Source organism: Saccoglossus kowalevskii, chromosome 15, assembly GCF_978046115.1.
Source record: "Saccoglossus kowalevskii chromosome 15, keSacKowa6.1, whole genome shotgun sequence".
NCBI classification, from domain to species: Eukaryota; Metazoa; Hemichordata; class Enteropneusta; family Harrimaniidae; genus Saccoglossus; species Saccoglossus kowalevskii.
Genome location: NC_140655.1, coordinates 12,409,320 through 12,697,677, shown reverse-complemented (window position 1 = coordinate 12,697,677; position 288,358 = coordinate 12,409,320). Strand labels below are relative to the sequence as shown.

The window sequence follows — 288,358 nt, the reverse complement described above, 5'->3', positions numbered from 1 at the left end:
GCAACTCCTCCAGAATTCGAGTCAAGATGTGAAAATTTAGCAGAACCTCGCCAAATAATTGCGTTTCTTGTAAAAAACACACATCAGACGAATCAAGCTTTAAATATTCAAAAAGTTCATACCGTTTAAGTGCATCCCTTCCACCACGTATGTTGAAAGAAGTTACTGTCAAGTTAGCTATCAGTATAGATAGCAAAACAAAGGTTACGTAATCCATCACTTCAAGGTAGAACGCCGCCCGGTCGTTTTAAGATGCGTTGCTAATTTATTAATTAGCTTTGTTACACGAACCTTTGTTTTGTTGTTGATGTCAGTGGACATGCGCAGACGCCTTAACGACCGTGTCAACACTTTTAAGTCAAAACAGAACTCACTGCATTTCTTGATAAGTTTTTTTGAGTATTTTATGTCTTCAATAAATTCGATTAAAGCAGATTGTGCTGGCCCCTTCGCCTCTTGTGGTGTTGATTCATCCATTTCCGACATATCTGAATGAACTGAGCACATGGAATGAGAGTCATCATCGTCACCGTCAATTGGCTGATCATCCATCACAGTATCGGTACTACCTACCCCGCTGTTATGTAATACCTCTTTGATAGGCGCTATGGGGCTATCAGTGCTGGGTGATGGTATGCCAGCCTGTGGTTGCTCCATTGCCTCTTTCATGGTGGTTGGTTGATTTGATATGTTTGAACGAGGGGTTCGTACCCTCTGTTCATCATCATTAGACGTAATAGCTGATTGGTTAGGCTCGTCATCAATGGGCTTTGTATCGGAGTTGGACTCGATTGGTGAAACAATTGGTGTAGATTCTGGTTGGGTGACAATGTTTAATAAATCACTAGATGTTACATTTAATTGGTTATTGCCATTTGTAATATTTTCGTTTGGTGTGGTATCACTTAATTCAGGCAACTCATCAATATCGCCTTCCCAGGTATTCACCTTATCTGTTGCATCAGTAACATCCATATCAGCTGTTACGTTATCGCTTTTAGCACTATCATTACGTCGGTTGTTGTTCATTGTCAAGGTCATTTCTGTATTATAATTTCTTTGTAGATCCTGAAGATCTGGGCAGTTACGGCGTATGTGCCCTTTACCATGGCAATTAAAGCATCTCATTTCATCGGTAGAAACATAGATGGCGTAGTTTCTCTGCTCGTGTTTAACATATATCACACCATTAATATTTAGCTGCGACAATACCATATACACTTGACGTCTAAATGACTTAACATGTGCTAAGGTAGATCTTTTACAGCCAAGTGGTATAAATCGGAATGAAGATTCAAGTACTCTTCCATACTTAACAAGCTCCTCCTGTATCATTGCATGCGGGATGAAGGGTGGCTCATTTGACAAAACAAGGAGGAGGAGGAGGAGGGGGGAGGAGGAGGAGGTGGTGAGTGGTATGGGTGACTATTTTTGCTGTGATAAAGAGGTAATTAATTAACTGGAAATCTGACTTTCTTCCTTTCATGTAAGGTGGACCCAACATATACCACGTGAGAGGAAGTTGATCTAGACATGCTATGTTTTTAGCTAATTTAAATATAGTTCTAAGTAGCTGAGTAAGACGTGGACATTCTAGGAACATGTGCAATAAATCGTCAGGTACGTTTTTACAGAAGGGGCATTCATTTGAACCATTGTCAGTGTAACCCGAAACTTGCATGAATGTGCCCGTGGAAATGGCGCCTTTCAGAAACCGCCATTGTAAGTCACCTTCTTTTTTGGGAACTGGAAAATCATAAATACATTTGAAATTGGGCATAGTTTCGGGTGGGATACTTAAAATGTCTCTCCATACAGTGTCTATAGTCTTGTTATAAAAAATAAGTGATTTGATTACAAGTTCGTATATAACCTTCTTTTTGAATTTGTATAGACAGACTGAGTGCTCAACAATGGTATCGTCATTGTCAGATTTGATGTGAAGTGTGTACGCGTACCTGGAGGTGTCTGGTGGCGGTGGTTCATCAGTTTCTTCGTGAAAGTACTCTATAAAGGGTAGGTCCGGGAGACTGGATACAATTCCTTTGTGTAGAGAATCAATTTTTTGTTTGAGAATACGATAGGAGTGTATTGGTACCATTGATGCGAGCTCGTCTGCAGTTTTCCAACGACGAAATTTCGTGTTAATCAAGTCACCAATTCACAAAACCACTCGAAGAAGAAGAAGAAGAAGAAGAAGAAGAAGAAGATTTTGATTTTTAAAACAATCATTTATTCATCAATAACTTAGTTACATATTTACATGTAGTACATTATTTCAAAATTTCATAAAATCGAACAATGTGACTGTACAATATTGGAAAATTATAATAAATGTTACAATAAACTAGTTTAGATTCCACTAAAAAGTACATTTATTAAAATGTTACAGTCTCATTAAAAAGTTATATTGATTTATATTAAAAAGTTCATGTAATTTCTTCTGCGATTACCAGTTGTCCGTTGGTGACAGAAGCAATGGCATCGTTCATACCCCAGAGACTTATAAATACATCTATGCTGGACCTTGAGTAGTAGAGGTATTCTCCAGTGATCCTTGACCGCAATCTTGCTTTGTAGAGCCGAGTCACATCCGTAGTTGTATCTTCGTTAAGTGCATTCTGACGAGTCATATGAATGGCTAGTTTAGCAGATGTCATAATGTAATTCATTATGTATTCGACTTTTCGTCCATAGTTTTTTCCAAGCTGGGGTGGCCCAAGAATGAACCACCAGTAGGGCAAAACAAACTCATAGCCAACTAGTTTTTGACATATTTTCTGGACTAGCTCAAATAGAGGTAGCAGACGAGGACATTGTAGAAAAATATGTAAAAGATCGTCTTTGTCATGACAGAAGACACAGTCAGAGTTGGGACGATAGTTGCAAGATCTTAAAAATTCGCCAGTAGCATAGGCACCATGCAGGATACGCCATTGGAGATCACCCTCTATTTTTGGTGTTGGGGAGAGATAGCAATTCTTGAAAACAGGTGTGATGTTATCAGGTAGGGACAGAAGATCCCGCCACACTGTGTCTAAATGCTCAGGATGTTTTTCATGCATTTGAGAGTTGACAAGGAAACTGTATATTTCACCCTTTTCCTGTTTATAAAGGGGACAGTTAAGTAGGATGTCACCATGTTCATAGAACAGCTCTAATGAGTAATTGTTGACTGTATTTAAGTCAGAGTGCTGTTCTGTGAAAAAGCTGTTGATTATTCCTACAAAATCCTGTGGAAGCGATTGTTGTAGGATGTAAAGTGCCTTCTCAAGTACACGCATGGAATATATTGGCACCATTTGTTTTATTTCAGTTCTATTATACCAGCGCCTTTCAGTTAGATGAATCAGGTCACCAATAGTGGTTATACCGCCCTCTACAAAGTGTGTAAAAACGAAAGGCTCTTTACGCACAGAGTGTACAATTAAATTATTATTAAAAAGGGGTTCATTTAGAACAGCTGATACAGACGATGGACGATCTTTTCTGAGTGTTTGAATTGATGACCATATTCTGAGAAGTTCACTGTAAAAACTATGGCTATCATACAAAGAGAATGATAGCAGATTTGTGACAAACAAGTGTTTGTTATATTTGAAGCTATTAGTTTGTTGCAGAAAGTAGTTTGTAAAGTGAAAGCATGAGTGACCAGAGTTCAAGTATATATATCTTTGAATGTATTGTAGGCGGAATGCTTTTATGCGGCTGGAGAGGTGAACTAGACCTTGACCACCAAGTTTCAGTGGAGTGTACAGTAGTTCTGCTGGTTTCCAGTGGCGACCTTGCCAAAAGAAATCAAGGAAAAGCTTCTCAATGTCTTTGATAAAATTCTTTGGTGGACTAAGACAATACAGACGATGGAAAATCTTAGTTGCTGCTAATTGATTAATTATAATGACACGTCCATGATAGGAAATGGCTCGGGCGTAGCGGTTCCACCATTCAAGTTTTGATGTCACCTTTAGTATGGCCTCATCCCAGTTCTTTTTGTTATACTGTGTTGTGTTACCAATATAAGTACCAAGGATTTTGAGCCCCTCGCTGTTCCATTGAATGTTCATGGGAGAGTCTATTCGACCTTTCCATGACCCGACCCATAAGCCTTTTGGTTTTCCATAGTTTATACGTGCATTACTAGCTCTTTCATATACATCTAGCCACTGTGTGAGTTTGTTGAAGTCCTCATTTCTTGTAATGAAAAAATTAACATCATCTGCATACGCAGAAAGTTTACACTTTTGTTTGTTTGATTTTGGGATAATAACCCCACGAATGTTACTTGTTCTAACCTTGTTTAAAAGCGGTTCAATCGCTATTGTATAAAGTTGACCAGAGAGGGCGCAACCTTGCCTGATTCCACGAAGAAATGCGACGGGAGCTGTGAGGGAGTTATTTATGCGAATTATGCTTTGTGTATCTGTATATATTAATTTGATGTAGGAGATGAATTTCTCTCCAAAGCCAAAGGCAGTTAGAGCGTTAAACAAGTAGTTGCGGTTTACTCTGTCAAACGCTTTCTCCTGATCGAGAGCCACTATTCCAAGTGGAGTATTAGAGTTATTAGAGTACGTGACAGTGTCGTGAATGAGACGTATGTTATCAAATATCTGTCTGTGTGGTATTGTATAGCTTTGATCAACATGGATTATTTGTCCAAGGGCATTTTTGAGACGTATTGACAGTGTTTTTGTGAGGATTTTATAATCGGCACAGAGAAGGCTGATTGGTCTCCAGTTTTTAAGCAGTGTATTGTCACCTTTTTTAGGACGAAGAGCTATAACAGCTCGGCGACATGATAATGGTAGCACGCCCTCAGTGATGGAATCTGAGAATACTTCATAGAAGTCTTTACCTAGGACAGACCAGAATTTTTTATAGAACTCTGCTGGCAGTCCGTCAATGCCAGGAGTTCGACCATTTGACACAAGTGTGACAGCAGTAGACAACTCCTCAAATGTTATTAAACCATCACACATTGATGCAGTATCAGTATCAAGCTGTGGCAAATCTGCCAAAATCTCAGCCTGTGCTTCAGGTGAGACAGAACATGGTGAAAACAGATCGGAATAAAACCGCCTCGTTAAATGACACATTTCATTAGTATCTCCTGTTAAATTATTGTCATGATTACGTAAGTGTGTGATTGTTTTATGAGAGCCTCTACTTTTTTCAAGATTGAAAACGAAGCTACAGGTGCCATCTGATTCATTTAAAAGATGGTGACGTGATCTAATTGTTGCACCACGTGCCTCGTTTTTCATGTATTCTGTTAAAATGTCTTTCTTTTGTTTATATGTTGCATGTAAATCCGCACTAGGATTTTCATTGAGACGTGTCTCAAGATTTTTAAGTTCATACGCAAGTTTTTCTTTTTCCCGTTTGAAGTTCAATGAACTATTGCATGTATATTGTTTGGTTAGTTCCTTAATTTTATTTTTCCCAATATCCCACCACATTTGAATACTGGAAAAATGTATCTTTTTATCCCGCCACATGGACCAAAAACCACAAATAGTGTCACAATACGCTGTATCATCAAGGAGACTTGTATTTAAACACCATAGTGGACTGTGATTCTTAACCTGTCTTTGAGACAAGACAAGTTTGACAATTTTATGATCAGAGTATTGAAAGGAAGGATCAATGGACACACATGTGACTTTTGATGACAATAGTTTATTTATGTAGAAAGTGTCTAGTCTTGAGCGGCTGTTGCCTCTTGTCCACGTGAAGTCACGTGCATTGCCATGGAAACGTCGCCAGGAGTCAACAAGTTTGTACCGACTCAATATATTATTAAGCAGTTGCGCCGATTCAGGGTGTGGTTCCCTCGCATTTAAGCGATCTAGGTCTGAGTTTAATGTACAGTTGAAGTCCCCAGCCATAATAATAGGCTGAGAGTTACCAAGGTCACCAATACATTTCTTTAACTTTTGAAAAAAAGCAAGACGGTCAACACCATTTGTAGGAGAATAAACATTGAGCAGATGGTAAGACAATCCATTAACAGTGATATTCAAATGAAGCAGACGCCCATTGACAATGCTATTTGCTGAGTGTACATGTATTTCTTTGTTTGGATGTGATAAAATAGCAACACCGCCAGATGTAGTACTACCGTGAGAAAAATACATTGGTGCGCGCCATACAACTTGCCATCTGGCTTCATCAATGGGAACAGAGTGCGTTTCTTGCAGAAAGAACAAGTCAACTTTGTGATTTATTTTTAAAAAGTTAAAAATCTCATGACGTTTAAGTGAATCATGACAACCATTGACATTCCAAGATAATATGGAAAGAGAGCTCATTATGTAATATACAAGGTGTAAAATAACAGACATTATGATTTATGTTTCAATAAAATCTCAGTCTTCTTGTAATTTAACAATTTTATTTCAATCTTGTGTATCCGTGCCTTTTCCTGCACTGTCACAGGACCGGATTCACGTAATTTCTTAAAAGATTTTCTCAACAGACGTGTATCAGTACAAAAATTAAGACAGCGGTCAAGAATCTTTTTAGACCCTTTCATAGCCTCTAGAAGATCAGTAAGTCGGTGAAATGAAATTAGTTTTGATTCTGGGATATCCTGAATATCATCAGACATTTCAGACGCGAGAGATTCTGTGTCCGATATATCAGGATCATCACCGATTGTGGATGACCTTGATTGCAGTAGTGAGTTGCCACTAGATGCATGACCAGGAACCTGGGGTGGGGGGAAAAGGGGAGGAGGGGTTGAATGGGGGGTTCGTACCCCCTCTTCACCTGGTATTGAGTCGAATGGGTCGATAGCTACATTTTCGCTTAAAGTATCCAACACCTTAGGTGGATGACCTCTATCATCGTTGTTGTTTCCATTGTTGTATTTGTCATTTTCACCACTGCTGTGTTTATCATTACCATGTTTATCCATGTTTTTATCATTATTATTTTTACCATTGCTGTGTTTATCATTATCTTTTTTACCACTGCTGTGTTTATCATTATCATTATCATTTTTACCACTGCTGTGTTTATCATTATCATTTTCACCATGGATTTTATCATTATCATTTTCAACACTGTCGTGTTTATCATTATCATTTTCACCACTATTGTGTTTATCATTTTCCCCAATTTTGTGTTTATCACATTCAATGGGTGCAGTACTTGCAGCATCTGCAGTGGTTTGATTTGCTTCATTTGTTTCCATATCAATATTATCATTTTCATTTATGACATTTTCAGCCACAGTTTTACCTATTTCTTTTGGACAATTCTTGCGAATATGTCCGATTTCCTTGCAACAAAAACAACGCATTTCATCTGTACTTATGTAGATAGAATAAGGACGGCCCTCAAACATGACATGCATTGGGCCATTAATGTGTTCATTTCGCAGTAACATGTGCACCTGCCTACGGAAAGATTGTACATGTTTCAGTGATGACGATTTGCATCCAAGTGGAATGGTACGGAGACCACCAACAATACGCCCATGCACAGACAATTCTTTAAAAATGATTGAGTCGGGAATAAATGGCGGCACATTTGATATAGTCACCCTCGTTGCAGGCTTAACCATTTCTTCAACACGAACCATTTGGTCATTTATAATTAATCCGGTACTCACAGCCTGTTCAACAAATGTCAAACCAGAAAGAAAAATAATCACGGAGTGGTTCATCCTCGAGGCAGCAACAATGTTGTCATCTCCGACCAGCTCTCCCATGGCAATAACATATTGCTCAACAGAGAAATCAGCATAGTTATAACACCTCACAGCATGTTTCCGTGTGAGTTTCATACCAGGTGGTCGATCAGTGGGGGCGGCCATCTTGCCAGCCCCACACAAACCAACACAAAAATAAAATCAAACAAAAATCTCAGCAATCCGCTGGTATTAGAAAACAAAAACCAAGTAGAAATGATATAGAAAGTACCACGATAATAGTGGTGGTAAAATTAAACAATAGAAGCACTTCCCTGGCTTAAAGTGAACCAATATCCTGGAGCTCCAGTAAAGCACGTCCTCTCTCCATAGAAGAAAGAAGAAGAAGAAGGAGGAGAAGGAGAAGGAGAGTTCGGTGTACACCAATTCACCATCCTCCACATGGGCTAAAGCTTCTTTCAGGCACCATTTCTCGTTGAAACCATCCACGTTGTTTATCAAACTATAATATAGATGTTCTCCATTTAGTCTGTATCTTATTCTCTGCTTAAATATGACAGTTGGATCTGTTATACTATCTTCAGTTAATGTGATGCGACGTGATAAATGTGTTGCCATTTTAGCCATTGCAAAGATATAATTGGTCAATGCATGGAGTCGCTTTTCCATGCCTGAGGAGCTTTTCTTTGGAAACGGTGGTCCAAGTATGTACCACCAGTAAGGAATTCGAAAGTCATCATTAAAGAGAGATCTACAGAGATCATTAACAAGTTTGAACAGTGTATTTAAACTAGGGCACTGGAAAAAAATATGAAGCAAGTCATCATGGTTTGGGCAGAAGAAGCAGTTATTCGTGTTACGGTAATTACATGATTGCAAATAGTGACCAGTTGTATTGGAACCATGCATGATACGCCAATAAAGGTCACCTTCCCGTTTTGTTATGGGTGGTAGATAACACAGTTTAAAGTTGGGCTTTATTATATCAAAAAGTGAGAGAAGGTCCCTCCATATGGTGTCAATATAATTGGGCATTTTACTGTGAAGTTGTGATCTTGTTATGAATTTATATACTTCACCTTTATTTTGTTTGTGTAATGGGATATTAAAAGCTGTAACACCATTATCAAATACTAGGTCAAGAGCATATGGAGCTGTTAGTTCGGAGGGCATGCATCCGCTGTCCAAGTATGCATTAATTGGGGCTATGATGTCATCTGGAATTGACCGTTTTAGGTCAAACAATATTTTTTCTAGGAGACGTGTTGAGTGGATTGTGACACTGTCTTTTATATCAGTTACTGTTAACCACCGACATTCTCTATTGTTGATCAGATCCCTAATTGTTGTTATGCCAGCATCAACAAATTTCTGCATGAACAGTGTTTCGTCTCCAGTAAAATAATTTATTTTATCATTAAGTATGATTGGTTCATCACAGATATCATTAATATGAACTGGTCCATCTTTACGTACATGTTTTTGACCAAGCCATGCTGACAACAAGTTATGATAAAATGACCTATTTTCAGTGTGAGGTAGATCGGGGAGATTAATAATGAATAGCTGTTTGCCGTAGTTAAAATTATAAATTTGTTTAAGAAAGTAATCTGTGAATGAAAAGCATGGATGGTCAACTCCGGAATACAAATATCGCTGCAAATATTGGATTCGGAAGGCCTTAAGACGGCTAGACATATGTACAAGACCATGCCCACCATTCTTTAATGGGAGGTAGAGAACACTGGCTGGGATCCAATGGCGTCCTTGCCACAGAAAATCAAGAAAAAGCGTTTCAATTTCTTTTATGAAAGATACCGGGGGTAAAAGACACATAAAACGGTGGAAAACTTTTGTAGCTGCAAGTTGGTTTAAGACGATGACACGCCTTCTATATGAGATAGCAGAGGCATAGCGCCCCCATCAGTTCAGTTTGGATTTTATTTTCTGAATAGACTCCACCCAGTTTTTATTTGTGTAGTCATCATTATTACCAATGTACGTTCCCAGTACTTTTAAGCCATCATTATTCCAACTGATTCCCATGGGGGAATCACTTCTGTGTTTCCATGATCCGACCCAAAGCCCTTGAGATTTAACCTTATTTACACTGGCATTGCTAGCGTTTTCATACAGATTTATACAGTGTGACAATTTCTCAAAATCATTTTCATTGTTAATAAAAAAAGCTGATATCGTCTGCATAAGCAGATAATTTACACTTACGCTTATTTGATCGTGGAATACATAAGCCCTGTATGCCACTCTCTTTTCGCACTTTACACAGTAAGGGTTCAATGGCGATGGTATATAACTGGCCAGAGAGGGCGCATCCCTGTCGGATGCCTCGTAGGAAGGACACAGGGGCAGTAAGAGAGTCATTGATTTTGAAAATACTTTGAGTACCAGTATATATTAATTGGATATAGTCAATAAATTGTTGCCCAAAACCAAAGGCATTCAACGTTTTAAGCAGATAATCGTGGTTTACACGATCGAAAGCCTTGGTTTGATCCAGGGCCACGATTCCAAGAGGTATATGAGATTCATTTGCATAAATAACAATGTCACGGATGAGATGTATATTGTCATAGATCTGTCTGTTGGGTATTGTGTAAGTTTGGTCAACATGAATAATTTCACCAAGTATCGTTTTGATCCGTAATGATAGACATTTTGTATATATTTTATAATCTGCACAAAGCAGACTGACTGGTCTCCAGTTGTTTATCAGTGTGTTATCTCCTTTTTTAGGTAACAAGGCCACAACTGCTCGTCGACAAGACAAAGGAAGTATTCCATCACTTATAGATGTTAACAATACAGAGTGCAAATCATGTCCTATAAGGGACCAAAATTGTTTATAGAATTCCCCTGGTAGCCCATCGATACCAGGGGTCCTACCATCAGAAACCTTTTTTACTGCAAAAGACAGTTCCTCAAACGAGATTGGCTGATCACAGAGAGATACAGAGTCGCGGTCAAGTTGAGGGAGTCCCTGATAAAGTTCATTTTGGGCCTCTATATTGACTGGGTATGGAGAGAACAACTCAGAATAAAACTGCCTCACTATATGACAAATTCCACTTTTGGTTTCAATGAGGTTGTTGTGATTGTCACGCAACTGTGTGAGTGACCTATGATGACCTTTTTGTTTTTCAAGTTCAAGAAAAAAACTTGCACACTCATCAGATTCATTTAGAAGCTGATGACGAGATCGAATACTTGCACCACGTGTTTCGATCTTCTTAAGTTCACTTAGTGCATTTTTTTTACTGTGATACATTTTAGTGAGGTGTACATTATTGGAAAGCTGTTTTTCAATATCTTTTATTTCGTTTTGTAGTTTGTCTTTTTCGTGTTTGTAGTTTTTCGTTTTGTTCATACTGCACTGTTCACTTAGTGTTTTAATTTTATATTTACCGATATCCCACCATAACTGTATGTTCGCATATTTTTTCTTTTTGCTCTTGCCATTTTACCCAGAAATCACTTATGATATCACAGTAGTCTTCGTCCTCCAGAAGACTCGTGTTAAGACACCAATGTGGAGAACGATTGCATGCTTGTTTTTGAGAGATAACAAGTTTGACTGGTTTATGATCAGAAAGTGAGGATGTTGAATCAATAGAAGCATTTGTGATTTTTGAAGAGAGTGATTTATTGACAAAGAACGTGTCTAACCGTGAGTGGCTGCTCCCTCGGATCCAGGTAAAATTAATTGCGTTGCCATGGAAGCGGCGCCATGCGTCAACAAGTTTAAACCTGCTTAAAATACTGCGCAAACATTGTGATGATGGGGGGGGGGTGGCTCAAACACCGTGTTTCTATCAAGAGCGGCGTTCAGTGTACAATTGAAATCGCCGCCTAGTATGATCGGGTCATTCCCAGTTAGCTCATCAATGGTTTTCTTTAATTTATTAAAAAAGACAAGCCGCTCAACACCATTGGTTGGAGCGTAAACATTAAGAAAATTGTACCTTTGCCCATTAACGGACGCATTAACACACAGTAGTCGACCTGGAACAATACTGAGATATTGTCGGTGTTTGCAGTTACTGTATTTAATGTCGCATTATAGCTTTCATTTTGAGTTTCAGTTTCATCCATGTGTTCAATAGTTTCAATGTCGTTTATTTGTTTAGTGCTGTCCGTAGTGTCATTGTTTATAGCAACCATTTCATTGTTCACTGATGACTGCAGTATTTCTGAGTCACCTGTTGCATCATCAGCGACACACATTGCATGTTTTTTTTTGTTTAGTTTGATTTTTTCTACCGCCTTCGGAATCGTTATTTTTACTGTTTTCATTAGTTTTATCCATGACTGTTTCTGTAACACTTTCTATGGTTTGTTCAGTGATTTCAGTATTGCGATTGGGGCAATTTCTTTTAACATGCCCGGTTTTTACAATGAAAGCAGCGCATTTCATCAGTGGAGATGTAAACAGAAAATGGACGACCTTCAAACATAACATGTATTAGCCCATTAAGATGTTCATATTCTTTTTTCAGTAACACAAAAACCTTTCTCCTGAAAGACTGTACATGTTTTAGCGATTGCGATTTACATCCAAGTGGGATAGTTCGGAAACCACCAACAACCCGTCCGTATTTTGACAACTCATTCGCAATACTGTTATTCCCAATAAACGGTGGAACGTTCGAAATTATAACCTTTGTTGCAGGTTTGACCATTTGTTCCACATTAATCAATTGACTTTCAATAACAATGCCAGTCGCCACTGCCTGTTCAACTAATGACACGGAGGACAAATAAACAACGACAGAATGATTCATACGTGAGGCAGCAATAATATTTCCATCTCCGACCACCTCACCCAAAGCAACAACGTAATGTTCGACTGAATAGTCTTCAAAAGACGGGCATCTCACAGCATGTTTTTGTGAAAGTGCCACAGGTGTTTTGTTTGTGGGGGCGGCCATCTTGGCACGCCGCTGTACTGAACCCACCAGAAAAAATAAATTCAACAATTACCACCAAAGAAATGACAATATACAATAAAAACCAAATACGAACAGAGAAAAACACTTACTGAACACTCAGTAGAAAGTTTGTATGGCAAACTCTTTGCAGAGTTGAGAAAAAAGTCAATATGACGGAGCTCTTCTTAGACACGTCCTCACAGTGGAAGAAGAAAGAAGAAGAAGCACACTTCTGAATTAAAGAGTGTTCTGTGAACGGCAGGTCGGCGGAGGTAGCTAGTATAATTTCTTTGGGCTAATATTCTGGCCCTGGATTCACGCGACTAATTGACGTAATTTTAAAACATACGACAATTCGTTCCGAGCAAATAGCTCTGTAAAATAGCGTTATTTCAAACAACAAAACTTAGCATTAAGTCATTATAATAGTAGTAATTATCCCTCGAGACGTTCAAACAACTTGAAGCGGGTGAGCCAACAACCTACAGTCAACATAGCGACAAATTGTTGTGACGTTGAAATAATTTCGCATGGGCTTTACTTAATACCTTCTTCGGATTCACAAGTGTCGGAAGATCATATTAATGTACTTCGCTAATTTAACGGCTATGAAATATTTATCGACATTTTCGAACTTTTATCTATGGGACTTGTTAATATGATATCACATTTTGAAATCGCTTTTCACAACTTTGTAAGCAGTATGTCGCCGATTTTTCGGTTCGCTGTTGTGATATTCAGCTTATATGTGAGGCCTTTTCGAGATATTCACTTAACATTTTCCAAATTTAACTGCGGGGTTGTCGTGCCAATGACTTAGGTTAAATATACAAGCGACTCCGCCAACATTTCAATCATTTTTTCCAACTTTGCACGATGTGTTCTAACATTTTACAGTGTGTTCTTGTGAACATATATAGGCTGCTTTCAACTGGCTTTTATTAAATTTGCAGACTTTACAACTGCGCGTATCTATATGCCAACAACTTAGATCATATATACAAATACATCTACCACCTTTGCAATCACTTTGCAAAACTTTGCATTAATTAAAAGAAATACGAACACTTCACGATTCTCTACTATAAATGAGTGGCATCCATTTAGAAAGAATGCAAAAACGTTGCCTATGTCATTTCCATTTGCGTGATGTAACAAAAAGAAAAAAACATCCAACAACCTTTTTATTCAGGGAGTCTCCCATGCAAGAAGTAACCACGACCAATTGTGCTTTACTTTAGACATTGGTCGGTGACCTAACCACACGGCTGCATGGATTATTTAAATTTTATACGAATTGGCGGCTATTTCTTGTTTTGAATGTTCTAAAATTGATATCGCTGGCACTAGTACATTCTAGAATTGACCTATGACCTCCTCATATTTCGAGTAACACTTCACTAATTTAATGGCTATTTACGAAAGTTTAGGTGACATTTTCGAACTTTTAACTATGGGATATGTTAATATGATATCACAGGTAACTATCCCGAGTGAATCTACCAACTTTGCAATCGCTTTTTACAACTTTTTAAGCAGTTTGTCGCTGATTTCACGGATCGCTATTGTGATAACCAGCTTATATGTGAGGCATTTTCGAGATATTCACTTAACATTTTCCAAGTTTAACTGCGGGGTCGTCATGCCAATGACTTAGGTTAAATACACGAACAACGCCGTCAACATTTCAATAATGTGTTGCTACTTTGCACGCTGTGTTCTAACATTTTACAGTCTGGTCTTGTGAACATATATCAACTGCATTCAACTGGCTTTTATTAAATTTGTCGACTTTACAACTGCGCGTTTCAATATGCCAACAAGTTAGGTCATATATACAAATACATCTACCATCATTGCTATGCCTTTGCACAACTTTGCAATCACTTTGAACAACTTTGCACGTTGAGTTAACAGCTTAAAACCCATTACGTGCCGACAGCATCAACAACTTGTTATTGAAAATTAGAAGGAATTTTAAAACTTTGCATTAATTAAAAAAATACGAAAACTTCACGATTCTCTACTGTAAATGAGTGGCATCACAGTTAGAAAGAATGCAAAAACGTTGCATATATCATTTCCATTTGCATGATGAAACGAAAAGAAAAAAAACATCCAACAATTTTTTTTTATTTAGGGAGTCTCCCTTGCAAGTACTAACCACGACCGATTGTGCTTTACTTTAGACATTGGTTGGTCACATAACCACATGACTGCATGGATTATTTAAATTTGAGCCGAATTGTGGCTATTTCTTGTTTTGAATGTTCTAAAATTGATATCGCTGGCACTAGTACATTCTGGAATTGACCTATGACCTCCTCATATTTCGAGTAACACTTCACTAATTTAATGGCTATTTACGAAAGATTAGGTGACATTTTCGAACTTTTAACTATGGGATATGTTAATATGATATCACAGGTAACTATCCCGAGTGAATCTACCAACTTTGCAATCGCTTTTTACAACTTTTTAAGCAGTTTGTCGCTGATTTCACGGATCGCTATTGTGATAACCAGCTTATATGTGAGGCATTTTCGAGATATTCACTTACCATTTACCAAATATAACTGCGGGGTCGTCATGCCAATGACTTAGGTTAAATACACGATCAACGCCGTCAACATTTCAATAATTTGTTTGCTACTTTGCACGCTGTGTTCTAACATTTTACAGTCTGGTCTTGGAAACATATATAGGCTGCTTTCAACTGGCTTTTATTAAATTTGTCGACTTTACAACTGTGCGTTTCTATATGCCAACAACTTAGGTCATATATAGAAATACATCTACCATCATTGTTATCTCTTTGCACAACTTTGCAATCACTTTGAACAACTTTGCCCGTTGTGTTAACAGCTTAAAACCCATTACGTGCCGACAGCATCAACAACTTGTTATTGAAAATTAGAAGGAATTTTAAAACTTTGCATTAATTAAAAAAATACGAAAACTTCACGATTCTCTACTGTAAATGAGTGGCATCACAGTTAGAAAGAATGCAAAAACGTTGCATATATCATTTCCATTTGCATGATGAAACAAAAAAGAAAAAAAAAACATCCAACAATTTTTTTATTCAGGGAGTCTCCCATGCAAGTACTAACCTCGAACGATTATGCTTTACTTTAGACACTGTTCGGTCACCTAACCACACGGCTGCATGGATTATTCTATTTTGAGCCGAATTGTGGCTATTTCTTGTTTTGAATGTTCTAAAATTGATTTCGCTGGCACTAGTACATTCTAGAATTGACCTATGACCTCCTCATATTTCGAGTAACACTTTGCTAATTTAACGGCTATTTACGAAATATGTATTGATATTTTCGAACTTTTAACTATGGAATATGTTAATATGATATCACAGGTAACTATCCCGAGTGAATCTACCAACTTTGCAATCGCATTTTACCACTTTGTAAGCAGTTTATCGCTGATTTCTCGGTTTGCTATTGTGATAACCAGCTTATATGTGAGGCATTTTCGAGATATTCACTTACCATTTTGCAAATTTAACTGCGGGTTCGTCATGCCAATGACTTAGGTTAAATACACGAACAACGCCGTCAACATTGCAATAATTTGTTTGCTACTTTGCACGCTGTGTTCTAACATTTTACAGTCTGGTCTTGTGAATATATATTGGCTGCTTTCAACTGGCTTTTATTAAATTTGTCGACTTTACAACTGCGCGTTTCTATATGCCAACAACTTAGATCATATATACAAATACATCTACCATCATTGCTATCCCTTTGCACAACTTTGCAATCACTTTGAACAACTTTGCACGTTGTGTTAACAGCTTAAAACCCATTACGTGCCGACAGCATCAACAACTTGTTATTGAAAATAAGAAGGGATTTTAAAACTTTGCGTTAATTAAAAAAATACGAAAACTTCCCGATTCTCTACTATAAATGAGTGGCATCACAGTTAGAAAGAATGCAAAAACGTTGCATATATCATTTCCATTTGCGTGATGAAACAAAAAGAAAAAAAACATCCAACAACTCTTTTATTCAGGGAGTCTCCCATGCAAGTACTAACCGCGACCAATTATGCTTTACTTTAGACATTGTTCAGTCACCTAACCACACGGCTGCATGGATTATTTAAATTTGAGACGAATTGACGGCTATTTCTTGTTTTGAATGTTCTAAAATTGATATCGCTGGCAAAAGTACATTCTAGAATTGACCTATGACCTCCTCATATTTCGAGTAACACTTTGCTAATTTAACGGCTATTTACGAAATATGTATTGACATTTTCGAACTTTTAACTATGGATATGTTAATATGATATCGCAGGTAACTATCCCGAGTGAATCTACCAACTTTGCAATCGATTTTCACCACTTTGTAAGCAGTTTGTCGCTGATTTCTCGGTTTGCTATTGTGATAACCAGCTTATATGTGAGGCATTTTCGAGATATTGACTTACCATTTTGCAAATTTAACTGCGGGGTCGTCATGCCAATGACTTAGGTTAAATACACGAACAACGCCGTCAACATTGCAATAATTTGTTTGCTACTTTGCACGCTGTGTTCTAACATTTTACAGTCTGGTCTTGTGAACATATATAGGCTGCTTTCAACTGGCTTTTATTAAATTTGTCGACTTTACAACTGCGCGTTTCGATATGCCAACAACTTAGGTCATATATACAAATACATCTACCATCATTGCTATCCCTTTGCACAACTTTGCAATCACTTTGAACAACTTTGCATGTTGTGTTAACAGCTTAAAACCCATTACGTGCCGACAGTATCAACAACTTGTTCTTGAAAATTAGAAGGGATTTTAAAACTTTGCATTAATTAAAAGAAAATACGAACACTTCACGATTCTCTACTATAAATGAGTGTCATTCATTTAGAAAGAATGCAAAAACGTTGCTATGTCATTTCCATTTGCGTGATGTAACAAAAAGAAAAAAAAAACATCCACAACTTTTTTATTTAGGGAGTCTCCCTTGCAAGTACTAACCACGACCGATTGTGCTTTACTTTAGACATTGGTTGGTCACATAACCACATGGCTGCATGGATTATTTACATTTGAGCCGAATTGTGGCTATTTCTTCTTTTGAATGTTCTAAAATTGATATCGCTGGCACTAGTACATTCTAGAATTGACCTATGACCTCCTCATATTTCGAGTAACACTTCACTAATTTAATGGCTATTTACGAAAGTTTAGGTGACATTTTCGAACTTTTAACTATGGGATATGTTAATATGATATCACAGGTAACTATCCCGAGTGAATCTACAAACTTTGCAATCGCTTTTTACAACTGTTTAAGCAGTTTGTCGCTGATTTCACGGATCGCTATTGTGATAACCAGCTTATATGTGAGGCATTTTCGAGATATTCACTTACCATTTACCAAATATAACTGCGGGGTCGTCATGCCAATGACTTAGGTTAAATACACGATCAACGCCGTCAACATTTCAATAATTTGTTTGCTACTTTGCACGCTGTGTTCTAACATTTTACAGTCTGGTCTTGTGAACATATATAGGCTGCTTTCAACTGGCTTTTATTAAATTTGTCGACTTTACAACTGCGCGTTTCGATATGCCAACAACTTAGGTCATATATACAAATACATCTACCATCATTGCTATCCCTTTGCACAACTTTGCAATCACTTTGAACAACTTTGCATGTTGTGTTAACAGCTTAAAACCCATTGCGTGCCGACAGTATCAACAACTTGTTCTTGAAAATTAGAAGGGATTTTAAAACTTTGCATTAATTAAAAGAAAATACGAACACTTCACGATTCTCTACTATAAATGAGTGTCATTCATTTAGAAAGAATGCAAAAACGTTGCTATGTCATTTCCATTTGCGTGATGTAACAAAAAGAAAAAAAAAACATCCACAACTTTTTTATTTAGGGAGTCTCCCTTGCAAGTACTAACCACGACCGATTGTGCTTTACTTTAGACATTGGTTGGTCACATAACCACATTGCTGCATGGATTATTTACATTTGAGCCGAATTGTGGCTATTTCTTCTTTTGAATGTTCTAAAATTGATATCGCTGGCACTAGTACATTCTAGAATTGACCTATGACCTCCTCATATTTCGAGTAACACTTCACTAATTTAATGGCTATTTACGAAAGTTTAGGTGACATTTTCGAACTTTTAACTATGGGATATGTTAATATGATATCACAGGTAACTATCCCGAGTGAATCTACAAACTTTGCAATCGCTTTTTACAACTTTTTAAGCAGTTTGTCGCTGATTTCACGGATCGCTATTGTGATAACCAGCTTATATGTGAGGCATTTTCGAGATATTCACTTACCATTTACCAAATATAACTGCGGGGTCGTCATGCCAATGACTTAGGTTAAATACACGATCAACGCCGTCAACATTTCAATAATTTGTTTGCTACTTTGCACGCTGTGTTCTAACATTTTACAGTCTGGTCTTGTGAATATATATAGGCTGCTTTCAACTGGCTTTTACTAAATTTGTCGACTTTACAACTGCGCGTTTCTATATGCCAACAACTTAGGTCATATATACAAATACATCTACCATCATTGCTATCCCTTTGCACAACTTTGCAATCACTTTGAACAACTTTGCACGTTGTGTTAACAGCTTAAAACCCATTACGTGCCGACAGCATCAACAACTTGTTATTGAAAATAAGAAGGGATTTTAAAACTTTGCGTTAATTAAAAAAATACTAAAACTTCACGATTCTCTACTATAAATGAGTGGCATCACAGTTAGAAAGAATGCAAAAACGTTGCATATATCATTTCCATTTGCGTGATGAAACAAAAAGAAAAAAAAACATCCAACAACTCTTTTATTCAGGGAGTCTCCCATGCAAGTACTAACCGCGACCGATTATGCTTTACTTTAGACATTGTTCGGTCACCTAACCACACAGCTGCATGGAATATTTAAATTTGAGCCGAATTGACGGCTATTTCTTGTTTTGAATGTTCTAAAATTGATATCGCTGGCAAAAGTACATTCTAGAATTGACCTATGACCTCATATTTCGAGTAACACTTTGCTAATTTAACGGCTATTTACGAAATATGTATTGACATTTTCGAACTTTTAACTATGGGATATGTTAATATGATATCACAGGTAACTATCCCGAGTGAATCTACCAACTTTGCAATCGCTTTTTACAACTTTGTAAGCAGTTTGTCGCTGATTTCTCGGATCGCTATTGTGATAACCAGCTTATATGTGAGGCATTTTCGAGATATTCACTTAACATTTTCCAAATTTAACTGCGGGGTCGTCATGCCAATGACTTAGGTTAAATACACGAACAACGCCGTCAACATTTCAATAATTTGTTGCTACTTTGCACGCTGTGTTCTAACATTTTACCGTCTGGTCTTGTGAACATATATCAGCTGCTTTCAACTGGCTTTTATTAAATTTGTCGACTTTACAACTGCGCGTTTCAATATGCCAACAATTTAGGTCATATATACAAATACATCTACCATCATTGCTATGCCTTTGCACAACTTTACAATCACTTTGAACAACTTTGCACGTTGAGTTAACAGCTTAAAACCCATTACGTGCCGACAGCATCAACAACTTGTTATTGAAAATTAGAAGGAATTTTAAAACTTTGCATTAATTAAAAAAATACGAAAACTTCACGATTCTCTACTGTAAATGAGTGGCATCACAGTTAGAAAGAATGCAAAAACGTTGCATATATCATTTCCATTTGCAGGATGAAACAAAAAGAAAAAAAACATCCAACAATTTTTTTTATTCAGGGAGTCTCCCATGCAAGTACTAACCTCGACCGATTATGCTTTACTTTAGGCATTGTTCGGTCACCTAACCACACGTCTGCATGGATTATTCTATTTTGAGCCGAATTGTGGCTATTTCTTGTTTTGAATGTTCTAAAATTGATTTCGCTGGCACTTGTACATTCTAGAATTGACCTATGACCTGCTCATATTTCGAGTAACACTTTGCTAATTTAACGGCTATTTACGAAATATGTATTGACATTTTCGAACTTTTAACTATGGAATATGTTAATATGATATCACAGGTAACTATCCCGAGTGAATCTACCAACTTTGCAATCGCATTTTACCACTTTGTAAGCAGTTTGTCGCTGATTTCTCGGTTTGCTATTGTGATAACCAGCTTATATGTGAGGCATTTTCGAGATATTCACTTACCATTTTGCAAATTTAACTGCGGGGTCGTCATGCCAATGACTTAGGTTAAATACACGAACAACGCCGTCAACATTGCAATAATTTGTTTGCTACTTTGCACGCTGTGTTCTAACATTTTACAGTCTGGTCTTGTGAACATATATAGGCTGCTTTCAACTGGCTTTTATTAAACCTGTCGACTTTACAACTGCGCGTTTCTATATGCCAACAACTTAGGTCATATATACAAATACATCTACCATCATTGCTATCCCTTTGCACAACTTTGCAATCACTTTGAACAACTTTGCATGTTGTGTTAACAGCTTAAATCCAATTACGTGCCGACAGCATCAACAACTTGTTCTTGAAAATTAGAAGGGATTTTAAAACTTTGCATTAATTAAAAAAAAATACGAACACTTCACGATTCTCTACTATAAATGAGTGGCATCCATTTAGAAAGAATGCAAAAACGTTGCCTATGTCATTTCCATTTACGTGATGTAACAAAAAGAAAAAAAAACATCCAACAACTTTTTTATTCAGGGAGTCTCCCATGCAAGTACTAACCACGACCGATTGTGCTTTACTTTAGACATTGGATGGCTGCATGGATTATTTAAATTTGAGCCGAATTGTGGCTATTTCTTGTTTTGAATGTTCTAAAATTGATATCGCTGGCACGAGTACATTCTAGAATTGACCTATGACCTCCTCATATTTCGAGTAACACTTTGCTAATTTAACGGCCATTTACGAAATATGTATTGATATTTTTGAACGTTAACTATGGGATATGTTAATAGGATATCACAGGTAACTATCCCGAGTGAATCTACCAACTTTGCAATCGCTTTTTACAACTTTGTAAGCAGTTTGTCGCTGATTTCTCGGATCGCTATTGTGATAACCAGCTTATATGTGAGGCATTTTCGAGATATTTACTTACCATTTTCCAAATATAACTGCGGGGTCGTCATGCCAATGACTTAGGTTAAATACACGATCAACGGTGTCAACATTTCAATAATTTGTTTGCTACTTTGCACGCTGTGTTCTAACATTTTACAGTCTGGTCTTGTGAACATATATAAGCTGCTTTCAACTGGCTTTTATTAAATTTGTCGACTTTACAACTGCGCGTTTCGATATGCCAACAACTTAAGTCATATATACAAATACATGTATCATCATTGCTATCCCTTTGCACAACTTTGCAATCACTTTGAACAATTTTGCATGTTGTGTTAACAGCTTAAAACCCATTACGTGCCGACAGCATCAACAACTTGTTCTTGAAAATTAGAAGGGATTTTAAAACTATGCATTAATTAAAAAAAATACGAAAACTTCACGATTCTCTACTATAATTGAGTGGCATCACAGTTAGAAAGAATGCAAAAACGTTGCATATATCATTTCCATTTGCGTGATGAAACAAAAAGAAAAAAAACATCCAACAATTTTTTTATTCAGGGAGTCTCCCATGCAAGTACTAACCTCGACCGATTATGCTTTACTTTAGACATTGTTCAGTCACCTAACCACACGGCTGCATTAATTATTCTATTTTGAGCCGAATTGTGGCTATTTCTTGTTTTGAATGTTCTAAAATTGATATCGCTGGCACAAGTACATTCTAGAATTGACCTATGACCTCCTCATATTTCGAGTAACACTTTGCTAATTTAACGGCTATTTACGAAATATGTATTGACATTTTCGAACTTTTAACTATGGAATATGTTAATATGATATCACAGGTAACTATCCCGAGTGAATCTACCAACTTTGCAATCGCTTTTTACCACTTTGTGAGCAGTTTGTCGCTGATTTCTCGGTTTGCTATTGTGATAACCAGCTTATATGTGAGGCATTTTCGAGATATTCACTTACCATTTTGCAAATTTAACTGCGGCGTCGTCATGACAATGACTTAGGTTAAATACACGAACAACGCCGTCAACATTGCAATAATTTGTTTGCAACTTGCACGCTGTGTTCTAACATTTTACAGTCTGGTCTTGTGAACATATATAGGCTGCTTTCAACTGGCTTTTATTAAACTTGTCGACTTTACAACTGCGCGTTTCTATATGCCAACAACTTAGGTCATATATACAAATACATCTACCATCATTGCTATCCCTTTGCACAACTTTGCAATCACTTTGAACAACTTTGCATGTTGTGTTAACAGCTTAAAACCAATTACGTGCCGACAGCATCAACAACTTGTTCTTGAAAATTAGAAGGGATTTTAAAACTTTGCATTAATTAAAAAAATACGAACACTTCCCGATTCTCTACTATAAATGAGTGGCATCCATTTAGAAAGAATGCAAAAACGTTGCCTATGTCATTTCCATTTGCGTGATGTAACAAAAAGAAAAAAAACATCCAACAATTTTTTTATTCAGGGAGTCTCTCATGCAAGTATTAACCACGACCGATTGTGCTTTACTTTAGACCTTGGATGGTCACATAACCACATTGCTGCATGGATTATTTAAATTTGAGCCGAATTGTGGCTATTTGTTGTTTTGAATGTTCTAAAATTGATATCGCTGGCACGAGTACATTCTAGAATTGACCTATGACCTCCTCATATTTCGAGTAACACTTTGCTAATTTAACGGCCATTTACGAAATATGTATTGACATTTTTGAACTTTTAACTATGGGATATGTTAATATGATATCACAGGTAACTATCCCGAGTTAATCTACCAACTTTGCAATCGCTTTTTACAACTTTGTAAGCAGTTTGTCGCTGATTTCTCGGATCGCTATTGTGATAACCAGCTTATATGTGAGGCATTTTCGAGATATTCACTTACCATTTTCCAAATATAACTGCGGGGTCGTCATGCCAATGACTTAGGTTAAATACACGATCAACGCCGTCAACATTTCAATAATTTGTTTGCTACTTTGCACGCTGTGTTCTAACATTTTACAGTCTGGTCTTGTGAACATATATAGGCTGCTTTCAACTGTTTTTTATTAAATTTGTCGACTTTACAACTGTGCGTTTCTATATGCCAACAACTTAGGTCATATATAGAAATACATCTACCATCATTGCTATCCCTTTGCACAACTTTGCAATCACTTTGAACAACTTTGCACGTTGTGTTAACAGCTTAAAACCCATTACGTGCCGACAGCATCAACAACTTGTTATTGAAAATTAGAAGGGATTTTAAAACTTTGCATTAATTAAAAAAATACGAAAACTTCACGATTCTCTACTATAAATGAGTGGCATCACATTTAGAAAGAATGCAAAAACGTTGCATATATCATTTCCATTTGCGTGATGAAACAAAAAAAAAACATCGTACAACTCTTTTATTCAGGGAGTCTCCCATGCAAGTACTAACAGCGACCAATTATGCTTTACTTTAGACATTGTTCGGTCACCTAACCACACGGCTGCATGTATTATTTAAATTTGAGCCGAATTGGCGGCTATTTCTTGTTTTGAATGTTCTAAAATTGATATCGCTGACACAAGTACATTCTAATATTGACCTATGACCTCTCCATATTTCGAGTAACACTTCGCTAATTTAACGGCTATTTACGAAATATTATTGACATTTTCGAACTTTTAACTATGGGACGTGTTAATATGATATCACATGTAACTATCCCGAGTGAGTCTACCAACTTTGCAATCACTTTGAACAACTTTGCCCGTTGTGTTAATAGCTTAAAAACCATTACGTGCCGACAGCATCAACAACTTGTTCTTGAAAATTAGAAGGGATTTTAAAACTTTGCATTAATTAAAAAAAATACGAACACTTCACGATTCTCTACTATAAATGAGTGGCATCCATTTAGAAAGAATGCAAAAACGTTGCCTATGTCATTTCATTTGCGTGATGTAACAAAAAGAAAAAAAAAACTTCCAACAACTTTTTTATTCAGGGAGTCTCCCATGCAAGTACTAACCACGATCGATTGTGCTTTACTTTAGACATTGGTTGGTCACATAACCACATGGCTGCATGGATTATTTAAATTTGAGCCGTATTGTGGCTATTTCTTGTTTTGAATGTTCTAAAATTGATATCGCTGGCACGAGTACATTCTAGAATTGACCTATGACCTCCTCATATTTCGAGTAACACTTTGCTAATTTAACGGCTATTTACGAAATATCTATTGACATTTTCGAACTTTTAACTATGGGATATGTTAATATGATATCACAGGTAACTATCCCTAGTGAATCTACCAACTTTGCAATCGCTTTTTACAACTTTGTAAGCAGTTTGTCGCTGATTTCTCGGATCGCTATTGTGATAACCAGCTTATATGTGAGGCATTTTTGAGATATTCACTTACCATTTTCCAAATTTAACTGCGGGGTCGTGATGCCAATGACTTAGGTTAAATACACGATCAACGCCGTCAACATTTCAATAATTTGTTTGCTACTTTGCACGCTGTGTTCTAACATTTTACAGTCTGTTCTTGTGAACATATATAAGCTGCTTTCAACTGGCTTTTATTAAATTTGTCGACTTTAGAACTGCGCGTTTCGATATGCCAACAACTTAAGTCATATATACAAATACATCTATCATCATTGCTATCCCTTTGCACAACTTTGCAATCACTTTGAACAATTTTGCATGTTGTGTTAACAGCTTAAAACCCATTTCGTGCCGACAGCATCAACAACTTGTTCTTGAAAATTAGAAGGGATTTTAAAACTTTGCATTAATTAAAAAAAATACGAACACGTCACGATTCTCTACTATAAATGAATGGCATCCATTTAGAAAGAATGCAAAAACGTTGCCTATGTCATTTCCATTTGCGTGATGTAACAAAAAGAAAAAAATATTCAACAAATTTTTATTCAGGGAGTCTCCCATGCAAGTACTAACCACGACCGATTGTGCTTTACTTTAGACATTGGTTGGTCACATAACCACATGGCTGCATGGATTATTTAAATTTGAGCCGAATTGTGGCTATTTCTTGTTTTGAATGTTCTAAAATTGATATCGCTGGCACGAGCACCATTGCCGGAAATAGACAATAGAATCTGGTCAAGTAGAGATTTCCTGTCTATCCCTTTGCAGTGACTATAATTACATGCACAATTATTAAAGACAACGGATGATGTCGTAGACTTTTAAGGTCTATTGTTTAGCCTAATTGAGAGTATATTGTTATGTTAAGTAGTTCACAGCTTGGGGTTGGAAACAATAGTAAGTGAGGTAATCTATTGTTTCCTTTGTTCTGTGTCCATTTGTATTTGTCAGCTGATCATATGAAGCCCTGTAATAAATAGTTGTGGTTACCAGAGAACGAGATACCCTTATGTACACTCTTAAGATGGCATTGAAGACAGCCACCCGTTATATACTTAAGGATGCGGTAGAGTTATTTTCGTGAATTTTGCTTTTTTTGTTATTACTTTTGTAAAGTTATTGGGCTCATAATTTTATGAAAATTAAAACTGAAACACATCTAGAATACCCTTTTTTTTAAAAAAAAGAAGAAAAAACTACTTGTATAACGGGATACTGTACAATTTGTTTTTGAGATAAAAGTCTGGACGCAAACAATAACATTGACTTATTGCGTAATTTGCATAATCCCTTCACGACAGAAACAGTGCACACTGAAGACGACGCGGTCATATCAACTCCGGCTCCTGATTATTGATCAATCACAAAAAAGAGGCCCCAAGGAAAAACTCAAAACGCAGTTCAGAGGAAGCGAAACTTTACCTATAACAGAAATGCATTGCCGACAGTACAATGGGGTTCACACTTTGAGTATTCAAACCAAGAGGGTAAAATTTCGTCAGCAAACATGATCAATTTCCATCTTCCAAAAAGTCGGGCAGACAAGTTATGCAGTGCCGCCGTGTACTGTAACAACTTCGCTTCTTTTTGGAGGACGAGTACGGACCCAAAACTTTATAGTTTTGGATTTTATTACTGCAAGGCTAATAAGTGACTCCATTTTATGTGTTTTGTTGTAAAAATCAGTCCATCTGATGCTTTAATTGTCCAAAATTAGCGCAGCGCAACGTGACAAATGTTTTGCTTTTTGGCGTTTCCAGGCAGAAGAAATCTGACGCCATGGAGGTCATTCAAGTGAGTTATGCGTCGTCAGAAATTGACCTACTTTCATGAAATTCACACACATTGATAAAGTATTGGCGCAGAATAAAACCCTTGAAGCATTTTTTGAGAACTTCTCGCAATAAAAATTAAAAGGCTTTTAAATTCCTTGTCTATGGGTGAAATAACAGGAAAAATGTAAATTGGTGTCATTGTAAACAAATATGCAATCTATGTTCTAACACTCTCGAGGCATTGACGGGGCTGATGCTGTCTTGATTTTTCAGCTTTCTTTTTTTTACAGAACCCCTACGGTTTTCATACAAAACTAATTTTTATTCAAAATAACACCTCTATGTTTACTTAGTAATCACGTGACTAATTCGTGGTACATGTCACAGATCATTTTTTTCAAAAAGCCAGGAACAAGGGCTTCAAGAAAATATATAATTTGCTACGCTTCAAAACACTTTTCCTCATGAAAACAGTTTTTACTTTTTAGAGCATGATAACTCTACCGCATCCTTAATACAAAAATATGTGGACAGACTAATCTTGTAAATATCATTGTGGCAGTCAACGGCGATTGGTATGCAAATTACGTTTGTCTGACGCATTACAAAACAAAAGTCCAGATTGTCGTAGAATAATACACAACTCGCGGACAGACACTGTGATGAAACCCCTTTTTTACAAAGAGGAAAAACGGCCGATACAATATATTGATCTTGTGGTCTGACCTTCAGAATCAAAAGCAGTATGGCGATAGTGCTTCGCGTTCGAAAAGTGGGATAATTTTTAACATGGAATAACGGACATAAACTAAATCTTGATTCAGGTTACTTCCTGTTGTTAATTGGATTAAAAGAGTTATATTTGCTAACAACTGGATCGTACATCTGTGTAAAAAATGCATGAATTTTAGCTCTAATTTGGGCAGCGAATACTTCGTCTACAACTGCGTTGGCTGCGTCGCCATGTTCATTGAACCAGAGAGTATCCAGAACGAAGCGAACAAACTTGAACAGTCACCTGCGTTACTGCATTTACCTATTTTTAAAAATAGAGTTTGGCACACAATTACATATCGTCCATTGGTAATACACTGGGCCAGTGTAGGATATATCATCAAGTTTTACGGCAAGTTGGGCATTTAATGGTGGAGTTTTGATGGAAACATCTATAACATATCGAAAGCTTGGAACGTCACCTGTCTATTACGAAGCACACAAAAGTGAAAAAATGAAAAATATAAACTCAAAATTAAATTTTGTTTTAATAGATGTTTATGCAATGCATTCTCTATGGCACATCCTGTGATGTTTATTTGACTGGGGAACACTGGCCAGGGCGGAAGTCGGCGATCTTGTCCACTCATTTCGGGCAATGATTCTAGAATTGACCTATGACCTCCTCATATTTCGAGTAACACTTTGCTAATTTAACGGCTATTTACGAAATATCTATTGACATTTTCGAACTTTTAACTATGGGACGTGTTATTATGATATCACAGGTAACTATCCCGAGTGAGTTTACCACCTTTGCAATCGCTTTTTACCACTTTGTAAGCAGTTTGTCGCTGATTTCTCGGTTTGCTATTGTGATAACCAGCTTATATGTGAGGCATTTTCGAGATATTCACTTACCATTTTGCAAATTTAACTGCGGGGTCGTCATGCCAATGACTTAGGTTAAATACACGAACAACGCCGTCAACATTGCAATAATTTGTTTGCTACTTTGCACGCTGTGTTCTAACATTTTACAGTCTGGTCTTGTGAACATATATAAGCTGCTTTCAACTGGCTTTTATTAAATTTGTCGACTTTACAACTGCGCGTTTCTATATGCCAACAACTTAGGTCATATATACAAATACATCTACCATCATTGCTACCCCTTTGTTCAACTTTGCAATCACTTTGAAAAACTTTGCATGTTGTGTTAACAGCTTAAAACCCATTACGTGCCGACAGCATCAACAACTTGTTCTTGAAAATTAGAAGGGATTTTAAAACTTTGCATTAATTAAAAGAAATGCGAACACTTCACGATTCTCTACTATAAATATGTGGCATCCATTTAGAAAGAATGCAAAAACGTTGCCTGTGTCATTTCCATTTGCGTGATGTAACAAAAAGAAAAAAAAAACATTCAACAACTTTTTTATTCAGGGAGTCTCCCATGCAAGTACTAACCACGACTGATTGTGCTTTACTTTAGACATTGGTTGGTCACATAACCACATGGCTGCATGGATTATTTAAATTTGAGCCGAATTGTGGCTATTTCTTGTTTTGAATGTTCTAAAATTGATATCGCTGGCACGAGTACATTCTAGAATTGACCTATGACCTCCTCATATTTCGAGTAACACTTTGCTAATTTAACGGCTATTTACGAAATATGTATTGACATTTTCGAACTTTCAACTATGGATATGTTGATATGATATCACAGGTAACTATCCCGAGTGAATCTACCAACTTTGCAATCGCTTTTTACCACTTTGTAAGCAGTTTGTCGCTGATTTCTCGGTTTGCTATTGTGATAACCAGCTTATATGTGAGGCATTTTCGAGATATTCACTTACCATTTTGCAAATTTAACTGCGGGGTCGTCATGCCAAAGACATTGGTTAAATACACGATCAACGCCTCCAACATTGCAATAATTTCTTTGCTACTTTGCACGCTGTGTTTTAACATTTTACAGTCAGTTTTTGTGAACTTATTTAGGCTGCTTTCAACTGGCTTTTTATTAAATTTGTCGACTTTACAACTGCGCGTTTCTATATGCCAACAACTTAGGTCATATATACAAATACATCTACCATCATTGCGATCCCTTTGCACAACTTTGCAATCACTTTGAACAACTTTGCATGTTGTGTTAACAGCTTAAAACCCATTACGTGACGACAGCATCAACAACTTGTTCTTGAAAATTAGAAGGGATTTTAAAACTTTGCATTAATTAAAAGAAATACGAACACTTCACGATTCTCTACTATAAATGTGAGGCATCCATTTAGAAAGAATGCAAAAACGTTGCCTATGTCATTTCCATTTGCGTGATGTAACAAAAAGACAAAAAAAAACATTCAACAACTTTTTTATTCAGGGAGTCTCCCATGCAAGTACTAACCACGACCGATTGTGCTTTACTTTAGACATTGGTTGGTCACATAACCACATGGCTGCATGGATTATTTAAATTTGAGCCGAATTGTGGCTATTTCTTGTTTTGAATGTTCTAAAATTGATATCGCTGGCACGAGTACATTCTAGAATTGACCTATGACCTCTTCATATTTCGAGTAACACTTTGCTAATTTAACGGCTATTTACGAAATATTATTGACATTTTCGAACTTTTATCTGTGGGATATGTTAATATGATATCACAGATAACTATCTCGAGTGAATCTACCAACTTTGCAATCGCTTTTTACCACTTTGTAAGCAGTTTGTCGCTGATTTCTCGGTTTGCTATTGTGATAACCAGCTTATATATGAGGCATTTTCGAGATATTCACTTACCATTTTGCAAATTTAGCTGCGGGGTCGTCATGCCAATGACTTAGGTTAAATACACGAACAACGCCGTCAACATTGCAATAATTTGTTTGCTACTTTGCACGCTGTGTTCTAACATTTTACAGTCTGGTCTTGTGAACATATATAGGCTGCTTTCAACTGGCTTTTTATTAAATTTGTCGACTTTACAACTGCGCGTTTCTATATGCCAACAACTTAGGTCATATATACAAATACATCTACCAACATTTCTGTCCCTTTGCACAACTTTGCAATCACTTTGAACAACTTTGCACGTTGTGTTAACAGCTTAAAACCCATTACGTGCCGACAGCATCAACAACTTGTTATTGAAAATTAGAAGGGATTTTAAAACTTTGCATTAATTAAAAAAATACGAAAACTTCACGATTCTCTACTATAAATGAGTGGCATCACAGTTAGAAAGAATGCAAAAACGTTGCATATATCATTTCCATTTGCGTGATGAAACAAAAAGAAAAAAAAAAACATCCAGCAACTTTTTTATTTAGGGAGTCTCCCATGCAAGTACTAACCACGACCGATTATGCTTTACTTTAGATATTGTTCGGTCACCTAACCACACGGCTGCATGTATTATTTAAATTTGAGCCGAATTGGCGGCTGTTTCTTGTTTTGAATGTTCTAAAATTGATATCGCTGGCACTAGTACATTCTAATATTGACCTATGACCTCTTCATATTTCGAGTAACACTACGCTAAGTTAACGGCTATTTACGAAATATTATTGACATTTTCGAACTTTTAACTAATGGACGTGTTAATATGATATCACAGGTAACTATCCCGAGTGAGTCTACCAACTTTGCAATCGCTTTTTACAACTTTGTAAGCAGTTTGTCGCGGATTTCTCTGTTCGCTATTGTGATAACCAGCTTATATGTGAGGCATTTTCGAGATATTCACTTAACATTTTCCAAATTAAACTGCGGGGTCGTCATGCCAATGACTTAGGTTAAATACACGAACAACACCGTCAACATTGCAATAATTTGTTTGCTACTTTGCACACTGTGTTCTAACATTTTACAGTCTGGTCTTGTGAACATATATAGGCTGCTTTCAGCTGGCTTTTATTAAATTTGTCGACTTTACAACTGCGCGTTTCTATATGCCAACAACTTAGGTCATATATACAAATACATCTACCATCATTGCTATCCCTTTGCGCAACTTTGCAATCACTTTGAACAACTTTGCATGTTGTGTTAACAGCTTAAGACCCATTACGTGCCGACAGCATCAACAACTTGTTCTTGAAAATTAGAAGGGATTTTAAAACTTTGCATTAGTTAAAAGAAATACGAGCACTTCACGATTCTTTACTATAAATGAGTGGCACCACAGTTAGAAAGAATGCAAAAACGTTGCATATATCATTTCCATTTGCGTGATGAAACAAAAAGAAAAAAAAAACATCCAAAAACTTTTTTATTCAGGAAGTCTCCCATGCAAGTACTAACCACGACCGATTATGCTTTACTTTAGATATTGTTCGGTCACCTAACCACACGGCTGCATGTATTATTTAAATTTGAGCCGAATTGGCGGCTGTTTCTTGTTTTGAATGTTCTAAAATTGATATCGCTGGCACAAGTACATTCTAATATTGACCTATGACCTCTTCATATTTCGAGTAACACTACGCTAATTTAACGGCTATTTACGAAATGTTATTGACATTTTCGAACTTTTAACTATGGGACGTGTTAATATGATATAACAGGTAACTATCCCGAGTGAGTCTGCCAACTTTGCAATCGCTTTTTACAACTTTGTAAGCAGTTTGTCGCGGATTTCACGGTTCGCTATTGTGATAACCAGCTTATATGTGAGGCATTTTCGAGATATTCACTTAACATTTTCCAAATTAAACTGCGGGGTCGTCATGCCAATGACTTAGGTTAAATACACGAACAACGCCGTCAACATTGCAATAATATGTTTGCTACTTTGCACACTGTGTTCTAACATTTTACATTCTGGTCTTGTGAACATATATAGGCTGCTTTCAGCTGGCTTTTATTAAATTTGTCGACTTTACAACTGCGCGTTTCTATATGCCAACAACTTAGGTCATATATACAAATACATCTACCATCATTGCTATCCCTTTGCGCAACTTTGCAATCACTTTGAACAACTTTGCATGTTGTGTTAACAGCTTAAAACCCATTATGTGCCGACAGCATCAACAACTTGTTCTTGAAAATTAGAAGGGATTTTAAAACTTTGCATTAATTAAAAGAAATACGAACACTTCGCGATTCTCTACTATAAATGAGTGGCATCCATTTAGAAAGAATGCAAAAACGTTGCCTATGTCATTTTCATTTGCGTGATGTAACACAAAGAAAAAACAAACATCCAACAACTTTTTTATTCAGGGAGTCTCACATGCAAGTACTAACCACGACCGATTGTGCTTTACTTTAGACATTGGTTGGTCACATAACCACATGGCAGCATGGATTATTTAAATTTGAGCCGAATTGTGGCTATTTCTTGTTTTGAATGTTCTAAAATTGATATCGCTGGCACGAGTACATTCTAGAATTGACCTATGACCTCCTCATATTTCGAGTAACACTTTGCTAATTTAACGGCTATTTACGAAATATGTATTGACATTTTCGAACTTTTAACTATGGGACGTGTTAATATGATATCACAGGTAACTATCCCGAGTGACTCTACCAACTTTGCAATCGCTTTTTACAACTTTGTAAGCAGTTTGTCGCGGATTTCTCGGTTCGCTATTGTTATAACCAGCTTATATGTGAGGCATTTTCGAAATATTCACTTAACATTTTCCAAATTTAACTGCGGGGTCGTCATGCCAATGACTTAGGTTAAATACACGAACAACGCCGTCAACATTTCAATAATTTGTTTGCTACTTTGCACGCTGTGTTCTAACATTTTACAGTCTGTTATTGTGAATATATATAGGCTGCTTTCAACTGGCTTTTATTAAATTTGTCGACTTTACAACTGCGCGTTTCAATATGCCAACAAATTAGGTCATATATACAAATACATCTACCATCATTGCTATCCATTTGCACAACTTTGCAATCACTTTGAACAACTTTGCACGTTGTGTTAACAGCTTAAAACCCATTACGTGCCGACAGCATCAACAACTTGTTCTTGAAAATTAGAAGGGATTTTAAAACTTTGCATTAATTAAAGGAAATACGAACACTTCACGATTCTCTACTATAAATGAGTGGCATCCATTTAGAAAGAATGCAAAAACGTTGCCTATGTCATTTCTTTTTGCGTGATGTAACACAAAGAAAAAAAAACATCGAACAACTTTTTTATTCAGGGAGTCTCCCATGCAAGTACTAACCACGATCGATTATGCTTTACTTTAGATATTGTTCGGTCACCTAACCACACGGCTGCATGTATTATTTAAATTTGAGCCGAATTGGCGGCAATTTCATGTTTTGAATGTTCTAAAATTGATATCGCTGGCACAAGTACATTCTAATATTGACCTATGACCTCTTCATATTTCGAGTAACACTACGCTAATTTAACGGCTATTTACGAAATATTATTGACATTTTCGAACTTTTAACTATGGGACGTGTTAATATGATATCACAGGTAACTATCCCGAGTGAGTCTACCAACTTTGCAATCGCTTTTTACAACTTTGTAAGCAGTTTGTCGCTGATTTCTCGGATCGTTATTGTGATAACCAGCTTATATGTGAGGCGTTTTCGAGATATTCACTTACCATTTTCCAAATTTAACTGCGGGGTCGTCATGCCAATGACTTAGGTTAAATACACGAACAACGCCGTCAACATTTCAATAATTTGTTTGCTGCTTTGCACGCTGTGTTCTAACATTTTACAGTCTGTTATTGCGAATATATATAGACTGCTTTCAACTGGCTTTTATTAAATTTGTCGACTTTACAACTGCGCGTTTCTATATGCCAACAACTTAGGTCATATATACAAATACATCTACCATCATTGCTATCCCTTTGCGCAACTTTGCAATCACTTTGAACAACTTTGCATGTTGTGTTAACAGCTTAAAACCCATTACGTGCCGACAGCATCAACAACTTGTTCTTGAAAATTAGAAGGGATTTTAAAACTTTGCAGTAATTAAAGGAAATACGAACACTTCACGATTCCCTACTATGAATGAGTGGCATCCATTTAGAAAGAATGCAAAAACGTTGCCTATGTCATTTCCTTTTGCGTGATGTAACACAAAGAAAAAAAAAACATCAAACAACTTTTTTATTCAGGGAGTCTCACATGCAAGTACTAACCACGATCGATTGTGCTTTACTTTATACATTGGTTGGTCACATAACCACATGGCTGCATGGATTATTTAAATTTGAGCCGAATTGTGGCTATTTCTTGTTTTGAATGTTCTAAAATTGATATCGCTGGCACTAGTACATTCTAGAATTGACCTATGACCTCCTCATATTTCGAGTAACACTTTGCTAATTTAACGGCTATTTATGAAATATGTATTGACATTTTCGAACTTTTAACTATGGGACGTGTTAATATGATATCACAGGTAACTATCCCGAGTGACTCTACCAACTTTGCAATCGCTTTTTACAACTTTGTAAGCAGTTTGTCGCGGATTTCTCGGTTCGCTTTTGTTATAACCAGCTTATATGTGTGGTATTTTCGAGATATTCACTTAACATTTTCCAAATTTAACTGCGGGGTCGTCATGCCAATGACTTAGGTTAAATACACGAACAACGCCGTCTACATTTCAATAATTTGTTTGCTACTTTGCACGCTGTGTTCTAACATTTTACAGTCTGTTATTGTGTATATATATAGGCTGCTTTCAACTGGCTTTTATTAAATTTGTCGACTTTACAACTGCGCGTTTCAATATGCCAACAAGTTAGCTCATATATACAAATACATCTACCATCATTGCTATCCATTTGCACAACTTTGCAATCACTTTGAACAACTTTGCACGTTGTGTTAACAGCTTAAAACCCATTACGTGCCGACAGCATCAACAACTTGTTCTTGAAAATTAGAAGGGATTTTAAAACTTTGCATTAATTAAAGGAAATACGAACACTTCACGATTCTCTACTATAAATGAGTGGCATCCATTTAGAAAGAATGCAAAAACGTTGCCTATGTCATTTCTTTTTGCGTGATGTAACACAAAGAAAAAAAAAACATCGAACAACTTTTTTATTCAGGGAGTCTCCCATGCAAGTACTAACCACGATCGATTATGCTTTACTTTAGATATTGTTCGGTCACCTAACCACACGGCTGCATGTATTATTTAAATTTGAGCCGAATTGGCGGCAATTTCATGTTTTGAATGTTCTAAAATTGATATCGCTGGCACAAGTACATTCTAATATTGACCTATGACCTCTTCATATTTCGAGTAACACTACGCTAATTTAACGGCTATTTACGAAATATTATTGACATTTTCGAACTTTTAACTATGGGACGTGTTAATATGATATCACAGGTAACTATCCCGAGTGAGTCTACCAACTTTGCAATCGCTTTTTACAACTTTGTAAGCAGTTTGTCGCTGATTTCTCGGATCGTTATTGTGATAACCAGCTTATATGTGAGGCGTTTTCGAGATATTCACTTACCATTTTCCAAATTTAACTGCGAGGTCGTCATGCCAATGACTTAGGTTAAATACACGAACAACGCCGTCAACATTTCAATAATTTGTTTGCTGCTTTGCACGCTGTGTTCTAACATTTTACAGTCTGTTATTGCGAATATATATAGACTGCTTTCAACTGGCTTTTATTAAATTTGTCGACTTTACAACTGCGCGTTTCTATATGCCAACAACTTAGGTCATATATACAAATACATCTACCATCATTGCTATCCCTTTGCGCAACTTTGCAATCACTTTGAACAACTTTGCATGTTGTGTTAACAGCGTAAAACCCATTACGTGCCGACAGCATCAACAACTTGTTATTGAAAATTAGAAGGGATTTTAAAACTTTGCAGTAATTGAAGGAAATACGAACACTTCACGATTCTCTACTATAAATAAGTGGCATCCATTTAGAAAGAATGCAAAAACGTTGCCTATGTCATTTCCTTTTGCGTGATGTAACACAAAGAAAAAAAAACATCGAACAACTTTTTTATTCAGGGAGTCTCACATGCAAGTACTAACCACGACCGATTGTGCTTTACTTTAGATATTGTTCGGTCACCTAACCACATGGCTGCATGGATTATTTAAATTTGAGCCGAATTGTGGCTATTTATTGTTTTGAATGTTCTAAAATTGATATCGCTGGCACAAGTACATTCTAATATTGACCTATGACCTCCTCATATTTCGAGTAACACTTTGCTAATTTAACGGCTATTTACGAAATATTATTGGCATTTTCGAACTTTTAACTATGGGACGTGTTAATATGATATCATAGGTAACTATCCCGAGTGAGTCTACCAACTTTGCAATCGCTTTTTATAACTTTGTAAGCAGTTTGTCGCGGATTTCTCGGTTCGCTATTGTGATAACCAGCTTATATGTGAAGCATTTTCGAGATATTCACTTAACATTTTCGAAATTAAACTGCGGGGTCGTCATGCCAATGACTTAGGTTAAATACACGAACAACGCCGTCAACATTACAATATTTTGTTTTCTACTTTGCACGCTGTGTTCTAACATTTTACAGTCTGGTCTTGTGAACATGTTTAGGCTGCTTTTAACTGGCTTTTATTAAATTTGTCGACTTTACAACTGCGCGTTTCTATATGCCAACACCTTAGGTCATATATACAAATACATCTACCATCATTGCTATCCCTTTGCACAACTTTGCAATCACTTTGAACAACTTTGTATGTTGTGTTAACAGCTTAAAACCCATTACGTGCCGACAGCATCAACAACTTGTTCTTGAAAATTAGAAGGGATTTTAAAACTTTGCATTAGTTAAAAGAAATACGAACACTTCACGATTCTCTACTATAAATGAGTGGCATCCATTTAGAAAGAATGCAAAAACGTTGCCTATGTCATTTCCTTTTGCGTGATGTAACACAAAGAAAAAAAAAACATCCAACAACTTTTTTATTCAGGGAGTCTCACATGCAAGTACTAACCACGATCGATTGTGCTTTACTTTATACATTGGTTGGTCACATAACCACATGGCTGCATGGATTATTAAAATTTGAGCCGAATTGTGGCTATTTCTTGTTTTGAATGTTCTAAAATTGATATCGCTGGCACTAGTACATTCTAGAATTGAACTATGACCTCCTCATATGTCGAGTAACACTTTGCCAATTTAACGGCTATTTACGAAATATGTATTGACATTTTCGAACTTTTAACTATGGGATATGTTAATATGATATCACTGGTAACTATCCCGAGTGAATCTACCAACTTTGCAATCGCTTTTTACAACTTTGTAAGCAGTTTGTCGCGGATTTCTCGGTTTGCTGTTGTGATAACCAGCTTATATGTGAGGCATTTTCGAGATATTCACTTACCATTTTGCAAATTTACCTGCGGGGTCGTCATGCCAATGACTTAGGTTAAATACACGAACAACGCCGTCAACATTACAATATTTTGTTTTCTACTTTGCACGCTGTGTTCTAACATTTTACAGTCTGGTCTTGTGAACATGTTTAGGCTGCTTTTAACTGGCTTTTATTAAATTTGTCGACTTTACAACTGCGCGTTTCTATATGCCAACACCTTAGGTCATATATACAAATACATCTACCATCATTGCTATCCCTTTGCACAACTTTGCAATCACTTTGAACAACTTTGTATGTTGTGTTAACAGCTTAAAACCCATTACGTGCCGACAGCATCAACAACTTGTTCTTGAAAATTAGAAGGGATTTTAAAACTTTGCGTGATGCAAGTACTAACCACGACCGATTGTGCTTTACTTTAGACATTGGTTGGTCACATAACCACATGGCTGCATGGATTATTAAAATTTGAGCCGAATTGTGGCTATTTCTTGTTTTGAATGTTCTAAAATTGATATCGCTGGCACTAGTACATTCTAGAATTGAACTATGACCTCCTCATATGTCGAGTAACACTTTGCCAATTTAACGGCTATTTACGAAATATGTATTGACATTTTCGAACTTTTAACTATGGGATATGTTAATATGATATCACTGGTAACTATCCCGAGTGAATCTACCAACTTTGCAATCGCTTTTTACAACTTTGTAAGCAGTTTGTCGCGGATTTCTCGGTTTGCTGTTGTGATAACCAGCTTATATGTGAGGCATTTTCGAGATATTCACTTACCATTTTGCAAATTTACCTGCGGGGTCGTCATGCCAATGACTTAGGTTAAATACACGAACAACGCCGTCAACATTACAATATTTTGTTTTCTACTTTGCACGCTGTGTTCTAACATTTTACAGTCTGGTCTTGTGAACATGTTTAGGCTGCTTTTAACTGGCTTTTATTAAATTTGTCGACTTTACAACTGCGCGTTTCTATATGCCAACACCTTAGGTCATATATACAAATACATCTACCATCATTGCTATCCCTTTGCACAACTTTGCAATCACTTTGAACAACTTTGTATGTTGTGTTAACAGCTTAAAACCCATTACGTGCCGACAGCATCAACAACTTGTTCTTGAAAATTAGAAGGGATTTTAAAACTTTGCGTGATGCAAGTACTAACCACGACCGATTGTGCTTTACTTTAGACATTGGTTGGTCACATAACCACATGGCTGCATGGATTATTAAAATTTGAGCCGAATTGTGCCTATTTCTTGTTTTGAATGTTCTAAAAATGATATCGCTGGCACGACTACATTCTAGAATTGAACTATGACCTCCTCATATTTCGAGTAACACTTCGCTAATTTAACGGCTATTTACGAAATATGTATTGACATTTTCGAACTTTTAACTATGGGATATGTTAATATGATATCACTGGTAACTATCCCGAGTGAATCTACCAACTTTGCAATCGCTTTTTACCACTTTGTAAGCAGTTTGTCGCGGATTTCTTGGTTTGCTATTGTGATAACCAGCTTTTATGTGAGGCATTTTCGAGATATTCACTTACCATTTTGCAAATTTAACTGCGGGGTCGTCATGCCAATGACTTAGGTTAAATACACGAACAACGCCGTCAACATTGCAATAATATGTTTGCTACTTTGCACGCTGTGTTCTAACATTTTACAGTCTGTTATTGCGAATATATATAGACTGCTTTCAACTGGCTTTTATTAAATTTGTCGACTTTACAACTGCGCGTTTCTATATGCCAACAACTTAGGTCATATATACAAATACATCTACCATCATTGCTATCCCTTTGCGCAACTTTGCAATCACTTTGAACAACTTTGCATGTTGTGTTAACAGCTTAAAACCCATTACGTGCCGACAGCATCAACAACTTGTTCTTGAAAATTAGAAGGGATTTTAAAACTTTGCAGTAATTAAAGGAAATACGAACACTTCACGATTCTCTACTATGAATGAGTGGCATCCATTTAGAAAGAATGCAAAAACGTTGCCTATGTCATTTCCTTTTGCGTGATGTAACACAAAGAAAAAAAAAACATCGAACAACTTTTTTATTCAGGGAGTCTCACATGCAAGTACTAACCGCGATCGATTGTGCTTTACTTTATACATTGGTTGGTCACATAACCACATGGCTGCATGGATTATTTAAATTTGAGCCGAATTGTGGCTATTTCTTGTTTTGAATGTTCTAAAATTGATATCGCTGGCACTAGTACATTCTAGAATTGACCTATGACCTCCTCATATTTCGAGTAACACTTTGCTAATTTAACGGCTATTTACGAAATATGTATTGACATTTTCGAACTTTTAACTATGGGACGTGTTAATATGATATCACAGGTAACTATCCCGAGTGACTCTACCAACTTTGCAATCGCTTTTTACAACTTTGTAAGCAGTTTGTCGCGGATTTCTCGGTTCGCTTTTGTTATAACCAGCTTATATGTGTGGTATTTTCGAGATATTCACGTAACATTTTCCAAATTTAACTGCGGGGTCGTCATGCCAATGACTTAGGTTAAATACACGAACAACGCCGTCAACATTTCAATAATTTGTTTGCTACTTTGCACGCTGTGTTCTAACATTTTACAGTCTGTTATTGTGTATATATATAGGCTGCTTTCAACTGGCTTTTATTAAATTTGTCGACTTTACAACTGCGCGTTTCAATATGCCAACAAGTTAGGTCATATATACAAATACATCTACCATCATTGCTATCCCTTTGCGCAACTTTGCAATCACTTTGAACAACTTTGCATGTTGTGTTAACAGCGTAAAACCCATTACGTGCCGACAGCATCAACAACTTGTTATTGAAAATTAGAAGGGATTTTAAAACTTTGCAGTAATTGAAGGAAATACGAACACTTCACGATTCTCTACTATAAATAAGTGGCATCCATTTAGAAAGAATGCAAAAACGTTGCCTATGTCATTTCCTTTTGCGTGATGTAACACAAAGAAAAAAAAACATCGAACAACTTTTTTATTCAGGGAGTCTCTCATGCAAGTACTAACCACGACCGATTGTGCTTTACTTTAGATATTGTTCGGTCACCTAACCACATGGCTGCATGGATTATTTAAATTTGAGCCGAATTGTGGCTATTTATTGTTTTGAATGTTCTAAAATTGATATCGCTGGCACAAGTACATTCTAATATTGACCTATGACCTCCTCATATTTCGAGTAACACTTTGCTAATTTAACGGCTATTTACGAAATATTATTGGCATTTTCGAACTTTTAACTATGGGACGTGTTAATATGATATCATAGGTAACTATCCCGAGTGAGTCTACCAACTTTGCAATCGCTTTTTATAACTTTGTAAGCAGTTTGTCGCGGATTTCTCGGTTCGCTATTGTGATAACCAGCTTATATGTGAAGCATTTTCGAGATATTCACTTAACATTTTCGAAATTAAACTGCGGGGTCGTCATGCCAATGACTTAGGTTAAATACACGAACAACGCCGTCAACATTTTAATAATTTGTTTGCTACTTTGCACGCTGTGTTCTAACATTTTACAGTCTGTTATTGTGAATATATATAGGCTGCTTTCAACTGGCTTTTATTAAATTTGTCGACTTTATAACTGCGCGTTTCTATATGCCAACAAGTTAGGTCATATATACAAATACATCTACCATCATTGCCATCCCTTTGCGCAACTTTGCAATCACTTTGAACAACTTTGCATGTTGTGTTAACTGCTTAAAACCCATTACGTGCCGACAGCATCAACAACTTGTTCTTGAAAATTAGAAGGGATTTTAAAACTTTGCATTAATTAAAGGAAATACGAACACTTCACGATTCTCTACTATAAATGAGTGGCATCCATTTAGAAAGAATGCAAAAACGTTGCCTATGTCATTTCCTTTTGCGTGATGTAACACAAAGAAAAAAAAAACATAGAACAACTTTTTATTCAGGGAGTCTCACATGCAAGTACTAACCACGATCGATTGTGCTTTACTTTATACATTGGTTGGTCACATAACCACATGGCTGCATGGATTATTTAAATTTGAGCCGAATTGTGGCTATTTCTTGTTTTGAATGTTCTAAAATTGATATCGCTGGCACTAGTACATTCTATAATTGACCTATGACCTCCTCATATTTCGAGTAACACTTTGCTAATTTAACGGCTATGTACGAAATATGTATTGACATTTTCAAACTTTTAACTATGGGACGTGTTAATATGATATCACAGGTAACTATCCCGAGTGACTCTACCAACTTTGCAATCGCTTTTTACAACTTTGTAAGCAGTTTGTCGCGGATTTCTCGGTTCGCTATTGTGATAACCAGCTTATATGTGAGGCATTTTCGAGATATTCACTTACCATTTTCCAAATTTAACTGCGGGGTCGTCATGCCAATGACTTAGGTTAAATACACGAACAACGCCGTCAACATTACAATATTTTGTTTTCTACTTTGCACGCTGTGTTCTAACATTTTACAGTCTGGTCTTGTGAACATGTTTAGGCTGCTTTTAACTGGCTTTTATTAAATTTGTCGACTTTACAACTGCGCGTTTCTATATGCCAACACCTTAGGTCATATATACAAATACATCTACCATCATTGCTATCCCTTTGCACAACTTTGCAATCACTTTGAACAACTTTGTATGTTGTGTTAACAGCTTAAAACCCATTACGTGCCGACAGCATCAACAACTTGTTCTTGAAAATTAGAAGGGATTTTAAAACTTTGCATTAGTTAAAAGAAATACGAACACTTCACGATTCTCTACTATAAATGAGTGGCATCCATTTAGAAAGAATGCAAAAACGTTGCCTATGTCATTTCCATTTGCGTGATGTAACACAAAGAAAAAAAAAACATCCAACAACTTTTTTATTCAGGGAGTCTCCCATGCAAGTACTAACCACGACCGATTGTGCTTTACTTTAGACATTGGTTGGTCACATAACCACATGGCTGCATGGATTATTAAAATTTGAGCCGAATTGTGGCTATTTCTTGTTTTGAATGTTCTAAAATTGATATCGCTGGCACGAGTACATTCTAGAATTGAACTATGACCTCCTCATATGTCGAGTAACACTTTGCCAATTTAACGGCTATTTACGAAATATGTATTGACATTTTCGAACTTTTAACTATGGGATATGTTAATATGATATCACTGGTAACTATCCCGAGTGAATCTACCAACTTTGCAATCGCTTTTTACCACTTTGTAAGCAGTTTGTCGCGGATTTCTCGGTTTGCTGTTGTGATAACCAGCTTATATGTGAGGCATTTTCGAGATATTCACTTACCATTTTGCAAATTTACCTGCGGGGTCGTCATGCCAATGACTTAGGTTAAATACACGAACAACGCCGTCAACATTACAATATTTTGTTTTCTACTTTGCACGCTGTGTTCTAACATTTTACAGTCTGGTCTTGTGAACATGTTTAGGCTGCTTTTAACTGGCTTTTATTAAATTTGTCGACTTTACAACTGCGCGTTTCTATATGCCAACAACTTAGGTCATATATACAAATACATCTACCATCATTGCTATCCCTTTGCACAACTTTGCAATCACTTTGAACAACTTTGCACGTTGTGTTAACAACTTAAAACCCATTACGTGCCGACAGCATCAACAACTTGTTATTGGAAATTAGAAGGGATTTTAAAACTATGCATTAATTAAAAAAATACGAAAACTTCACGATTCTCTACTATAAATGAGTGGCATCACAGTTAGAAAGAATGCAAAAACGTTGCCTATGTCATTTCCATTTGCGTGTTGTAACACAAAGAAAAAAAAACATTCAACAACTTTTTTATTCCGGGAGTCTCCCATGCAAGTACTAACCACGACCGATTGTGCTTTACTTTAGACATTGGTTGGTCACATAACCACATGGCTGCATGGATTATTTAAGTTTGAGCCGAATTGTGGCTATTTCTTGTTTTGAATGTTCTAAAATTGTTATCGCTGGCACGAGTGCATTCTAGAATTGACCTATGACCTCCTCATATTTCGAGTAACACTTTGCTAATTTAACGGCTATTTACGAAATATGTATTGACATTTTCGAACTTTTAACTATGGGATATGTTAATATGATATCACTGGTAACTATCCCGAGTGAATCTACCAACTTTGCAATCGCTTTTTTACCACTTTGTAAGCAGTTTGTCGCGGATTTCTTGGTTTGCTATTGTGATAACCAGCTTATATGTGAGGCGTTTTCGAGATATTCACTTACCATTTTCCAAATTTAACTGCGGGGTCGTCATGCCAATGACTTAGGTTAAATACACGAACAACGCCGTCAACATTTCAATAATTTGTTTGCTGCTTTGCACGCTGTGTTCTAACATTTTACAGTCTGTTATTGCGAATATATATAGACTGCTTTCAACTGGCTTTTATTAAATTTGTCGACTTTACAACTGCGCGTTTCTATATGCCAACAACTTAGGTCATATATACAAATACATCTACCATCATTGCTATCCCTTTGCGCAACTTTGCAATCACTTTGAACAACTTTGCATGTTGTGTTAACAGCTTAAAACCCATTACGTGCCGACAGCATCAACAACTTGTTCTTGAAAATTAGAAGGGATTTTAAAACTTTGCAGTAATTAAAGGAAATACGAACACTTCACGATTCCCTACTATGAATGAGTGGCATCCATTTAGAAAGAATGCAAAAACGTTGCCTATGTCATTTCCTTTTGCGTGATGTAACACAAAGAAAAAAAAAAACATCAAACAACTTTTTTATTCAGGGAGTCTCACATGCAAGTACTAACCACGATCGATTGTGCTTTACTTTATACATTGGTTGGTCACATAACCACATGGCTGCATGGATTATTTAAATTTGAGCCGAATTGTGGCTATTTCTTGTTTTGAATGTTCTAAAATTGATATCGCTGGCACTAGTACATTCTAGAATTGACCTATGACCTCCTCATATTTCGAGTAACACTTTGCTAATTTAACGGCTATTTATGAAATATGTATTGACATTTTCGAACTTTTAACTATGGGACGTGTTAATATGATATCACAGGTAACTATCCCGAGTGACTCTACCAACTTTGCAATCGCTTTTTACAACTTTGTAAGCAGTTTGTCGCGGATTTCTCGGTTCGCTTTTGTTATAACCAGCTTATATGTGTGGTATTTTCGAGATATTCACTTAACATTTTCCAAATTTAACTGCGGGGTCGTCATGCCAATGACTTAGGTTAAATACACGAACAACGCCGTCTACATTTCAATAATTTGTTTGCTACTTTGCACGCTGTGTTCTAACATTTTACAGTCTGTTATTGTGTATATATATAGGCTGCTTTCAACTGGCTTTTATTAAATTTGTCGACTTTACAACTGCGCGTTTCAATATGCCAACAAGTTAGCTCATATATACAAATACATCTACCCTCATTGCTATCCATTTGCACAACTTTGCAATCACTTTGAACAACTTTGCACGTTGTGTTAACAGCTTAAAACCCATTACGTGCCGACAGCATCAACAACTTGTTCTTGAAAATTAGAAGGGATTTTAAAACTTTGCATTAATTAAAGGAAATACGAACACTTCACGATTCTCTACTATAAATGAGTGGCATCCATTTAGAAAGAATGCAAAAACGTTGCCTATGTCATTTCTTTTTGCGTGATGTAACACAAAGAAAAAAAAAACATCGAACAACTTTTTTATTCAGGGAGTCTCCCATGCAAGTACTAACCACGATCGATTATGCTTTACTTTAGATATTGTTCGGTCACCTAACCACACGGCTGCATGTATTATTTAAATTTGAGCCGAATTGGCGGCAATTTCATGTTTTGAATGTTCTAAAATTGATATCGCTGGCACAAGTACATTCTAATATTGACCTATGACCTCTTCATATTTCGAGTAACACTACGCTAATTTAACGGCTATTTACGAAATATTATTGACATTTTCGAACTTTTAACTATGGGATGTGTTAATATGATATCACAGGTAACTATCCCGAGTGAGTCTACCAACTTTGCAATCGCTTTTTACAACTTTGTAAGCAGTTTGTCGCTGATTTCTCGGATCGTTATTGTGATAACCAGCTTATATGTGAGGCGTTTTCGAGATATTCACTTACCATTTTCCAAATTTAACTGCGAGGTCGTCATGCCAATGACTTAGGTTAAATACACGAACAACGCCGTCAACATTTCAATAATTTGTTTGCTGCTTTGCACGCTGTGTTCTAACATTTTACAGTCTGTTATTGCGAATATATATAGACTGCTTTCAACTGGCTTTTATTAAATTTGTCGACTTTACAACTGCGCGTTTCTATATGCCAACAACTTAGGTCATATATACAAATACATCTACCATCATTGCTATCCCTTTGCGCAACTTTGCAATCACTTTGAACAACTTTGCATGTTGTGTTAACAGCTTAAAACCCATTACGTGCCGACAGCATCAACAACTTGTTCTTGAAAATTAGAAGGGATTTTAAAACTTTGCAGTAATTAAAGGAAATACGAACACTTCACGATTCTCTACTATGAATGAGTGGCATCCATTTAGAAAGAATGCAAAAACGTTGCCTATGTCATTTCCTTTTGCGTGATGTAACACAAAGAAAAAAAAACAACATCGAACAACTTTTTTATTCAGGGAGTCTCACATGCAAGTACTAACCGCGATCGATTGTGCTTTACTTTATACATTGGTTGGTCACATAACCACATGGCTGCATGGATTATTTAAATTTGAGCCGAATTGTGGCTATTTCTTGTTTTGAATGTTCTAAAATTGATATCGCTGGCACTAGTACATTCTAGAATTGACCTATGACCTCCTCATATTTCGAGTAACACTTTGCTAATTTAACGGCTATTTACGAAATATGTATTGACATTTTCGAACTTTTAACTATGGGACGTGTTAATATGATATCACAGGTAACTATCCCGAGTGACTCTACCAACTTTGCAATCGCTTTTTACAACTTTGTAAGCAGTTTGTCGCGGATTTCTCGGTTCGCTTTTGTTATAACCAGCTTATATGTGTGGTATTTTCGAGATATTCACGTAACATTTTCCAAATTTAACTGCGGGGTCGTCATGCCAATGACTTAGGTTAAATACACGAACAACGCCGTCAACATTTCAATAATTTGTTTGCTACTTTGCACGCTGTGTTCTAACATTTTACAGTCTGTTATTGTGTATATATATAGGCTGCTTTCAACTGGCTTTTATTAAATTTGTCGACTTTACAACTGCGCGTTTCAATATGCCAACAAGTTAGGTCATATATACAAATACATCTACCATCATTGCTATCCCTTTGCGCAACTTTGCAATCACTTTGAACAACTTTGCATGTTGTGTTAACAGCGTAAAACCCATTACGTGCCGACAGCATCAACAACTTGTTATTGAAAATTAGAAGGGATTTTAAAACTTTGCAGTAATTGAAGGAAATACGAACACTTCACGATTCTCTACTATAAATAAGTGGCATCCATTTAGAAAGAATGCAAAAACGTTGCCTATGTCATTTCCTTTTGCGTGATGTAACACAAAGAAAAAAAAACATCGAACAACTTTTTTATTCAGGGAGTCTCACATGCAAGTACTAACCACGACCGATTGTGCTTTACTTTAGATATTGTTCGGTCACCTAACCACATGGCTGCATGGATTATTTAAATTTGAGCCGAATTGTGGCTATTTATTGTTTTGAATGTTCTAAAATTGATATCGCTGGCACAAGTACATTCTAATATTGACCTATGACCTCCTCATATTTCGAGTAACACTTTGCTAATTTAACGGCTATTTACGAAATATTATTGGCATTTTCGAACTTTTAACTATGGGACGTGTTAATATGATATCATAGGTAACTATCCCGAGTGAGTCTACCAACTTTGCAATCGCTTTTTATAACTTTGTAAGCAGTTTGTCGCGGATTTCTCGGTTCGCTATTGTGATAACCAGCTTATATGTGAAGCATTTTCGAGATATTCACTTAACATTTTCGAAATTAAACTGCGGGGTCGTCATGCCAATGACTTAGGTTAAATACACGAACAACGCCGTCAACATTACAATATTTTGTTTTCTACTTTGCACGCTGTGTTCTAACATTTTACAGTCTGGTCTTGTGAACATGTTTAGGCTGCTTTTAACTGGCTTTTATTAAATTTGTCGACTTTACAACTGCGCGTTTCTATATGCCAACACCTTAGGTCATATATACAAATACATCTACCATCATTGCTATCCCTTTGCACAACTTTGCAATCACTTTGAACAACTTTGTATGTTGTGTTAACAGCTTAAAACCCATTACGTGCCGACAGCATCAACAACTTGTTCTTGAAAATTAGAAGGGATTTTAAAACTTTGCATTAGTTAAAAGAAATACGAACACTTCACGATTCTCTACTATAAATGAGTGGCATCCATTTAGAAAGAATGCAAAAACGTTGCCTATGTCATTTCCTTTTGCGTGATGTAACACAAAGAAAAAAAAAACATCCAACAACTTTTTTATTCAGGGAGTCTCACATGCAAGTACTAACCACGATCGATTGTGCTTTACTTTATACATTGGTTGGTCACATAACCACATGGCTGCATGGATTATTAAAATTTGAGCCGAATTGTGGCTATTTCTTGTTTTGAATGTTCTAAAATTGATATCGCTGGCACTAGTACATTCTAGAATTGAACTATGACCTCCTCATATGTCGAGTAACACTTTGCCAATTTAACGGCTATTTACGAAATATGTATTGACATTTTCGAACTTTTAACTATGGGATATGTTAATATGATATCACTGGTAACTATCCCGAGTGAATCTACCAACTTTGCAATCGCTTTTTACAACTTTGTAAGCAGTTTGTCGCGGATTTCTCGGTTTGCTGTTGTGATAACCAGCTTATATGTGAGGCATTTTCGAGATATTCACTTACCATTTTGCAAATTTACCTGCGGGGTCGTCATGCCAATGACTTAGGTTAAATACACGAACAACGCCGTCAACATTACAATATTTTGTTTTCTACTTTGCACGCTGTGTTCTAACATTTTACAGTCTGGTCTTGTGAACATGTTTAGGCTGCTTTTAACTGGCTTTTATTAAATTTGTCGACTTTACAACTGCGCGTTTCTATATGCCAACACCTTAGGTCATATATACAAATACATCTACCATCATTGCTATCCCTTTGCACAACTTTGCAATCACTTTGAACAACTTTGTATGTTGTGTTAACAGCTTAAAACCCATTACGTGCCGACAGCATCAACAACTTGTTCTTGAAAATTAGAAGGGATTTTAAAACTTTGCGTGATGCAAGTACTAACCACGACCGATTGTGCTTTACTTTAGACATTGGTTGGTCACATAACCACATGGCTGCATGGATTATTAAAATTTGAGCCGAATTGTGCCTATTTCTTGTTTTGAATGTTCTAAAAATGATATCGCTGGCACGACTACATTCTAGAATTGAACTATGACCTCCTCATATTTCGAGTAACACTTCGCTAATTTAACGGCTATTTACGAAATATGTATTGACATTTTCGAACTTTTAACTATGGGATATGTTAATATGATATCACTGGTAACTATCCCGAGTGAATCTACCAACTTTGCAATCGCTTTTTACCACTTTGTAAGCAGTTTGTCGCGGATTTCTTGGTTTGCTATTGTGATAACCAGCTTTTATGTGAGGCATTTTCGAGATATTCACTTACCATTTTGCAAATTTAACTGCGGGGTCGTCATGCCAATGACTTAGGTTAAATACACGAACAACGCCGTCAACATTGCAATAATATGTTTGCTACTTTGCACGCTGTGTTCTAACATTTTACAGTCTGTTATTGCGAATATATATAGACTGCTTTCAACTGGCTTTTATTAAATTTGTCGACTTTACAACTGCGCGTTTCTATATGCCAACAACTTAGGTCATATATACAAATACATCTACCATCATTGCTATCCCTTTGCGCAACTTTGCAATCACTTTGAACAACTTTGCATGTTGTGTTAACAGCTTAAAACCCATTACGTGCCGACAGCATCAACAACTTGTTCTTGAAAATTAGAAGGGATTTTAAAACTTTGCAGTAATTAAAGGAAATACGAACACTTCACGATTCTCTACTATGAATGAGTGGCATCCATTTAGAAAGAATGCAAAAACGTTGCCTATGTCATTTCCTTTTGCGTGATGTAACACAAAGAAAAAAAAAAACATCGAACAACTTTTTTATTCAGGGAGTCTCACATGCAAGTACTAACCGCGATCGATTGTGCTTTACTTTATACATTGGTTGGTCACATAACCACATGGCTGCATGGATTATTTAAATTTGAGCCGAATTGTGGCTATTTCTTGTTTTGAATGTTCTAAAATTGATATCGCTGGCACTAGTACATTCTAGAATTGACCTATGACCTCCTCATATTTCGAGTAACACTTTGCTAATTTAACGGCTATTTACGAAATATGTATTGACATTTTCGAACTTTTAACTATGGGACGTGTTAATATGATATCACAGGTAACTATCCCGAGTGACTCTACCAACTTTGCAATCGCTTTTTACAACTTTGTAAGCAGTTTGTCGCGGATTTCTCGGTTCGCTTTTGTTATAACCAGCTTATATGTGTGGTATTTTCGAGATATTCACGTAACATTTTCCAAATTTAACTGCGGGGTCGTCATGCCAATGACTTAGGTTAAATACACGAACAACGCCGTCAACATTTCAATAATTTGTTTGCTACTTTGCACGCTGTGTTCTAACATTTTACAGTCTGTTATTGTGTATATATATAGGCTGCTTTCAACTGGCTTTTATTAAATTTGTCGACTTTACAACTGCGCGTTTCAATATGCCAACAAGTTAGGTCATATATACAAATACATCTACCATCATTGCTATCCCTTTGCGCAACTTTGCAATCACTTTGAACAACTTTGCATGTTGTGTTAACAGCGTAAAACCCATTACGTGCCGACAGCATCAACAACTTGTTATTGAAAATTAGAAGGGATTTTAAAACTTTGCAGTAATTGAAGGAAATACGAACACTTCACGATTCTCTACTATAAATAAGTGGCATCCATTTAGAAAGAATGCAAAAACGTTGCCTATGTCATTTCCTTTTGCGTGATGTAACACAAAGAAAAAAAAACATCGAACAACTTTTTTATTCAGGGAGTCTCTCATGCAAGTACTAACCACGACCGATTGTGCTTTACTTTAGATATTGTTCGGTCACCTAACCACATGGCTGCATGGATTATTTAAATTTGAGCCGAATTGTGGCTATTTATTGTTTTGAATGTTCTAAAATTGATATCGCTGGCACAAGTACATTCTAATATTGACCTATGACCTCCTCATATTTCGAGTAACACTTTGCTAATTTAACGGCTATTTACGAAATATTATTGGCATTTTCGAACTTTTAACTATGGGACGTGTTAATATGATATCATAGGTAACTATCCCGAGTGAGTCTACCAACTTTGCAATCGCTTTTTATAACTTTGTAAGCAGTTTGTCGCGGATTTCTCGGTTCGCTATTGTGATAACCAGCTTATATGTGAAGCATTTTCGAGATATTCACTTAACATTTTCGAAATTAAACTGCGGGGTCGTCATGCCAATGACTTAGGTTAAATACACGAACAACGCCGTCAACATTTTAATAATTTGTTTGCTACTTTGCACGCTGTGTTCTAACATTTTACAGTCTGTTATTGTGAATATATATAGGCTGCTTTCAACTGGCTTTTATTAAATTTGTCGACTTTACAACTGCGCGTTTCTATATGCCAACAAGTTAGGTCATATATACAAATACATCTACCATCATTGCCATCCCTTTGCGCAACTTTGCAATCACTTTGAACAACTTTGCATGTTGTGTTAACTGCTTAAAACCCATTACGTGCCGACAGCATCAACAACTTGTTCTTGAAAATTAGAAGGGATTTTAAAACTTTGCATTAATTAAAGGAAATACGAACACTTCACGATTCTCTACTATAAATGAGTGGCATCCATTTAGAAAGAATGCAAAAACGTTGCCTATGTCATTTCCTTTTGCGTGATGTAACACAAAGAAAAAAAAAACATAGAACAACTTTTTATTCAGGGAGTCTCACATGCAAGTACTAACCACGATCGATTGTGCTTTACTTTATACATTGGTTGGTCACATAACCACATGGCTGCATGGATTATTTAAATTTGAGCCGAATTGTGGCTATTTCTTGTTTTGAATGTTCTAAAATTGATATCGCTGGCACTAGTACATTCTATAATTGACCTATGACCTCCTCATATTTCGAGTAACACTTTGCTAATTTAACGGCTATGTACGAAATATGTATTGACATTTTCAAACTTTTAACTATGGGACGTGTTAATATGATATCACAGGTAACTATCCCGAGTGACTCTACCAACTTTGCAATCGCTTTTTACAACTTTGTAAGCAGTTTGTCGCGGATTTCTCGGTTCGCTATTGTGATAACCAGCTTATATGTGAGGCATTTTCGAGATATTCACTTACCATTTTCCAAATTTAACTGCGGGGTCGTCATGCCAATGACTTAGGTTAAATACACGAACAACGCCGTCAACATTACAATATTTTGTTTTCTACTTTGCACGCTGTGTTCTAACATTTTACAGTCTGGTCTTGTGAACATGTTTAGGCTGCTTTTAACTGGCTTTTATTAAATTTGTCGACTTTACAACTGCGCGTTTCTATATGCCAACACCTTAGGTCATATATACAAATACATCTACCATCATTGCTATCCCTTTGCACAACTTTGCAATCACTTTGAACAACTTTGTATGTTGTGTTAACAGCTTAAAACCCATTACGTGCCGACAGCATCAACAACTTGTTCTTGAAAATTAGAAGGGATTTTAAAACTTTGCATTAGTTAAAAGAAATACGAACACTTCACGATTCTCTACTATAAATGAGTGGCATCCATTTAGAAAGAATGCAAAAACGTTGCCTATGTCATTTCCATTTGCGTGATGTAACACAAAGAAAAAAAAAACATCCAACAACTTTTTTATTCAGGGAGTCTCCCATGTAAGTACTAACCACGACCGATTGTGCTTTACTTTAGACATTGGTTGGTCACATAACCACATGGCTGCATGGATTATTAAAATTTGAGCCGAATTGTGGCTATTTCTTGTTTTGAATGTTCTAAAATTGATATCGCTGGCACGAGTACATTCTAGAATTGAACTATGACCTCCTCATATGTCGAGTAACACTTTGCCAATTTAACGGCTATTTACGAAATATGTATTGACATTTTCGAACTTTTAACTATGGGATATGTTAATATGATATCACTGGTAACTATCCCGAGTGAATCTACCAACTTTGCAATCGCTTTTTACCACTTTGTAAGCAGTTTGTCGCGGATTTCTCGGTTTGCTGTTGTGATAACCAGCTTATATGTGAGGCATTTTCGAGATATTCACTTACCATTTTGCAAATTTACCTGCGGGGTCGTCATGCCAATGACTTAGGTTAAATACACGAACAACGCCGTCAACATTACAATATTTTGTTTTCTACTTTGCACGCTGTGTTCTAACATTTTACAGTCTGGTCTTGTGAACATGTTTAGGCTGCTTTTAACTGGCTTTTATTAAATTTGTCGACTTTACAACTGCGCGTTTCTATATGCCAACACCTTAGGTCATATATACAAATACATCTACCATCATTGCTATCCCTTTGCACAACTTTGCAATCACTTTGAACAACTTTGTATGTTGTGTTAACAGCTTAAAACCCATTACGTGCCGACAGCATCAACAACTTGTTCTTGAAAATTAGAAGGGATTTTAAAACTTTGCGTGATGCAAGTACTAACCACGACCGATTGTGCTTTACTTTAGACATTGGTTGGTCACATAACCACATGGCTGCATGGATTATTAAAATTTGAGCCGAATTGTGCCTATTTCTTGTTTTGAATGTTCTAAAAATGATATCGCTGGCACGACTACATTCTAGAATTGAACTATGACCTCCTCATATTTCGAGTAACACTTCGCTAATTTAACGGCTATTTACGAAATATGTATTGACATTTTCGAACTTTTAACTATGGGATATGTTAATATGATATCACTGGTAACTATCCCGAGTGAATCTACCAACTTTGCAATCGCTTTTTACCACTTTGTAAGCAGTTTGTCGCGGATTTCTTGGTTTGCTATTGTGATAACCAGCTTTTATGTGAGGCATTTTCGAGATATTCACTTACCATTTTGCAAATTTAACTGCGGGGTCGTCATGCCAATGACTTAGGTTAAATACACGAACAACGCCGTCAACATTGCAATAATATGTTTGCTACTTTGCACGCTGTGTTCTAACATTTTACGGACTGGTCTTGTGAACATATATAGGCTGCTTTCAACTGGCTTTTATTAAATTTGTCGACTTTACAACTGCGCGTTTCTATATGCCAACAAGTTAGGTCATATATACAAATACATCTACCATCATTGCCATCCCTTTGCGCAACTTTGCAATCACTTTGAACAACTTTGCATGTTGTGTTAACTGCTTAAAACCCATTACGTGCCGACAGCATCAACAACTTGTTCTTGAAAATTAGAAGGGATTTTAAAACTTTGCATTAATTAAAGGAAATACGAACACTTCACGATTCTCTACTATAAATGAGTGGCATCCATTTAGAAAGAATGCAAAAACGTTGCCTATGTCATTTCCTTTTGCGTGATGTAACACAAAGAAAAAAAAAACATAGAACAACTTTTTATTCAGGGAGTCTCACATGCAAGTACTAACCACGATCGATTGTGCTTTACTTTATACATTGGTTGGTCACATAACCACATGGCTGCATGGATTATTTAAATTTGAGCCGAATTGTGGCTATTTCTTGTTTTGAATGTTCTAAAATTGATATCGCTGGCACTAGTACATTCTATAATTGACCTATGACCTCCTCATATTTCGAGTAACACTTTGCTAATTTAACGGCTATGTACGAAATATGTATTGACATTTTCAAACTTTTAACTATGGGACGTGTTAATATGATATCACAGGTAACTATCCCGAGTGACTCTACCAACTTTGCAATCGCTTTTTACAACTTTGTAAGCAGTTTGTCGCGGATTTCTCGGTTCGCTATTGTGATAACCAGCTTATATGTGAGGCATTTTCGAGATATTCACTTACCATTTTCCAAATTTAACTGCGGGGTCGTCATGCCAATGACTTAGGTTAAATACACGAACAACGCCGTCAACATTACAATATTTTGTTTTCTACTTTGCACGCTGTGTTCTAACATTTTACAGTCTGGTCTTGTGAACATGTTTAGGCTGCTTTTAACTGGCTTTTATTAAATTTGTCGACTTTACAACTGCGCGTTTCTATATGCCAACACCTTAGGTCATATATACAAATACATCTACCATCATTGCTATCCCTTTGCACAACTTTGCAATCACTTTGAACAACTTTGTATGTTGTGTTAACAGCTTAAAACCCATTACGTGCCGACAGCATCAACAACTTGTTCTTGAAAATTAGAAGGGATTTTAAAACTTTGCATTAGTTAAAAGAAATACGAACACTTCACGATTCTCTACTATAAATGAGTGGCATCCATTTAGAAAGAATGCAAAAACGTTGCCTATGTCATTTCCATTTGCGTGATGTAACACAAAGAAAAAAAAAACATCCAACAACTTTTTTATTCAGGGAGTCTCCCATGTAAGTACTAACCACGACCGATTGTGCTTTACTTTAGACATTGGTTGGTCACATAACCACATGGCTGCATGGATTATTAAAATTTGAGCCGAATTGTGGCTATTTCTTGTTTTGAATGTTCTAAAATTGATATCGCTGGCACGAGTACATTCTAGAATTGAACTATGACCTCCTCATATGTCGAGTAACACTTTGCCAATTTAACGGCTATTTACGAAATATGTATTGACATTTTCGAACTTTTAACTATGGGATATGTTAATATGATATCACTGGTAACTATCCCGAGTGAATCTACCAACTTTGCAATCGCTTTTTACCACTTTGTAAGCAGTTTGTCGCGGATTTCTCGGTTTGCTGTTGTGATAACCAGCTTATATGTGAGGCATTTTCGAGATATTCACTTACCATTTTGCAAATTTACCTGCGGGGTCGTCATGCCAATGACTTAGGTTAAATACACGAACAACGCCGTCAACATTACAATATTTTGTTTTCTACTTTGCACGCTGTGTTCTAACATTTTACAGTCTGGTCTTGTGAACATGTTTAGGCTGCTTTTAACTGGCTTTTATTAAATTTGTCGACTTTACAACTGCGCGTTTCTATATGCCAACACCTTAGGTCATATATACAAATACATCTACCATCATTGCTATCCCTTTGCACAACTTTGCAATCACTTTGAACAACTTTGTATGTTGTGTTAACAGCTTAAAACCCATTACGTGCCGACAGCATCAACAACTTGTTCTTGAAAATTAGAAGGGATTTTAAAACTTTGCGTGATGCAAGTACTAACCACGACCGATTGTGCTTTACTTTAGACATTGGTTGGTCACATAACCACATGGCTGCATGGATTATTAAAATTTGAGCCGAATTGTGCCTATTTCTTGTTTTGAATGTTCTAAAAATGATATCGCTGGCACGACTACATTCTAGAATTGAACTATGACCTCCTCATATTTCGAGTAACACTTCGCTAATTTAACGGCTATTTACGAAATATGTATTGACATTTTCGAACTTTTAACTATGGGATATGTTAATATGATATCACTGGTAACTATCCCGAGTGAATCTACCAACTTTGCAATCGCTTTTTACCACTTTGTAAGCAGTTTGTCGCGGATTTCTTGGTTTGCTATTGTGATAACCAGCTTTTATGTGAGGCATTTTCGAGATATTCACTTACCATTTTGCAAATTTAACTGCGGGGTCGTCATGCCAATGACTTAGGTTAAATACACGAACAACGCCGTCAACATTGCAATAATATGTTTGCTACTTTGCACGCTGTGTTCTAACATTTTACGGACTGGTCTTGTGAACATATATAGGCTGCTTTCAACTGGCTTTTATTAAATTTGTCGACTTTACAACTGCGCGTTTCTATATGCCAACAACTTAGGTCATATATACAAATACATCTACCATCATTGCTATCCCTTTGCACAACTTTGCAATCACTTTGAACAACTTTGCACGTTGTGTTAACAACTTAAAACCCATTACGTGCCGACAGCATCAACAACTTGTTATTGGAAATTAGAAGGGATTTTAAAACTTTGCGTGATGCAAGTACTAACCACGACCGATTGTGCTTTACTTTAGACATTGGTTGGTCACATAACCACATGGCTGCATGGATTATTAAAATTTGAGTCGCATTGTGGCTATTTCTTGTTTTGAATGTTCTAAAATTGATATCGCTGGCACAAGTACATTCTAATATTGACCTATGATCTCTTCATATTTCGAGTAACACTACGCTAATTTAACGGCTATTTACGAAATATTATTGACATTTTCGAACTTTTAACTATGGGACGTGTTAATATGATATCACATGTAACTATCCCGAGTGAGTCTACCAACTTTGCAATCGCTTTTTACAACTTTGTAAGCAGTTTGTCGCTGATTTCTCGGATCGCTATTGTGATAACCAGCTTATATGTGAGGCATTTTCGAGATATTCACTTACCATTTTGCAAATTTAACTGCGGGGTCGTCATGCCAATGACTTAGGTTAAATACACGAACAACGCCGTCAACATTGCAATAATATGTTTGCTACTTTGCACGCTGTGTTCTAACATTTTCCGGACTGGTCTTGTGAACATATATAGGCTGCTTTCAACTGGCTTTTATTAAATTTGTCGACTTTACAACTGCGCGTTTCTATATGCCAACAACTTAGGTCATATATACAAATACATCTACCATCATTGATATCCCTTTGCACAACTTTGCAATCACTTTGAACAACTTTGTATGTTGTGTTAACAGCTTAAAACCCATTACGTGCCGACAGCATCAACAACTTGTTCTTGAAAATTAGAAGGGATTTTAAAACTTTGCATTAGTTAAAAGAAATACGAACACTTCACGATTCTCTACTATAAATGAGTGGCATCCATTTAGAAAAAATGCAAAAACGTTGCCTATGTCGTTTCCATTTGCGTGATGTAACACAAAGAAAAAAAAACATCCAACAACTTTTTTATTCAGGGAGTCTCCCATGCAAGTACTAACCACGACCGATTGTGCTTTACTTTAGACATTGGTTGGTCACATAACCACATGGCTGCATGGATTATTAAAATTTGAGCCGAATTGTGCCTATTTCTTGTTTTGAATGTTCTAAAAATGATATCGCTGGCACGACTACATTCTAGAATTGAACTATGACCTCCTCATATTTCGAGTAACACTTCGCTAATTTAACGGCTATTTACGAAATATGTATTGACATTTTCGAACTTTTAACTATGGGATATGTTAATATGATATCACTGGTAACTATCCCGAGTGAATCTACCAACTTTGCAATCGCTTTTTACCACTTTGTAAGCAGTTTGTCGCGGATTTCTTGGTTTGCTATTGTGATAACCAGCTTTTATGTGAGGCATTTTCGAGATATTCACTTACCATTTTGCAAATTTAACTGCGGGGTCGTCATGCCAATGACTTAGGTTAAATACACGAACAACGCCGTCAACATTGCAATAATATGTTTGCTACTTTGCACGCTGTGTTCTAACATTTTACGGACTGGTCTTGTGAACATATATAGGCTGCTTTCAACTGGCTTTTATTAAATTTGTCGACTTTACAACTGCGCGTTTCTATATGCCAACAACTTAGGTCATATATACAAATACATCTACCATCATTGCTATCCCTTTGCACAACTTTGCAATCACTTTGAACAACTTTGCACGTTGTGTTAACAACTTAAAACCCATTACGTGCCGACAGCATCAACAACTTGTTATTGGAAATTAGAAGGGATTTTAAAACTATGCATTAATTAAAAAAATACGAAAACTTCACGATTCTCTACTATAAATGAGTGGCATCACAGTTAGAAAGAATGCAAAAACGTTGCCTATGTCATTTCCATTTGCGTGTTGTAACACAAAGAAAAAAAAACATTCAACAACTTTTTTATTCCGGGAGTCTCCCATGCAAGTACTAACCACGACCGATTGTGCTTTACTTTAGACATTGGTTGGTCACATAACCACATGGCTGCATGGATTATTTAAGTTTGAGCCGAATTGTGGCTATTTCTTGTTTTGAATGTTCTAAAATTGTTATCGCTGGCACGAGTGCATTCTAGAATTGACCTATGACCTCCTCATATTTCGAGTAACACTTTGCTAATTTAACGGCTATTTACGAAATATGTATTGACATTTTCGAACTTTTAACTATGGGATATGTTAATATGATATCACTGGTAACTATCCCGAGTGAATCTACCAACTTTGCAATCGCTTTTTTACCACTTTGTAAGCAGTTTGTCGCGGATTTCTTGGTTTGCTATTGTGATAACCAGCTTTTATGTGAGGCATTTTCGAGATATTCACTTACCATTTTGCAAATTTAACTGCGGGGTCGTCATGCCAATGACTTAGGTTAAATACACGAACAACGCCGTCAACATTGCAATAATATGTTTGCTACTTTGCACGCTGTGTTCTAACATTTTACGGACTGGTCTTGTGAACATATATAGGCTGCTTTCAACTGGCTTTTATTAAATTTGTCGACTTTACAACTGCGCGTTTCTATATGCCAACAACTTAGGTCATATATACAAATACATCTACCATCATTGCTATCCCTTTGCACAACTTTGCAATCACTTTGAACAACTTTGCATGTTGTGTTAACAGCTTAAATCCCATTACGTGCCGACAGCATCAACAACTTGTTCTTGAAAATTAGAAGGGATTTTAAAACTTTGCATTAGTTAAAAGAAATACGAACACTTCACGATTCTCTACGAAGTGTTACTCGAGATATGAGGAGGTCATAGGTCAATTCTAGAATGTACTTCTGCCAGCGATATCAATTTTAGAACATTCAAAACAAGAAATAGCCGTCAACTCGGCTCAAATTTAAATAGTCCAGGCAGCCGTGTGGTTAGGTGACTGAACTATGTCTAAAGTAAAGTACAATCGGTCGTGGTTAGTACTTGCACGGGAGACTCCCTAAATAAAAAAGTTGTTGGATGTTTTTTTCTTTTTGTTACATCACGCAAATGGAAATGATATATGCAACGTTTTTGCATTCTTTCTAACTGTGGTGCCACTCATTTATTTTAAAGAATCGTGAAGTTTTCGTATTTTTTTTAATTAATGCAAAGTTTTAAAATCCCTTCTAATTTTCCAGAACAAGTTGTTGATGCTGTTGTCACGTAATAGTTTTTAAGCTGTTAACACAACGTGCAAAGTTGTTCAAAGTGATTGCAAAGTTGTGCAAAGGGATAGCAATGATGGTAGATGTATTTGTATATATGACCTAAGTTGTTGGCATGTTGAAACGCGCAATTGTAAAGTCGACAAATTTAATAAAAGCCAGTTGAAAGCAGCCTAAATATGTTCACAAGAACAGACTGTAACATGTTAGAACACAGCGTGCAAAGTAGCAAACAAATTATTGAAATGTTGACGGCGTTGATCGTGTATTTAACCTAAGTCATTGGCAAGACGACCCCGCAGTTAAATTTGGAAAATGTTAAGTGACTATCTCGAAAATGCCTCACATATAAGCTGGTTATCAAAATAACGAACCGAGAAATCGGCGACAAACTGCTTACAAAGTTGTAAAAAGCGATTGCAAAGTTGGTGGATTTACACGGGATAGTTACCTGTGATATCATATTAACACGTCCAATAGCTAAAAGTTCGAAAATGTCACCTAATATTTCGTAAATAGCCATTAAATTAGCGAAGTGTTACTCGAGATATGAGGAGGTCATAGGTCAATTCTAGAATGTACTTGTGCCAGCGATATCAATTTTAGAACATTCAAAACAAGAAATAGCCGTCAACTCGGCTCAAATTTAAATAGTCCAGGCAGCCGTGTGGTTAGGTGACTGAACTATGTCTAAAGTAAAGCACAATCGGTCGTGGTTAGTACTTGCACGGGAGACTCCCTAAATAAAAAAATTGTTGGATGTTTTTTTTCTTTTTGTTACATCACGCAAATGGAAATGATATATGCAACGTTTTTGCATTCTTTCTAACTGTGGTGCCACTCATTTATTTTAAAGAATCGTGGAGTTTTCGTATTTTTTTAATTAATGCAAAGTTTTAAAATCCCTTCTAATTTTCCAGAACAAGTTGTTGATGCTGTCGGCACGTAATAGTTTTTAAGCTGTTAACACAACGTGCAAAGTTGTTCAAAGTGATTGCAAAGTTGTGCAAAGGGATAGCAATGATGGTAGATGTATTTGTATATATGACCTAAGTTGTTGGCATGTTGAAACGCGCAATTGTAAAGTCGACAAATTTAATAAAAGCCAGTTGAAAGCAGCCTAAATATGTTCACAAGAACAGACTGTAACATGTTAGAACACAGCGTGCAAAGTAGCAAACAAATTATTGAAATGTTGACGGCGTTGATCGTGTATTTAACCTAAGTCATTGGCAAGACGACCCCGCAGTTAAATTTGGAAAATGTTAAGTGACTATCTCGAAAATGCCTCACATATAAGCTGGTTATCAAAATAACGAACCGAGAAATCGGCGACAAACTGCTTACAAAGTTGTAAAAAGCGATTGCAAAGTTGGTGGATTTACACGGGATAGTTACCTGTGATATCATATTAACACGTCCAATAGCTAAAAGTTCGAAAATGTCACCTAATATTTCGTAAATAGCCATTAAATTAGCGAAGTGTTACTCGAGATATGAGGAGGTCATAGGTCAATTCTAGAATGTACTTGTGCCAGCGATATCAATTTTAGAACATTCAAAACAAGAAATAGCCGTCAACTCGGCTCAAATTTAAATAGTCCAGGCAGCCGTGTGGTTAGGTGACTGAACTATGTCTAAAGTAAAGCACAATCGGTCGTGGTTAGTACTTGCACGGGAGACTCCCTAAATAAAAAAATTGTTGGATGTTTTTTTTCTTTTTGTTACATCACGCAAATGGAAATGATATATGCAACGTTTTTGCATTCTTTCTAACTGTGGTGCCACTCATTTATTTTAAAGAATCGTGGAGTTTTCGTATTTTTTTAATTAATGCAAAGTTTTAAAATCCCTTCTAATTTTCCAGAACAAGTTGTTGATGCTGTCGGCACGTAATAGTTTTTAAGCTGTTAACACAACGTGCAAAGTTGTTCAAAGTGATTGCAAAGTTGTGCAAAGGGATAGCAATGATGGTAGATGTATTTGTATATATGACCTAAGTTGTTGGCATGTTGAAAAGCGCAGTTGTAAAGTCGACAAATTTAATAAAAGCCAGTTGAAAGCAGCCTATATATGTTCACAAGAACAGACTGTAACATGTTAGAACACAGCGTGCAAAGTAGCAAACAAATTATTGAAATGTTGACGGCGTTGATCGTGTATTTAACCTAAGTCATTGGCAAGACGACCCCGCAGTTAAATTTGGAAAATGTTAAGTGAATATCTCGAAAATGCCTCACATATAAGCTGGTTATCACAATAGCGAACCGAGAAATCGGCGACAAACTGCTTACAAAGTTGGAAAAAGCGATTGCAAAGTTCATAGACTCACTCGGGATAGTTACCTGTGATATCATATTAACACGTCCCATAGCTAAAAGTTCGAAAATGTCACCTAATATTTCGTAAATAGCCATTAAATTAGCGAAGTGTTACTCGAGATATGAGGAGGTCATAGGTCAATTTTAGAATGTACTTGTGCCAGCGATATCAATTTTAGAACATTGAAAACAAGAAATAGCCGTCAATTCGGCTCATATTTAAATAATCCACGCAGCCGTGTGGTTAGGTGACCGAACAATGTCTAAAGTAAAGCACAATCGGTCGTGGTTAGTACTTGCATAGGAGACCCCCTGAATAAAAAAGGTGTTGGATGTTTTTCTTCTTTTTGTTACATCACGCAAATGGAAATGATATAGGCAACGTTTTTGCATTCTTCCGACCTGTGATGCCACTCATTTATAATAGAGAATCGTGAAGTTTTCGTATTTTTTTATTAATGCAAAGTTTTAAAATCCCTTCTAATTTTCCAGAACAAGTTGTTGATGCTGTCGGCACGTAATAGTATTTAAGCTGTTAACACAACATGCAAAGTTGTTCAAAGTGATTGCAAAGTTGTGCAAAATGATAGAAATGTTGGTAGATGTATTGGTATATATGACCTACGTTGTTGGCATGTTGAAACGCGCAGTTGTAAAGTCGACAAATTTAATAAAAGCCAGGTGAAAGCAGCCTATATATGTTCACAAGAACAGACTGTAACATGTTAGAACACAGAGTGCAAAGTAGCAAACAAGTTATTGAAATGTTGACGGCGTTGATCGTGTATTTAACCTAAGTCATTGGCAAGACGACCCCGCAGTTAAATTTGAAAAATGTTAAGTGAATATCTCGAAAATGCCTCACATATAAGCTGGTTATCACAATAGCGAACCGTGAAATTAGCGACAAACTGCTTACAAAGTTGTAAAAAGCGATTGCAAAGTTGATAGATTCACTGGGGATAGTTACCTGTGATATCATATTAACACGTCCCATAGCTAAAAGTTCGAAAATGTCACCTAATATTTCGTAAATAGCCATTAAATTAGCGAAGTGTTACTCGAGATATGAGGAGGTCATAGGTCAATTCTAGAATGTACTTCTGCCAGCGATATCAATTTTAGAACATTCAAAACAAGAAATAGCCGTCAACTCGGCTCAAATTTAAATAGTCCAGGCAGCCGTGTGGTTAGGTGACTGAACTATGTCTAAAGTAAAGTACAATCGGTCGTGGTTAGTACTTGCACGGGAGACTCCCTAAATAAAAAAGTTGTTGGATGTTTTTTTCTTTTTGTTACATCACGCAAATGGAAATGATATATGCAACGTTTTTGCATTCTTTCTAACTGTGGTGCAACTCATTTATTTTAAAGAATCGTGAAGTTTTCGTATTTTTTTTAATTAATGCAAAGTTTTAAAATCCCTTCTAATTTTCCAGAACAAGTTGTTGATGCTGTTGGCACGTAATAGTTTTTAAGCTGTTAACACAATGTGCAAAGTTGTTCAAAGTGATTGCAAAGTTGTGCAAAGGGATAGCAATGATGGTAGATGTATTTGTATATATGACCTAAGTTGTTGGCATGTTGAAACGCGCAATTGTAAAGTCGACAAATTTAATAAAAGCCAGTTGAAAGCAGCCTAAATATGTTCACAAGAACAGACTGTAACATGTTAGAACACAGCGTGCAAAGTAGCAAACAAATTATTGAAATGTTGACGGCGTTGATCGTGTATTTAACCTAAGTCATTGGCATGACGACCCCGCAGTTAAATTTGGAAAATGTTAAGTGAATATCTCGAAAATGCCTCACATATAAGCTGGTTATCACAATAGCGAACTGAGAAATCGGCGACAAACTGCTTACAAAGTGGTAAAAAGCGATTGCAAAGTTGGTAGATTCACTCGAGATAGTTATCTGTGATATCATATTAACATATCCCACAGATAAAAGTTCGAAAATGTCAATAATATTTCGTAAATAGCCGTAAATTTGGAAAATATTAAGTGAATATCTCGAAAATGCCTCACATATAAGCTGGTTATCAAAATAACGAACCGAGAAATCGGCGACAAACTGCTTACAAAGTTGTAAAAAGCGATTGCAAAGTTGGTGGATTTACTCGGGATAGTTACCTGTGATATCATATTAACACGTCCAATAGCTAAAAGTTCGAAAATGTCACCTAATATTTCGTAAATAGCCATTAAATTAGCGAAGTGTTACTCGAGATATGAGGAGGTCATAGGTCAATTCTAGAATGTACTTGTGCCAGCGATATCAATTTTAGAACATTCAAAACAAGAAATAGCCGTCAACTCGGCTCAAATTTAAATAGTCCAGGCAGCCGTGTGGTTAGGTGACTGAACTATGTCTAAAGTAAAGCACAATCGGTCGTGGTTAGTACTTGCACGGGAGACTCCCTAAATAAAAAAGTTGTTGGATGTTTTTTTCTTTTTGTTACATCACGCAAATGGAAATGATATATGCAACGTTTTTGCATTCTTTCTAACTGTGGTGCCACTCATTTATTTTAAAGAATCGTGAAGTTTTCGTATTTTTTTTAATTAATGCAAAGTTTTAAAATCCCTTCTAATTTTCCAGAAAAAGTTGTTGATGCTGTCGGCACGTAATAGTTTTTAAGCTGTTAACACAACGTGCAAAGTTGTTCAAAGTGATTGCAAAGTTGTGAAAAGGGATAGCAATGATGGTGGATGTATTTGTATATATGACCTAAGTTGTTGGCATGTTGAAACGCGCAGTTGTAAAGTCGACAAATTTAATAAAAGCCAGTTGAAAGCAGCCTATATATGTTCACAAGAACAGACTGTAAAATGTTAGAACACAGCGTTCAATGTAGCAAACAAATTATTGAAATGTTGACGGCGTTGATCGTGTATTTAACCTAAGTCATTGGCATGACGACCCCGCATTTAAATTTGGAAAAAGTTAAGTGAATATCTCAAAAATGCCTCACATATAAGCTGGTTATCACAATAGCGAACCGTGAAATCGGCGACAAACTGCTTACAAAGTTGTAAAAAGCGATTGCAATGTTGATTGATTCACTGGGGATAGTTACCTGTGATATCATATTAACACGTCCCATAGCTAAAAGTTCGAAAATGTCACCTAATATTTCGTAAATAGCCATTAAAATAGAGAAGTGTTACTCGAGATATGAGGAGGTCATAGGTCAATTCTAGAATGTACTTGTGCCAGCAATATCAATTTTAGAACATTCAAAACAAGAAATAGCCGTCAATTCGGCTCAAATTTAAATAATCCATGCAGCCGTGTGGTTAGGTTATCGAACAATGTCTAAAGTAAAGCACAATCGGGCGTGGTTAGTACTTGCATAGGAGACCCCCTGAATAAAAAAGGTGTTGGATGTTTGTTTTTTCTTTTTGTTACATCACGCAAATGGAAATGATATTGGCAACGTTTTTGCATTCTTCCTACCTGTGATGCCACTCATTTATAATTGAGAATCGTGAAGTTTTCGTATTTTTTTATTAATGCAAAGTTTTAAAATCCCTTCTAATTTTCCAGAACAAGTTGTTGATGCTGTCGGCACGTAATAGTTTTTAAGCTGTTAACACAACGTGCAAAGTTGTTCAAAGTGATTGCAAAGTTGTGCAAAGGGATAGCAATGATGGTAGATGTATTTGTATATATGACCTAAGTTGTTGGCATATTGAAACGCGCAGTTGTAAAGTCGACAAATTTAATGAAAGCCAGTTGAAAGCAGCCTATATATGTTCACAAGAACAGACAGTAAAATGTTAGAACACAGCGTGCAAAGTAGCAAACAAATTATTGAAATGTTTACGGCGTTGATCGTCTATTTAACCTAAGTCATTGGCATGACAACCCCGCATTTAAATTTGGAAAATATTAAGTGAATATCTCGAAAATGCCTCACATATAGGCTGGTTATCACAATAGCGAACCGTGAAATCGGCGACAAACTGCTACAAAGTTGTAAAAAGCGAATGCAAAGTTGATAGATTTACTCGGGATAGTTACCTGTGAAATCATATTAACACGTCCCATAGCTAAAAGTTCGAAAATGTCACCTAATATTTCGTAAATAGCCATTAAATTAGCGAAGTGTTACCCGGGATATGAGGAGGTCATAGGTCAATATTAGAATGTACTTGTGCCAGCGATATCAATTTTAGAACATTCAAAACAAGAAATAGCCGACAACTCGGCTCAAATTTAAATAGTCCAGGCAGCCGTGTGGTTAGGTGACCGAACAATGTCTAAAGTAAAGCACACTCGGTCGTGGTTAGTACTTCCACGGGAGACTCCCTAAATAAAAAAGTTGTTGGATGTTTTTTTCTTTTTGTTACATCACGCAAATGGACATGATATAGGCAACGTTTTTGCATACTTCCTAACTGTGATGCCACTCATTTATAATGGAGAATGGTGAAGTTTTCGTATTTTTTTAATTAATGCAAAGTTTTAAAATCCCTTCTAATTTTCCAGAACAAGTTGTTGATGCTGTCGGCACGTAATAGTTTTTAAGCTGTTAACACAACGTGCAAAGTTGTTCAAAGGGATTGCAAAGTTGTGCAAAGGGATAGCAATGATGGTAGATGTATTTGTATATATGACCTAAGTTGTTGGCATGTTGAAACGCGCAGTTGTAAAGTCGACAAATTTAATAAAAGCCAGTTGAAAGCAGCCTATATATGTTCACAAGAACAGACTGTAAAATGTTAGAACACAGCGTGCAAAGTAGCAAACAAATTATTGAAATGTTGACGGCGTTGATCGTGTATTTAACCTAAGTCATTGGCATGACGACCCCGCATTTAAATTTGGAAAATGTTAAGTGAATATCTCAAAAATGCCTCACATATAAGCTGGTTATCACAATAGCGAACCGTGAAATCGGCGACAAACTGCTTACAAAGTTGTAAAAAGCGATTGCAAAGTTGATAGATTCACAGGGGATAGTTACCTGTGATATCATATTAACACGTCTCAAAGCTAAAAGTTCGAAAATGTCACCTAATATTTCGTAAATAGCCATTAAATTAGCGAAGTGTTACTCGAGATATGAGGAGGTCATAGGTCAATTCTAGAATGTACTTGTGCCAGCGATATCAATTTTAGAACATTCAAAACAAGAAATAGCCGTCAACTCGGCTCAAATTTAAATAGTCCAGGCAGCCGTGTGGTTAGGTGACTGAACTATGTCTAAAGTAAAGCACAATCGGTCGTGGTTAGTACTTGCACGGGAGACTCCCTAAATAAAAAAGTTGTTGGATGTTTTTTTCTTTTTGTTACATCACGCAAATGGAAATGATATATGCAACGTTTTTAGCATTCTTTCTAATTGTGGTGCCACTCATTTATTTTAAAGAATCGTGAAGTTTTCGTAATTTTTTAATTAATGCAAAGTTTTAAAATCCCTTCTAATTTTCCATAACAAATTGTTGATGCTGTCGGCACGTAATAGTTTTTAAGCTGTTAACACAACGTGCAAAGTTGTTCAAAGTGATTGCAAAGATGTGCAAAGGGATAGCAATGATGGTAGATGTATTTGTATATATGACCTAAGTTGTTGGCATGTTGAAACGCGCAGTTGTAAAGTCAACAAATTTAATAAAAGCCAGTTGAAAGCAGCCTATATATGTTCACAAGAACAGACTGTAAAATGTTAGAACACAGCGTACACAGTAGCAAACAAATTATTGAAATGTTGACGGCGTTGATCGTGTAGTTAACCTAAATCATTGGCATGACGACCCCGCATTTAAATTTGGAAAATGTTAAGTGAATATCTCGAAAATGCCTCACATATAAGCTGGTTATCACAATAGCGAACCGTGAAATCGGCGACAAACTGCTTACAAAGTTGTAAAAAGCGATTGCAAAGTTGATAGATTCACTGGGGATAGTTACCTGTGATATCATATTAACACGTCCCATAGCTAAAAGTTCGAAAATGTCACCTAATATTTCGTAAATAGCCATTAAATTAGCGAAGTGTTACTCGAGATATGAGGAGGTCATAGGTCAATTCTAGAATGTACTTGTGCCAGCGATATCAATTTTAGAACATTCAAAACAAGAAATAGCCGTCAACTCGGGTCGAATTTAAATAGTCCAGGCAGCCGTGTGGTTAGGTGACTGAACTATGTTTAAAGTAAAGCACAATCGGTCGTGGTTAGTACTTGCACGGGAGACTCCCTAAATAAAAAAGTTGTTGGATGTTTTTTTCTTTTTGTTACATCACGCAAATGGAAATGATATATGCAACGTTTTTGCATTCTTTTTAACTGTGGTGCCACTCATATATTTTAAAGAATCGTGAAGTTTTCGTATTTTTTTTAATTAATGCAAAGTTTTAAAATCCCTTCTAATTTTCCAGAACAAGTTGTTGATGCTGTCGGCACGTAATAGTTTTTAAGCTGTTAAAACAACGTGCAAAGTTGTTCAAAGTGATTGCAAAGTTGTGCAAAGGGATAGCAATGATGGTAGATGTATTTGTATATATGACCTAAGTTGTTGGCATGTTGAAACGCGCAGTTGTAAAGTCGACAAATTTAATAAATGCCAGTTGAAAGCAGCCTATATATGTTCACAAGAACAGACTGTAACATGTTAGAACACAGCGTGCAAAGTAGCAAACAAATTATTGAAATGTTGACGGCGTTGATCGTGTATTTAACCTAAGTCATTGGCAAGACGCCCCCGCAGTTAAATTTGGAAAATGTTAAGTGAATATCTCGAAAATGCCTCACATATAAGCTGGTTATCACAATAGCGAAGCGAGAAATCGGCGACAAACTGCTTACAAAGTTGTAAAAAGCGATTGCAAAGTTGATAGATTCACCTGTGATATCATATTAACACGTCCCATAGCTAAAAGTTCGAAAATGTCACCTAATATTTCGTAAATAGCCATTAAATTAGCGAAGTGTTACTCGAGATATGAGGAGGTCATTGGTCAATTTTAGAATGTACTTGTGCCAGCGATATCAATTTTAGAACATTCAAAACAAAAAATAGCCGTCAATTCGGCTCAAATTTAAAAGATCCATTCAGCCGTGTGGTTAGGTGACCGAACAATGTCTAAATTAAAGCACAATCGGTCGTGGTTAGTACTTGCACGGGAGACTCCCTAAATAAAAAAGTTGTTGGATGTTTTTTTCTTTTTGTTACATCACGCAAATGGAAATGATATAGGCAACGTTTTTGCATTCTTCCTAACTGTGATGCCACTCATTTATAATGGAGAATCGTGAAGTTTTCGTATTTTTTTAATTAATGCAAAGTTTTAAAATCCCTTCTAATTTTCCAGAACAAGTTGTTGATGCTGTCGGCACGTAATAGTTTTTAAGCTGTTAACACAACGTGCAAAGTTGTTCAAAGTGATTGCAAAGTTGTGCAAAGAAATTGCAATGATGGTAGATGTATTTGTAGATATGACTTGAAACGCGCAGTTTTAAAGTCGACAAATTTAATAAAAGCCAGTTGAAAGCAGCCTATATATGTTCACAAGAACAGACTGTAAAATGTTAGAACACAGCGTGCAAAGTAGCAAACAAATTATTGAAATGTTGACGGCGTTGATCGTGTATTTAACCTAAGTCATTGGCATGACGACCCCGCAGTTAAATTTGGAAAATGTTAAGTGAATATCTCGAAAATGCCTCATATATAAGCTGGTTATCACAATAGCGAACCGAGAAATCGGAGACAAACTGCTTACAAAGTTGTAAAAAGCGATTGCAAAGTTGGTAGATTCACTCGGGATAGTTACCTGTGATATCATATTAACGCATCCCATAGTTAAAAGTTCGAAAATGTCACCTAATATTTCGTAAATAGCCATTAAATTAGCGAAGTGTTACTCGAGATATGAGGAGGTCATAGGTCAATATTAGAATGTACTTGTGCCAGCGATATCAATTTTAGAACATTCAAAACAAGAACTAGCCGTCAATTCGGCTCAAATTTAAAAGATCCATGCAGCCGTGTGGTTAGGTGACCGAACAATGTCTAAAGTAAAGCACAATTTGTCGTGGTTAAAACTTGCATGGGAGACTCCCTAAATAAAAAAAGTTGTTGGATGTTTTTTTTTCTTTTTGTTACATCACGCAAATGGAAATGATATATGCAACGTTTTTGTATTCTTTCTAACTGGGATGCCACTCATTTATATTAGAGAATCGTGAAGTTTTCTTATTTTTTTTAATTAATGCAAAGTTTTAAAATCTCTTCTAATTTTCAAGAACAAGTTGTTGATGCTGTCGGCACGTAATGGGTTTTAAGGTGTTAACACAACGTTCAAAGTTGTTCAAAGTGATTGCAAAGTTGTGCAAAATGATAGAAATGTTGGTAGATGTATTTGTATATATGACCTACGTTGTTGGCATATAGAAACGCACAGTTGTGAAGTCGACAAATTTAATAAAAGCTAGTTGAAAGCAGCCTATATATGTTCACAAGAACGGACTGTAACATAATAGAACACAAAGTGCAAAGTAGCAAACAAATTATTGAAATGTTGACGGCGTTGATCGTGTATTTAACCTAAGTCATTGGCATGACGACCCCGCAGTTAAAGTTGGAAAATGTTAAGAGAATATCTCGAAAATGCCTCACATATAAGCTGGTTATCACAATAACGAACCGAGAAATCGGCGACAAACTGCTTACAAAGTTGTAAAAAGCGATTGCAAAGTTGGTAGATTTACTCGGGATAGTTACGTGTGATATCATATTAACACGTCCCATAGCTAAAAGTTAGAAAATGTCACCTAATGTTTCGTAAATAGCCATTAAATTAGCGAAGTATTACTGGAGATATGAGGAGGTCATAGGTCAATTCTAGAATGTACTTGTGCCAGCGATATCAATTTTAGAACATTCAAAACAAGAAATAGCTGTCAATTCGGCTCAAATTTAAATAATCCATGCAGCCGTGTGGTTAGGTGACCGAACAATGTCTAAAGTAAAGCACAATCGGTCGTGGTTAGTACTTGCATAGGAGACTCCCTGAATAAAAAAGTTGTTGGACGTTTTTTTTCTTTTTGTTACATCACGCAAATGGAAATGATATAGGCAACGTTTTTGCATTCTTCGTAACTGTGATGCCACTCATTTATAATAGAGAATCGTGAAGTTTTCGTATTTTTTTAATTAATGCAAAGTTTTAAAATCCCTTCTAATTTTCCAGAACAAGTTGTTGATGCTGTAGGCACGTAATAGTTTTTAAGCTGTTAACACAACGTGCAAAGTTGTTCAAAGTGATTGCAAAGTTGCGCAAAGAGATAGCAATGATGGTAGATGTATTTGTATATATGACCTAAGTTGTTGGCATGTTGAAACGCTCATTTGTGAAGTCGACAAATTTAATAAAAGCCAGTTGAAAGCAGCCTATATATGTTCACAAAAACAGACTGTAAAATGTTAGAACACAGCAAACAAATTATTGAAATGTTGACGGCGTTGATCGTGTATTTAACCTAAGTCATTGGCATGACGACCCCGCAGTTAAATTTGGAAAATGTTAAGGGAATATCTCGAAAATGCCTCACATATAAGCTGGTTATCACAATAACGAACCGAGAAATCGGCGACAAACTGCTTACAAAGTTGTAAAAAGCGATTGCAAAGTTGGTAGATTTACTCGGGATAGTTACCTGTGATATCATATTAACACGTCCCATAGCTAAAAGTTAGAAAATGTCACCTAATGTTTCGTAAATAGCCATTAAATTAGCGAAGTGTTACTGGAGATATGAGGAGGTCATAGGTCAATTCTAGAATGTACTTGTGCCAGCGATATCAATTTTAGAACATTCAAAACAAGAAATAGCTGTCAATTCGGCTCAAATTTAAATAATCCATGCAGCCGTGTTGTTAGGTGACCGAACAATGTCTAAAGTAAAGCACAATCGGTCGTGGTTAGTACTTGCATAGGAGACTCCCTGAATAAAAAAGTTGTTGGATGTTTTTTTTTCTTTTTGTTACATCACGCAAATGGAAATGATATAGGCAACGTTTTTGCATTCTTCGTAACTGTGATGCCACTCATTTATAATAGAGAATCGTGAAGTTTTCGTATTTTTTTAATTAATGCAAAGTTTTAAAATCCCTTCTAATTTTCCAGAACAAGTTGTTGATGCTGTCGGCACGTAATAGTTTTTAAGCTGTTAACACAACGTGCAAAGTTGTTCAAAGTGATTGCAAAGTTGCGCAAAGAGATAGCAATGATGATAGATGTATTTGTATATATGACCTAAGTTGTTGGCATGTTTAAACGCTCATTTGTGAAGTCGACAAATTTAATAAAAGCCAGTTGAAAGCAGCCTATATATGTTCACAAAAACAGACTGTAAAATGTTAGAACACAGCAAACAAATTATTGAAATGTTGACGGCGTTGATCGTGTATTTAACCTAAGTCATTGGCATGACGAAACCGCAGTTAAATTTGGAAAATGTTAAGTGAATATCTCGAAAATGCCTCACATATAAGCTGGTTATCACAATAGCGAACCGAGAAATCGGCGACAAACTGCTTACAAAGTTGTAAAAAGCGATTGCAAAGTTGGTAGATTCACTCGGGATTGTTACCTGTGATATCATATTAACACGTCCCATAGTTAAAAGTTCGAAAATGTCAATAAATATTTCATAAACAGCCGTTAAATTAGCGAAATGTTACTCGAAATACGAAAAGGTCATAGGTCAATTCTAGAATGTACTTGTGCCACCGATAACAATTTTAGAACATTCAAAACCAGAAATAACCGTCAATTCGGCTCAAATTTAAATAATCCATGCAGCCGTGTGGTTAGGTGACCGACCACTATCTAAAGTAAAGCACAATCGGTCGTGGTTAGTACTTGCATGGGAGACTCCCTAAATAATAAATTCGTTGGATGTTTTTTTCTTTTTGTTACATCACGCAAATGGAAATGATATAAGCAACGTTTTTGCATTCTTTCTAACTGTGGTGCCATTCATTTATAGTAGTGAATCGTGAAGTTTTCGTATTTTTTTAATTAATGCAATGTTTTAAAATCCCTTCTAATTTTCAAGAACAAGTTGTTGATGCTGTCGGCACGTAATGGTGTTTAAGCTATTAACACAACGTGCAAAGTTGTTCAAAGTGATTGCAAAGTTGTGCAAAGGGATAGCATTGATGGTAGATGTATTTGTATATATGACCTAAGTTGTTGGCATATTGAAACGCGCAGTTGTAAAGTTGACAAATTTAATAAAAGCCAGATGAAAGCAGCCTATATATGTTCACAAGAACAGACTGTAAAATGTTAGAACACAGCGTGCAAAGTATCAAACAAATTATTGAAATGTTGACGGCGTTGATCGTGTATTTAATCTAAGTCATTGGCATGACGACCCCGCAGTTAAAGTTGGAAAATGTTCAGTGAATATCTCGAAAATGCCTCACATATAAGCTGGTTATCACAATAACGAACCGAGAAATCGGCGACAAACTGCTTACAAAGTTGTAAAAAGCGATTGCAAAGTTGGTAGATTTACTCGGGATAGTTACCTGTGATATCATATTAACACGTCCCATAGCTAAAAGTTAGAAAATGTCACCTAATGTTTCGTAAATAGCCATTAAATTAGCAAAGTGTTACTGGAGATATGAGGAGGTCATAGGTCAATTCTAGAATGTACTTGTGCCAGCGATATCAATTTTAGAACATTCAAAACAAGAAATAGCTGTCAATTCGGCTCAAATTTAAATAATCCATGCAGCCGTGTTGTTAGGTGACCGAACAATGTCTAAAGTAAAGCACAATCGGTCGTGGTTAGTACTTGCATAGGAGACTCCCTGAATAAAAAAGTTGTTGGATGTTTTTTTTTTTCTTTTTGTTACATCACGCAAATGGAAATGATATAGGCAACGTTTTTGCATTCTTCGTAACTGTGATGCCACTCATTTATAATAGAGAATCGTGAAGTTTTCGTATTTTTTTAATTAATGCAAAGTTTTAAAATCCCTTCTAATTTTCCAGAACAAGTTGTTGATGCTGTCGGCACGTAATAGTTTTTAAGCTGTTAACACAACGTGCAAAGTTGTTCAAAGTGATTGCAAAGTTGCGCAAAGAGATAGCAATGATGATAGATGTATTTGTATATATGACCTAATTTGTTGGCATGTTGAAACGCTCATTTGTGAAGTCGACAAATTTAATAAAAGCCAGTTGAAAGCAGCCTATATATGTTCACAAAAACAGACTGTAAAATGTTAGAACACAGCAAACAAATTATTGAAATGTTGACGGCGTTGATCGTGTATTTAACCTAAGTCATTGGCATGACGACCCCGCAGTTAAATTTGGAAAATGTTAAGTGAATATCTCGAAAATGCCTCGCATATAAGCTGGTTATCACAATAGCGAACCGAGAAATCGGCGACAAACTGCTTACAAAGTTGTAAAAAGCGATTGCAAAGTTGGTAGATTCACTCGGGATTGTTACCTGTGATATCATATTAACACGTCCCATAGTTAAAAGTTCGAAAATGTCAATAAATATTTTATAAACAGCCGTTAAATTAGCGAAATGTTACTCGAAATATGAAAAGGTCATAGGTCAATTCTAGAATGTACTTGTGCCACCGATAACAATTTTAGAACATTCAAAACCAGAAATAGCCGTCAATTCGGCTCAAATTTAAATAATCCATGCAGCCGTGTGGTTAGGTGACCGACCACTATCTAAAGTAAAGCACAATCGGTCGTGGTTAGTACTTGCATGGGAGACTCCCTAAATAATAAATTCGTTGGATGTTTTTTTCTTTTTGTTACATCACGCAAATGGAAATGATATAAGCAACGTTTTTGCATTCTTTCTAACTGTGGTGCCATTCATTTATAGTAGTGAATCGTGAAGTTTTCGTATTTTTTTAATTAATGCAATGTTTTAAAATCCCTTCTAATTTTCAAGAACAAGTTGTTGATGCTGTCGGCACGTAATGGTGTTTAAGCTATTAACACAACGTGCAAAGTTGTTCAAAGTGATTGCAAAGTTGTGCAAAGGGATAGCAATGATGGTAGATGTATTTGTATATATGACCTAAGTTGTTGGCATATTGAAACGCGCAGTTGTAAAGTTGACAAATTTAATAAAAGCCAGATGAAAGCAGCCTATATATGTTCACAAAAACAGACTGTAAAATGTTAGAACACAGCAAACAAATTATTGAAATGTTGACGGCGTTGATCGTGTATTTAACCTAAGTCATTGGCATGACGACCCCGCAGTTAAATTTGGAAAATGTTAAGTGAATATCTCGAAAATGCCTCGCATATAAGCTGGTTATCACAATAGCGAACCGAGAAATCGGCGACAAACTGCTTACAAAGTTGTAAAAAGCGATTGCAAAGTTGGTAGATTCACTCGGGATTGTTACCTGTGATATCATATTAACACGTCCCATAGTTAAAAGTTCGAAAATGTCAATAAATATTTCATAAACAGCCGTTAAATTAGCGAAATGTTACTCGAAATATGAAAAGGTCATAGGTCAATTCTAGAATGTACTTGTGCCAGCGATATCAATTTTAGAACATTCAAAACAAGAACTAGCCGTCAATTCGGCTCAAATTTAAAAGATCCATGCAGCCGTGTGGTTAGGTGACCGAACAATGTCTAAAGTAAAGCACAATTTGTCGTGGTTAAAACTTGCATGGGAGACTCCCTAAATAAAAAAAGTTGTTGGATGTTTTTTTTTCTTTTTGTTACATCACGCAAATGGAAATGATATATGCAACGTTTTTGTATTCTTTCTAACTGGGATGCCACTCATTTATATTAGAGAATCGTGAAGTTTTCTTATTTTTTTTAATTAATGCAAAGTTTTAAAATCTCTTCTAATTTTCAAGAACAAGTTGTTGATGCTGTCGGCACGTAATGGGTTTTAAGGTGTTAACACAACGTTCAAAGTTGTTCAAAGTGATTGCAAAGTTGTGCAAAATGATAGAAATGTTGGTAGATGTATTTGTATATATGACCTACGTTGTTGGCATATAGAAACGCACAGTTGTGAAGTCGACAAATTTAATAAAAGCTAGTTGAAAGCAGCCTATATATGTTCACAAGAACGGACTGTAACATAATAGAACACAAAGTGCAAAGTAGCAAACAAATTATTGAAATGTTGACGGCGTTGATCGTGTATTTAACCTAAGTCATTGGCATGACGACCCCGCAGTTAAAGTTGGAAAATGTTAAGAGAATATCTCGAAAATGCCTCACATATAAGCTGGTTATCACAATAACGAACCGAGAAATCGGCGACAAACTGCTTACAAAGTTGTAAAAAGCGATTGCAAAGTTGGTAGATTTACTCGGGATAGTTACGTGTGATATCATATTAACACGTCCCATAGCTAAAAGTTAGAAAATGTCACCTAATGTTTCGTAAATAGCCATTAAATTAGCGAAGTGTTACTGGAGATATGAGGAGGTCATAGGTCAATTCTAGAATGTACTTGTGCCAGCGATATCAATTTTAGAACATTCAAAACAAGAAATAGCTGTCAATTCGGCTCAAATTTAAATAATCCATGCAGCCGTGTGGTTAGGTGACCGAACAATGTCTAAAGTAAAGCACAATCGGTCGTGGTTAGTACTTGCATAGGAGACTCCCTGAATAAAAAAGTTGTTGGACGTTTTTTTTCTTTTTGTTACATCACGCAAATGGAAATGATATAGGCAACGTTTTTGCATTCTTCGTAACTGTGATGCCACTCATTTATAATAGAGAATCGTGAAGTTTTCGTATTTTTTTAATTAATGCAAAGTTTTAAAATCCCTTCTAATTTTCCAGAACAAGTTGTTGATGCTGTAGGCACGTAATAGTTTTTAAGCTGTTAACACAACGTGCAAAGTTGTTCAAAGTGATTGCAAAGTTGCGCAAAGAGATAGCAATGATGGTAGATGTATTTGTATATATGACCTAAGTTGTTGGCATGTTGAAACGCTCATTTGTGAAGTCGACAAATTTAATAAAAGCCAGTTGAAAGCAGCCTATATATGTTCACAAAAACAGACTGTAAAATGTTAGAACACAGCAAACAAATTATTGAAATGTTGACGGCGTTGATCGTGTATTTAACCTAAGTCATTGGCATGACGACCCCGCAGTTAAATTTGGAAAATGTTAAGGGAATATCTCGAAAATGCCTCACATATAAGCTGGTTATCACAATAACGAACCGAGAAATCGGCGACAAACTGCTTACAAAGTTGTAAAAAGCGATTGCAAAGTTGGTAGATTTACTCGGGATAGTTACCTGTGATATCATATTAACACGTCCCATAGCTTAAAGTTAGAAAATGTCACCTAATGTTTCGTAAATAGCCATTAAATTAGCGAAGTGTTACTGGAGATATGAGGAGGTCATAGGTCAATTCTAGAATGTACTTGTGCCAGCGATATCAATTTTAGAACATTCAAAACAAGAAATAGCTGTCAATTCGGCTCAAATTTCAATAATCCATGCAGCCGTGTTGTTAGGTGACCGAACAATGTCTAAAGTAAAGCACAATCGGTCGTGGTTAGTACTTGCATAGGAGACTCCCTGAATAAAAAAGTTGTTGGATGTTTTTTTTTCTTTTTGTTACATCACGCAAATGGAAATGATATAGGCAACGTTTTTGCATTCTTCGTAACTGTGATGCCACTCATTTATAATAGAGAATCGTGAAGTTTTCGTATTTTTTTAATTAATGCAAAGTTTTAAAATCCCTTCTAATTTTCCAGAACAAGTTGTTGATGCTGTCGGCACGTAATAGTTTTTAAGCTGTTAACACAACGTGCAAAGTTGTTCAAAGTGATTGCAAAGTTGCGCAAAGAGATAGCAATGATGATAGATGTATTTGTATATATGACCTAAGTTGTTGGCATGTTGAAACGCTCATTTGTGAAGTCGACAAATTTAATAAAAGCCAGTTGAAAGCAGCCTATATATGTTCACAAAAACAGACTGTAAAATGTTAGAACACAGCAAACAAATTATTGAAATGTTGACGGCGTTGATCGTGTATTTAACCTAAGTCATTGGCATGACGACCCCGCAGTTAAATTTGGAAAATGTTAAGGGAATATCTCGAAAATGCCTCACATATAAGCTGGTTATCACAATAACGAACCGAGAAATCGGCGACAAACTGCTTACAAAGTTGTAAAAAGCGATTGCAAAGTTGGTAGATTTACTCGGGATAGTTACCTGTGATATCATATTAACACGTCCCATAGCTTAAAGTTAGAAAATGTCACCTAATGTTTCGTAAATAGCCATTAAATTAGCGAAGTGTTACTGGAGATATGAGGAGGTCATAGGTCAATTCTAGAATGTACTTGTGCCAGCGATATCAATTTTAGAACATTCAAAACAAGAAATAGCTGTCAATTCGGCTCAAATTTCAATAATCCATGCAGCCGTGTTGTTAGGTGACCGAACAATGTCTAAAGTAAAGCACAATCGGTCGTGGTTAGTACTTGCATAGGAGACTCCCTGAATAAAAAAGTTGTTGGATGTTTTTTTTTCTTTTTGTTACATCACGCAAATGGAAATGATATAGGCAACGTTTTTGCATTCTTCGTAACTGTGATGCCACTCATTTATAATAGAGAATCGTGAAGTTTTCGTATTTTTTTAATTAATGCAAAGTTTTAAAATCCCTTCTAATTTTCCAGAACAAGTTGTTGATGCTGTCGGCACGTAATAGTTTTTAAGCTGTTAACACAACGTGCAAAGTTGTTCAAAGTGATTGCAAAGTTGCGCAAAGAGATAGCAATGATGATAGATGTATTTGTATATATGACCTAAGTTGTTGGCATGTTTAAACGCTCATTTGTGAAGTCGACAAATTTAATAAAAGCCAGTTGAAAGCAGCCTATATATGTTCACAAAAACAGACTGTAAAATGTTAGAACACAGCAAACAAATTATTGAAATGTTGACGGCGTTGATCGTGTATTTAACCTAAGTCATTGGCATGACGAAACCGCAGTTAAATTTGGAAAATGTTAAGTGAATATCTCGAAAATGCCTCACATATAAGCTGGTTATCACAATAGCGAACCGAGAAATCGGCGACAAACTGCTTACAAAGTTGTAAAAAGCGATTGCAAAGTTGGTAGATTCACTCGGGATTGTTACCTGTGATATCATATTAACACGTCCCATAGTTAAAAGTTCGAAAATGTCAATAAATATTTCATAAACAGCCGTTAAATTAGCGAAATGTTACTCGAAATACGAAAAGGTCATAGGTCAATTCTAGAATGTACTTGTGCCACCGATAACAATTTTAGAACATTCAAAACCAGAAATAACCGTCAATTCGGCTCAAATTTAAATAATCCATGCAGCCGTGTGGTTAGGTGACCGACCACTATCTAAAGTAAAGCACAATCGGTCGTGGTTAGTACTTGCATGGGAGACTCCCTAAATAATAAATTCGTTGGATGTTTTTTTCTTTTTGTTACATCACGCAAATGGAAATGATATAAGCAACGTTTTTGCATTCTTTCTAACTGTGGTGCCATTCATTTATAGTAGTGAATCGTGAAGTTTTCGTATTTTTTTAATTAATGCAATGTTTTAAAATCCCTTCTAATTTTCAAGAACAAGTTGTTGATGCTGTCGGCACGTAATGGTGTTTAAGCTATTAACACAACGTGCAAAGTTGTTCAAAGTGATTGCAAAGTTGTGCAAAGGGATAGCATTGATGGTAGATGTATTTGTATATATGACCTAAGTTGTTGGCATATTGAAACGCGCAGTTGTAAAGTTGACAAATTTAATAAAAGCCAGATGAAAGCAGCCTATATATGTTCACAAGAACAGACTGTAAAATGTTAGAACACAGCGTGCAAAGTATCAAACAAATTATTGAAATGTTGACGGCGTTGATCGTGTATTTAATCTAAGTCATTGGCATGACGACCCCGCAGTTAAAGTTGGAAAATGTTCAGTGAATATCTCGAAAATGCCTCACATATAAGCTGGTTATCACAATAACGAACCGAGAAATCGGCGACAAACTGCTTACAAAGTTGTAAAAAGCGATTGCAAAGTTGGTAGATTTACTCGGGATAGTTACCTGTGATATCATATTAACACGTCCCATAGCTAAAAGTTAGAAAATGTCACCTAATGTTTCGTAAATAGCCATTAAATTAGCAAAGTGTTACTGGAGATATGAGGAGGTCATAGGTCAATTCTAGAATGTACTTGTGCCAGCGATATCAATTTTAGAACATTCAAAACAAGAAATAGCTGTCAATTCGGCTCAAATTTAAATAATCCATGCAGCCGTGTTGTTAGGTGACCGAACAATGTCTAAAGTAAAGCACAATCGGTCGTGGTTAGTACTTGCATAGGAGACTCCCTGAATAAAAAAGTTGTTGGATGTTTTTTTTTTTCTTTTTGTTACATCACGCAAATGGAAATGATATAGGCAACGTTTTTGCATTCTTCGTAACTGTGATGCCACTCATTTATAATAGAGAATCGTGAAGTTTTCGTATTTTTTTAATTAATGCAAAGTTTTAAAATCCCTTCTAATTTTCCAGAACAAGTTGTTGATGCTGTCGGCACGTAATAGTTTTTAAGCTGTTAACACAACGTGCAAAGTTGTTCAAAGTGATTGCAAAGTTGCGCAAAGAGATAGCAATGATGATAGATGTATTTGTATATATGACCTAATTTGTTGGCATGTTGAAACGCTCATTTGTGAAGTCGACAAATTTAATAAAAGCCAGTTGAAAGCAGCCTATATATGTTCACAAAAACAGACTGTAAAATGTTAGAACACAGCAAACAAATTATTGAAATGTTGACGGCGTTGATCGTGTATTTAACCTAAGTCATTGGCATGACGACCCCGCAGTTAAATTTGGAAAATGTTAAGTGAATATCTCGAAAATGCCTCGCATATAAGCTGGTTATCACAATAGCGAACCGAGAAATCGGCGACAAACTGCTTACAAAGTTGTAAAAAGCGATTGCAAAGTTGGTAGATTCACTCGGGATTGTTACCTGTGATATCATATTAACACGTCCCATAGTTAAAAGTTCGAAAATGTCAATAAATATTTTATAAACAGCCGTTAAATTAGCGAAATGTTACTCGAAATATGAAAAGGTCATAGGTCAATTCTAGAATGTACTTGTGCCACCGATAACAATTTTAGAACATTCAAAACCAGAAATAGCCGTCAATTCGGCTCAAATTTAAATAATCCATGCAGCCGTGTGGTTAGGTGACCGACCACTATCTAAAGTAAAGCACAATCGGTCGTGGTTAGTACTTGCATGGGAGACTCCCTAAATAATAAATTCGTTGGATGTTTTTTTCTTTTTGTTACATCACGCAAATGGAAATGATATAAGCAACGTTTTTGCATTCTTTCTAACTGTGGTGCCATTCATTTATAGTAGTGAATCGTGAAGTTTTCGTATTTTTTTAATTAATGCAATGTTTTAAAATCCCTTCTAATTTTCAAGAACAAGTTGTTGATGCTGTCGGCACGTAATGGTGTTTAAGCTATTAACACAACGTGCAAAGTTGTTCAAAGTGATTGCAAAGTTGTGCAAAGGGATAGCAATGATGGTAGATGTATTTGTATATATGACCTAAGTTGTTGGCATATTGAAACGCGCAGTTGTAAAGTTGACAAATTTAATAAAAGCCAGATGAAAGCAGCCTATATATGTTCACAAAAACAGACTGTAAAATGTTAGAACACAGCAAACAAATTATTGAAATGTTGACGGCGTTGATCGTGTATTTAACCTAAGTCATTGGCATGACGACCCCGCAGTTAAATTTGGAAAATGTTAAGTGAATATCTCGAAAATGCCTCGCATATAAGCTGGTTATCACAATAGCGAACCGAGAAATCGGCGACAAACTGCTTACAAAGTTGTAAAAAGCGATTGCAAAGTTGGTAGATTCACTCGGGATTGTTACCTGTGATATCATATTAACACGTCCCATAGTTAAAAGTTCGAAAATGTCAATAAATATTTCATAAACAGCCGTTAAATTAGCGAAATGTTACTCGAAATATGAAAAGGTCATAGGTCAATTCTAGAATGTACTTGTGCCACCGATAACAATTTTAGAACATTCAAAACCAGAAATAGCCGTCAATTCGGCTCAAATTTAAATAATCCATGCAGCCGTGTGGTTAGGTGACCGACCACTATCTAAAGTAAAGCACAATCGGTCGTGGTTAGTACTTGCATGGGAGACTCCCTAAATAATAAATTCGTTGGATGTTTTTTTCTTTTTGTTACATCACGCAAATGGAAATGATATAAGCAACGTTTTTGCATTCTTTCTAACTGTGGTGCCATTCATTTATAGTAGTGAATCGTGAAGTTTTCGTATTTTTTTAATTAATGCAATGTTTTAAAATCCCTTCTAATTTTCAAGAACAAGTTGTTGATGCTGTCGGCACGTAATGGTGTTTAAGCTATTAACACAACGTGCAAAGTTGTTCAAAGTGATTGCAAAGTTGTGCAAAGGGATAGCAATGATGGTGGATGTATTTGTATATATGACCTAAGTTGTTGGCATATTGAAACGCGCAGTTGTAAAGTTGACAAATTTAATAAAAGCCAGTTGAAAGCAGCCTATATATGTTCACAAGAACAGACTGTAAAATGTTAGAACACAGCAAACAAATTATTGAAATGTTGACGGCGTTGATCGTGTATTTAACCTAAGTCATTGGCATGACGACCCCGCAGTTAAATTTGGAAAATGTTAAGGGAATATCTCGAAAATGCCTCACATATAAGCTGGTTATCACAATAGCGAACCGAGAAAGCGGCGACAAACTGCTTACAAAGTTGTAAAAAGCGATTGCAAAGTTGGTAGATTCACTCGGGATTGTTACCTGTGATATCATATTAACACGTCCCATAGTTAAAAGTTCGAAAATGTCACCTAATATTTCGTAAATAGCCATTAAATTAGCGAAGTGATACTGGAGATATGAGGAGGTCATAGGTCAATTCTAGAATGTACTTGCGCCAGCGATATCAATTTTAGAACATTCAAAACAAGAAATAGCTGTCAATTCGGCTCAAATTTAAATAATCCATGCAGTCGTGTGGTTAGGTGACCGACCGCTATCTAAAGTAAAGCACAATCGGTCGTGGTTAGTACTTGCATGGGAGACTCCCTAAATAATAAATTCGTTGGATGTTTTTTTCTTTTTGTTACATCACGCAAATGGAAATGATATAAGCAACGTTTTTGCATTCTTTCTAACTGTGGTGCCATTCATTTATAGTAGTGAATCGTGAAGTTTTCGTATTTTTTTAATTAATGCAATGTTTTAAAATTCCTTCTAATTTTCAAGAACAAGTTGTTGATGCTGTCGGCACGTAATGGTGTTTAAGCTATTAACACAACGTGCAAAGTTGTTCAAAGTGATTGCAAAGTTGTGCAAAGGGATAGCAATGATGGTAGATGTATTTGTATATATGACCTAAGTTGTTGGCATATTGAAACGCGCAGTTGTAAAGTTGACAAATTTAATAAAAGCCAGATGAAAGCAGCCTATATATGTTCACAAGAACAGACTGTAAAATGTTAGAACACAGCGTGCAAAGTATCAAACAAATTATTGAAATGTTGACGGCGTTGATCGTGTATTTAACCTAAGTCATTGGCATGACGACCCCGCAGTTAAAGTTGGAAAATGTTAAGTGAATATCTCGAAAATGCCTCACATATAAGCTGGTTATCACAATAACGAACCGAGAAATCGGCGACAAACTGCTTACAAAGTTGTAAAAAGCGATTGCAAAGTTGGTAGATTTACTCGGGATAGTTACCTGTGATATCATATTAACACCTCCCATAGCTAAAAGTTAGAAAATGTCACCTAATGTTTCGTAAATAGCCATTAAATTAGCAAAGTGTTACTGGAGATATGAGGAGGTCATAGGTCAATTCTAGAATGTACTTGTGCCAGCGATATCAATTTTAGAACATTCAAAACAAGAAATAGCTGTCAATTCGGCTCAAATTTAAATAATCCATGCAGCCGTGTTGTTAGGTGACCGAACAATGTCTAAAGTAAAGCACAATCGGTCGTGGTTAGTACTTGCATAGGAGACTCCCTGAATAAAAAAGTTGTTGGATGTTTTTTTTTTCTTTTTGTTACATCACGCAAATGGAAATGATATAGGCAACGTTTTTGCATTCTTCGTAACTGTGATGCCACTCATTTATAATAGAGAATCGTGAAGTTTTCGTATTTTTTTAATTAATGCAAAGTTTTAAAATCCCTTCTAATTTTCCAGAATAAGTTGTTGATGCTGTCGGCACATAATGGGTTTTAAGCTGTTAACACAACGTGCAAAGTTGTTCAAAGTGATTGCAAAGTTGTGCAAAATGATAGAAATGTTGGTAGATGTATTTGTATATATGACCTACATTCTTGGCATATAGAAACGCACAGTTGTGAAGTCGACAAATTTAATAAAAGCTAGGTGAAATCAGCCTATACATGTTCACAAGAACAGACTGTAACATATTAGAACACAGAGTGCAAAGTAGCAAACAAATTATTGAAATGTTGACGGCGTTGATCGTGTATTTAACCTAAGTCATTGGCATGACGACCCCGCAGTTAAAGTTGGAAAATGTTCAGTGAATATCTCGAAAATGCCTCACATATAAGCTGGTTATCACAATAACGAACCGAGAAATCGGCGACAAACTGCTTACAAAGTTGTAAAAAGCGATTGCAAAGTTGGTAGATTTACTCGGGATAGTTACCTGTGATATCATATTAACACGTCCCATAGCTAAAAGTTAGAAAATGTCACCTAATGTTTCGTAAATAGCCATTAAATTAGCAAAGTGTTACTGGAGATATGAGGAGGTCATAGGTCAATTCTAGAATGTACTTGTGCCAGCGATATCAATTTTAGAACATTCAAAACAAGAAATAGCTGTCAATTCGGCTCAAATTTAAATAATCCATGCAGCCGTGTTGTTAGGTGACCGAACAATGTCTAAAGTAAAGCACAATCGGTCGTGGTTAGTACTTGCATAGGAGACTCCCTGAATAAAAAAGTTGTTGGATGTTTTTTTTTTCTTTTTGTTACATCACGCAAATGGAAATGATATAGGCAACGTTTTTGCATTCTTCGTAACTGTGATGCCACTCATTTATAATAGAGAATCGTGAAGTTTTCGTATTTGTTTAATTAATGCAAAGTTTTAAAATCCCTTCTAATTTTCCAGAACAAGTTGTTGATGCTGTCGGCACGTAATAGTTTTTAAGCTGTTAACACAACTTGCAAAGTTGTTCAAAGTGATTGCAAAGTTGCGCAAAGAGATAGCAATGATGATAGATGTATTTGTATATATGACCTAAGTTGTTGGCATGTTTAAACGCTCATTTGTGAAGTCGACAAATTTAATAAAAGCCAGTTGAAAGCAGCCTATATATGTTCACAAAAACAGACTGTAAAATGTTAGAACACAGCAAACAAATTATTGAAATGTTGACGGCGTTGATCGTGTATTTAACCTAAGTCATTGGCCAATCTGATTAAAATCTGATGTAGTGTACGGGCTTTAATTATTTTGGCTATAAACTTATTTTAATTTTATTTTTTATTACTTTTGTTATTAATGCCTTTTTATTTTACTTTGATTTTGATTTTTTTTAATTCCGCCCTACATACATCTGATCCGACGCCTACGTAAGTCCCGTTCAAATCTCGCGTAAGTAACAGCCAATCACAGGCCCCCTTTTATAGAGGCTGTCGGTTGCTTACTTTTCAGTGTAGCGATACTCTACGGGCAATCTTTCTGTACATTATATTTTGCCCACTTGAATAAACCATTAATAGAAAATTGCTAGTATATTTTTATTTACAAAAGAAATTCCACAGCATTTTCCAATTTTTGTCATTACATTGAATATTTTGTTCACTTCCAACAAATGTGTACACTTCCTGATACATCTTCGCCAGCCAAGGTTCGTTTATTCAGTCATCGCTTCAATTTTACATCAAACACTGAGCATAATTATCTAGAATGGAAGCAAAAAAATAAGTAAATCGTAATGATTAGAACACTGTAAACAGCTATAGTAAACAATGCAAATTTTAAATTGTATAACGGTCACCGGCCCACGGCATCGACGCAGAAAATTGGAGCAATAAAATATTTCCTGATCAATTGCGATGTGTTCCAAATAAAAAATATTTTATTCCAGTCCAAATCAGCTCAATTACTTTGATAAAGAGTTATTGTATAATGTACAAAATGTTGATACATTTTGATGAATATTTACAGCTACGGCTTCAATACCGTAGACGGTTTTGACCCGATCGTCAACAAAACATCACCCGTCTCCAGGGCAAGCGACTGGAAAAAGACACCGGTGTTCGGTCGAACCGGTGGAAACAAAATCGTCACTCCCAGAATAACTACGCAAAGTAACGATCTAAACTCGAACCATTCGAGCCACAATATAAACATAAAAAAATGACTTTCGTTGCATTTGACAATGATAAACTTACCGAAAAGCCATGTTCTTCTCGGTCCTAACGTCGGTATAATCCGCCATTTTATGTTTGAGTGTGTTTGCCACCTGACTCTGCCCAGTGACGTCATCATGTGCGCTATAGAAGAAGGTCTGTGATTCGTTGACTAAAATCGTCGACAGTGGGTCTCGTTGAAATCTCGTTACATAGGCATCGGCTCAGATGTATGTAGGGCGGAATTTTAAAAAAATCACAAAATCAAAATCAAAGTAAAATAATAAAATAAAAAGGCATTAATAACAAAAGTAATAAAACATAAAATTAAAATAAGTTTATAGCCAAAATAATTAAAGCCCGTACACTACATCAGATTTTAATCAGATTGAGTCATTGGCATGACGACCCCGCAGTTAAATTTGGAAAATGTTAAGTGAATATCTCGAAAATGCCTCGCATATAAGCTGGTTATCACAATAGCGAACCGAGAAATCGGCGACAAACTGCTTACAAAGTTGTAAAAAGCGATTGCAAAGTTGGTAGATTCACTCGGGATTGTTACCTGTGATATCATATTAACACGTCCCATAGTTGAAAGTTCGAAAATGTCAATAAATATTTCATAAACAGCCGTTAAATTAGCGAAATGTTACTCGAAATATGAAAAGGTCATAGGTCAATTCTAGAATGTACTTGTGCCACCGATAACAATTTTAGAACATTCAAAACCAGAAATAGCCGTCAATTCGGCGCAAATTTTAATAATCCATTCAGCCGTGTGGTTAGGTGACCGACCACTATCTAAAGTAAAGCACAATCGGTCGTGGTTAGTACTTGCATGGGAGACTCCCTAAATAATAAATTCGTTGGATGTTTTTTTCTTTTTGTTACATCACGCAAATGCAAATGATATAAGCAACGTTTTTGCATTCTTTCTAACTGTGGTGCCACTCATTTATAGTAGTGAATCGTGAAGTTTTCGTATTTTTTTTAATTAATGCAATGTTTTAAAATCCCTTCTAATTTTCAAGAACAAGTTGTTGATGCTGTCGGCACGTAATGGTGTTTAAGCTATTAACACAACGTGCAACGTTGTTCAAAGTGATTGCAAAGTTGTGCAAAGGGATAGCAATGATGGTGGATGTATTTGTATATATGACCTAAGTTGTTGGCATATTGAAACGCGCAGTTGTAAAGTTGACAAATTTAATAAAAGCCAGTTGAAAGCAGCCTATATATGTTCACAAGAACAGACTGTAAAATGTTAGAACACAGCAAACAAATTATTGAAATGTTGACGGCGTTGATCGTGTATTTAACCTAAGTCATTGGCATGACGACCCCGCAGTTAAATTTGGAAAATGTTAAGGGAATATCTCGAAAATGCCTCACATATAAGCTGGTTATCACAATAGCGAACCGAGAAAGCGGCGACAAACTGCTTACAAAGTTGTAAAAAGCGATTGCAAAGTTGGTAGATTCACTCGGGATTGTTACCTGTGATATCATATTAACACGTCCCATAGTTAAAAGTTCGAAAATGTCACCTAATATTTCGTAAATAGCCATTAAATTAGCGAAGTGATACTGGAGATATGAGGAGGTCATAGGTCAATTCTAGAATGTACTTGTGCCAGCGATATCAATTTTAGAACATTCAAAACAAGAAATAGCTGTCAATTCGGCTCAAATTTAAATAATCCATGCAGTCGTGTTGTTAGGTGACCGAACAATGTCTAAAGTAAAGCACAATCGGTCGTGGTTAGTACTTGCATAGGAGACTCCCTGAATAAAAAAGTTGTAGGATGTTTTTTTTCTCTTTTTGTTACATCACGCAAATGGAAATGATATAGGCAACGTTTTTGCATTCTTCGTAACTGTGATGCCACTCATTTATAATAGAGAATCGTGAAGTTTTCGTATTTTTTTAATTAATGCAAAGTTTTAAAATCCCTTCTAATTTTCCAGAATAAGTTGTTGATGCTGTCGGCACATAATGGGTTTTAATCTGTTAACACAACGTGCAAAGTTGTTCAAAGTGATTGCAAAGTTGTGCAAAATGATAGAAATGTTGGTAGATGTATTTGTATATATGACCTACATTCTTGGCATATAGAAACGCACAGTTGTGAAGTCGACAAATTTAATAAAAGCTAGGTGAAAGCAGCCTATACATGTTCACAAGAACAGACTGTAACATATTAGAACACAGAGTGCAAAGTAGCAAACAAATTATTGAAATGTTGACGGCGTTGATCGTGTATTTAACCTAAGTCATTGGCATGACGACCCCGCAGTTAAAGTTGGAAAATGTTAAGTGAATATCTCGAAAATGCCTCACATATAAGCTGGTTATCACAATAACGAACCGAGAAATCGGCGACAAACTGCTTACAAAGTTGTAAAAAGCGATTGCAAAGTTGGTAGATTTACTCGGGATAGTTACCTGTGATATCATATTAACACGTCCCATAGCTAAATGTTAGAAAATGTCACCTAATGTTTCGTAAATAGCCATTAAATTAGCGAAGTGTTACTGGAGATATGAGGAGGTCATAGGTCAATTCTAGAATGTACTTGTGCCAGCGATATCAATTTTAGAACATTCAAAACAAGAAATAGCTGTCAATTCGGCTCAAATTTAAATAATCCATGCAGCCGTGTTGTTAGGTGACCGAACAATGTCTAAAGTAAAGCACAATCGGTCGTGGTTAGTACTTGCATAGGAGACTCCCTGAATAAAAAAGTTGTTGGATGTTTGTTTTTTCTTTTTGTTACATCACGCAAATGGAAATGATATAGGCAACGTTTTTGCATTCTTCGTAACTGTGATGCCACTCATTTATAATAGAGAATCGTGAAGTTTTCGTATTTTTTTAATTAATGCAAAGTTTTAAAATCCCTTCTAATTTTCCAGAACAAGTTGTTGATGCTGTCGGCACGTAATAGTTTTTAAGCTGTTAACACAACGTGCAAAGTTGTTCAAAGTGATTGCAAAGTTGCGCAAAGAGATAGCAATGATGATAGATGTATTTGTATATATGACCTAAGTTGTTGGCATGTTGAAACGCTCATTTGTGAAGTCGACAAATTTAATAAAAGCCAGTTGAAAGCAGCCTATATATGTTCACAAAAACAGACTGTAAAATGTTAGAACACAGCAAACAAATTATTGAAATGTTGACGGCGTTGATCGTGTATTTAACCTAAGTCATTGGCATGACGAAACCGCAGTTAAATTTGGAAAATGTTAAGTGAATATCTCGAAAATGCCTCACATATAAGCTGGTTATCACAATAGCGAACCGAGAAATCGGCGACAAACTGCTTACAAAGTTGTAAAAAGCGATTGCAAAGTTGGTAGATTCACTCGGGATTGTTACCTGTGATATCATATTAACACGTCCCATAGTTAAAAGTTCGAAAATGTCAATAAATATTTCATAAACAGCCGTTAAATTAGCGAAATGTTACTCGAAATACGAAAAGGTCATAGGTCAATTCTAGAATGTACTTGTGCCACCGATAACAATTTTAGAACATTCAAAACCAGAAATAGCCGTCAATTCGGCTCAAATTTAAATAATCCATGCAGCCGTGTGGTTAGGTGACCGACCACTATCTAAAGTAAAGCACAATCGGTCGTGGTTAGTACTTGCATGGGAGACTCCCTAAATAATAAATTCGTTGGATGTTTTTTTCTTTTTGTTACATCACGCAAATGCAAATGATATAAGCAACGTTTTTGCATTCTTTCTAACTGTGGTGCCATTCATTTATAGTAGTGAATCGTGAAGTTTTCGTATTTTTTTAATTAATGCAATGTTTTAAAATCCCTTCTAATTTTCAAGAACAAGTTGTTGATGCTGTCGGCACGTAATGGTGTTTAAGCTATTAACACAGCGTGCAAAGTTGTTCAAAGTGATTGCAAAGTTGTGCAAAGGGATAGCAATGATGGTAGATGTATTTGTATATATGACCTAAGTTGTTGGCATATTGAAACGCGCAGTTGTAAAGTTGACAAATTTAATAAAAGCCAGATGAAAGCAGCCTATATATGTTCACAAGAACAGACTGTAAAATGTTAGAACACAGCGTGCAAAGTATCAAACAAATTATTGAAATGTTGACGGCGTTGATCGTGTATTTAACCTAAGTCATTGGCATGACGACCCCGCAGTTAAAGTTGGAAAATGTTCAGTGAATATCTCGAAAATGCCTCACATATAAGCTGGTTATCACAATAACGAACCGAGAAATCGGCGACAAACTGCTTACAAAGTTGTAAAAAGCGATTGCAAAGTTGGTAGATTTACTCGGGATAGTTACCTGTGATATCATATTAACACGTCCCATAGCTAAAAGTTAGAAAATGTCACCTAATGTTTCGTAAATAGCCATTGAATTAGCAAAGTGTTACTGGAGATATGAGGAGGTCATAGGTCAATTCTAGAATGTACTTGTGCCAGCGATATCAATTTTAGAACATTCAAAACAAGAAATAGCTGTCAATTCGGCTCAAATTTAAATAATCCATGCAGCCGTGTTGTTAGGTGACCGAACAATGTCTAAAGTAAAGCACAATCGGTCGTGGTTAGTACTTGCATAGGAGACTCCCTGAATAAAAAAGTTGTTGGATGTTTTTTTTTTTCTTTTTGTTACATCATGCAAATGGAAATGATATAGGCAACGTTTTTGCATTCTTCGTAACTGTGATGCCACTCATTTATAACAGAGAATCGTGAAGTTTTCGTATTTTTTTAATTAATGCAAAGTTTTAAAATCCCTTCTAATTTTCCAGAACAAGTTGTTGATGCTGTCGGCACGTAATAGTTTTTAAGCTGTTAACACAACGTGCAAAGTTGTTCAAAGTGATTGCAAAGTTGCGCAAAGAGATAGCAATGATGATAGATGTATTTGTATATATGACCTAAGTTGTTGGCATGTTGAAACGCTCATTTGTGAAGTCGACAAATTTAATAAAAGCCAGTTGAAAGCAGCCTATATATGTTCACAAAAACAGACTGTAAAATGTTAGAACACAGCAAACAAATTATTGAAATGTTGACGGCGTTGATCGTGTATTTAACCTAAGTCATTGGCATGACGACCCCGCAGTTAAATTTGGAAAATGTTAAGTGAATATCTCGAAAATGCCTCGCATATAAGCTGGTTATCACAATAGCGAACCGAGAAATCGGCGACAAACTGCTTACAAAGTTGTAAAAAGCGATTGCAAAGTTGGTAGATTCACTCGGGATTGTTACCTGTGATATCATATTAACACGTCCCATAGTTAAAAGTTCGAAAATGTCAATAAATATTTCATAAACAGCCGTTAAATTAGCGAAATGTTACTCGAAATATGAAAAGGTCATAGGTCAATTCTAGAATGTACTAGTGCCACCGATAACAATTTTAGAACATTCAAAACCAGAAATAGCCGTCAATTCGGCTCAAATTTAAATAATCCATGCAGCCGTGTGGTTAGGTGACCGACCACTATCTAAAGTAAAGCACAATCGGTCGTGGTTAGTACTTGCATGGGAGACTCCCTAAATAATAAATTCGTTGGTTGTTTTTTTCTTTTTGTTACATCACGCAAATGCAAATGATATAAGCAACGTTTTTGCATTCTTTCTAACTGTGGTGCCACTCATTTATAGTAGTGAATCGTGAAGTTTTCGTATTTTTTTTAATTAATGCAATGTTTTAAAATCCCTTCTAATTTTCAAGAACAAGTTGTTGATGCTGTCGGCACGTAATGGTGTTTAAGCTATTAACACAACGTGCAAAGTTGTTCAAAGTGATTGCAAAGTTGTGCAAAGGGATAGCAATGATGGTGGATGTATTTGTATATATGACCTAAGTTGTTGGCATATTGAAACGCGCAGTTGTTAAGTTGACAAATTTAATAAAAGCCAGTTGAAAGCAGCCTATATATGTTCACAAGAACAGACTGTAAAATGTTAGAACACAGCGTGCAAAGTATCAAACAAATTATTGAAATGTTGACGGCGTTGATCGTGTATTTAACCTAAGTCATTGGCATGACGACCCCGCAGTTAAGTTTGGAAAATATTAAGTGAATATCTCGAGAATGCCTCACATATAAGCTGGTTATCACAATAGCGAACCGAGAAATCCGCGACAAACTGCTTACAAAGTTGTAAAAAGCGATTGCAAAGGTGGTAGACTCACTCGGGATAGTTACCTGTGATATCATATTAACACGTCCCATAGTTAAAAGTTCGAAAATGTCAATAATATTTCGTAAATAGCCGTTAAATTAGCGAAGTGTTACTCGAAATATGAAGAGGTCATAGGTCAATATTAGAATGTACTTGTGCCAGCGATATCAATTTTAGAACATTCAAAACAAGAAATAGCCGCCAATTCGGCTCAAAATTAAATAATACATGCAGCCGTGTGGTTAGGTGACCGAACAATGTCTAAAGTAAAGTATAATCGGTCGCGGTTAGTACTTGCATGGGAGACTCCCTGAATAAAAGAGTTGTTGGATGTTTTTTTTTCTATTTGTTTCATCACGAAAATGGAAATGATATATGCAACGTTTTTGCATTCTTTCTAACTGTGATGCCACTCATTTATAGTAGAGAATCGTGAAGTTTTCGTATTTTTTTAATTAATGCAAAGTTTTAAAATCCCTTCTAATTTCCAATAACAATTTGTTGATGATGTCAGCACGTAATGTGTTTTAAGCTGTTAACACAACGTGCAAAGTTGTTCAAAGTGATTGCAAAGTTGTGCAAAGGGATAAAAATGTTGGTAGATGTATTGGTATATATGACTTAAGTTGTTGGTATATAGAAACGCGCAGTTCTAAAGTCGACAAATTTAATAAAAGCCAGTTGAAAGCAGCCTATATATGTTCACAAGAACAAACTGTAAAATGTTAGAACACAGCGTGCAAAGTAGCAAACAAATTATTGAAATGTTGACGGCGTTGCTCGTATATTTAACCTAAGTCATTGGCATGACAACCCCGCAGCTAAATTTGGAAAATGTTAAGTGAATATCTCGAAATGCCTCATATATAAGCTGATTACCATAAAAGCGAACCGAGAAATTGGCGACAAACTGCTTACAAAGTTGTAAAAAGCGATTGCAAAGTTGGTAGATTCACTCTGGATAGTTACCTGTGATATCATATTAACACGTCCCATAGTTAAAAGTTCGAAAATGTCAATAAATATTTCGTAAACAGCCGTTAAATTAGCGAAGTGTTACTCGAAATATGAAGAGGTCATAGGTCAATTCTAGAATGTACTTGTGCCTGCGATATCAATTTTAGAACATTCAAAACCAGAAATAGCCGTCAATTCGGCTAACATTTAAATAATCCATGCAGCCGTGTGGTTAGGTGACCGAACAATGTCTAAAGTAGAGCACAATCGGTCGTGGTTAGTACTTGCATGGGAGACTCCCTAAATAATAAAGTCGTTGGATGTTTTTTTTCTTTGTGTTACATCACGCAAATAGAAATGACATAGGCAACGTTTTTGCATTCTTTCTAAATGGATGCCATTCATTTATAGTAGAGAATCGTGAAGTGTTCGTATTTTTTTTAATTAATGCAAAGTTTTAAAATCCCTTCTAATTTTCAAGAACAAGTTGTAGATGCTGTCGGCACGTAATGGGTTTTAAGCTGTTAACACAACATGCAAAATTGTTCAAAGTGATTGCAAAGTTGTGCAAAGGGAAAGCAATGATGATAGATGTATTTGTATATATGACTTAAGTTGTTGGCATATCGAAACAAGCAGTTCTAAAGTCGACAAATTTAGGAAAAGCCAGTTGAAAGCAGCCTATATATGTTCACAAGACCAGACTGTAAAATGTTAGAACACAGCGTGCAAAGTAGCAAACAAATTATTGAAATGTTGACGGCGTTGCTCGTATATTTAACCTAAGTCATTGGCATGACAACCCCGCAGCTAAATGTGGAAAATGTTATGTGAATATCTCGAAAATGCCTCATATATAAGCTGATTACCATAATAGCGAACCGAGAAATCGGCGACAAACTGCTTACAAAGTTGTAAAAAGCGATTGCAAAGTTGGTAGATTCACTCGGGATAGTTACCTGTGATATCATATTAACATATCTCATAGTTAAATGTTCGAAAATGTCAATACATATTTCGTAAATAGCCGTTAAATTAGCAAAGTGTTACTCGAAATATGAGGAGGTCATAGGTCAATTCTAGAATGTACTCGTGCCAGCGATATCAATTTTAGAACATTCAAAACGAGAAATAGCCGCCAATTCGGCTCAAATTTAAATAATACATGCAGCCGTGTGGTTATGTGACCAACCAATGTCTAAATTAAAGCACAATCCGTCGTGGTTAGTACTTGCATGGGAGACTCCCTGAATAAAAAATGTTGTTGGATGTTTTTTTTTCTTTTTGTTACATCACGCAAATGGAAATGACATAGGCAACGTTTTTGCAATCTTTCTAAATGGATGCCACTCATTTATAGTAGAGAATCGTGAAGTGTTCGTATTTCTTTTAACTAATTTAAAGTTTTAAAATCCCTTCTAATTTTCAAGAACAAGTTGTTGATGCTGTCGGCACGTAATGGGTTTTAAGCTTTTAACACAGCATGCAAAGTTGTTCAAAGTGATTGCAAAGTTGTGCAAAGGGATAGCAATGATGGTAGATGTATTTGTATATATGACCTAAGGTGTTGGCATATAGAAACGCGCAGTTGTAAAGTCGACAAATTTAATAAAAGCCAGTTGAAAGCAGCCTATATATGTTCACAAGACAAGTCTGTAAAATGTTAGAACACAGCGTGCAAATTAGCAAACATATTATTGCAATGTTGACGGCGTTGTTCGTGTATTTAACCTAAGTCATTGGCATGACGACCCCGCAGTTAAATTTGCAAAATGGTAAGTGAATATCTCGAAAATGCCTCACATAAAAGCTGGTTATCACAATAGCAAACCAAGAAATCCGCGACAAACTGCTTACAAAATGGTAAAAAGCGATTGCAAAGTTGGTAGATTCACTCGGGATAGTTACCAGTGATATCATATTAACATATCCCATAGTTAAAAGTTCGAAAATGTCAATACATATTTCGTAAATAGCCGTTAAATTAGCAAAGTGTTACTCGAAATATGAGGTCATAGGTCAATTCTAGAATGTACTCGTGCCAGCGATAACAATTTTAGAACATTCAAAACAAGAAATAGCCACAATTCGGCTCAAATTTTAATAATCCATGCAGCCATGTGGTTATGTGACCAACCAATGTCTAAAGTAAAGCACAATCGGTCGTGGTTAGTACTTGCATGGGAGACTCCCTGAATAAAAAAGTTGTTGGATTTTTTTTTTCTTTTTGTTACATCACGCAAATGGAAATGACATAGGCAACGTTTTTGCATTCTTTCTAACTGTGATGCCACTCATTTATAGTAGAGAATCGTGAAGTTTTCGTATTTTTTTAATTAATGCAAAGTTTTAAAATCCCTTCTAAATTTCAAGAACAAGTTGTTGATGCTGTCGGCACGTAATGGGTTTTAAGCTGTTAACACAACATGCAAAGTTGTTCAAAGTGATTGCAAAGTTGTGCAAAGGGATAGCAATGATGGTAGATGTATTTGTATATATGACCTAATTTGTTGGCATATTGAAACGCGCAGTTGTAAAGTCGACAAATTTAATAAAAGCCAGTTGAAAACAGCCTATATATATTCACAATAACAGACTGTAAAATGTTAGAACACAGCGTGCAAAGTAGCAAACAAATTATTGAAATGTTGACGGCTTTGTTCATGTATTTAACCTAAGTCATTGGCATGACGACCCCGCAGTTAAATTTGGAAAATGTTAAGTGAATATCTCGAAAATGCCTCACATATAAGCTGGTTATCACAATAGCGAACCGAGAAATCAGCGACAAACTGCTTACAACGTTGTAAAAAGCGATTGCAAAGTTGATAGACTCACTCGGGATAGTTACCTGTGATATCATAATAACACGTCCCATAGCTAAAAGTTCGAAAATGTCAACAATATTTCGTAAATAGCCGTTAAATTAGCGTAGTGTTACTCGAAATATGAAGAGGTCATAGGTCAATATTAGAATGTACTTGTGCCAGCGATATCAATTTTAGAACATTCAAAACAAGAAATAGCCACAATTCGGCTCAAATTTTAATAATCCATGCAGCCATGTGGTTATGTGACCAACAATGTCTAAAGTAAAGCACAATCGGTCGTGGTTAGTACTTGCATGGGAGACTCCCTGAATAAAAAAGTTGTTGGATGTTTTTTTCTTTTTGTTACATCACGCAAATGGAAATGACATAGGCAACGTTTTTGCATTCTTTCTAACTGTGATGCCACTCATTTATAGTAGAGAATCGTGAAGTTTTCGTATTTGTTTAATTAATGCAAAGTTTTAAAATCCCTTCTAAATTTCAAGAACAAGTTGTTGATGCTGTCGGCACGTAATGGGTTTTAAGCTGTTAACACAACGTGCAAAGTTGTTCAAAGTGATTGCAAAGTTGTGCAAAGGGATAGCAATGATGGTAGATGTATTTGTATATATGACCTAAGTTGTTGGCATATAGAAACACGCAGTTGTAAATCGACCAATTTAATAAAAGCCAATTGAAAGCAGCCTATATATGTTCACAAGACCAGACTGTAAAATGTTAGAACACAGCGTGCAAAGTAGCAAACAAATTATTGAAATGTTGACGGCGTTGCTTGTATATTTAACCTAAGTCATTGGCATGACAACCCCGCAGCTAAATGTGGAAAATGTTATGTGAATATCTCGAAAATGCCTCATATATAAGCTGATTATCATAATAGCGAACCGAGAAATCGGCGACAAACTGCTTACAAAGTTGTAAAAAGCGATTGCAAAGTTGGTAGATTCACTCGGGATAGTTACCTGTGATATCATATTAACATATCTCATAGTTAAATGTTCGAAAATGTCAATACATATTTCGTAAATAGCCGTTAAATTAGCAAAGTGTTACTCGAAATATGAGGAGGTCATAGGTCAATTCTAGAATGTACTCGTGCCAGCGATATCAATTTTAGAACATTCAAAACAAGAAATAGCCACAATTCGGCTCAAATTTAAATAATCCATGCAGCCATGTGGTTATGTGACCAACCAATGTCTAAAGTAAAGCACAATCGGTCGTGGTTACTACTTGCACGTGAGACTCCCTGAATAAAAAAGTTGTTGGATGTTTTTTTCTTTGTGTTACATCAAGCAAATGGAAATGACATAGGCAACGTTTTTGCATTCTTTCTAAATGGATGTCACTCATTTATAGTAGACAATCGTGAAGAGTTCGTATTTCTTTTAATTAATGCAATGTTTTAAAATCCCTTCTAATTTTCAAGAACAAGTTGTTGATGCTGTCGGCACGTAATGGGTTTTATGCTGTTAACACAACATGCAAAGTTGTTCAAAGTGATTGCAAAGTTGCGCAAAGGGATAGCAATGATGGTAGATGTATTTGTATATATGACCTAAGTTGTTGGCATATAGAAACGCACAGTTGTAAATCGACCAATTTAAGAAAAGCCAGTTGAAAGCAGCCTATATATGTTCACAAGACCAGACTGTAAAATGTTAGAACACAGCGTGCAAAGTAGCAAACAAATTATTGAAATGTTGACGGCGTTGTTCGTGAATTTAACCTAAGTCATTGGCATGACAACCCCGCAGTTAAATTTGGAAAATGTTAAGTGAATATCTCAAAAATGCCTCACATATAAGCTGGTTATCACAATAGCGAACCGAGAAATCGGCGACAAACTGCTTACAAAGTTGTAAAAATCGATTGCAAAGTTGGTAGATTCACTCGGGATAGTTACCAGTGATATCATATTAACATATCCCATAGTTAAAAGTTCGAAAATGTCAATACATATTTCGTAAATAGCCGTTAAATTAGCAAAGTGTTACTCGAAATATGAGGAGGTCATAGGTCAATTCTAGAATGTACTCGTGCCAGCGATAACAATTTTAGAACATTCAAAACAAGAAATAGCCACAATTCGGCTCAAATTTAAATAATCCATGCAGCCATGTGGTTATGTGACCAACCAATGTCTAAAGTAAAGCACAATCAGTCATGGTTAGTACTTGCATGGGAGACTCCCTGAATAAAAAAGTTCTTGGATGTTTTTTTTCTTTTTGTTACATCACGCAAATGGAAATGACATAGGCAACGTTTTTGCATTCTTTCTAACTGTGATGCCACTCATTTATAGTATAGAATCGTGAAGTTTTCGTATTTTTTTAATTAATGCAAAGTTTTAAAATCCCTTCTAATTTTCAAGAACAAGTTGTTGATGCTGTCGGCACGTAATGGGTTTTAAGCTGTTAACACAACGTGCAAAGTTGTTCAAAGTGATTGCAAAGTTGTGCAAAGGGATAGCAATGATGGTAGATGTATGTGTATATATGACCTAATTTGTTGGCATATTGAAACGCGCAGTTGTAAAGTCGGCAAATTTAATAAAAGCCAGTTGAAAGCAGCCTATATATATTCACAATAACAGACTGTAAAATGTTAGAACACAGCGTGCAAAGTAGCAAACAAATTATTGAAATGTTGACGGCGTTGTTCGTGTATTTAACCTAAGTCATTGGCATGACGACCCCGCAGTTAAATTTGGAAAATGGTAAGTGAATATCTCGAAAATGCCTCACATATAAGCTGGTTATCACAATAGCGATCCGAGAAATCAGCGACAAACTGCTTACAACGTTGTAAAAAGCGATTGCAAAGTTGGTAGACTCACTCGGGATAGTTACCTGTGATATCATAATAACACGTCCCATAGCTAAAAGTTCGAAAATGTCAACAATATTTCGTAAATAGCCGTTAAATTAGCGTAGTGTTACTCGAAATATGAAGAGGTCATAGGTCAATATTAGAATGTACTTGTGCCAGCGATATCAATTTTAGAACATTCAAAACAAGAAATAGCCACAATTCGGCTCAAATTTTAATAATCCATGCAGCCATGTGGTAATGTGACCAACCAATGTCTAAAGTAAAGCACAATCGGTCGTGGTTAGTACTTGCATGGGAGACTCCCTGAATAAAAAAGTTGTTGGATGTTTTTTTTTTCTTTGTGTTACATCACGCAAATGGAAATGACATAGGCAACGTTTTTGCATTCTTTCTAAATGGATGCCACTCATTTATAGTAGAGAATCGTGAAGTGTTCGTATTTCTTTTAACTAATGCAAAGTTTTAAAATCCCTTCTAATTTTCAAGAACAAGTTGTTGATGCTGTCGGCACGTAATGGGTTTTAAGCTGTTAACACAACATGCAAAGTTGTTCAAAGTGATTGCAAAGTTGTGCAAAGGGATAGCAATGATGGCAGATGTATTTGTATATATGACCTAAGTTGTTGGCATATAGAAACGCGCAGTTGTGAATCGACCAATTTAATAAAAGCCAGTTGAAAGCAGCCTATATATGTTCACAAGACCAGAATGCAAAATGTTAGAACACAGCGTTCAAAGTAGCAAACAAATTATTGAAATGTTGACGGCGTTGCTCGTATATTTAACCTAAGTCATTGGCATGACAACCCCGCAGCTAAATGTGGAAAATGTTATGTGAATATCTCGAAAATGCCTCATATATAAGCTGATTACCATAATAGCGAACCGAGAAATCGGCGACAAACTGCTTACAAAGTTGTAAAAAGCGATTGCAAAGTTGGTAGATTCACTCGGGATAGTTACCTGTGATATCATATTAACATATCCTATAGTTAAAAGTTCGAAAATGTCAATACTTATTTCGTAAATAGCCGTTAAATTAGCAAAGTGTTACTCGAAATATGAGGACGTCATAGGTCAATTCTAGAATGTACTCGTGCCAGCGATATCAATTTTAGAACATTCAAAACAAGAAATAGCCACAATTCGGCTCAAATTTAAATAATCCATGCAGCCATGTGGTTATGAGACCAACCAATGTCTAAAGTAAAGCACAATCGGTCGTGGTTAGTACTTGCATGTGAGACTCCCTGAATAAAAAAGTTGTTGGATGTTTTTTTTCTTTGTGTTACATCTCGCAAATGGAAATGACATAGGCAACGTTTAAGCATTCTTTCTAAATGGATGTCACTCATTTATAGTAGACAATCGTGAAGTGTTCGTATTTCTTTTAATTAATGCAATGTTTTAAAATCCCTTCTAATTTTCAAGAACAAGTTGTTGATGCTGTCGGCACGTAATGGGTTTTAAGCTGTTAACACAACGTGCAAAGTTGTTCAAAGTGATTGCAAAGTTGTGCAAAGGGATAGCAATGATGGTAGATGTATTTGTATATATGACCTAATTTGTTGGCATATTGAAACGCGCAGTTGTAAAGTCGACAAATTTAATAAAAGCCAGTTGAAAGCAGCCTATATATATTCACAATAACAGACTGTAAAATGTTAGAACACAGCGTGCGAAGTAGCAAACAAATTATTGAAATGTTGACGGCGTTGTTCGGGTATTTAACCTAAGTCATTGGCATGACGACCCCGCAGCTAAATTTGGAAAATGTTAAGTGAATATCTCAAAAATGCCTCACATATAAGCTGGTTATCACAATAGCGAACCGAGAAATCCGTGACAGACTGCTTACAAAGTTGTAAAAAGCGATTGCAAAAATGGTAGATTCACTCGGGATAGTTACCTGTGATATCATATTAACACATCCCATAGTTAAAAGTTCGAAAATGTCAATACATATTTCGTAAATAGCCGTTAAATTAGCAAAGTGTTACTCGAAATATGAGGAGGTCATAGGTCAATTCTAGAATGTACTCGTGCCAGCGATAACAATTTTAGAACATTCAAAACAAGAAATAGCCACAATTCGGCTCAAATTTAAATAATCCATGCAGCCATGTGGTTATGTGACCAACCAATGTCTAAAGTAAAGCACAATCAGTCATGGTTAGTACTTGCATGGGAGACTCCCTGAATAAAAAAGTTCTTGGATGTTTTTTTTCTTTTTGTTACATCACGCAAATGGAAATGACATAGGCAACGTTTTTGCATTCTTTCTAACTGTGATGCCACTCATTTATAGTATAGAATCGTGAAGTTTTCGTATTTTTTTAATTAATGCAAAGTTTTAAAATCCCTTCTAATTTTCAAGAACAAGTTGTTGATGCTGTCGGCACGTAATGGGTTTTAAGCTGTTAACACAACGTGCAAAGTTGTTCAAAGTGATTGCAAAGTTGTGCAAAGGGATAGCAATGATGGTAGATGTATGTGTATATATGACCTAATTTGTTGGCATATTGAAACGCGCAGTTGTAAAGTCGGCAAATTTAATAAAAGCCAGTTGAAAGCAGCCTATATATATTCACAATAACAGACTGTAAAATGTTAGAACACAGCGTGCAAAGTAGCAAACAAATTATTGAAATGTTGACGGCGTTGTTCGTGTATTTAACCTAAGTCATTGGCATGACGACCCCGCAGTTAAATTTGGAAAATGGTAAGTGAATATCTCGAAAATGCCTCACATATAAGCTGGTTATCACAATAGCGATCCGAGAAATCAGCGACAAACTGCTTACAACGTTGTAAAAAGCGATTGCAAAGTTGGTAGACTCACTCGGGATAGTTACCTGTGATATCATAATAACACGTCCCATAGCTAAAAGTTCGAAAATGTCAACAATATTTCGTAAATAGCCGTTAAATTAGCGTAGTGTTACTCGAAATATGAAGAGGTCATAGGTCAATATTAGAATGTACTTGTGCCAGCGATATCAATTTTAGAACATTCAAAACAAGAAATAGCCACAATTCGGCTCAAATTTTAATAATCCATGCAGCCATGTGGTAATGTGACCAACCAATGTCTAAAGTAAAGCACAATCGGTCGTGGTTAGTACTTGCATGGGAGACTCCCTGAATAAAAAAGTTGTTGGATGTTTTTTTTTTCTTTGTGTTACATCACGCAAATGGAAATGACATAGGCAACGTTTTTGCATTCTTTCTAAATGGATGCCACTCATTTATAGTAGAGAATCGTGAAGTGTTCGTATTTCTTTTAACTAATGCAAAGTTTTAAAATCCCTTCTAATTTTCAAGAACAAGTTGTTGATGCTGTCGGCACGTAATGGGTTTTAAGCTGTTAACACAACATGCAAAGTTGTTCAAAGTGATTGCAAAGTTGTGCAAAGGGATAGCAATGATGGCAGATGTATTTGTATATATGACCTAAGTTGTTGGCATATAGAAACGCGCAGTTGTGAATCGACCAATTTAATAAAAGCCAGTTGAAAGCAGCCTATATATGTTCACAAGACCAGAATGCAAAATGTTAGAACACAGCGTTCAAAGTAGCAAACAAATTATTGAAATGTTGACGGCGTTGCTCGTATATTTAACCTAAGTCATTGGCATGACAACCCCGCAGCTAAATGTGGAAAATGTTATGTGAATATCTCGAAAATGCCTCATATATAAGCTGATTACCATAATAGCGAACCGAGAAATCGGCGACAAACTGCTTACAAAGTTGTAAAAAGCGATTGCAAAGTTGGTAGATTCACTCGGGATAGTTACCTGTGATATCATATTAACATATCCTATAGTTAAAAGTTCGAAAATGTCAATACTTATTTCGTAAATAGCCGTTAAATTAGCAAAGTGTTACTCGAAATATGAGGACGTCATAGGTCAATTCTAGAATGTACTCGTGCCAGCGATATCAATTTTAGAACATTCAAAACAAGAAATAGCCACAATTCGGCTCAAATTTAAATAATCCATGCAGCCATGTGGTTATGAGACCAACCAATGTCTAAAGTAAAGCACAATCGGTCGTGGTTAGTACTTGCATGTGAGACTCCCTGAATAAAAAAGTTGTTGGATGTTTTTTTTCTTTGTGTTACATCTCGCAAATGGAAATGACATAGGCAACGTTTAAGCATTCTTTCTAAATGGATGTCACTCATTTATAGTAGACAATCGTGAAGTGTTCGTATTTCTTTTAATTAATGCAATGTTTTAAAATCCCTTCTAATTTTCAAGAACAAGTTGTTGATGCTGTCGGCACGTAATGGGTTTTAAGCTGTTAACACAACGTGCAAAGTTGTTCAAAGTGATTGCAAAGTTGTGCAAAGGGATAGCAATGATGGTAGATGTATTTGTATATATGACCTAATTTGTTGGCATATTGAAACGCGCAGTTGTAAAGTCGACAAATTTAATAAAAGCCAGTTGAAAGCAGCCTATATATATTCACAATAACAGACTGTAAAATGTTAGAACACAGCGTGCGAAGTAGCAAACAAATTATTGAAATGTTGACGGCGTTGCTCGTATATTTAACCTAAGTCATTGGCATGACAACCCCGCAGCTAAATGTGGAAAATGTTATGTGAATATCTCGAAAATGCCTCATATATAAGCTGATTACCATAATAGCGAACCGAGAAATCGGCGACAAACTGCTTACAAAGTTGTAAAAAGCGATTGCAAAGTTGGTAGATTCACTCGGGATAGTTACCTGTGATATCATATTAACATATCCTATAGTTAAAAGTTCGAAAATGTCAATACTTATTTCGTAAATAGCCGTTAAATTAGCAAAGTGTTACTCGAAATATGAGGACGTCATAGGTCAATTCTAGAATGTACTCGTGCCAGCGATATCAATTTTAGAACATTCAAAACAAGAAATAGCCACAATTCGGCTCAAATTTAAATAATCCATGCAGCCATGTGGTTATGAGACCAACCAATGTCTAAAGTAAAGCACAATCGGTCGTGGTTAGTACTTGCATGTGAGACTCCCTGAATAAAAAAGTTGTTGGATGTTTTTTTTCTTTGTGTTACATCTCGCAAATGGAAATGACATAGGCAACGTTTAAGCATTCTTTCTAAATGGATGTCACTCATTTATAGTAGACAATCGTGAAGTGTTCGTATTTCTTTTAATTAATGCAATGTTTTAAAATCCCTTCTAATTTTCAAGAACAAGTTGTTGATGCTGTCGGCACGTAATGGGTTTTAAGCTGTTAACACAACGTGCAAAGTTGTTCAAAGTGATTGCAAAGTTGTGCAAAGGGATAGCAATGATGGTAGATGTATTTGTATATATGACCTAATTTGTTGGCATATTGAAACGCGCAGTTGTAAAGTCGACAAATTTAATAAAAGCCAGTTGAAAGCAGCCTATATATATTCACAATAACAGACTGTAAAATGTTAGAACACAGCGTGCGAAGTAGCAAACAAATTATTGAAATGTTGACGGCGTTGTTCGGGTATTTAACCTAAGTCATTGGCATGACGACCCCGCAGCTAAATTTGGAAAATGTTAAGTGAATATCTCAAAAATGCCTCACATATAAGCTGGTTATCACAATAGCGAACCGAGAAATCCGTGACAGACTGCTTACAAAGTTGTAAAAAGCGATTGCAAAAATGGTAGATTCACTCGGGATAGTTACCTGTGATATCATATTAACACATCCCATAGTTAAAAGTTCGAAAATGTCAATACATATTTCGTAAATAGCCGTTAAATTAGCAAAGTGTTACTCGAAATATGAGGAGGTCATAGGTCAATTCTAGAATGTACTCGTGCCAGCGATAACAATTTTAGAACATTCAAAACAAGAAATAGCCACAATTCGGCTCAAATTTAAATAATCCATGCAGCCATGTGGTTATGTGACCAACCAATGTCTAAAGTAAAGCACAATCAGTCGTGGTTAGTACTTGCATGGGAGACTCCCTGAATAAAAAAGTTCTTGGATGTTTTTTTTCTTTTTGTTACATCACGCAAATGGAAATGACATAGGCAACGTTTTTGCATTCTTTCTAAATGGATGCCACTCATTTATAGTAGAGAATCGTGAAGTGTTCGTATTTCTTTTAACTAATGCAAAGTTTTAAAATCCCTTCTAATTTTCAAGAACAAGTTGTTGATGCTGTCGGCACGTAATGGGTTTTAAGCTGTTAACACAACATGCAAAGTTGTTCAAAGTGATTGCAAAGTTGTGCAAAGGGATAGCAATGATGGTAGATGTATTTGTATATATGACCTAAGGTGTTGGCATATAGAAACGCGCAGTTGTGAATCGACCAATTTAATAAAAGCCAGTTGAAAGCAGCCTATATATGTTCACAAGACCAGAATGCAAAATGTTAGAACACAGCGTGCAAAGTAGCAAACAAATTATTGAAATGTTGACGGCGTTGCTCGTATATTTAACCTAAGTCATTGGCATGACAACCCCGCAGCTAAATGTGGAAAATGTTATGTGAATATCTCGAAAATGCCTCATATATAAGCTGATTACCATAATAGCGAACCGAGAAATCGGCGACAAACTGCTTACAAAGTTGTAAAAAGCGATTGCAAAGTTGGTAGATTCACTCGGGATAGTTACCTGTGATATCATATTAACATATCCTATAGTTAAAAGTTCGAAAATGTCAATACTTATTTCGTAAATAGCCGTTAAATTAGCAAAGTGTTACTCGAAATATGAGGACGTCATAGGTCAATTCTAGAATGTACTCGTGCCAGCGATATCAATTTTAGAACATTCAAAACAAGAAATAGCCACAATTCGGCTCAAATTTAAATAATCCATGCAGCCATGTGGTTATGTGACCAACCAATGTCTAAAGTAAAGCACAATCGGTCGTGGTTACTACTTGCACGTGAGACTCCCTGAATAAAAAAGTTGTTGGATGTTTTTTTCTTTGTGTTACATCACGCAAATGGAAATGACATAGGCAACGTTTTTGCATTCTTTCTAAATGGATGTCACTCATTTATAGTAGACAATCGTGAAGAGTTCGTATTTCTTTTAATTAATGCAATGTTTTAAAATCCCTTCTAATTTTCAAGAACAAGTTGTTGATGCTGTCGGCACGTAATGGGTTTTATGCTGTTAACACAACATGCAAAGTTGTTCAAAGTGATTGCAAAGTTGCGCAAAGGGATAGCAATGATGGTAGATGTATTTGTATATATGACCTAAGTTGTTGGCATATAGAAACGCACAGTTGTAAATCGACCAATTTAAGAAAAGCCAGTTGAAAGCAGCCTATATATGTTCACAAGACCAGACTGTAAAATGTTAGAACACAGCGTGCAAAGTAGCAAACAAATTATTGAAATGTTGACGGCGTTGTTCGTGAATTTAACCTAAGTCATTGGCATGACAACCCCGCAGTTAAATTTGGAAAATGTTAAGTGAATATCTCAAAAATGCCTCACATATAAGCTGGTTATCACAATAGCGAACCGAGAAATCGGCGACAAACTGCTTACAAAGTTGTAAAAATCGATTGCAAAGTTGGTAGATTCACTCGGGATAGTTACCAGTGATATCATATTAACATATCCCATAGTTAAAAGTTCGAAAATGTCAATACATATTTCGTAAATAGCCGTTAAATTAGCAAAGTGTTACTCGAAATATGAGGAGGTCATAGGTCAATTCTAGAATGTACTCGTGCCAGCGATAACAATTTTAGAACATTCAAAACAAGAAATAGCCACAATTCGGCTCAAATTTAAATAATCCATGCAGCCATGTGGTTATGTGACCAACCAATGTCTAAAGTAAAGCACAATCAGTCATGGTTAGTACTTGCATGGGAGACTCCCTGAATAAAAAAGTTCTTGGATGTTTTTTTTCTTTTTGTTACATCACGCAAATGGAAATGACATAGGCAACGTTTTTGCATTCTTTCTAACTGTGATGCCACTCATTTATAGTATAGAATCGTGAAGTTTTCGTATTTTTTTAATTAATGCAAAGTTTTAAAATCCCTTCTAATTTTCAAGAACAAGTTGTTGATGCTGTCGGCACGTAATGGGTTTTAAGCTGTTAACACAACGTGCAAAGTTGTTCAAAGTGATTGCAAAGTTGTGCAAAGGGATAGCAATGATGGTAGATGTATGTGTATATATGACCTAATTTGTTGGCATATTGAAACGCGCAGTTGTAAAGTCGGCAAATTTAATAAAAGCCAGTTGAAAGCAGCCTATATATATTCACAATAACAGACTGTAAAATGTTAGAACACAGCGTGCAAAGTAGCAAACAAATTATTGAAATGTTGACGGCGTTGTTCGTGTATTTAACCTAAGTCATTGGCATGACGACCCCGCAGTTAAATTTGGAAAATGGTAAGTGAATATCTCGAAAATGCCTCACATATAAGCTGGTTATCACAATAGCGATCCGAGAAATCAGCGACAAACTGCTTACAACGTTGTAAAAAGCGATTGCAAAGTTGGTAGACTCACTCGGGATAGTTACCTGTGATATCATAATAACACGTCCCATAGCTAAAAGTTCGAAAATGTCAACAATATTTCGTAAATAGCCGTTAAATTAGCGTAGTGTTACTCGAAATATGAAGAGGTCATAGGTCAATATTAGAATGTACTTGTGCCAGCGATATCAATTTTAGAACATTCAAAACAAGAAATAGCCACAATTCGGCTCAAATTTTAATAATCCATGCAGCCATGTGGTAATGTGACCAACCAATGTCTAAAGTAAAGCACAATCGGTCGTGGTTAGTACTTGCATGGGAGACTCCCTGAATAAAAAAGTTGTTGGATGTTTTTTTTTTCTTTGTGTTACATCACGCAAATGGAAATGACATAGGCAACGTTTTTGCATTCTTTCTAAATGGATGCCACTCATTTATAGTAGAGAATCGTGAAGTGTTCGTATTTCTTTTAACTAATGCAAAGTTTTAAAATCCCTTCTAATTTTCAAGAACAAGTTGTTGATGCTGTCGGCACGTAATGGGTTTTAAGCTGTTAACACAACATGCAAAGTTGTTCAAAGTGATTGCAAAGTTGTGCAAAGGGATAGCAATGATGGCAGATGTATTTGTATATATGACCTAAGTTGTTGGCATATAGAAACGCGCAGTTGTGAATCGACCAATTTAATAAAAGCCAGTTGAAAGCAGCCTATATATGTTCACAAGACCAGAATGCAAAATGTTAGAACACAGCGTTCAAAGTAGCAAACAAATTATTGAAATGTTGACGGCGTTGCTCGTATATTTAACCTAAGTCATTGGCATGACAACCCCGCAGCTAAATGTGGAAAATGTTATGTGAATATCTCGAAAATGCCTCATATATAAGCTGATTACCATAATAGCGAACCGAGAAATCGGCGACAAACTGCTTACAAAGTTGTAAAAAGCGATTGCAAAGTTGGTAGATTCACTCGGGATAGTTACCTGTGATATCATATTAACATATCCTATAGTTAAAAGTTCGAAAATGTCAATACTTATTTCGTAAATAGCCGTTAAATTAGCAAAGTGTTACTCGAAATATGAGGACGTCATAGGTCAATTCTAGAATGTACTCGTGCCAGCGATATCAATTTTAGAACATTCAAAACAAGAAATAGCCACAATTCGGCTCAAATTTAAATAATCCATGCAGCCATGTGGTTATGAGACCAACCAATGTCTAAAGTAAAGCACAATCGGTCGTGGTTAGTACTTGCATGTGAGACTCCCTGAATAAAAAAGTTGTTGGATGTTTTTTTTCTTTGTGTTACATCTCGCAAATGGAAATGACATAGGCAACGTTTAAGCATTCTTTCTAAATGGATGTCACTCATTTATAGTAGACAATCGTGAAGTGTTCGTATTTCTTTTAATTAATGCAATGTTTTAAAATCCCTTCTAATTTTCAAGAACAAGTTGTTGATGCTGTCGGCACGTAATGGGTTTTAAGCTGTTAACACAACGTGCAAAGTTGTTCAAAGTGATTGCAAAGTTGTGCAAAGGGATAGCAATGATGGTAGATGTATTTGTATATATGACCTAATTTGTTGGCATATTGAAACGCGCAGTTGTAAAGTCGACAAATTTAATAAAAGCCAGTTGAAAGCAGCCTATATATATTCACAATAACAGACTGTAAAATGTTAGAACACAGCGTGCGAAGTAGCAAACAAATTATTGAAATGTTGACGGCGTTGTTCGGGTATTTAACCTAAGTCATTGGCATGACGACCCCGCAGCTAAATTTGGAAAATGTTAAGTGAATATCTCAAAAATGCCTCACATATAAGCTGGTTATCACAATAGCGAACCGAGAAATCCGTGACAGACTGCTTACAAAGTTGTAAAAAGCGATTGCAAAAATGGTAGATTCACTCGGGATAGTTACCTGTGATATCATATTAACACTTCCCATAGTTAAAAGTTCGAAAATGTCAATACATATTTCGTAAATAGCCGTTAAATTAGCAAAGTGTTACTCGAAATATGAGGAGGTCATAGGTCAATTCTAGAATGTACTCGTGCCAGCGATAACAATTTTAGAACATTCAAAACAAGAAATAGCCACAATTCGGCTCAAATTTAAATAATCCATGCAGCCATGTGGTTATGTGACCAACCAATGTCTAAAGTAAAGCACAATCAGTCATGGTTAGTACTTGCATGGGAGACTCCCTGAATAAAAAAGTTCTTGGATGTTTTTTTTCTTTTTGTTACATCACGCAAATGGAAATGACATAGGCAACGTTTTTGCATTCTTTCTAACTGTGATGCCACTCATTTATAGTATAGAATCGTGAAGTTTTCGTATTTTTTTAATTAATGCAAAGTTTTAAAATCCCTTCTAATTTTCAAGAACAAGTTGTTGATGCTGTCGGCACGTAATGGGTTTTAAGCTGTTAACACAACGTGCAAAGTTGTTCAAAGTGATTGCAAAGTTGTGCAAAGGGATAGCAATGATGGTAGATGTATGTGTATATATGACCTAATTTGTTGGCATATTGAAACGCGCAGTTGTAAAGTCGGCAAATTTAATAAAAGCCAGTTGAAAGCAGCCTATATATATTCACAATAACAGACTGTAAAATGTTAGAACACAGCGTGCAAAGTAGCAAACAAATTATTGAAATGTTGACGGCGTTGTTCGTGTATTTAACCTAAGTCATTGGCATGACGACCCCGCAGTTAAATTTGGAAAATGGTAAGTGAATATCTCGAAAATGCCTCACATATAAGCTGGTTATCACAATAGCGATCCGAGAAATCAGCGACAAACTGCTTACAACGTTGTAAAAAGCGATTGCAAAGTTGGTAGACTCACTCGGGATAGTTACCTGTGATATCATAATAACACGTCCCATAGCTAAAAGTTCGAAAATGTCAACAATATTTCGTAAATAGCCGTTAAATTAGCGTAGTGTTACTCGAAATATGAAGAGGTCATAGGTCAATATTAGAATGTACTTGTGCCAGCGATATCAATTTTAGAACATTCAAAACAAGAAATAGCCACAATTCGGCTCAAATTTTAATAATCCATGCAGCCATGTGGTAATGTGACCAACCAATGTCTAAAGTAAAGCACAATCGGTCGTGGTTAGTACTTGCATGGGAGACTCCCTGAATAAAAAAGTTGTTGGATGTTTTTTTTTTCTTTGTGTTACATCACGCAAATGGAAATGACATAGGCAACGTTTTTGCATTCTTTCTAAATGGATGCCACTCATTTATAGTAGAGAATCGTGAAGTGTTCGTATTTCTTTTAACTAATGCAAAGTTTTAAAATCCCTTCTAATTTTCAAGAACAAGTTGTTGATGCTGTCGGCACGTAATGGGTTTTAAGCTGTTAACACAACATGCAAAGTTGTTCAAAGTGATTGCAAAGTTGTGCAAAGGGATAGCAATGATGGCAGATGTATTTGTATATATGACCTAAGTTGTTGGCATATAGAAACGCGCAGTTGTGAATCGACCAATTTAATAAAAGCCAGTTGAAAGCAGCCTATATATGTTCACAAGACCAGAATGCAAAATGTTAGAACACAGCGTTCAAAGTAGCAAACAAATTATTGAAATGTTGACGGCGTTGCTCGTATATTTAACCTAAGTCATTGGCATGACAACCCCGCAGCTAAATGTGGAAAATGTTATGTGAATATCTCGAAAATGCCTCATATATAAGCTGATTACCATAATAGCGAACCGAGAAATCGGCGACAAACTGCTTACAAAGTTGTAAAAAGCGATTGCAAAGTTGGTAGATTCACTCGGGATAGTTACCTGTGATATCATATTAACATATCCTATAGTTAAAAGTTCGAAAATGTCAATACTTATTTCGTAAATAGCCGTTAAATTAGCAAAGTGTTACTCGAAATATGAGGACGTCATAGGTCAATTCTAGAATGTACTCGTGCCAGCGATATCAATTTTAGAACATTCAAAACAAGAAATAGCCACAATTCGGCTCAAATTTAAATAATCCATGCAGCCATGTGGTTATGAGACCAACCAATGTCTAAAGTAAAGCACAATCGGTCGTGGTTAGTACTTGCATGTGAGACTCCCTGAATAAAAAAGTTGTTGGATGTTTTTTTTCTTTGTGTTACATCTCGCAAATGGAAATGACATAGGCAACGTTTAAGCATTCTTTCTAAATGGATGTCACTCATTTATAGTAGACAATCGTGAAGTGTTCGTATTTCTTTTAATTAATGCAATGTTTTAAAATCCCTTCTAATTTTCAAGAACAAGTTGTTGATGCTGTCGGCACGTAATGGGTTTTAAGCTGTTAACACAACGTGCAAAGTTGTTCAAAGTGATTGCAAAGTTGTGCAAAGGGATAGCAATGATGGTAGATGTATTTGTATATATGACCTAATTTGTTGGCATATTGAAACGCGCAGTTGTAAAGTCGACAAATTTAATAAAAGCCAGTTGAAAGCAGCCTATATATATTCACAATAACAGACTGTAAAATGTTAGAACACAGCGTGCGAAGTAGCAAACAAATTATTGAAATGTTGACGGCGTTGTTCGGGTATTTAACCTAAGTCATTGGCATGACGACCCCGCAGCTAAATTTGGAAAATGTTAAGTGAATATCTCAAAAATGCCTCACATATAAGCTGGTTATCACAATAGCGAACCGAGAAATCCGTGACAGACTGCTTACAAAGTTGTAAAAAGCGATTGCAAAAATGGTAGATTCACTCGGGATAGTTACCTGTGATATCATATTAACACATCCCATAGTTAAAAGTTCGAAAATGTCAAAACATATTTCGTAAATAGCCGTTAAATTAGCAAAGTGTTACTCGAAATATGAGGAGGTCATAGGTCAATTCTAGAATGTACTCGTGCCAGCGATAACAATTTTAGAACATTCAAAACAAGAAATAGCCACAATTCGGCTCAAATTTAAATAATCCATGCAGCCATGTGGTTATGTGACCAACCAATGTCTAAAGTAAAGCACAATCAGTCGTGGTTAGTACTTGCATGGGAGACTCCCTGAATAAAAAAGTTCTTGGATGTTTTTTTTCTTTTTGTTACATCACGCAAATGGAAATGACATAGGCAACGTTTTTGCATTCTTTCTAAATGGATGCCACTCATTTATAGTAGAGAATCGTGAAGTGTTCGTATTTCTTTTAACTAATGCAAAGTTTTAAAATCCCTTCTAATTTTCAAGAACAAGTTGTTGATGCTGTCGGCACGTAATGGGTTTTAAGCTGTTAACACAACATGCAAAGTTGTTCAAAGTGATTGCAAAGTTGTGCAAAGGGATAGCAATGATGGTAGATGTATTTGTATATATGACCTAAGGTGTTGGCATATAGAAACGCGCAGTTGTGAATCGACCAATTTAATAAAAGCCAGTTGAAAGCAGCCTATATATGTTCACAAGACCAGAATGCAAAATGTTAGAACACAGCGTGCAAAGTAGCAAACAAATTATTGAAATGTTGACGGCGTTGCTCGTATATTTAACCTAAGTCATTGGCATGACAACCCCGCAGCTAAATGTGGAAAATGTTATGTGAATATCTCGAAAATGCCTCATATATAAGCTGATTACCATAATAGCGAACCGAGAAATCGGCGACAAACTGCTTACAAAGTTGTAAAAAGCGATTGCAAAGTTGGTAGATTCACTCGGGATAGTTACCTGTGATATCATATTAACATATCCTATAGTTAAAAGTTCGAAAATGTCAATACTTATTTCGTAAATAGCCGTTAAATTAGCAAAGTGTTACTCGAAATATGAGGACGTCATAGGTCAATTCTAGAATGTACTCGTGCCAGCGATATCAATTTTAGAACATTCAAAACAAGAAATAGCCACAATTCGGCTCAAATTTAAATAATCCATGCAGCCATGTGGTTATGAGACCAACCAATGTCTAAAGTAAAGCACAATCGGTCGTGGTTAGTACTTGCATGTGAGACTCCCTGAATAAAAAAGTTGTTGGATGTTTTTTTTCTTTGTGTTACATCTCGCAAATGGAAATGACATAGGCAACGTTTAAGCATTCTTTCTAAATGGATGTCACTCATTTATAGTAGACAATCGTGAAGTGTTCGTATTTCTTTTAATTAATGCAATGTTTTAAAATCCCTTCTAATTTTCAAGAACAAGTTGTTGATGCTGTCGGCACGTAATGGGTTTTAAGCTGTTAACACAACGTGCAAAGTTGTTCAAAGTGATTGCAAAGTTGTGCAAAGGGATAGCAATGATGGTAGATGTATTTGTATATATGACCTAATTTGTTGGCATATTGAAACGCGCAGTTGTAAACTCGACAAATTTAATAAAAGCCAGTTGAAAGCAGCCTATATATATTCACAATAACAGACTGTAAAATGTTAGAACACAGCGTGCGAAGTAGCAAACAAATTATTGAAATGTTGACGGCGTTGTTCGGGTATTTAACCTAAGTCATTGGCATGACGACCCCGCAGCTAAATTTGGAAAATGTTAAGTGAATATCTCAAAAATGCCTCACATATAAGCTGGTTATCACAATAGCGAACCGAGAAATCCGTGACAGACTGCTTACAAAGTTGTAAAAAGCGATTGCAAAAATGGTAGATTCACTCGGGATAGTTACCTGTGATATCATATTAACACATCCCATAGTTAAAAGTTCGAAAATGTCAATACATATTTCGTAAATAGCCGTTAAATTAGCAAAGTGTTACTCGAAATATGAGGAGGTCATAGGTCAATTCTAGAATGTACTCGTGCCAGCGATAACAATTTTAGAACATTCAAAACAAGAAATAGCCACAATTCGGCTCAAATTTAAATAATCCATGCAGCCATGTGGTTATGTGACCAACCAATGTCTAAAGTAAAGCACAATCAGTCGTGGTTAGTACTTGCATGGGAGACTCCCTGAATAAAAAAGTTCTTGGATGTTTTTTTTCTTTTTGTTACATCACGCAAATGGAAATGACATAGGCAACGTTTTTGCATTCTTTCTAAATGGATGCCACTCATTTATAGTAGAGAATCGTGAAGTGTTCGTATTTCTTTTAACTAATGCAAAGTTTTAAAATCCCTTCTAATTTTCAAGAACAAGTTGTTGATGCTGTCGGCACGTAATGGGTTTTAAGCTGTTAACACAACATGCAAAGTTGTTCAAAGTGATTGCAAAGTTGTGCAAAGGGATAGCAATGATGGTAGATGTATTTGTATATATGACCTAAGGTGTTGGCATATAGAAACGCGCAGTTGTAAAGTCGACAAATTTAATAAAAGCCAGTTAAAAGCAGCCTAAATATGTTCAGAAGACCAAACTGTAAAATGTTAGAACACAGCGTGCAAAGTAGAAAACAAAATATTGTAATGTTGACGGCGTTGTTCGTGTATTTAACCTAAGTCATTGGCATAACGACCCCGCAGTTAAATTTGGAAAATGGTAAGTGAATATCTCGAAAATGCCTCACATATAAGCTGGTTATCACAATAGCGAACCGACAAATCCGCGACAAACTGCTTACAAAGTTGTAAAAAGCGATTGTAAAGTTGGTAGACTCACTTGGGATAGTTAACTGTGATATCATATTAACACGTCCCATAGTTAAAAGTTCGAAAATGTCAATAATATTTCGTAAATAGCCGTTAAATTAGCGTAGTGTTACTCGAAATATGAAGAGGTCATAGGTCAATATTAGAATGTACTTGTGCCAGCGATATCAATTTTAGAACATTCAAAACAAGAAATAGCCACAATTCGGCTCAAATTTTAATAATCCATGCAGCCATGTGGTTATGTGACAAACCAATGTCTAAAGTAAAGCACAATCGGTCGTGGTTAGTACTTGCATGGGAGACTCCCTGAATAAAAAATTTGTTGGATGTTTTTTTTTTCTTTGTGTTACATCACGCAAATGGAAATGACATAGGCAACGTTTTTGCATTCTTTCTAAATGGATGCCACTCATTTATAGTAGAGAATCGTGAAGTGTTCGTATTTCTTTTAACTAATGCAAAGTTTTAAAATCCCTTCTAATTTTCAAGAACAAGTTGTTGATGCTGTCGGCACGTAATGGGTTTTAAGCTGTTAACACAACATGCAAAGTTGTTCAAAGTGATTGCAAAGTTGTGCAAAGGGATAGCAATGATGGTAGATGTATTTGTATATATGACCTAAGTTGTTGGCATATAGAAACGCGCAGTTGTAAAGTCGACAAATTTAATAAAAGCCAGTTGAAAGCAGCCTATATATGTTCACAAGACCAGTCCGTAAAATGTTAGAACACAGCGTGCAAAGTAGCAAACATATTATTGCAATGTTGACGGCGTTGTTCGTGTATTTAACCTAAGTTATTGGCATGACGACCCCGCAGTTAAATTTGCAAAATGGTAAGTGAATATCTCGAAAATGCCTCACATAAAAGCTGGTTATCACAATAGCAAACCAAGAAATCCGCGACAAACTGCTTACAAAGTGGTAAAAAGCGATTGCAAAGTTGGTAGATTCACTCGGGATAGTTACCAGTGATATCATATTAACATATCCCATAGTTAAAAGTTCGAAAATGTCAATACATATTTCGTAAATAGCCGTTAAATTAGCAAAGTGTTACTCGAAATATGAGGAGGTCATAGGTCAATTCTAGAATGTACTCGTGCCAGCGATAACAATTTTAGAACATTCAAAACAAGAAATAGCCACAATTCGGCTCAAATTTAAATAATCCATGCAGCCATGTGGTTATGTGACCAACCAATGTCTAAAGTAAAGCACAATCGGTCGTGGTCAGTACTTGCATGGGAGACTCCCTGAATAAAAAAGTTGTTGGATGTTTTTTTTCTTTTTGTTACATCACGCAAATGGAAATGACATAGGCAACGTTTTTGCATTCTTTCTAAATGGATGCCACTCATTTATAGTAGAGAATCGTGAAGTGTTCGTATTTCTTTTAACTAATGCAAAGTTTTAAAATCCCTTCTAATTTTCAAGAACAAGTTGTTGATGCTGTCGGCACGTAATGGGTTTTAAGCTGTTAACACAACATGCAAAGTTGTTCAAAGTGATTGCAAAGTTGTGCAAAGAGATAGCAATGATGGTAGATGTATTTGTATATATGACCTAAGGTGTTGGCATATAGAAACGCGCAGTTGTAAAGTCGACAAATTTAATAAAAGCCAGTTAAAAGCAGCCTAAATATGTTCACAAGACCAAACTGTAAAATGTTAGAACACAGCGTGCAAAGTAGAAAACAAAATATTGTAATGTTGACGGCGTTGTTCGTGTATTTAACCTAAGTCATTGGCATAACGACCCCGCAGTTAAATTTGGAAAATGGTAAGTGAATATCTCGAAAATGCCTCACATATAAGCTGGTTATCACAATAGCGAACCGACAAATCCGCGACAAACTGCTTACAAAGTTGTAAAAAGCGATTGTAAAGTTGGTAGACTCACTTGGGATAGTTAACTGTGATATCATATTAACACGTCCCATAGTTAAAAGTTCGAAAATGTCAATAATATTTCGTAAATAGCCGTTAAATTAGCGTAGTGTTACTCGAAATATGAAGAGGTCATAGGTCAATATTAGAATGTACTTGTGCCAGCGATATCAATTTTAGAACATTCAAAACAAGAAATAGCCACAATTCGGCTCAAATTTTAATAATCCATGCAGCCATGTGGTTATGTGACCAACCAATGTCTAAAGTAAAGCACAATCGGTCGTGGTTAGTACTTGCATGGGAGACTCCCTGAATAAAAAAGTTGTTGGATGTTTTTTTTTTCTTTGTGTTACATCACGCAAATGGAAATGACATAGGCAACGTTTTTGCATTCTTTCTAAATGGATGCCACTCATTTATAGTAGAGAATCGTGAAGTGTTCGTATTTCTTTTAACTAATGCAAAGTTTTAAAATCCCTTCTAATTTTCAAGAACAAGTTGTTGATGCTGTCAGCACGTAATGGGTTTTAAGCTGTTAACACAACATGCAAAGTTGTTCAAAGTGATTGCAAAGTTGTGCAAAGGGATAGCAATGATGGTAGATGTATTTGTATATATGACCTAAGTTGTTGGCATATAGAAACGCGCAGTTGTAAAGTCGACAAATTTAATAAAAGCCAGTTGAAAGCAGCCTATATATGTTCACAAGACCAGTCCGTAAAATGTTAGAACACAGCGTGCAAAGTAGCAAACATATTATTGCAATGTTGACGGCGTTGTTCGTGTATTTAACCTAAGTTATTGGCATGACGACCCCGCAGTTAAATTTGCAAAATGGTAAGTGAATATCTCGAAAATGCCTCACATAAAAGCTGGTTATCACAATAGCAAACCAAGAAATCCGCGACAAACTGCTTACAAAGTGGTAAAAAGCGATTGCAAAGTTGGTAGATTCACTCGGGATAGTTACCAGTGATATCATATTAACATATCCCATAGTTACAAGTTCGAAAATGTCAATACATATTTCGTAAATAGCCGTTAAATTAGCAAAGTGTTACTCAAAATATGAGGAGGTCATAGGTCAATTCTAGAATGCACTCGTGCCAGCGATAACAATTTTAGAACATTCAAAACAAGAAATAGCCACAATTCGGCTCAAACTTAAATAATCCATGCAGCCATGTGGTTATGTGACCAACCAATGTCAAAAGTAAAGCACAATCGGTCGTGGTTAGTACTTGCATGGGAGACTCCCGGAATAAAAAAGTTGTTGAATGTTTTTTTTTTCTTTGTGTTACATCACGCAAATGGAAATGACATAGGCAACGTTTTTGCATTCTTTCTAAATGGATGCCACTCATTTATAGTAGAGAATCGTGAAGTGTTCGTATTTCTTTTAACTAATGCAAAGTTTTAAAATCCCTTCTAATTTTCAAGAACAAGTTGTTGATGCTGTCGGCACGTAATGGGTTTTAAGCTGTTAACACAACATGCAAAGTTGTTCAAAGTGATTGCAAAGTTGTGCAAAAGGATAGCAATGATGGTAGATGTATTTGTATATATGACCTAAGTTGTTGGCATATAGAAACGCGCAGTTGTAAAGTCGACAAATTTAATAAAAGCCAGTTGAAAGCAGCCTATATATGTTCACAAGACCAGTCCGTAAAATGTTAGAACACAGCGTGCAAAGTACCAAACATATTATTGCAATGTTGACGGCGTTGTTCGTGTATTTAACCTAAGTTATTGGCATGACGACCCCGCAGTTAAATTTGCAAAATGGTAAGTGAATATCTCGAAAATGCCTCACATAAAAGCTGGTTATCACAATAGCAAACCAAGAAAACCGCGACAAACTGCTTACAAAGTGGTAAAAAGCGATTGCAAAGTTGGTAGATTCACTCGGGATAGTTACCAGTGATATCATATTAACATATCCCATAGTTAAAAGTTCGAAAATGTCAATACATATTTCGTAAATAGCCGTTAAATTAGCAAAGTGTTACTCGAAATATGAGGAGGTCATAGGTCAATTCTAGAATGCACTCGTGCCAGCGATAACAATTTTAGAACATTCAAAACAAGAAATAGCCACAATTCGGCTCAAACTTAAATAATCCATGCAGCCATGTGGTTATGTGACCAACCAATGTCAAAAGTAAAGCACAATCGGTCGTGGTTAGTACTTGCATGGGAGACTCCCGGAATAAAAAAGTTGTTGAATGTTTTTTTTTTCTTTGTATTACATCACGCAAATGGAAATGACATAGGCAACGTTTTTGCATTCTTTCTAAATGGATGCCACTCATTTATAGTAGAGAATCGTGAAGTGTTCGTATTTCTTTTAACTAATGCAAAGTTTTAAAATCCCTTCTAATTTTCAAGAACAAGTTGTTGATGCTGTCGGCACGTAATGGGTTTTAAGCTGTTAACACAACATGCAAAGTTGTTCAAAGTGATTGCAAAGTTGTGCAAAGGGATAGCAATGATGGTAGATGTATTTGTATATATGACCTAAGTTGTTGGCATATAGAAACGCGCAGTTGTAAAGTCGACAAATTTAATAAAAGCCAGTTGAAAGCAGCCTATATATGTTCACAAGACCAGTCCGTAAAATGTTAGAACACAGCGTGCAAAGTAGCAAACATATTATTGCAATGTTGACGGCGTTGTTCGTGTATTTAACCTAAGTTATTGGCATGATGACCCCGCAGTTAAATTTGCAAAATGGTAAGTGAATATCTCGAAAATGCCTCACATAAAAGCTGGTTATCACAATAGCAAACCAAGAAAACCGCGACAAACTGCTTACAAAGTGGTAAAAAGCGATTGCAAAGTTGGTAGATTCACTCGGGATAGTTACCAGTGATATCATATTAACATATCCCATAGTTAAAAGTTCGAAAATGTCAATACATATTTCGTAAATAGCCGTTAAATTAGCAAAGTGTTACTCGAAATATGAGGAGGTCATAGGTCAATTCTAGAATGCACTCGTGCCAGCGATAACAATTTTAGAACATTCAAAACAAGAAATAGCCACAATTCGGCTCAAACTTAAATAATCCATGCAGCCATGTGGTTATGTGACCAACCAATGTCAAAAGTAAAGCACAATCGGTCGTGGTTAGTACTTGCATGGGAGACTCCCGGAATAAAAAAGTTGTTGAATGTTTTTTTTTTCTTTGTATTACATCACGCAAATGGAAATGACATAGGCAACGTTTTTGCATTCTTTCTAAATGGATGCCACTCATTTATAGTAGAGAATCGTGAAGTGTTCGTATTTCTTTTAACTAATGCAAAGTTTTAAAATCCCTTCTAATTTTCAAGAACAAGTTGTTGATGCTGTCGGCACGTAATGGGTTTTAAGCTGTTAACACAACATGCAAAGTTGTTCAAAGTGATTGCAAAGTTGTGCAAAGGGATAGCAATGATGGTAGATGTATTTGTATATATGACCTAAGTTGTTGGCATATAGAAACGCGCAGTTGTAAAGTCGACAAATTTAATAAAAGCCAGTTGAAAGCAGCCTATATATGTTCACAAGACCAGTCCGTAAAATGTTAGAACACAGCGTGCAAAGTAGCAAACATATTATTGCAATGTTGACGGCGTTGTTCGTGTATTTAACCTAAGTTATTGGCATGATGACCCCGCAGTTAAATTTGCAAAATGGTAAGTGAATATCTCGAAAATGCCTCACATAAAAGCTGGTTATCACAATAGCAAACCAAGAAAACCGCGACAAACTGCTTACAAAGTGGTAAAAAGCGATTGCAAAGTTGGTAGATTCACTCGGGATAGTTACCAGTGATATCATATTAACATATCCCATAGTTAAAAGTTCGAAAATGTCAATACATATTTCGTAAATAGCCGTTAAATTAGCAAAGTGTTACTCGAAATATGAGGAGGTCATAGGTCAATTCTAGAATGCACTCGTGCCAGCGATAACAATTTTAGAACATTCAAAACAAGAAATAGCCACAATTCGGCTCAAACTTAAATAATCCATGCAGCCATGTGGATATGTGACCAACCAATGTCAAAAGTAAAGCACAATCGGTCGTGGTTAGTACTTGCATGGGAGACTCCCGGAATAAAAAAGTTGTTGAATGTTTTTTTTTTCTTTGTGTTACAACACGCAAATGGAAATGACATAGGCAACGTTTTTGCATTCTTTCTAAATGGATGCCACTCATTTATAGTAGAGAATCGTGAAGTGTTCGTATTTCTTTTAACTAATGCAAAGTTTTAAAATCCCTTCTAATTTTCAAGAACAAGTTGTTGATGCTGTCGGCACGTAATGGGTTTTAAGCTGTTAACACAACATGCAAAGTTGTTCAAAGTGATTGCAAAGTTGTGCAAAGGGATAGCAATGATGGTAGATGTATTTGTATATATGACCTAAGTTGTTGGCATATAGAAACGCGCAGTTGTAAAGTCGACAAATTTAATAAAAGCCAGTTGAAAGCAGCCTATATATGTTCACAAGACCAGTCCGTAAAATGTTAGAACACAGCGTGCAAAGTAGCAAACATATTATTGCAATGTTGACGGCGTTGTTCGTGTTTTTAACCTAAGTTATTGGCATGACGACCCCGCAGTTAAATTTGCAAAATGGTAAGTGAATATCTCGAAAATGCCTCACATAAAAGCTGGTTATCACAATAGCAAACCAAGAAATCCGCGACAAACTGCTTACAACGTGGTAAAAAGCGATTGCAAAGTTGGTAGATTCACTCGGGATAGTTACCAGTGATATCATATTAACATATCCCATAGTTACAAGTTCGAAAATGTCAATACATATTTCGTAAATAGCCGTTAAATTAGCAAAGTGTTACTCGAAATATGAGAAGGTCATAGGTCAATTCTAGAATGCACTCGTGCCAGCGATAACAATTTTAGAACATTCAAAACAAGAAATAGCCATAATTCGGCTCAAACTTAAATAATCCATGCAGCCATGTGGTTATGTGACCAACCAATGTCAAAAGTAAAGCACAATCGGTCGTGGTTAGTACTTGCATGGGAGACTCCCGGAATAAAAAAGTTGTTGAATGTTTTTTTTTCTTTGTGTTACATCACGCATATGGAAATGACATAGGCAACGTTTTTGCATTCTTTCTAAATGGATGCCACTCATTTATAGTAGAGAATCGTGAAGTGTTCGTATTTCTTTTAACTAATGCAAAGTTTTAAAATCCCTTCTAATTTTCAAGAACAAGTTGTTGATGCTGTCGGCACGTAATGGGTTTTAAGCTGTTAACACAACATGCAAAGTTGTTCAAAGTGATTGCAAAGTTGTGCAAAGGGATAGCAATGATGGTAGATGTATTTGTATATATGACCTAAGTTGTTGGCATATAGAAACGCGCAGTTGTAAAGTCGACAAATTTAATAAAAGCCAGTTGAAAGCAGCCTATATATGTTCACAAGACCAGTCCGTAAAATGTTAGAACACAGCGTGCAAAGTAGCAAACATATTATTGCAATGTTGACGGCGTTGTTCGTGTATTTAACCTAAGTTATTGGCATGACGACCCCGCAGTTAAATTTGCAAAATGGTAAGTGAATATCTCGAAAATGCCTCACATAAAAGCTGGTTATCACAATAGCAAACCAAGAAAACCGCGACAAACTGCTTACAAAGTGGTAAAAAGCGATTGCAAAGTTGGTAGATTCACTCGGGATAGTTACCAGTGATATCATATTAACATATCCCATAGTTAAAAGTTCGAAAATGTCAATACATATTTCGTAAATAGCCGTTAAATTAGCAAAGTGTTACTCGAAATATGAGGAGGTCATAGGTCAATTCTAGAATGCACTCGTGCCAGCGATAACAATTTTAGAACATTCAAAACAAGAAATAGCCACAATTCGGCTCAAACTTAAATAATCCATGCAGCCATGTGGATATGTGACCAACCAATGTCAAAAGTAAAGCACAATCGGTCGTGGTTAGTACTTGCATGGGAGACTCCCGGAATAAAAAAGTTGTTGAATGTTTTTTTTTTCTTTGTGTTACAACACGCAAATGGAAATGACATAGGCAACGTTTTTGCATTCTTTCTAAATGGATGCCACTCATTTATAGTAGAGAATCGTGAAGTGTTCGTATTTCTTTTAACTAATGCAAAGTTTTAAAATCCCTTCTAATTTTCAAGAACAAGTTGTTGATGCTGTCGGCGCGTAATGGGTTTTAAGCTGTTAACACAACATGCAAAGTTGTTCAAAGTGATTGCAAAGTTGTGCAAAGGGATAGCAATGATGGTAGATGTATTTGTATATATGACCTAAGTTGTTGGCATATAGAAACGCGCAGTTGTAAAGTCGACAAATTTAATAAAAGCCAGTTGAAAGCAGCCTATATATGTTCACAAGACCAGTCCGTAAAATGTTAGAACACAGCGTGCAAAGTAGCAAACATATTATTGCAATGTTGACGGCGTTGTTCGTGTATTTAACCTAAGTTATTGGCATGACGACCCCGCAGTTAAATTTGCAAAATGGTAAGTGAATATCTCGAAAATGCCTCACATAAAAGCTGGTTATCACAATAGCAAACCAAGAAAACCGCGACAAACTGCTTACAAAGTGGTAAAAAGCGATTGCAAAGTTGGTAGATTCACTCGGGATTGTTACCAGTGATATCATATTAACATATCCCATAGTTAAAAGTTCGAAAATGTCAATACATATTTCGTAAATAGCCGTTAAATTAGCAAAGTGTTACTCGAAATATGAGGAGGTCATAGGTCAATTCTAGAATGCACTCGTGCCAGCGATAACAATTTTAGAACATTCAAAACAAGAAATAGCCACAATTCGGCTCAAACTTAAATAATCCATGCAGCCATGTGGATATGTGACCAACCAATGTCAAAAGTAAAGCACAATCGGTCGTGGTTAGTACTTGCATGGGAGACTCCCGGAATAAAAAAGTTGTTGAATGTTTTTTTTTTCTTTGTGTTACAACACGCAAATGGAAATGACATAGGCAACGTTTTTGCATTCTTTCTAAATGGATGCCACTCATTTATAGTCGCTAATTTAATGGCTATTTACGAAATATTAGGTGACATTTTCGAACTTTTAGCTATGGGACGTGTTAATATGATATCACAGCTAACTATCCCCAGTGAATCTATCAACTTTGCAATCGCTTTTTACAACTTTGTAAGCAGTTTGTCGCCAATTTCACGGTTCGCTATTGTGATAACCAGCTTATATGTGAGGCATTTTCGAGATATTCACTTAACATTTTCCAAATTTAACTGCGGGGTCGTCTTGCCAATGACTTAGGTTAAATACACGATCAACGCCGTCAACATTTCAATAATTTGTTTGCTCCTTTGCACGCTGTGTTCTAACATGTTACAGTCTGTTCTTGTGAACATATATAGGCTGCTTTCAACTGGCTTTTATTAAATTTGTCGACTTTACAACTGCGCGTTTCAACATGCCAACAACTTAGGTCATATATACAAATACATCTACCATCATTGCTATCCCTTTGCACAACTTTGCCATCACTTTGAACAACTTTGCACGTTGTGTTAACAGCTTAAAAACTATTACGTGCCGACAGCATCAACAACTTGTTCTGGAAAATTAGAAGGGATTTTAAAACTTTGCATTAATTAAAAAAAATACGAAAACTTCACGATTCTTTAAAATAAATGAGTGGCACCACAGTTAGAAAGAATGCAAAAACGTTGCATATATCATTTCCATTTGCGTGATGTAACAAAAAGAAAAAAACATCCAACAACTTTTTTATTTAGGGAGTCTCCCGTGCAAGTACTAACCACGACCGATTGTGCTTTACTTTAAACATAGTTCAGTCACCTAACCACACGGCTGCCTGGACTATTTAAATTTGAGCCGAGTTGACGGCTATTTCTTGTTTTGAATGTTCTAAAATTGATATCGCTGGCACAAGTACATTCTAGAATTGACCTATGACCTCCTCATATCTCGAGTAACACTTCGCTAATTTAATGGCTATTTACGAAATATTAGGTGACATTTTCGAACTTTTAGCTATGGGACGTGTTAATATGATATCACAGGTAACTATCCTCAGTGAATCTATCAACTTTGCAATCGCTTTTTACAACTTTGTAAGCAGTTTGTCGCCGATTTCACGGTTCGCTATTGTGATAACCAGCTTATATGTGAGGCATTTTTGAGATATTCACTTAACATTTTCCAAATTTAAATGCGGGGTCGTCATGCCAATGACTTAGGTTAAATACACGATCAACGCCGTCAACATTTCAATAATTTGTTGGCTACTTTGTACGCTGTGTTCTAACATTTTACAGTCTGTTCTTGTGAACATATATAGGCTGCTTTCAACTGGCTTTTATTAAATTTGTCGACTTTACAACTGCGCGTTTCAACATGCCAACAACTTAGGTCATATATACAAATACATCTACCATCATTGCTATCCCTTTGCACAACTTTGCAATAACTTTGAACAACTTTGCACGTTGTGTTAACAGCTTAAATACTATTACGTGCCGACAGCATCAACAACTTGTTCTGGAAAATTAGAAGGGATTTTAAAACTTTGCATTAATAAAAAAATTCGAAAACTTCACGATTCTCTATTATAAATGAGTGGCATCACAGGTCGGAAGAATGCAAAAACGTTGCCTATATCATTTCCATTTGCGTGATGTAACAAAAAGAAAAAAAAACATCCAACACCTTTTTTATTCAGGGGGTCATTTATGCAAGTAATAACCACGACCAATTGTGCTTTACTTTAGACATTGTTCGGTCACCTAACCACACGGCTGCATGGATTATTTAAATTTGAGCCGAATTGACGGCTATTTCTTGTTTTGAATGTTCTAAAATTGATATTGCTGGCACAAGTACATTCTAGAATTGACCTATGACCTCCTCATATCTCGAGTAACACTTCGCTAATTTAATGGCTATTTACGAAATATTAGGTGACATTTTCGAACTTTTAACTATGGGACGTGATAATATGATATCACAGGTAACTATCCCGAGTAAATCTATCAACTTTGCATTCGCTTTTTACAAATTTGTAGCAGTTTGTCGCCGATTTCACGGTTCGCTATTGTGATAACCAGCTTATATGTGAGGCATTTTCGAGATATTCACTTAACATTTTACAAATTTAAATGCGGGGTCGTCATGCCAATGACTTAGGTTAAATACACGATCAACGCCGTCAACATTTCAATAATTTGTTTGCTACTTTGCACGCTGTGTTCTAACATTTTACAGTCTGTTCTTGTGAACATATATAGGCTGCTTTCAACTGGCTTTTATTAAATTTGTCGACTTTACAACTGCGCGTTTCAACATGCCAACAACTTAGGTCATATATACAAATACATCTACCATCATTGCTATCCCTTTGCACAGCTTTGCAATCACTTTGAACAACTTTGCCCGTTGTGTTAACAGCTTAAAAACTATTACGTGCCGACAGCATCAACAACTTGTTCTGGAAAATTAGAAGGATTTTAAAACTTTGCATTAATTAAAAAAATACGAAAACTTCATGATTCTCTACTATAAATGAATGGCATCACAGTTAGAAAGAATACAAAAACGTTGCATATATCATTTCCATTTGCGTGAAGAAACAGAAAGAAAAAAAAACATCCAACAACTCTTTTATTCAGGGAGTCTCCCATGCAAGTAATAACCACGACCGATTGTGCTTTACTTTAGACATTGTTCGGTCACCTAACCATACGGCTGCGTGGAATATTTAAATTTGAGCCGAATTGACGGCTATTTCTTGTTTTGAATGTTCTAAAATTGATATCGCTGGCACAAGTACATTCTAATATTGTCCTATGACCTCCTCATATCTCGAGTAACACTTCGCTAATTTAATGGCTATTTACGAAATATTAGGTGACATTTTCGAACTTTTAACTATGGGACGTGTTAATATGATATCACAGGTAACTATCCCGAGTGAATCTATCAACTTTGCAATCGCTTTTTACAACTTTGTAAGCAGTTTGTCGCCGATTTCTCGATTCACTATTGTGATAACCAGCTTATATGTGAGGCATTTTCGAGATATTCACTTAACATTTTACAAATTTAACTGCGGGGTCGTCATGCCAATGACTTAGGTTAAATACACAATCAACGCCGTCAACATTTCAATAATTTGTTTGCTACTTTGCACGCAGTGTTCTAACATGTTACAGTCTGTTCTTGTGTACATATATAGGCTGATTTCAACTGGCGTTTATTAAATTTGTCGACTTCACAACTGCGCGTTTCTATATGCCAACAACGTAGGTCATATTTACCAATACATCTACCAACATTTCTATCATTTTGCACAGCTTTGCAATCACTTTGAACAACTTTGCACGTTGTGTTAACAGCTTAAAACCCATTACGTGCCGACAGCATCAACAACTTGTTCTTGAAAATTAGAAGGGATTTTAAAACTTTGCATTAATTAAAAAAAATACGAAAACTTCTCGATTCTTTAAAATAAATGAGCGGCACCACAGTTAGAAAGAATGCAAAAACATTGCATATATCATTTCCATTTGCGTGATGTAACAAAAAGAAAAAAACATCCAACAACTTTTTTATTTAGGGAGTCTCCCATGCAAGTACTAACCACAACCGATTGTGCTTTACTTTAGACATTGTTCGGACACCTAACCACACGGCTGCATGGATTATTTAAATTTGAGCCGAATTGACGGCTATTTCTTGTTTTGAATGTTCTAAAATTGATATCGCTGGCACAAGTACATTCTAATATTGACCTATGACCTCCTCATAACTCGAGTAACACTTCGCTAATTTAATGGCTATTTACGAAATATTAGGTGACATTTTCGAACTTTTAACTATGGGACGTGTTAATATGATATCACAGGTAACTATCACGAGTAAATCTATCAACTTTGCAATCGCTTTTTACAACTTTGTAAGCAGTTTGTCGCCGATTTCTCGATTCACTATTGTGATAACCAGCTTATATGTGAGGCATTTTCGAGATATTCACTTAACATTTTACAAATTTAACTGCGGGGTCGTCATGCCAATGACTTAGGTTAAATACACGATCAACGCCGTCAACATTTCAATAATTTGTTTGCTACTTTGCACGCTGTGTTCTAACATGTTACAGTCTGTTCTTGTGAACATATATAGGCTGCTTTCAACTGGCTTTTATTAAATTTGTCGACTTTACAACTGCGCGTTTCAACATGCCAACAACTTAGGTCATATATACAAATACATCTACCATCATTGCTATCCCTTTGCACAACTTTGCCATCACTTTGAACAACTTTGCACGTTGTGTTAACAGCTTAAAAACTATTACGTGCCGACAGCATCAACAACTTGTTCTGGAAAATTAGAAGGGATTTTAAAACTTTGCATTAATTAAAAAAAATACGAAAACTTCACGATTCTTTAAAATAAATGAGTGGCACCACAGTTAGAAAGAATGCAAAAACGTTGCATATATCATTTCCATTTGCGTGATGTAACAAAAAGAAAAAAACATCCAACAACTTTTTTATTTAGGGAGTCTCCCGTGCAAGTACTAACCACGACCGATTGTGCTTTACTTTAAACATAGTTCAGTCACCTAACCACACGGCTGCCTGGACTATTTAAATTTGAGCCGAGTTGACGGCTATTTCTTGTTTTGAATGTTCTAAAATTGATATCGCTGGCACAAGTACATTCTAGAATTGACCTATGACCTCCTCATATCTCGAGTAACACTTCGCTAATTTAATGGCTATTTACGAAATATTAGGTGACATTTTCGAACTTTTAGCTATGGGACGTGTTAATATGATATCACAGGTAACTATCCTCAGTGAATCTATCAACTTTGCAATCGCTTTTTACAACTTTGTAAGCAGTTTGTCGCCGATTTCACGGTTCGCTATTGTGATAACCAGCTTATATGTGAGGCATTTTTGAGATATTCACTTAACATTTTCCAAATTTAAATGCGGGGTCGTCATGCCAATGACTTAGGTTAAATACACGATCAACGCCGTCAATATTTCAATAATTTGTTGGCTACTTTGTACGCTGTGTTCTAACATTTTACAGTCTGTTCTTGTGAACATATATAGGCTGCTTTCAACTGGCTTTTATTAAATTTGTCGACTTTACAACTGCGCGTTTCAACATGCCAACAACTTAGGTCATATATACAAATACATCTACCATCATTGCTATCCCTTTGCACAACTTTGCAATAACTTTGAACAACTTTGCACGTTGTGTTAACAGCTTAAATACTATTACGTGCCGACAGCATCAACAACTTGTTCTGGAAAATTAGAAGGGATTTTAAAACTTTGCATTAATAAAAAAATTCGAAAACTTCACGATTCTCTATTATAAATGAGTGGCATCACAGGTCGGAAGAATGCAAAAACGTTGCCTATATCATTTCCATTTGCGTGATGTAACAAAAAGAAAAAAAAACATCCAACACCTTTTTTATTCAGGGGGTCATTTATGCAAGTAATAACCACGACCAATTGTGCTTTACTTTAGACATTGTTCGGTCACCTAACCACACGGCTGCATGGATTATTTAAATTTGAGCCGAATTGACGGCTATTTCTTGTTTTGAATGTTCTAAAATTGATATTGCTGGCACAAGTACATTCTATAATTGACCTATGACCTCCTCATATCTCGAGTAACACTTCGCTAATTTAATGGCTATTTACGAAATATTAGGTGACATTTTCGAACTTTTAACTATGGGACGTGATAATATGATATCACAGGTAACTATCCCGAGTAAATCTATCAACTTTGCATTCGCTTTTTACAAATTTGTAGCAGTTTGTCGCCGATTTCACGGTTCGCTATTGTGATAACCAGCTTATATGTGAGGCATTTTCGAGATATTCACTTAACATTTTCCAAATTTAAATGCGGGGTCGTCATGCCAATGACTTAGGTTAAATACACGATCAACGCCGTCAACATTTCAATAATTTGTTTGCTACTTTGCACGCTGTGTTCTAACATTTTACAGTCTGTTCTTGTGAACATATATAGGCTGCTTTCAACTGGCTTTTATTAAATTTGTCGACTTTACAACTGCGCGTTTCAACATGCCAACAACTTAGGTCATATATACAAATACATCTACCATCATTGCTATCCCTTTGCACAGCTTTGCAATCACTTTGAACAACTTTGCCCGTTGTGTTAACAGCTTAAAAACTATTACGTGCCGACAGCATCAACAACTTGTTCTGGAAAATTAGAAGGATTTTAAAACTTTGCATTAATTAAAAAAATACGAAAACTTCATGATTCTCTACTATAAATGAATGGCATCACAGTTAGAAAGAATACAAAAACGTTGCATATATCATTTCCATTTGCGTGAAGAAACAGAAAGAAAAAAAAACATCCAACAACTCTTTTATTCAGGGAGTCTCCCATGCAAGTAATAACCACGACCGATTGTGCTTTACTTTAGACATTGTTCGGTCACCTAACCATACGGCTGCGTGGAATATTTAAATTTGAGCCGAATTGACGGCTATTTCTTGTTTTGAATGTTCTAAAATTGATATCGCTGGCACAAGTACATTCTAATATTGTCCTATGACCTCCTCATATCTCGAGTAACACTTCGCTAATTTAATGGCTATTTACGAAATATTAGGTGACATTTTCGAACTTTTAACTATGGGACGTGTTAATATGATATCACAGGTAACTATCCCGAGTGAATCTATCAACTTTGCAATCGCTTTTTACAACTTTGTAAGCAGTTTGTCGCCGATTTCTCGATTCACTATTGTGATAACCAGCTTATATGTGAGGCATTTTCGAGATATTCACTTAACATTTTACAAATTTAACTGCGGGGTCGTCATGCCAATGACTTAGGTTAAATACACAATCAACGCCGTCAACATTTCAATAATTTGTTTGCTACTTTGCACGCAGTGTTCTAACATGTTACAGTCTGTTCTTGTGTACATATATAGGCTGATTTCAACTGGCGTTTATTAAATTTGTCGACTTCACAACTGCGCGTTTCTATATGCCAACAACGTAGGTCATATTTACCAATACATCTACCAACATTTCTATCATTTTGCACAGCTTTGCAATCACTTTGAACAACTTTGCACGTTGTGTTAACAGCTTAAAACCCATTACGTGCCGACAGCATCAACAACTTGTTCTTGAAAATTAGAAGGGATTTTAAAACTTTGCATTAATTAAAAAAAATACGAAAACTTCTCGATTCTTTAAAATAAATGAGCGGCACCACAGTTAGAAAGAATGCAAAAACATTGCATATATCATTTCCATTTGCGTGATGTAACAAAAAGAAAAAAACATCCAACAACTTTTTTATTTAGGGAGTCTCCCATGCAAGTACTAACCACAACCGATTGTGCTTTACTTTAGACATTGTTCGGACACCTAACCACACGGCTGCATGGATTATTTAAATTTGAGCCGAATTGACGGCTATTTCTTGTTTTGAATGTTCTAAAATTGATATCGCTGGCACAAGTACATTCTAATATTGACCTATGACCTCCTCATAACTCGAGTAACACTTCGCTAATTTAATGGCTATTTACGAAATATTAGGTGACATTTTCGAACTTTTAACTATGGGACGTGTTAATATGATATCACAGGTAACTATCACGAGTAAATCTATCAACTTTGCAATCGCTTTTTACAACTTTGTAAGCAGTTTGTCGCCGATTTCTCGATTCACTATTGTGATAACCAGCTTATATGTGAGGCATTTTCGAGATATTCACTTAACATTTTACAAATTTAACTGCGGGGTCGTCATGCCAATGACTTAGGTTAAATACACAATCAACGCCGTCAACATTTCAATAATTTGTTTGCTACTTTGCACGCAGTGTTCTAACATGTTACAGTCTGTTCTTGTGTACATATATAGGCTGCTTTCAACTGGCTTTTATTAAATTTGTCGACTTCACAACTGCGCGTTTCTATATGCCAACAACGTAGGTCATTTATACCAATACATCTACAAACATTTCTATCATTTTGCACAACTTTGCAATCACTTTGAACAACTTTGCACGTTGTGTTAACAGCTTAAAAACTATTACGTGCCGACAGCATCAACAACTTGTTCTGGAAAATTAGAAGGGATTTTAAAACTTTGCATTAATTAAAAAAAAATACGAAAACTTCACGATTCTTTAAAATAAATGAGCGGCACCACAGTTAGAAAGAATGCAAAAACATTGCATATATCATTTCCATTTGCGTGATGTAACAAAAAGAAAAAAACATCCAACAACTTTTTTATTTAGGGAGTCTCCCATGCAAGTACTAACCACAACCGATTGTGCTTTACTTTAGACATTGTTCGGACACCTAACCACACGGCTGCATGGATTATTTAAATTTGAGCCGAATTGACGGCTATTTCTTGTTTTGAATGTTCTAAAATTGATATCGCTGGCACAAGTACATTCTAATATTGACCTATGACCTCCTCATAACTCGAGTAACACTTCGCTAATTTAATGGCTATTTACGAAATATTAGGTGACATTTTCGAACTTTTAACTATGGGACGTGTTAATATGATATCACAGGTAACTATCACGAGTAAATCTATCAACTTTGCAATCGCTTTTTACAACTTTGTAAGCAGTTTGTCGCCGATTTCTCGATTCACTATTGTGATAACCAGCTTATATGTGAGGCATTTTCGAGATATTCACTTAACATTTTACAAATTTAACTGCGGGGTCGTCATGCCAATGACTTAGGTTAAATACACAATCAACGCCGTCAACATTTCAATAATTTGTTTGCTACTTTGCACGCAGTGTTCTAACATGTTACAGTCTGTTCTTGTGTACATATATAGGCTGATTTCAACTGGCGTTTATTAAATTTGTCGACTTCACAACTGCGCGTTTCTATATGCCAACAACGTAGGTCATATTTACCAATACATCTACCAACATTTCTATCATTTTGCACAGCTTTGCAATCACTTTGAACAACTTTGCACGTTGTGTTAACAGCTTAAAACCCATTACGTGCCGACAGCATCAACAACTTGTTCTTGAAAATTAGAAGGGATTTTAAAACTTTGCATTAATTAAAAAAAATACGAAAACTTCTCGATTCTTTAAAATAAATGAGCGGCACCACAGTTAGAAAGAATGCAAAAACATTGCATATATCATTTCCATTTGCGTGATGTAACAAAAAGAAAAAAACATCCAACAACTTTTTTATTTAGGGAGTCTCCCATGCAAGTACTAACCACAACCGATTGTGCTTTACTTTAGACATTGTTCGGACACCTAACCACACGGCTGCATGGATTATTTAAATTTGAGCCGAATTGACGGCTATTTCTTGTTTTGAATGTTCTAAAATTGATATCGCTGGCACAAGTACATTCTAATATTGACCTATGACCTCCTCATAACTCGAGTAACACTTCGCTAATTTAATGGCTATTTACGAAATATTAGGTGACATTTTCGAACTTTTAACTATGGGACGTGTTAATATGATATCACAGGTAACTATCACGAGTAAATCTATCAACTTTGCAATCGCTTTTTACAACTTTGTAAGCAGTTTGTCGCCGATTTCTCGATTCACTATTGTGATAACCAGCTTATATGTGAGGCATTTTCGAGATATTCACTTAACATTTTACAAATTTAACTGCGGGGTCGTCATGCCAATGACTTAGGTTAAATACACAATCAACGCCGTCAACATTTCAATAATTTGTTTGCTACTTTGCACGCAGTGTTCTAACATGTTACAGTCTGTTCTTGTGTACATATATAGGCTGCTTTCAACTGGCTTTTATTAAATTTGTCGACTTCACAACTGCGCGTTTCTATATGCCAACAACGTAGGTCATTTATACCAATACATCTACCAACATTTCTATCATTTTGCACAACTTTGCAATCACTTTGAACAACTTTGCACGTTGTGTTAACAGCTTAAAAACTATTACGTGCCGACAGCATCAACAACTTGTTCTGGAAAATTAGAAGGGATTTTAAAACTTTGCATTAATTAAAAAAACATACGAAAACTTCACGATTCTCTAATATAAATGAGTGGCACCACAGTTAGAAAGAATACAAAAACGTTGCATATATCATTTCCATTTGCGTGATGTAACAAAAAGAAAAAACATCCAACAACTTTTTTATTTAGGGAGTCTCCCATGCAAGTACTAACCACAACCGATTGTGCTTTACTTTAGACATTGTTCGGACACCTAACCACACGGCTGCATGGATTATTTAAATTTGAGCCGAATTGACGGCTATTTCTTGTTTTGAATGTTCTAAAATTGATATCGCTGGCACAAGTACATTCTAATATTGACCTATGACCTCCTCATAACTCGAGTAACACTTCGCTAATTTAATGGCTATTTACGAAATATTAGGTGACATTTTCGAACTTTTAACTATGGGACGTGTTAATACGATATCACAGGTAACTATCACGAGTAAATCTATCAACTTTGCAATCGCTTTTTACAACTTTGTAAGCAGTTTGTCGCCGATTTCTCGATTCACTATTGTGATAACCAGCTTATATGTGAGGCATTTTCGAGATATTCACTTAACATTTTACAAATTTAACTGCGGGGTCGTCATGCCAATGACTTAGGTTAAATACACGATCAACGCCGTCAACATTTCAATAATTTGTTTGCTACTTTGCACGCAGTGTTCTAACATGTTACAGTCTGTTCTTGTGTACATATATAGGCTGCTTTCAACTGGCTTTTATTAAATTTGTCGACTTCACAACTGCGCGTTTCTATATGCCAACAACGTAGGTCATATATACCAATACATCTACCAACATTTCTATCATTTTGCACAACTTTGCAATCACTTTGAACAACTTTGCACGTTGTGTTAACAGCTTAAAACCCATTACGTGCCGACAGCATCAACAACTTGTTCTTGAAAATTAGAAGGGATTTTAAAACTTTGCATTAATTAAAAAAAATACGAAAACTTCTCGATTCTTTAAAATAAATGAGCGGCACCACAGTTAGAAAGAATGCAAAAACGTTGCATATATCATTTCCATTTGCGTGATGTAACAAAAAGAAAAAAACATCCAACAACTTTTTTATTTAGGGAGTCTCCCATGCAAGTACTAACCACAACCGATTGTGCTTTACTTTAGACATTGTTCGGACACCTAACCACACGGCTGCATGGATTATTTAATTTTGAGCCGAATTGACGGCTATTTCTTGTTTTGAATGTTCTAAAATTGATATCGCTGGCACAAGTACATTCTAATATTGACCTATGACCTCCTCATAACTCGAGTAATACTTCGCTAATTTAATGGCTATTTACGAAATATCAGGTGACATTTTCGAACTTTTAACTATGGGACGTGTTAATATGATATCACAGATAACTATCCCGAGTGAATCTATGAACTTTGCAATCGCTTTTTACAACTTTGTAAGCAGTTTGTCGCCGATTTCTCGGTTCGCTATTGTGATAACCAGCTTATATGTGAGGCATTTTCGAGATATTCACTTAACATTTTCCAAATTTAACTGCGGGGTCGTCATGCCAATGACTTAGGTTAAATACACGATCAACGCCGTCAACATTTCAATAATTTGTTTGCTACTTTGCACGCTGTGTTCTAACATGTTACAGTCTGTTCTTGTGAACATATATAGGCTGCTTTCAACTGGCTTTTATTAAATTTGTCGACTTTACAACTGCGCGTTTCAACATGCCAACAACGTAGGTCATATATACCAATACATCTACCAACATTTCTATCATTTTGCACAACTTTGCAATCTCTTTGAACAACTTTGCACGTTGTGTTAACAGCTTAAAACCCATTACGTGCCGACAGCATCAACAACTTGTTCTTGAAAATTAGAAGGGATTTTAAAACTTTGCATTAATTAAAAAAATACGAAAACTTCATGATTCTCTACTATAAATGAATGGCATCACAGTTAGAAAGAATGCAAAAACGTTGCATATATCATTTCCATTTGCGTGAAGAAACAGAAAGAAAAAAAACATCCAACAACTCTTTCATTCAGGGAGTCTCCCATGCAAGTACTAACCACGACCGATTGTGCTTTACTTTAGACATTGTTCGGTCACCTAACCATACGGCTGCGTGGAATATTTAAATTTGAGCCGAATTGACGGCTATTTCTTGTTTTGAATGTTCTAAAATTGATATCGCTGGCACAAGTACATTCTAATATTGTCCTATGACCTCCTCATATCTCGAGTAGCACTTCGCTAATTTAATGGCTATTTACGAAATATTAGGTGACATTTTCGAACTTTTAACTATGGGACGTGTTAATATGATATCACAGGTAACTATCCCGAGTGAATCTATCAACTTTGCAATCGCTTTTGACAACTTTGTAAGCAGTTTGTCGCCGATTTCTCGATTCACTATTGTGATAACCAGCTTATATGTGAGGCATTTTCGAGATATTCACTTAACATTTTACAAATTTAACTGCGGGGTCGTCATGCCAATGACTTAGGTTAAATACACAATCAACGCCGTCAACATTTCAATAATTTGTTTGCTACTTTGCACGCAGTGTTCTAACATGTTACAGTCTGTTCTTGTGTACATATATAGGCTGCTTTCAACTGGCTTTTATTAAATTTGTCGACTTCACAACTGCGCGTTTCTATATGCCAACAACGTAGGTCATATATACCAATACATCTACCAACATTTCTATCATTTTGCACAACTTTGCAATCACTTTGAACAACTTTGCACGTTGTGTTAACAGCTTAAAAACTATTACGTGCCGACAGCATCAACAACTTGTTCTGGAAAATTAGAAGGGATTTTAAAACTTTGCATTAATTAAAAAAAAATACGAAAACTTCACGATTCTCTAATATAAATGAGTGGCACCACAGTTAGAAAGAATACAAAAACGTTGCATATATCATTTCCATTTGCGTGATGTAACAAAAAGAAAAAACATCCAACAACTTTTTTATTTAGGGAGTCTCCCATGCAAGTACTAACCACAACCGATTGTGCTTTACTTTAGACATTGTTCGGACACCTAACCACACGGCTGCATGGATTATTTAAATTTGAGCCGAATTGACGGCTATTTCTTGTTTTGAATGTTCTAAAATTGATATCGCTGGCACAAGTACATTCTAATATTGACCTATGACCTTCTCATAACTCGAGTAACACTTCGCTAATTTAATGGCTATTTACAAAATATTAGGTGACATTTTCGAACTTTTAACTATGGGACGTGTTAATATGATATCACAGGTAACTATCCCGAGTAAATCTATCAACTTTGCAATCGCTTTTTACAACTTTGTAAGCAGTTTGTCGCCGATTTCTCGATTCACTATTGTGATAACCAGCTTATATGTGAGGCATTTTCGAGATATTCACTTAACATTTTACAAATTTAACTGCGGGGTAGTCATGCCAATGACTTAGGTTAAATACACGATCAACGCCGTCAACATTTCAATAATTTGTTTGCTACTTTGCACGCAGTGTTCTAACATGTTACAGTCTGTTCTTGTGTACATATATAGGCTGCTTTCAACTGGCTTTTATTAAATTTGTCGACTTCACAACTGCGCGTTTCTATATGCCAACAACGTAGGTCATATATACCAATACATCTACCAACATTTCTATCATTTTGCACAACTTTGCAATCACTTTGAACAACTTTGCACGTTGTGTTAACAGCTTAAAACCCATTACGTGCCGACAGCATCAACAACTTGTTCTTGAAAATTAGAAGGGATTTTAAAACTTTGCATTAATTAAAAAAAATACGAAAACTTCTCGATTCTTTAAAATAAATGAGCGGCACCACAGTTAGAAAGAATGCAAAAACGTTGCATATATCATTTCCATTTGCGTGATGTAACAAAAAGAAAAAAACATCCAACAACTTTTTTATTTAGGGAGTCTCCCATGCAAGTACTAACCACAACCGATTGTGCTTTACTTTAGACATTGTTCGGACACCTAACCACACGGCTGCATGGATTATTTAAATTTGAGCCGAATTGACGGCTATTTCTTGTTTTGAATGTTCTAAAATTGATATCGCTGGCACAAGTACATTCTAATATTGACCTATGACCTCCTCATAACTCGAGTAATACTTCGCTAATTTAATGGCTATTTACGAAATATCAGGTGACATTTTCGAACTTTTAACTATGGGACGTGTTAATATGATATCACAGATAACTATCCCGAGTGAATCTATGAACTTTGCAATCGCTTTTTACAACTTTGTAAGCAGTTTGTCGCCGATTTCTCGGTTCGCTATTGTGATAACCAGCTTATATGTGAGGCATTTTCGAGATATTCACTTAACATTTTCCAAATTTAACTGCGGGGTCGTCATGCCAATGACTTAGGTTAAATACACGATCAACGCCGTCAACATTTCAATAATTTGTTTGCTACTTTGCACGCTGTGTTCTAACATGTTACAGTCTGTTCTTGTGAACATATATAGGCTGCTTTCAACTGGCTTTTATTAAATTTGTCGACTTTACAACTGCGCGTTTCAACATGCCAACAACGTAGGTCATATATACCAATACATCTACCAACATTTCTATCATTTTGCACAACTTTGCAATCTCTTTGAACAACTTTGCACGTTGTGTTAACAGCTTAAAACCCATTACGTGCCGACAGCATCAACAACTTGTTCTTGAAAATTAGAAGGGATTTTAAAACTTTGCATTAATTAAAAAAATACGAAAACTTCATGATTCTCTACTATAAATGAATGGCATCACAGTTAGAAAGAATGCAAAAACGTTGCATATATCATTTCCATTTGCGTGAAGAAACAGAAAGAAAAAAAACATCCAACAACTCTTTTATTCAGGGAGTCTCCCATGCAAGTACTAACCACGACCGATTGTGCTTTACTTTAGACATTGTTCGGTCACCTAACCATACGGCTGCGTGGAATATTTAAATTTGAGCCGAATTGACGGCTATTTCTTGTTTTGAATGTTCTAAAATTGATATCGCTGGCACAAGTACATTCTAATATTGTCCTATGACCTCCTCATATCTCGAGTAGCACTTCGCTAATTTAATGGCTATTTACGAAATATTAGGTGACATTTTCGAACTTTTAACTATGGGACGTGTTAATATGATATCACAGGTAACTATCCCGAGTGAATCTATCAACTTTGCAATCGCTTTTGACAACTTTGTAAGCAGTTTGTCGCCGATTTCTCGATTCACTATTGTGATAACCAGCTTATATGTGAGGCATTTTCGAGATATTCACTTAACATTTTACAAATTTAACTGCGGGGTCGTCATGCCAATGACTTAGGTTAAATACACAATCAACGCCGTCAACATTTCAATAATTTGTTTGCTACTTTGCACGCAGTGTTCTAACATGTTACAGTCTGTTCTTGTGTACATATATAGGCTGCTTTCAACTGGCTTTTATTAAATTTGTCGACTTCACAACTGCGCGTTTCTATATGCCAACAACGTAGGTCATATATACCAATACATCTACCAACATTTCTATCATTTTGCACAACTTTGCAATCACTTTGAACAACTTTGCACGTTGTGTTAACAGCTTAAAAACTATTACGTGCCGACAGCATCAACAACTTGTTCTGGAAAATTAGAAGGGATTTTAAAACATTGCATTAATTAAAAAAAAATACGAAAACTTCACGATTCTCTAATATAAATGAGTGGCACCACAGTTAGAAAGAATACAAAAACGTTGCATATATCATTTCCATTTGCGTGATGTAACAAAAAGAAAAAACATCCAACAACTTTTTTATTTAGGGAGTCTCCCATGCAAGTACTAACCACAACCGATTGTGCTTTACTTTAGACATTGTTCGGACACCTAACCACACGGCTGCATGGATTATTTAAATTTGAGCCGAATTGACGGCTATTTCTTGTTTTGAATGTTCTAAAATTGATATCGCTGGCACAAGTACATTCTAATATTGACCTATGACCTTCTCATAACTCGAGTAACACTTCGCTAATTTAATGGCTATTTACAAAATATTAGGTGACATTTTCGAACTTTTAACTATGGGACGTGTTAATATGATATCACAGGTAACTATCACGAGTAAATCTATCAACTTTGCAATCGCTTTTTACAACTTTGTAAGCAGTTTGTCGCCGATTTCTCGATTCACTATTGTGATAACCAGCTTATATGTGAGGCATTTTCGAGATATTCACTTAACATTTTACAAATTTAACTGCGGGGTAGTCATGCCAATGACTTAGGTTAAATACACGATCAACGCCGTCAACATTTCAATAATTTGTTTGCTACTTTGCACGCAGTGTTCTAACATGTTACAGTCTGTTCTTGTGTTCATATATAGGCTGCTTTCAACTGGCTTTTATTAAATTTGTCGACTTCACAACTGCGCGTTTCTATATGCCAACAACGTAGGTCATATATACCAATACATCTACCAACATTTCTATCATTTTGCACAACTTTGCAATCACTTTGAACAACTTTGCACGTTGTGTTAACAGCTTAAAACCCATTACGTGCCGACAGCATCAACAACTTGTTCTTGAAAATTAGAAGGGATTTTAAAACTTTGCATTAATTAAAAAAATACGAAAACTTCTCGATTCTTTAAAATAAATGAGCGGCACCACAGTTAGAAAGAATGCAAAAACGTTGCATATATCATTTCCATTTGCGTGATGTAACAAAAAGAAAAAAACATCCAACAACTTTTTCTTTTAGGGAGTCTCCCATGCAAGTACTAACCACAACCGATTGTGCTTTACTTTAGACATTGTTCGGACACCTAACCACACGGCTGCATGGATTATTTAAATTTGAGCCGAATTGACGGCTATTTCTTGTTTTGAATGTTCTAAAATTGATATCGCTGGCACAAGTACATTCTAATATTGACCTATGACCTCCTCATAACTCGAGTAATACTTCGCTAATTTAATGGCTATTTACGAAATATCAGGTGACATTTTCGAACTTTTAACTATGGGACGTGTTAATATGATATCACAGATAACTATCCCGAGTGAATCTATGAACTTTGCAATCGCTTTTTACAACTTTGTAAGCAGTTTGTCGCCGATTTCTCGGTTCGCTATTGTGATAACCAGCTTATATGTGAGGCATTTTCGAGATATTCACTTAACATTTTCCAAATTTAACTGCGGGGTCGTCATGCCAATGACTTAGGTTAAATACACGATCAACGCCGTCAACATTTCAATAATTTGTTTGCTACTTTGCACGCTGTGTTCTAACATGTTACAGTCTGTTCTTGTGAACATATATAGGCTGCTTTCAACTGGCTTTTATTAAATTTGTCGACTTTACAACTGCGCGTTTCAACATGCCAACAACGTAGGTCATATATACCAATACATCTACCAACATTTCTATCATTGTGCACAACTTTGCAATCTCTTTGAACAACTTTGCACGTTGTGTTAACAGCTTAAAACCCATTACGTGCCGACAGCATCAACAACTTGTTCTTGAAAATTAGAAGGGATTTTAAAACTTTGCATTAATTAAAAAAATACGAAAACTTCATGATTCTCTACTATAAATGAATGGCATCACAGTTAGAAAGAATGCAAAAACGTTGCATATATCATTTCCATTTGCGTGAAGAAACAGAAAGAAAAAAAACATCCAACAACTCTTTTATTCAGGGAGTCTCCCATGCAAGTACTAACCACGACCGATTGTGCTTTACTTTAGACATTGTTCGGTCACCTAACCATACGGCTGCGTGGAATATTTAAATTTGAGCCGAATTGACGGCTATTTCTTGTTTTGAATGTTCTAAAATTGATATCGCTGGCACAAGTACATTCTAATATTGTCCTATGACCTCCTCATATCTCGAGTAGCACTTCGCTAATTTAATGGCTATTTACGAAATATTAGGTGACATTTTCGAACTTTTAACTATGGGACGTGTTAATATGATATCACAGGTAACTATCCCGAGTGAATCTATCAACTTTGCAATCGCTTTTGACAACTTTGTAAGCAGTTTGTCGCCGATTTCTCGATTCACTATTGTGATAACCAGCTTATATGTAAGGCATTTTCGAGATATTCACTTAACATTTTACAAATTTAACTGCGGGGTCGTCATGCCAATGACTTAGGTTAAATACACAATCAACGCCGTCAACATTTCAATAATTTGTTTGCTACTTTGCACGCAGTGTTCTAACATGTTACAGTCTGTTCTTGTGTACATATATAGGCTGCTTTCAACTGGCTTTTATTAAATTTGTCGACTTCACAACTGCGCGTTTCTATATGCCAACAACGTAGGTCATATATACCAATACATCTACCAACATTTCTATCATTTTGCACAACTTTGCAATCACTTTGAACAACTTTGCACGTTGTGTTAACAGCTTAAAAACTATTACGTGCCGACAGCATCAACAACTTGTTCTGGAAAATTAGAAGGGATTTTAAAACTTTGCATTAATTAAAAAAAATACGAAAACTTCACGATTCTTTAAAATAAATGAGTGGCACCACAGTTAGAAAGAATGCAAAAACGTTGCATATATCATTTCCATTTGCGTGATGTAACAAAAAGAAAAAAACATCCAACAACTTTTTTATTTAGGGAGTCTCCCGTGCAAGTACTAACCACGACCGATTGTGCTTTACTTTAAACATAGTTCAGTCACCTAACCACACGGCTGCCTGGACTATTTAAATTTGAGCCGAGTTGACGGCTATTTCTTGTTTTGAATGTTCTAAAATTGATATCGCTGGCACAAGTACATTCTAGAATTGACCTATGACCTCCTCATATCTCGAGTAACACTTCGCTAATTTAATGGCTATTTACGAAATATTAGGTGACATTTTCGAACTTTTAGCTATGGGACGTGTTAATATGATATCACAGGTAACTATCCTCAGTGAATCTATCAACTTTGCAATCGCTTTTTACAACTTTGTAAGCAGTTTGTCGCCGATTTCACGGTTCGCTATTGTGATAACCAGCTTATATGTGAGGCATTTTTGAGATATTCACTTAACATTTTCCAAATTTAAATGCGGGGTCGTCATGCCAATGACTTAGGTTAAATACACGATCAACGCCGTCAACATTTCAATAATTTGTTGGCTACTTTGTACGCTGTGTTCTAACATTTTACAGTCTGTTCTTGTGAACATATATAGGCTGCTTTCAACTGGCTTTTATTAAATTTGTCGACTTTACAACTGCGCGTTTCAACATGCCAACAACTTAGGTCATATATACAAATACATCTACCATCATTGCTATCCCTTTGCACAACTTTGCAATAACTTTGAACAACTTTGCACGTTGTGTTAACAGCTTAAATACTATTACGTGCCGACAGCATCAACAACTTGTTCTGGAAAATTAGAAGGGATTTTAAAACTTTGCATTAATAAAAAAATTCGAAAACTTCACGATTCTCTATTATAAATGAGTGGCATCACAGGTCGGAAGAATGCAAAAACGTTGCCTATATCATTTCCATTTGCGTGATGTAACAAAAAGAAAAAAAAACATCCAACACCTTTTTTATTCAGGGGGTCATTTATGCAAGTAATAACCACGACCAATTGTGCTTTACTTTAGACATTGTTCGGTCACCTAACCACACGGCTGCATGGATTATTTAAATTTGAGCCGAATTGACGGCTATTTCTTGTTTTGAATGTTCTAAAATTGATATTGCTGGCACAAGTACATTCTAGAATTGACCTATGACCTCCTCATATCTCGAGTAACACTTCGCTAATTTAATGGCTATTTACGAAATATTAGGTGACATTTTCGAACTTTTAACTATGGGACGTGATAATATGATATCACAGGTAACTATCCCGAGTAAATCTATCAACTTTGCATTCGCTTTTTACAAATTTGTAGCAGTTTGTCGCCGATTTCACGGTTCGCTATTGTGATAACCAGCTTATATGTGAGGCATTTTCGAGATATTCACTTAACATTTTACAAATTTAAATGCGGGGTCGTCATGCCAATGACTTAGGTTAAATACACGATCAACGCCGTCAACATTTCAATAATTTGTTTGCTACTTTGCACGCTGTGTTCTAACATTTTACAGTCTGTTCTTGTGAACATATATAGGCTGCTTTCAACTGGCTTTTATTAAATTTGTCGACTTTACAACTGCGCGTTTCAACATGCCAACAACTTAGGTCATATATACAAATACATCTACCATCATTGCTATCCCTTTGCACAGCTTTGCAATCACTTTGAACAACTTTGCCCGTTGTGTTAACAGCTTAAAAACTATTACGTGCCGACAGCATCAACAACTTGTTCTGGAAAATTAGAAGGATTTTAAAACTTTGCATTAATTAAAAAAATACGAAAACTTCATGATTCTCTACTATAAATGAATGGCATCACAGTTAGAAAGAATACAAAAACGTTGCATATATCATTTCCATTTGCGTGAAGAAACAGAAAGAAAAAAAAACATCCAACAACTCTTTTATTCAGGGAGTCTCCCATGCAAGTAATAACCACGACCGATTGTGCTTTACTTTAGACATTGTTCGGTCACCTAACCATACGGCTGCGTGGAATATTTAAATTTGAGCCGAATTGACGGCTATTTCTTGTTTTGAATGTTCTAAAATTGATATCGCTGGCACAAGTACATTCTAATATTGTCCTATGACCTCCTCATATCTCGAGTAACACTTCGCTAATTTAATGGCTATTTACGAAATATTAGGTGACATTTTCGAACTTTTAACTATGGGACGTGTTAATATGATATCACAGGTAACTATCCCGAGTGAATCTATCAACTTTGCAATCGCTTTTTACAACTTTGTAAGCAGTTTGTCGCCGATTTCTCGATTCACTATTGTGATAACCAGCTTATATGTGAGGCATTTTCGAGATATTCACTTAACATTTTACAAATTTAACTGCGGGGTCGTCATGCCAATGACTTAGGTTAAATACACAATCAACGCCGTCAACATTTCAATAATTTGTTTGCTACTTTGCACGCAGTGTTCTAACATGTTACAGTCTGTTCTTGTGTACATATATAGGCTGATTTCAACTGGCGTTTATTAAATTTGTCGACTTCACAACTGCGCGTTTCTATATGCCAACAACGTAGGTCATATTTACCAATACATCTACCAACATTTCTATCATTTTGCACAGCTTTGCAATCACTTTGAACAACTTTGCACGTTGTGTTAACAGCTTAAAACCCATTACGTGCCGACAGCATCAACAACTTGTTCTTGAAAATTAGAAGGGATTTTAAAACTTTGCATTAATTAAAAAAAATACGAAAACTTCTCGATTCTTTAAAATAAATGAGCGGCACCACAGTTAGAAAGAATGCAAAAACATTGCATATATCATTTCCATTTGCGTGATGTAACAAAAAGAAAAAAACATCCAACAACTTTTTTATTTAGGGAGTCTCCCATGCAAGTACTAACCACAACCGATTGTGCTTTACTTTAGACATTGTTCGGACACCTAACCACACGGCTGCATGGATTATTTAAATTTGAGCCGAATTGACGGCTATTTCTTGTTTTGAATGTTCTAAAATTGATATCGCTGGCACAAGTACATTCTAATATTGACCTATGACCTCCTCATAACTCGAGTAACACTTCGCTAATTTAATGGCTATTTACGAAATATTAGGTGACATTTTCGAACTTTTAACTATGGGACGTGTTAATATGATATCACAGGTAACTATCACGAGTAAATCTATCAACTTTGCAATCGCTTTTTACAACTTTGTAAGCAGTTTGTCGCCGATTTCTCGATTCACTATTGTGATAACCAGCTTATATGTGAGGCATTTTCGAGATATTCACTTAACATTTTACAAATTTAACTGCGGGGTCGTCATGCCAATGACTTAGGTTAAATACACGATCAACGCCGTCAACATTTCAATAATTTGTTTGCTACTTTGCACGCTGTGTTCTAACATGTTACAGTCTGTTCTTGTGAACATATATAGGCTGCTTTCAACTGGCTTTTATTAAATTTGTCGACTTTACAACTGCGCGTTTCAACATGCCAACAACTTAGGTCATATATACAAATACATCTACCATCATTGCTATCCCTTTGCACAACTTTGCCATCACTTTGAACAACTTTGCACGTTGTGTTAACAGCTTAAAAACTATTACGTGCCGACAGCATCAACAACTTGTTCTGGAAAATTAGAAGGGATTTTAAAACTTTGCATTAATTAAAAAAAATACGAAAACTTCACGATTCTTTAAAATAAATGAGTGGCACCACAGTTAGAAAGAATGCAAAAACGTTGCATATATCATTTCCATTTGCGTGATGTAACAAAAAGAAAAAAACATCCAACAACTTTTTTATTTAGGGAGTCTCCCGTGCAAGTACTAACCACGACCGATTGTGCTTTACTTTAAACATAGTTCAGTCACCTAACCACACGGCTGCCTGGACTATTTAAATTTGAGCCGAGTTGACGGCTATTTCTTGTTTTGAATGTTCTAAAATTGATATCGCTGGCACAAGTACATTCTAGAATTGACCTATGACCTCCTCATATCTCGAGTAACACTTCGCTAATTTAATGGCTATTTACGAAATATTAGGTGACATTTTCGAACTTTTAGCTATGGGACGTGTTAATATGATATCACAGGTAACTATCCTCAGTGAATCTATCAACTTTGCAATCGCTTTTTACAACTTTGTAAGCAGTTTGTCGCCGATTTCACGGTTCGCTATTGTGATAACCAGCTTATATGTGAGGCATTTTTGAGATATTCACTTAACATTTTCCAAATTTAAATGCGGGGTCGTCATGCCAATGACTTAGGTTAAATACACGATCAACGCCGTCAATATTTCAATAATTTGTTGGCTACTTTGTACGCTGTGTTCTAACATTTTACAGTCTGTTCTTGTGAACATATATAGGCTGCTTTCAACTGGCTTTTATTAAATTTGTCGACTTTACAACTGCGCGTTTCAACATGCCAACAACTTAGGTCATATATACAAATACATCTACCATCATTGCTATCCCTTTGCACAACTTTGCAATAACTTTGAACAACTTTGCACGTTGTGTTAACAGCTTAAATACTATTACGTGCCGACAGCATCAACAACTTGTTCTGGAAAATTAGAAGGGATTTTAAAACTTTGCATTAATAAAAAAATTCGAAAACTTCACGATTCTCTATTATAAATGAGTGGCATCACAGGTCGGAAGAATGCAAAAACGTTGCCTATATCATTTCCATTTGCGTGATGTAACAAAAAGAAAAAAAAACATCCAACACCTTTTTTATTCAGGGGGTCATTTATGCAAGTAATAACCACGACCAATTGTGCTTTACTTTAGACATTGTTCGGTCACCTAACCACACGGCTGCATGGATTATTTAAATTTGAGCCGAATTGACGGCTATTTCTTGTTTTGAATGTTCTAAAATTGATATTGCTGGCACAAGTACATTCTATAATTGACCTATGACCTCCTCATATCTCGAGTAACACTTCGCTAATTTAATGGCTATTTACGAAATATTAGGTGACATTTTCGAACTTTTAACTATGGGACGTGATAATATGATATCACAGGTAACTATCCCGAGTAAATCTATCAACTTTGCATTCGCTTTTTACAAATTTGTAGCAGTTTGTCGCCGATTTCACGGTTCGCTATTGTGATAACCAGCTTATATGTGAGGCATTTTCGAGATATTCACTTAACATTTTCCAAATTTAAATGCGGGGTCGTCATGCCAATGACTTAGGTTAAATACACGATCAACGCCGTCAACATTTCAATAATTTGTTTGCTACTTTGCACGCTGTGTTCTAACATTTTACAGTCTGTTCTTGTGAACATATATAGGCTGCTTTCAACTGGCTTTTATTAAATTTGTCGACTTTACAACTGCGCGTTTCAACATGCCAACAACTTAGGTCATATATACAAATACATCTACCATCATTGCTATCCCTTTGCACAGCTTTGCAATCACTTTGAACAACTTTGCCCGTTGTGTTAACAGCTTAAAAACTATTACGTGCCGACAGCATCAACAACTTGTTCTGGAAAATTAGAAGGATTTTAAAACTTTGCATTAATTAAAAAAATACGAAAACTTCATGATTCTCTACTATAAATGAATGGCATCACAGTTAGAAAGAATACAAAAACGTTGCATATATCATTTCCATTTGCGTGAAGAAACAGAAAGAAAAAAAAACATCCAACAACTCTTTTATTCAGGGAGTCTCCCATGCAAGTAATAACCACGACCGATTGTGCTTTACTTTAGACATTGTTCGGTCACCTAACCATACGGCTGCGTGGAATATTTAAATTTGAGCCGAATTGACGGCTATTTCTTGTTTTGAATGTTCTAAAATTGATATCGCTGGCACAAGTACATTCTAATATTGTCCTATGACCTCCTCATATCTCGAGTAACACTTCGCTAATTTAATGGCTATTTACGAAATATTAGGTGACATTTTCGAACTTTTAACTATGGGACGTGTTAATATGATATCACAGGTAACTATCCCGAGTGAATCTATCAACTTTGCAATCGCTTTTTACAACTTTGTAAGCAGTTTGTCGCCGATTTCTCGATTCACTATTGTGATAACCAGCTTATATGTGAGGCATTTTCGAGATATTCACTTAACATTTTACAAATTTAACTGCGGGGTCGTCATGCCAATGACTTAGGTTAAATACACAATCAACGCCGTCAACATTTCAATAATTTGTTTGCTACTTTGCACGCAGTGTTCTAACATGTTACAGTCTGTTCTTGTGTACATATATAGGCTGATTTCAACTGGCGTTTATTAAATTTGTCGACTTCACAACTGCGCGTTTCTATATGCCAACAACGTAGGTCATATTTACCAATACATCTACCAACATTTCTATCATTTTGCACAGCTTTGCAATCACTTTGAACAACTTTGCACGTTGTGTTAACAGCTTAAAACCCATTACGTGCCGACAGCATCAACAACTTGTTCTTGAAAATTAGAAGGGATTTTAAAACTTTGCATTAATTAAAAAAAATACGAAAACTTCTCGATTCTTTAAAATAAATGAGCGGCACCACAGTTAGAAAGAATGCAAAAACATTGCATATATCATTTCCATTTGCGTGATGTAACAAAAAGAAAAAAACATCCAACAACTTTTTTATTTAGGGAGTCTCCCATGCAAGTACTAACCACAACCGATTGTGCTTTACTTTAGACATTGTTCGGACACCTAACCACACGGCTGCATGGATTATTTAAATTTGAGCCGAATTGACGGCTATTTCTTGTTTTGAATGTTCTAAAATTGATATCGCTGGCACAAGTACATTCTAATATTGACCTATGACCTCCTCATAACTCGAGTAACACTTCGCTAATTTAATGGCTATTTACGAAATATTAGGTGACATTTTCGAACTTTTAACTATGGGACGTGTTAATATGATATCACAGGTAACTATCACGAGTAAATCTATCAACTTTGCAATCGCTTTTTACAACTTTGTAAGCAGTTTGTCGCCGATTTCTCGATTCACTATTGTGATAACCAGCTTATATGTGAGGCATTTTCGAGATATTCACTTAACATTTTACAAATTTAACTGCGGGGTCGTCATGCCAATGACTTAGGTTAAATACACAATCAACGCCGTCAACATTTCAATAATTTGTTTGCTACTTTGCACGCAGTGTTCTAACATGTTACAGTCTGTTCTTGTGTACATATATAGGCTGCTTTCAACTGGCTTTTATTAAATTTGTCGACTTCACAACTGCGCGTTTCTATATGCCAACAACGTAGGTCATTTATACCAATACATCTACAAACATTTCTATCATTTTGCACAACTTTGCAATCACTTTGAACAACTTTGCACGTTGTGTTAACAGCTTAAAAACTATTACGTGCCGACAGCATCAACAACTTGTTCTGGAAAATTAGAAGGGATTTTAAAACTTTGCATTAATTAAAAAAAAATACGAAAACTTCACGATTCTTTAAAATAAATGAGCGGCACCACAGTTAGAAAGAATGCAAAAACATTGCATATATCATTTCCATTTGCGTGATGTAACAAAAAGAAAAAAACATCCAACAACTTTTTTATTTAGGGAGTCTCCCATGCAAGTACTAACCACAACCGATTGTGCTTTACTTTAGACATTGTTCGGACACCTAACCACACGGCTGCATGGATTATTTAAATTTGAGCCGAATTGACGGCTATTTCTTGTTTTGAATGTTCTAAAATTGATATCGCTGGCACAAGTACATTCTAATATTGACCTATGACCTCCTCATAACTCGAGTAACACTTCGCTAATTTAATGGCTATTTACGAAATATTAGGTGACATTTTCGAACTTTTAACTATGGGACGTGTTAATATGATATCACAGGTAACTATCACGAGTAAATCTATCAACTTTGCAATCGCTTTTTACAACTTTGTAAGCAGTTTGTCGCCGATTTCTCGATTCACTATTGTGATAACCAGCTTATATGTGAGGCATTTTCGAGATATTCACTTAACATTTTACAAATTTAACTGCGGGGTCGTCATGCCAATGACTTAGGTTAAATACACAATCAACGCCGTCAACATTTCAATAATTTGTTTGCTACTTTGCACGCAGTGTTCTAACATGTTACAGTCTGTTCTTGTGTACATATATAGGCTGATTTCAACTGGCGTTTATTAAATTTGTCGACTTCACAACTGCGCGTTTCTATATGCCAACAACGTAGGTCATATTTACCAATACATCTACCAACATTTCTATCATTTTGCACAGCTTTGCAATCACTTTGAACAACTTTGCACGTTGTGTTAACAGCTTAAAACCCATTACGTGCCGACAGCATCAACAACTTGTTCTTGAAAATTAGAAGGGATTTTAAAACTTTGCATTAATTAAAAAAAATACGAAAACTTCTCGATTCTTTAAAATAAATGAGCGGCACCACAGTTAGAAAGAATGCAAAAACATTGCATATATCATTTCCATTTGCGTGATGTAACAAAAAGAAAAAAACATCCAACAACTTTTTTATTTAGGGAGTCTCCCATGCAAGTACTAACCACAACCGATTGTGCTTTACTTTAGACATTGTTCGGACACCTAACCACACGGCTGCATGGATTATTTAAATTTGAGCCGAATTGACGGCTATTTCTTGTTTTGAATGTTCTAAAATTGATATCGCTGGCACAAGTACATTCTAATATTGACCTATGACCTCCTCATAACTCGAGTAACACTTCGCTAATTTAATGGCTATTTACGAAATATTAGGTGACATTTTCGAACTTTTAACTATGGGACGTGTTAATATGATATCACAGGTAACTATCACGAGTAAATCTATCAACTTTGCAATCGCTTTTTACAACTTTGTAAGCAGTTTGTCGCCGATTTCTCGATTCACTATTGTGATAACCAGCTTATATGTGAGGCATTTTCGAGATATTCACTTAACATTTTACAAATTTAACTGCGGGGTCGTCATGCCAATGACTTAGGTTAAATACACAATCAACGCCGTCAACATTTCAATAATTTGTTTGCTACTTTGCACGCAGTGTTCTAACATGTTACAGTCTGTTCTTGTGTACATATATAGGCTGCTTTCAACTGGCTTTTATTAAATTTGTCGACTTCACAACTGCGCGTTTCTATATGCCAACAACGTAGGTCATTTATACCAATACATCTACCAACATTTCTATCATTTTGCACAACTTTGCAATCACTTTGAACAACTTTGCACGTTGTGTTAACAGCTTAAAAACTATTACGTGCCGACAGCATCAACAACTTGTTCTGGAAAATTAGAAGGGATTTTAAAACTTTGCATTAATTAAAAAAACATACGAAAACTTCACGATTCTCTAATATAAATGAGTGGCACCACAGTTAGAAAGAATACAAAAACGTTGCATATATCATTTCCATTTGCGTGATGTAACAAAAAGAAAAAACATCCAACAACTTTTTTATTTAGGGAGTCTCCCATGCAAGTACTAACCACAACCGATTGTGCTTTACTTTAGACATTGTTCGGACACCTAACCACACGGCTGCATGGATTATTTAAATTTGAGCCGAATTGACGGCTATTTCTTGTTTTGAATGTTCTAAAATTGATATCGCTGGCACAAGTACATTCTAATATTGACCTATGACCTCCTCATAACTCGAGTAACACTTCGCTAATTTAATGGCTATTTACGAAATATTAGGTGACATTTTCGAACTTTTAACTATGGGACGTGTTAATACGATATCACAGGTAACTATCACGAGTAAATCTATCAACTTTGCAATCGCTTTTTACAACTTTGTAAGCAGTTTGTCGCCGATTTCTCGATTCACTATTGTGATAACCAGCTTATATGTGAGGCATTTTCGAGATATTCACTTAACATTTTACAAATTTAACTGCGGGGTCGTCATGCCAATGACTTAGGTTAAATACACGATCAACGCCGTCAACATTTCAATAATTTGTTTGCTACTTTGCACGCAGTGTTCTAACATGTTACAGTCTGTTCTTGTGTACATATATAGGCTGCTTTCAACTGGCTTTTATTAAATTTGTCGACTTCACAACTGCGCGTTTCTATATGCCAACAACGTAGGTCATATATACCAATACATCTACCAACATTTCTATCATTTTGCACAACTTTGCAATCACTTTGAACAACTTTGCACGTTGTGTTAACAGCTTAAAACCCATTACGTGCCGACAGCATCAACAACTTGTTCTTGAAAATTAGAAGGGATTTTAAAACTTTGCATTAATTAAAAAAAATACGAAAACTTCTCGATTCTTTAAAATAAATGAGCGGCACCACAGTTAGAAAGAATGCAAAAACGTTGCATATATCATTTCCATTTGCGTGATGTAACAAAAAGAAAAAAACATCCAACAACTTTTTTATTTAGGGAGTCTCCCATGCAAGTACTAACCACAACCGATTGTGCTTTACTTTAGACATTGTTCGGACACCTAACCACACGGCTGCATGGATTATTTAATTTTGAGCCGAATTGACGGCTATTTCTTGTTTTGAATGTTCTAAAATTGATATCGCTGGCACAAGTACATTCTAATATTGACCTATGACCTCCTCATAACTCGAGTAATACTTCGCTAATTTAATGGCTATTTACGAAATATCAGGTGACATTTTCGAACTTTTAACTATGGGACGTGTTAATATGATATCACAGATAACTATCCCGAGTGAATCTATGAACTTTGCAATCGCTTTTTACAACTTTGTAAGCAGTTTGTCGCCGATTTCTCGGTTCGCTATTGTGATAACCAGCTTATATGTGAGGCATTTTCGAGATATTCACTTAACATTTTCCAAATTTAACTGCGGGGTCGTCATGCCAATGACTTAGGTTAAATACACGATCAACGCCGTCAACATTTCAATAATTTGTTTGCTACTTTGCACGCTGTGTTCTAACATGTTACAGTCTGTTCTTGTGAACATATATAGGCTGCTTTCAACTGGCTTTTATTAAATTTGTCGACTTTACAACTGCGCGTTTCAACATGCCAACAACGTAGGTCATATATACCAATACATCTACCAACATTTCTATCATTTTGCACAACTTTGCAATCTCTTTGAACAACTTTGCACGTTGTGTTAACAGCTTAAAACCCATTACGTGCCGACAGCATCAACAACTTGTTCTTGAAAATTAGAAGGGATTTTAAAACTTTGCATTAATTAAAAAAATACGAAAACTTCATGATTCTCTACTATAAATGAATGGCATCACAGTTAGAAAGAATGCAAAAACGTTGCATATATCATTTCCATTTGCGTGAAGAAACAGAAAGAAAAAAAACATCCAACAACTCTTTCATTCAGGGAGTCTCCCATGCAAGTACTAACCACGACCGATTGTGCTTTACTTTAGACATTGTTCGGTCACCTAACCATACGGCTGCGTGGAATATTTAAATTTGAGCCGAATTGACGGCTATTTCTTGTTTTGAATGTTCTAAAATTGATATCGCTGGCACAAGTACATTCTAATATTGTCCTATGACCTCCTCATATCTCGAGTAGCACTTCGCTAATTTAATGGCTATTTACGAAATATTAGGTGACATTTTCGAACTTTTAACTATGGGACGTGTTAATATGATATCACAGGTAACTATCCCGAGTGAATCTATCAACTTTGCAATCGCTTTTGACAACTTTGTAAGCAGTTTGTCGCCGATTTCTCGATTCACTATTGTGATAACCAGCTTATATGTGAGGCATTTTCGAGATATTCACTTAACATTTTACAAATTTAACTGCGGGGTCGTCATGCCAATGACTTAGGTTAAATACACAATCAACGCCGTCAACATTTCAATAATTTGTTTGCTACTTTGCACGCAGTGTTCTAACATGTTACAGTCTGTTCTTGTGTACATATATAGGCTGCTTTCAACTGGCTTTTATTAAATTTGTCGACTTCACAACTGCGCGTTTCTATATGCCAACAACGTAGGTCATATATACCAATACATCTACCAACATTTCTATCATTTTGCACAACTTTGCAATCACTTTGAACAACTTTGCACGTTGTGTTAACAGCTTAAAAACTATTACGTGCCGACAGCATCAACAACTTGTTCTGGAAAATTAGAAGGGATTTTAAAACTTTGCATTAATTAAAAAAAAATACGAAAACTTCACGATTCTCTAATATAAATGAGTGGCACCACAGTTAGAAAGAATACAAAAACGTTGCATATATCATTTCCATTTGCGTGATGTAACAAAAAGAAAAAACATCCAACAACTTTTTTATTTAGGGAGTCTCCCATGCAAGTACTAACCACAACCGATTGTGCTTTACTTTAGACATTGTTCGGACACCTAACCACACGGCTGCATGGATTATTTAAATTTGAGCCGAATTGACGGCTATTTCTTGTTTTGAATGTTCTAAAATTGATATCGCTGGCACAAGTACATTCTAATATTGACCTATGACCTTCTCATAACTCGAGTAACACTTCGCTAATTTAATGGCTATTTACAAAATATTAGGTGACATTTTCGAACTTTTAACTATGGGACGTGTTAATATGATATCACAGGTAACTATCCCGAGTAAATCTATCAACTTTGCAATCGCTTTTTACAACTTTGTAAGCAGTTTGTCGCCGATTTCTCGATTCACTATTGTGATAACCAGCTTATATGTGAGGCATTTTCGAGATATTCACTTAACATTTTACAAATTTAACTGCGGGGTAGTCATGCCAATGACTTAGGTTAAATACACGATCAACGCCGTCAACATTTCAATAATTTGTTTGCTACTTTGCACGCAGTGTTCTAACATGTTACAGTCTGTTCTTGTGTACATATATAGGCTGCTTTCAACTGGCTTTTATTAAATTTGTCGACTTCACAACTGCGCGTTTCTATATGCCAACAACGTAGGTCATATATACCAATACATCTACCAACATTTCTATCATTTTGCACAACTTTGCAATCACTTTGAACAACTTTGCACGTTGTGTTAACAGCTTAAAACCCATTACGTGCCGACAGCATCAACAACTTGTTCTTGAAAATTAGAAGGGATTTTAAAACTTTGCATTAATTAAAAAAAATACGAAAACTTCTCGATTCTTTAAAATAAATGAGCGGCACCACAGTTAGAAAGAATGCAAAAACGTTGCATATATCATTTCCATTTGCGTGATGTAACAAAAAGAAAAAAACATCCAACAACTTTTTTATTTAGGGAGTCTCCCATGCAAGTACTAACCACAACCGATTGTGCTTTACTTTAGACATTGTTCGGACACCTAACCACACGGCTGCATGGATTATTTAAATTTGAGCCGAATTGACGGCTATTTCTTGTTTTGAATGTTCTAAAATTGATATCGCTGGCACAAGTACATTCTAATATTGACCTATGACCTCCTCATAACTCGAGTAATACTTCGCTAATTTAATGGCTATTTACGAAATATCAGGTGACATTTTCGAACTTTTAACTATGGGACGTGTTAATATGATATCACAGATAACTATCCCGAGTGAATCTATGAACTTTGCAATCGCTTTTTACAACTTTGTAAGCAGTTTGTCGCCGATTTCTCGGTTCGCTATTGTGATAACCAGCTTATATGTGAGGCATTTTCGAGATATTCACTTAACATTTTCCAAATTTAACTGCGGGGTCGTCATGCCAATGACTTAGGTTAAATACACGATCAACGCCGTCAACATTTCAATAATTTGTTTGCTACTTTGCACGCTGTGTTCTAACATGTTACAGTCTGTTCTTGTGAACATATATAGGCTGCTTTCAACTGGCTTTTATTAAATTTGTCGACTTTACAACTGCGCGTTTCAACATGCCAACAACGTAGGTCATATATACCAATACATCTACCAACATTTCTATCATTTTGCACAACTTTGCAATCTCTTTGAACAACTTTGCACGTTGTGTTAACAGCTTAAAACCCATTACGTGCCGACAGCATCAACAACTTGTTCTTGAAAATTAGAAGGGATTTTAAAACTTTGCATTAATTAAAAAAATACGAAAACTTCATGATTCTCTACTATAAATGAATGGCATCACAGTTAGAAAGAATGCAAAAACGTTGCATATATCATTTCCATTTGCGTGAAGAAACAGAAAGAAAAAAAACATCCAACAACTCTTTTATTCAGGGAGTCTCCCATGCAAGTACTAACCACGACCGATTGTGCTTTACTTTAGACATTGTTCGGTCACCTAACCATACGGCTGCGTGGAATATTTAAATTTGAGCCGAATTGACGGCTATTTCTTGTTTTGAATGTTCTAAAATTGATATCGCTGGCACAAGTACATTCTAATATTGTCCTATGACCTCCTCATATCTCGAGTAGCACTTCGCTAATTTAATGGCTATTTACGAAATATTAGGTGACATTTTCGAACTTTTAACTATGGGACGTGTTAATATGATATCACAGGTAACTATCCCGAGTGAATCTATCAACTTTGCAATCGCTTTTGACAACTTTGTAAGCAGTTTGTCGCCGATTTCTCGATTCACTATTGTGATAACCAGCTTATATGTGAGGCATTTTCGAGATATTCACTTAACATTTTACAAATTTAACTGCGGGGTCGTCATGCCAATGACTTAGGTTAAATACACAATCAACGCCGTCAACATTTCAATAATTTGTTTGCTACTTTGCACGCAGTGTTCTAACATGTTACAGTCTGTTCTTGTGTACATATATAGGCTGCTTTCAACTGGCTTTTATTAAATTTGTCGACTTCACAACTGCGCGTTTCTATATGCCAACAACGTAGGTCATATATACCAATACATCTACCAACATTTCTATCATTTTGCACAACTTTGCAATCACTTTGAACAACTTTGCACGTTGTGTTAACAGCTTAAAAACTATTACGTGCCGACAGCATCAACAACTTGTTCTGGAAAATTAGAAGGGATTTTAAAACATTGCATTAATTAAAAAAAAATACGAAAACTTCACGATTCTCTAATATAAATGAGTGGCACCACAGTTAGAAAGAATACAAAAACGTTGCATATATCATTTCCATTTGCGTGATGTAACAAAAAGAAAAAACATCCAACAACTTTTTTATTTAGGGAGTCTCCCATGCAAGTACTAACCACAACCGATTGTGCTTTACTTTAGACATTGTTCGGACACCTAACCACACGGCTGCATGGATTATTTAAATTTGAGCCGAATTGACGGCTATTTCTTGTTTTGAATGTTCTAAAATTGATATCGCTGGCACAAGTACATTCTAATATTGACCTATGACCTTCTCATAACTCGAGTAACACTTCGCTAATTTAATGGCTATTTACAAAATATTAGGTGACATTTTCGAACTTTTAACTATGGGACGTGTTAATATGATATCACAGGTAACTATCACGAGTAAATCTATCAACTTTGCAATCGCTTTTTACAACTTTGTAAGCAGTTTGTCGCCGATTTCTCGATTCACTATTGTGATAACCAGCTTATATGTGAGGCATTTTCGAGATATTCACTTAACATTTTACAAATTTAACTGCGGGGTAGTCATGCCAATGACTTAGGTTAAATACACGATCAACGCCGTCAACATTTCAATAATTTGTTTGCTACTTTGCACGCAGTGTTCTAACATGTTACAGTCTGTTCTTGTGTTCATATATAGGCTGCTTTCAACTGGCTTTTATTAAATTTGTCGACTTCACAACTGCGCGTTTCTATATGCCAACAACGTAGGTCATATATACCAATACATCTACCAACATTTCTATCATTTTGCACAACTTTGCAATCACTTTGAACAACTTTGCACGTTGTGTTAACAGCTTAAAACCCATTACGTGCCGACAGCATCAACAACTTGTTCTTGAAAATTAGAAGGGATTTTAAAACTTTGCATTAATTAAAAAAATACGAAAACTTCTCGATTCTTTAAAATAAATGAGCGGCACCACAGTTAGAAAGAATGCAAAAACGTTGCATATATCATTTCCATTTGCGTGATGTAACAAAAAGAAAAAAACATCCAACAACTTTTTCTTTTAGGGAGTCTCCCATGCAAGTACTAACCACAACCGATTGTGCTTTACTTTAGACATTGTTCGGACACCTAACCACACGGCTGCATGGATTATTTAAATTTGAGCCGAATTGACGGCTATTTCTTGTTTTGAATGTTCTAAAATTGATATCGCTGGCACAAGTACATTCTAATATTGACCTATGACCTCCTCATAACTCGAGTAATACTTCGCTAATTTAATGGCTATTTACGAAATATCAGGTGACATTTTCGAACTTTTAACTATGGGACGTGTTAATATGATATCACAGATAACTATCCCGAGTGAATCTATGAACTTTGCAATCGCTTTTTACAACTTTGTAAGCAGTTTGTCGCCGATTTCTCGGTTCGCTATTGTGATAACCAGCTTATATGTGAGGCATTTTCGAGATATTCACTTAACATTTTCCAAATTTAACTGCGGGGTCGTCATGCCAATGACTTAGGTTAAATACACGATCAACGCCGTCAACATTTCAATAATTTGTTTGCTACTTTGCACGCTGTGTTCTAACATGTTACAGTCTGTTCTTGTGAACATATATAGGCTGCTTTCAACTGGCTTTTATTAAATTTGTCGACTTTACAACTGCGCGTTTCAACATGCCAACAACGTAGGTCATATATACCAATACATCTACCAACATTTCTATCATTGTGCACAACTTTGCAATCTCTTTGAACAACTTTGCACGTTGTGTTAACAGCTTAAAACCCATTACGTGCCGACAGCATCAACAACTTGTTCTTGAAAATTAGAAGGGATTTTAAAACTTTGCATTAATTAAAAAAATACGAAAACTTCATGATTCTCTACTATAAATGAATGGCATCACAGTTAGAAAGAATGCAAAAACGTTGCATATATCATTTCCATTTGCGTGAAGAAACAGAAAGAAAAAAAACATCCAACAACTCTTTTATTCAGGGAGTCTCCCATGCAAGTACTAACCACGACCGATTGTGCTTTACTTTAGACATTGTTCGGTCACCTAACCATACGGCTGCGTGGAATATTTAAATTTGAGCCGAATTGACGGCTATTTCTTGTTTTGAATGTTCTAAAATTGATATCGCTGGCACAAGTACATTCTAATATTGTCCTATGACCTCCTCATATCTCGAGTAGCACTTCGCTAATTTAATGGCTATTTACGAAATATTAGGTGACATTTTCGAACTTTTAACTATGGGACGTGTTAATATGATATCACAGGTAACTATCCCGAGTGAATCTATCAACTTTGCAATCGCTTTTGACAACTTTGTAAGCAGTTTGTCGCCGATTTCTCGATTCACTATTGTGATAACCAGCTTATATGTAAGGCATTTTCGAGATATTCACTTAACATTTTACAAATTTAACTGCGGGGTCGTCATGCCAATGACTTAGGTTAAATACACAATCAACGCCGTCAACATTTCAATAATTTGTTTGCTACTTTGCACGCAGTGTTCTAACATGTTACAGTCTGTTCTTGTGTACATATATAGGCTGCTTTCAACTGGCTTTTATTAAATTTGTCGACTTCACAACTGCGCGTTTCTATATGCCAACAACGTAGGTCATATATACCAATACATCTACCAACATTTCTATCATTTTGCACAACTTTGCAATCACTTTGAACAACTTTGCACGTTGTGTTAACAGCTTAAAAACTATTACGTGCCGACAGCATCAACAACTTGTTCTGGAAAATTAGAAGGGATTTTAAAACTTTGCATTAATTAAAAAAAAATACGAAAACTTCACGATTCTCTAATATAAATGAGTGGCACCACAGTTAGAAAGAATACAAAAACGTTGCATATATCATTTCCATTTGCGTGATGTAACAAAAAGAAAAAACATCCAACAACTTTTTTATTTAGGGAGTCTCCCATGCAAGTACTAACCACAACCGATTGTGCTTTACTTTAGACATTGTTCGGACACCTAACCACACGGCTGCATGGATTATTTAAATTTGAGCCGAATTGACGGCTATTTCTTGTTTTGAATGTTCTAAAATTGATATCGCTGGCACAAGTACATTCTAATATTGACCTATGACCTCCTCATAACTCGAGTAACACTTCGCTAATTTAATGGCTATTTACAAAATATTAGGTGACATTTTCGAACTTTTAACTATGGGACGTGTTAATATGATATCACAGGTAACTATCACGAGTAAATCTATCAACTTTGCAATCGCTTTTTACAACTTTGTAAGCAGTTTGTCGCCGATTTCTCGATTCACTATTGTGATAACCAGCTTATATGTGAGGCATTTTCGAGATATTCACTTAACATTTTACAAATTTAACTGCGGGGTAGTCATGCCAATGACTTAGGTTAAATACACGATCAACGCCGTCAACATTTCAATAATTTGTTTGCTACTTTGCACGCAGTGTTCTAACATGTTACAGTCTGTTCTTGTGTACATATATAGGCTGCTTTCAACTGGCTTTTATTAAATTTGTCGACTTCACAACTGCGCGTTTCTATATGCCAACAACGTAGGTCATATATACCAATACATCTACCAACATTTCTATCATTTTGCACAACTTTGCAATCACTTTGAACAACTTTGCACGTTGTGTTAACAGCTTAAAACCCATTACGTGCCGACAGCATCAACAACTTGTTCTTGAAAATTAGAAGGGATTTTAAAACTTTGCATTAATTAAAAAAATACGAAAACTTCTCGATTCTTTAAAATAAATGAGCGGCACCACAGTTAGAAAGAATGCAAAAACGTTGCATATATCATTTCCATTTGCGTGATGTAACAAAAAGAAAAAAACATCCAACAACTTTTTTATTTAGGGAGTCTCCCATGCAAGTACTAACCACAACCGATTGTGCTTTACTTTAGACATTGTTCGGACACCTAACCACACGGCTGCATGGATTATTTAAATTTGAGCCGAATTGACGGCTATTTCTTGTTTTGAATGTTCTAAAATTGATATCGCTGGCACAAGTACATTCTAATATTGACCTATGACCTCCTCATAACTCGAGTAATACTTCGCTAATTTAATGGCTATTTACGAAATATCAGGTGACATTTTCGAACTTTTAACTATGGGACGTGTTAATATGATATCACAGATAACTATCCCGAGTGAATCTATGAACTTTGCAATCGCTTTTTACAACTTTGTAAGCAGTTTGTCGCCGATTTCTCGGTTCGCTATTGTGATAACCAGCTTATATGTGAGGCATTTTCGAGATATTCACTTAACATTTTCCAAATTTAACTGCGGGGTCGTCATGCCAATGACTTAGGTTAAATACACGATCAACGCCGTCAACATTTCAATAATTTGTTTGCTACTTTGCACGCTGTGTTCTAACATGTTACAGTCTGTTCTTGTGAACATATATAGGCTGCTTTCAACTGGCTTTTATTAAATTTGTCGACTTTACAACTGCGCGTTTCAACATGCCAACAACGTAGGTCATATATACCAATACATCTACCAACATTTCTATCATTTTGCACAACTTTGCAATCTCTTTGAACAACTTTGCACGTTGTGTTAACAGCTTAAAACCCATTACGTGCCGACAGCATCAACAACTTGTTCTTGAAAATTAGAAGGGATTTTAAAACTTTGCATTAATTAAAAAAATACGAAAACTTCATGATTCTCTACTATAAATGAATGGCATCACAGTTAGAAAGAATGCAAAAACGTTGCATATATCATTTCCATTTGCGTGAAGAAACAGAAAGAAAAAAAACATCCAACAACTCTTTTATTCAGGGAGTCTCCCATGCAAGTACTAACCACGACCGATTGTGCTTTACTTTAGACATTGTTCGGTCACCTAACCATACGGCTGCGTGGAATATTTAAATTTGAGCCGAATTGACGGCTATTTCTTGTTTTGAATGTTCTAAAATTGATATCGCTGGCACAAGTACATTCTAATATTGTCCTATGACCTCCTCATATCTCGAGTAGCACTTCGCTAATTTAATGGCTATTTACGAAATATTAGGTGACATTTTCGAACTTTTAACTATGGGACGTGTTAATATGATATCACAGGTAACTATCCCGAGTGAATCTATCAACTTTGCAATCGCTTTTGACAACTTTGTAAGCAGTTTGTCGCCGATTTCTCGATTCACTATTGTGATAACCAGCTTATATGTGAGGCATTTTCGAGATATTCACTTAACATTTTACAAATTTAACTGCGGGGTCGTCATGCCAATGACTTAGGTTAAATACACAATCAACGCCGTCAACATTTCAATAATTTGTTTGCTACTTTGCACGCAGTGTTCTAACATGTTACAGTCTGTTCTTGTGTACATATATAGGCTGCTTTCAACTGGCTTTTATTAAATTTGTCGACTTCACAACTGCGCGTTTCTATATGCCAACAACGTAGGTCATATATACCAATACATCTACCAACATTTCTATCATTTTGCACAACTTTGCAATCACTTTGAACAACTTTGCACGTTGTGTTAACAGCTTAAAAACTATTACGTGCCGACAGCATCAACAACTTGTTCTGGAAAATTAGAAGGGATTTTAAAACTTTGCATTAATTAAAAAAAAATACGAAAACTTCACGATTCTCTAATATAAATGAGTGGCACCACAGTTAGAAAGAATACAAAAACGTTGCATATATCATTTCCATTTGCGTGATGTAACAAAAAGAAAAAACATCCAACAACTTTTTTATTTAGGGAGTCTCCCATGCAAGTACTAACCACAACCGATTGTGCTTTACTTTAGACATTGTTCGGAAACCTAACCACACGGCTGCATGGATTATTTAAATTTGAGCCGAATTGACGGCTATTTCTTGTTTTGAATGTTCTAAAATTGATATCGCTGGCACAAGTACATTCTAATATTGACCTATGACCTCCTCATAACTCGAGTAACACTTCGCTAATTTAATGGCTATTTACAAAATATTAGGTGACATTTTCGAACTTTTAACTATGGGACGTGTTAATATGATATCACAGGTAACTATCACGAGTAAATCTATCAACTTTGCAATCGCTTTTTACAACTTTGTAAGCAGTTTGTCGCCGATTTCTCGATTCACTATTGTGATAACCAGCTTATATGTGAGGCATTTTCGAGATATTCACTTAACATTTTACAAATTTAACTGCGGGGTAGTCATGCCAATGACTTAGGTTAAATACACGATCAACGCCGTCAACATTTCAATAATTTGTTTGCTACTTTGCACGCAGTGTTCTAACATGTTACAGTCTGTTCTTGTGTACATATATAGGCTGCTTTCAACTGGCTTTTATTAAATTTGTCGACTTCACAACTGCGCGTTTCTATATGCCAACAACGTAGGTCATATATACCAATACATCTACCAACATTTCTATCATTTTGCACAACTTTGCAATCACTTTGAACAACTTTGCACGTTGTGTTAACAGCTTAAAACCCATTACGTGCCGACAGCATCAACAACTTGTTCTTGAAAATTAGAAGGGATTTTAAAACTTTGCATTAATTAAAAAAATACGAAAACTTCTCGATTCTTTAAAATAAATGAGCGGCACCACAGTTAGAAAGAATGCAAAAACGTTGCATATATCATTTCCATTTGCGTGATGTAACAAAAAGAAAAAAACATCCAACAACTTTTTTATTTAGGGAGTCTCCCATGCAAATACTAACCACAACCGATTGTGCTTTACTTTAGACATTGTTCGGACACCTAACCACACGGCTGCATGGATTATTTAAATTTGAGCCGAATTGACGGCTATTTCTTGTTTTGAATGTTCTAAAATTGATATCGCTGGCACAAGTACATTCTAATATTGACCTGTGACCTCCTCATAACTCGAGTAATACTTCGCTAATTTAATGGCTATTTACGAAATATCAGGTGACATTTTCGAACTTTTAACTATGGGACGTGTTAATATGATATCACAGATAACTATCCCGAGTGAATCTATGAACTTTGCAATCGCTTTTTACAACTTTGTAAGCAGTTTGTCGCCGATTTCTCGGTTCGCTATTGTGATAACCAGCTTATATGTGAGGCATTTTCGAGATATTCACTTAACATTTTCCAAATTTAACTGCGGGGTCGTCATGCCAATGACTTAGGTTAAATACACGATCAACGCCGTCAACATTTCAATAATTTGTTTGCTACTTTGCACGCTGTGTTCTAACATGTTACAGTCTGTTCTTGTGAACATATATAGGCTGCTTTCAACTGGCTTTTATTAAATTTGTCGACTTTACAACTGCGCGTTTCAACATGCCAACAACGTAGGTCATATATACCAATACATCTACCAACATTTCTATCATTTTGCACAACTTTGCAATCTCTTTGAACAACTTTGCACGTTGTGTTAACAGCTTAAAACCCATTACGTGCCGACAGCATCAACAACTTGTTCTTGAAAATTAGAAGGGATTTTAAAACTTTGCATTAATTAAAAAAATACGAAAACTTCATGATTCTCTACTATAAATGAATGGCATCACAGTTAGAAAGAATGCAAAAACGTTGCATATATCATTTCCATTTGCGTGAAGAAACAGAAAGAAAAAAAACATCCAACAACTCTTTTATTCAGGGAGTCTCCCATGCAAGTACTAACCACGACCGATTGTGCTTTACTTTAGACATTGTTCGGTCACCTAACCATACGGCTGCGTGGAATATTTAAATTTGAGCCGAATTGACGGCTATTTCTTGTTTTGAATGTTCTAAAATTGATATCGCTGGCACAAGTACATTCTAATATTGTCCTATGACCTCCTCATATCTCGAGTAGCACTTCGCTAATTTAATGGCTATTTACGAAATATTAGGTGACATTTTCGAACTTTTAACTATGGGACGTGTTAATATGATATCACAGGTAACTATCCCGAGTGAATCTATGAACTTTGCAATCGCTTTTTACAACTTTGTAAGCAGTTTGTCGCCGATTTCTCGATTCACTATTGTGATAACCAGCTTATATGTGAGGCATTTTCGAGATATTCACTTAACATTTTCCAAATTTAACTGCGGGGTCGTCATGCCAATGACTTAGGTTAAATACACGATCAACGCCGTCAACATTTCAATAATTTGTTTGCTACTTTGCACGCTGTGTTCTAACATGTTACAGTCTGTTCTTGTGAACATATATAGGCTGCTTTCACCTGGCTTTTATTAAATTTGTCGACTTTACAACTGCGCGATTCAACATGCCAACAACTTAGGTCATATATACAAATACTTCTACCATCATTGCTATCCCTTTTCACAACTTTGCAATCACTTTGAACAACTTTGCACGTTGTGTTAACAGCTTAAAAACTATTACGTGCCGACAGCATCAACAACTTGTTCTGGAAAATTAGAAGGGATTTTAAAACTTTGCATTAATTAAAAAAATACGAAAACTTCACGATTCTCTAATATAAATGAGTGGCACCACAGTTAGAAAGAATACAAAAACGTTGCATATATCATTTCCATTTGCGTGATGTAACAAAAAGAAAAAAACATCCAACAACTGTTTTATTTAGGGTGTCTCCCATGCAAGTACTAACCACAACCGATTGTGCTTTACTTTAGACATTGTTCGGACACCTAACCACACGGCTGCATGGATTATTTAAATTTGAGCCGAATTGACGGCTATTTCTTGTTTTGAATGTTCTAAAATTGATATCGCTGGCACAAGTACATTCTAATATTGACCTATGACCTACTCATATCCCGGGTAACACTTCGCTAATTTAATGGCTATTTACGAAATATTAGGTGACATTTTCGAACTTTTAACTATGGGACGTGTTAATATGATATCACAGGTAACAATCACGAGTAAATCTATCAACTTTGCAATCGCTTTTTACAACTTTGTAAGCAGTTTGTCGCCGATTTCACGGTTCGCTATTGTGATAACCAGCTTATATGTGAGGCATTTTCGAGATATTCACTTAACATTTTCCAAATTTAAATGCGGGGTCGTCATGCCAATGACTTAGGTTAAATACACGATCAACGCCTTCAACGTTTCAATAATTTGTTTGCTACTTTGCACGCTGTGTTCTAACATGTTACAGTCTGATCTTGTGAACATATATAGGCTGCTTTCAACTGGCTTTTATTAAATTTGTCGACTTTACAACTGCGCGTTTCAACATGCCAACAACTTAGGTCATATATACAAATACATCTACCAACATTTCTATCATTTTGCACAACTTTGCAATCACTTTGAACAACTTTGCACGTTGTGTTATCAGCTTAAAACCCATTACGTGCTGACAGCATCAACAACTTATTCTTGAAAATTAGAAGGGATTTTAAAACTTTGCATTAACTAAAAAAATACGAAAACTTCATGATTCTCTAATATAAATGAATGGCATCACAGTTAGAAAGAATGCAAAAACGTTGCATATATCATTTCCATTTGCATGATGTAACAAAAAGAAAAAAAAAACATCCAACAACTCTTTTATTCAGGGAGTCTCCCATGCAAGTACTAACCACGACCGATTGTGCTTTACTTTAGATATTGTTCGGTCACCTAACCATACGGCTGCGTGGATTATTTAAATTTGAGCCGAATTGACGGCTATTTCTTGTTTTGAATGTTCTAAAATTGATATCGCTGGCACAAGTACATTCTAATATTGTCCTATGACCTCCTCATATCTCGAGTAACACTTCGCTAATTTAATGGCTATTTACGAAATATTAGGTGACATTTTCGAACTTTTAACTATGGGACGTGTTAATATGATATCACAGGTAACTATCCCGAGTGAATCTATGAACTTTGCAATCGCTTTTTACAACTTTGTAAGCAGTTTGTCGCCGATTTCTCGGTTCGTTATTGTGATAACCAGCTTATATGTGAGGCATTTTCGAGATATTCACTTAACATTTTCCAAATTTAACTGCGGGGTCGTCATGCCAATGACTTAGGTTAAATACACGATCAACGCCGTCAACATTTCAATAATTTGTTTGCTACTTTGCACGCTGTGTTCTAACATTTTACAGTCTGTTCTTGTGAACATATATAGGCTGCTTTCACCTGGCTTTTATTAAATTTGTCGACTTTACAACTGCGCGTTTCAACATGCCAACAACTTAGGTCATATATACAAATACTTCTACCATCATTGCTATCCCTTTTCACAACTTTGCAATCACTTTGAACAACTTTGCACGTTGTGTTAACAGCTTAAAATCTATTACGTGCCGACAGCATCAACAACTTGTTCTGGAAAATTAGAAGGGATTTTAAAACTTTGCATTAATTAAAAAAAATACGAAAACTTCACGATTCTCTAATATAAATGAGTGGCACCACAGTTAGAAAGAATACAAAAACGTTGCATATATCATTTCCATTTGCGTGATGTAACAAAAAGAAAAAAACATCCAACAACTTTTTTATTTAGGGAGTCTCCCATGCAAGTACTAACCACAACCGATTGTGCTTTACTTTAGACATTGTTCGGACACCTAACCACACGGCTGCATGGATTATTTAAATTTGAGCCGAATTGACGGCTATTTCTTGTTTTGAATGTTCTAAAATTGATATCGCTGGCACAAGTACATTCTAATATTGACCTATGACCTCCTCATAACTCGAGTAACACTTCGCTAATTTAATGGCTATTTACGAAATATTAGGTGACATTTTCAAACTTTTAACTATGGGACGTGTTAATATGATATCACAGATAACTATCCCGAGTGAATCTTTGAACTTTGCAATCGCTTTTTACAACTTTGTAAGCAGTTTGTCGCCGATTTCTCGGTTCTCTATTGTGATAACCAGCTTATATGTGAGACATTTTCGAGATATTCACTTAACATTTTCCAAATTTAACTGCGGGGTCGTCATGCCAATGACTTAGGTTAAATACACGATCAACGCCGTCAATATTTCAATAATTTGTTTGCTACTTTGCACGCTGTGTTCTAACATGTTACAGTCTGTTCTTGTGAACATATATAGGCTGCTTTCAACTGGCTTTTATTAAATTTGTCGACTTTACAACTGCGCGTTTCAACATGCCAACATCGTAGGTCATATATACCAATACATCTACCAACATTTCTAGCATTTTGCACAACTTTGCAATCACTTTGAACAACTTTGCACGTTGTGTTAACAGCTTCAAACCCATTACGTGCCGACAGCATCAACAACTTGTTCTTGAAAATTAGAAGGGATTTTAAAACTTTGCATTAATTAAAAAAATACGAAAACTTCACGATTCTCTACTATAAATGAGTGGCATCACAGATAGAAAGAATGCAAAAACGTTGCCTATATCATTTCCATTTGCGTGATGTAACAAAAAGAACAAAACATCCTACAACTTTTTTATTTAGGGAGTCTCCCATGCAAGTACTAACCACAACCGATTGTGCTTTACTTTAGACATTGTTCGGACACCTAACCACACGGCTGCATGGATTATTTAAATTTGAGCCGAATTGACGGCTATTTCTTGTTTTGAATGTTCTAAAATTGATATCGCTGGCACAAGTACATTCTAATATTGACCTATGACCTCCTCATAACTCGAGTAACACTTCGCTAATTTAATGGCTATTTACGAAATATTAGGTGACATTTTCAAACTTTTAACTATGGGACGTGTTAATATGATATCACAGATAACTATCCCGAGTGAATCTTTGAACTTTGCAATCGCTTTTTACAACTTTGTAAGCAGTTTGTCGCCGATTTCTCGGTTCTCTATTGTGATAACCAGCTTATATGTGAGGCATTTTCGAGATATTCACTTAACATTTTCCAAATTTAACTGCGGGGTCGTCATGCCAATGACTTAGGTTAAATACACGATCAACGCCGTCAATATTTCAATAATTTGTTTGCTACTTTGCACGCTGTGTTCTAACATGTTACAGTCTGTTCTTGTGAACATATATAGGCTGCTTTCAACTGGCTTTTATTAAATTTGTCGACTTTACAACTGCGCGTTTCAACATGCCAACAACTTAGGTCATATATACAAATACTTCTACCATCATTGCTATCCCTTTTCACAACTTTGCAATCACTTTGAACAACTTTGCACGTTGTGTTAACAGCTTAAAATCTATTACGTGCCGACAGCATCAACAACTTGTTCTGGAAAATTAGAAGGGATTTTAAAATTTTGCATTAATTAAAAAAAATACGAAAACTTCACGATTCTCTAATATAAATGAGTGGCACCACAGTTAGAAAGAATACAAAAACGTTGCATATATCATTTCCATTTGCGTGATGTAACAAAAAGAAAAAAACATCCAACAACTTTTTTATTTAGGGAGTCTCCCATGCAAGTACTAACCACAACCGATTGTGCTTTACTTTAGACATTGTTCGGACACCTAACCACACGGCTGCATGGATTATTTAAATTTGAGCCGAATTGACGGCTATTTCTTGTTTTGAATGTTCTAAAATTGATATCGCTGGCACAAGTACATTCTAATATTGACCTATGACCTCCTCATAACTCGAGTAACACTTCGCTAATTTAATGGCTATTTACGAAATATTAGGTGACATTTTCAAACTTTTAACTATGGGACGTGTTAATATGATATCACCGATAACTATCCCGAGTGAATCTTTGAACTTTGCAATCGCTTTTTACAACTTTGTAAGCAGTTTGTCGCCGATTTCTCGGTTCTCTATTGTGATAACCAGCTTATATGTGAGGCATTTTCGAGATATTCACTTAACATTTTCCAAATTTAACTGCGGGGTCGTGATGCCAATGACTTAGGTTAAATACACGATCAACGCCGTCAACATTTCAATAATTTGTTTGCTACATTGCACGCTGTGTTCTAACATGTTACAGTCTGTTCTTGTGAACATATATAGGCTGCTTTCAACTGGCTTTTATTAAATTTGTCGACTTTACAACTGCGCGTTTCAACATGCCAACAACGTAGGTTATATATACCAATACATCTACCAACATTTCTATCATTTGCACAACTTTGCAATCACTTTGAACAACTTTGCACGTTGTGTTAACAGCTTAAAACCCATTACGTGCCGACAGCATCAACAACTTGTTCTTGAAAATTAGAAGGGATTTTAAAACTTTGCATTAATTAAAAAAAATACGAAAACTTCACGATTCTCTAATATAAATGAGTGGCACCACAGTTAGAAAGAATACAAAAACGTTGCATATATCATTTCCATTTGCGTGATGTAACAAAAAGAAAAAACATCCAACAACTTTTTTATTTAGGGAGTCTCCCATGCAAGTACTAACCACAACCGATTGTGCTTTACTTTAGACATTGTTCGGACACCTAACCACACGGCTGCATGGATTATTTAAATTTGAGCCGAATTGACGGCTATTTCTTGTTTTGAATGTTCTAAAATTGATATCGCTGGCACAAGTACATTCTAATATTGACCTATGACCTCCTCATAACTCGAGTAACACTTCGCTAATTTAATGGCTATTTACGAAATATTAGGTGACATTTTCAAACTTTTAACTATGGGACGTGTTAATATGATATCACAGATAACTATCCCGAGTGAATCTTTGAACTTTGCAATCGCTTTTTACAACTTTGTAAGCAGTTTGTCGCCGATTTCTCGGTTCTCTATTGTGATAACCAGCTTATATGTGAGGCATTTTCGAGATATTCACTTAACATTTTCCAAATTTAACTGCGGGGTCGTCATGCCAATGACTTAGGTTAAATACACGATCAACGCCGTCAATATTTCAATAATTTGTTTGCTACTTTGCACGCTGTGTTCTAACATGTTACAGTCTGTTCTTGTGAACATATATAGGCTGCTTTCAACTGGCTTTTATTAAATTTGTCGACTTTACAACTGCGCGTTTCAACATGCCAACATCGTAGGTCATATATACCAATACATCTACCAACATTTCTACATTTTGCACAACTTTGCAATCACTTTGAACAACCTTGCACGTTGTGTTAATAGCTTCAAACCCATTACGTGCCGACAGCATCAACAACTTGTTCTTGAAAATTAGAAGGGATTTTAAAACTTTGCATTAATTAAAAAAATACGAAAACTTCACGATTCTCTACTATAAATGAGTGGCATCACAGATAGAAAGAATGCAAAAACGTTGCCTATATCATTTCCATTTGCGTGATGTAACAAAAAGAACAAAACATCCTACAACATTTTTATTTAGGGAGTCTCCCATGCAAGTACTAACCACGACCGATTGTGCTTTACTTTAGACATTGTTCGGACACCTAACCACACGGCTGCATGGATTATTTAAATTTGAGCCGAATTGACGGCTATTTCTTGTTTTGAATGTTCTAAAATTGATATCGCTGGCACAAGTACATTCTAATATTGACCTATGACCTCCTCATAACTCGAGTAACACTTCGCTAATTTAATGGCTATTTACGAAATATTAGGTGACATTTTCAAACTTTTAACTATGGGACGTGTTAATATGATATCACAGATAACTATCCCGAGTGAATCTATGAACTTTGCAATCGCTTTTTACAACTTTGTAAGCAGTTTGTCGCCGATTTCTCGGTTCGCTATTGTGATAACCAGCTTATATGTGAGGCATTTTCGAGATATTCACTTAACATTTTCCAAATTTAACTGCGGGGTCGTGATGCCAATGACTTAGGTTAAATACACGATCAACGCCGTCAACATTTCAATAATTTGTTTGCTACATTGCACGCTGTGTTCTAACATGTTACAGTCTGTTCTTGTGAACATATATAGGCTGCTTTCAACTGGCTTTTATTAAATTTGTCGACATTACAACTGCGCGTTTCAACATGCCAACAACGTAGGTTATATATACCAATACATCTACCAACATTTCTATCATTTGCACAACTTTGCAATCACTTTGAACAACTTTGCACGTTGTGTTAACAGCTTAAAACCCATTACGTGCCGACAGCATCAACAACTTGTTCTTGAAAATTAGAAGGGATTTTAAAACTTTGCATTAGTTAAAAGAAATACGAACACTTCACGATTCTCTACTATAAATGAGTGGCATCACAGATAGAAAGAATGCAAAAACGTTGCCTATATCATTTCCATTTGCGTGATGTAACAAAAAGAAAAAAACATCCAACAACTTTTTTATTTAGGGAGTCTCCCATGCAAGTACTAACCACAACCGATTGTGCTTTACTTTAGACATTGTTCGGACACCTAACCACACGGCTGCATGGATTATTTAAATTTGAGCCGAATTGACGGCTATTTCTTGCTTTGAATGTTCTAAAATTGATATCGCTGGCACAAGTACATTCTAATATTGACCTATGACCTCCTCATAACTCGAGTAACACTTCGCTAATTTAATGGCTATTTACGAAATATTAGGTGACATTTTCAAACTTTTAACTATGGGACGTGTTAATATGATATCACAGATAACTATCCCGAGTGAATCTTTGAACTTTGCAATCGTTTTTTACAACTTTGTAAGCAGTTTGTCGCCGATTTCTCGGTTCTCTATTGTGATAACCAGCTTATATGTGAGGCATTTTCGAGATATTCACTTAACATTTTCCAAATTTAACTGCGGGGTCGTCATGCCAATGACTTAGGTTAAATACACGATCAACGCGGTCAATATTTCAATAATTTGTTTGCTACTTTGCACGCTATGTTCTAACATGTTACAGTCTGTTCTTGTGAACATATATAGGCTGCTTTCAACTGGCTTTTATTAAATTTGTCGACTTTACAACTGCGCGTTTCAACATGCCAACATCGTAGGTCATATATACCAATACATCTACCAACATTTCTAGCATTTTGCACAACTTTGCAATCACTTTGAACAACCTTGCACGTTGTGTTAACAGCTTCAAACCCATTACGTGCCGACAGCATCAACAACTTGTTCTTGAAAATTAGAAGGGATTTTAAAACTTTGCATTAATTAAAAAAATACGAAAACTTCACGATTCTCTACTATAAATGAGTGGCATCACAGATAGAAAGAATGCAAAAACGTTGCCTATATCATTTCCATTTGCGTGATGTAACAAAAAGAACAAAACATCCTACAACTTTTTTATTTAGGGAGTCTCCCATGCAAGTACTAACCACGACCGATTGTGCTTTACTTTAGACATTGTTCGGACACCTAACCACACGGCTGCATGGATTATTTAAATTTGAGCCGAATTGACGGCTATTTCTTGTTTTGAATGTTCTAAAATTGATATCGCTGGCACAAGTACATTCTAATATTGACCTATGACCTCCTCATAACTCGAGTAACACTTCGCTAATTTAATGGCTATTTACGAAATATTAGGTGACATTTTCAAACTTTTAACTATGGGACGTGTTAATATGATATCACAGATAACTATCCCGAGTGAATCTATGAACTTTGCAATCGCTTTTTACAACTTTGTAAGCAGTTTGTCGCCGATTTCTCGGTTCGCTATTGTGATAACCAGCTTATATGTGAGGCATTTTCGAGATATTCACTTAACATTTTCCAAATTTAACTGCGGGGTCGTGATGCCAATGACTTAGGTTAAATACACGATCAACGCCGTCAACATTTCAATAATTTGTTTGCTACATTGCACGCTGTGTTCTAACATGTTACAGTCTGTTCTTGTGAACATATATAGGCTGCTTTCAACTGGCTTTTATTAAATTTGTCGACTTTACAACTGCGCGTTTCAACATGCCAACAACGTAGGTTATATATACCAATACATCTACCAACATTTCTATCATTTGCACAACTTTGCAATCACTTTGAACAACTTTGCACGTTGTGTTAACAGCTTAAAACCCATTACGTGCCGACAGCATCAACAACTTGTTCTTGAAAATTAGAAGGGATTTTAAAACTTTGCATTAGTTAAAAGAAATACGAACACTTCACGATTCTCTACTATAAATGAGTGGCATCACAGATAGAAAGAATGCAAAAACGTTGCCTATATCATTTCCATTTGCGTGATGTAACAAAAAGAACAAAACATCCTACAATTTTTTTTATTTAGGGAGTCTCCCATGCAAGTACTAACCACGACCGATTGTGCTTTACTTTAGACATTGTTCGGTCACCTAACCACATGGCTGCGTGGATTATTTAAATTTGAGCCGAATTGACGGCTATTTCTTGTTTTCAATGTTCTAAAATTGATATCGCTGGCACAAGTACATTCTAAAATTGACCTATGACCTCCTCATATCTCGAGTAACACTTCGCTAATTTAATGGCTATTTACGAAATATTAGGTGACATTTTCAAACTTTTAGCTATGGGACTTGTTAATATGATATCACAGGTAACTATCCCGAGTGAATCTATGAACTTTGCAATCGCTTTTTACAACTTTGTAGGCAGTTTGTCGCCGATTTCTCGGTTCGTTATTGTGATAACCAGCTTATATGTGAGGCATTTTCGAGATATTCACTTAACATTTTACAAATTTAACTGCGGGGTCGTCATGCCAATGACTTAGGTTAAATACACGATCAACGCCGTCAACATTTCAATAATTTGTTTGCTACTTTGCACGCTTTGTTCTAACATGTTACAGTCTGTTCTTGTGAACATATATTGGCTGCTTTCAACTGGCTTTTATTAAATTTGTCGACTTTACAACTGCGCGTTTCAACATGCCAACAACGTAGGTCATATATACCAATACATCTACCAACATTTCTATCATTTGCACAACTTTGCAATCACTTTGAACAACTTTGCACGTTGTGTTAACAGCTTAAAACCCATTACGTGCCGACAGCATCAACAACTTGTTCTTGAAAATTAGAAGAGATTTTAAAACTTTGCATTAGTTAAAAGAAATACGAACACTTCACGATTCTCTACTATAAATGAGTGGCATCACAGATAGAAAGAATGCAAAAATGTTGCCTATATCATTTCCATTTGCGTGATGTAACAAAAAGAACAAAACATCCTACAATTTTTTTTATTTAGGGAGTCTCCCATGCAAGTACTAACCACGACCGATTGTGCTTTACTTTAGACATTGTTCGGTCACCTAACCACATGGCTGCGTGGATTATTTAAATTTGAGCCGAATTGACGGCTATTTCTTGTTTTGAATGTTCTAAAATTGATATCGCTGGCACAAGTACATTCTAATATTGTCCTATGACCTCCTCATATCTCGAGTAACACTTCACTAATTTAATGGCTATTTACGAAATATTAGGTGACATTTTCGAACTTTTAACTATGGGACGTGTTAATATGATATCACAGGTAACTATCACGAGTAAATCTATCAACTTTGCAATCGCTTTTTACAACTTTGTAAGCAGTTTGTCGCCGATTTCACGGTTCGCTATTGTGATAACCAGCTTATATGTGAGGCATTTTCGAGATATTCACTTAACATTTTACAAATTTAACTGCGGGGTCGTCATGCCAATGACTTAGGTTAAATACACGATCAACGCCGTCAACATTTCAATAATTTGTTTGCTACTTTGCACGCTTTGTTCTAACATGTTACAGTCTGTTCTTGTGAACATATATTGGCTGCTTTCAACTGGCTTTTATTAAATTTGTCGACTTTACAACTGCGCGTTTCAACATGCCAACAACGTAGGTCATATATACCAATACATCTACCAACATTTCTATCATTTTGCACAACTTTGCAATCACTTTGAACAACTTTGCACGTTGTGTTAACAGCTTAAAACCCATTACGTGCCGACAGCATCAACAACTTGTTCTTGAAAATTAGAAGGGATTTTAAAACTTTGCATTAATTAAAAGAAATACGAACACTTCACGATTCTCTACTATAAATGAGTGGCATCACAGATAGAAAGAATGCAAAAACGTTGCCTATATCATTTCCATTTGCGTGATGTAACAAAAAGAACAAAACATCCTACAATTTTTTTTATTTAGGGAGTCTCCCATGCAAGTACTAACCACGACCGATTGTGCTTTACTTTAGACATTGTTCGGTCACCTAACCACATGGCTGCGTGGATTATTTAAATTTGAGCCGAATTGACGGCTATTTCTTGTTTTGAATGTTCTAAAATTGATATCGCTGGCACAAGTACATTCTAAAATTGACCTATGACCTCCTCATATCTCGAGTAACACTTCGCTAATTTAATGGCTATTTACGAAATATTAGGTGACATTTTCGAACTTTTAGCTATGGGACTTGTTAATATGATATCACAGGTAACTATCCCGAGTGAATCTATGAACTTTGCAATCGCTTTTTACAACTTTGTAGGCAGTTTGTCGCCGATTTCTCGGTTCGTTATTGTGATAACCAGCTTATATGTGAGGCATTTTCGAGATATTCACTTAACATTTTACAAATTTAACTGCGGGGTCGTCATGCCAATGACTTAGGTTAAATACACGATCAACGCCGTCAACATTTCAATAATTTGTTTGCTACTTTGCACGCTTTGTTCTAACATGTTACAGTCTGTTCTTGTGAACATATATTGGCTGCTTTCAACTGGCTTTTATTAAATTTGTCGACTTTACAACTGCGCGTTTCAACATGCCAACAACGTAGGTCATATATACCAATACATCTACCAACATTTCTATCATTTGCACAACTTTGCAATCACTTTGAACAACTTTGCACGTTGTGTTAACAGCTTAAAACCCATTACGTGCCGACAGCATCAACAACTTGTTCTTGAAAATTAGAAGGGATTTTAAAACTTTGCATTAGTTAAAAGAAATACGAACACTTCACGATTCTCTACTATAAATGAGTGGCATCACAGATAGAAAGAATGCAAAAACGTTGCCTATATCATTTCCATTTGCGTGATGTAACAAAAAGAACAAAACATCCTACAATTTTTTTTATTTAGGGAGTCTCCCATGCAAGTACTAACCACGACCGATTGTGCTTTACTTTAGACATTGTTCGGTCACCTAACCATACGGCTGCGTGGATTATTTAAATTTGAACCGAATTGACGGCTATTTCTTGTTTTGAATGTTCTAAAATTGATATCGCTGGCACAAGTACATTCTAATATTGTCCTATGACCTCCTCATATCTCGAGTAACACTTCACTAATTTAATGGCTATTTACGAAATATTAGGTGACATTTTCGAACTTTTAGCTATGGGACGTGTTAATATGATATCACAGGTAACTATCACGAGTAAATCTATCAACTTTGCAATCGCTTTTTACAACTTTGTAAGCAGTTTGTCGCCGATTTCACGGTTCGCTATTGTGATAACCAGCTTATATGTGAGGCATTTTCGAGATATTCACTTAACATTTTACAAATTTAACTGCGGGGTCGTCATGCCAATGACTTAGGTTAAATACACGATCAACGCCGTCAACATTTCAATAATTTGTTTGCTACTTTGCACGCTTTGTTCTAACATGTTACAGTCTGTTCTTGTGAACATATATTGGCTGCTTTCAACTGGCTTTTATTAACTTTGTCGACTTTACAACTGCGCGTTTCAACATGCCAACAACGTAGGTCATATATACCAATACATCTACCAACATTTCTATCATTTTGCACAACTTTGCAATCACTTTGAACAACTTTGCACGTTGTGTTAACAGCTTAAAACCCATTACGTGCCGACAGCATCAACAACTTGTTCTTGAAAATTAGAAGGGATTTTAAAACTTTGCATTAATTAAAAAAATACGAAAACTTCATGATTCTCTACTATAAGTGAATGGCATCACAGTTAGAAAGAATGCAAAAACGTTGCATATATCATTTCCATTTGCGTGATGTAACAAAAAGAAAAAAAAACATCCAACACCTCTTTTATTCAGGGAGTCTCCCATGCAAGTACTAACCACGACCGATTGTGCTTTACTTTAGACATAGTTCGGTCACCTAACCATACGGCTGCGTGGATTATTTAAATTTGAACCGAATTGACGGCTATTTCTTGTTTTGAATGTTCTAAAATTGATATCGCTGGCACAAGTACATTCTAATATTGTCCTATGACCTCCTCATATCTCGAGTAACACTTCACTAATTTAATGGCTATTTACGAAATATTAGGTGACATTTTCGAACTTTTAGCTATGGGACGTGTTAATATGATATCACAGGTAACTATCACGAGTAAATCTATCAACTTTGCAATCGCTTTTTACAACTTTGTAAGCAGTTTGTCGCCGATTTCACGGTTCGCTATTGTGATAACCAGCTTATATGTGAGGCATTTTCGAGATATTCACTTAACATTTTACAAATTTAACTGCGGGGTCGTCATGCCAATGACTTAGGTTAAATACACGATCAACGCCGTCAACATTTCAATAATTTGTTTGCTACTTTGCACGCTTTGTTCTAACATGTTACAGTCTGTTCTTGTGAACATATATTGGCTGCTTTCAACTGGCTTTTATTAAATTTGTCGACTTTACAACTGCGCGTTTCAACATGCCAACAACGTAGGTCATATATACCAATACATCTACCAACATTTCTATCATTTTGCACAACTTTGCAATCACTTTGAACAACTTTGCACGTTGTGTTAACAGCTTAAAACCCATTACGTGCCGACAGCATCAACAACTTGTTCTTGAAAATTAGAAGGGATTTTAAAACTTTGCATTAATTAAAAAAATACGAAAACTTCATGATTCTCTACTATAAGTGAATGGCATCACAGTTAGAAAGAATGCAAAAACGTTGCATATATCATTTCCATTTGCGTGATGTAACAAAAAGAAAAAAAACATCCAACAACTCTTTTATTCAGGGAGTCTCCCATGCAAGTACTAACCACGACCGATTGTGCTTTACTTTAGACATTGTTCGGTCACCTAACCATACGGCTGCGTGGATTATTTAAATTTGAGCCGAATTGACGGCTATTTCTTGTTTTGAATGTTCTAAAATTGATATCGCTGGCACAAGTACATTCTAATATTGTCCTATGACCTCCTCATATCTCGAGTAACACTTCACTAATTTAATGGCTATTTATGAAATATTAGGTGACATTTTCGAACTTTTAACTATGGGACGTGTTAATATGATATCACAGGTAACTATCACGAGTAAATCTATCAACTTTGCAATCGCTTTTTACAACTTTGTAAGCAGTTTGTCGCCGATTTAACGGTTCGCTATTGTGATAACCAGCTTATATGTGAGGCATTTTCGAGATATTCACTTAACATTTTCCAAATTTAACTGCGGGGTCGTCATGCCAATGACTTAGGTCAAATACACGATCAACGCCTTCAACGTTTCAATAATTTGTTTGCTACTTTGCACGCTGTGTTCTAACATGTTACAGTCTGTTCTTGTGAACATATATAGGCTGCTTTCAACTGGCTTTTATTAAATGTGTCGACTTTACAACTGCGCATTTCAACATGCCAACAACGTAGGTCATATATACCAATACATCTACCAACATTTCTATCATTTGCACAACTTTGCAATCACTTTGAACAACTTTGCACGTTGTGTTAACAGCTTAAAACCCATTACGTGCCGACAGCATCAACAACTTGTTCTTGAAAATTAGAAGGGATTTTAAAACTTTGCATTAGTTAAAAGAAATACGAACACTTCACGATTCTCTACTATAAATGAGTGGCATCACAGATAGAAAGAATGCAAAAACGTTGCCTATATCATTTCCATTTGCGTGATGTAACAAAAAGAACAAAACATCCTACAATTTTTTTTATTTAGGGAGTCTCCCATGCAAGTACTAACCACGACCGATTGTGCTTTACTTTAGACATTGTTCGGTCACCTAACCACATGGCTGCGTGGATTATTTAAATTTGAGCCGAATTGACGGCTATTTCTTGTTTTCAATGTTCTAAAATTGATATCGCTGGCACAAGTACATTCTAAAATTGACCTATGACCTCCTCATATCTCGAGTAACACTTCGCTAATTTAATGGCTATTTACGAAATATTAGGTGACATTTTCGAACTTTTAGCTATGGGACTTGTTAATATGATATCACAGGTAACTATCCCGAGTGAATCTATGAACTTTGCAATCGCTTTTTACAACTTTGTAGGCAGTTTGTCGCCGATTTCTCGGTTCGTTATTGTGATAACCAGCTTATATGTGAGGCATTTTCGAGATATTCACTTAACATTTTACAAATTTAACTGCGGGGTCGTCATGCCAATGACTTAGGTTAAATACACGATCAACGCCGTCAACATTTCAATAATTTGTTTGCTACTTTGCACGCTTTGTTCTAACATGTTACAGTCTGTTCTTGTGAACATATATTGGCTGCTTTCAACTGGCTTTTATTAAATTTGTCGACTTTACAACTGCGCGTTTCAACATGCCAACAACGTAGGTCATATATACCAATACATCTACCAACATTTCTATCATTTTGCACAACTTTGCAATCACTTTGAACAACTTTGCACGTTGTGTTAACAGCTTAAAACCCATTACGTGCCGACAGCATCAACAACTTGTTCTTGAAAATTAGAAGGGATTTTAAAACTTTGCATTAATTAAAAAAATACGAAAACTTCATGATTCTCTACTATAAGTGAATGGCATCACAGTTAGAAAGAATGCAAAAACGTTGCATATATCATTTCCATTTGCGTGATGTAACAAAAAGAAAAAAAACATCCAACAACTCTTTTATTCAGGGAGTCTCCCATGCAAGTACTAACCACGACCGATTGTGCTTTACTTTAGACATTGTTCGGTCACCTAACCATACGGCTGCGTGGATTATTTAAATTTGAGCCGAATTGACGGCTATTTCTTGTTTTGAATGTTCTAAAATTGATATCGCTGGCACAAGTACATTCTAATATTGTCCTATGACCTCCTCATATCTCGAGTAACACTTCACTAATTTAATGGCTATTTATGAAATATTAGGTGACATTTTCGAACTTTTAACTATGGGACGTGTTAATATGATATCACAGGTAACTATCACGAGTAAATCTATCAACTTTGCAATCGCTTTTTACAACTTTGTAAGCAGTTTGTCGCCGATTTAACGGTTCGCTATTGTGATAACCAGCTTATATGTGAGGCATTTTCGAGATATTCACTTAACATTTTCCAAATTTAACTGCGGGGTCGTCATGCCAATGACTTAGGTCAAATACACGATCAACGCCTTCAACGTTTCAATAATTTGTTTGCTACTTTGCACGCTGTGTTCTAACATGTTACAGTCTGTTCTTGTGAACATATATAGGCTGCTTTCAACTGGCTTTTATTAAATGTGTCGACTTTACAACTGCGCATTTCAACATGCCAACAACGTAGGTCATATATACCAATACATCTACCAACATTTCTATCATTTGCACAACTTTGCAATCACTTTGAACAACTTTGCACGTTGTGTTAACAGCTTAAAACCCATTACGTGCCGACAGCATCAACAACTTGTTCTTGAAAATTAGAAGGGATTTTAAAACTTTGCATTAGTTAAAAGAAATACGAACACTTCACGATTCTCTACTATAAATGAGTGGCATCACAGATAGAAAGAATGCAAAAACGTTGCCTATATCATTTCCATTTGCGTGATGTAACAAAAAGAACAAAACATCCTACAATTTTTTTTATTTAGGGAGTCTCCCATGCAAGTACTAACCACGACCGATTGTGCTTTACTTTAGACATTGTTCGGTCACCTAACCACATGGCTGCGTGGATTATTTAAATTTGAGCCGAATTGACGGCTATTTCTTGTTTTCAATGTTCTAAAATTGATATCGCTGGCACAAGTACATTCTAAAATTGACCTATGACCTCCTCATATCTCGAGTAACACTTCGCTAATTTAATGGCTATTTACGAAATATTAGGTGACATTTTCGAACTTTTAGCTATGGGACTTGTTAATATGATATCACAGGTAACTATCCCGAGTGAATCTATGAACTTTGCAATCGCTTTTTACAACTTTGTAGGCAGTTTGTCGCCGATTTCTCGGTTCGTTATTGTGATAACCAGCTTATATGTGAGGCATTTTCGAGATATTCACTTAACATTTTACAAATTTAACTGCGGGGTCGTCATGCCAATGACTTAGGTTAAATACACGATCAACGCCGTCAACATTTCAATAATTTGTTTGCTACTTTGCACGCTTTGTTCTAACATGTTACAGTCTGTTCTTGTGAACATATATTGGCTGCTTTCAACTGGCTTTTATTAAATTTGTCGACTTTACAACTGCGCGTTTCAACATGCCAACAACGTAGGTCATATATACCAATACATCTACCAACATTTCTATCATTTTGCACAACTTTGCAATCACTTTGAACAACTTTGCACGTTGTGTTAACAGCTTAAAACCCATTACGTGCCGACAGCATCAACAACTTGTTCTTGAAAATTAGAAGGGATTTTAAAACTTGGCATTAATTAAAAAAATACGAAAACTTCATGATTCTCTACTATAAATGAATGGCATCACAGTTAGAAAGAATGCAAAAACGTTGCATATATCATTTCCATTTGCGTGATGTAACAAAAAGAAAAAAAAACATCCAACACCTCTTTTATTCAGGGAGTCTCCCATGCAAGTACTAACCACGACCGATTGTGCTTTACTTTAGACATAGTTCGGTCACCTAACCACATGGCTGCGTGGATTATTTAAATTTGAGCCGAATTGACGGCTATTTCTTGTTTTGAATGTTCTAAAATTGATATCGCTGGCACAAGTACATTCTAATATTGTCCTATGACCTCCTCATATCTCGAGTAACACTTCACTAATTTAATGGCTATTTACGAAATATTAGGTGACATTTTCGAACTTTTAGCTATGGGACGTGTTAATATGATATCACAGGTAACTATCACGAGTAAATCTATCAACTTTGCAATCGCTTTTTACAACTTTGTAAGCAGTTTGTCGCCGATTTCACGGTTCGCTATTGTGATAACCAGCTTATATGTGAGGCATTTTCGAGATATTCACTTAACATTTTACAAATTTAACTGCGGGGTCGTCATGCCAATGACTTAGGTTAAATACACGATCAACGCCGTCAACATTTCAATAATTTGTTTGCTACTTTGCACGCTTTGTTCTAACATGTTACAGTCTGTTCTTGTGAACATATATTGGCTGCTTTCAACTGGCTTTTATTAAATTTGTCGACTTTACAACTGCGCGTTTCAACATGCCAACAACGTAGGTCATATATACCAATACATCTACCAACATTTCTATCATTTTGCACAACTTTGCAATCACTTTGAACAACTTTGCACGTTGTGTTAACAGCTTAAAACCCATTACGTGCCGACAGCATCAACAACTTGTTCTTGAAAATTAGAAGGGATTTTAAAACTTTGCATTAATTAAAAAAATACGAAAACTTCATGATTCTCTACTATAAGTGAATGGCATCACAGTTAGAAAGAATGCAAAAACGTTGCATATATCATTTCCATTTGCGTGATGTAACAAAAAGAAAAAAAACATCCAACAACTCTTTTATTCAGGGAGTCTCCCATGCAAGTACTAACCACGACCGATTGTGCTTTACTTTAGACATTGTTCGGTCACCTAACCATACGGCTGCGTGGATTATTTAAATTTGAGCCGAATTGACGGCTATTTCTTGTTTTGAATGTTCTAAAATTGATATCGCTGGCACAAGTACATTCTAATATTGTCCTATGACCTCCTCATATCTCGAGTAACACTTCACTAATTTAATGGCTATTTATGAAATATTAGGTGACATTTTCGAACTTTTAACTATGGGACGTGTTAATATGATATCACAGGTAACTATCACGAGTAAATCTATCAACTTTGCAATCGCTTTTTACAACTTTGTAAGCAGTTTGTCGCCGATTTAACGGTTCGCTATTGTGATAACCAGCTTATATGTGAGGCATTTTCGAGATATTCACTTAACATTTTCCAAATTTAACTGCGGGGTCGTCATGCCAATGACTTAGGTCAAATACACGATCAACGCCTTCAACGTTTCAATAATTTGTTTGCTACTTTGCACGCTGTGTTCTAACATGTTACAGTCTGTTCTTGTGAACATATATAGGCTGCTTTCAACTGGCTTTTATTAAATGTGTCGACTTTACAACTGCGCGTTTCAACATGCCAACAACGTAGGTCATATATACCAATACATCAACCAACATTTCTATCATTTGCACAACTTTGCAATCACTTTGAACAACTTTGCACGTTGTGTTAACAGCTTAAAACCCATTACGTGCCGACAGCATCAACAACTTGTTCTTGAAAATTAGAAGGGATTTTAAAACTTTGCATTAGTTAAAAGAAATACGAACACTTCACGATTCTCTACTATAAATGAGTGGCATCACAGATAGAAAGAATGCAAAAACGTTGCCTATATCATTTCCATTTGCGTGATGTAACAAAAAGAACAAAACATCCTACAATTTTTTTTATTTAGGGAGTCTCCCATGCAAGTACTAACCACGACCGATTGTGCTTTACTTTAGACATTGTTCGGTCACCTAACCACATGGCTGCGTGGATTATTTAAAATTGAGCCGAATTGACGGCTATTTCTTGTTTTCAATGTTCTAAAATTGATATCGCTGGCACAAGTACATTCTAAAATTGACCTATGACCTCCTCATATCTCGAGTAACACTTCGCTAATTTAATGGCTATTTACGAAATATTAGGTGACATTTTCGAACTTTTAGCTATGGGACTTGTTAATATGATATCACAGGTAACTATCCCGAGTGAATCTATGAACTTTGCAATCGCTTTTTACAACTTTGTAGGCAGTTTGTCGCCGATTTCTCGGTTCGTTATTGTGATAACCAGCTTATATGTGAGGCATTTTCGAGATATTCACTTAACATTTTACAAATTTAACTGCGGGGTCGTCATGCCAATGACTTAGGTTAAATACACGATCAACGCCGTCAACATTTCAATAATTTGTTTGCTACTTTGCACGCTTTGTTCTAACATGTTACAGTCTGTTCTTGTGAACATATATTGGCTGCTTTCAACTGGCTTTTATTAAATTTGTCGACTTTACAACTGCGCGTTTCAACATGCCAACAACGTAGGTCATATATACCAATACATCTACCAACATTTCTATCATTTTGCACAACTTTGCAATCACTTTGAACAACTTTGCACGTTGTGTTAACAGCTTAAAACCCATTACGTGCCGACAGCATCAACAACTTGTTCTTGAAAATTAGAAGGGATTTTAAAACTTGGCATTAATTAAAAAAATACGAAAACTTCATGATTCTCTACTATAAATGAATGGCATCACAGTTAGAAAGAATGCAAAAACGTTGCATATATCATTTCCATTTGCGTGATGTAACAAAAAGAAAAAAAAACATCCAACACCTCTTTTATTCAGGGAGTCTCCCATGCAAGTACTAACCACGACCGATTGTGCTTTACTTTAGACATAGTTCGGTCACCTAACCATACGGCTGCGTGGATTATTTAAATTTGAAGCGAATTGACGGCTATTTCTTGTTTTGAATGTTCTAAAATTGATATCGCTGGCACAAGTACATTCTAATATTGTCCTATGACCTCCTCATATCTCGAGTAACACTTCACTAATTTAATGGCTATTTACGAAATATTAGGTGACATTTTCGAACTTTTAGCTATGGGACGTGTTAATATGATATCACAGGTAACTATCACGAGTAAATCTATCAACTTTGCAATCGCTTTTTACAACTTTGTAAGCAGTTTGTCGCCGATTTCACGGTTCGCTATTGTGATAACCAGCTTATATGTGAGGCATTTTCGAGATATTCACTTAACATTTTACAAATTTAACTGCGGGGTCGTCATGCCAATGACTTAGGTTAAATACACGATCAACGCCGTCAACATTTCAATAATTTGTTTGCTACTTTGCACGCTTTGTTCTAACATGTTACAGTCTGTTCTTGTGAACATATATTGGCTGCTTTCAACTGGCTTTTATTAAATTTGTCGACTTTACAACTGCGCGTTTCAACATGCCAACAACGTAGGTCATATATACCAATACATCTACCAACATTTCTATCATTTTGCACAACTTTGCAATCACTTTGAACAACTTTGCACGTTGTGTTAACAGCTTAAAACCCATTACGTGCCGACAGCATCAACAACTTGTTCTTGAAAATTAGAAGGGATTTTAAAACTTGGCATTAATTAAAAAAATACGAAAACTTCATGATTCTCTACTATAAATGAATGGCATCACAGTTAGAAAGAATGCAAAAACGTTGCATATATCATTTCCATTTGCGTGATGTAACAAAAAGAAAAAAAAACATCCAACACCTCTTTTATTCAGGGAGTCTCCCATGCAAGTACTAACCACGCCCGATTGTGCTTTACTTTAGACATAGTTCGGTCACCTAACCATACGGCTGCGTGGATTATTTAAATTTGAACCGAATTGACGGCTATTTCTTGTTTTGAATGTTCTAAAATTGATATCGCTGGCACAAGTACATTCTAATATTGTCCTATGACCTCCTCATATCTCGAGTAACACTTCACTAATTTAATGGCTATTTACGAAATATTAGGTGACATTTTCGAACTTTTAGCTATGGGACGTGTTAATATGATATCACAGGTAACTATCACGAGTAAATCTATCAACTTTGCAATCGCTTTTTACAACTTTGTAAGCAGTTTGTCGCCGATTTCACGGTTCGCTATTGTGATAACCAGCTTATATGTGAGGCATTTTCGAGATATTCACTTAACATTTTACAAATTTAACTGCGGGGTCGTCATGCCAATGACTTAGGTTAAATACACGATCAACGCCGTCAACATTTCAATAATTTGTTTGCTACTTTGCACGCTTTGTTCTAACATGTTACAGTCTGTTCTTGTGAACATATATAGGCTGCTTTCAACTGGCTTTTATTAAATGTGTCGACTTTACAACTGCGCGTTTCAACATGCCAACAACGTAGGTCATATATACCAATACATCAACCAACATTTCTATCATTTGCACAACTTTGCAATCACTTTGAACAACTTTGCACGTTGTGTTAACAGCTTAAAACCCATTACGTGCCGACAGCATCAACAACTTGTTCTTGAAAATTAGAAGGGATTTTAAAACTTTGCATTAGTTAAAAGAAATACGAACACTTCACGATTCTCTACTATAAATGAGTGGCATCACAGATAGAAAGAATGCAAAAACGTTGCCTATATCATTTCCATTTGCGTGATGTAACAAAAAGAACAAAACATCCTACAATTTTTTTTATTTAGGGAGTCTCCCATGCAAGTACTAACCACGACCGATTGTGCTTTACTTTAGACATTGTTCGGTCACCTAACCACATGGCTGCGTGGATTATTTAAAATTGAGCCGAATTGACGGCTATTTCTTGTTTTCAATGTTCTAAAATTGATATCGCTGGCACAAGTACATTCTAAAATTGACCTATGACCTCCTCATATCTCGAGTAACACTTCGCTAATTTAATGGCTATTTACGAAATATTAGGTGACATTTTCGAACTTTTAGCTATGGGACTTGTTAATATGATATCACAGGTAACTATCCCGAGTGAATCTATGAACTTTGCAATCGCTTTTTACAACTTTGTAGGCAGTTTGTCGCCGATTTCTCGGTTCGTTATTGTGATAACCAGCTTATATGTGAGGCATTTTCGAGATATTCACTTAACATTTTACAAATTTAACTGCGGGGTCGTCATGCCAATGACTTAGGTTAAATACACGATCAACGCCGTCAACATTTCAATAATTTGTTTGCTACTTTGCACGCTTTGTTCTAACATGTTACAGTCTGTTCTTGTGAACATATATTGGCTGCTTTCAACTGGCTTTTATTAAATTTGTCGACTTTACAACTGCGCGTTTCAACATGCCAACAACGTAGGTCATATATACCAATACATCTACCAACATTTCTATCATTTTGCACAACTTTGCAATCACTTTGAACAACTTTGCACGTTGTGTTAACAGCTTAAAACCCATTACGTGCCGACAGCATCAACAACTTGTTCTTGAAAATTAGAAGGGATTTTAAAACTTGGCATTAATTAAAAAAATACGAAAACTTCATGATTCTCTACTATAAATGAATGGCATCACAGTTAGAAAGAATGCAAAAACGTTGCATATATCATTTCCATTTGCGTGATGTAACAAAAAGAAAAAAAAACATCCAACACCTCTTTTATTCAGGGAGTCTCCCATGCAAGTACTAACCACGACCGATTGTGCTTTACTTTAGACATAGTTCGGTCACCTAACCATACGGCTGCGTGGATTATTTAAATTTGAAGCGAATTGACGGCTATTTCTTGTTTTGAATGTTCTAAAATTGATATCGCTGGCACAAGTACATTCTAATATTGTCCTATGACCTCCTCATATCTCGAGTAACACTTCACTAATTTAATGGCTATTTACGAAATATTAGGTGACATTTTCGAACTTTTAGCTATGGGACGTGTTAATATGATATCACAGGTAACTATCACGAGTAAATCTATCAACTTTGCAATCGCTTTTTACAACTTTGTAAGCAGTTTGTCGCCGATTTCACGGTTCGCTATTGTGATAACCAGCTTATATGTGAGGCATTTTCGAGATATTCACTTAACATTTTACAAATTTAACTGCGGGGTCGTCATGCCAATGACTTAGGTTAAATACACGATCAACGCCGTCAACATTTCAATAATTTGTTTGCTACTTTGCACGCTTTGTTCTAACATGTTACAGTCTGTTCTTGTGAACATATATTGGCTGCTTTCAACTGGCTTTTATTAAATTTGTCGACTTTACAACTGCGCGTTTCAACATGCCAACAACGTAGGTCATATATACCAATACATCTACCAACATTTCTATCATTTTGCACAACTTTGCAATCACTTTGAACAACTTTGCACGTTGTGTTAACAGCTTAAAACCCATTACGTGCCGACAGCATCAACAACTTGTTCTTGAAAATTAGAAGGGATTTTAAAACTTGGCATTAATTAAAAAAATACGAAAACTTCATGATTCTCTACTATAAATGAATGGCATCACAGTTAGAAAGAATGCAAAAACGTTGCATATATCATTTCCATTTGCGTGATGTAACAAAAAGAAAAAAAAACATCCAACACCTCTTTTATTCAGGGAGTCTCCCATGCAAGTACTAACCACGCCCGATTGTGCTTTACTTTAGACATAGTTCGGTCACCTAACCATACGGCTGCGTGGATTATTTAAATTTGAACCGAATTGACGGCTATTTCTTGTTTTGAATGTTCTAAAATTGATATCGCTGGCACAAGTACATTCTAATATTGTCCTATGACCTCCTCATATCTCGAGTAACACTTCACTAATTTAATGGCTATTTACGAAATATTAGGTGACATTTTCGAACTTTTAGCTATGGGACGTGTTAATATGATATCACAGGTAACTATCACGAGTAAATCTATCAACTTTGCAATCGCTTTTTACAACTTTGTAAGCAGTTTGTCGCCGATTTCACGGTTCGCTATTGTGATAACCAGCTTATATGTGAGGCATTTTCGAGATATTCACTTAACATTTTACAAATTTAACTGCGGGGTCGTCATGCCAATGACTTAGGTTAAATACACGATCAACGCCGTCAACATTTCAATAATTTGTTTGCTACTTTGCACGCTTTGTTCTAACATGTTACAGTCTGTTCTTGTGAACATATATTGGCTGCTTTCAACTGGCTTTTATTAAATTTGTCGACTTTACAACTGCGCGTTTCAACATGCCAACAACGTAGGTCATATATACCAATACATCTACCAACATTTCTATCATTTTGCACAACTTTGCAATCACTTTGAACAACTTTGCACGTTGTGTTAACAGCTTAAAACCCATTACGTGCCGACAGCATCAACAACTTGTTCTGGAAAATTAGAAGGGATTTTAAAACTTTGCATTAATTAAAAAAATACGAAAACTTCATGATTCTCTACTATAAGTGAATGGCATCACAGTTAGAAAGAATGCAAAAACGTTGCATATATCATTTCCATTTGCGTGATGTAACAAAAAGAAAAAAAACATCCAACAACTCTTTTATTCAGGGAGTCTCCCATGCAAGTACTAACCACGACCGATTGTGCTTTACTTTAGACATTGTTCGGTCACCTAACCATACGGCTGCGTGGATTATTTAAATTTTAGCCGAATTGACGGCTATTTCTTGTTTTGAATGTTCTAAAATTGATATCGCTGGCACAAGTACATTCTAATATTGTCCTATGACCTCCTCATATCTCGAGTAACACTTCACTAATTTAATGGCTATTTATGAAATATTAGGTGACATTTTCGAACTTTTAACTATGGGACGTGTTAATATGATATCACAGGTAACTATCACGAGTAAATCTATCAACTTTGCAATCGCTTTTTACAACTTTGTAAGCAGTTTGTCGCCGATTTAACGGTTCGCTATTGTGATAACCAGCTTATATGTGAGGCATTTTCGAGATATTCACTTAACATTTTCCAAATTTAACTGCGGGGTCGTCATGCCAATGACTTAGGTCAAATACACGATCAACGCCTTCAACGTTTCAATAATTTGTTTGCTACTTTGCACGCTGTGTTCTAACATGTTACAGTCTGTTCTTGTGAACATATATAGGCTGCTTTCAACTGGCTTTTATTAAATGTGTCGACTTTACAACTGCGCGTTTCAACATGCCAACAACGTAGGTCATATATACCAATACATCTACCAACATTTCTATCATTTTGCACAACTTTGCAATCACTTTGAACAACTTTGCACGTTGTGTTAACAGCTTAAAACCCATTACGTGCCGACAGCATCAACAACTTGTTCTTGAAAATTAGAAGGGATTTTAAAACTTTGCATTAATTAAAAAAATACGAAAACTTCATGATTCTCTACTATAAATGAATGGCATCACAGTTAGAAAGAATGCAAAAACGTTGCATATATCATTTCCATTTGCGTGATGTAACAAAAAGAAAAAAAAACATCCAACAACTCTTTTATTCAGGGAGTCTCCCATGCAAGTACTAACCACGACCGATTGTGCTTTACTTTAGACATTGTTCGGTCACCTAACCATACGGCTGCGTGGATTATTTAAATTTGAGCCGAATTGACGGCTATTTCTTGTTTTGAATGTTCTAAAATTGATATCGCTGGCACAAGTACATTCTAATATTGTCCTATGACCTCCTCATATCTCGAGTAACACTTCACTAATTTAATGGCTATTTATGAAATATTAGGTGACATTTTCGAACTTTTAACTATGGGACGTGTTAATATGATATCACAGGTAACTATCACGAGTAAATCTATCAACTTTGCAATCGCTTTTTACAACTTTGTAAGCAGTTTGTCGCCGATTTAACGGTTCGCTATTGTGATAACCAGCTTATATGTGAGGCATTTTCGAGATATTCACTTAACATTTTCCAAATTTAACTGCGGGGTCGTCATGCCAATGACTTAGGTCAAATACACGATCAACGCCTTCAACGTTTCAATAATTTGTTTGCTACTTTGCACGCTGTGTTCTAACATGTTACAGTCTGTTCTTGTGAACATATATAGGCTGCTTTCAACTGGCTTTTATTAAATGTGTCGACTTTACAACTGCGCGTTTCAACATGCCAACAACGTAGGTCATATATACCAATACATCTACCAACATTTCTATCATTTGCACAACTTTGCAATCACTTTGAACAACTTTGCACGTTGTGTTAACAGCTTAAAACCCATTACGTGCCGACAGCATCAACAACTTGTTCTTGAAAATTAGAAGGGATTTTAAAACTTTGCATTAGTTAAAATAAATACGAACACTTCACGATTCTCTACTATAAATGAGTGGCATCACAGATAGAAAGAATGCAAAAACGTTGCCTATATCATTTCCATTTGCGTGATGTAACAAAAAGAACAAAACATCCTACAATTTTTTTTATTTAGGGAGTCTCCCATGCAAGTACTAAACACGACCGATTGTGCTTTACTTTAGACATTGTTCGGTCACCTAACCACATGGCTGCGTGGATTATTTAAATTTGAGCCGAATTGACGGCTATTTCTTGTTTTCAATGTTCTAAAATTGATATCGCTGGCACAAGTACATTCTAAAATTGACCTATGACCTCCTCATATCTCGAGTAACACTTCACTAATTTAATGGCTATTTATGAAATATTAGGTGACATTTTCGAACTTTTAACTATGGGACGTGTTAATATGATATCACAGGTAACTATCACGAGTAAATCTATCAACTTTGCAATCGCTTTTTACAACTTTGTAAGCAGTTTGTCGCCGATTTAACGGTTCGCTATTGTGATAACCAGCTTATATGTGAGGCATTTTCGAGATATTCACTTAACATTTTCCAAATTTAACTGCGGGGTCGTCATGCCAATGACTTAGGTCAAATACACGATCAACGCCTTCAACGTTTCAATAATTTGTTTGCTACTTTGCACGCTGTGTTCTAACATGTTACAGTCTGTTCTTGTGAACATATATAGGCTGCTTTCAACTGGCTTTTATTAAATGTGTCGACTTTACAACTGCGCGTTTCAACATGCCAACAACGTAGGTCATATATACCAATACATCTACCAACATTTCTATCATTTGCACAACTTTGCAATCACTTTGAACAACTTTGCACGTTGTGTTAACAGCTTAAAACCCATTACGTGCCGACAGCATCAACAACTTGTTCTTGAAAATTAGAAGGGATTTTAAAACTTTGCATTAGTTAAAATAAATACGAACACTTCACGATTCTCTACTATAAATGAGTGGCATCACAGATAGAAAGAATGCAAAAACGTTGCCTATATCATTTCCATTTGCGTGATGTAACAAAAAGAACAAAACATCCTACAATTTTTTTTATTTAGGGAGTCTCCCATGCAAGTACTAACCACGACCGATTGTGCTTTACTTTAGACATTGTTCGGTCACCTAACCACATGGCTGCGTGGATTATTTAAATTTGAGCCGAATTGACGGCTATTTCTTGTTTTCAATGTTCTAAAATTGATATCGCTGGCACAAGTACATTCTAAAATTGACCTATGACCTCCTCATATCTCGAGTAACACTTCGCTAATTTAATGGCTATTTACGAAATATTAGGTGACATTTTCGAACTTTTAGCTATGGGACTTGTTAATATGATATCACAGGTAACTATACCGAGTGAATCTATGAACTTTGCAATCGCTTTTTACAACTTTGTAGGCAGTTTGTCGCCGATTTCTCGGTTCGTTATTGTGATAACCAGCTTATATGTGAGGCATTTTCGAGATATTCACTTAACATTTTACAAATTTAACTGCGGGGTCGTCATGCCAATGACTTAGGTTAAATACACGATCAACGCCGTCAACATTTCAATAATTTGTTTGCTACTTTGCACGCTTTGTTCTAACATGTTACAGTCTGTTCTTGTGAACATATATTGGCTGCTTTCAACTGGCTTTTATTAAATTTGTCGACTTTACAACTGCGCGTTTCAACATGCCAACAACGTAGGTCATATATACCAATACATCTACCAACATTTCTATCATTTTGCACAACTTTGCAATCACTTTGAACAACTTTGCACGTTGTGTTAACAGCTTAAAACCCATTACGTGCCGACAGCATCAACAACTTGTTCTTGAAAATTAGAAGGGATTTTAAAACTTGGCATTAATTAAAAAAATACGAAAACTTCATGATTCTCTACTATAAATGAATGGCATCACAGTTAGAAAGAATGCAAAAACGTTGCATATATCATTTCCATTTGCGTGATGTAACAAAAAGAAAAAAAAACATCCAACACATCTTTTATTCAGGGAGTCTCCCATGCAAGTACTAACCACGACCGATTGTGCTTTACTTTAGACATAGTTCGGTCACCTAACCATACGGCTGCGTGGATTATTTAAATTTGAAGCGAATTGACGGCTATTTCTTGTTTTGAATGTTCTAAAATTGATATCGCTGGCACAAGTACATTCTAATATTGTCCTATGACCTCCTCATATCTCGAGTAACACTTCACTAATTTAATGGCTATTTACGAAATATTAGGTGACATTTTCGAACTTTTAGCTATGGGACGTGTTAATATGATATCACAGGTAACTATCACGAGTAAATCTATCAACTTTGCAATCGCTTTTTACAACTTTGTAAGCAGTTTGTCGCCGATTTCACGGTTCGCTATTGTGATAACCAGCTTATATGTGAGGCATTTTCGAAATATTCACTTAACATTTTACAAATTTAACTGCGGGGTCGTCATGCCAATGACTTAGGTTAAATACACGATCAACGCCGTCAACATTTCAATAATTTGTTTGCTACTTTGCACGCTTTGTTCTAACATGTTACAGTCTGTTCTTGTGAACATATATTGGCTGCTTTCAACTGGCTTTTATTAAATTTGTCGACTTTACAACTGCGCGTTTCAACATGCCAACAACGTAGGTCATATATACCAATACATCTACCAACATTTCTATCATTTTGCACAACTTTGCAATCACTTTGAACAACTTTGCACGTTGTGTTAACAGCTTAAAACCCATTACGTGCCGACAGCATCAACAACTTGTTCTTGAAAATTAGAAGGGATTTTAAAACTTTGCATTAATTAAAAAAATACGAAAACTTCATGATTCTCTACTATAAGTGAATGGCATCACAGTTAGAAAGAATGCAAAAACGTTGCATATATCATTTCCATTTGCGTGATGTAACAAAAAGAAAAAAAACATCCAACAACTCTTTTATTCAGGGAGTCTCCCATGCAAGTAACCACGACCGATTGTGCTTTACTTTAGACATTGTTCGGTCACCTAACCATACGGCTGCGTGGATTATTTAAATTTGAGCCGAATTGACGGCTATTTCTTGTTTTGAATGTTCTAAAATTGATATCGCTGGCACAAGTACATTCTAATATTGTCCTATGACCTCCTCATATCTCGAGTAACACTTCACTAATTTAATGGCTATTTATGAAATATTAGGTGACATTTTCGAACTTTTAACTATGGGACGTGTTAATATGATATCACAGGTAACTATCACGAGTAAATCTATCAACTTTGCAATCGCTTTTTACAACTTTGTAAGCAGTTTGTCGCCGATTTAACGGTTCGCTATTGTGATAACCAGCTTATATGTGAGGCATTTTCGAGATATTCACTTAACATTTTCCAAATTTAACTGCGGGGTCGTCATGCCAATGACTTAGGTCAAATACACGATCAACGCCTTCAACGTTTCAATAATTTGTTTGCTACTTTGCACGCTGTGTTCTAACATGTTACAGTCTGTTCTTGTGAACATATATAGGCTGCTTTCAACTGGCTTTTATTAAATGTGTCGACTTTACAACTGCGCGTTTCAACATGCCAACAACGTAGGTCATATATACCAATACATCTACCAACATTTCTATCATTTTGCACAACTTTGCAATCACTTTGAACAACTTTGCACGTTGTGTTAACAGCTTAAAACCCATTACGTGCCGACAGCATCAACAACTTGTTCTTGAAAATTAGAAGGGATTTTAAAACTTTGCATTAATTAAAAAAATACGAAAACTTCATGATTCTCTACTATAAATGAATGGCATCACAGTTAGAAAGAATGCAAAAACGTTGCATATATCATTTCCATTTGCGTGATGTAACAAAAAGAAAAAAAACATCCAACAACTCTTTTATTCAGGGAGTCTCCCATGCAAGTACTAACCACGACCGATTGTGCTTTACTTTAGACATTGTTCGGTCACCTAACCATACGGCTGCGTGGATTATTTAAATTTGAGCCGAATTGACGGCTATTTCTTGTTTTGAATGTTCTAAAATTGATATCGCTGGCACAAGTACATTCTAATATTGTCCTATGACCTCCTCATATCTCGAGTAACACTTCACTAATTTAATGGCTATTTACGAAATATTAGGTGACATTTTCGAACTTTTAACTATGGAACGTGTTAATATGATATCACAGGTAACTATCACGAGTAAATCTATCAACTTTGCAATCGCTTTTTACAACTTTGTAAGCAGTTTGTCGCCGATTTCACGGTTCGCTATTGTGATAACCAGCTTATATGTGAGGCATTTTCGAGATATTCACTTAACATTTTACAAATTTAACTGCGGGGTCGTCATGCCAATGACTTAGGTTAAATACACGATCAACGCCTTCAACGTTTGAATAATTTGTTTGCTACTTTGCACGCTGTGTTCTAACATGTTACAGTCTGTTCTTGTGAACATATATAGGCTGCTTTCAACTGGCTTTTATTAAATGTGTCGACTTTACAACTGCGCGTTTCAACATGCCAACAACGTAGGTCATATATACCAATACATCTACCAACATTTCTATCATTTTGCACAACTTTGCAATCACTTTGAACAACTTTGCACGTTGTGTTAACAGCTTAAAACCCATTACGTGCCGACAGCATCAACAACTTGTTCTTGAAAATTAGAAGGGATTTTAAAACTTTGCATTAATTAAAAAAATACGAAAACTTCATGATTCTCTACTATAAATGAATGGCATCACAGTTAGAAAGAATGCAATAACGTTGCTTATATCATTTCCATTTGCGTGATGTAACAAAAAGAAAAAAAACATCCAACAACTCTTTTATTCAGGGAGTCTCCCATGCAAGTACTAACCACGACCGATTGTGCTTTACTTTAGACATTGTTCGGTCACCTAACCATACGGCTGCGTGGATTATTTAAATTTGAGCCGAATTGACGGCTATTTCTTGTTTTGAATGTTCTAAAATTGATATCGCTGGCACAAGTACATTCTAATATTGTCCTATGACCTCCTCATATCTCGAGTAACACTTCAATAATTTAATGGCTATTTACGAAATATTAGGTGACATTTTCGAACTTTTAGCTATGGGACGTGTTAATATGATATCACAGGTAACTATCACGAGTAAATCTATCAACTTTGCAATCGCTTTTTACAACTTTGTAAGCAGTTTGTCGCCGATTTCACGGTTCGCTATTGTGATAACCAGCTTATATGTGAGGCATTTTCGAGATATTCACTTAACATTTTACAAATTTAACTGCGGGGTCGTCATGCCAATGACTTAGGTTAAATACACGATCAACGCCGTCAACATTTCAATAATTTGTTTGCTACTTTGCACGCTTTGTTCTAACATGTTACAGTCTGTTCTTGTGAACATATATTGGCTGCTTTCAACTGGCTTTTATTAAATTTGTCGACTTTACAACTGCGCGTTTCAACATGCCAACAACGTAGGTCATATATACCAATACATCTACCAACATTTCTATCATTTTGCACAACTTTGCAATCACTTTGAACAACTTTGCACGTTGTGTTAACAGCTTAAAACCCATTACGTGCCGACAGCATCAACAACTTGTTCTTGAAAATTAGAAGGGATTTTAAAACTTTGCATTAATTAAAAAAATACGAAAACTTCATGATTCTCTACTATAATTGAATGGCATCACAGTTAGAAAGAATGCAAAAACGTTGCATATATCATTTCCATTTGCGTGATGTAACAAAAAGAAAAAAAACATCCAACAACTCTTTTATTCAGGGAGTCTCCCATGCAAGTACTAACCACGACCGATTGTGCTTTACTTTAGACATTGTTCGGTCACCTAACCATACGGCTGCGTGGATTATTTAAATTTGAGCCGAATTGACGGCTATTTCTTGTTTTGAATGTTCTAAAATTGATATCGCTGGCACAAGTACATTCTAATATTGTCCTATGACCTCCTCATATCTCGAGTAACACTTCACTAATTTAATGGCTATTTATGAAATATTAGGTGACATTTTCGAACTTTTAACTATGGGACGTGTTAATATGATATCACAGGTAACTATCACGAGTAAATCTATCAACTTTGCAATCGCTTTTTACAACTTTGTAAGCAGTTTGTCGCCGATTTAACGGTTCGCTATTGTGATAACCAGCTTATATGTGAGGCATTTTCGAGATATTCACTTAACATTTTCCAAATTTAACTGCGGGGTCGTCATGCCAATGACTTAGGTCAAATACACGATCAACGCCTTCAACGTTTCAATAATTTGTTTGCTACTTTGCACGCTGTGTTCTAACATGTTACAGTCTGTTCTTGTGAACATATATAGGCTGCTTTCAACTGGCTTTTATTAAATGTGTCGACTTTACAACTGCGCGTTTCAACATGCCAACAACGTAGGTCATATATACCAATACATCTACCAACATTTCTATCATTTTGCACAACTTTGCAATCACTTTGAACAACTTTGCACGTTGTGTTAACAGCTTAAAACCCATTACGTGCCGACAGCATCAACAACTTGTTCTTGAAAATTAGAAGGGATTTTAAAACTTTGCATTAATTAAAAAAATACGAAAACTTCATGATTCTCTACTATAAATGAATGGCATCACAGTTAGAAAGAATGCAAAAACGTTGCATATATCATTTCCATTTGCGTGATGTAACAAAAAGAAAAAAAACATCCAACAACTCTTTTATTCAGGGAGTCTCCCATGCAAGTACTAACCACGACCGATTGTGCTTTACTTTAGACATTGTTCGGTCACCTAACCATACGGCTGCGTGGATTATTTAAATTTGAGCCGAATTGACGGCTATTTCTTGTTTTGAATGTTCTAAAATTGATATCGCTGGCACAAGTACATTCTAATATTGTCCTATGACCTCCTCATATCTCGAGTAACACTTCACTAATTTAATGGCTATTTACGAAATATTAGGTGACATTTTCGAACTTTTAACTATGGGACGTGTTAATATGATATCACAGGTAACTATCACGAGTAAATCTATCAACTTTGCAATCGCTTTTTACAACTTTGTAAGCAGTTTGTCGCCGATTTCACGGTTCGCTATTGTGATAACCAGCTTATATGTGAGGCATTTTCGAGATATTCACTTAACATTTTCCAAATTTAACTGCGGGGTCGTCATGCCAATGACTTAGGTTAAATACACGATCAACGCCGTCAACATTTCAATAATTTGTTTGCTACTTTGCACGCTGTGTTCTAACATGTTACAGTCTGTTCTTGTGAACATATATTGGCTGCTTTCAACTGGCTTTTATTAAATTTGTCGACTTTACAACTGCGCGTTTCAACATGCCAACAACGTAGGTCATATATACCAATACATCTACCAACATTTCTATCATTTTGCACAACTTTGCAATCACTTTGAACAACTTTGCACGTTGTGTTAACAGCTTAAAACCCATTACGTGCCGACAGCATCAACAACTTGTTCTTGAAAATTAGAAGGGATTTTAAAACTTTGCATTAATTAAAAAAATACGAAAACTTCATGATTCTCTACTATAAATGAATGGCATCACAGTTAGAAAGAATGCAAAAACGTTGCATATATCATTTCCATTTGCGTGATGTAACAAAAAGAAAAAAAACATCCAACAACTCTTTTATTCAGGGAGTCTCCCATGCAAGTACTAACCACGACCGATTGTACTTTACTTTAGACATTGTTCGGTCACCTAACCATACGGCTGCGTGGATTATTTAAATTTTATCCGAATTGACGGCTATTTCTTGTTTTGAATGTTCTAAAATTGATATCGCTGGCACAAGTACATTCTAATATTGTCCTATGACCTCCTCATATCTCGAGTAACACTTCACTAATTTAATGGCTATTTATGAAATATTAGGTGACATTTTCGAACTTTTAACTATGGGACGTGTTAATATGATATCACAGGTAACTATCACGAGTAAATCTATCAACTTTGCAATCGCTTTTTACAACTTTGTAAGCAGTTTGTCGCCGATTTCACGGTTCGCTATTGTGATAACCAGCTTATATGTGAGGCATTTTCGAGATATTCACTTAACATTTTACAAATTTAACTGCGGGGTCGTCATGCCAATGACTTAGGTTAAATACACGATCAACGCCGTCAACATTTCAATAATTTGTTTGCTACTTTGCACGCTTTGTTCTAACATGTTACAGTCTGTTCTTGTGAACATATATTGGCTGCTTTCAACTGGCTTTTATTAAATTTGTCGACTTTACAACTGCGCGTTTCAACATGCCAACAACGTAGGTCATATATACCAATACATCTACCAACATTTCTATCATTTTGCACAACTTTGCAATCACTTTGAACAACTTTGCACGTTGTGTTAACAGCTTAAAACCCATTACGTGCCGACAGCATCAACAACTTGTTCTTGAAAATTAGAAGGGATTTTAAAACTTTGCATTAATTAAAAAAATACGAAAACTTCATGATTCTCTACTATAATTGAATGGCATCACAGTTAGAAAGAATGCAAAAACGTTGCATATATCATTTCCATTTGCGTGATGTAACAAAAAGAAAAAAAACATCCAACAACTCTTTTATTCAGGGAGTCTCCCATGCAAGTACTAACCACGACCGATTGTGCTTTACTTTAGACATTGTTCGGTCACCTAACCATACGGCTGCGTGGATTATTTAAATTTGAGCCGAATTGACGGCTATTTCTTGTTTTGAATGTTCTAAAATTGATATCGCTGGCACAAGTACATTCTAATATTGTCCTATGACCTCCTCATATCTCGAGTAACACTTCACTAATTTAATGGCTATTTATGAAATATTAGGTGACATTTTCGAACTTTTAACTATGGGACGTGTTAATATGATATCACAGGTAACTATCACGAGTAAATCTATCAACTTTGCAATCGCTTTTTACAACTTTGTAAGCAGTTTGTCGCCGATTTAACGGTTCGCTATTGTGATAACCAGCTTATATGTGAGGCATTTTCGAGATATTCACTTAACATTTTCCAAATTTAACTGCGGGGTCGTCATGCCAATGACTTAGGTCAAATACACGATCAACGCCTTCAACGTTTCAATAATTTGTTTGCTACTTTGCACGCTGTGTTCTAACATGTTACAGTCTGTTCTTGTGAACATATATAGGCTGCTTTCAACTGGCTTTTATTAAATGTGTCGACTTTACAACTGCGCGTTTCAACATGCCAACAACGTAGGTCATATATACCAATACATCTACCAACATTTCTATCATTTTGCACAACTTTGCAATCACTTTGAACAACTTTGCACGTTGTGTTAACAGCTTAAAACCCATTACGTGCCGACAGCATCAACAACTTGTTCTTGAAAATTAGAAGGGATTTTAAAACTTTGCATTAATTAAAAAAATACGAAAACTTCATGATTCTCTACTATAAATGAATGGCATCACAGTTAGAAAGAATGCAAAAACGTTGCATATATCATTTCCATTTGCGTGATGTAACAAAAAGAAAAAAAACATCCAACAACTCTTTTATTCAGGGAGTCTCCCATGCAAGTACTAACCACGACCGATTGTGCTTTACTTTAGACATTGTTCGGTCACCTAACCATACGGCTGCGTGGATTATTTAAATTTGAGCCGAATTGACGGCTATTTCTTGTTTTGAATGTTCTAAAATTGATATCGCTGGCACAAGTACATTCTAATATTGTCCTATGACCTCCTCATATCTCGAGTAACACTTCACTAATTTAATGGCTATTTACGAAATATTAGGTGACATTTTCGAACTTTTAACTATGGGACGTGTTAATATGATATCACAGGTAACTATCACGAGTAAATCTATCAACTTTGCAATCGCTTTTTACAACTTTGTAAGCAGTTTGTCGCCGATTTCACGGTTCGCTATTGTGATAACCAGCTTATATGTGAGGCATTTTCGAGATATTCACTTAACATTTTCCAAATTTAACTGCGGGGTCGTCATGCCAATGACTTAGGTTAAATACACGATCAACGCCGTCAACATTTCAATAATTTGTTTGCTACTTTGCACGCTGTGTTCTAACATGTTACAGTCTGTTCTTGTGAACATATATTGGCTGCTTTCAACTGGCTTTTATTAAATTTGTCGACTTTACAACTGCGCGTTTCAACATGCCAACAACGTAGGTCATATATACCAATACATCTACCAACATTTCTATCATTTTGCACAACTTTGCAATCACTTTGAACAACTTTGCACGTTGTGTTAACAGCTTAAAACCCATTACGTGCCGACAGCATCAACAACTTGTTCTTGAAAATTAGAAGGGATTTTAAAACTTTGCATTAATTAAAAAAATACGAAAACTTCATGATTCTCTACTATAAATGAATGGCATCACAGTTAGAAAGAATGCAAAAACGTTGCATATATCATTTCCATTTGCGTGATGTAACAAAAAGAAAAAAAACATCCAACAACTCTTTTATTCAGGGAGTCTCCCATGCAAGTACTAACCACGACCGATTGTACTTTACTTTAGACATTGTTCGGTCACCTAACCATACGGCTGCGTGGATTATTTAAATTTTATCCGAATTGACGGCTATTTCTTGTTTTGAATGTTCTAAAATTGATATCGCTGGCACAAGTACATTCTAATATTGTCCTATGACCTCCTCATATCTCGAGTAACACTTCACTAATTTAATGGCTATTTATGAAATATTAGGTGACATTTTCGAACTTTTAACTATGGGACGTGTTAATATGATATCACAGGTAACTATCACGAGTAAATCTATCAACTTTGCAATCGCTTTTTACAACTTTGTAAGCAGTTTGTCGCCGATTTCACGGTTCGCTATTGTGATAACCAGCTTATATGTGAGGCATTTTCGAGATATTCACTTAACATTTTACAAATTTAACTGCGGGGTCGTCATGCCAATGACTTAGGTCAAATACACGATCAACGCCTTCAACATTTCAATAATTTGTTTGCTACTTTGCACGCAGTGTTCTAACATGTTACAGTCTGTTCTTGTGAACATATATAGGCTGCTTTCAACTGGCTTTTATTAAATTTGTCGACTTTACAACTGCGCGTTTCAACATGCCAACAACGTAGGTCATATATACCAATACATCTACCAACATTTCTATCATTTTGCACAACTTTGCAATCACTTTGAACAACTTTGCACGTTGTGTTAACAGCTTAAAACCCATTACGTGCCGACAGCATCAACAACTTGTTCTTGAAAATTAGAAGGGATTTTAAAACTTTGCATTAATTAAAAAAATACGAAAACTTCATGATTCTCTACTATAAATGAATGGCATCACAGTTAGAAAGAATGCAAAAACGTTGCATATATCATTTCCATTTGCGTGATGTGACAAAAAGAAAAAAAACATCCAACAACTCTTTTATTCAGGGAGTCTCCCATGCAAGTACTAACCACGACCGATTGTGCTTTACTTTAGACATTGTTCGGTCACCTAACCATACGGCTGCGTGGATTATTTAAATTTGAGCCGAATTGACGGCTATTTCTTGTTTTGAATGTTCTAAAATTGATATCGCTGGCACAAGTACATTCTAATATTGTCCTATGACCTCCTCATATCTCGAGTAACACTTCACTAATTTAATGGCTATTTATGAAATATTAGGTGACATTTTCGAACTTTTAACTATGGGACGTGTTAATATGATATCACAGGTAACTATCACGAGTAAATCTATCAACTTTGCAATCGCTTTTTACAACTTTGTAAGCAGTTTGTGGCCGATTTCACGGTTCGCTATTGTGATAACCAGCTTATATGTGAGGCATTTTCGAGATATTCACTTAACATTTTACAAATTTAACTGCGGGGTCGTCATGCCAATGACTTAGGTCAAATACACGATCAACGCCTTCAACATTTCAATAATTTGTTTGCTACTTTGCACGCTGTGTTCTAACATGTTACAGTCTGTTCTTGTGAACATATATAGGCTGCTTTCAACTGGCTTTTATTAAATTTGTCGACTTTACAACTGCGCGTTTCAACATGCCAACAACGTAGGTCATATATACAAATACATCTACCAACATTTCTATCATTTTGCACAACTTTGCAATCACTTTGAACAACTTTGCACGTTGTGTTAACAGCTTAAAACCCAATACGTGCCGACAGCATCAACAACTTGTTCTTGAAAATTAGAAGGGATTTTAAAACTTTGCATTAATAAAAAAATACGAAAACTTCATGATTCTCTACTATAAATGAATGGCATCACAGTTAGAAAGAATGCAAAAACGTTGCATATATCATTTCCATTTGCGTGAAGAAACAAAAAGAAAAAAAACATCCAACAAGTCTTTTATTCAGGGAGTCTCCCATGCAAGTACTAACCACGACCGATTGTGCTTTACTTTAGACATTGTTCGGTCACCTAACCATACGGCTGCGTGGATTATTTAAATTTGAGCCGAATTGGCGGCTATTTCTTGTTTTGAATGTTCTAAAATTGATATCGCTGGCACAAGTACATTCTAATATTGTCCTATGACCTCCTCATATCTCGAGTAACACTTCAGTAATTTAATGGCTATTTACGAAATATTAGGTGACATTTTCGAACTTTTAACTATGGGACGTGTTAATATGATATCACAGGTAACTATCACGAGTAAATCTATCAACTTTGCAATCGCTTTTTACAACTTTGTAAGCAGTTTGTCGCCGATTTCACGGTTCGCTATTGTGATAACCAGCTTATATGTGAGGCATTTTCGAGATATTCACTTAACATTTTACAAATTTAACTGCGGGGTCGTCATGCCAATGACTTAGGTTAAATACACGATCAACGCCGTCAACATTTCAATAATTTGTTTGCTACTTTGCACGCTGTGTTCTAACATGTTACAGTCTGTTCTTGTGAACATATATAGGCTGCTTTCAACTGGCTTTTATTAAATTTGTCGACTTTACAACTGCGCGTTTCAACATGCCAACAACGTAGGTCATATATACCAATACATCTACCAACATTTCTATCATTTTGCACAACTTTGCAATCACTTTGAACAACTTTGCACGTTGTGTTAACAGCTTAAAACCCATTACGTGCCGACAGCATCAACAACTTGTTCTTGAAAATTAGAAGGGATTTTAAAACTTTGCATTAATTAAAAAAAATACGAAAACTTCACGATTCTCTACTATAAATGAATGGCATCACAGTTAGAAAGAATGCAAAAACGTTGCATATATCATTTCCATTTGCGTGAAGAAACAAAAAGAAAGAAAACATCCAACAACTCTTTTATTTAGGGAGTCTCCCATGCAAGTACTAACCACAACCGATTGTGCTTTACTTTAGACATTGTTCGGACACCTAACCACACGGCTGCATGGATTATTTAAATTTGAGCCGAATTGACGGCTATTTCTTGTTTTGAATGTTCTAAAATTGACATCGCTGGCACAAGTACATTCTAATATTGACCTATGACCTCCTCATAACTCGAGTAACACTTCGCTAATTTAATGGCTATTTACGAAATATTAGGTGACATTTTCGAACTTTTAACTATGGGACGTGTTAATATGATATCACAGGTAACTATCCCGAGTGAATCTATGAACTTTGCAATCGCTTTTTACAACTTTGTAAGCAGTTTGTCGCCGATTTCTCGGTTCGCTACTGTGATAACCAGCTTATATGTGAGACATTTTCGAGATATTCACTTAACATTTTCCAAATTTAACTGCGGGGTCGTCATGCCAATGACTTAGGTTAAATACACGATCAACGCCGTCAACATTTCAATAATTTGTTTGCTACTTTGCACGCTGTGTTCTAACATGTTACAGTCTGTTCTTGTGAACATATATAGGCTGCTTTCAACTGGCTTTTATTAAATTTGTCGACTTTACAACTGCGCGTTTCAACATGCGAACAACGTAGGTCATATATACCAATACATCTACCAACATTTCTATCATTTTGCACAACTTTGCAATCACTTTGAACAACTTTGCACGTTGTGTTAACAGCTTAAAACCCAATACGTGCCGACAGCATCAACAACTTGTTCTTGAAAATTAGAAGGGATTTTAAAACTTTGCATTAATAAAATAATACGAAAACTTCATGATTCTCTACTATAAATGAATGGCATCACAGTTAGAAAGAATGCAAAAACGTTGCATATATCATTTCCATTTGCGTGAAGAAACAAAAAGAAAAAAAACATCCAACAAGTCTTTTATTCAGGGAGTCTCCCATGCAAGTACTAACCACGACCGATTGTGCTTTACTTTAGACATTGTTCGGTTACCTAACCATACGGCTGCGTGGATTATTTAAATTTGAGCCGAATTGACGGCTATTTCTTGTTTTGAATGTTCTAAAATTGATATCGCTGGCACAAGTACATTCTAATATTGTCCTATGACCTCCTCATATCTCGAGTAACACTTCAGTAATTTAATGGCTATTTACGAAATATTAGGTAACATTTTCGAACTTTTAACTATGGGACGTGTTAATATGATATCACAGGTAACTATCACGAGTAAATCTATCAACTTTGCAATCGCTTTTTACAACTTTGTAAGCAGTTTGTCGCCGATTTCACGGTTCGCTATTGTGATAACCAGCTTATATGTGAGGCATTTTCGAGATATTCACTTAACATTTTACAAATTTAACTGCAGGGTCTTCATGCCAATGACTTAGGTTAAATACACGATCAACGCCGTCAACATTTCAATAATTTGTTTGCTACTTTGCACGCTGTGTTCTAACATGTTACAGTCTGTTCTTGTGAACATATATAGGCTGCTTTCAACTGGCTTTTATTAAATGTGTCGACTTTACAACTGCGCGTTTCAACATGCCAACAACGTAGGTCATATATACAAATACATCTACCATCATTGCTATCATTTTGCACAACTTTGCAATCACTTTGAACAACTTTGCACGTTGTGTTAACAGCTTAAAACCCATTACGTGCCGACAGCATCAACAACTTGTTCTGGAAAATTAGAAGGGATTTTAAAACTTTGCATTAATTAAAAAAAATACGAAAACTTCACGATTCTCTACTATAAATGAATGGCATCACAGTTAGAAAGAATGCAAAAACGTTGCATATATCATTTCCATTTGCGTGAAGAAACAAAAAGAAAGAAAACATCCAACAACTCTTTTATTTAGGGAGTCTCCCATGCAAGTACTAACCACAACCGATTGTGCTTTACTTTAGACATTGTTCGGACACCTAACCACACGGCTGCATGGATTATTTAAATTTGAGCCGAATTGACGGCTATTTCTTGTTTTGAATGTTCTAAAATTGACATCGCTGGCACAAGTACATTCTAATATTGACCTATGACCTCCTCATAACTCGAGTAACACTTCGCTAATTTAATGGCTATTTACGAAATATTAGGTGACATTTTCGAACTTTTAACTATGGGACGTGTTAATATGATATCACAGGTAACTATCCCGAGTGAATCTATGAACTTTGCAATCGCTTTTTACAACTTTGTAAGCAGTTTGTCGCCGATTTCTCGGTTCGCTACTGTGATAACCAGCTTATATGTGAGACATTTTCGAGATATTCACTTAACATTTTCCAAATTTAACTGCGGGGTCGTCATGCCAATGACTTAGGTTAAATACACGATCAACGCCGTCAACATTTCAATAATTTGTTTGCTACTTTGCACGCTGTGTTCTAACATGTTACAGTCTGTTCTTGTGAACATATATAGGCTGCTTTCAACTGGCTTTTATTAAATTTGTCGACTTTACAACTGCGCGTTTCAACATGCGAACAACGTAGGTCATATATACCAATACATCTACCAACATTTCTATCATTTTGCACAACTTTGCAATCACTTTGAACAACTTTGCACGTTGTGTTAACAGCTTAAAACCCAATACGTGCCGACAGCATCAACAACTTGTTCTTGAAAATTAGAAGGGATTTTAAAACTTTGCATTAATAAAATAATACGAAAACTTCATGATTCTCTACTATAAATGAATGGCATCACAGTTAGAAAGAATGCAAAAACGTTGCATATATCATTTCCATTTGCGTGAAGAAACAAAAAGAAAAAAAACATCCAACAAGTCTTTTATTCAGGGAGTCTCCCATGCAAGTACTAACCACGACCGATTGTGCTTTACTTTAGACATTGTTCGGTTACCTAACCATACGGCTGCGTGGATTATTTAAATTTGAGCCGAATTGACGGCTATTTCTTGTTTTGAATGTTCTAAAATTGATATCGCTGGCACAAGTACATTCTAATATTGTCCTATGACCTCCTCATATCTCGAGTAACACTTCAGTAATTTAATGGCTATTTACGAAATATTAGGTAACATTTTCGAACTTTTAACTATGGGACGTGTTAATATGATATCACAGGTAACTATCACGAGTAAATCTATCAACTTTGCAATCGCTTTTTACAACTTTGTAAGCAGTTTGTCGCCGATTTCACGGTTCGCTATTGTGATAACCAGCTTATATGTGAGGCATTTTCGAGATATTCACTTAACATTTTACAAATTTAACTGCAGGGTCTTCATGCCAATGACTTAGGTTAAATACACGATCAACGCCGTCAACATTTCAATAATTTGTTTGCTACTTTGCACGCTGTGTTCTAACATGTTACAGTCTGTTCTTGTGAACATATATAGGCTGCTTTCAACTGGCTTTTATTAAATGTGTCGACTTTACAACTGCGCGTTTCAACATGCCAACAACGTAGGTCATATATACAAATACATCTACCATCATTGCTATCATTTTGCACAACTTTGCAATCACTTTGAACAACTTTGCACGTTGTGTTAACAGCTTAAAACCCATTACGTGCCGACAGCATCAACAACTTGTTCTGGAAAATTAGAAGGGATTTTAAAACTTTGCATTAATTAAAAAAAATACGAAAACTTCACGATTCTCTACTATAAATGAATGGCATCACAGTTAGAAAGAATGCAAAAACGTTGCATATATCATTTCCATTTGCGTGAAGAAACAAAAAGAAAGAAAACATCCAACAATTCTTTTATTTAGGGAGTCTTCCATGCAAGTACTAACCACAACCAATTGTGCTTTACTTTAGACATTGTTCGGACACCTAACCACACGGCTGCATGGATTATTTAAATTTGAGCCGAATTGACGGCTATTTCTTGTTTTGAATGTTCTAAAATTGATATCGCTGGCACAAGTACATTCTAATATTGACCTATGACCTCCTCATAACTCGAGTAACACTTCGCTAATTTAATGGCTATTTACGAAATATTAGGTGACATTTTCGAACTTTTAACTATGGGACGTGTTAATATGATATCACAGGTAACTATCCCGAGTGAATCTATGAACTTTGCAATCGCTTTTTACAACTTTGTAAGCAGTTTGTCGCCGATTTCTCGGTTCGCTATTGTGATAACCAGCTTATATGTGAGGCATTTTCGAGATATTCACTTAACATTTTCCAAATTTAACTGCGGGGTCGTCATGCCAATGACTTAGGTTAAATACACGATCAACGCCGTCAACATTTCAATAATTTGTTTGCTACTTTGCACGCTGTGTTCTAACATGTTACAGTCTGTTCTTGTGAACATATATAGGCTGCTTTCAACTGGCTTTTATTAAATTTGTCGACTTTACAACTGCGCGTTTCAACATGCCAACAACGTAGGTCATATATACCAATACATCTACCAACATTTCTATCATTTTGCACAACTTTGCAATCACTTTGAACAACTTTGCACGTTGTATTAACAGCTTAAAACCCAATACGTGCCGACAGCATCAACAACTTGTTCTTGAAAATTAGAAGGGATTTTAAAACTTTGCATTAATACAAAAATACGAAAACTTCATGATTCTCTACTATAAATGAATGGCATCACAGTTAGAAAGAATGCAAAAACGTTGCATATATCATTTCCATTTGCGTGAAGAAACAAAAAGAAAAAAAACATCCAACAACTCTTTTATTCAGGGATTCTCCCATGTAAGTACTAAACACGACCGATTTTGCTTTAATTTAGACATTGTTTGGTCACCTAACCATACGGCTGCGTGGATTATTTAAATTTGAGCCGAATTGACGGCTATTTCTTGTTTTGAATGTTCTAAAATTGATATCGCTGGCACAAGTACATTCTAATATTGTCCTATGACCTCCTCATATCTCGAGTAACACTTCAGTAATTTAATGGCTATTTACGAAATATCAGGTGACATTTTCGAACTTTTAACTATGGGACGTGTTAATACGATATCACAGGTAACTATCACGAGTAAATCTATCAACTTTGCAATCGCTTTTTACAACTTTGTAAGCAGTTTGTCGTCGATTTCACGGTTCGCTATTGTGATAACCAGCTTATATGTGAGGCATTTTCGAGATATTCACTTAACATTTTACAAATTTAACTGCGGGGTCATCATGCCAATGACTTAGGTTAAATACACGATCAACGCCGTCAACATTTCAATAATTTGTTTGCTACTTTGCACGCTGTGTTCTAACATGTTACAGTCTGTTCTTGTGAACATATATAGGCTGCTTTCAACTGGCTTTTATTAAATTTGTCGACTTTACAACTGCGCGTTTCAACATGCCAACAACGTAGGTCATATATACCAATACATCTACCAACATTTCTATCATTTTGCACAACTTTGCAATCACTTTGAACAACTTTGCACGTTGTGTTAACAGCTTAAAACCCATTACGTGCCGACAGCATCAACAACTTGTTCTGGAAAATTAGAAGGGATTTTAAAACTTTGCATTAATTAAAAAAAATACGAAAACTTCACGATTCTCTACTATAAATGAATGGCATCACAGTTAGAAAGAATGCAAAAACGTTGCATATATCATTTCCATTTGCGTGAAGAAACAAAAAGAAAGAAAACATCCAACAACTCTTTTATTTAGGGAGTCTCCCATGCAAGTACTAACCACAACCGATTGTGCTTTACTTTAGACATTGTTCGGACACCTAACCACACGGCTGCATGGATTATTTAAATTTGAGCCGAATTGACGGCTATTTCTTGTTTTGAATGTTCTAAAATTGATATCGCTGGCACAAGTACATTCTAATATTGACCTATGACCTCCTCATAACTCGAGTAACACTTCGCTAATTTAATGGCTATTTACGAAATATTAGGTGACATTTTCGAACTTTTAACTATGGGACGTGTTAATATGATATCACAGGTAACTATCCCGAGTGAATCTATGAACTTTGCAATCGCTTTTTACAACTTTGTAAGCAGTTTGTCGCCGATTTCTCGGTTCGCTATTGTGATAACCAGCTTATATGTGAGGCATTTTCGAGATATTCACTTAACATTTTCCAAATTTAACTGCGGGGTCGTCATGCCAATGACTTAGGTTAAATACACGATCAACACCGTCAACATTTCAATAATTTGTTTGCTACTTTGCACGCTGTGTTCTAACATGTTACAGTCTGTTCTTGTGAACATATATAGGCTGCTTTCAACTGGCTTTTATTAAATTTGTCGACTTTACAACTGCGCGTTTCAACATGCCAACAACGTAGGTCATATATACCAATACATCTACCAACATTTCTATCATTTTGCACAACTTTGCAATCACTTTGAACAACTTTGCACGTTGTGTTAACAGCTTAAAACCCAATACGTGCCGACAGCATCAACAACTTGTTCTTGAAAATTAGAAGGGACTTTAAAACTTTGCATTAATAAAAAAATACGAAAACTTCATGATTCTCTACTATAAATGAATGGCATCACAGTTAGAAAGAATGCAAAAACGTTGCATATATCATTTCCATTTGCGTGAAGAAACAAAAAGAAAAAAAACACCCAACAAGTCTTTTATTCAGGGAGTCTCCCATGCAAGTACTAACCACGATCGATTGTGCTTTACTTTAGACATTGTTCGGTCACCTAACCATACGGCTGCGTGGATTATTTAAATTTGAGCCGAATTGACGGCTATTTCTTGTTTTGAATGTTCTAAAATTGATATCGCTGGCACAAGTACATTCTAATATTGTCCTATGACCTCCTCATATCTCGAGTAACACTTCAGTAATTTAATGGCTATTTACGAAATATTAGGTGACATTTTCGAACTTTTAACTATGGGACGTGTTAATATGATATCACAGGTAACTATCACGAGTAAATCTATCAACTTTGCAATCGCTTTTTACAACTTTGTAAGCAGTTTGTCGACGATTTCACGGTTCGCTATTGTGATAACCAGCTTATATGTGAGGCATTTTCGAGATATTCACTTAACATTTTACAAATTTAACTGCGGGGTCGTCATGCCAATGACTTAGGTTAAATACACGATCAACGCCGTCAACATTTCAATAATTTGTTTGCTACTTTGCACGCTGTGTTCTAACATGTTACAGTCTGTTCTTGTGAACATATATAGGCTGCTTTCAACTGGCTTTTATTAAATTTGTCGACTTTACAACTGCGCGTTTCAACATGCCAACAACGTAGGTCATATATACCAATACATCTACCAACATTTCTATCATTTTGCACAACTTTGCAATCACTTTGAACAACTTTGCACGTTGTGTTAACAGCTTAAAACCCATTACGTGCCGACAGCATCAACAACTTGTTCTTGAAAATTAGAAGGGATTTTAAAACTTTGCATTAATTAAAAAAATACGAAAACTTCATGATTCTCTACTATAAATGAATGGCATCACAGTTAGAAAGAATGCAAAAACGTTGCATATATCATTTCCATTTGCGTGAAGAAACAAAAAGAAAAAAAACATCCAACAACTCTTTTATTCAGGGAGTCTCCCATGCAAGTACTAACCACGACCGATTGTGCTTTACTTTAGACATTGTTCGGTCACCTAACCATACGGCTGCGTGGATTATTTAAATTTGAGCCGAATTGACGGCTATTTCTTGTTTTGAATGTTCTAAAATTGATATCGCTGGCACAAGTACATTCTAATATTGTCCTATGACCTCCTCATATCTCGAGTAACACTTCGCTAATTTAATGGCTATTTACGAAATATTAGGTGACATTTTCGAACTTTTAACTATGGGACGTGTTAATATGATATCACAGGTAACTATCACGAGTAAATCTATCAACTTTGCAATCGCTTTTTACAACTTTGTAAGCAGTTTGTCGCCGATTTCACGGTTCGCTATTGTGATAACCAGCTTATATGTGAGGCATTTTCGAGATATTCACTTAACATTTTCCAAATTTAACTGCGGGGTCGTCATGCCAATGACTTAGGTTAAATACACGATCAACGCCTTCAACATTTCAATAATTTGTTTGCTACTTTGCACGCAGTGTTCTAACATGTTACAGTCTGTTCTTGTGAACATATATAGGCTGCTTTCAACTGGCTTTTATTAAATTTGTCGACTTTACAACTGCGCGTTTCAACATGCCAACAACGTAGGTCATATATACAAATACATCTACCATAATTGCTATCATTTTGCACAACTTTGCAATCACTTTGAACAACTTTGCACGTTGTGTTAACAGCTTAAAACCCATTACGTGCCGACAGCATCAACAACTTGTTCTGGAAAATTAGAAGGGATTTTAAAACTTTGCATTAATTAAAAAAATACGAAAACTTCACGATTCTCTACTATAAATGAATGGCATCACAGTTAGAAAGAATGCAAAAACGTTGCATATATCATTTCCATTTGCGTGAAGAAACAAAAAGAAAAAAAACATCCAACAACTCTTTTATTCAGGGAGTCTCCCATGCAAGTACTAACCACGACCGATTGTGCTTTACTTTAGACATTGTTCGGTCACCTAACCATACGGCTGCGTGGATTATTTAAATTTGAGCCGAATTGACGGCTATTTCTTGTTTTGAATGTTCTAAAATTGATATCGCTGGCACAAGTACATTCTAATATTGACCTATGACCTCCTCATAACTCGAGTAACACTTCGCTAATTTAATGGCTAATTACGAAATATTAGGTGACATTTTCGAACTTTTAACTATGGGACGTGTTAATATGATATCACAGGTAACTATCCCGAGTGAATCTATGAACTTTGCAATCGCTTTTTACAACTTTGTAAGCAGTTTGTCGCCGATTTCTCGGTTCGCTATTGTGATAACCAGCTTAGTGAGGCATTTTCGAGATATTCATTTAACATTTTCCAAATTTAACTGCGGGGTCGTCATGCCAATGACTTAGGTTAAATACACGATCAACGCCGTCAACATTTCAATAATTTGTTTGCTACTTTGCACGCTGTGTTCTAACATGTTACAGTCTATTCTTGTGAACAAATATAGGCTGCTTTCAACTGGCTTTTATTAAATTTGTCGACTTTACAACTGCGCGTTTCAACATGCCAACAACGTAGGTCATATATACCAATACATCTACCAACATTTCTATCATTTTGCACAACTTTGCAATCACTTTGAACAACTTTGCACGTTGTGTTAACAGCTTAAAACCCATTACGTGCCGACAGCATCAACAACTTGTTCTTGAAAATTAGAAGGGATTTTAAAACTTTGCATTACTTAAAAAAATACGAAAACTTCATGATTCTCTACTATAAATGAATGGCATCACAGTTAGAAAGAATGCAAAAACGTTGCATATATCATTTCCATTTGCGTGAAGAAACAAAAAGAAAAAAAACATCCAACAACTCTTTTATTCAGGGAGTCTCCCATGCAAGTACTAACCACGACCGATTGTGCTTTACTTTAGACATTGTTCGGTCACCTAACCATACGGCTGCGTGGATTATTTAAATTTGAGCCGAATTGACGGCTATTTCTTGTTTTGAATGTTCTAAAATTGATATCGCTGGCACAAGTACATTCTAATATTGTCCTATGACCTCCTCATATCTCGAGTAACACTTCGCTAATTTAATGGCTATTTACGAAATATTAGGTGACATTTTAGAACTTTTAACTATGGGACGTGTTAATATGATATCACAGGTAACTATCACGAGTAAATCTATCAACTTTGCAATCGCTTTTTACAACTTTGTAAGCAGTTTGTCGCCGATTTCACGGTTCGCTATTGTGATAACCAGCTTATATGTGAGGCATTTTCGAGATATTCACTTAACATTTTCCAAATTTAACTGCGGGGTCGTCATGCCAATGACTTAGGTTAAATACACGATCAACGCCTTCAACATTTCCATAATTTGTTTGCTACTTTGCACGCAGTGTTCTAACATGTTACAGTCTGTTCTTGTGAACATATATAGGCTGCTTTCAACTGGCTTTTATTAAATTTGTCGACGTTACAACTGCGCGTTTCAACATGCCAACAACTTAGGTCATATATACCAATACATCTACCAACATTTCTATCATTTGGACAACTGTGCAATCACTTTGAACAACTTTGCACGTTGTGTTAACAGCTTAAAACCCATTACGTGCCGACAGCATCAACAACTTGTTCTTGAAAATTAGAAGGGATTTTAAAACTTTGCATTAATACAAAAATACGAAAACTTCATGATTCTCTACTATAAATGAATGGCATCACAGTTAGAAAGAATGCAAAAACGTTGCATATATCATTTCCATTTGCGTGAAGAAACAAAAAGAAAAAAAACATCCAACAAGTCTTTTATTCAGGGAGTCTCCCATGCAAGTACTAACCACGACCGATTGTGCTTTACTTTAGACATTGTTTGGTCACCTAACCATACGGCTGCGTGGATTATTTAAATTTGAGCCGAATTGACGGCTATTTCTTGTTTTGAATGTTCTAAAATTGATATCGCTGGCACAAGTACATTCTAATATTGTCCTATGACCTCCTCATATCTCGAGTAACTCTTCAGTAATTTAATGGCTATTTACGAAATATCAGGTGACATTTTCGAACTTTTAACTATGGGACGTGTTAATACGATATCACAGGTAACTATCACGAGTAAATCTATCAACTTTGCAATCGCTTTTTACAACTTTGTAAGCAGTTTGTCGTCGATTTCACGGTTCGCTATTGTGATAACCAGCTTATATGTGAGGCATTTTCGAGATATTCACTTAATATTTTACAAATTTAACTGCGGGGTCATCATGCCAATGACTTAGGTTAAATACACGATCAACGCCGTCAACATTTCAATAATTTGTTTGCTACTTTGCACGCTGTGTTCTAACATGTTACAGTCTGTTCTTGTGAACATATATAGGCTGCTTTCAACTGGCTTTTATTAAATTTGTCGACTTTACAACTGCGCGTTTCAACATGCCAACAACGTAGGTCATATATACCAATACATCTACCAACATTTCTATCATTTTGCACAACTTTGCAATCACTTTGAACAACTTTGCACGTTGTGTTAACAGCTTAAAACCCATTACGTGCCGACAGCATCAACAACTTGTTCTGGAAAATTAGAAGGGATTTTAAAACTTTGCATTAATTAAAAAAAATACGAAAACTTCACGATTCTCTACTATAAATGAATGGCATCACAGTTAGAAAGAATGCAAAAACGTTGCATATATCATTTCCATTTGCGTGAAGAAACAAAAAGAAAGAAAACATCCAACAACTCTTTTATTTAGGGAGTCTCCCATGCAAGTACTAACCACAACCGATTGTGCTTTACTTTAGACATTGTTCGGACACCTAACCACACGGCTGCATGGATTATTTAAATTTGAGCCGAATTGACGGCTATTTCTTGTTTTGAATGTTCTAAAATTGATATCGCTGGCACAAGTACATTCTAATATTGACCTATGACCTCCTCATAACTCGAGTAACACTTCGCTAATTTAATGGCTATTTACGAAATATTAGGTGACATTTTCGAACTTTTAACTATGGGACGTGTTAATATGATATCACAGGTAACTATCCCGAGTGAATCTATGAACTTTGCAATCGCTTTTTACAACTTTGTAAGCAGTTTGTCGCCGATTTCTCGGTTCGCTATTGTGATAACCAGCTTATATGTGAGGCATTTTCGAGATATTCACTTAACATTTTCCAAATTTAACTGCGGGGTCGTCATGCCAATGACTTAGGTTAAATACACGATCAACACCGTCAACATTTCAATAATTTGTTTGCTACTTTGCACGCTGTGTTCTAACATGTTACAGTCTGTTCTTGTGAACATATATAGGCTGCTTTCAACTGGCTTTTATTAAATTTGTCGACTTTACAACTGCGCGTTTCAACATGCCAACAACGTAGGTCATATATACCAATACATCTACCAACATTTCTATCATTTTGCACAACTTTGCAATCACTTTGAACAACTTTGCACGTTGTGTTAACAGCTTAAAACCCAATACGTGCCGACAGCATCAACAACTTGTTCTTGAAAATTAGAAGGGACTTTAAAACTTTGCATTAATAAAAAAATACGAAAACTTCATGATTCTCTACTATAAATGAATGGCATCACAGTTAGAAAGAATGCAAAAACGTTGCATATATCATTTCCATTTGCGTGAAGAAACAAAAAGAAAAAAAACACCCAACAAGTCTTTTATTCAGGGAGTCTCCCATGCAAGTACTAACCACGATCGATTGTGCTTTACTTTAGACATTGTTCGGTCACCTAACCATACGGCTGCGTGGATTATTTAAATTTGAGCCGAATTGACGGCTATTTCTTGTTTTGAATGTTCTAAAATTGATATCGCTGGCACAAGTACATTCTAATATTGTCCTATGACCTCCTCATATCTCGAGTAACACTTCGCTAATTTAATGGCTATTTACGAAATATTAGGTGACATTTTCGAACTTTTAACTATGGGACGTGTTAATATGATATCACAGGTAACTGTCACGAGTAAATCTATCAACTTTGCAATCGCTTTTTACAACTTTGTAAGCAGTTTGTCGCCGATTTCACGGTTCGCTATTGTGATAACCAGCTTATATGTGAGGCATTTTCGAGATATTCACTTAACATTTTCCAAATTTAACTGCGGGGTCGTCATGCCAATGACTTAGGTTAAATACACGATCAACGCCTTCAACATTTCAATAATTTGTTTGCTACTTTGCACGCAGTGTTCTAACATGTTACAGTCTGTTCTTGTGAACATATATAGGCTGCTTTCAACTGGCTTTTATTAAATTTGTCGACTTTACAACTGCGCGTTTCAACATGCCAACAACGTAGGTCATATATACAAATACATCTACCATAATTGCTATCATTTTGCACAACTTTGCAATCACTTTGAACAACTTTGCACGTTGTGTTAACAGCTTAAAACCCATTACGTGCCGACAGCATCAACAACTTGTTCTGGAAAATTAGAAGGGATTTTAAAACTTTGCATTAATTAAAAAAATACGAAAACTTCACGATTCTCTACTATAAATGAATGGCATCACAGTTAGAAAGAATGCAAAAACGTTGCATATATCATTTCCATTTGCGTGAAGAAACAAAAAGAAAAAAAACATCCAACAACTCTTTTATTCAGGGAGTCTCCCATGCAAGTACTAACCACGACCGATTGTGCTTTACCTTAGACATTGTTCGGTCACCTAACCATACGGCTGCGTGGATTATTTAAATTTGAGCCGAATTGACGGCTATTTCTTGTTTTGAATGTTCTAAAATTGATATCGCTGGCACAAGTACATTCTAATATTGACCTATGACCTCCTCATAACTCGAGTAACACTTCGCTAATTTAATGGCTAATTACGAAATATTAGGTGACATTTTCGAACTTTTAACTATGGGACGTGTTAATATGATATCACAGGTAACTATCCCGAGTGAATCTATGAACTTTGCAATCGCTTTTTACAACTTTGTAAGCAGTTTGTCGCCGATTTCTCGGTTCGCTATTGTGATAACCAGCTTAGTGAGGCATTTTCGAGATATTCATTTAACATTTTCCAAATTTAACTGCGGGGTCGTCATGCCAATGACTTAGGTTAAATACACGATCAACGCCGTCAACATTTCAATAATTTGTTTGCTACTTTGCACGCTGTGTTCTAACATGTTACAGTCTATTCTTGTGAACAAATATAGGCTGCTTTCAACTGGCTTTTATTAAATTTGTCGACGTTACAACTGCGCGTTTCAACATGCCAACAACTTAGGTCATATATACCAATACATCTACCAACATTTCTATCATTTGGACAACTGTGCAATCACTTTGAACAACTTTGCACGTTGTGTTAACAGCTTAAAACCCATTACGTGCCGACAGCATCAACAACTTGTTCTGGAAAATTAGAAGGGATTTTAAAACTTTGCATTAATTAAAAAAAATACGAAAACTTCACGATTCTCTACTATAAATGAATGGCATCACAGTTAGAAAGAATGCAAAAACGTTGCATATATCATTTCCATTTGCGTGAAGAAACAAAAAGAAAGAAAACATCCAACAACTCTTTTATTTAGGGAGTCTCCCATGCAAGTACTAACCACAACCGATTGTGCTTTACTTTAGACATTGTTCGGACACCTAACCACACGGCTGCATGGATTATTTAAATTTGAGCCGAATTGACGGCTATTTCTTGTTTTGAATGTTCTAAAATTGATATCGCTGGCACAAGTACATTCTAATATTGACCTATGACCTCCTCATAACTCGAGTAACACTTCGCTAATTTAATGGCTAATTACGAAATATTAGGTGACATTTTCGAACTTTTAACTATGGGACGTGTTAATATGATATCACAGGTAACTATCCCGAGTGAATCTATGAACTTTGCAATCGCTTTTTACAACTTTGTAAGCAGTTTGTCGCCGATTTCTCGGTTCGCTATTGTGATAACCAGCTTATATGTGAGGCATTTTCGAGATATTCACTTAACATTTTCCAAATTTAACTGCGGGGTCGTCATGCCAATGACTTAGGTTAAATACACGATCAACGCCGTCAACATTTCAATAATTTGTTTGCTACTTTGCACGCTGTGTTCTAACATGTTACAGTCTGTTCTTGTGAACAAATATAGGCTGCTTTCAACTGGCTTTTATTAAATTTGTCGACTTTACAACTGCGCGTTTCAACATGCCAACAACGTAGGTCATATATACCAATACATCTACCAACATTTCTATCATTTTGCACAACTTTGCAATCACTTTGAACATCTTTGCACGTTGTGTTAACAGCTTAAAACCCATTACGTGCCGACAGCATCAACAACTTGTTCTTGAAAATTAGAAGGGATTTTAGAACTTTGCATTAATTAAAAAAATACGAAAACTTCATGATTCTCTACTATAAATGAATGGCATCACAGTTAGAAAGAATGCAAAAACGTTGCATATATCATTTCCATTTGCGTGAAGAAACAAAAAGAAAAAAAACATCCAACAACTCTTTTATTCAGGGAGTCTCCCATGCAAGTACTAACCACGACCGATTGTGCTTTACTTTAGACAATGTTCGGTCACCTAACCATACAGCTGCGTGGATTATTTAAATTTGAGCCGAATTGACGGCTATTTCTTGTTTTGAATGTTCTAAAATTGATATCGCTGGCACAAGTACATTCTAATATTGTCCTATGACCTCCTCATATCTCGAGTAACACTTCGCTAATTTAATGGCTATTTACGAAATATTAGGTGACATTTTCGAACTTTTAACTATGGGACGTGTTAATATGATATCACAGGTAACTATCACGAGTAAATCTATCAACTTTGCAATCGCTTTTTACAACTTTGTAAGCAGTTTGTCGCCGATTTCACGGTTCGCTATTGTGATAACCAGCTTATATGTGAGGCATTTTCGAGATATTCACTTAACATTTTCCAAATTTAACTGCGGGGTCGTCATGCCAATGACTTAGGTTAAATACACGATCAACGCCTTCAACATTTCAATAATTTGTTTGCTACTTTGCACGCTGTGTTCTAACATGTTACAGTCTGTTCTTGTGAACATATATAGGCTGCTTTCAACTGGCTTTTATTAAATTTGTCGACTTTACAACTGCGCGTTTCAACATGCCAACAACTTAGGTCATATATACCAATACATCTACCAACATTTCTATCATTTGGACAACTGTGCAATCACTTTGAACAACTTTGCACGTTGTGTTAACAGCTTAAAACCCATTACGTGCCGACAGCATCAACAACTTGTTCTGGAAAATTAGAAGGGATTTTAAAACTTTGCATTAATTAAAAAAAATACGAAAACTTCACGATTCTCTACTATAAATGAATGGCATCACAGTTAGAAAGAATGCAAAAACGTTGCATATATCATTTCCATTTGCGTGAAGAAACAAAAAGAAAGAAAACATCCAACAACTCTTTTATTTAGGGAGTCTCCCATGCAAGTACTAACCACAACCGATTGTGCTTTACTTTAGACATTGTTCGGACACCTAACCACACAGCTGCATGGATTATTTAAATTTGAGCCGAATTGACGGCTATTTCTTGTTTTGAATGTTCTAAAATTGATATCGCTGGCACAAGTACATTCTAATATTGTCCTATGACCTCCTCATATCTCGAGTAACACTTCGCTAATTTAATGGCTATTTACGAAATATTAGGTGACATTTTCGAACTTTTAACTATGGGACGTGTTAATATGATATCACAGGTAACTATCACGAGTAAATCTATCAACTTTGCAATCGCTTTTTACAACTTTGTAAGCAGTTTGTCGCCGATTTCACGGTTCGCTATTGTGATAACCAGCTTATATGTGAGGCATTTTCGAGATATTCACTTAACATTTTCCAAATTTAACTGCGGGGTCGTCATGCCAATGACTTAGGTTAAATACACGATCAACGCCTTCAACATTTCAATAATTTGTTTGCTACTTTGCACGCAGTGTTCTAACATGTTACAGTCTGTTCTTGTGAACATATATAGGCTGCTTTCAACTGGCTTTTATTAAATTTGTCGACTTTACAACTGCGCGTTTCAACATGCCAACAACTTAGGTCATATATACCAATACATCTACCAACATTTCTATCATTTGGACAACTGTGCAATCACTTTGAACAACTTTGCACGTTGTGTTAACAGCTTAAAACCCATTACGTGCCGACAGCATCAACAACTTGTTCTGGAAAATTAGAAGGGATTTTAAAACTTTGCATTAATTAAAAAAAATACGAAAACTTCACGATTCTCTACTATAAATGAATGGCATCACAGTTAGAAAGAATGCAAAAACGTTGCATATATCATTTCCATTTGCGTGAAGAAACAAAAAGAAAGAAAACATCCAACAACTCTTTTATTTAGTGAGTCTCCCATGCAAGTACTAACCACAACCGATTGTGCTTTACTTTAGACATTGTTCGGACACCTAACCACACGGCTGCATGGATTATTTAAATTTGAGCCGAATTGACGGCTATTTCTTGTTTTGAATGTTCTAAAATTGATATCGCTGGCACAAGTACATTCTAATATTGTCCTATGACCTCCTCATATCTCGAGTAACACTTCGCTAATTTAATGGCTATTTACGAAATATTAGGTGACATTTTCGAACTTTTAACTATGGGACGTGTTAATATGATATCACAGGTAACTATCACGAGTAAATCTATCAACTTTGCAATCGCTTTTTACAACTTTGTAAGCAGTTTGTCGCCGATTTCACGGTTCGCTATTGTGATAACCAGCTTATATGTGAGGCATTTTCGAGATATTCACTTAACATTTTCCAAATTTAACTGCGGGGTCGTCATGCCAATGACTTAGGTTAAATACACGATCAACGCCTTCAACATTTCAATAATTTGTTTGCTACTTTGCACGCAGTGTTCTAACATGTTACAGTCTGTTCTTGTGAACATATATAGGCTGCTTTCAACTGGCTTTTATTAAATTTGTCGACTTTACAACTGCGCGTTTCAACATGCCAACAACTTAGGTCATATATACCAATACATCTACCAACATTTCTATCATTTGGACAACTGTGCAATCACTTTGAACAACTTTGCACGTTGTGTTAACAGCTTAAAACCCATTACGTGCCGACAGCATCAACAACTTGTTCTGGAAAATTAGAAGGGATTTTAAAACTTTGCATTAATTAAAAAAAATACGAAAACTTCACGATTCTCTACTATAAATGAATGGCATCACAGTTAGAAAGAATGCAAAAACGTTGCATATATCATTTCCATTTGCGTGAAGAAACAAAAAGAAAGAAAACATCCAACAACTCTTTTATTTAGGGAGTCTCCCATGCAAGTACTAACCACAACCAATTGTGCTTTACTTTAGACATTGTTCGGACACCTAACCACACGGCTGCATGGATTATTTAAATTTGAGCCGAATTGACGGCTATTTCTTGTTTTGAATGTTCTAAAATTGATATCGCTGGCACAAGTACATTCTAATATTGTCCTATGACCTCCTCATATCTCGAGTAACACTTCGCTAATTTAATGGCTATTTACGAAATATTAGGTGACATTTTCGAACTTTTAACTATGGGACGTGTTAATATGATATCACAGGTAACTATCACGAGTAAATCTATCAACTTTGCAATCGCTTTTTACAACTTTTTAAGCAGTTTGTCGCCGATTTCACGGTTCGCTATTGTGATAACCAGCTTATATGTGAGGCATTTTCGAGATATTCACTTAACATTTTCCAAATTTAACTGCGGGGTCGTCATGCCAATGACTTAGGTTAAATACACGATCAACGCCTTCAACATTTCAATAATTTGTTTGCTACTTTGCACGCAGTGTTCTAACATGTTACAGTCTGTTCTTGTGAACATATATAGGCTGCTTTCAACTGGCTTTTATTAAATTTGTCGACTTTACAACTGCGCGTTTCAACATGCCAACAACTTAGGTCATATATACCAATACATCTACCAACATTTCTATCATTTGGACAACTGTGCAATCACTTTGAACAACTTTGCACGTTGTGTTAACAGCTTAAAACCCATTACGTGCCGACAGCATCAACAACTTGTTCTGGAAAATTAGAAGGGATTTTAAAACTTTGCATTAATTAAAAAAAATACGAAAACTTCACGATTCTCTACTATAAATGAATGGCATCACAGTTAGAAAGAATGCAAAAACGTTGCATATATCATTTCCATTTGCGTGAAGAAACAAAAAGAAAGAAAACATCCAACAACTCTTTTATTTAGGGAGTCTCCCATGCAAGTACTAACCACAACCGATTGTGCTTTACTTTAGACATTGTTCGGACACCTAACCACACGGCTGCATGGATTATTTAAATTTGAGCCGAATTGACGGCTATTTCTTGTTTTGAATGTTCTAAAATTGATATCGCTGGCACAAGTACATTCTAATATTGTCCTATGACCTCCTCATATCTCGAGTAACACTTCGCTAATTTATTGGCTATTTACGAAATATTAGGTGACATTTTCGAACTTTTAACTATGGGACGTGTTAATATGATATCACAGGTAACTATCACGAGTAAATCTATCAACTTTGCAATCGCTTTTTACAACTTTGTAAGCAGTTTGTCGCCGATTTCACGGTTCGCTATTGTGATAACCAGCTTATATGTGAGGCATTTTCGAGATATTCACTTAACATTTTCCAAATTTAACTGCGGGGTCGTCATGCCAATGACTTAGGTTAAATACACGATCAACGCCTTCAACATTTCAATAATTTGTTTGCTACTTTGCACGCAGTGTTCTAACATGTTACAGTCTGTTCTTGTGAACATATATAGGCTGCTTTCAACTGGCTTTTATTAAATTTGTCGACTTTACAACTGCGCGTTTCAACATGCCAACAACGTAAGTCATATATACAAATACATCTACCATCATTGCTATCATTTTGCACAACTTTGCAATCACTTTGAACAACTTTGCACGTTGTGTTAACAGCTTAAAACCCATTACGTGCCGACAGCATCAACAACTTGTTCTTGAAAATTAGAAGGGATTTTAAAACTTTGCATTAATTAAACAAATACGAAAACTTCATGATTCTCTACTATAAATGAATGGCATCACAGTTAGAAATAATGCAAAAACGTTGCATATATCATTTCCATTTGCGTGATGTAACAAAAAGAAAAAAAACATCCAACAACTCTTTTATTCAGGGAGTCTCCCATTCAAGTATTAACCACGACTGATTGTGCTTTACTTTAGACATTGTTCGGTCACCTAACCATACGGCTGCGTGGATTATTTAAATTTGAGCCGAATTCACGGCTATTTCTTGTTTTGAATGTTCTAAAATATATATCGCTGGCACAAGTACATTCTAATATTGTCCTATGACCTCCTCATATCTCGAGTAACACTTCACTAATTTAATGGCTATTTACGAAATATTAGGTGACATTTTCGAACTTTTATCTATGGGACGTGTTAATATGATATCACAGGTAACTATCACGAGTAAATCTATCAACTTTGCAATCGCTTTTTACAACTTTGTAAGCAGTTTGTCGCCGATTTCACGGTTGGCTATTGTGATAACCAGCTTATATGTGAGGCATTTTCGAGATATTCACTTAACATTTTACAAATTTAACTGCGGGGTCGTCATGCCAATGACTTAGGTCAAATACACGATCAACGCCTTCAACATTTCAATAATTTGTTTGCTACTTTGCACGCAGTGTTCTAACATGTTACAGTCTGTTCTTGTGAACATATATAGGCTGCTTTCAACTGGCTTTTATTAAATTTGTCGACTTTACAACTGCGCGTTTCAACATGCCAACAACGTAAGTCATATATACAAATACATCTACCATCATTGCTATCATTTTGCACAACTTTGCAATCACTTTGAACAACTTTGCACGTTGTGTTAACAGCTTAAAACCCATTACGTGCCGACAGCATCAACAACTTGTTCTGGAAAATTAGAAGGGATTTTAAAACTTTGCATTAATTAAAAAAAATACGAAAACTTCACGATTCTCTACTATAAATGAATGGCATCACAGTTAGAAAGAATGCAAAAACGTTGCATATATCATTTCCATTTGCGTGAAGAAACAAAAAGAAAGAAAACATCCAACAACTCTTTTATTTAGGGAGTCTCCCATGCAAGTACTAACCACAACCGATTGTGCTTTACTTTAGACATTGTTCGGACACCTAACCACACGGCTGCATGGATTATTTAAATTTGAGCCGAATTGACGGCTATTTCTTGTTTTGAATGTTCTAAAATTGATATCGCTGGCACAAGTACATTCTAATATTGACCTATGACCTCCTCATAACTCGAGTAACACTTCGCTAATTTAATGGCTAATTACGAAATATTAGGTGACATTTTCGAACTTTTAACTATGGGACGTGTTAATATGATATCACAGGTAACTATCCTGAGTGAATCTATGAACTTTGCAATCGCTTTTTACAACTTTGTAAGCAGTTTGTGGCCGATTTCTCGGTTCGCTATTGTGATAACCAGCTTATATGTGAGGCATTTTCGAGATATTCACTTAACATTTTCCAAATTTAACTGCGGGGTCGTCATGCCAATGACTTAGGTTAAATACACGATCAACGCCGTCAACATTTCAATAATTTGTTTGCTACTTTGCACGCTGTGTTCTAACATGTTACAGTCTGTTCTTGTGAACAAATATAGGCTGCTTTCAACTGGCTTTTATTAAATTTGTCGACTTTACAACTGCGCGTTTCAACATGCCAACAACGTAGGTCATATATACCAATACATCTACCAACTTTTCTATCATTTTGCACAACTTTGCAATCACTTTGAACAACTTTGCACGTTGTGTTAACAGCTTAAAACCCATTACGTGCCGACAGCATCAACAACTTGTTCTTGAAAATTAGAAGGGATTTTAAAACTTTGCATTAATTAAAAAAATACGAAAACTTCATGATTCTCTACTATAAATGAATGGCATCACAGTTAGAAAGAATGCAAAAACGTTGCATATATCATTTCCATTTGCGTGAAGAAACAAAAAGAAAAAAATCATCCAACAACTCTTTTATTCAGGGAGTCTCCCATGCAAGTACTAACCACGACCGATTGTGCTTTACTTTAGACATTGTTCGGTCACCTAACCATACGGCTGCGTGGATTATTTAAATTTGAGCCGAATTGACGGCTATTTCTTGTTTTGAATGTTCTAAAATTGATATCGCTGGCACAAGTACATTCTAATATTGTCCTATGACCTCCTCATATCTCGAGTAACACTTCGCTAATTTAATGGCTATTTACGAAATATTAGGTGACATTTTCGAACTTTTAACTATGGGACGTGTTAATATGATATCACAGGTAACTATCACGAGTAAATCTATCAACTTTGCAATCGCTTTTTACAACTTTGTAAGCAGTTTGTCGCCGATTTCACGGTTCGCTATTGTGATAACCAGCTTATATGTGAGGCATTTTCGAGATTTTCACTTAACATTTTCCAAATTTAACTGCGGGGTCGTCATGCCAATGACTTAGGTTAAATACACGATCAACGCCTTCAACATTTCAATAATTTGTTTGCTACTTTGCACGCAGTGTTCTAACATGTTACAGTCTGTTCTTGTGAACATATATAGGCTGCTTTCAACTGGCTTTTATTAAATTTGTCGACTTTACAACTGCGCGTTTCAACATGCCAACAACGTAGGTCATATATACAAATACATCTACCATAATTGCTATCATTTTGCACAACTTTGCAATCACTTTGAACAACTTTGCACGTTGTGTTAACAGCTTAAAACCCATTACGTGCCGACAGCATCAACAACTTGTGCTGGAAAATTAGAAGGGATTTTAAAACTTTGCATTAATTAAAAAAAATACGAAAACTTCACGATTCTCTACTATAAATGAATGGCATCACAGTTAGAAATAATGCAAAAACGTTGCATATATCATTTCCATTGCGTGAAGAAACAAAAAGAAAGAAAACATCCAACAACTCTTTTATTTAGGGAGTCTCCCATGCAAGTACTAACCACAACCGATTGTGCTTTACTTTAGACATTGTTCGGACACCTAACCACACGGCTGCATGGATTATTTAAATTTGAGCCGAATTGACGGCTATTTCTTGTTTTGAATGTTCTAAAATTGATATCGCTGGCACAAGTACATTCTAATATTGACCTATGACCTCCTCATAACTCGAGTAACACTTCGCTAATTTAATGGCTAATTACGAAATATTAGGTGACATTTTCGAACTTTTAACTATGGGACGTGTTAATATGATATCACAGGTAACTATCCCGAGTGAATCTATGAACTTTGCAATCGCTTTTTACAACTTTGTAAGCAGTTTGTGGCCGATTTCTCGGTTCGCTATTGTGATAACCAGCTTATATGTGAGGCATTTTCGAGATATTCACTTAACATTTTCCAAATTTAACTGCGGGGTCGTCATGCCAATGACTTAGGTTAAATACACGATCAACGCCGTCAACATTTCAATAATTTGTTTGCTACTTTGCACGCTGTGTTCTAACATGTTACAGTCTGTTCTTGTGAACAAATATAGGCTGCTTTCAACTGGCTTTTATTAAATTTGTCGACTTTACAACTGCGCGTTTCAACATGCCAACAACGTAGGTCATATATACCAATACATCTACCAACATTTCTATCATTTTGCACAACTTTGCAATCACTTTGAACAACTTTGCACGTTGTGTTAACAGCTTAAAACCCATTACGTGCCGACAGCATCAACAACTTGTTCTTGAAAATTAGAAGGGATTTTAAAACTTTGCATTAATTAAAAAAATACGAAAACTTCATGATTCTCTACTATAAATGAATGGCATCACAGTTAGAAAGAATGCAAAAACGTTGCATATATCATTTCCATTTGCGTGAAGAAACAAAAAGAAAAAAAACATCCAACAACTCTTTTATTCAGGGAGTCTCCCATGCAAGTACTAACCACGACCGATTGTGCTTTACTTTAGACATTGTTCGGTCACCTAACCATACGGCTGCGTGGATTATTTAAATTTGAGCCGAATTGACGGCTATTTCTTGTTTTGAATGTTCTAAAATTGATATCGCTGGCACAAGTACATTCTAATATTGTCCTATGACCTCCTCATATCTCGAGTAACACTTCGCTAATTTAATGGCTATTTACGAAATATTAGGTGACATTTTCGAACTTTTAACTATGGGACGTGTTAATATGATATCACAGGTAACTATCACGAGTAAATCTATCAACTTTGCAATCGCTTTTTACAACTTTGTAAGCAGTTTGTCGCCGATTTCACGGTTCGCTATTGTGATAACCAGCTTATATGTGAGGCATTTTCGAGATATTCACTTAACATTTTCCAAATTTAACTGCGGGGTCGTCATGCCAATTACTTAGGTTAAATACACGATCAACGCCTTCAACATTTCAATAATTTGTTTGCTACTTTGCACGCAGTGTTCTAACATGTTACAGTCTGTTCTTGTGAACATATATAGGCTGCTTTCAACTGGCTTTTATTAAATTTGTCGACTTTACAACTGCGCGTTTCAACATGCCAACAACGTAGGTCATATATACAAATACATCTACCATAATTGCTATCATTTTGCACAACTTTGCAATCACTTTGAACAACTTTGCACGTTGTGTTAACAGCTTAAAACCCATTACGTGCCGACAGCATCAACAACTTGTGCTGGAAAATTAGAAGGGATTTTAAAACTTTGCATTAATTAAAAAAAATACGAAAACTTCACGATTCTCTACTATAAATGAATGGCATCACAGTTAGAAAGAATGCAAAAACGTTGCATATATCATTTCCATTTGCGTGAAGAAACAAAAAGAAAAAGAACATCCAACAACTCTTTTATTCAGGGAGTCTCCCATGCAAGTACTAACCACGACCGATTGTGCTTTACTTTAGACATTGTTCGGTCACCTAACCATACGGCTGCGTGGATTATTTAAATTTGAGCCGAATTGACGGCTATTTCTTGTTTTGAATGTTCTAAAATTGATATCGCTGGCACAAGTACATTCTAATATTGTCCTATGACCTCCTCATATCTCGAGTAACACTTCGCTAATTTAATGGCTATTTACGAAATATTAGGTGACATTTTCGAACTTTTAACTATGGGACGTGTTAATATGATATCACAGGTAACTATCACGAGTAAATCTATCAACTTTGCAATCGCTTTTTACAACTTTGTAAGCAGTTTGTCGCCGATTTCACGGTTCGCTATTGTGATAACCAGCTTATATGTGAGGCATTTTCGAGATTTTCACTTAACATTTTCCAAATTTAACTGCGGGGTCGTCATGCCAATGACTTAGGTTAAATACACGATCAACGCCTTCAACATTTCAATAATTTGTTTGCTACTTTGCACGCAGTGTTCTAACATGTTACAGTCTGTTCTTGTGAACATATATAGGCTGCTTTCAACTGGCTTTTATTAAATTTGTCGACTTTACAACTGCGCGTTTCAACATGCCAACAACGTAGGTCATATATACAAATACATCTACCATAATTGCTATCATTTTGCACAACTTTGCAATCACTTTGAACAACTTTGCACGTTGTGTTAACAGCTTAAAACCCATTACGTGCCGACAGCATCAACAACTTGTTCTTGAAAATTAGAAGGGATTTTAAAACTTTGCATTAATTAAAAAAATACGAAAACTTCATGATTCTCTACTATAAATGAATGGCATCACAGTTAGAAAGAATGCAAAAACGTTGCATATATCATTTCCATTTGCGTGAAGAAACAAAAAGAAAAAAAACATCCAACAACTCTTTTATTCAGGGAGTCTCCCATGCAAGTACTAACCACGACCGATTGTGCTTTACTTTAGACATTGTTCGGTCACCTAACCATACGGCTGCGTGGATTATTTAAATTTGAGCCGAATTGACGGCTATTTCTTGTTTTGAATGTTCTAAAATTGATATCGCTGGCACAAGTACATTCTAATATTGTCCTATGACCTCCTCATATCTCGAGTAACACTTCGCTAATTTAATGGCTATTTACGAAATATTAGGTGACATTTTCGAACTTTTAACTATGGGACGTGTTAATATGATATCACAGGTAACTATCACGAGTAAATCTATCAACTTTGCAATCGCTTTTTACAACTTTGTAAGCAGTTTGTCGCCGATTTCACGGTTCGCTATTGTGATAACCAGCTTATATGTGAGGCATTTTCGAGATATTCACTTAACATTTTCCAAATTTAACTGCGGGGTCGTCATGCCAATTACTTAGGTTAAATACACGATCAACGCCTTCAACATTTCAATAATTTGTTTGCTACTTTGCACGCAGTGTTCTAACATGTTACAGTCTGTTCTTGTGAACATATATAGGCTGCTTTCAACTGGCTTTTATTAAATTTGTCGACTTTACAACTGCGCGTTTCAACATGCCAACAACGTAGGTCATATATACAAATACATCTACCATAATTGCTATCATTTTGCACAACTTTGCAATCACTTTGAACAACTTTGCACGTTGTGTTAACAGCTTAAAACCCATTACGTGCCGACAGCATCAACAACTTGTGCTGGAAAATTAGAAGGGATTTTAAAACTTTGCATTAATTAAAAAAAATACGAAAACTTCACGATTCTCTACTATAAATGAATGGCATCACAGTTAGAAAGAATGCAAAAACGTTGCATATATCATTTCCATTTGCGTGAAGAAACAAAAAGAAAAAGAACATCCAACAACTCTTTTATTCAGGGAGTCTCCCATGCAAGTACTAACCACGACCGATTGTGCTTTACTTTAGACATTGTTCGGTCACCTAACCATACGGCTGCTTGGATTATTTAAATTTGAGCCGAATTGACGGCTATTTCTTGTTTTGAATGTTCTAAAATTGATATCGCTGGCACAAGTACATTCTAATATTGTCCTATGACCTCCTCATATCTCGAGTAACACTTCGCTAATTTAATGGCTATTTACGAAATATTAGGTGACATTTTCGAACTTTTAACTATGGGACGTGTTAATATGATATCACAGGTAACTATCACGAGTAAATCTATCAACTTTGCAATCGCTTTTTACAACTTTGTAAGCAGTTTGTCGCCGATTTCACGGTTCGCTATTGTGATAACCAGCTTATATGTGAGGCATTTTCTAGATATTCACTTAACATTTTCCAAATTTAACTGCGGGGTCGTCATGCCAATGACTTAGGTTAAATACACGATCAACGCCTTCAACATTTCAATAATTTGTTTGCTACTTTGCACGCAGTGTTCTAACATGTTACAGTCTGTTCTTGTGAACATATATAGGCTGCTTTCAACTGGCTTTTATTAAATTTGTCGACTTTACAACTGCGCGTTTCAACATGCCAACAACGTAGGTCATATATACAAATACATCTACCATCATTGCTATCATTTTGCACAACTTTGCAATCACTTTGAACAACTTTGCACGTTGTGTTAACAGCTTAAAACCCATTACGTGCCGACAGCATCAACAACTTGTTCTGGAAAATTAGAAGGGATTTTAAAACTTTGCATTAATTAAAAAAAATACGAAAACTTCACGATTCTCTACTATAAATGAATGGCATCACAGTTAGAAAGAATGCAAAAACGTTGCATATATCATTTCCATTTGCGTGAAGAAACAAAAAGAAAGAAAACATCCAACAACTCTTTTATTTAGGGAGTCTCCCATGCAAGTACTAACCACAACCGATTGTGCTTTACTTTAGACATTGTTCGGACACCTAACCACACGGCTGCATGGATTATTTAAATTTGAGCCGAATTGACGGCTATTTCTTGTTTTGAATGTTCTAAAATTGATATCGCTGGCACAAGTACATTCTAATATTGACCTATGACCTCCTCATAACTCGAGTAACACTTCGCTAATTTAATGGCTAATTACGAAATATTAGGTGACATTTTCGAACTTTTAACTATGGGACGTGTTAATATGATATCACAGGTAACTATCCCGAGTGAATCTATGAACTTTGCAATCGCTTTTTACAACTTTGTAAGCAGTTTGTCGCCGATTTCTCGGTTCGCTATTGTGATAACCAGCTTAGTGAGGCATTTTCGAGATATTCACTTAACATTTTCCAAATTTAACTGCGGGGTCGTCATGCCAATGACTTAGGTTAAATACACGATCAACGCCGTCAACATTTCAATAATTTGTTTGCTACTTTGCACGCTGTGTTCTAACATGTTACAGTCTATTCTTGTGAACAAATATAGGCTGCTTTCAACTGGCTTTTATTAAATTTGTCGACTTTACAACTGCGCGTTTCAACATGCCAACAACGTAGGTCATATATACCAATACATCTACCAACATTTCTATCATTTTGCACAACTTTGCAATCACTTTGAACAACTTTGCACGTTGTGTTAACAGCTTAAAACCCATTACGTGCCGACAGCATCAACAACTTGTTCTTGAAAATTAGAAGGGATTTTAAAACTTTGCATTAATTAAAAAAATACGAAAACTTCATGATTCTCTACTATAAATGAATGGCATCACAGTTAGAAAGAATGCAAAAACGTTGCATATATCATTTCCATTTGCGTGAAGAAACAAAAAGAAAAAAAACATCCAACAACTCTTTTATTCAGGGAGTCTCCCATGCAAGTACTAACCACGACCGATTGTGCTTTACTTTAGACATTGTTCGGTCACCTAACCATACGGCTGCGTGGATTATTTAAATTTGAGCCGAATTGACGGCTATTTCTTGTTTTGAATGTTCTAAAATTGATATCGCTGGCACAAGTACATTCTAATATTGTCCTATGACCTCCTCATATCTCGAGTAACACTTCGCTAATTTAATGGCTATTTACGAAATATTAGGTGACATTTTAGAACTTTTAACTATGGGACGTGTTAATATGATATCACAGGTAACTATCACGAGTAAATCTATCAACTTTGCAATCGCTTTTTACAACTTTGTAAGCAGTTTGTCGCCGATTTCACGGTTCGCTATTGTGATAACCAGCTTATATGTGAGGCATTTTCGAGATATTCACTTAACATTTTCCAAATTTAACTGCGGGGTCGTCATGCCAATGACTTAGGTTAAATACACGATCAACGCCTTCAACATTTCCATAATTTGTTTGCTACTTTGCACGCAGTGGTCTAACATGTTACAGTCTGTTCTTGTGAACAAATATAGGCTGCTTTCAACTGGCTTTTATTAAATTTGTCGACTTTACAACTGCGCGTTTCAACATGCCAACAACGTAGGTCATATATACCAATACATCTACCAACATTTCTATCATTTTGCACAACTTTGCAATCACTTTGAACAACTTTGCACGTTGTGTTAACAGCTTAAAACCCATTACGTGCCGACAGCATCAACAACTTGTTCTTGAAAATTAGAAGGGATTTTAAAACTTTGCATTAATTAAAAAAATACGAAAACTTCATGATTCTCTACTATAAATGAATGGCATCACAGTTAGAAAGAATGCAAAAACGTTGCATATATCATTTCGATTTGCGTGAAGAAACAAAAAGAAAAAAAACATCCAACGACTCTTTTATTCAGGGAGTCTCCCATGCAAGTACTAACCACGACCGATTGTGCTTTACTTTAGACATGGTTCGGTCACCTAACCATACGGCTGCGTGGATTATTTAAATTTGAACCGAATTGACGGCTATTTCTTGTTTTGAATGTTCTAAAATTGATATCGCTGGCACAAGTACATTCTAATATTGTCCTATGACCTCCTCATATCTCGAGTAACACTTCGCTAATTTAATGGCTATTTACGAAATATTAGGTGACATTTTCGAACTTTTAACTATGGGACGTGTTAATATGATATCACAGGTAACTATCACGAGTAAATCTATCAACTTTGCAATCGCTTTTTACAACTTTGTAAGCAGTTTGTCGCCGATTTCACGGTTCGCTATTGTGATAACCAGCTTATATGTGAGGCATTTTCGAGATATTCACTTAACATTTTCCAAATTTAACTGCGGGGTCGTCATGCCAATGACTTAGGTTAAATACACGATCAACGCCTTCAACATTTCAATAATTTGTTTGCTACTTTGCACGCAGTGTTCTAACATGTTACAGTCTGTTCTTGTGAACATATATAGGCTGCTTTCAACTGGCTTTTTTTAAATTTGTCGACGTTACAACTGCGCGTTTCAACATGCCAACAACTTAGGTCATATATACCAATACATCTACCAACATTTCTATCATTTGGACAACTGTGCAATCACTTTGAACAACTTTGCACGTTGTGTTAACAGCTTAAAACCCATTACGTGCCGACAGCATCAACAACTTGTTCTGGAAAATTAGAAGGGATTTTAAAACTTTGCATTAATTAAAAAAAATACAAAAACTTCACGATTCTCTACTATAAATGAATGGCATCACAGTTAGAAAGAATGCAAAAACGTTGCATATATCATTTCCATTTGCGTGAAGAAACAAAAAGAAAGAAAACATCCAACAACTCTTTTATTTAGGGAGTCTCCGATGCAAGTACTAACCACAACCGATTGTGCTTTACTTTAGACATTGTTCGGACACCTAACCACACGGCTGCATGGATTATTTAAATTTGAGCCGAATTGACGGCTATTTCTTGTTTTGAATGTTCTAAAATTGATATCGCTGGCACAAGTACATTCTAATATTGACCTATGACCTCCTCATAACTCGAGTAACACTTCGCTAATTTAATGGCTAATTACGAAATATTAGGTGACATTTTCGAACTTTTAACTATGGGACGTGTTAATATGATATCACAGGTAACTATCCCGAGTGAATCTATGAACTTTGCAATCGCTTTTTACAACTTTGTAAGCAGTTTGTCGCCGATTTCTCGGTTCGCTATTGTGATAACCAGCTTATATGTGAGGCATTTTCGAGATATTCACTTAACATTTTCCAAATTTAACTGCGGGGTCGTCATGCCAATGACTTAGGTTAAATACACGATCAACGCCGTCAACATTTCAATAATTTGTTTGCTACTTTGCACGCTGTGTTCTAACATGTTACAGTCTGTTCTTGTGAACAAATATAGGCTGCTTTCAACTGGCTTTTATTAAATTTGTCGACTTTACAACTGCGCGTTTCAACATGCCAACAACGTAGGTCATATATACCAATACATCTACCAACATTTCTATCATTTTGCACAACTTTGCAATCACTTTGAACATCTTTGCACGTTGTGTTAACAGCTTAAAACCCAATACGTGCCGACAGCATCAACAACTTGTTCTTGAAAATTAGAAGGGATTTTAAAACTTTGCATTAATTAAAAAAATACGAAAACTTCATGATTCTCTACTATAAATGAATGGCATCACAGTTAGAAAGAATGCAAAAACGTTGCATATATCATTTCCATTTGCGTGAAGAAACAAAAAGAAAAAAAACATCCAACAACTCTTTTATTCAGGGAGTCTCCCATGCAAGTACTAACCACGACCGATTGTGCTTTACTTTAGACGATGTTCGGTCACCTAACCATACAGCTGCGTGGATTATTTAAATTTGAGCCGAATTGACGGCTATTTCTTGTTTTGAATGTTCTAAAATTGATATCGCTGGCACAAGTACATTATAATATTGTCCTATGACCTCCTCATATCTCGAGTAACACTTCGCTAATTTAATGGCTATTTACGAAATATTAGGTGACATTTTCGAACTTTTAACTATGGGACGTGTTAATATGATATCACAGGTAACTATCACGAGTAAATCTATCAACTTTGCAATCGCTTTTTACAACTTTGTAAGCAGTTTGTCGCCGATTTCACGGTTCGCTATTGTGATAACCAGCTTATATGTGAGGCATTTTCGAGATATTCACTTAACATTTTCCAAATTTAACTGCGGGGTCGTCATGCCAATGACTTAGGTTAAATACACGATCAACGCCTTCAACATTTCAATAATTTGTTTGCTACTTTGCACGCAGTGTTCTAACATGTTACAGTCTGTTCTTGTGAACATATATAGGCTGCTTTCAACTGGCTTTTATTAAATTTGTCGACTTTACAACTGCGCGTTTCAACATGCCAACAACTTAGGTCATATATACCAATACATCTACCAACATTTCTATCATTTGGACAACTGTGCAATCACTTTGAACAACTTTGCACGTTGTGTTAACAGCTTAAAACCCATTACGTGCCGACAGCATCAACAACTTGTTCTGGAAAATTAGAAGGGATTTTAAAACTTTGCATTAATTAAAAAAATACGAAAACTTCACGATTCTCTACTATAAATGAATGGCATCACAGTTAGAAAGAATGCAAAAACGTTGCATATATCATTTCCATTTGCGTGAAGAAACAAAAAGAAAGAAAACATCCAACAACTCTTTTATTTAGGGAGTCTCCCATGCAAGTACTAACCACAACCGATTGTGCTTTACTTTAGACATTGTTCGGACACCTAACCACACGGCTGCATGGATTATTTAAATTTGAGCCGAATTGACGGCTATTTCTTGTTTTGAATGTTCTAAAATTGATATCGCTGGCACAAGTACATTCTAATATTGACCTATGACCTCCTCATAACTCGAGTAACACTTCGCTAATTTAATGGCTAATTACGAAATATTAGGTGACATTTTCGAACTTTTAACTATGGGACGTGTTAATATGATATCACAGGTAACTATCCTGAGTGAATCTATGAACTTTGCAATCGCTTTTTACAACTTTGTAAGCAGTTTGTCGCCGATTTCTCGGTTCGCTATTGTGATAACCAGCTTATATGTGAGGCATTTTCGAGATATTCACTTAACATTTTCCAAATTTAACTGCGGGGTCGTCATGCCAATGACTTAGGTTAAATACACGATCAACGCCGTCAACATTTCAATAATTTGTTTGCTACTTTGCACGCTGTGTTCTAACATGTTACAGTCTGTTCTTGTGAACATATATAGGCTGCTTTCAACTGGCTTTTTTTAAATTTGTCGACGTTACAACTGCGCGTTTCAACATGCCAACAACTTAGGTCATATATACCAATACATCTACCAACATTTCTATCATTTGGACAACTGTGCAATCACTTTGAACAACTTTGCACGTTGTGTTAACAGCTTAAAACCCATTACGTGCCGACAGCATCAACAACTTGTTCTGGAAAATTAGAAGGGATTTTAAAACTTTGCATTAATTAAAAAAAATACGAAAACTTCACGATTCTCTACTATAAATGAATGGCATCACAGTTAGAAAGAATGCAAAAACGTTGCATATATCATTTCCATTTGCGTGAAGAAACAAAAAGAAAGAAAACATCCAACAACTCTTTTATTTAGGGAGTCTCCCATGCAAGTACTAACCACAACCGATTGTGCTTTACTTTAGACATTGTTCGGACACCTAACCACACGGCTGCATGGATTATTTAAATTTGAGCCGAATTGACGGCTATTTCTTGTTTTGAATGTTCTAAAATTGATATCGCTGGCACAAGTACATTCTAATATTGACCTATGACCTCCTCATAACTCGAGTAACACTTCGCTAATTTAATGGCTAATTACGAAATATTAGGTGACATTTTCGAACTTTTAACTATGGGACGTGTTAATATGATATCACAGGTAACTATCCTGAGTGAATCTATGAACTTTGCAATCGCTTTTTACAACTTTGTAAGCAGTTTGTCGCCGATTTCTCGGTTCGCTATTGTGATAACCAGCTTATATGTGAGGCATTTTCGAGATATTCACTTAACATTTTCCAAATTTAACTGCGGGGTCGTCATGCCAATGACTTAGGTTAAATACACGATCAACGCCGTCAACATTTCAATAATTTGTTTGCTACTTTGCACGCTGTGTTCTAACATGTTACAGTCTGTTCTTGTGAACAAATATAGGCTGCTTTCAACTGGCTTTTATTAAATTTGTCGACTTTACAACTGCGCGTTTCAACATGCCAACAACGTAGGTCATATATACCAATACATCTACCAACATTTCTATCATTTTGCACAACTTTGCAATCACTTTGAACAACTTTGCACGTTGTGTTAACAGCTTAAAACCCATTACGTGCCGACAGCATCAACAACTTGTTCTTGAAAATTAGAAGGGATTTTAAAACTTTGCATTAATTAAAAAAATACGAAAACTTCATGATTCTCTACTATAAATGAATGGCATCACAGTTAGAAAGAATGCAAAAACGTTGCATATATCATTTCGATTTGCGTGAAGAAACAAAAAGAAAAAAAACATCCAACAACTCTTTTATTCAGGGAGTCTCCCATGCAAGTACTAACCACGACCGATTGTGCTTTACTTTAGACATGGTTCGGTCACCTAACCATACGGCTGCGTGGATTATTTAAATTTGAGCCGAATTGACGGCTATTTCTTGTTTTGAATGTTCTAAAATTGATATCGCTGGCACAAGTACATTCTAATATTGTCCTATGACCTCCTCATATCTCGAGTAACACTTCGCTAATTTAATGGCTATTTACGAAATATTAGGTGACATTTTCGAACTTTTAACTATGGGACGTGTTAATATGATATCACAGGTAACTATCACGAGTAAATCTATCAACTTTGCAATCGCTTTTTACAACTTTGTAAGCAGTTTGTCGCCGATTTCACGGTTCGCTATTGTGATAACCAGCTTATATGTGAGGCATTTTCGAGATATTCACTTAACATTTTCCAAATTTAACTGCGGGGTCGTCATGCCAATGACTTAGGTTAAATACACGATCAACGCCTTCAACATTTCAATAATTTGTTTGCTACTTTGCACGCAGTGTTCTAACATGTTACAGTCTGTTCTTGTGAACATATATAGGCTGCTTTCAACTGGCTTTTTTTAAATTTGTCGACGTTACAACTGCGCGTTTCAACATGCCAACAACTTAGGTCATATATACCAATACATCTACCAACATTTCTATCATTTGGACAACTGTGCAATCACTTTGAACAACTTTGCACGTTGTGTTAACAGCTTAAAACCCATTACGTGCCGACAGCATCAACAACTTGTTCTGGAAAATTAGAAGGGATTTTAAAACTTTGCATTAATTAAAAAAAATACGAAAACTTCACGATTCTCTACTATAAATGAATGGCATCACAGTTAGAAAGAATGCAAAAACGTTGCATATATCATTTCCATTTGCGTGAAGAAACAAAAAGAAAGAAAACATCCAACAACTCTTTTATTTAGGGAGTCTCCGATGCAAGTACTAACCACAACCGATTGTGCTTTACTTTAGACATTGTTCGGACACCTAACCACACGGCTGCATGGATTATTTAAATTTGAGCCGAATTGACGGCTATTTCTTGTTTTGAATGTTCTAAAATTGATATCGCTGGCACAAGTACATTCTAATATTGACCTATGACCTCCTCATAACTCGAGTAACACTTCGCTAATTTAATGGCTAATTACGAAATATTAGGTGACATTTTCGAACTTTTAACTATGGGACGTGTTAATATGATATCACAGGTAACTATCCCGAGTGAATCTATGAACTTTGCAATCGCTTTTTACAACTTTGTAAGCAGTTTGTCGCCGATTTCTCGGTTCGCTATTGTGATAACCAGCTTATATGTGAGGCATTTTCGAGATATTCACTTAACATTTTCCAAATTTAACTGCGGGGTCGTCATGCCAATGACTTAGGTTAAATACACGATCAACGCCGTCAACATTTCAATAATTTGTTTGCTACTTTGCACGCTGTGTTCTAACATGTTACAGTCTGTTCTTGTGAACAAATATAGGCTGCTTTCAACTGGCTTTTATTAAATTTGTCGACTTTACAACTGCGCGTTTCAACATGCCAACAACGTAGGTCATATATACCAATACATCTACCAACATTTCTATCATTTTGCACAACTTTGCAATCACTTTGAACATCTTTGCACGTTGTGTTAACAGCTTAAAACCCAATACGTGCCGACAGCATCAACAACTTGTTCTTGAAAATTAGAAGGGATTTTAAAACTTTGCATTAATTAAAAAAATACGAAAACTTCATGATTCTCTACTATAAATGAATGGCATCACAGTTAGAAAGAATGCAAAAACGTTGCATATATCATTTCCATTTGCGTGAAGAAACAAAAAGAAAAAAAACATCCAACAACTCTTTTATTCAGGGAGTCTCCCATGCAAGTACTAACCACGACCGATTGTGCTTTACTTTAGACATGGTTCGGTCACCTAACCATACGGCTGCGTGGATTATTTAAATTTGAGCCGAATTGACGGCTATTTCTTGTTTTGAATGTTCTAAAATTGATATCGCTGGCACAAGTACATTCTAATATTGTCCTATGACCTCCTCATATCTCGAGTAACACTTCGCTAATTTAATGGCTATTTACGAAATATTAGGTGACATTTTCGAACTTTTAACTATGGGACGTGTTAATATGATATCACAGGTAACTATCACGAGTAAATCTATCAACTTTGCAATCGCTTTTTACAACTTTGTAAGCAGTTTGTCGCCGATTTCACGGTTCGCTATTGTGATAACCAGCTTATATGTGAGGCATTTTCGAGATATTCACTTAACATTTTCCAAATTTAACTGCGGGGTCGTCATGCCAATGACTTAGGTTAAATACACGATCAACGCCTTCAACATTTCAATAATTTGTTTGCTACTTTGCACGCAGTGTTCTAACATGTTACAGTCTGTTCTTGTGAACATATATAGGCTGCTTTCAACTGGCTTTTTTTAAATTTGTCGACGTTACAACTGCGCGTTTCAACATGCCAACAACTTAGGTCATATATACCAATACATCTACCAACATTTCTATCATTTGGACAACTGTGCAATCACTTTGAACAACTTTGCACGTTGTGTTAACAGCTTAAAACCCATTACGTGCCGACAGCATCAACAACTTGTTCTGGAAAATTAGAAGGGATTTTAAAACTTTGCATTAATTAAAAAAAATACGAAAACTTCACGATTCTCTACTATAAATGAATGGCATCACAGTTAGAAAGAATGCAAAAACGTTGCATATATCATTTCCATTTGCGTGAAGAAACAAAAAGAAAGAAAACATCCAACAACTCTTTTATTTAGGGAGTCTCCGATGCAAGTACTAACCACAACCGATTGTGCTTTACTTTAGACATTGTTCGGACACCTAACCACACGGCTGCATGGATTATTTAAATTTGAGCCGAATTGACGGCTATTTCTTGTTTTGAATGTTCTAAAATTGATATCGCTGGCACAAGTACATTCTAATATTGACCTATGACCTCCTCATAACTCGAGTAACACTTCGCTAATTTAATGGCTAATTACGAAATATTAGGTGACATTTTCGAACTTTTAACTATGGGACGTGTTAATATGATATCACAGGTAACTATCCCGAGTGAATCTATGAACTTTGCAATCGCTTTTTACAACTTTGTAAGCAGTTTGTCGCCGATTTCTCGGTTCGCTATTGTGATAACCAGCTTATATGTGAGGCATTTTCGAGATATTCACTTAACATTTTCCAAATTTAACTGCGGGGTCGTCATGCCAATGACTTAGGTTAAATACACGATCAACGCCGTCAACATTTCAATAATTTGTTTGCTACTTTGCACGCTGTGTTCTAACATGTTACAGTCTGTTCTTGTGAACAAATATAGGCTGCTTTCAACTGGCTTTTATTAAATTTGTCGACTTTACAACTGCGCGTTTCAACATGCCAACAACGTAGGTCATATATACCAATACATCTACCAACATTTCTATCATTTTGCACAACTTTGCAATCACTTTGAACATCTTTGCACGTTGTGTTAACAGCTTAAAACCCAATACGTGCCGACAGCATCAACAACTTGTTCTTGAAAATTAGAAGGGATTTTAAAACTTTGCATTAATTAAAAAAATACGAAAACTTCATGATTCTCTACTATAAATGAATGGCATCACAGTTAGAAAGAATGCAAAAACGTTGCATATATCATTTCCATTTGCGTGAAGAAACAAAAAGAAAAAAAACATCCAACAACTCTTTTATTCAGGGAGTCTCCCATGCAAGTACTAACCACGACCGATTGTGCTTTACTTTAGACAATGTTCGGTCACCTAACCATACAGCTGCGTGGATTATTTAAATTTGAGCCGAATTGACGGCTATTTCTTGTTTTGAATGTTCTAAAATTGATATCGCTGGCACAAGTACATTCTAATATTGACCTATGACCTCCTCATAACTCGAGTAACACTTCGCTAATTTAATGGCTAATTACGAAATATTAGGTGACATTTTCGAACTTTTAACTATGGGACGTGTTAATATGATATCACAGGTAACTATCCTGAGTGAATCTATGAACTTTGCAATCGCTTTTTACAACTTTGTAAGCAGTTTGTCGCCGACTTCTCGGTTCGCTATTGTGATAACCAGCTTATATGTGAGGCATTTTCGAGATATTCACTTAACATTTTCCAAATTTAACTGCGGGGTCGTCATGCCAATGACTTAGGTTAAATACACGATCAACGCCGTCAACATTTCAATAATTTGTTTGCTACTTTGCACGCTGTGTTCTAACATGTTACAGTCTGTTCTTGTGAACAAATATAGGCTGCTTTCAACTGGCTTTTATTAAATTTGTCGACTTTACAACTGCGCGTTTCAACATGCCAACAACGTAGGTCATATATACCAATACATCTACCAACATTTCTATCATTTTGCACAACTTTGCAATCACTTTGAACAACTTTGCACGTTGTGTTAACAGCTTAAAACCCATTACGTGCCGACAGCATCAACAACTTGTTCTTGAAAATTAGAAGGGATTTTAAAACTTTGCATTAATTAAAAAAATACGAAAACTTCATGATTCTCTACTATAAATGAATGGCATCACAGTTAGAAAGAATGCAAAAACGTTGCATATATCATTTCGATTTGCGTGAAGAAACAAAAAGAAAAAAAACATCCAACAACTCTTTTATTCAGGGAGTCTCCCATGCAAGTACTAACCACGACCGATTGTGCTTTACTTTAGACATGGTTCGGTCACCTAACCATACGGCTGCGTGGATTATTTAAATTTGAGCCGAATTGACGGCTATTTCTTGTTTTGAATGTTCTAAAATTGATATCGCTGGCACAAGTACATTCTAATATTGTCCTATGACCTCCTCATATCTCGAGTAACACTTCGCTAATTTAATGGCTATTTACGAAATATTAGGTGACATTTTCGAACTTTTAACTATGGGACGTGTTAATATGATATCACAGGTAACTATCACGAGTAAATCTATCAACTTTGCAATCGCTTTTTACAACTTTGTAAGCAGTTTGTCGCCGATTTCACGGTTCGCTATTGTGATAACCAGCTTATATGTGAGGCATTTTCGAGATATTCACTTAACATTTTCCAAATTTAACTGCGGGGTCGTCATGCCAATGACTTAGGTTAAATACACGATCAACGCCTTCAACATTTCAATAATTTGTTTGCTACTTTGCACGCAGTGTTCTAACATGTTACAGTCTGTTCTTGTGAACATATATAGGCTGCTTTCAACTGGCTTTTATTAAATTTGTCGACTTTACAACTGCGCGTTTCAACATGCCAACAACGTAGGTCATATATACAAATACATCTACCATCATTGCTATCATTTTGCACAACTTTGCAATCACTTTGAACAACTTTGCACGTAGTGTTAACAGCTTAAAACCCATTACGTGCCGACAGCATCAACAACTTGTTCTGGAAAATTAGAAGGGATTTTAAAACTTTGCATTAATTAAAAAAAATACGAAAACTTCACGATTCTCTACTATAAATGAATGGCATCACAGTTAGAAAGAATGCAAAAACGTTGCATATATCATTTCCATTTGCGTGAAGAAACAAAAAGAAAAAAAACATCCAACAACTCTTTTATTCAGGGAGTCTCCCATGCAAGTACTAACCACGACCGATTGTGCTTTACTTTAGACATTGTTCGGTCACCTAACCATACGGCTGCGTGGATTATTTAAATTTGAGCCGAATTGACGGCTATTTCTTGTTTTGAATGTTCTAAAATTGATATCGCTGGCACAAGTACATTCTAATATTGTCCTATGACCTCCTCATATCTCGAGTAACACTTCGCTAATTTATTGGCTATTTACGAAATATTAGGTGACATTTTCGAACTTTTAACTATGGGACGTGTTAATATGATATCACAGGTAACTATCACGAGTAAATCTATCAACTTTGCAATCGCTTTTTACAACTTTGTAGGCAGTTTGTCGCCGATTTCACGGTTCGCTATTGTGATAACCAGCTTATATGTGAGGTATTTTCGAGATATTCACTTAACATTTTCCAAATTTAACTGCGGGGTCGTCATGCCAATGACTTAGGTTAAATACACGATCAACGCCTTCAACATTTCAATAATTTGTTTGCTACTTTGCACGCAGTGTTCTAACATGTTACAGTCTGTTCTTGTGAACATATATAGGCTGCTTTCAACTGGCTTTTATTAAATTTGTCGACTTTACAACTGCGCGTTTCAACATGCCAACAACGTAGGTCATATATACAAATACATCTACCATCATTGCTATCATTTTACAAAACTTTGCAATCACTTTGAACAACTTTGCACGTTGTGTTAACAGCTTAACACCCATTACGTGCCGACAGCATCAACAACTTGTTCTGGAAAATTAGAAGGGATTTTAAAACTTTGCATTAATTAAAAAAAATACGAAAACTTCACGATTCTCTACTATAAATGAATGGCATCACAGTTAGAAAGAATGCAAAAACGTTGCATATATCATTTCCATTTGCGTGAAGAAACAAAAAGAAAAAAAACATCCAACAACTCTTTTATTCAGGGAGTCTCCCATGCAAGTACTAACCACGACCGATTGTGCTTTACTTTAGACATTGTTCGGTCACCTAACCATACGGCTGCGTGGATTATTTAAATTTGAGCCGAATTGACGGCTATTTCTTGTTTTGAATGTTCTAAAATTGATATCGCTGGCACAAGTACATTCTAATATTGTCCTATGACCTCCTCATATCTCGAGTAACACTTCGCTAATTTATTGGCTATTTACGAAATATTAGGTGACATTTTCGAACTTTTAACTATGGGACGTGTTAATATGATATCACAGGTAACTATCACGAGTAAATCTATCAACTTTGCAATCGCTTTTTACAACTTTGTAGGCAGTTTGTCGCCGATTTCACGGTTCGCTATTGTGATAACCAGCTTATATGTGAGGTATTTTCGAGATATTCACTTAACATTTTCCAAATTTAACTGCGGGGTCGTCATGCCAATGACTTAGGTTAAATACACGATCAACGCCTTCAACATTTCAATAATTTGTTTGCTACTTTGCACGCAGTGTTCTAACATGTTACAGTCTGTTCTTGTGAACATATATAGGCTGCTTTCAACTGGCTTTTATTAAATTTGTCGACTTTACAACTGCGCGTTTCAACATGCCAACAACGTAGGTCATATATACAAATACATCTACCATCATTGCTATCATTTTACAAAACTTTGCAATCACTTTGAACAACTTTGCACGTTGTGTTAACAGCTTAACACCCATTACGTGCCGACAGCATCAACAACTTGTTCTGGAAAATTAGAAGGGATTTTAAAACTTTGCATTAATTAAAAAAAATACGAAAACTTCACGATTCTCTACTATAAATGAATGGCATCACAGTTAGAAAGAATGCAAAAACGTTGCATATATCATTTCCATTTGCGTGAAGAAACAAAAAGAAAGAAAACATCCAACAACTCTTTTATTTAGGGAGTCTCCCATGCAAGTACAAACCACAACCGATTGTGCTTTACTTTAGACATTGTTCGGACACCTAACCACACGGCTGCATGGATTATTTAAATTTGAGCCGAATTGACGGCTATTTCTTGTTTTGAATGTTCTAAAATTGATATCGCTGGCACAAGTACATTCTAATATTGACCTATGACCTCCTCATAACTCGAGTAACACTTCGCTAATTTAATGGCTAATTACGAAATATTAGGTGCCATTTTCGAACTTTTAACTATGGGACGTGTTAATATGATATCACAGGTAACTATCCCGAGTGAATCTATGAACTTTGCAATCGCTTTTTACAACTTTGTAAGCAGTTTGTCGCCGATTTCTCGGTTCGCTATTGTGATAACCAGCTTATATGTGAGGCATTTTCGAGATATTCACTTAACATTTTCCAAATTTAACTGCGGGGTCGTCATGCCAATGACTTAGGTTAAATACACGATCAACGCCGTCAACATTTCAATAATTTGTTTGCTACTTTGCACGCTGTGTTCTAACATGTTACAGTCTGTTCTTGTGAACAAATATAGGCTGCTTTCAACTGGCTTTTATTAAATTTGTCGACTTTACAACTGCGCGTTTCAACATGCCAACAACGTAGGTCATATATACCAATACATCTACCAACATTTCTATCATTTTGCACAACTTTGCAATCACTTTGAACAACTTTGCACGTTGTGTTAACAGCTTAAAACCCATTACGTGCCGACAGCATCAACAACTTGTTCTTGAAAATTAGAAGGGATTTTAAAACTTTGCATTAATTAAAAAAATACGAAAACTTCATGATTCTCTACTATAAATGAATGGCATCACAGTTAGAAAGAATGCAAAAACGTTGCATATATCATTTCCATTTGCGTGAAGAAACAAAAAGAAAATAAACATCCAACAACTCTTTTATTCAGAGAGTCTCCCATGCAAGTACTAACCACGACCGATTGTGCTTCACTTTAGACATTGTTCGGTCACCTAACCATACGGCTGCGTGGATTATTTAAATTTGAGCCGAATTGACGGCTATTTCTTGTTTTGAATGTTCTAAAATTGATATCGCTGGCACAAGTACATTCTAATATTGTCCTATGACCTCCTCATATCTCGAGTAACACTTCGCTAATTTAATGGCTATTTACGAAATATTAGGTGACATTTTCGAACTTTTAACTATGGGACGTGTTAATATGATATCACAGGTAACTATCACGAGTAAATCTATCAACTTTGCAATCGCTTTTTACAACTTTGTAAGCAGTTTGTCGCCGATTTCACGGTTCGCTATTGTGATAACCAGCTTATATGTGAGGCATTTTCGAGATATTCACTTAACATTTTCCAAATTTAACTGCGGGGTCGTCATGCCAATGACTTAGGTTAAATACACGATCAACGCCTTCAACATTTCAATAATTTGTTTGCTACTTTGCACGCAGTGTTATAACATGTTACAGTCTGTTCTTGTGAACATATATAGGCTGCTTTCAACTGGCTTTTATTAAATTTGTCGACTTTACAACTGCGCGTTTCAACATGCCAACAACTTAGGTCATATATACCAATACATCTACCAACATTTCTATCATTTTGCACAACTGTGCAATCACTTTGAACAACTTTGCACGTTGTGTTAACAGCTTAAAACCCATTACGTGCCGACAGCATCAACAACTTGTTCTGGAAAATTAGAAGGGATTTTAAAACTTTGCATTAATTAAAAAAATACGAAAACTTCACGATTCTCTACTATAAATGAATGGCATCACAGTTAGAAAGAATGCAAAAACGTTGCATATATCATTTCCATTTGCGTGAAGAAACAAAAAGAAAGAAAACATCCAACAACTCTTTTATTTAGGGAGTCTCCCATGCAAGTACTAACCACAACCGACTGTGCTTTACTTTAGACATTGTTCGGACACCTAACCACACGGCTGCATGGATTATTTAAATTTGAGCCGAATTGACGGCTATTTCTTGTTTTGAATGTTCTAAAATTGATATCGCTGGCACAAGTACATTCTAATATTGACCTATGACCTCCTCATAACTCGAGTAACACTTCGCTAATTTAATGGCTAATTACGAAATATTAGGTGACATTTTCGAACTTTTAACTATGGGACGTGTTAATATGATATCACAGGTAACTATCCCGAGTGAATCTATGAAGTTTGCAATCGCTTTTTACAACTTTGTAAGCAGTTTGTCGCCGATTTCACGTTTCGCTATTGTGATAACCAGCTTATATGTGAGGCATTTTCGAGATATTCACTTAACATTTTCCAAATTTAACTGCGGGGTCGTCATGCTAATGACTTAGGTTAAATACACGATCAACGCCTTCAACATTTCAATAATTTGTTTGCTACTTTGCACGCAGTGTTCTAACATGTTACAGTCTGTTCTTGTGAACATACATAGGCTGCTTTCAACTGGCTTTTATTAAATTTGTCGACTTTACAACTGCGCGTTTCAACATGCCAACAACGTAGGTCATATATACAAATACATCTACCATCATTGCTATCATTTTGCACAACTTTGCAATCACTTTGAACAACTTTGCACGTTGTGTTAACAGCTTAAAACCCATTACGTGCCGACAGCATCAACAACTTGTTCTGGAAAATTAGAAGGGATTTTATAACTTTGCATTAATTAAAAAAAATACGAAAACTTCACGATTCTTTACTATAAATGAATGGCATCACAGTTAGAAAGAATGTAAAAACGTTGCATATATCATTTCCATTTGCGTGAAGAAACAAAAAGAAAGAAAACATCCAACAACTCTTTTATTTAGGGAGTCTCCCATGCAAGTACTAACCACAACCGATTGTGCTTTACTTTAGACATTGTTCGGACACCTAACCACACGGCTGCATGGATTATTTAAATTTGAGCCGAATTGACGGCTATTTCTTGTTTTGAATGTTCTAAAATTGATATCGCTGGCACAAGTACATTCTAATATTGACCTATGACCTCCTCATAACTCGAGTAACACTTCGCTAATTTAATGGCTATTTACGAAATATTAGGTGACATTTTCGAACTTTTAACTATGGGACGTGTTAATATGATATCACAGGTAACTATCACGAGTAAATCTATCAACTTTGCAATCGCTTTTTACAACTTTGTAAGCAGTTTGTCGCCGATTTCACGGTTCGCTATTGTGATAACCAGCTTATATGTGAGGCATTTTCGAGATATTCACTTAACATTTTCCAAATTTAACTGCGGGGTCGTCATGCTAATGACTTAGGTTAAATACACGATCAACGCCTTCAACATTTCAATAATTTGTTTGCTACTTTGCACGCAGTGTTCTAACATGTTACAGTCTGTTCTTGTGAACATACATAGGCTGCTTTCAACTGGCTTTTATTAAATTTGTCGACTTTACAACTGCGCGTTTCAACATGCCAACAACGTAGGTCATATATACAAATACATCTACCATCATTGCTATCATTTTGCACAACTTTGCAATCACTTTGAACAACTTTGCACGTTGTGTTAACAGCTTAAAACCCATTACGTGCCGACAGCATCAACAACTTGTTCTGGAAAATTAGAAGGGATTTTATAACTTTGCATTAATTAAAAAAAATACGAAAACTTCACGATTCTCTACTATAAATGAATGGCATCACAGTTAGAAAGAATGCAAAAACGTTGCATATATCATTTCCATTTGCGTGAAGAAACAAAAAGAAAAAAAACATCCAACAACTCTTTTATTTAGGGAGTCTCCCATGCAAGTACTAACCACAACCGATTGTGCTTTACTTTAGACATTGTTCGGACACCTAACCACACGGCTGCATGGATTATTTAAATTTGAGCCGAATTGACGGCTATTTCTTGTTTTGAATGTTCTAAAATTGATATCGCTGGCACAAGTACATTCTAATATTGACCTATGACCTCCTCATAACTCGAGTAACACTTCGCTAATTTAATGGCTAATTACGAAATATTAGGTGACATTTTCGAACTTTTAACTATGGGACGTGTTAATATGATATCACAGGTAACTATCCCGAGTGAATCTATGAACTTTGCAATCGCTTTTTACAACTTTGTAAGCAGTTTGTCGCCGATTTCTCGGTTCGCTATTGTGATAACCAGCTTATATGTGAGGCATTTTCGAGATATTCACTTAACATTTTCCAAATTTAACTGCGGGGTCGTCATGCCAATGACTTAGGTTAAATACACGATCAACGCCGTCAACATTTCAATAATTTGTTTGCTACTTTGCACGCTGTGTTCTAACATGTTACAGTCTGTTCTTGTGAACAAATATAGGCTGCTTTCAACTGGCTTTTATTAAATTTGTCGACTTTACAACTGCGCGTTTCAACATGCCAACAACGTAGGTCATATATACCAATACATCTACCAACATTTCTATCATTTTGCACAACTTTGCAATCACTTTGAACAACTTTGCACGTTGTGTTAACAGCTTAAAACCCATTACGTGCCGACAGCATCAACAACTTGTTCTTGAAAATTAGAAGGGATTTTAAAACTTTGCATTAATTAAAAAAATACGAAAACTTCATGATTCTCTACTATAAATGAATGGCATCACAGTTAGAAAGAATGCAAAAACGTTGCATATATCATTTCCATTTGCGTGAAGAAACAAAATAAAAAAAAACATCCAACAACTCTTTTATTCAGGGAGTCTCCCATGCAAGTACTAACCACGACCGATTGTGCTTTACTTTAGACATTGTTCGGTCACCTAACCATACGGCTGCGTGGATTATTTAAATTTGAGCCGAATTGACGGCTATTTCTTGTTTTGAATGTTCTAAAATTGATATCGCTGGCACAAGTACATTCTAATATTGTCCTATGACCTCCTCATATCTCGAGTAACACTTCGCTAATTTAATGGCTATTTACGAAATATTAGGTGACATTTTCGAACTTTTAACTGTGGGACGTGTTAATATGATATCACAGGTAACTATCCCGAGTGAATCTATCAATTTTGCAATCGCTTTTTACAACTTTGTAAGCAGTTTGTCGCCGATTTCTCGATTCATTATTTTGATAACCAGCTTATATGTGAGGCATTTTCGAGATATTCACTTAACATTTTACAAATTTAACTGCGGGGTCGTCATGCCAATGACTTAGGTTAAATACACAATCAACGCCGTCAACATTTCAATAATTTGTTTGCTACTTTGCACGCAGTGTTCTAACATGTTACAGTCTGTTCTTGTGTACATATATAGGCTGCTTTCAACTGTCTTTTATTAAATTTGTCGACTTCACAACTGCGCGTTTCTATATGCCAACAACGTAGGTCATATATACCAATACATCTACCAACATTTCTATCATTTTGCACAACTTTGCAATCACTTTGAACAACTTTGCACGTTGTGTTAACAGCTTAAAACCCATTACGTGCCGACAGCATCAACAACTTGTTCTTGAAAATTAGAAGAGATTTTAAAACTTTGCATTAATTAAAAAAAATACGAAAACTTCACGATTCTCTAATATAAATGAGTGGCATCACAGTTAGGAAGATTGCAAAAACGTTGCCTATATCATTTCCATTTGCGTGATGTAACAAAAAAAAACATCCAACAACTTTTTATATTTAGGGAGTCTCCCGTCCAAGTCCTAACCACGAACGAGTGAGCTTTACTTTAGACATTGTTCAGTCAACTAACCACACGGCTGCATGGATTATTTAAATTTGAGCCGAATTGACGGCTATTTCTTGTTTTGAATGTTCTAAAATTGATATCGCTGGCACAAGTACATTCTAATATTGACCTATGACCTCCTCATATCTCGAGTAACACTTCGCTAATTTAATGGCTATTTACGAAATATTAGGTGACATTTTAGAACTTTTAACTATGGGACGTGTTAATATGATATCACAGGTAACTATCACGAGTAAATCTATCAACTTTGCAATCGCTTTTTACAACTTTGTAAGCAGTTTGTCGCCGATTTCACGGTTCGCTATTGTGATAACCAGCTTATATGTGAGGCATTTTCGAGATATTCACTTAACATTTTCCAAATTTAACTGCGGGGTCGTCATGCCAATGACTTAGGTTAAATACACGATCAACGCCTTCAACATTTCAATAATTTGTTTGCTACTTTGCACGCAGTGTTATAACATGTTACAGTCTGTTCTTGTGAACATATATAGGCTGCTTTCAACTGGCTTTTATTAAATTTGTCGACTTTACAACTGCGCGTTTCAACATGCCAACAACTTAGGTCATATATACCAATACATCTACCAACATTTCTATCATTTTGCACAACTGTGCAATCACTTTGAACAACTTTGCACGTTGTGTTAACAGCTTAAAACCCATTACGTGCCGACAGCATCAACAACTTGTTCTGGAAAATTAGAAGGGATTTTAAAACTTTGCATTAATTAAAAAAATACGAAAACTTCACGATTCTCTACTATAAATGAATGGCATCACAGTTAGAAAGAATGCAAAAACGTTGCATATATCATTTCCATTTGCGTGAAGAAACAAAAAGAAAGAAAACATCCAACAACTCTTTTATTTAGGGAGTCTCCCATGCAAGTACTAACCACAACCGACTGTGCTTTACTTTAGACATTGTTCGGACACCTAACCACACGGCTGCATGGATTATTTAAATTTGAGCCGAATTGACGGCTATTTCTTGTTTTGAATGTTCTAAAATTGATATCGCTGGCACAAGTACATTCTAATATTGACCTATGACCTCCTCATAACTCGAGTAACACTTCGCTAATTTAATGGCTAATTACGAAATATTAGGTGACATTTTCGAACTTTTAACTATGGGACGTGTTAATATGATATCACAGGTAACTATCCCGAGTGAATCTATGAAGTTTGCAATCGCTTTTTACAACTTTGTAAGCAGTTTGTCGCCGATTTCACGTTTCGCTATTGTGATAACCAGCTTATATGTGAGGCATTTTCGAGATATTCACTTAACATTTTCCAAATTTAACTGCGGGGTCGTCATGCTAATGACTTAGGTTAAATACACGATCAACGCCTTCAACATTTCAATAATTTGTTTGCTACTTTGCACGCAGTGTTCTAACATGTTACAGTCTGTTCTTGTGAACATACATAGGCTGCTTTCAACTGGCTTTTATTAAATTTGTCGACTTTACAACTGCGCGTTTCAACATGCCAACAACGTAGGTCATATATACAAATACATCTACCATCATTGCTATCATTTTGCACAACTTTGCAATCACTTTGAACAACTTTGCACGTTGTGTTAACAGCTTAAAACCCATTACGTGCCGACAGCATCAACAACTTGTTCTGGAAAATTAGAAGGGATTTTATAACTTTGCATTAATTAAAAAAAATACGAAAACTTCACGATTCTTTACTATAAATGAATGGCATCACAGTTAGAAAGAATGTAAAAACGTTGCATATATCATTTCCATTTGCGTGAAGAAACAAAAAGAAAGAAAACATCCAACAACTCTTTTATTTAGGGAGTCTCCCATGCAAGTACTAACCACAACCGATTGTGCTTTACTTTAGACATTGTTCGGACACCTAACCACACGGCTGCATGGATTATTTAAATTTGAGCCGAATTGACGGCTATTTCTTGTTTTGAATGTTCTAAAATTGATATCGCTGGCACAAGTACATTCTAATATTGACCTATGACCTCCTCATAACTCGAGTAACACTTCGCTAATTTAATGGCTATTTACGAAATATTAGGTGACATTTTCGAACTTTTAACTATGGGACGTGTTAATATGATATCACAGGTAACTATCACGAGTAAATCTATCAACTTTGCAATCGCTTTTTACAACTTTGTAAGCAGTTTGTCGCCGATTTCACGGTTCGCTATTGTGATAACCAGCTTATATGTGAGGCATTTTCGAGATATTCACTTAACATTTTCCAAATTTAACTGCGGGGTCGTCATGCTAATGACTTAGGTTAAATACACGATCAACGCCTTCAACATTTCAATAATTTGTTTGCTACTTTGCACGCAGTGTTCTAACATGTTACAGTCTGTTCTTGTGAACATACATAGGCTGCTTTCAACTGGCTTTTATTAAATTTGTCGACTTTACAACTGCGCGTTTCAACATGCCAACAACGTAGGTCATATATACAAATACATCTACCATCATTGCTATCATTTTGCACAACTTTGCAATCACTTTGAACAACTTTGCACGTTGTGTTAACAGCTTAAAACCCATTACGTGCCGACAGCATCAACAACTTGTTCTGGAAAATTAGAAGGGATTTTATAACTTTGCATTAATTAAAAAAAATACGAAAACTTCACGATTCTCTACTATAAATGAATGGCATCACAGTTAGAAAGAATGCAAAAACGTTGCATATATCATTTCCATTTGCGTGAAGAAACAAAAAGAAAAAAAACATCCAACAACTCTTTTATTTAGGGAGTCTCCCATGCAAGTACTAACCACAACCGATTGTGCTTTACTTTAGACATTGTTCGGACACCTAACCACACGGCTGCATGGATTATTTAAATTTGAGCCGAATTGACGGCTATTTCTTGTTTTGAATGTTCTAAAATTGATATCGCTGGCACAAGTACATTCTAATATTGACCTATGACCTCCTCATAACTCGAGTAACACTTCGCTAATTTAATGGCTAATTACGAAATATTAGGTGACATTTTCGAACTTTTAACTATGGGACGTGTTAATATGATATCACAGGTAACTATCCCGAGTGAATCTATGAACTTTGCAATCGCTTTTTACAACTTTGTAAGCAGTTTGTCGCCGATTTCTCGGTTCGCTATTGTGATAACCAGCTTATATGTGAGGCATTTTCGAGATATTCACTTAACATTTTCCAAATTTAACTGCGGGGTCGTCATGCCAATGACTTAGGTTAAATACACGATCAACGCCGTCAACATTTCAATAATTTGTTTGCTACTTTGCACGCTGTGTTCTAACATGTTACAGTCTGTTCTTGTGAACAAATATAGGCTGCTTTCAACTGGCTTTTATTAAATTTGTCGACTTTACAACTGCGCGTTTCAACATGCCAACAACGTAGGTCATATATACCAATACATCTACCAACATTTCTATCATTTTGCACAACTTTGCAATCACTTTGAACAACTTTGCACGTTGTGTTAACAGCTTAAAACCCATTACGTGCCGACAGCATCAACAACTTGTTCTTGAAAATTAGAAGGGATTTTAAAACTTTGCATTAATTAAAAAAATACGAAAACTTCATGATTCTCTACTATAAATGAATGGCATCACAGTTAGAAAGAATGCAAAAACGTTGCATATATCATTTCCATTTGCGTGAAGAAACAAAATAAAAAAAAACATCCAACAACTCTTTTATTCAGGGAGTCTCCCATGCAAGTACTAACCACGACCGATTGTGCTTTACTTTAGACATTGTTCGGTCACCTAACCATACGGCTGCGTGGATTATTTAAATTTGAGCCGAATTGACGGCTATTTCTTGTTTTGAATGTTCTAAAATTGATATCGCTGGCACAAGTACATTCTAATATTGTCCTATGACCTCCTCATATCTCGAGTAACACTTCGCTAATTTAATGGCTATTTACGAAATATTAGGTGACATTTTCGAACTTTTAACTGTGGGACGTGTTAATATGATATCACAGGTAACTATCCCGAGTGAATCTATCAATTTTGCAATCGCTTTTTACAACTTTGTAAGCAGTTTGTCGCCGATTTCTCGATTCATTATTTTGATAACCAGCTTATATGTGAGGCATTTTCGAGATATTCACTTAACATTTTACAAATTTAACTGCGGGGTCGTCATGCCAATGACTTAGGTTAAATACACAATCAACGCCGTCAACATTTCAATAATTTGTTTGCTACTTTGCACGCAGTGTTCTAACATGTTACAGTCTGTTCTTGTGTACATATATAGGCTGCTTTCAACTGTCTTTTATTAAATTTGTCGACTTCACAACTGCGCGTTTCTATATGCCAACAACGTAGGTCATATATACCAATACATCTACCAACATTTCTATCATTTTGCACAACTTTGCAATCACTTTGAACAACTTTGCACGTTGTGTTAACAGCTTAAAACCCATTACGTGCCGACAGCATCAACAACTTGTTCTTGAAAATTAGAAGAGATTTTAAAACTTTGCATTAATTAAAAAAAATACGAAAACTTCACGATTCTCTAATATAAATGAGTGGCATCACAGTTAGGAAGATTGCAAAAACGTTGCCTATATCATTTCCATTTGCGTGATGTAACAAAAAAAAACATCCAACAACTTTTTATATTTAGGGAGTCTCCCGTCCAAGTCCTAACCACGAACGAGTGAGCTTTACTTTAGACATTGTTCAGTCAACTAACCACACGGCTGCATGGATTATTTAAATTTGAGCCGAATTGACGGCTATTTCTTGTTTTGAATGTTCTAAAATTGATATCGCTGGCACAAGTACATTCTAATATTGACCTATGACCTCCTCATATCTCGAGTAACACTTCGCTAATTTAATGGCTATTTACGAAATATTAGGTGACATTTTAGAACTTTTAACTATGGGACGTGTTAATATGATATCACAGGTAACTATCACGAGTAAATCTATCAACTTTGCAATCGCTTTTTACAACTTTGTAAGCAGTTTGTCGCCGATTTCACGGTTCGCTATTGTGATAACCAGCTTATATGTGAGGCATTTTCGAGATATTCACTTAACATTTTCCAAATTTAACTGCGGGGTCGTCATGCCAATGACTTAGGTTAAATACACGATCAACGCCTTCAACATTTCCATAATTTGTTTGCTACTTTGCACGCAGTGTTCTAACATGTTACAGTCTGTTCTTGTGAACATATATAGGCTGCTTTCAACTGGCTTTTATTAAATTTGTCGACGTTACAACTGCGCGTTTCAACATGCCAACAACTTAGGTCATATATACCAATACATCTACCAACATTTCTATCATTTGGACAACTGTGCAATCACTTTGAACAACTTTGCACGTTGTGTTAACAGCTTAAAACCCATTACGTGCCGACAGCATCAACAACTTGTTCTGGAAAATTAGAAGGGATTTTAAAACTTTGCATTAATTAAAAAAAATACGAAAACTTCACGATTCTCTACTATAAATGAATGGCATCACAGTTAGAAAGAATGCAAAAACGTTGCATATATCATTTCCATTTGCGTGAAGAAACAAAAAGAAAGAAAACATCCAACAACTCTTTTATTTAGGGAGTCTCCCATGCAAGTACTAACCACAACCGATTGTGCTTTACTTTAGACATTGTTCGGACACCTAACCACACGGCTGCATGGATTATTTAAATTTGAGCCGAATTGACGGCTATTTCTTGTTTTGAATGTTCTAAAATTGATATCGCTGGCACAAGTACATTCTAATATTGACCTATGACCTCCTCATAACTTGAGTAACACTTCGCTAATTTAATGGCTAATTACGAAATATTAGGTGACATTTTCGAACTTTTAACTATGGGACGTGTTAATATGATATCACAGGTAACTATCACGAGTAAATCTATCAACTTTGCAATCGCTTTTTACAACTTTGTAAGCAGTTTGTCGCCGATTTCACGGTTCGCTATTGTGATAACCAGCTTATATGTGAGGCATTTTCGAGATATTCACTTAACATTTTCCAAATTTAACTGCGGGGTCGTCATGCCAATGACTTAGGTTAAATACACGATCAACGCCTTCAACATTTCAATAATTTGTTTGCTACTTTGCACGCAGTGTTCTAACATGTTACAGTCTGTTCTTGTGAACATATATAGGCTGCTTTCAACTGGCTTTTATTAAATTTGTCGACTTTACAACTGCGCGTTTCAACATGCCAACAACTTAGGTCATATATACCAATACATCTACCAACATTTCTATCATTTGGACAACTGTGCAATCACTTTGAACAACTTTGCACGTTGTGTTAACAGCTTAAAACCCATTACGTGTCGACAGCATCAACAACTTGTTCTGGAAAATTAGAAGGGATTTTAAAACTTTGCATTAATTAAAAAAAATACGAAAACTTCACGATTCTCTACTATAAATGAATGGCATCACAGTTAGAAAGAATGCAAAAACGTTGCATATATCATTTCCATTTGCGTGAAGAAACAAAAAGAAAGAAAACATCCAACAACTCTTTTATTTAGTGAGTCTCCCATGCAAGTACTAACCACAACCGATTGTGCTTTACTTTAGACATTGTTCGGACACCTAACCACACGGCTGCATGGATTATTTAAATTTGAGCCGAATTGACGGCTATTTCTTGTTTTGAATGTTCTAAAATTGATATCGCTGGCACAAGTACATTCTAATATTGACCTATGACCTCCTCATAACTCGAGTAACACTTCGCTAATTTAATGGCTAATTACGAAATATTAGGTGACATTTTCGAACTTTTAACTATGGGACGTGTTAATATGATATCACAGGTAACTATCCCGAGTGAATCTATGAACTTTGCAATCGCTTTTTACAACTTTGTAAGCAGTTTGTCGCCGATTTCTCGGTTCGCTATTGTGATAACCAGCTTATATTTGAGGCATTTTCGAGATATTCACTTAACATTTTCCAAATTTAACTGCGGGGTCGTCATGCCAATGACTTAGGTTAAATACACGATCAACGCCGTCAACATTTCAATAATTTGTTTGCTACTTTGCACGCTGTGTTCTAACATGTTACAGTCTGTTCTTGTGAACAAATATAGGCTGCTTTCAACTGGCTTTTATTAAATTTGTCGACTTTACAACTGCGCGTTTCAACATGCCAACAACGTAGGTCATATATACCAATACATCTACCAACATTTCTATCATTTTGCACAACTTTGCAATCACTTTGAACAACTTTGCACGTTGTGTTAACAGCTTAAAACCCATTACGTGCCGACAGCATCAACAACTTGTTCTTGAAAATTAGAAGGGATTTTAAAACTTTGCATTAATTAAAAAAATACGAAAACTTCATGATTCTCTACTATAAATGAATGGCATCACAGTTAGAAAGAATGCAAAAACGTTGCATATATCATTTCGATTTGCGTGAAGAAACAAAAAGAAAAAAAACATCCAACAACTCTTTTATTCAGGGAGTCTCCCATGCAAGTACTAACCACGACCGATTGTGCTTTACTTTAGACATTGTTCGGTCACCTAACCATACGGCTGCGTGGATTATTTAAATTTGAGCCGAATTGACGGCTATTTCTTGTTTTGAATGTTCTAAAATTGATATCGCTGGCACAAGTACATTCTAATATTGTCCTATGACCTCCTCATATCTCGAGTAACACTTCGCTAATTTAATGGCTATTTACGAAATATTAGGAGACATTTTCGAACTTTTAACTATGGGACGTGTTAATATGATATCACAGGTAACTATCACGAGTAAATCTATCAACTTTGCAATCGCTTTTTACAACTTTGTAAGCAGTTTGTCGCCGATTTCACGGTTCGCTATTGTGATAACCAGCTTATATGTGAGGCATTTTCGAGATATTCACTTAACATTTTCCAAATTTAACTGCGGGGTCGTCATGCCAATGACTTAGGTTAAATACACGATCAACGCCTTCAACATTTCAATAATTTGTTTGCTACTTTGCACGCAGTGTTCTAACATGTTACAGTCTGTTCTTGTGAACATATATAGGCTGCTTTCAACTGGCTTTTATTAAATTTGTCGACTTTACAACTGCGCGTTTCAACATGCCAACAACGTAGGTCATATATACAAATACATCTACCATCATTGCTATCATTTTGCACAATTTTGCAATCACTTTGAACAACTTTGCACGTTGTGTTAACAGCTTAAAACCCATTACGTGCCGACAGCATCAACAACTTGTTCTGGAAAATTAGAAGGGATTTTAAAACTGTGCATTAATTAAAAAAAATACGAAAACTTCACGATTCTCTACTATAAATGAATGGCATCACAGTTAGAAAGAATGCAAAAACGTTGCATATATCATTTCCATTTGCGTGAAGAAACAAAAAGAAAAAAACATCCAACAACTCTTTTATTCAGGGAGTCTCCCATGCAAGTACTAACCACGACCGATTGTGCTTTACTTTAGACATTGTTCGGTCACCTAACCATACGGCTGCGTGGATTATTTAAATTTGAGCCGAATTGACGGCTATTTCTTGTTTTGAATGTTCTAAAATTGATATCGCTGGCACAAGTACATTCTAATATTGTCCTATGACCTCCTCATATCTCGAGTAACACTTCGCTAATTTAATGGCTATTTACGAAATATTAGGTGACATTTTCGAACATTTAACTATGGGACGTGTTAATATGATATCACAGGTAACTATCACGAGTAAATCTATCAACTTTGCAATCGCTTTTTACAACTTTGTAAGCAGTTTGTCGCCGATTTCACGGTTCGCTATTGTGATAACCAGCTTATATGTGAGGCATTTTCGAGATATTCACTTAACATTTTCCAAATTTAACTGCGGGGTCGTCATGCCAATGACTTAGGTTAAATACACGATCAACGCCTTCAACATTTCAATAATTTGTTTGCTACTTTGCACGCAGTGTTCTAACATGTTACAGTCTGTTCTTGTGAACATATATAGGCTGCTTTCAACTGGCTTTTATTAAATTTGTCGACTTTACAACTGCGCGTTTCAACATGCCAACAACGTAGGTCATATATACAAATACATCTACCATCATTGCTATCATTTTGCACAACTTTGCAATCACTTTGAACAACTTTGCACGTTGTGTTAACAGCTTAAAACCTATTACGTGCCGACAGAATCAACAACTTGTTCTGGAAAATTAGAAGGGATTTTAAAACTTTGCATTAATTAAAAAAAAATACGAAAACTTCACGATTCTCTACTATAAATGAATGGCATCACAGTTAGAAAGAATGCAAAAACGTTGCATATATCATTTCCATTTGCGTGAAGAAACAAAAAGAAAAAAAAACATCCAACAACTCTTTTATTCAGGGAGTCTCCCATGCAAGTACTAACCACGACCGATTGTGCTTTACTTTAGACATTGTTCGGTCACCTAACCATACGGCTGCGTGGATTATTTAAATTTGAGCCGAATTGACGGCTATTTCTTGTTTTGAATGTTCTAATATTGATATCGCTGGCACAAGTACATTCTAATATTGTCCTATGACCTCCTCATATCTCGAGTAACACTTCGCTAATTTATTGGCTATTTACGAAATATTAGGTGACATTTTCGAACTTTTAACTATGGGACGTGTTAATATGATATCACAGGTAACTATCACGAGTAAATCTATCAACTTTGCAATCGCTTTTTACAACTTTGTAAGCAGTTTGTCGCCGATTTCACGGTTCGCTATTGTGATAACCAGCTTATATGTGAGGCATTTTCGAGATATTCACTTAACATTTTCCAAATTTAACTGCGGGGTCGTCATGCCAATGACTTAGGTTAAATACACGATCAACGCCTTCAACATTTCAATAATTTGTTTGCTACTTTGCACGCAGTGTTCTAACATGTTACAGTCTGTTCTTGTGAACATATATAGGCTGCTTTCAACTGGCTTTTATTAAATTTGTCGACTTTACAACTGCGCGTTTCAACATGCCAACAACGTAGGTCATATATACAAATACATCTACCATCATTGCTATCATTTTGCACAACTTTGCAATCACTTTGAACAACTTTGCACGTTGTGTTAACAGCTTAAAACCCATTACGTGCCGACAGCATCAACAACTTGTTCTGGAAAATTAGAAGGGATTTTAAAACTTTGCATTAATTAAAAAAAATACGAAAACTTCACGATTCTCTACTATAAATGAATGGCATCACAGTTAGAAAGAATGCAAAAACGTTGCATATATCATTTCCATTTGCGTGAAGAAACAAAAAGAAAGAAAACATCCAACAACTCTTTTATTCAGGGAGTCTCCCATGCAAGTACTAACCACGACCGATTGTGCTTTACTTTAGACATTGTTCGGTCACCTAACCATACGGCTGCGTGGATTATTTAAATTTGAGCCGAATTGACGGCTATTTCTTGTTTTGAATGTTCTAAAATTGATATCGCTGGCACAAGTACATTCTAATATTGTCCTATGACCTCCTCATATCTCGAGTAACACTTCGCTAATTTAATGGCTATTTACGAAATATTAGGTGACATTTTCGAACTTTTAACTATGGGACGTGTTAATATGATATCACAGGTAACTATCACGAGTAAATCTATCAACTTTGCAATCGCTTTTTACAACTTTGTAAGCAGTTTGTCGCCGATTTCACGGTTCGCTATTGTGATAACCAGCTTATATGTGAGGCATTTTCGAGATATTCACTTAACATTTTCCAAATTTAACTGCGGGGTCGTCATGCCAATGACTTAGGTTAAATACACGATCAACGCCTTCAACATTTCAATAATTTGTTTGCTACTTTGCACGCAGTGTTCTAACATGTTACAGTCTGTTCTTGTGAACATATATAGGCTGCTTTCAACTGGCTTTTATTAAATTTGTCGACTTTACAACTGCGCGTTTCAACATGCCAACAACGTAGGTCATATATACAAATACATCTACCATCATTGCTATCATTTTGCACAACTTTGCAATCACTTTGAACAACTTTGCACGTTGTGTTAACAGCTTAAAACCCATTACGTGCCGACAGAATCAACAACTTGTTCTGGAAAATTAGAAGGGATTTTAAAACTTTGCATTAATTAAAAAAAAATACGAAAACTTCACGATTCTCTACTATAAATGAATGGCATCACAGTTAGAAAGAATGCAAAAACGTTGCATATATCATTTCCATTTGCGTGATGAAACAAAAAGAAAAAAAAACATCCAACAACTCTTTTATTCAGGGAGTCTCCCATGCAAGTACTAACCACGACCGATTGTGCTTTACTTTAGACATTGTTCGGTCACCTAACCATACGGCTGCGTGGATTATTTAAATTTGAGCCGAATTGACGGCTATTTCTTGTTTTGAATGTTCTAATATTGATATCGCTGGCACAAGTACATTCTAATATTGTCCTATGACCTCCTCATATCTCGAGTAACACTTCGCTAATTTATTGGCTATTTACGAAATATTAGGTGACATTTTCGAACTTTTAACTATGGGACGTGTTAATATGATATCACAGGTAACTATCACGAGTAAATCTATCAACTTTGCAATCGCTTTTTACAACTTTGTAAGCAGTTTGTCGCCGATTTCACGGTTCGCTATTGTGATAACCAGCTTATATGTGAGGCATTTTCGAGATATTCACTTAACATTTTCCAAATTTAACTGCGGGGTCGTCATGCCAATGACTTAGGTTAAATACACGATCAACGCCTTCAACATTTCAATAATTTGTTTGCTACTTTGCACGCAGTGTTCTAACATGTTACAGTCTGTTCTTGTGAACATATATAGGCTGCTTTCAACTGGCTTTTATTAAATTTGTCGACTTTACAACTGCGCGTTTCAACATGCCAACAACGTAGGTCATATATACAAATACATCTACCATCATTGCTATCATTTTGCACAACTTTGCAATCACTTTGAACAACTTTGCACGTTGTGTTAACAGCTTAAAACCTATTACGTGCCGACAGAATCAACAACTTGTTCTGGAAAATTAGAAGGGATTTTAAAACTTTGCATTAATTAAAAAAAAATACGAAAACTTCACGATTCTCTACTATAAATGAATGGCATCACAGTTAGAAAGAATGCAAAAACGTTGCATATATCATTTCCATTTGCGTGAAGAAACAAAAAGAAAAAAAAACATCCAACAACTCTTTTATTCAGGGAGTCTCCCATGCAAGTACTAACCACGACCGATTGTGCTTTACTTTAGACATTGTTCGGTCACCTAACCATACGGCTGCGTGGATTATTTAAATTTGAGCCGAATTGACGGCTATTTCTTGTTTTGAATGTTCTAATATTGATATCGCTGGCACAAGTACATTCTAATATTGTCCTATGACCTCCTCATATCTCGAGTAACACTTCGCTAATTTATTGGCTATTTACGAAATATTAGGTGACATTTTCGAACTTTTAACTATGGGACGTGTTAATATGATATCACAGGTAACTATCACGAGTAAATCTATCAACTTTGCAATCGCTTTTTACAACTTTGTAAGCAGTTTGTCGCCGATTTCACGGTTCGCTATTGTGATAACCAGCTTATATGTGAGGCATTTTCGAGATATTCACTTAACATTTTCCAAATTTAACTGCGGGGTCGTCATGCCAATGACTTAGGTTAAATACACGATCAACGCCTTCAACATTTCAATAATTTGTTTGCTACTTTGCACGCAGTGTTCTAACATGTTACAGTCTGTTCTTGTGAACATATATAGGCTGCTTTCAACTGGCTTTTATTAAATTTGTCGACTTTACAACTGCGCGTTTCAACATGCCAACAACGTAGGTCATATATACAAATACATCTACCATCATTGCTATCATTTTGCACAACTTTGCAATCACTTTGAACAACTTTGCACGTTGTGTTAACAGCTTAAAACCCATTACGTGCCGACAGAATCAACAACTTGTTCTGGAAAATTAGAAGGGATTTTAAAACTTTGCATTAATTAAAAAAAAATACGAAAACTTCACGATTCTCTACTATAAATGAATGGCATCACAGTTAGAAAGAATGCAAAAACGTTGCATATATCATTTCCATTTGCGTGATGAAACAAAAAGAAAAAAAAACATCCAACAACTCTTTTATTCAGGGAGTCTCCCATGCAAGTACTAACCACGACCGATTGTGCTTTACTTTAGACATTGTTCGGTCACCTAACCATACGGCTGCGTGGATTATTTAAATTTGAGCCGAATTGACGGCTATTTCTTGTTTTGAATGTTCTAATATTGATATCGCTGGCACAAGTACATTCTAATATTGTCCTATGACCTCCTCATATCTCGAGTAACACTTCGCTAATTTATTGGCTATTTACGAAATATTAGGTGACATTTTCGAACTTTTAACTATGGGACGTGTTAATATGATATCACAGGTAACTATCACGAGTAAATCTATCAACTTTGCAATCGCTTTTTACAACTTTGTAAGCAGTTTGTCGCCGATTTCACGGTTCGCTATTGTGATAACCAGCTTATATGTGAGGCATTTTCGAGATATTCACTTAACATTTTCCAAATTTAACTGCGGGGTCGTCATGCCAATGACTTAGGTTAAATACACGATCAACGCCTTCAACATTTCAATAATTTGTTTGCTACTTTGCACGCAGTGTTCTAACATGTTACAGTCTGTTCTTGTGAACATATATAGGCTGCTTTCAACTGGCTTTTATTAAATTTGTCGACTTTACAACTGCGCGTTTCAACATGCCAACAACGTAGGTCATATATACAAATACATCTACCATCATTGCTATCATTTTGCACAACTTTGCAATCACTTTGAACAACTTTGCACGTTGTGTTAACAGCTTAAAACCTATTACGTGCCGACAGAATCAACAACTTGTTCTGGAAAATTAGAAGGGATTTTAAAACTTTGCATTAATTAAAAAAAAATACGAAAACTTCACGATTCTCTACTATAAATGAATGGCATCACAGTTAGAAAGAATGCAAAAACGTTGCATATATCATTTCCATTTGCGTGAAGAAACAAAAAGAAAAAAAAACATCCAACAACTCTTTTATTCAGGGAGTCTCCCATGCAAGTACTAACCACGACCGATTGTGCTTTACTTTAGACATTGTTCGGTCACCTAACCATACGGCTGCGTGGATTATTTAAATTTGAGCCGAATTGACGGCTATTTCTTGTTTTGAATGTTCTAATATTGATATCGCTGGCACAAGTACATTCTAATATTGTCCTATGACCTCCTCATATCTCGAGTAACACTTCGCTAATTTATTGGCTATTTACGAAATATTAGGTGACATTTTCGAACTTTTAACTATGGGACGTGTTAATATGATATCACAGGTAACTATCACGAGTAAATCTATCAACTTGGCAATCGCTTTTTACAACTTTGTAAGCAGTTTGTCGCCGATTTCACGGTTCGCTATTGTGATAACCAGCTTATATGTGAGGCATTTTCGAGATATTCACTTAACATTTTCCAAATTTAACTGCGGGGTCGTCATGCCAATGACTTAGGTTAAATACACGATCAACGCCTTCAACATTTCAATAATTTGTTTGCTACTTTGCACGCAGTGTTCTAACATGTTACAGTCTGTTCTTGTGAACATATATAGGCTGCTTTCAACTGGCTTTTATTAAATTTGTCGACTTTACAACTGCGCGTTTCAACATGCCAACAACGTAGGTCATATATACAAATACATCTACCATCATTGCTATCATTTTGCACAACTTTGCAATCACTTTGAACAACTTTGCACGTTGTGTTAACAGCTTAAAACCCATTACGTGCCGACAGCATCAACAACTTGTTCTGGAAAATTAGAAGGGATTTTAAAACTTTGCATTAATTAAAAAAAATACGAAAACTTCACGATTCTCTACTATAAATGAATGGCATCACAGTTAGAAAGAATGCAAAAACGTTGCATATATCATTTCCATTTGCGTGAAGAAACAAAAAGAAAGAAAACATCCAACAACTCTTTTATTCAGGGAGTCTCCCATGCAAGTACTAACCACGACCGATTGTGCTTTACTTTAGACATTGTTCGGTCACCTAACCATACGGCTGCGTGGATTATTTAAATTTGAGCCGAATTGACGGCTATTTCTTGTTTTGAATGTTCTAAAATTGATATCGCTGGCACAAGTACATTCTAATATTGTCCTATGACCTCCTCATATCTCGAGTAACACTTCGCTAATTTAATGGCTATTTACGAAATATTAGGTGACATTTTCGAACTTTTAACTATGGGACGTGTTAATATGATATCACAGGTAACTATCACGAGTAAATCTATCAACTTTGCAATCGCTTTTTACAACTTTGTAAGCAGTTTGTCGCCGATTTCACGGTTCGCTATTGTGATAACCAGCTTATATGTGAGGCATTTTCGAGATATTCACTTAACATTTTCCAAATTTAACTGCGGGGTCGTCATGCCAATGACTTAGGTTAAATACACGATCAACGCCTTCAACATTTCAATAATTTGTTTGCTACTTTGCACGCAGTGTTCTAACATGTTACAGTCTGTTCTTGTGAACATATATAGGCTGCTTTCAACTGGCTTTTATTAAATTTGTCGACTTTACAACTGCGCGTTTCAACATGCCAACAACGTAGGTCATATATACAAATACATCTACCATCATTGCTATCATTTTGCACAACTTTGCAATCACTTTGAACAACTTTGCACGTTGTGTTAACAGCTTAAAACCCATTACGTGCCGACAGAATCAACAACTTGTTCTGGAAAATTAGAAGGGATTTTAAAACTTTGCATTAATTAAAAAAAAATACGAAAACTTCACGATTCTCTACTATAAATGAATGGCATCACAGTTAGAAAGAATGCAAAAACGTTGCATATATCATTTCCATTTGCGTGATGAAACAAAAAGAAAAAAAAACATCCAACAACTCTTTTATTCAGGGAGTCTCCCATGCAAGTACTAACCACGACCGATTGTGCTTTACTTTAGACATTGTTCGGTCACCTAACCATACGGCTGCGTGGATTATTTAAATTTGAGCCGAATTGACGGCTATTTCTTGTTTTGAATGTTCTAATATTGATATCGCTGGCACAAGTACATTCTAATATTGTCCTATGACCTCCTCATATCTCGAGTAACACTTCGCTAATTTATTGGCTATTTACGAAATATTAGGTGACATTTTCGAACTTTTAACTATGGGACGTGTTAATATGATATCACAGGTAACTATCACGAGTAAATCTATCAACTTTGCAATCGCTTTTTACAACTTTGTAAGCAGTTTGTCGCCGATTTCACGGTTCGCTATTGTGATAACCAGCTTATATGTGAGGCATTTTCGAGATATTCACTTAACATTTTCCAAATTTAACTGCGGGGTCGTCATGCCAATGACTTAGGTTAAATACACGATCAACGCCTTCAACATTTCAATAATTTGTTTGCTACTTTGCACGCAGTGTTCTAACATGTTACAGTCTGTTCTTGTGAACATATATAGGCTGCTTTCAACTGGCTTTTATTAAATTTGTCGACTTTACAACTGCGCGTTTCAACATGCCAACAACGTAGGTCATATATACAAATACATCTACCATCATTGCTATCATTTTGCACAACTTTGCAATCACTTTGAACAACTTTGCACGTTGTGTTAACAGCTTAAAACCCATTACGTGCCGACAGCATCAACAACTTGTTCTGGAAAATTAGAAGGGATTTTAAAACTTTGCATTAATTAAAAAAATTACGAAAACTTCACGATTCTCTACTATAAATGAATGGCATCACAGTTAGAAAGAATGCAAAAACGTTGCATATATCATTTCCATTTGCGTGAAGAAACAAAAAGAAAGAAAACATCCAACAACTCTTTTATTTAGGGAGTCTCCCATGCAAGTACTAACCACAACCGATTGTGCTTTACTTTAGACATTGTTCGGACACCTAACCACACGGCTGCATGGATTATTTAAATTTGAGCCGAATTGACGGCTATTTCTTGTTTTGAATGTTCTAAAATTGATATCGCTGGCACAAGTACATTCTAATATTGACCTATGACCTCCTCATAACTCGAGTAACACTTCGCTAATTTAATGGCTAATTACGAAATATTAGGTGACATTTTCGAACTTTTAACTATGGGACGTGTTAATATGATATCACAGGTAACTATCCCGAGTGAATCTATGAACTTTGCAATCGCTTTTTACAACTTTGTAAGCAGTTTGTCGCCGATTTCTAGGTTCGCTATTGTGATAACCAGCTTATATGTGAGGCATTTTCGAGATATTCACTTAACATTTTCCAAATTTAACTGCGGGGTCGTCATGCCAATGACTTAGGTTAAATACACGATCAACGCCGTCAACATTTCAATAATTTGTTTGCTACTTTGCACGCTGTGTTCTAACATGTTACAGTCTGTTCTTGTGAACAAATATAGGCTGCTTTCAACTGGCTTTTATTAAATTTGTCGACTTTACAACTGCGCGTTTCAACATGCCAACAACGTAGGTCATATATACCAATACATCTACCAACATTTCTATCATTTTGCACAACTTTGCAATCACTTTGAACAACTTTGCACGTTGTGTTAACAGCTTAAAACCCATTACGTGCCGACAGCATCAACAACTTGTTCTTGAAAATTAGAAGGGATTTTAAAACTTTGCATTAATTAAAAAAATACGAAAACTTCATGATTCTCTACTATAAATGAATGGCATCACAGTTAGAAAGAATGCAAAAACGTTGCATATATCATTTCCATTTGCGTGAAGAAACAAAAAGAAAAAAAACATCCAACAACTCTTTTATTCAGGGAGTCTCCCATGCAAGTACTAACCACGACCGATTGTGCTTTACTTTAGACATTGTTCGGTCACCTAACCATACGGCTGCGTGGATTATTTAAATTTGAGCCGAATTGACGGCTATTTCTTGTTTTGAATGTTCTAAAATTGATATCGCTGGCACAAGTACATTCTAATATTGTCCTATGACCTCCTCATATCTCGAGTAACACTTCGCTAATTTAATGGCTATTTACGAAATATTAGGTGACATTTTCGAACTTTTAACTATGGGACGTGTTAATATGATATCACAGGTAACTATCACGAGTAAATCTATCAACTTTGCAATCGCTTTTTACAACTTTGTAAGCAGTTTGTCGCCGATTTCACGGTTCGCTATTGTGATAAACAGCTTATATGTGAGGCATTTTCGAGATATTCACTTAACATTTTCCAAATTTAACTGCGGGGTCGTCATGCCAATGACTTAGGTTAAATACACGATCAACGCCTTCAACATTTCAATAATTTGTTTGCTACTTTGCACGCAGTGTTCTAACATGTTACAGTCTGTTCTTGTGAACATATATAGGCTGCTTTCAACTGGCTTTTATTAAATTTGTCGACTTTACAACTGCGCGTTTCAACATGCCAACAACGTAGGTCATATATACAAATACATCTACCATCATTGCTATCATTTTGCACAACTTTGCAATCACTTTGAACAACTTTGCACGTTGTGTTAACAGCTTAAAACCCATTACGTGCCGACAGCATCAACAACTTGTTCTGGAAAATTAGAAGGGATTTTAAAACTTTGCATTAATTAAAAAAAATACGAAAACTTCACGATTCTCTACTATAAATGAATGGCATCACAGTTAGAAAGAATGCAAAAACGTTGCATATATCATTTCCATTTGCGTGAAGAAACAAAAAGAAAGAAAACATCCAACAACTCTTTTATTTAGGGAGTCTCCCATGCAAGTACTAACCACAACCGATTGTGCTTTACTTTAGACATTGTTCGGACACCTAACCACACGGCTGCATGGATTATTTAAATTTGAGCCGAATTGACGGCTATTTCTTGTTTTGAATGTTCTAAAATTGATATCGCTGGCACAAGTACATTCTAATATTGACCTATGACCTCCTCATAACTCGAGTAACACTTCGCTAATTTAATGGCTAATTACGAAATATTAGGTGACATTTTCGAACTTTTAACTATGGGACGTGTTAATATGATATCACAGGTAACTATCCCGAGTGAATCTATGAACTTTGCAATCGCTTTTTACAACTTTGTAAGCAGTTTGTCGCCGATTTCTAGGTTCGCTATTGTGATAACCAGCTTATATGTGAGGCATTTTCGAGATATTCACTTAACATTTTCCAAATTTAACTGCGGGGTCGTCATGCCAATGACTTAGGTTAAATACACGATCAACGCCGTCAACATTTCAATAATTTGTTTGCTACTTTGCACGCTGTGTTCTAACATGTTACAGTCTGTTCTTGTGAACAAATATAGGCTGCTTTCAACTGGCTTTTATTAAATTTGTCGACTTTACAACTGCGCGTTTCAACATGCCAACAACGTAGGTCATATATACCAATACATCTACCAACATTTCTATCATTTTGCACAACTTTGCAATCACTTTGAACAACTTTGCACGTTGTGTTAACAGCTTAAAACCCATTACGTGCCGACAGCATCAACAACTTGTTCTTGAAAATTAGAAGGGATTTTAAAACTTTGCATTAATTAAAAAAATACGAAAACTTCATGATTCTCTACTATAAATGAATGGCATCACAGTTAGAAAGAATGCAAAAACGTTGCATATATCATTTCCATTTGCGTGAAGAAACAAAAAGAAAAAAAACATCCAACAACTCTTTTATTCAGGGAGTCTCCCATGCAAGTACTAACCACGACCGATTGTGCTTTACTTTAGACATTGTTCGGTCACCTAACCATACGGCTGCGTGGATTATTTAAATTTGAGCCGAATTGACGGCTATTTCTTGTTTTGAATGTTCTAAAATTGATATCGCTGGCACAAGTACATTCTAATATTGTCCTATGACCTCCTCATATCTCGAGTAACACTTCGCTAATTTAATGGCTATTTACGAAATATTAGGTGACATTTTCGAACTTTTAACTATGGGACGTGTTAATATGATATCACAGGTAACTATCACGAGTAAATCTATCAACTTTGCAATCGCTTTTTACAACTTTGTAAGCAGTTTGTCGCCGATTTCACGGTTCGCTATTGTGATAACCAGCTTATATGTGAGGCATTTTCGAGATATTCACTTAACATTTTCCAAATTTAACTGCGGGGTCGTCATGCCAATGACTTAGGTTAAATACACGATCAACGCCTTCAACATTTCAATAATTTGTTTGCTACTTTGCACGCTGTGTTCTAACATGTTACAGTCTGTTCTTGTGAACATATATAGGCTGCTTTCAACTGGCTTTTATTAAATTTGTCGACTTTACAACTGCGCGTTTCAACATGCCAACAACTTAGGTCATATATACCAATACATCTACCAACATTTCTATCATTTTGCACAACTGTGCAATCACTTTGAACAACTTTGCACGTTGTGTTAACAGCTTAAAACCCATTACGTGCCGACAGCATCAACAACTTGTTCTGGAAAATTAGAAGGGATTTTAAAACTTTGCATTAATTAAAAAAATACGAAAACTTCACGATTCTCTACTATAAATGAATGGCATCACAGTTAGAAAGAATGCAAAAACGTTGCATATATCATTTCCATTTGCGTGAAGAAACAAAAAGAAAGAAAACATCCAACAACTCTTTTATTTAGGGAGTCTCCCATGCAAGTACTAACCACAACCGATTGTGCTTTACTTTAGACATTGTTTGGACACCTAACCACACGGCTGCATGGATTATTTAAATTTGAGCCGAATTGACGGCTATTTCTTGTTTTGAATGTTCTAAAATTGATATCGCTGGCACAAGTACATTCTAATATTGACCTATGACCTCCTCATAACTCGAGTAACACTTCGCTAATTTAATGGCTAATTACGAAATATTAGGTGACATTTTCGAACTTTTAACTATGGGACGTGTTAATATGATATCACAGGTAACTATCCCGAGTAAATCTATGAACTTTGCAATCGCTTTTTACAACTTTGTAAGCAGTTTGTCGCCGATTTCTCGGTTCGCTATTGTGATAACCAGCTTATATGTGAGGCATTTTCGAGATATTCACTTAACATTTTCCAAATTTAACTGCGGGGTCGTCATGCCAATGACTTAGGTTAAATACACGATCAACGCCTTCAACATTTCAATAATTTGTTTGCTACTTTGCACGCAGTGTTCTAACATGTTACAGTCTGTTCTTGTGAACATATATAGGCTGCTTTCAACTGGCTTTTATTAAATTTGTCGACTTTACAACTGCGCGTTTCAACATGCCAACAACGTAGGTCATATATACAAATACATCTACCAACATTTCTATCATTTTGCACAACTGTGCAATCACTTTGAACAACTTTGCACGTTGTGTTAACAGCTTAAAACCCATTACGTGCCGACAGCATCAACAACTTGTTCTTGAAAATTAGAAGGGATTTTAAAACTTTGCATTAATTAAAAAAATACGAAAACTTCACGATTCTCTACTATAAATGAATGGCATCACAGTTAGAAAGAATGCAAAAACGTTGCATATATCATTTCCATTTGCGTGAAGAAACAAAAAGAAAGAAAACATCCAACAACTCTTTTATTTAGGGAGTCTCCCATGCAAGTACTAACCACAACCGATTGTGCTTTACTTTAGACATTGTTTGGACACCTAACCACACGGCTGCATGGATTATTTAAATTTGAGCCGAATTGACGGCTATTTCTTGTTTTGAATGTTCTAAAATTGATATCGCTGGCACAAGTACATTCTAATATTGTCCTATGACCTCCTCATATCTCGAGTAACACTTCGCTAATTTAATGGCTATTTACGAAATATTAGGTGACATTTTCGAACTTTTAACTATGGGACGTGTTAATATGATATCACAGGTAACTATCACGAGTAAATCTATCAACTTTGCAATCGCTTTTTACAACTTTGTAAGCAGTTTGTCGCCGATTTCACGGTTCGCTATTGTGATAACCAGCTTATATGTGAGGCATTTTCGAGATATTCACTTAACATTTTCCAAATTTAACTGCGGGGTCGTCATGCCAATGACTTAGGTTAAATACACGATCAACGCCTTCAACATTTCAATAATTTGTTTGCTACTTTGCACGCTGTGTTCTAACATGTTACAGTCTGTTCTTGTGAACATATATAGGCTGCTTTCAACTGGCTTTTATTAAATTTGTCGACTTTACAACTGCGCGTTTCAACATGCCAACAACTTAGGTCATATATACCAATACATCTACCAACATTTCTATCATTTTGCACAACTGTGCAATCACTTTGAACAACTTTGCACGTTGTGTTAACAGCTTAAAACCCATTACGTGCCGACAGCATCAACAACTTGTTCTGGAAAATTAGAAGGGATTTTAAAACTTTGCATTAATTAAAAAAATACGAAAACTTCACGATTCTCTACTATAAATGAATGGCATCACAGTTAGAAAGAATGCAAAAACGTTGCATATATCATTTCCATTTGCGTGAAGAAACAAAAAGAAAGAAAACATCCAACAACTCTTTTATTTAGGGAGTCTCCCATGCAAGTACTAACCACAACCGATTGTGCTTTACTTTAGACATTGTTTGGACACCTAACCACACGGCTGCATGGATTATTTAAATTTGAGCCGAATTGACGGCTATTTCTTGTTTTGAATGTTCTAAAATTGATATCGCTGGCACAAGTACATTCTAATATTGACCTATGACCTCCTCATAACTCGAGTAACACTTCGCTAATTTAATGGCTAATTACGAAATATTAGGTGACATTTTCGAACTTTTAACTATGGGACGTGTTAATATGATATCACAGGTAACTATCCCGAGTAAATCTATGAACTTTGCAATCGCTTTTTACAACTTTGTAAGCAGTTTGTCGCCGATTTCTCGGTTCGCTATTGTGATAACCAGCTTATATGTGAGGCATTTTCGAGATATTCACTTAACATTTTCCAAATTTAACTGCGGGGTCGTCATGCCAATGACTTAGGTTAAATACACGATCAACGCCTTCAACATTTCAATAATTTGTTTGCTACTTTGCACGCAGTGTTCTAACATGTTACAGTCTGTTCTTGTGAACATATATAGGCTGCTTTCAACTGGCTTTTATTAAATTTGTCGACTTTACAACTGCGCGTTTCAACATGCCAACAACGTAGGTCATATATACAAATACATCTACCAACATTTCTATCATTTTGCACAACTGTGCAATCACTTTGAACAACTTTGCACGTTGTGTTAACAGCTTAAAACCCATTACGTGCCGACAGCATCAACAACTTGTTCTTGAAAATTAGAAGGGATTTTAAAACTTTGCATTAATTAAAAAAATACGAAAACTTCACGATTCTCTACTATAAATGAATGGCATCACAGTTAGAAAGAATGCAAAAACGTTGCATATATCATTTCCATTTGCGTGAAGAAACAAAAAGAAAGAAAACATCCAACAACTCTTTTATTTAGGGAGTCTCCCATGCAAGTACTAACCACAACCGATTGTGCTTTACTTTAGACATTGTTTGGACACCTAACCACACGGCTGCATGGATTATTTAAATTTGAGCCGAATTGACGGCTATTTCTTGTTTTGAATGTTCTAAAATTGATATCGCTGGCACAAGTACATTCTAATATTGACCTATGACCTCCTCATAACTCGAGTAACACTTCGCTAATTTAATGGCTAATTACGAAATATTAGGTGACATTTTCGAACTTTTAACTATGGGACGTGTTAATATGATATCACAGGTAACTATCCCGAGTGAATCTATGAACTTTGCAATCGCTTTTTACAACTTTGTAAGCAGTTTGTCGCCGATTTCTCGGTTCGCTATTGTGATAACCAGCTTATATGTGAGGCATTTTCGAGATATTCACTTAACATTTTCCAAATTTAACTGCGGGGTCGTCATGCCAATGACTTAGGTTAAATACACGATCAACGCCGTCAACATTTCAATAATTTGTTTGCTACTTTGCACGCTGTGTTCTAACATGTTACAGTCTGTTCTTGTGAACAAATATAGGCTGCTTTCAACTGGCTTTTATTAAATTTGTCGACTTTACAACTGCGCGTTTCAACATGCCAACAACGTAGGTCATATATACCAATACATCTACCAACATTTCTATCATTTTGCACAACTTTGCAATCACTTTGAACAACTTTGCACGTTGTGTTAACAGCTTAAAACCCATTACGTGCCGACAGCATCAACAACTTGTTCTTGAAAATTAGAAGGGATTTTAAAACTTTGCATTAATTAAAAAAATACGAAAACTTCATGATTCTCTACTATAAATGAATGGCATCACAGTTAGAAAGAATGCAAAAACGTTGCATATATCATTTCCATTTGCGTGAAGAAACAAAAAGAAAAAAAACATCCAACAACTCTTTTATTCAGGGAGTCTCCCATGCAAGTACTAACCACGACCGATTGTGCTTTACTTTAGACATTGTTCGGTCACCTAACCATACGGCTGCGTGGATTATTTAAATTTGAGCCGAATTGACGGCTATTTCTTGTTTTGAATGTTCTAAAATTGATATCGCTGGCACAAGTACATTCTAATATTGTCCTATGACCTCCTCATATCTCGAGTAACACTTCGCTAATTTAATGGCTATTTACGAAATATTAGGTGAAATTTTCGAACTTTTAACTATGGGACGTGTTAATATGATATCACAGGTAACTATCACGAGTAAATCTATCAACTTTGCAATCGCTTTTTACAACTTTGTAAGCAGTTTGTCGCCGATTTCACGGTTCGCTATTGTGATAACCAGCTTATATGTGAGGCATTTTCGAGATATTCACTTAACATTTTCCAAATTTAACTGCGGGGTCGTCATGCCAATGACTTAGGTTAAATACACGATCAACGCCTTCAACATTTCAATAATTTGTTTGCTACTTTGCACGCAGTGTTCTAACATGTTACAGTCTGTTCTTGTGAACATATATAGGCTGCTTTCAACTGGCTTTTATTAAATTTGTCGACTTTACAACTGCGCGTTTCAACATGCCAACAACTTAGGTCATATATACCAATACATCTACCAACATTTCTATCATTTTGCACAACTGTGCAATCACTTTGAACAACTTTGCACGTTGTGTTAACAGCTTAAAACCCATTACGTGCCGACAGCATCAACAACTTGTTCTGGAAAATTAGAAGGGATTTTAAAACTTTGCATTAATTAAAAAAATACGAAAACTTCACGATTCTCTACTATAAATGAATGGCATCACAGTTAGAAAGAATGCAAAAACGTTGCCTATATCATTTCCATTTGCGTAATGAAACAAAAAGAAAGAAAACATCCAACAACTCTTTTATTTAGGGAGTCTCCCATGCAAGTACTAACCACAACCGATTGTGCTTTACTTCAGACATTGTTCGGACACCTAACCACACGGCTGCATGGATTATTTAAATTTGAGCCGAATTGACGGCTATTTCTTGTTTTGAATGTTCTAAAATTGATATCGCTGGCACAAGTACATTCTAATATTGACCTATGACCTCCTCATAACTCGAGTAACACTTCGCTAATTTAATGGCTAATTACGAAATATTAGGTGACATTTTCGAACTTTTAACTATGGGACGTGTTAATATGATATCACAGGTAACTATCCCGAGTGAATCTATGAACTTTGCAATCGCTTTTTACAACTTTGTAAGCAGTTTGTCGCCGATTTCTCGGTTCGCTATTGTGATAACCAGCTTATATGTGAGGCATTTTCGAGATATTCACTTAACATTTTCCAAATTTAACTGCGGGGTCGTCATGCCAATGACTTAGGTTAAATACACGATCAACGCCGTCAACATTTCAATAATTTGTTTGCTACTTTGCACGCTGTGTTCTAACATGTTACAGTCTGTTCTTGTGAACAAATATAGGCTGCTTTCAACTGGCTTTTATTAAATTTGTCGACTTTACAACTGCGCGTTTCAACATGCCAACAACGTAGGTCATATATACCAATACATCTACCAACATTTCTATCATTTTGCACAACTTTGCAATCACTTTGAACAACTTTGCACGTTGTGTTAACAGCTTAAAACCCATTACGTGCCGACAGCATCAACAACTTGTTCTTGAAAATTAGAAGGGATTTTAAAACTTTGCATTAATTAAAAAAATACGAAAACTTCATGATTCTCTACTATAAATGAATGGCATCACAGTTAGAAAGAATGTAAAAACGTTGCATATATCATTTCCATTTGCGTGAAGAAACAAAAAGAAAAAAAACATCCAACAACTCTTTTATTCAGGGAGTCTCCCATGCAAGTACTAACCACGACCGATTGTGCTTTACTTTAGACATTGTTCGGTCACCTAACCATACGGCTGCGTGGATTATTTAAATTTGAGCCGAATTGACGGCTATTTCTTGTTTTGAATGTTCTAAAATTGATATCGCTGGCACAAGTACATTCTAATATTGTCCTATGACCTCCTCATATCTCGAGTAACACTTCGCTAATTTAATGGCTATTTACGAAATATTAGGTGACATTTTCGAACTTTTAACTGTGGGACGTGTTAATATGATATCACAGGTAACTATCCCGAGTGAATCTATCAATTTTGCAATCGCTTTTTACAACTTTGTAAGCAGTTTGTCGCCGATTTCTCGATTCATTATTGTGATAACCAGCTTATATGTGAGGCATTTTCGAGATATTCACTTAACATTTTACAAATTTAACTGCGGGGTCGTCATGCCAATGACTTAGGTTAAATACACAATCAACGCCGTCAACATTTCAATAATTTGTTTGCTACTTTGCACGCAGTGTTCTAACATGTTACAGTCTGTTCTTGTGTACATATATAGGCTGCTTTCAACTGTCTTTTATTAAATTTGTCGACTTCACAACTGCGCGTTTCTATATGCCAACAACGTAGGTCATATATACCAATACATCTACCAACATTTCTATCATTTTGCACAACTTTGCAATCACTTTGAACAACTTTGCACGTTGTGTTAACAGCTTAAAACCCATTACGTGCCGACAGCATCAACAACTTGTTCTTGAAAATTAGAAGAGATTTTAAAACTTTGCATTAATTAAAAAAATACGAAAACTTCACGATTCTCTACTATAAATGAATGGCATCACAGTTAGAAAGATTGCAAAAACGTTGCCTATATCATTTCCATTTGCGTGATGTAACAAAAAAAAACATCCAACAACTTTTTATATTTAGGGAGTCTCCCGTCCAAGTCCTAACCACGACCGAGTGAGCTTTACTTTAGACATTGTTCAGTCACCTAACCACACGGCTGCATGGATTATTTAAATTTGAGCCGAATTGACGGCTATTTCTTGTTTTGAATGTTCTAAAATTGATATCGCTGGCACAAGTACATTCTAATATTGACCTATGACCTCCTCATATCTCGAGTAACACTTCGCTAATTTAATGGCTATTTACGAAATATTAGGTGACATTTTCGAACTTTTAGCTATGGGACGTGTTAATATGATATCACAGGTAACTATCCCGAGTAAATTCACCAACTTTGCAATCGCTTTTTACAACTTTGTAAGCAGTTTGTCGCCGATTTCTCGGTTCGTTATTGTGATAACCAGCTTATATGTGAGGCATTTTCGAGATATTCACTTAACATTTTCCAAATTTAACTGCGGGGTCGTCATGCCAATGACTTAGGTTAAATACACGATCAACGCCGTCAACATTTCAATAATTTGTTTGCTACTTTGCACGCTGTGTTCTAACATGTTACAGTCTGTTCTTGTGAACATATATAGGCTGCTTTGAACTGGCTTTTATTAAATTTGTCGACTTTACAACTGCACGTTTCAACATGCCAACAACTTAGGTCATATATACAAATTCATCTACCAACATTTCTATCATTTTGCTCAACTGTGCAATCACTTTGAACAACTTTGCACGTTGTGTTAACAGCTTAAAACCCATTACGTGCCGACAGCATCAACAACTTGTTCTTGAAATTTAGAAGAGATTTTAAAACTTTGCATTAATTAAAAAAAAAAATACGAACACTTCACGATTCTCCAATATAAATGAGTGGCATCACAGTTAGGAAGAATGCAAAAACGTTGCCTATATCATTTCCATTTGCGTGATGTAACAAAAAAAAACATCCAACAACTGTTTTATTTAGGGAGTCTCCCGTGCAAGTACTAACCACGACCGAGTGAGCTTTACTTTAGACATTGTTCGGTCACCTAACCACACGGCTGCATGGATTATTTAAATTTGAGCCGAATTGACGGCTATTTCTTGTTTTGAATGTTCTAAAATTGATATCGCTGGCACAAGTACATTCTAATATTGACCTATGACCTCCTCATATCTCGAGTAACACTTCGCTAATTTAATGGCTATTTACGAAATATTAGGTGACATTTTCGAACTTTTAGCTATGGGACGTGTTAATATGATATCACAGGTAACTATCCCGAGTAAATCCACCAACTTTGCAATCGCTTTTTACAACTTTGTAAGCAGTTTGTCGCCGATTTCTCGGTTCGTTATTGTGATAACCAGCTTATATGTGAGGCATTTTCGAGATATTCACTTAACATTTTCCAAATTTAACTGCGGGGTCGTCATGCCAATGACTTAGGTTAAATACACGATCAACGCCGTCAACATTTCAATAATTTGTTTGCTACTTTGCACGCTGTGTTCTAACATGTTACAGTCTGTTCTTGTGAACATATATAGGCTGCTTTGAACTGGCTTTTATTAAATTTGTCGACTTTACAACTGCACGTTTCAACATGCCAACAACTTAGGTCATATATACAAATTCATCTACCAACATTTCTATCATTTTGCTCAACTGTGCAATCACTTTGAACAACTTTGCACGTTGTGTTAACAGCTTAAAACCCATTACGTGCCGACAGCATCAACAACTTGTTCTTGAAATTTAGAAGAGATTTTAAAACTTTGCATTAATTAAAAAAAAAATACGAACACTTCACGATTCTCCAATATAAATGAGTGGCATCACAGTTAGGAAGAATGCAAAAACGTTGCCTATATCATTTCCATTTGCGTGATGTAACAAAAAAAAACATCCAACAACTGTTTTATTTAGGGAGTCTCCCGTGCAAGTACTAACCACGACCGAGTGAGCTTTACTTTAGACATTGTTCGGTCACCTAACCACACGGCTGCATGGATTATTTAAATTTGAGCCGAATTGACGGCTATTTCTTGTTTTGAATGTTCTAAAATTGATATCGCTGGCACAAGTACATTCTAATATTGACCTATGACCTCCTCATATCTCGAGTAACACTTCGCTAATTTAATGGCTATTTACGAAATATTAGGTGACATTTTCGAACTTTTAGCTATGGGACGTGTTAATATGATATCACAGGTAACTATCCCGAGTAAATCCACCAACTTTGCAATCGCTTTTTACAACTTTGTAAGCAGTTTGTCGCAGATTTCTCGGTTCGTTATTGTGATAACCAGCTTATATGTGAGGCATTTTCGAGATATTCACTTAACATTTTCCAAATTTAACTGCGGGGTCGTCATGCCAATGACTTAGGTTAAATACACGATCAACGCCGTCAACATTTCAATAATTTGTTTGCTACTTTGCACGCTGTGTTCTAACATGTTACAGTCTGTTCTTGTGAACATATATAGGCTGCTTTGAACTGGCTTTTATTAAATTTGTCGACTTTACAACTGCACGTTTCAACATGCCAACAACTTAGGTCATATATACAAATTCATCTACCAACATTTCTATCATTTTGCTCAACTGTGCAATCACTTTGAACAACTTTGCACGTTGTGTTAACAGCTTAAAACCCATTACGTGCCGACAGCATCAACAACTTGTTCTTGAAATTTAGAAGAGATTTTAAAACTTTGCATTAATTAAAAAAAAAATACGAACACTTCACGATTCTCCAATATAAATGAGTGGCATCACAGTTAGGAAGAATGCAAAAACGTTGCCTATATCATTTCCATTTGCGTGATGTAACAAAAAAAAACATCCAACAACTGTTTTATTTAGGGAGTCTCCCGTGCAAGTACTAACCACGACCGAGTGAGCTTTACTTTAGACATTGTTCGGTCACCTAACCACACGGCTGCATGGATTATTTAAATTTGAGCCGAATTGACGGCTATTTCTTGTTTTGAATGTTCTAAAATTGATATCGCTGGCACAAGTACATTCTAATATTGACCTATGACCTCCTCATATCTCGAGTAACACTTCGCTAATTTAATGGCTATTTACGAAATATTAGGTGACATTTTCGAACTTTTAGCTATGGGACGTGTTAATATGATATCACAGGTAACTATCCCGAGTAAATCCACCAACTTTGCAATCGCTTTTTACAACTTTGTAAGCAGTTTGTCGCCGATTTCTCGGTTCGTTATTGTGATAACCAGCTTATATGTGAGGCATTTTCGAGATATTCACTTAACATTTTCCAAATTTAACTGCGGGGTCGTCATGCCAATGACTTAGGTTAAATACACGATCAACGCCGTCAACATTGCAATATTTTGTTTTCTACTTTGCACGCTGTGTACTAACATTTTACAGTCAGTTTTTGTGAGCATATATAGGCTGCTTTCAACTGGCTTTCCTTAAATTTGTTGACTTTACAACTGCGCGTTTCTATATGCCAACAACTTAGGTCATATATACAAATACATCTACCATCATTGATATCCCTTTGCACAACTTTGCAATCACTTTGAACAACTTTGCACGTTGTGTTAACAGCTTAAAAACTATTACGTGCCGACAGCATCAACAACTTGTTCTTGAAAATTTGAAGAGATTTTAAAACTTTGCATTGATTAAAAAAAATACGAAAACTTCACGATTCTCTACTATAAATGAGTGGCATCCCAGTTAGAAAGAATGCAAAAACGTTGCCTATATCATTTCCATTTGCGTGATGCAACAAAAAGAAAAAACGTCCAATAACTTTTTTATTCAGGGAGTCTCCCATGCAAGTACTAACCACGACCGATTGTGCTTTACTTTAGACATTGGTCGGTCACCTTACCACACGGCCGCATGGATTATTTAAATTTGAGCCGAATTGTGGCTATTTCTTGTTTTGAATGTTCTAAAATTGATATCGCTGGCACGAGTACATTCTAGAATTGACCTATGACCTCCTCATATTTCGAGTAACACTTTGCTAATTTAACGGCTATTTACGAAATATGTATTGACATTTTCGAACTTTTAACTATGGGATATGTTAATATGATAACACAGGTAACTATCCCGAGTGAATCTACCAACTTTGCAATCGCTTTTTACCACTTTGTAAGCAGTTTGTCGCTGATTTCTCGGTTTGCTATTGTGATAACCAGCTTATATGTGAGGCATTTTCGAGATATTCACTTACCATTTTGCAAATTTAACTGCGGGGTCGTCATGCCAATGACTTAGTATAAATACACGAGCAACGCCGTCAACATTGCAATATTTTGTTTTCTACTTTGCACGCTGTGTACTAACATTTTACAGTCAGTTTTTGTGAGCATATATAGGCTGCTTTCAACTGGCTTTCCTTAAATTTGTTGACTTTACAACTGCGCGTTTCTATATGCCAACAACTTAGGTCATATATACAAATACATCTACCATCATTGATATCCCTTTGCACAACTTTGCAATCACTTTGAACAACTTTGCACGTTGTGTTAACAGCTTAAAAACTATTACGTGCCGACAGCATCAACAACTTGTTCTTGAAAATTTGAAGAGATTTTAAAACTTTGCATTAATTAAAAAAAAAACGAAAACTTCACGATTCTCTACTATAAATGAGTGGCATCACAGTTAGAAAGAATGCAAAAACGTTGCCTATATCATTTCCATTTGCGTAATGAAACAAAAAGAAAAAAACATCCAACAATTTTTTATTCAGGGAGTCTCCCATGCAAGTACTAACCACGACCGATTGAGCTTTACTTTAGACATTGGTTGGTCACATAACCACATGGCTGCATGGATTATTTAAATTTGTGCCGAATTGTGGCTATTTCTTGTTTTGAATGTTCTAAAATTGATATCGCTGGCACGAGTACATTCTAGAATTGACCTATGACCTCCTCATATTTCGAGTAACACTTTGCTAATTTAACGGCTATTTACGAAATATGTATTGACATTTTCGAACTTTTAACTATGGGATATGTTAATATGATATCACTGGTAACTATCCCGAGTGAATCTACCAACTTTGCAATCGCTTTTTACCACTTTGTAAGCAGTTTGTCGCTGATTGCTCGGTTTGCTATTGTGATAACCAGCTTATATGTGAGGCATTTTCGAGATATTCACTTACCATTTTACAAATTTAACTGCGGGGTCGTCATGCCAATGACTTAGGTTAAATACACGAACAACGCCGTCAACATTGCAATATTTTGTTTTCTACTTTGCACGCTGTGTTCTAACATTTTACAGTCTGGTCTTGTGAACATATTTAGGCTGCTTTTAACTGGCTTTTATTAAATTTGTCGACTTTACAACTGCGCGTTTCTATATGCCAACAACTTAGGTCATATATACAAATACATCTACCATCATTGCTATTCCTTTGCACAACTTTGCAATCACTTTGAACAACTTTGCATGTTGTGTTAACAGCTTAAATCCCATTACGTGCAGACACCATCAACAACTTGTTCTTGAAAATTAGAAGGGATTTTAAAACTTTGCATTAATTAAAAGAAATACGAACACTTCACGATTCTCTACTATAAATGAGTGGCATCCATTTAGAAAGAATGCAAAAACGTTGCCTATGTCATTTCCATTTGCGTGATGTAACAAAAAGAAAAAAAACATCCAACAACATTTTTATTCTGGGAGTCTCACATGCAAGTACTAACCACGACCGATTGTACTTTACTTTAGACATTGGTCAGTCACCTAACAACACGGCTGCATGTATTATTTAAATTTGAACCGAATTGTGGCTATTTCTTGTTTTGAATGTTCTAAAATTGATATCGCTGGCACGAGTACATTCTAGAATTGACATATGACCTCCTCATATTTCGAGTAACACTTTGCTAATTTAACGGCTATTTACGAAATATGTATTGACATTTTCGAACTTTTAACTATGGGATATGTTAATATGATATCACAGGTAACTATCC

General features: G+C 35.9%; 1 long non-coding RNA gene across 1 annotated transcript; it reads right to left on the bottom strand.

The window, feature by feature from the left end:
• Positions 1-86,919: 86,919 nt before the first annotated feature.
• On the bottom strand, positions 86,920-87,934 carry LOC146733953 (uncharacterized). The gene is made up of 2 exons (XR_014931668.1): positions 87,591-87,934; positions 86,920-87,097 (listed from the first exon to the last, which is right to left on the bottom strand). It is a non-coding gene; the product is annotated as an uncharacterized LOC146733953 (long non-coding RNA).
• Between the last annotated feature and the right edge of the window lie 200,424 nt (positions 87,935-288,358).